At 35.9% G+C, this 288358-nt stretch overlaps 3 protein-coding genes, 1 long non-coding RNA gene and 1 other non-coding gene across 14 annotated transcripts in view; all 5 read right to left on the reverse strand.

Annotated features, from left to right (window-relative positions):
- The window catches only part of matr3l1.2 (matrin 3-like 1.2), a 20207-nt gene extending 9904 nt beyond the window's left edge, over positions 1-10303 (reverse strand). For 3 of the 7 annotated variants that reach the window (XR_012389517.1, XM_073921445.1, XM_073921444.1), the window contains exons 1-11: positions 10182-10268; positions 4870-4931; positions 4177-4215; positions 3986-4086; positions 3436-3494; positions 3157-3273; positions 2339-2464; positions 2093-2254; positions 1880-2004; positions 1223-1802; positions 336-456 (exon numbers count right to left, since the gene is read on the reverse strand). Coding sequence is in view for 6 of the 7 variants with exons in the window: in XM_073921445.1 (XP_073777546.1) it covers positions 336-456; positions 1223-1802; positions 1880-2004; positions 2093-2254; positions 2339-2464; positions 3157-3273; positions 3436-3494; positions 3986-4086; positions 4177-4215; positions 4870-4871 (1432 nt within the window). In the remaining variant the exon portion in view is untranslated. Of the gene's footprint in view, positions 1-335; positions 457-1222; positions 1803-1879; positions 2005-2092; positions 2255-2338; positions 2465-3156; positions 3274-3435; positions 3495-3985; positions 4087-4176; positions 4216-4869; positions 4932-5353; positions 6252-6494; positions 6540-10181 lie in introns of all 7 variants that reach the window. The other 4 variants (XM_073921443.1, XM_073921442.1, NM_001122784.2 and 1 more) reach the window with 3 other exon arrangements.
- A 278-nt stretch (positions 10304-10581) lies between these two features.
- si:rp71-1d10.8 lies at positions 10582-21741 on the reverse strand. Of its 2 annotated transcripts, none has more exons than XM_005173159.4 (5): positions 21704-21741; positions 19994-20279; positions 17435-18793; positions 14997-16370; positions 10582-12676 (listed from the first exon to the last, which is right to left on the reverse strand). In XM_005173159.4, the coding sequence occupies exons 2-5, from the start codon at positions 20272-20274 to the stop codon at positions 11053-11055; spliced, it is 4638 nt and encodes a 1545-aa protein (XP_005173216.1). In that variant the 5' UTR covers positions 20275-20279; positions 21704-21741; the 3' UTR covers positions 10582-11052. The 2 variants fall into 2 exon arrangements, with proteins under 2 accessions (XP_005173216.1, XP_073777936.1); XM_073921835.1 differs by having other exon boundaries at positions 21396-21741.
- An 18773-nt stretch (positions 21742-40514) lies between these two features.
- Positions 40515-220064, reverse strand: htr4 (5-hydroxytryptamine receptor 4). 3 transcript variants are annotated; one of them, XM_021481160.3, is made up of 8 exons: positions 219764-220064; positions 182991-183072; positions 152201-152314; positions 141702-141902; positions 117177-117330; positions 110058-110614; positions 79779-79856; positions 42386-44971 (listed from the first exon to the last, which is right to left on the reverse strand). In XM_021481160.3, the coding sequence occupies exons 1-7, from the start codon at positions 219837-219839 to the stop codon at positions 79793-79795; spliced, it is 1248 nt and encodes a 415-aa protein (XP_021336835.1). In that variant the 5' UTR covers positions 219840-220064; the 3' UTR covers positions 42386-44971; positions 79779-79792. The 3 variants fall into 3 exon arrangements, 2 of the variants coding, with proteins under 2 accessions (XP_009289337.1, XP_021336835.1); XM_009291062.5 differs by lacking the exon at positions 79779-79856 and having other exon boundaries at positions 40515-44971; XR_012389762.1 differs by lacking the exons at positions 42386-44971; positions 79779-79856 and adding an exon at positions 104583-104718 and having other exon boundaries at positions 108114-110614.
- mir458 (microRNA 458) lies at positions 69449-69526 on the reverse strand. The gene has a single exon (NR_030143.1). It is a non-coding gene; the product is annotated as a microRNA 458 (primary transcript).
- A 46585-nt stretch (positions 220065-266649) lies between the features above and the next one.
- On the reverse strand, positions 266650-282743 carry LOC141377521 (uncharacterized). The gene is made up of 5 exons (XR_012389763.1): positions 282638-282743; positions 281083-281186; positions 270821-270953; positions 269722-269781; positions 266650-269562 (listed from the first exon to the last, which is right to left on the reverse strand). It is a non-coding gene; the product is annotated as an uncharacterized lncRNA (long non-coding RNA).
- Positions 282744-288358: the final 5615 nt, after the last annotated feature.

Consider the following 288358-nt stretch of genomic DNA (forward strand, 5'->3'; position numbering starts at 1 on the left):
CAGTTTTGCTGCTTCAGCATAATTCAAACATTTGGACAGATATTAGATAAAAGGAGCAAAGCCACACCACACGCAACTTGTTCTTCCATTGTTAAATGAATTTGATAACAATTGTTAAACATTTTTACACTAGAAAGCACGAATTTATGCGGGAATGTAAGTGATTTGCTGACAATGCTGCAATGGCTCCTTCAAATACGAAATCAAATGTAACGAACTTTAATGCTTTCGACAGCGTTGTTGCCAGAGTAAACTTTGACGTTCTTACTGCCTTCGGTGTGAACGCTCAGTTATGGATAATTGTTAAAGCCACTGATATTCCTCAAGTGCAGTACCTGTAGTGCTTGTTTCTTTGGCATTGGATTCTTGTCTCTCAGACTCCTCATCCTCTGCAAGCTCATCAAGAGTAACAAACTCATCCAAGTTCTCTGGAAAGTCAATTTCAATTTGACCTTCCTAGAAGAAAACAAAGACACCATTCATTAAAAAGCAGATTGTGATAGTTAAAAAAAATTGGTGCATAAACATTAAAACACTAATGTTAACATACATTTATAAGATAGGACTTGCATGTATGCATGTATTTTCACTTTTTACAAGGATGAACTATTTAAGAGAGAAATATAGTTTTTAGAAATATGTCTTTAAGGTCCAGTTTTCACCTAGCGATAAATGTGAATATTTCATCGACTTAAACAAGCATTAACCCAAAATGAGTTTTTGTTCAGAACAAAACATGCAGATTTAAATAAAAACCTTTCCCTTTTATTTCATTTCAAAACTATATTTAGCCTCATCCACTTGTGTTCAGACTGAAAAAACATGGTGTAATCCTAGGTGTAAAAGGGGGCTAAGATGGCATTTCAAATTAATCTCCCACCTAGAGATGGGCCGATAAACGATATTATAGCGAATCGAGATAAAATTTATGTCAATAACAATAAGCTCTGGAATATTTTACTCTATATTGATCTAAGAGCCAATCACACAGCAGAAATGTGCTGTGAGATGCACTCAATTTTCATCCACCGACAGTTAAACAGCTGAATATGTTATGCCATTTAATGGACCCTCTAATTTTTTTGGCTTCAGTTATTGTTGGGATGCTCTTTTAAATCTAGAAGCATTAACAACTTATATCGAAATCTATATTGTTATCGTTCAATATGGAAAATAAGTATCAAGATTGTATTAGTGCCATATTGACCAGCCCTTCTCCCACCTGATCTGCACAGTCCTCCTCTTCAGCACCTTCATCTTCAGGTTGCTCCTCATTCTGTTCCTCAGGGTCTTTAGAAAGCTGTTCTGCGTTCTCCTCCTGATTGGTCTCAGATGCTGCTGACTCCTCCAGCTTACTCTGTGTGTCTTTTTCATTACCATCATCATCATCATCTTCTTCTTGTTGTTGTTTCTCTCTGGTCTCTTCATCATAAGAGGCATCTGTGGTTTGCTGCGCTTCAGGGTCCTCCTCTTCCTCCACATTGGCATCATCAGTATCTGGTACTTGTTCACCGGTTTGTTCAGTTTCAAAGGAATCGATATCTTCTATAGTGACGTCTTCATCAAAACCCTCTTCATCTCCATCACGTGCTTCCATGACATCAGCTTCTTCATCTCCGTTGCCCTTGGCTTCTGCTTCCTCAGGCTTTGGTTCCTCTTCCTTCTCATCAGAGCTCTCTTTGGCTTTGGAGCTTGAGACCTTCCGGCCCTTCAATGAGGATTTGTCTGCAGGTTTGTCAGCAGTTCTGCTGGTGCTCTTACGGTTCAATTCTTCTCCATCATCTTCATGGCCTGGTGGGATCCTAAAGCACACGTGGCATCATGAGATTTATGTTCTCTCTAAAGGTATTAGTGGTTTTGTAGTTAAAGTAACACTTACGTTAGAGTCTTATACTTTGTGCAGAGGTTCATTCGGATTAATCTTTTACTGATAGTCAAAGGATTAACAGTGTAGTATTTCACCAACATTTCTGCATCATCAGGATTGGCCATTTGAATAAATGCCTGAACAAACAAAAAATCTAAAGATTAGAAAATTAAAGAATAAATAAAAATATTTCATGTTCCACAAAACACAAAATATGTACCTTACCTTATCATTTAGAAAGAGCTGTTTCTCAACAGTACCAAATCGACGAGCTATTGTCAGGAGCTCCGGTTTCTTTTCATTGCCTCGTGGTAAATTGGAGAAAAACACAACCTGGCTGACAATTCTCTTTGTGGGTCTGGTGTCTGTGGCTGGCCGTCCACTTTTCTGTATTGACAATGCAAACAAGCTTAATTGTGCTGATTGGTTGATTTTTTTCATGAGAAAAAAAAATAAGTTAATATAACATACCCTAATTGCCATCAGCTCCTTTGACAAATAAATTTTTATTTCTTTCCCATGCAAAATGGCTGGTTTACGCTGATAATAATTAGCCATGGCCAAAGCCTCCTCGTGAGTCGTGAGCTCCAAGAAAGCCTTTCAAGATGAAAACAAACAACAGATTTTATGGTAAAATTTAGGGCTGCACGATATTAGAAAAATCTAGCGTTGCAAATTTTTTCTATATTTTGCGATGTATATACTGCAATATGAATGCAATTTTAACAATGACTTTATATCTCTATTTGGAAAGAATGAATAATGTTAGATCAATTGGGATGATTCTGCAATGGGAGAGCACCTCCATAAAATCTAATAAGCAATCTATAAATTACCCAGACACATTTTCGTTGTGGTCTGTTGTATTGAGTATTTGCATGCATAATCTATAAATACTATCAAGAACAAGATACAACAAAAATAAAGTGCTTAATCATTTACCGAGGGTAACAGAATTCAAGTACAGTAACTGAATGATAAAATAGAAATAATTCAACAAAATGAATAGTTGTTTAAGTCACAAATGGTACAATCTCATGTCTGAATGCTTTTAAAATCTTTATACAAATCCAGGCATCAAAAATAAATCCAACAAACTCAACTATGACATATATCCTGCGCTGTGTCTATTGCGAATTATCACATTGTGACCAATGCTGAAACGATATATTGTCCAGCACTATTAAAATATTTTCAATATAAACTAGAAATGGTCATTATATTTCAGATTGAGGATAATGACATAGACTCTGGTCTTGAATGATGCCTAAAACATATACAGCCATTACCTTGTTATTCAGGATGAGATGCTCACAGATGGTGCCAAATGGTTTTGCCAAGGCAAGCAGGCTGTTTGTTGACAACGGTTTCCTTTCATATTTTGCAACAACCACCCTACTTCTTATCTAAAATAAAAATATGCATGAGTATACCAGCACCAATCTACTCAAAAGCCCACATAATGAAAATAAAGTCCATGTTTTACATTAAAAAAGTATACCAGAATTGGACTTTCAGTATAATTTCATTTGAACCCTTGGACCAATTTAACATCAAAACATTATTACCTTGGGTGCTGAAGAATATGAAGTTTGTTTTCTTGTCATTCCCATACTGGCATCAGGCCCTAAATAGAGCAATTTAAAAATTGTCATTTAATTTTAGCTGTAAAACATAGAAATAAATTAATAAAATGAGATGATCCCGTTTACACAACATTAAAAAAAGCAATGTTATTGGCTGTTATCCTCTGCTTTTTTTATGTTATGTTAAAGCATGTGTATAAATTTCCGCTCTAGCAATATCACTAGCAACTGACACCTTTAATAACATAATTCAACTGAAAAAATGAGTTCAGCCTCTAATAAATAAAAAAATATATAGATTTAAAAGGTTTAGTTATAATTGTGATTAATGTTACTTGTGCACATTTAACCAAAGTTTTAGCTCACTAAGTAACTAATGAAAACCACAGAAAATAAATTGCTGAATACTCTGAAAGAGTTTAGGAGTATTAAGAAAGTGAACTGTTGATTAAAATATAGACAAATCTGTAGTAAAATACCAAAAGGATTTCCAGTAAAACACCAACTACATTCTTTAAGAATTTTTTTTTACCCCAGCTGGAGCTCATCCCTGTTCTCTGTAGACTACCGATAGGAGCAGCGCCCAGCAATCCATCTGAACGACTCTTTGTGTCCAAGGAAAGTGATGATGACCTAAGAAGAAATCATTTTTAAAACTCTTTTCTAATCATATATGCACCTTGTGGGTTCATACAGTATTTACAAAAACAACTGATAACATACATGCGGCTAGAAGGCATTTGAGGATCCCAGTCGGGGTACCTAAAAATAACAGAAAACATGACATTCAGTTTCAAGGACTGCAAAAGCAAAACATGTAATTGTGTGAAGATTCTACATGGCAACTTTTTTAAAACCCTAAGATTTCAGGTTCTCATCCATGAAGTTACATCAAATTATATTATTCAAATTCATGTTTGCTTGTCAGGTGCACCTTTAAAAGACAAAAATAAAGGCCTTTTAAAAAGCTAAACGTTGTAAGCATTTACAGAAGAAATTTTATAAAGTTCCCCTTTCAAGCAAGACTAACAGTTTTTCAAGCAAGATTAATAGTTTGTTCAATGTGAACATATTTGTTAAAGTGAACATGGCTACTGCTGCCACTAATCAAAAAAGACTAAATAATCAAAAGAAACTCTTTTTAAAACAAACATGCAGCAAAACTTTACTTGTGCTTTATATTTTTTACCTGCTTGCTTTATCTTGTTTAAAAAAATGTTGCTAGCCATGCTGTTTCATTTTAAGATTACATTTGCATGCATTTTTGAAAATTCTTCAAAGGCAAATTCTAAACTCCTTCCTTAACGTTCTGACCACTGAATATTCTCTCTACTTCCCAGAGTGCTTCTCACACTGGCCCTGGGAAGTTCTTATTGTCGAGCAGTTTTCACAATTTTCCAAAAACATTCCACTTACATTTGCAGGAGCAGTCGCCGGTTTTCAGAGTGGCGAATCCCAGCTGTGTGCTGAGTCCATTCCTTCACACAAACAGCAAAGAATTAGAAAAAAAAAAAAAAAAAAAACTTGACATATTAAAAACAACAAAATAAGTGTGAGAACTAAAGCGATTCAAAGCCTTGACATACTGGCTCAGAAATAACTTGAGAAGCTCGTCTTTCTGCATGTGTGTGTGTGTGCAATAAATGAGCACTGAAATGGATCTGAAATGAATTCTTGATATTCACTGTCTTAACTGGAGCCAAGCATAAAGATAAATAAAAAATATATATATATACTATAGATGTCCAATGAGATGTAAGGTTATTTATCTTACACAAATTTGATGCTAAGTTAAACTTAGAGGTGAAGATTTAAATGCAACAAATGATGTTTAAAGAGGGCCTTCAACAAGCAGGATTCAAGAAGTGGAAAATGTGTGTGCAGGAGTCAAGCGACTTACCATGACAGAGTGCACATCAAAATCACAAAGGGTGCACATATGAGGAAACATGAGCGGCCTGACTCCCAAGAAATCCTGCACTTTTCCCTGAGACGGGGCGCCCATTCTTCTTTGCATGAACATATCGTCAGATGTTGATGATGAAGACATACCAAGGCTGCGGTAGGAGTCATGGGAAAGCTCAGAATATTGGCGGTCTTTTCCACTACCGCTGCCGTAATCTAATATGTCGTATCCACGACTGGAAGTGTCTTGCATGGAAGAATAACTGAAGTTGCCTTGGGAACGACTTTGTGACTGGCCACTGGAACGGTCCAATCGTCCACCCTGCCCTTCACCCCAGGTATCTCGGCCACCTCTGTATGAAGTCTCGGAAGAATGGGTAGAGATATCACCAGACATTCGGCGGCCAGCTTCCATCTTGCGATTTTTAAGTTGCATAATAAGATGGGGCAAAGTCTCCACACTGATGTTCTCCTCTGGAACCTGTGCCAGTGCATCCAGATCACTTGGTGACAGACCTAGGCTGGCAAACAGTTTCATAGTATTGCTAATGTGGCTGCCTGCTCGGCGGGAAAGCTGAGATTCATGGTCTTTGCCATCCACTCCACCCAAGCCAGACATGCCACCACGTGACTGTGAAGACGAGCCAAAGTGGTCAGAGTGCGTCTCACCCATGCTAAAGTTCAAAGTCTCAGCAGCAGCCAAAAGCCCGCGGCCAACAGCAAAGCCTTTTTGAAGATCATCGCTGGTCAATTTCTGAGACATGGCCTTGAAATGACGGTGCTCCAGATGAGTGGAAAAAGAGAGGAATAAAGCGAATCAAAAAGTCCCCAAAAGGACAATCCGTGGATTTAAGCCTGGATCGAGAAAAGAGCTCCTCCAGAATGAAACACGTCTGCAGAAACACAATGGAGCAATGATTTCTAGCATGCTCACGAAATGATTAGCAGTGGCATAGGAAAGCAAGACAATGAGCTCCACAAATCCATACAATGTACATAACAAAGGTAAAAGAAAAAAAAAGCCTTACTTACAATGACAAAGGTACAAATGGACAGCTTGGAACACTGGCCATATAGAGCAAAACGTGATTTACAAGTACCACAAGGAGCATATTTAATATTTAACTGGAACTTACAACAGGGCTTTGAAGGAAGAAAATATTGGAGTCATAATTTAGGTCCTTAAATGTGGATGGGAAAGAAAGGGAAAGTTGATCAGAAGAGAAAAAGGAGAGATTGTGTTCATGCCTCTGAGTTGACCTAAAACTACAAATCAGAAATCCATGAACTAATTTTGGAGAAACAAGGCCAATCAATTTAGTACTTAACCACAAACAGAATTTGATATCAAAGGGTCTTGACAATATACAAGCCATCAATCTTTTGGCTCAAGTAAAATAAAGAGTGCAAAGAGAGCACAAAGTTATCAGAACAAGTTTTGTCTCTTCATCCAAAGAAAAGTGTATTCTTACCACTTGAAATTGAAGGTCATAGAAAAGTAAATCGATACAATTGAAAATAAGAAAAAAAAAACAGGGACATCATGGGTTCAAATCTGAAAAGCTCATTATCTTTAAAGTTTTATTGAACATAAAACAAATGACACAAAGGTGGGTCAGCTCTGTTTCTCAATGGTGTTGTTTTCAGAAAGTTGAATTGACATGGTGAAAGTGTCCACGTTTTAAGACACTTTTCAGAAAGAAACCAGAGAAAAATCAGCTGATTATCAAACTTACCATGCAGGGAAGAGGTTTTTTTGTAAATGAACGAAAGAATAAGCTTCACTTTGACAGGACCAGCTAAATGAACTAGGTGCAGGCCTATGTGACTGAAGAAAGTTCCAGTCATGCATCACTGGTAGAAGCCATCGAAGACTGACAAACTTTTATGAATTTCTTAAAGTATTTTTATATGATTTTTGTTCTTCTTCTTGTTGGAGCAAATAGATAACTGGAGTAATATTAGCCTTGATCTATAGTAGTCAACGTTTGAAGTGGATCAAAAATATTTTTCAAAATTGTTCAAAGACAAGAATGCGTGTTGCTCAATGGCTGTGAGAACAATTTTGATTAACGATTTGAATCAACTTCAGATGTTGACTACTGTATAGGTTGTTTTCACATGGGGTCATTGATGACAAGTGAAATTCAGATGGAGGACAGGATGTGATTCTTGTTCATAGGAATCACTATCAGAACATCAAAATGTTTCTGTTTTATTTTGTTTATAGTTGTTTAAATCAAAATAAGAAATGAATGAAATCAACAGCTTTTAAAAACTCCCAAATGTTTTTGCTAATAAAGGAGGGAAACTTCAAGAATTTGGCTGAAAAAAGGTAGAAAAGACGAAAAGTAACGAACATTCATAATTCATAAACATTCAAATACATCAGTGTATAAATCTTTTCGTATAACTTTTTTTATAATTCATTTCACAGCACCAATAAATATTATACAGGCCTAGCTATGTGTTTAAATATGTTAATGTTTTGATTAAAAATCAGATACAAACACCACCACACTTTTATATCCAGGAGAATATAAATAATGTACCCTGCCATGTTATCATCACTGTAATGAAATATCAGTCTTGTTTTGCAATAATGCAAGTCTTTACTGGCGTTTCGTCAGAACCTGAACATTGAGATGTGCAGCAGCAGTGAATGTTTGTTGATGTTAAGTTAATCGACCGAAAAAAGAAAAAAATGCAACCTTTGCGAGTTGCGACAAAACTACATGGTTATTATTGTGGAGCACTTTCCCCCCCTAAAAAAATTATTAAATAATTATGTAGACTATGCATCCACGATTTGGTATGCTTTCATCTGTTATTTTGTGATGTCTGGAAGATGCCTGCAAATATAGACAAAAAACTATAGTAATTTATAATAAACCTGTTTTTGAACCATATAGTAAAGTGTATAATGTTTACAACTCTTTGTTAATGAGTGCTACAGAATACTGCATAACTAAACTGATTAACTGTAATTTTGTAACAGTGTAAACTGTGCTGTATTGTGATGGTGCATAATTATAGAAACTAAAGCCTATTGAATAATTTGTTTATTACTATAGTAGTGTCGTACCACAGAAACAACATAATTACTACAACAGTTTAATTCAAGTAATCATCTATAGTATATAGTAACAGTACATTACTACAGTATCCACCACCTCGATGATATTTAAGTTCAGTGGAAAACACGGCCTTCTTCATATTAGGATCATGCCCAACATGCGTGGTCTCTTTATACATCCTTTAAAATCTGGTATAAATAAATCGCAAAAATGCAGACTTTCCTCTATGTCTCCCATTCAGTTTTTTTTTTTTTTTTACTTCCTGCCCTCTTTCTGAATTTTGTGATCCTGATTGAAAACAACCTACACCTTACCTCTATAGAGGGCAACTTTTAGGCTCAGTAAACAAAAAGCCGATATGTTCTCACCAAAAATTGACGGTTGAATTGTTTGATAATGCATAAAGCAATAAAGACACACTGTGACCTACTGCCTGAATTAGGGGTTTTTAAACGTCACCCACAATTCTTCAAAACAAATGACCTCTTTTAATATTAAATGAGTAAGAAGCAAAATGTGTAATAAATTTAATGAGAAAATTGTCATCTTTATATTTCATTGAGAAATTTCTGCTGCAGTTAGGTCTTTAGTGAACCACTGTAAATCATTGAATTGTGCTGTGTAAAGGTAGTGTTGAACAGCTTTGTTTTGTTTATGTGTAGTCAAAATGTGGCAAAGTTCTCCCAAAATATAAAAACGAAAAATGAAATGTTTATTTACAAGCAACATAATAGCAATACTAAAAACATTTAATCTATTATTTTAAATTGCCTCCTCGTTGCAATGCTCAATGGGATCGTAGTTTAATTCTCTAAAGAATTTTGGGCATTTTTACTGGTTTTCAAACACTTTTGCTTCGAATGAAGTGTGCAACGTTGTCATTCTCCTCATAGCTGGTTGGTTTGGAAGGTTGGTTAAACTTCCTGAATAAAGGCCACTTAAAAAAGTGGAAAGCATTAGCGTTCTTGCATTAGAAACAGGAATAAGTGGAAGTCCATTGTACAAGTGGGTCTGCTTACATGCATCCTTATTTGAACTGCAATGAAATGCAAACCATTAGCAAGAGCAAAAAGGATGGTGGAGAGGTATAAAGAACACCATGATGCAAAGAATTTAAGCAGCTTCAGATGATTACGATTTGAAGATTTTTTTAGCATAATTTGCAGAATTCCATGATGATGTATGAAGATTGATTTAGTTGGAAATTTTGCATTAGTAAAGCGAAAATTTCGTTACAGGGCAAGTAAGAGCTGCCAAATTAAATGGGGTATTAAACCTTGTGGACAAATATGAATTTGAGGCACCATAAAAAGAGAAGATATGAAACTGGCACTATCGGTTTCAGTGCAGACGAAGAAAAGAGAATAAACAGAAACCCACTGAGTAACGTTACTGAAGTTAATGGCTCACAGCAAATCAGCACAACGCTTTCAATATTGAAAGAAAATGTCCGCTGCGCGTGAACGCGAGTCAAAGCAATCAACGCTAACTGCATAATGTAGTAACATTTGATGTGGACAAATATTTACCAAAAATAAACTAAAATCGATTAAAACATCTATGGACGAAACGTGAGGATGAATTGAAAGCACGAGAGTAATCGTGCACGATGAGGCCTAAATTACGCCGCAACCTTGGAACCGTTGTTAACGTGATTTCTGTAGCTCAGGTTTAAATAGACCTTCATTAAAACATAAACGACTTAATATTGTATCTGTTATTCGAACGCAATGTGTTGTTACTTACATTTTTTTCTTACTTCCAACCCTCGAGTTAAAAATCCTTTACGTCTCACGAAGCGAAACACGATCAAACAGTGGGGCAAATGCGCACAGCGTGAAAGCGGAAACAACCGCGAACGTGAAACATATCCACTTCCGATGTAAGTCAAAATAAAAGTCCCACTACTAACCATGAGAACAACGACAAACGCAACTTCACTATAAAGTCCTCATTATTTACAAATCGACTGAAGATCGAGAAAGAATGATTGATGTGTAATGACATGGTGTAACTTTTTTTTACTTGCTACACGTTCATTAGCTAAAATCAAAACCTAATTTTAACCATGTTGTTAAAAAAGTCCAACTCTGATATGTGATGTCATTGTGAATTTTGTGTGAAGAAAAAATAGTCTGAGTCAAAAGGGCTTTCAGTCTTCATGTGAGAATAATAGTTGAGAACAAGGATCATTGCTTGTGAAAGATCTGCACCATTAGGTGACCATAAAGAGGTGCATGCAATATTGCACCAATTTATTCTGCATGTACATGCAGAAAAACAGACCAGCATTGAACATTCATTTACCATTTTCAATGAACAGTTTTTAAATAAGTACACAAAACAGTATCTCAGTCCATGGATTAATAAAACTTTGAAGAGATGGCATAATTAATTTAAAACAATTAAAAACATCATAATTAATTAAAAACAAATAAAAAAGTTGCTGTGGGTGACACTCCATTCACTGAACTGTGTATACTATATAAAAAGCTTAAATCAAATTTTTTTCAGATTTTCCAAAAGCCTGCTTTGACCAAATATATGATCAAAAATCAATTTTTGTCAGTGAATATACATTTAAACACTTGTTTTCTATTATTTTTTCGTCTTTGCTTTAGTGATCAACAACAGAAACCCATTCATATATTCCATCCTCTTCTGCACAAGACTCGTGATAGCAGGCCTTACAGTTGGTGCATCTGATCCACGCTTCAGAAGCTTTCGGATCATTATCTGTGCCATGTTTTATTAGACAGCCACCGCAATTGTAGGAGGTGGTCTTTCGTATTTGTTTTAAATGCTCATTGTAAAAAAGGTCCTGTAAGTTTTCTTGCAAATATGGCACAGTGTTGCCTTTGGGTGTCTTTACCCACCTACTATTTTGTACAACAACAAAGTCTTTGAATGAAGCCACTTCAGCAGCTGCAGGTTGATTCAAGCCAGTGCTGCAATGTGCTTCATCTTCAGCAGGTGCTGTAAAACCTTGCAGGCTGGAGAGAGAAAGTTCATACTCAATGGAGGCAAACTCATTTATTGGGAACATCCCCATTGTCCTGAACCCACTCTGAGCTCTTTCCACAGTGGCAGTTTTCTTCCATGTTTCCATAAAAACAGAACAATAATGACCTTTGGGCAACTTCATGTCTTCATGTTGAGGATGCCACTGATTGGTGATCGCTTCACACCAGTTGTGTTTAAGACTTTGAAACAGAGCTTGGCTTGATTGTTGCAATGCAGGATAGCATATGACTTCCACATTGTTCTGGTTCATGAGACTGAGGAAGCTGAGATTAAAGACATGGCGGCTCTGGTCATCGAGAAGCAGAAGGTGGGGTCTGGTGTCGTCTTTCGGGAGCTGTGCCACAAACATTTCACCCCACTCATTAAACATGTCTGCAGTTATCCAGCCGCTTTCTGATGCTCTCATGCACATGTTTTCAAGAGACGCGCTCAACCACTCATTTCTCACCATGCTTCCTTTAAAAATGATAAGTGGAGCAAATGTTCCACAGGCATTGAATGCTGCTAATAAAGCAGAAATCTCTTCAGTTTCCCCTTCAGTGTTGATCTGAAAGCAAGGGTCTTCTCCTTCATTGACATATTGCTCAGACAAAAAAATGTCTTGTAGTTCTGATAAATCACACTTCCAAATATGTGAAGGTATGTCCTTAATTCCCAATGCATCAAGAGTGACTTTGTACATTCTGAACCAGCTACTCAGTTCCTTTTCATTCATTGTTGTAGCTGGTGATATGGCTTCTGGTTTCTTTATTTGCAGCCCAGGGTTTCGCTTCATAAAGCCCTCAAACCAGTAATAGCCAGCCTTTTGTTTGTCTTCTGAAAATCCTTGTATGCCATTTATTTTGGCAAACTCAAAAGCAAGAGACTGAACATCAGTCTTCCTCAACAGGAAGCCTCTCTCTACAAGCGAGGTGAGAAGGTTTGCTAACTCGCGTTCAGATTCAACAGGAATGAATGGTTTTCTTCCAGGTGCATGTTCAGATCCCTCAACTAGTCCTTTCAAACGTCTTTGAAGAGTTGTTTTCGGCAAGTTCCACTTCCTTGCAAGCAAACGTACCACAGGTTTCTTGCCTGATTCAACCTGCAGTTTATACTCCTCTAGCGCACCTTTCATTTGGTCTTCTTTCCACAGATTCATCCTCAGTCCTTTTCTTCCTTTGAGCTGTATTTCATCTTGTTGTATTTCTGACATTTCGGTTAGGTTAGGTGTCATGTGTCTATAAAAAAAAGATAAAACAATGCAATTAAATTATTTCTACCCTTTCTTCCACTAATAAAACTGAAATAAATGTAAATTAAATCTAACAATGCATAAAAAACTAAATTCACTTGATTAAATTGGAAACCAAAAATATTTAATTTTATTCATGAATACATAAAATAATACTAAAAGAGCACTGCTGTGGGTAAAACAGCTTTAGGGTAAGCAGCCCACACTGTTAGGATCCCTAATTAGCATTCAGTGATTATACATATGCTCCAGGGCGCTGTATATTTAAATGAGGACCTTTTTCATTCATCATTTAAAGAGTTTCATATACTGGCAAACACTCTTTCTACAAGAAGCACTACTACATCTTTGTTTTCCATTTGCCACGGACAAACACCAAATGGTACCACTGGTGTGTGTACTTTCATAGAATTTATGTGGCATAACAATTATGGACTTCTCATTCAGTATGTGACCCCCTATAAGTATTTAAAATCTCTCCGTGAGCGATCATACATGTGCGGATATATCTGCACCAGCTCTGCTACTCGACTCTCTAAGAGGGTTTAAGTCATAATTAACTGACAGGTACCAGTTTGTAAATATAAATGGACAGCTTTTACAAGTGAGGCCAGAAAAGAATTGGGTGCCTAAAGAATCAGTTTAAGGCCCTTTAATATTTACATTATCCATGCTGTGCCTGGGAGACTTCATTAGAAGGCACTGGATTAGCTTTAAGTGCTTTGCAGATGATAATCAATAATATATTTTAACAAAACCTGATGAGACATCTGAACTGTCTAAGCTGAATGCATGCATTAAAGATGTAAAAGACTGGATGACCAACAATTTCCTTCCATTAAATTCAGACAAAACAGATGTATTACTTATAAGCCGAAATCCTGTATACAACAGATCTCTCAACATGACCTGTAATTAGAGGTTTATATAGTATTTTAGCAGCAACTTAACTTTTAAAAACCATCTCTCCCATGTCACAAAAATAGCCTTCTTTCATCTGACAAATGTTGCTACGCTGAGAAGCAAGCTATCTATCTCAGATGCAGGAAAGCTAGTTCATGCTTTTATGGCCACTTGATTTTAACTGCTGTAATGCTCTGTTTGCTGGTTGACTGGCATCCTCTATAATAAACTTCTGTTAGTGCAAAAATGCAACAGCTAGAGTTCTTACCAAGTCAAGTAAATATGATCATGTCACCCCAATTTCATCTTCCTTACACTGGCTGCATGTTAAGTGCTGTAATGTTTATAAATGTTTGCTTCTTACCTATAAAGCTTAAAATAGTCTAGCTCCTGTTTATCTAACCAACCTTCTGTCTAGCTACAATCCAACCAACTTTTTAAGATCTCAAACCTCAGGGCTTCTGGTAGTACCCAGAATAGCAAAGTCCTTTAAAGGAGGGAGAACGTTTTCATATATGGCTCCTAAGCTCTGGAATAGCCTTCCTGATATTGTCCGAGGCTTAGACACACTCTCAGTTTAAACCTAGATTGAAGCCCTATATTTTTGGTAAAGCAAACACACAATGCATCACATGACGGTTGAATACGTGAGTTTGCTCCATGCAGGTGAGTGGGCTTGACAATCCACCAGAAGGACACACTCTTCCTGTCTTTATACACCAGGATATGTTTTTAGAAATAATTCAATGTTTTATAAGTTTGTTTCTATGATTGTTAAGATAGCACCTATTTTCATTTATAGCACTTCATTTCAAACTGACAAATACATCTCTTGTTTTTAAGTATATTATGAACAGCAGCTACGCTAATTATTTTTTTTGCTCTCTATTTCCACCTGGGGGTGTCCAAGGCCTCTAGAGATTGCGCAGCGCCACTTGATGAGATTCAAGGCCTGTGAAGAGATGATGCCAACCATCCAAGGATTTCGAAGACGACACATACACTTAATACTCTTCATTGAACATGTACACAGACATCACGTATATCCTATATAACTGCAGGTTAACTATGTTGATCTGTAATAACTTTAACTGTTAAAAGTTATTAGTAATTAGTCACTATTAATTAAAGGTATTAGTAACTAATAAAGGTACAGTAACTAATAACCTTAATTTATCAGATTTTGATTGTAATGTAATAATGTTCATCTTCTGTAAAGTTGCTTTGAAATAATTATTATTGTAAAAAGTGCTATACAAAAAAACTGGAATCGAATGTTCTTTTAGACAGCCACTTCAAATGTAGAAGGTGGGGTGTCTTTTTTGTTTTAAATGTTCATTATAAATTAGGTGCTCTGAAATTACTATTTTTTTGCAAACATGGCATAGGGTGTCTTTACTCACTTGCTGGTTGTTTGAACATTGACAGAGTCTTTGAATGAAGCCATTTCAGCAGCTGGAGTTTCATCCAAACCACTTTCAGTGCTGCAATGTGCTTCATCTTTAACAGGCGCTGTGAAACTCTCCAGGGTGGAAGAGGGAAGTTCATGCTCAATGGAGGCAAACTCATTTATTGGGAACATCCCCATTGTCCTGAACCCATCCTGAGCTGTCTCCAAAGTGGCAGTTTTCTTCCATGTTTCCATAAAAACAGAACAATAATGGCCTTTGGGCAACTTCATGTCTACACATTGATTACTCCACCAATCGGTGATCGCTTCACACCAGTTGTGTTTAAGACTTTGAAACAGAGCTTGGCTTGATTGTTGCAATGCAGGATAGCATATGACTTCCACATTGTTCTGGTTCATGATACTGAGAAAGCTGAGATTAAAGACATGGCGGCTCTGGTCATCGAGAAGCAGAAGGTGGGGTCTGGTGTCGTCTTTCGGGAGCTGTGCCACAAACGTTTCACCCCAGTCATTAAACATGTCTGCAGTTATCCAGCCGCTTTCTGATGCTCTCATGCACATGTTTTCAAGAGACGCGCTCAACCACTCATTTCTCACCATGCTTCCCTTAAAAATGATAAGTGGAGCAAATGTTCCACAGGCATTGAATGCTGCTAATACAGCAGAAACCTCTTCAGTTTCCCCTTCAGTGTTAATCTGAAAGCAAGGATCTTCTCCTTCATTGACATATTGCTCAGACAAAAAAATGTCTTGTAGTTCTGATAAATCACACTTCCAAATATGTGAAGGTATGTCCTTGATTCCCAATGCATCAAGAGTGGCTTTGTACATTCTAAACCAGCTACTCAGTTCCTTTTCATTCATTGTTGTAGCTGGTGATATGGCTTCTGGTTTCTTTATTTGCAGCCCAGGGTTTCGCTTCATAAAGCCCTCAAACCAGTAATAGCCAGCCTTTTGCTTGTCTTCTGAAAATCCTTGTATGCCATTTATTTTAGCAAACTCAAAAGCAAGAGACTGAACATCAGTCTTCGTCAACAGGAAGCCTCTCTCTACAAGCGAGGTGAGAAGGTTTGATAACTCCCGTTCAGATTCAACAGGAATGAATGGTTTTCTTCCAGATGCATGTTCAGATCCCTTAATAAGTCCTTTCACACGTCTTTGGAGGGTTGTTTTCGGTAGTTTCCACTTCCTTGCAAGCAATCGTACCACAGGTTTCTTCCCTGATTCAACCTGCAGTTTATACTCCTCTAGCGCACCTTTCATTTGGTCTTCTTTCCACAGATTCATCTTCAATCCTTTTCTTCCTTTGAGCTGTATTTCATCTTGTTGTATTTCTGACATTTCGGTTAGGTTCGGTGTCATGTGTCTATTCAAAAAGATAAAACAATTCAGTTAAATTAGGTTTACCCTTTTCTCTGCTAATAAAAACAATAACATCACTCGCTCATGCAATTTCCTTCAGTTTAGTCCCTGATTTATCTGGGGTCACACCACAGCAGAATGAATCCCCAATTACTCTGTCATAAGTTTATTTTTTTATGCGGTGTATGCGCTCTGAACATTACCATGATGCAGGTCATGCCTTAGAGACTCTGAAAGTTTAATATTAATTCATTTTTTTAAACATTTTTTGGCACACCAATGCATATTAAGTAAGTGCAGCAGTCCAGACACATTGAAATATTTGCAATATATTATGCCCTACTGAACACTGGGGTCACGCATAAGAAAAGTCCAAACAGAGCAGCTCTGATTCACTATAAGGCATTAATTAAAAAATAATCTGAACACTGATGTGACAGAATGAGAGTTAAATGAAATGTTCCTCCCATTCATCTGTGTCTATACTGTGTAAGTGTGCGGAAATAGAGGATATAACAAGTCTTTTAGGTATGATCTCGTAGCTCTTTGAATTCAGAAAGTGCCCTGGATGTTCTGGACATTATAAGCAAAACCAACATGTTGTCATGCTACGTGACTATAAAGGCCCTAGAAAGACACAACAATATGTTTGCCAAATTCGATATGATGCTGCAAAATACTTTATACATGCTAATAAACAGCCAATATCTCAATAATAGGCAGGTAATAAGTCACTAGTTAATACTGAAAACTGTGCGTTTTTTTTTTAAGAATTTGGAATCCTTCAAAAAAGTTTTTAGTATTTTTCAGTGAATAATTTTAGAATCATTGAAACATTTTGAAACTGAATGGTTGAAATATGTCTAAGGATTAATTCAACTTAGAAATGATGGCATATTTATATTAAAACAAGCTTCTGGATCATAATCTGTGCCATGTTCTATCAGACAGCCACTTTAACTGTATAAGGTGGGGTGTATTTTTGTTTTAAATGACCATTATAAAGAAGGTGCTCTGAGTTTTTTTATTTATTTTTTTACAAACATGGCATAGGGTGTCTTTACTCACCTGCTGCTTATTTGAACTCTGACAAACTCTTTGAATGAAGCTACTTCAGCAGCTGGAGGTTCATCCAGGCCACTTTCAATGCTGCAATTTGCTTCATCTTCAACAGACGCTGTGAAACCCTCCAGGGTGGAAGGAGAAATTTCAAGCTCAATGGAGGCAAACTCATTAATTGGGAACATCCCCATTGTCCTGAACCCATCTCGAGCTCTTTCCACAGTGGCAGTTCTACTCCATGTTTCCATAAAAACAGAACAATAATGACCTTTGGGCAACTTCATGTCTTCATGTTGAGGATGCCACTGATCGGTGATCGCTTCACACCAGTTGTGTTTAAGACTTTGAAACAGAGCTTGGCTTGATTGTTGCAATGCAGGATAGCATATGACTTCCACATTGTTCTGGTTCATGATACTGAGAAAGCTGAGATTAAAGACATGGCGGCTCTGGTCATCGAGAAGCAGAAGGTGGGGTCTGGTGTCGTCTTTCGGGAGCTGTGCCACAAACGTTTCACCCCAGTCATTAAACATGTCTGCAGTTATCCAGCCGCTTTCTGATGCTCTCATGCACATGTTTTCAAGAGACGCGCTCAACCACTCATTTCTCACCATGCTTCCTTTAAAAATGATAAGTGGAGCAAATGTTCCACAGGCATTGAATGCTGCTAATACAGCAGAAACCTCTTCAGTTTCCCCTTCAGTGTTGATCTGAAAGCAAGGGTCTTCTCCTTCATTGACATATTGCTCAGACAAAAAAATGTCTTGTAGTTCTGATAAATCACACTTCCAAATATGTGAAGGTATGTCCTTAATTCCCAATGCATCAAGGATATCTTTGTACATTCTGAACCAGCTACTCAGTTCCTTTTCATTCATTGTTGTAGCTGGTGATATGGCTTCTGGTTTCTTTATTTGCAGCCCAGGGTTTCGCTTCATAAAGCCCTCAAACCAGCAACAGCCAGCCTTTTGCTTGTTTTCTGAAAATCCTTGTATGCCATTTATTTTGGCAAACTCAAAAGCAAGAGACTGAACATCAGTCTTCCTCAACAGGAAGCCTCTCTCTACAAGCGAGGTGAGAAGGTTTGCTAACTCCCGTTCAGATTCAACAGGAATGAATGGTTTTCTTCCAGATGCATGTTCAGATCCCTCAACTAGTCCTTTCAAACGTCTTTGAAGAGTTGTTTTCGGCAAGTCCCACTTCCTTGCAAGCAAACGTACCACAGGTTTCTCCCCTGATTCAACCTGCAGTTTATACTCCTCTAGCGCACCTTTCATTTGGTCTTCTTTCCACAGATTCATCTTCAGTCCTTTTCTTCCTTCGAGATGGCTTTCATCTCGCTGTTCTCGGTCAGGTGCCAGTTCTCTATAAAAAGACAAAACAATGTTGAATTGGGTCTACTCCACTAATAAAATTACGTTTCGCACATATGTCATCCTCGGCTACAGTTAATCTATCACTTCTGTACAAAACTTTAAATATATACAGCAACACACGAGAAAGATCCAAGATTTACGCTGCTGGCACCATTGAAAACGTTTGGCATTGGAAGAAGTGACCAAAAGTTTGGCAATTGCAGCCTGGTCATGTACACTGACCCAGGGGTTTTTAGTGAAAAGACTAGGGTTAAGGAACATGTTTAATTCTGCATTGAGTTGGGCAGCTGTGGTTTTATGTTTTTTGAAAACAATCGGGGTTAGCACCCAGGCATATCTTTCAGAAAACTTCCTCTTGTGCCGACGGTGGATGTGGTTCATCCTTTTGGTGTTATGCTGACATTACTCTGGATACCGTGGCTCTTAAAACATCACAAGAACTTGCTATCTTGGTCACAGATAGGCAAGCAAGATACACACCAACAATTAGTTTTCTTCTGAACTATGATATGTCACCCATAATGTTGTGTGCATTACAATATTTTAAGCAAAATTGTGACATTACTTTGCTAACGGAACCTTCATACTCTGCACATACTGGTGGAAAGTGCAATCAATGAAGAACAAATGTACTCATGAAACCTCCAACACTAAATTGACCACTGTTTCAGTTTCATTGTCCAACCCCTGTTTGTTTGATATGTAATGCTCGACAAAATAAAGAACTCATTACTTGGACACTGTTTGTGCATCTCTCTCTCTCTCTCTCTCTCTCTCTCTAAGCAGTGATTTCATTTGTATTTGTTCCAATGAATTTATTCCCATTATTGGTTCTAATTTGCCTATTTTTATTACTGACTGTTCACTCAAATTCAAAAATGTTTTATCTTTATTAAGTAAGGCTAGCAGTTTCTTCTTTTATATTGAAATGAAATTAAGATTTGTGAAATTTACTAGATTGCTAAATGGCATTATTTATTAGAATCATACATGATTCAAAACAATGAATAAGCTAGAATATCTAAGATGATCTTTTTTAAACCAGTAATAAACTGGGATGAAGTGAAAATCTAAACAACCGGCCTGACTTCACAAGTGGTAAAAATCCTTAACATTGAGCCATGCTAATATTTTAGGTAGCCACTGTAGATATAAGTATGTATATAGCAAAATAAGAAGGTTCACTCACCCTAATTCAGATTTAACAGGAATGAATGTTGTTCTTCCAGATTCACACCCAGATCTCGCAAGAAGTCCTTTCAAACGTCTTTGAAATGTTGTTTTCGGCAAGTTCCACTTCCTTGCAAGCAATCTTACCACAGGTTTCTTCCCTGATTCAACCTGCACTTTATACTCCTCTATCGCAGCTTTCATTTGGTTCTCCTTCCACTGATTCATCTTCAGCCCTTTTCTTCCTTTGAGCTGTCTTTCATCTTGCAGTTTTTCTGACTGCTTCCGAATAGGTGCCATTTTTTCTATAAAAAATAATGTTTTTGAATTAGGTCTACACTCCACTAAATATATTGTTTTACAAGTATACTTTGCACTCATCTACAATTAAATAACCAAATCTATGCAACTTTTATTATATACTGACCATGTGTGTACGCACACACATTTTAGTGTTGTCAAACATATTGATATAAATACCTCCCTTATAAAAATCATAATTTAAATAATTGATGTGAACAATTTAAAGATAATAAATTAGACAGTTAAACAGCAATTCAGGCCAATGCAATAACATCAATCCAGTTCATATCAGCACTTTACAGGGTTTCTGCAGGTTTCATCAAGTCAAATTTCAGACTTTTTAAGACCCCCTTAAGACCACCAAGAATAAAGTTTTCAACTTATACAAGGTTAAACACTAAGGATTTTTTTTTTCTTATGACCCAATAAGATGAATCATATAATTGTTTTTATTTTTTATTTATTTATTTTTTGCCCGCTTAGGGAATTTAATGGGGAATTTGCTGTAAAAATGTCTATAGGGTGTAGTGAATTGAATCTTAAATATAAAGAATAAGATTTTATTGAGATGTATTGTTGGTTATTGGACAGATCTCAGCCCGATGAAGTAGCTTTATTTGGACATTGCAAAATTAAGAACTGGTTAAAACGATTTAAGACCTACAACACAATATTTCAGCTAATTTAAGACTTTTTAAGGCGTAAAATGTAGTTTTTGAAATTGAAGACACTTTAAGACTTTTTAAGACTCAGTGGACACCCTGACTTTAGTTCTTTCAGCCACAATAAAGACCCTCAGGTGTAAAATCATGGTTAACAACACTCTTAAAACGTTAATATTTTCTCACAATGAATTTAAATATCTGTAAACATGGCACCTTTGCTATTTTTAAATTCAAAATGCTCTAAATTTTACTTTTTTATTTTCTATTAGGAATAAATGTATTTATCAGCATGATGTCATAAAAATGTTATCATATAATAGCCTCGTATAAAAGCTAGGTAGCTAGTGCTATTTTTTGTCATTTTGTTATCTTTTACCCATCCTACAGATAAAACTGATCTGATTCAAACTACTCAAACCTTTAAACAACAGAAGAAGAAACATTGGACATTACATTAGTATCCAGTTTCCTGTAGAATATTAGAAAGCAGCGAGCTTTTGATTAGATCCGTGTATGACGGCGAATGTTCATTTTTAATCAGAAGAGCTTTGAATCGTCCCACAATAACGGGCAGCAGCTGTCCCACTTTACCTTAACATGCTAACGTGCTAAGCTAAGCTAAGTGGGTCACAATAATAAACCTTCTTTCAAATAATCGAATGTGTCTTTCAGAAAATGCCAATTAATATATTTAAAATAAAAGTACACCGAAAAATACATTAATAAAAGCTTCTATGCAGAGTATTTATCAATGAACTTACCATGTGGTTGTTGTGTAGAAGCAAACCAATGATGTCACGTCAAATCGGCCACATTGTGTTAATTATTCATGAGTGCTACAATATGATTGGCTCCTGATACTTTAAGAATAATCAAGAAATATATGTAGTTGACCCACTTTACCTTATGTCCCACTTTTCCGGACGTCTCTCTTAACGCCCTTAATCTTGAAATGCTATCTCTGGGTTTCTGCAGTTGCTGTAAAACAGGCTAAAGGCGGGTTATAAAATAAAATGTTATTTACATTTAGAGGGTGGAAAGGCCATGCAGAATCAATTGGCCTTGACATTTTATAGTGAAACTCAACGGGATTAACTGCACCATTTGAACAATCTGGGCTATGTATATGAAACGTACAAAGATGCACTTACGGGAACAGTGATGTTAATACAATTTCACTGCACTTAATTTAGAACGTTTTTAAAAAAGAAAATCTAAAAGCTAAGCAGATTGCATTAATAGCCCATATGGTTCTCTTTTATTGATCATATAACCAACTTCATATGCACTTCAAACATTTACTAACTTTAAACATCATAAATTGTATTAAAGGCATAGACAGCACAGCATTAATCGGAGCCTTTCTTTTTGTAATGTTCCTTGAACTTTTTCCTGCATGTAATTTATTGGATTAACCTTTTTATTTAAACACTGACATTTTACTTTTCGTTGAGCTTTGTGCTCTGTTGACCTTTTTTCAATATTGACCTAACAGTGAGGACAAGTAAGTTGTCACAATACTAGACAGTACGAAGTACAAGCTGATGTGAAATAAACGTCATGGTTTAAGTGATGCAGGTGTGAGACATGGCAACCAGCAGAAATAAAACAAAATTAATTTTGGCTAGAATAAAAGCAGTTTTTATTTTTTTTAAACATCATTTTTAAAATTTTGTGTCTTTCAACAAAATTATTCAACAAAAATATTAGCCCCTTTAAGCAAAATTTTTTTCGATAGTCTACTGAACAAACCATCATTATACATTTACTTGCCTAATTACCCTAACCTGCCTGGTTAACCTAGTTAAGCTAGTTAAGCCTTTGAATGTCACTTTAAGCTGTAAAGAAGTGTCTTGAACAATATCTAGTAAAATATTATTTACTGTCATCATGGCAAAGATAAAATAAACAAGTTTTTAGTTATTAATGAGTTATTAAAACTATTAATAAATAAACAGGGGGCCTAATAAATCAGAGGGCTAATAATTCTGACTTCAACTGTATGTATGTATATATATATATATATATATATATATATATATATATATATATATATATATATATATATATATATATATATATATATATATATATATATATACATAGTATAAGAGTTCACCGCATTTTGAAAATTAATTTCTCAGTGAATATAGGTATGCAAATAATATGCAAATGTATAAAATATAAGACATATTTAATAGTATATTTTAGTCATTAAATATACAGTATAATATATATATATATATAATATTTCAGTTCTTGCAAAATATTGCAAAAAATAAATTAATGAATAAATAACTTTATAAACTGCAAAATGTCCACAATTTCAGCTACGATTTTGAAATCCAAACAAGGACAGACTTAAGGATTTGGAGTCCCTAAGCAGTTCCAGGCATGGAGTCCTTAGGGATCCTCATTTCAGTTAATTTTCCTAATTGACGCTGGCTAACCGAATATTAACCATTAACCGGTCAGATTAATATTGACTTATTATACAATTTAAAAATAAAAATAAAAATGAATTGACATCTATTTTATATCTGACACATTAAATACTGCATTACTGCAAACAACAGCATACAGAACATTAACATCAGAACATCTTCACACACCTCTGTTTCCTAAAGCATAAAAATGAATAAAATAAATAAAAAGAATAAAATAAAGTGACCTGCCCTTTATTTTTTCATTTATTCATTTTTTTTTCGCTTTGTTCATTTATTAATCTGGGGTTGCCACAGCGATATGAAACGCCAACTAATCCAGCATATATTTTAAGCAGCGGATGCCCTTCCACCTGCAACCCATCACTGGGAAACCCCCATACACAGTCATTCACACACATACCCTATGGTCAATTTAGCTTACCCAATTCACATGTAGGCCTACCACATGTCTTTGGACTTGTAGGGGGGAACCGGAGCACACGGGGGAAACCCAAAGCAGGGAGAACATGCAAACTCCACACAGAAATGCCAACGGAGGCTCGAACCAGCGACCTTCTTGCTGCAATCAGTTAGTATTCTCATTATTATTATTATTTCCTAATGGCATTATAATATTACCGGTATTTAAAGAATGTTGCAAAGAAATAGGATATAAGCCCTCTTTTACAGAACTGTCACCGTGTTAAACCAGCAGATGGCAGCAAAAGAACACTTTATATTATGACTGTCGGACGAAAACACGTTAAACTCACTTTATTTAGTTCAGTTAGTTATTTAAAATAATTTTACAAAGCACTGCTTGTTTTGATGTTACAGATCTGCAAATTTACTCAATTACCGTCAAGAGGTGAATATGGCATGTGTTTAAACCTTATTGAAGGATCTTGTATGTCTGTTGGACACTGATCGACTTCACAATGCAGGCTGGTCTGTCCGTTGATTTTTCTTCATTTTTGCTTCCTTCGCTAATGACATAGAGAGTTGAAATATCAACTTTGTAAAGATAAAGATATGTTGGCACAAGCTGTCAAAAAGCAATACATAAGGAAAATATGTGCCGTTTTTATTCAGGTGTGTCCAGACAGGTCGTCAGGCTGAACTTACCATTGGGCCTGAGTGGCTTCAACCCATGGGCCTTCACCTATTTACATTTGTTTTACTTGTTCAGAAATATGCCAGACACGTTGCCACTGCTGGCCCAGAGTGAGTGGTGAGGACTATATAAACAGGCCAGCTGGGGCTAATAGCCTCCAACTGTGTCCCAAACAATGCTTGATTCTTATTGGCTGATGGAAATTCTAAGGTATACAATTATTTTAAAATAAACACACAGCTAAAGTACTTCCAGGCAGGTCTTGACCCCATTACAGTATCATATCACTACTCTGAATAATTTCAGTTGATTCAAATTATGTACACACCTTATGTACTCACCATATATTGAAATGCAACACTTGAACCTCTTTAAGTATTTGATAGTATATTAAATGGAATAAATGACTCCAGGATGTTGAATTATTAAAAAGCAATGCACATCTGAGGTGTTGATGCGGCCATGAAGCAGTCAGTCATTCCTTACATAATACAATGGATCAGAGTCAATTACTCCTTAAAGAATCAGCACATTTGAAACCCATTTATGAATATAGTCATTTGCTTAGTTAAACAAATTAACATGTTATCAAATTGGTTGAAGTAGGGATTGAACTCCAAGGAAAAATTTAGTTTTCACTATTTACTCACCCACAAATGAAAAAAATAAAATAAAAAAACATTGTGAATCTCATTCTTTAATATTGTTATTTTAGGTGTAACATTCACAGAACGCATGCTGAAACTTATTGATGATTATTATGACTTTAAAGTTAAACTCTTAATATATTTGAAGCATAGTAGGGGCCAAAATATAATCTCAAGCCCAGACCCTTAAATCTCTCTCTGTTAGCAGTGTACAATGAGCTCATCTGGTTTAAGAATGTATTGTAATGTAAGCTGCACCAAACATAAACATTCATTTGACATAGTGCTTCTTATCAGCGCTGGTGCAGTTGAATTACAGGTGAAGACGGCTGAAAGAGCCAATCCTTTATCCCGCCATATCTGCAAATCTGGGACACATTACATGCATTATCTCTAACCTTTTTATACATTCATTTTGTGCATATTTCTCTGATTGCCTGTTTATATGCATATTCCCATAGATTATCTCTATTCATTATGCATCATGACTGATGAGAGATGTCTTTCAGGAGTTCAGCTCATGTTTCCATATCAACACTGTCCAACTACAAGTTTATGTGATGGTGAGATGCACTCAAAAAGAGAGTAAAAAGAAACAATATACCATACAAGGCGGATGGGATGAGACTAAAACAAAAAATGAAATACCTTTTTGCATATTTGTGGCCTCAAAAGGTTTTTACGATTTTCTCAACATAAAAAAAAAAAACATTAGTCACTGTGTGGCTTGGAGGGTAGCACTGTCATCTCACACAAAGTAGGTCCCTGTTTCAAGTCCCAGCTGGACCATGATGTCTTTTATATGGAGTCTGACTTTCTCCTAGTGTCCCGTGGGTTTCCTCTGGGTGCTCTGGTTTCCTCCTACATGTGGTGTTGGATATAGGTGTGTGTGTGTGTGTGTGTGTGTGTGTGTGTGTGTGTGTGTGTGTGTGTGTGTGTGTGTGTGTGTGTGTGTGTGTGTGAGTGTGTGTGTGTGTGTGTGTGTGAGAATAGGAGAGTGTGTGGGTGTTTCCAAATTCCCAGCACTGGGGCTTGCATGAGTAAGTGCACTCTCACAGCTGGACTGCAAGAAGGGCATCTGCCAGTAGAATATGGCCAGAGTAATTGACTGTTCATTACACTAAGCTGAAGAAAAGTAAGGGTGTGAGTGAGTGAGTGAATGTATGAGTGATTTGATTTGAATGATTTATTTCAAAGAGAATATCATACACTTAAAACAAAATATCAAACAAAATACATTTTTTCATGATCAATAAAAGTATTTACTTATCTGTAAACATTTAAAATAACAAATGAATTTAGCCGATTCGAACTGGAGAGGGGTGAAGGTTCAAGCTTATTATTTTCCCCACCCCATTTCACATCTTTCCACATCACTTTTTTGTGTTCCATATTTCTTCTTTTACTTATTTTTTTTTCTTTTTACATGAAACTTATTAAATTATTTTTTAATCTTTTAAATATTATATATTCAGATCAGTCCAAAGACATGTGGTACAGGTGAATTGGGTAGGCTAAATTGTCTGTAGTGTATGTGTGTGTGTGTGTGTGTGTGTGTGTGTGTGTGTGTGTGTGTGTGTGTGTGTGTGTGTGTGAATATTTCTCAGAGATGGGTTGTGGCTGGAAGGGCATCCGCTGTGTAAAAATGTGCTGGATAAGTTGGCGGTTCATTCTGCTGTGGCGACCCCTGATTAATAAAGGGACTAAGCCGACAAGAAAATGAATGAATATTCACATAACCATTTGTACATTTCCATCACCCTGTGTTCACCGAAGTACTGAAAATGCCAGTGCTCTTTTATAAATGATCAGCTGCTAGTGCTACTCTAATCAATTGTTTTCACATGATGTCATTGATGATGAGTGAAATTCAGATGAGCAGGAAGTGATTCTTCTACATAGAAATCGCTATCAGAACATCAAAATGTTTCTGTTTTAAGTTGTTTTTAATTGTTTAAATCGGCCCAAATAAGAAAAGCCTTCATATGCTATTTTATGATGTCTGGAAGATACATGGAAAAAACTCTAGTAATTTATAAAAAAAACATGTTTTTGAACCACATAGTAAAGTGTATAATGTGTACAACTCTTTGTTAATGAGTGCTACAGAAAACTGTAGCATAGTAAACTGTAAATACGGTAACGTTAGTGTAAACTGCGGTGTATTGTGATGGTGTATAATTATAGCATAGAAAACTGAAGCCCATCTGAATAATTTGTTTATTACTACAGTTGTCATACCACAGTAACAATGTAATTATTAAGACAGATTCATTCAAGTAATTATCTATAGTATGCTTCCAAACACTATAGTATTTACTATAGTATTTTTCCTGTAATGTAATAGCCTACAGTATCTACCGCCTCGATGATAGGCACAAATATTTTAGTTCAGTGGAAAACTCTGCCTTCTTTGATGATATAAGGATCAAGGCCAATATATGCAATTTTTAAAAATATTCATACCTCCTTTGAAATATGGTATAAATCGCAAAAATACAAACTTTCCCCTATGTGTCCCATTCAGTCTTTTACTTCCTGCCCTCCATCTGAATTTCACGCATCACCAGAACCATGTGATTGAAAACAAGCTGCATGTCGAAGCAAAGCACCTTATTATGTTGCTGGTTTCTTCTTAACATGTTTAACTCTGGTGACAACAACAGAAAAAAACAACAACATTTGCTTTGGGAAAAGACACTTTGCCCTTGATGCAAGTATTTTTTTTGTGATAGGAGTGATGGAAAACCAAATGTTTAATAGAAAATCCCTTAATTCACAAAACAAAAAAATGAGCAAAAAGGGGTTAATGAGAATAATGGGAAATGAAAACCTTAGAATTATAAGGTTCTATCTGAAATTTTTGTCAAAACTAAGTTATTGACATATTCTTATTAAATGCCAACTTATTCACATTATGAGATGTTTTTTACAAGTTGTTTACATTTCAAGACTTTTTATTCAAAAAACAAATGTTACCCACATACTGTTTACTATATGGAATGCAAAAACTTTAAAGCTCATTATCTTAAAATCATTCAGAACGCAGATGAAACCTTATAATTCCAAGGGGGACGATGTTTGACTAATCTGTCTACATCATGCCTTGTTTGATGCTGGTTACTTAGTTACCAATATACAGTCAGCTGCTCTAACAACTTGATGGGAATGCACCTAATTCACAATTCTTTTTCTTTGTTTTTATTGCAACAGTATTTTCTTCATGTCAGAACAGAAGCCCAGTTATTGTGTAATGTTGCTGTATAGGTCGGAGATATTCTATTTAACAGAGACATGGATTCTCCTACCACTGCTATGCTGATGACACCCAGCTATACCTCTCTTTTCATCCTGATGATCCCTCGGTTCCAGCTCGTATCTCAGCCTGCCTGTTGGATATTTCACACTGGATGAAAGATCATCATCTTCAGCTGAACCTCGCAAAAACGGAAATGCTTGTAGTTTCTGCCAACCCGACTCTACACCATAACTTTTCAATCCAGATGGATGGGGCAACCATTACTACATCCAAAATGGTGAAAAGCCTTGGAGTAACGATTGATGACCAACTAAACTTCTCTGACCACATTTCTAGAACTGCTCGATCGTGCAGATTTGCACTCTATAACATCAGAAAGATCCGACCCTTCTTATCTGAACATGCAGCTCAACTCCTTGTTCAAGCTCTTGTTCTCTCCAAACTGGATTACTGCAACTCTCTACTAGCTGGGCTTCCAGCTAACTCTATCAAGCCTCTTCAACTGCTCCAGAATGCAGCAGCACGAGTTGTCTTCAATGAACCTAAACGAGCACATGTCACTCCGCTGCTAGTCCGTTTGCACTGGCTGCCAGTTGCTGCTCGCATCAAATTCAAAACTCTGATGTTTGCCTACAAAGTGACTTCTGGCCTAGCACCTTCTTATCTGCACTCACTTCTGCAGATCTATGTGCCCTCCAGAAACTTGCGTTCTGTGAATGAACGTCGCCTCGTGGTTCCATCCCAAAGAGGGAAAAAATCACTTTCGCGAACGCTCACGCTCAATCTGCCCAGTTGGTGGAATGAACTCCCTAACTGCATCAGAACAGCAGAGTCACTCGCTATTTTCAAGAAACGACTAAAAACTCAACTATTTAGTCTCCACTTCACTTCCTAAGCTGCAATTGCCTCTTTGAATATCACACTAATTGTACAAAAAAAAAAAAAAAAAAAAAAAAAAAAAAAAAAAAAAAAAAAAACTACTAACACTTCCCTTCTTAGACTTTACAGACCTGAAACTTGCCTTTAGTACTTATTCATTGTTGCTCTTAGTTGTGTAAATTGCTTCCTTGTCCTCATTTGTAAGTCGCTTTGGATAAAAGCGTCTGCTAAATGACTAAATGTAAATGTAAATGTAAATAATTTTCTAGAATATTGTCCCATTTAGACCATAATGCTCTTTTGACATAATTTCTGGCTTCTTTGATGCCTCCTTTACATAATTATTCACTTTTTTGGTGCTTTCATCTCAATTTGTCTGTCACATGCTTTAAATCCTCAGCTGTGATGCAACAAGGTTCACCTTTCCTTTTATATGAACATAAAAAGCTGTTTATCTGTCCTATAACCACTCCAGGTGACTTTCCATCATATGTTTTGTACGCCCATTGCCTAAACTCAGGGGGTAGAGAGCTCCATTGGTGCCCATCTGAATACAACAATCCCAATCCCTCTATTGCTTTGTTATCAGTGATGAGGGCATACCAGGACACCAGATATATAGTGCAGGTGGGGATGCAATGTCAGGTGCAGATAGCAGGACGTTTTTAGTTGTGTACCCAGTAGTGCTGTCCCCACCTGCCCTCATAGTCTGGTGCCCCGGGATGCCCCAATCACTAAGAGCAAACCAACAGACTGAAATGTACCATGCCGGCTCACAGAAGGTATCATTTATGCAACAATATCAGTCTTAAAGCTAAAATATTTGTTTGTAATATATATGTTTTGTGGATTTATTTTTATTTATATATTTTAGTTAGCATTAAATGTCAAATCTTTAAACTGAATGGCATAATTTAAATGTATTCTAGTCTAAAGACACATCTCTTTGCACTAGCACACTTGCAAAATCGAAATGCATAGCTTTGAAATCCAAATCATTTCAAGGGATGGTCCACTACAATATCATATTTTAAACTTTAGTTGTGTGAACATAAACAACAATAATATGCCTAAAGTTCAATGCAAAGGGAGGCATTGGCCTTTAGAGAGTTAGCTTATCAAAGCCTACAGCAAACAAAGTTTGGACACTACAAAAAATACATCCAGACCAGTAAGATCATAAACTTTTAAATTTTTTTAAAACTCATTAAATTTTAGCCTCGATTTTAACTTGCCGACAGATTTTGAAAAAATCCCCAACAAATGCCTGAAATCACAGGCAAATCGGTGCTCATTTACGTGAGTAACAATCACACAACTATCAAGGATACGATATGAGAGAGTCATCGATGCCTGTGAGATATTTGGCATGCTAAATATCTCGAGCTGTTGGCGATTCAAATCATGCTGTGTGAAATGAGTTTTGACTGAAAATAACATTGGCGATCACCTACAGCCAATGAGGGAGCGGCATTCACTAGCATGGGTACCTGCAGGCCAGTGGGAGGTTGGGGGAGAAGTTAAAAGCGCTCATTTTCGGTTTATTTGGACCAAAGAAATGGAGGAAAAACTAATGTAAATTTGGCTGGAGCACCCATATCTGACGTGTCATCTGAGCAGTATCACAACCGGGTCGAAAAAGAAAAAACTTAAGGGAGAAATTGCTAATTCCCTTCAAACCCAGGTGAGCAAATATGTACATTTTTACCCCAGACTTCTTTCTGATTATGTAGTTAATAACAAAAGATATACGATGTGTTTTTGGTTGTGAGACGTAGTTTGGACAAAGTTGTCAGCGATTCTCCTTTGTAAAGTCATGCAGTGTGAAACTCCCTGTCGCCGATCCATCTTGCTGTGTAAACGATAAAGCAGTGACAAAACGCCAGCCCAGATACTCATGCAGTGTGAAAACATTTGTGACATGATTATTTTTACATTTACATTTAATCATTTAGCAGACGCTTTTATCCAAAGCGATTTTTAAAATCATGCAGTCTGAACTCGGCAATATGCGCATTCACCACGTGCATACACCCCACACAGCAAGGGGGCGTGGCCAGAGGTGCTTTAATGTTATAGAAGAGAAAGCTAAAATGCCGTCCAAACGCTGCTACAGTATTTCCACAGAGCTTGTTCTGTTTCTGTATTTGGGCTTCCAAAAGGCACGACACAAAAAGAGAAGTGCTTACAATTTAATTTAAACATGTTCCAGAAAATTATAAAAGAAATACATAGCATTTGACAAAGGACAGCTTCCAGAATCTCTCTCAGTTCAGTGGTGGATTTGGCTGAAAACTTCTCAAAGAAGGAGCAGCTCCAGCCATAACAGATGAAGCTGTGGATTGTGAGCCACAACCTGTAAGTAATTGTATTTATAAAAATGTATCTATTACATGCATAGTTTCTAGCATTAATGGTATGTTGTAGCAAGGACGCAAACAAGGATGGAAAAAAATGGGAAATGCTGTTAAGTTCATATTTATCCATCAAACTGCTGTAAACACCCACAATCTTTGTCTGTCTGTCTGTTTCTCCTGATCCTGAGCTTCACATAACTGTTGATCCAGCCTGTATGAGGAGCGAATGGTTGTCCTGGTCATAGTTAAGGCAAGATGTTTTGCCAAAGGAGAACTGCAGAGTATAAATGTTAGTAGTATTTAAGTAATTGTGACATAATTCATCCAACACTTTGTCATTATCTCATTACTTACCTGCGTCAGTTGCTTCACTTCCATGAATAACAGTGCTTCACTGGATTGGATGCACACTTCAGAATCTCACCAGAATTAGTAAGGCACCTAGATACGTTTCGCTAACAGTTTTTTGAATGCTTTAAACTTATATAGTCATTTGCTCATGTACTGTTTTTCACATATTCTTCAGTGTATTGAAGTGTATGTGATGTTAGAAGTACTGCATGACTTCATAAAAATAGTATATGACTTTATTTAATGGTTATAGTATATAGGACCCCTTCTCTCAAGGCTCTTTTTCCTTTACTTTCGTCAATTGGTGAAGTTTGTTTCTCGCCACTGTCGCCACTGTCTTGCTTGGTTTGGGACTAATGCATCGATGGATTTTCTCTTCAGTGTTTGGACTTCCAGCAGTGAAGTTTAAACCACACTGAACTAAACTAAACTGAACTTCAACTCTGAAACTGGTCTGACAGTTTCAATTTACTAGAACTTCTGTGTTAAGCTGCTTTGACACAATCTACATTGTAAAAGCGCTATAGAAATAAAGACGAATTGAGTTGAGTTGTCTTGTTTCATGTACATATTGCTGACACTAAATGGTCAAAGCTCCATTGTGTTTATTAATTACAAGCAACCTTCTCTTAACCTTAACCCTTACTAATAAAATGTTAAATACATATACTGAATGTCATTTTACCTTGTTCTTCCTTGGAAGTGACAAATCCAGACTAGTGTTTAGAGTTCAGAATTTCAAATCCATCATCACAGAAGAGCTTGTTGCCCCGTCCTAGCATATTTATAATAACATTGGTCCATCAAAATGGCCTTTCCGTGACTGATTCTTAAATTCGTTCCCTGCAGACATGAAAATTTGGTAACATCCCGGCTTTGATCTGTATTACACAGCAGCCTGCAAGCTTCTTCTCATGTAAAATCAATTAAATAAATAAATACTGTTAGAAATCAGCGTGAGAAAAGCTTCAAAAGCCACTTCCCAAGAGAAGGCAACTCCATTTACAGAACTGATGGATTACATTCCATCTTCAGACATATTTTGGGATAAATGTGATTACATTCAGAAGCTTTTTGCCTTTTTTCCTCCCGTTTTCATTCTACAGTTGCTTACGCAAGCATTTGAGATGTTCACTTATCTGTGAACGGTTTTCCTCGCATCGAAAGTCTGCTGTTTAAACTGATGTCGTTTCATTGACTGATGTGGCCAGGGCTGAGAGAAAAGAAAAGCACCATTTGATTTATCAAACAGCCGTCTCATAAAAAGACAAAAGCGAGATATGAAGAAAAACTGCTGCTTGTCGTAGACTCTGAAAGCATTTCAAGCTCAGGTCAAAGTTATAAACCTTTGAGAGGATAACAAACGCCTTTTCAGTTTCCATTGCCGTGTGCCACGCTGCGAAGCCTTCTGAGTTACTCTTCCCGGAAAAATAGCCCATTTATCCAGAGAGAACTGAAGAGAGGACAACATCCCCAACAGTACTCGCACTAAAAGTCCAACCAACTCATTACAAGTCCAGAACAAAGGGCAAACAGCATACGCTTTGTCTAAAACACGGCTAATAGCCTGACATTCGCTTGTAAATCATCTCATTAGAGGGTTTCACCACACACCTCAATCTACCTCCAGTGACTTTTTCAGCTCAGTCAGCGCAAGACGTCAGAGTTAAGGCTCAGGCTTAAGGCCTAAATTTCCCCTCACATTTTAAAGGTTAGATTCATTATTAGCATCCCACGAGGGACATGAAATCTTCAAATATGCAAAAAGGCCAACACGAATTAGCGGAGGTCCCACAAGCACATTAAGCGCGGTGAAAATAAGCAAAATAACCTCATAGCTTGGTTGCATTAAAAATTGAAGAGCTGAAAAGCAAACAGAGAGCTTCACACGGAATTGCTAGCCCGTGTGTGCGAGTGCTAATTGCTATGTTCGATTTCCCACTGGCCGGCCGGCACTCCTCTTAGACTTTGATTAAGCGAGAGCTCACCAAGCACAAAGGCCATTATCACACTTGACATTTGAGTTGTGTAAATGAAGCATTTTGAGAATTTTCACCTAAAAAACGCCAAAGTCTGTTCTCCAGGGCTGATGAGGGAGCACTTAACTCAGCAAGTCACTCCAAAATGCAATCAGGGGAAAAGACGATCCTCAGCCCTTCAGATAACTCCCTCGGTACGGCTCCTGTGATCAACCGCAAAGCTGAAATGGGGTCTAGGGTCATGCGAATTCAGTGATAATGGCCAAGCTGGTGTTTTTAAGAGTTAGCAACTCAACTGCGTCATCATTTCTGTCAAGGTCTGAGAAAAATGGTCCATTATACCAGTCAGATAGCTTCTCTACATCCAATTCAATGGGATCCTTTTATGTCCTTTATCTTCTGCTCCCCCCAGAATAAGTTGTGAAGTTTCCGTTTAAAATACCTCATGTATCATTTATCTTTCATGTTGTAAATGTAAATGCCAAAGTCACTAAACAACCTAATTGTGTTTATAGCTTGTATCCTAAAATGTTTGCCTCTACCATCTCTTTCTATATAAACAACTGTTCTGGCATGGTCAGTTTGCTTGGTTGCTCGCCTTGTATGCTATTGTACTCATTGAACAGAATGTTCTGGTTTGAATCTGGTAAAACATTCATTCATTCATTTTCCTTCGGCTTAGTCTCTTTATTCTTCAGAAGTCACCGCAGTGGAATGAATCGCCAATATATGTTTTACACAGCGAATGCCCTTCCAGCTGCAATCCAGTACTGGGAAACATCTATACACACTTATTCACACCCATATGGCCAATTTAGTTTATTTAGTTCACCTATACTGCATGTCTACAATTCAGCAGTTTCTGAAATACTCAGACCAACTCGTCTGGCATCAACAACCATGCTACGTTCAAAGTCACCCAAATCACCTTTCTTCCCCATTCTTATGCTTGGTTTGAACTGCAGTAGACCACGTCTACATGCCTAAATGCATTGAGTTGCTGTCATGTAAGTGGCTGATTAGGAATTTGCCTTAAAGAGCAGTTAGACTGGTGTACCTATTAAAGTGGCCGGTGAGTGTACGTTGCACAAAATTTAGGCTGAAGCACATATTTCCAATAAGCTTGTGTTAAAGCAAGTGGAACTAAGTCAAAAGCATTATAGGAATCCTATAAATCTGACAGCACACTGACTTGGAAACATCAGGGCACATTTTCAAAATATGAGACGGCACAACAACAACAACAACAACAACAACAACAAGGCAAAAGTTCCAGGAATGTGACTCAGGAAGGTAAGAGAAAAGCTTTTAAAGCAGTTTATGGAAAATCAGATTGGGAAAGGGAAATGACCTCTGGCTTGGGTAAAGGTGGATGTGGAGAGAGTAAATCTGAACAGTCTGAACCTCATTACCGCACAGCTCACTGCCAGCCTGTTGTTTTCTCGCATGATCAATTATTAAATGCTCAGATTTCTTCACCCAACAAGAAAGGTGCATCGAGGAGAATCCTATACAGAACATTCAATAATGGACATTACATCATAGATAATGGACATGAAATAGAGAGACGTCTAAAATAAAATGAGAGAATATGAGATTGAGTTCAAATGTTTGTAATATCATACCAATAGGTGTTGTTCTTACTGTTTCTTCGGAACATAGTCTGTACTCTAAGTGGCACCAGCCTTGCCTTGCCTTGCCTTGTTAAATGTTACATGTAACAACAATACATTTAAATGTAGAATATTTCATGCAATTAATCATTGTACAGTACATAACAATATAGCAAAATACACGTCAGTAAATCATTTATATTTTCAGTATTTCAACATATAGAAGCATTTTAAGAATGACACCATATTTGGATACTAAGAAACTTAAAAAGTTTAATAGTTATTACAGTTTAAATATCAGTGCAAATGACCTTTTCTTATCGGCCTTTAACATGCCTTGATGTTTGAATTTGCATCATTTGCTGTAATTTGACCATATTTTGTTTATGCTTCTTCTTAACTTTCTAATATATTTTTATTGTTCTTCTGTCTTGTTTTATTAGTTTTATTGTTCTTTTTTAGTTTTTGTAAAGCAATAAATGTTTTAAAGGAACATCTTTGGTCAACACCGTTTGTTTTTTAAATGTGTTATATAAATAAACATGTATTTTATTGCACAGCTATTAAAAAACAAACAAGTACACTAAAAACAAAAGCAAAATATAAAATGTTGATTTTGACAACAATAATGGTGTTTAATTATTTTTGAGTAAACAAAACTTTGATTATAATTTGTTTATAACAATATGAAAGCTTTAAATTTAGACTTTTTTCTTTATTGCTGAATAATATAATTTGATCTATTATTTAGCTTATTTTATTTATTTTACACTAGTTCAACTTTTGAAATTATTAATGTTTTAAAGTTTTGAAACAAAATCTCGTAAGTTGACCAAGTCTGTAATTATTTAATAAAAAATACAATAGAAACAGTATAATGTAGGGAAATATTATATAATTATTTCTATTTAAGTGAAGTTTATTCATAAACTAATTTCGAGAGGATCACGTGCTTATGATTGACACGTCTGGCCCCAAGTCAAGCTAACGTATGAACCACCAATCAGACTATTCCAAACCCAGTATAAATAACCAAACATCTTACCTTTAGTCATCTTCGTCTTGAAGAATCCCCCCTTCCACCACTTCTCCTCCTCTTTTCTACAGGGCAGCACGGCGGCCCAGTGGCTAGCACTGCGGCCTCACAGCAAAAAATCTCAAGATCTAACCGAGTCAAACTCCCCTCTCGCCCTGCAACAGGAGGGAGCTCAGGGCTTGAGGATCTTTTGAGCTTGGGGCTCTCTCCCGGGACAGCATGCCAAACTAGCTTTTTACCAATCATCAGCTAAGTGTGAACTCTTGAAATATATTTTAAATTGTAATTATTCCTGTGATCAAAGTAGAAGATTTAAAATGGCGGCATTTTAAAATAAATACCACTGATTAAATGAATGTGTCTTTGATAATAGGGGGAAATGCACCCTGTAAAAAAGCCCGCTATTTTATTTATTTATTTTTTTCTTTTTTTTTAGAACAAAAAAACATAAAATAATGGCCATTAAATTAGAGAAATTTACTGTAAAATAACAAATGTTAAATTAAAGAAATTTCCTTAAATTCTGGTAAGTTTCTGTCATTTATCATAAGTTTATTAAGTAATTTAACAGCCATTATTTTAAATTTTTTCCAACAACCCAACTGCTGGAAAAAGCAGTAAAATAACAGATTTTTTTACAATGTACATTTTTTAATGGGTTCTATACCACAGTTGCCACAAAAATATGAAGCACACAGAAGAACACAGAAGAAATAAACTTGCAGCACAGAAAAGAGTTCTTTCAAAACCTACCACATAAAACCACTATAGTTTTATTCAGCAAGGGTCATATAATAAAAACTTGGCTAAATTCAGCATAATACATTTCGAAACTCATCATTTATTAAAGATTAAATATTAAAAAGTTTACATTTACAGCAGAGTCAGCAAATTAGCGTTTTAAACATGGATTATGTATTTGAGACCAATTGTTTTCCTTTAACAGCTGTTTCTGGTCAACTTGAAATGAATAACTCCAGTTCACAAGTTTTTGTTTAGTCTACTGTGCAACAAAACAAGACATTTCCCTCACTGTAGAGAAAAGTCAAAGGGCCATGTGGAAAAAAATACATTCTCATCTCATAATCACTTATAATACTAATAAGAATTAAATAATTAATTTTTACTGAAAAAATAAAATTAGAAATAAAAATAAAGTAAAATGAGCTGAAAAAACACAATTCTTGCTTTTTAGGACAACTTAATAGTTGTATGTTCAATCCACTTAAATTTGTAAAACAAACTAATAAGTTAACTTCATTCCTTCATGCTGTCCCAACACAAATGGATTGTGAGAAACCCAGCATTTTTTTGCAGTTTATCTTTTATAATAAAACATAGTTAACTTAATTGTTTTTTTTTGTTTACAAATTTTGTTGTCCTGAAAAAAAAACAAAAACTCAAGAATTGTGATATTTCAGCTCATTTTAAATAAGCAGTTTGAACAAGCATCATTTTTTGAGAGTATCAGGATGTTATTTTGATGTCAGCGTGCAAACTTTGTGATTTTATTTATTAAAACACCAAACACAAAAGGATTAATAACATCTCATAGTCTTTAATTATCATTTTTAGAGCTGTCACATAGCAACAGAAAAAGTAATACACATAGCTCCCTGAAAGAGAAGCCTTACATGAAAATATCAATCTTAAATCCACAAAAATAAATACTGAGTTTACAAAAGTTCTACAACTTGTTGGGAGATTTACATCACATTCATGCTCAGAACTTCTGCCTGGAGGGTTCTGCGGTGTTCTATTTAGCTTCGTATGTGAGATTTGCGGAGCGGTGGGTCATTTCATATAAAATCCACACAGTAATGACTTACCCTGAAGGGAACGTTTAGGGCAAAGGTCCTAATGTTGTTTCTGTCATATCTGACACGAATCTGTGAAGCAATGACGCACAGCGCATATATGAATGTTCTTGGTTCTGTCATGGCTATGGAGTGTCGTAATATCCCCATTTCCCTCCATGTATGCATCGGTGCTGCATCTCCCGTTTCTACTCCCAATCGCAGTTCCTAAGCTTCAACTGTTACCAAATCTTCATCATGAAACAACATGATGACATCCAGAGAACACAGATAGGAAATTGTGCAAGCTGTTTGTCACCGTCACCAACAAAACTGCTTACTGTTAGGGCATTTTCACACCTGCTCATTTGGAGTGTTTGTTTTGATGCATTTTCTACCTTAGCTCAGTTATTTCTGGCATAAATTTGTGTTTAGTTTAAGCAAACTCAGAAACTTTAGTTTTCAGCTTGAGGAAGTTTTTCTTGGTTTTCTTTGGGTTTTGTCACCATAGTAACTTATGCCACAGTGACATATACACTCCCGGCCACATTATTAGGTACACCTTACTAGTACCAGGACCATTTTTGCCTTCAGAACTGCCTTAATCATTCATGGCATAGATTCAACAAGTAATGGAAATATTCCTCAGAGATTTTGGTCCATATTGACATGAGAGCATCACACAGTTGCAGCAGATTTGTCATTCGTGTGTGTGATGCACCAAAATGACCCCTAGTCCTCTTCATTTATTTAAAAGTCTATTTAAGTATTAGTTATAAATGGATTATTTTGTTATTAGTTATAAATATTATTAGTTAAAATAATATTTGTTTTTATTAGTTATAAATTATTAGTTTTGTTATTTTGTTATTTGTTGTTATTAGTTATTAGTTATAAATATGAACTCATTATTTTTATTGTTATTAGTTATAAATATGAACTCATTATTTTTATATTATTTTATTGTATGTGATATATGTGATCATTGGAAATAGGACAATGTTTGTTACTATAATTACATTTTTGTATTAGATGCAACAGAAAATCTGGAATTTGAGTCTTCAAAAAATGTAAATATTGGAGAAATTTTCTTTAAAGTTGACCAAATTAAATTCTCTCTAATTCAATTGATCCTTTTGCCTAAATGTATAGAAAATCATTATATTTCTGATAATAACATCTGAATCTTTAACAGAGAAGTGAAGTGTGTACTAGCTCTCTGACTGAATGCATTATGTCTCACAGTAAGGGGCACTATTTTAGTAAACGCTCCTATGAGCCGTATTTCAAAAAAATAATTTCACGAAATGTACAGTCATAAAAGTTGGAGGACAGGGTGGACTCAACAGAGCAATAAACCAAGTGGTACTTTAAATCATAATAGGAATAAAAATGATGTCTTTATAAAACCTTAATATCTGCTCTGTCGGTCCATTAGGGTTGTCAAAAGTATCGAATTCGATACTAATCGAAGGGAAGTTTTACAAAATAATTTTACAAAATAATTTCAAAACATTCCTGTGTTTAATCTGTTATTTTTTTACAAGTTATTTTTGACATGCTGTTTTACTAATTTATGGCAGAAAAGTTCTCACTTGGCCATCTTCTTTTAATCTAGGTCTTTTTAAACCAGTAGGCATCTAGGCGCTCTCTCTTTAATTAACATGCTTAAATACTTGTGCTACATGACAATATAAAAACTTTTTTAATCCTCGTGTATGAGATTTAAGGTTTGCAACTCTGCTGAAGTTTGTTCCGAATTAAAAGCGTCTGACTTAACGTCATTCGCTATAGTTTATAATGATTTGCGACTCGCATTGAAAGGTGAAAATATGATCCCATGCAGACCCAAGGGCACAGATCCGATTCATATAAGATAGATTTCCACATATGAACAAGACCTGAATCTGATTTGAGTAAATCGGAATCCATGTGATTTTTTTCCTGCTTACGCGTACATGGGTCATATCCGATCTGTGCCACATGGGAGAAAAAAATCGCAATTGAGTCACTTGAGTCACCATGCAGTGGAAAAGTAGCCTAAGTGTGAACTCTTGAAATTAAAATGAAAAAAATCCCCACTAACATTTGCTCAATAGCTTTTTTTTTGTTTTTAAAATGTCAGTATTGATTGGTACTTGACTGCCCCTACAGTCCTTAATATCAGATAAGCCAATGAGAGAATAGATGTACTCACACGCAACTTGCACAAACACATTGTGTTGTGCTTTAAAATGCTACTCTCTAATAGAAACGGAACCAAGCAGAAAATGCAATACTGTATGAAGTCTGTTTCAGAACAAAGCAAAAGGTGTGAAAATGCCCCCTGTAATTACCTCAAAGTACCTTCAAATCAAAAAAACATGTGCTACATAACTGAAAGTGTAGAGATGAAAGCAGAGGATCTCAATTTTGGACATTATTACTCAGAGTTTGCCTTTGATTGTATATTTGAACTCTTAAAAAGCAATATTTTCAACCACTACCAGCATTTATTGGTGTTAACTTGCACAGTTTCACTGCGAATCACAATGCTCTGTACATTTGTAAGGTGAAGGCACGACCATTTATACATGTTTGATTGTAAAAAAAACAAAAACTAAACAAAACAAAATACAAGTAGCCCAGCGTACAGTTTATCTGGACATTGCTTCGAATGACACGGTATTTCATGGTCATACACCAGACTGGAAGAAGAAACGCATTCGACTAAAGCATTTCAAGGAACACACTGACCACTATCAAATCTTTTGCATAAAAATATATTCCTATGTACAAGAAAATCAAACTAAACTCTACCTTTAGAAATTAAATATCGCTTGATAAAAAAACGAGAAGATAAGGAAAAGAAAGCTAAAGTGGGAATTTCCTTGAACTAGATAATGTAGCTAGCTCTGTTAGCATTCCAACAAATAAAGCCATAATAGATTCTTCCATTGGTTGATCAAATCTTAGTGTGTCCTATTTGTTCCTTCATCACATCACCTCGTCCGCCACTACCCATCAGTGATTACCTTTATAAAAAACTGATCACGAAAGTCAAATTCCTTTCATATTTCTCAAATATTTGTATGGCCTCTTCGTGACCAGAATACTGAAAGACTTGTGGATGCAATAATCTTCATATTATAAAAGTGCTACAAGTGCTTTATTTGCAGGAGAGGTTGTTGTTTTAAAATAATCAGAAAACTGACGCATGAAGAAAGTGCTGAGCTGTACATGTCCATTTTTTTTCTGTGTATGTGTGTGTGTGTTATGCTGACATTACTGTGGTCAGTACATCCCTGCAAACATAACAAACCTGTTTTCTGAAGAAACTGGCTGACACATGAAATGTAATTATTTCAAAATATTTACATCTCTTAGATCAATTCAAACAATTGGAGTTCCCAAAGGTAATTAATCTGAGGCGGAGGCACAGTTCAGCAGCCTGACTGAGGGGCTGAGATAAGGAATGGAGATTGTTCTGGGTCACTTCTGCTATATTGAGGCTCTCTAGGGAGCATGTTTATTGGGGTCCTCAACTCTGGAAGTGAGCTTTATTATGGCACATCACTGCTTTGAGAGCTTTTAGTTATAAATATCAAGGAATAAAAATTAATCTACTGATATATTTAATTCACAGAATTTAAATCATTTATTTTAAATTATTTATGACTTTTAATTGAATTACGCAAAAGCAATATTTGATGTCTGGGAAGCTTTCACACATTTTTTTAAAGGGATAGTTCACCCAAAAATGACTCATCCTCATGCCCTTTCAAATCTGTATAGAGCTTTTTTAGTGAAAAGTGAAAGAATATTTCCTCCATTGATCCAACAAAATGTATCCAATAGTTCTAAAGAACATTTGGCAAAATTTAGCAAAATAGCAACCTGGTTAAAAAAAAAAAAAAAAAAAGAGATTAATGAGAGTGGCTAATTATAAATTGCTACATATCCTTCATACAAAAATATAAGATTATATTTATTTATTTTATTTATTTATATTAATTAGCCAATAATGTATCATGACTTATCATGAATGGTTATGCGATTGGCTTGAAATGAAGCACAGTACAGAAGTCATTTTAAAAACAAAGAGGATTTTTGTTAGCTAATAAATCAAATTTGCTTGACCAACTTCAGCTTATTGTGAAAAATGTTTGGGATTTTTTTTCACTGGATTTTTCACAAATATTCTCTGGAGGTGGCTGAAAATCGACTGAGCAGCAATAGATGGAGCCCACTTGAAATGTTTTGTATTAACATTTATGAATACTTCACTAACTGGCTACATACATGCACATTTACACTGTGTTTTATTTAAATGTATACCTTCATGTAATTACTTTTGAAATAAATGTCTGTAGGTACATCTATGATTACACTGTTGTCTTTTATGCTCTCGGCACTGCATTATTTTTAAAGCAGATTCAAAACAAGTGTGCTTACAACAGAGAGCTGAAATTACAATGCTCATGAGTTGGGATGAGCTTTTTCCAGGTTTCTTTTCTCTTCTGGCTGCTGTTATCAGTCTAACACGTTTTTTTCCCATTTCTGAAAGTCATGATAACACAATCTTGTAGTTGTTCTTTTGTTGTTTAAGCAAGCTGAAATGCGAAATTTTGAGTTTATTCAATTATTACAACTTCTGCAACTGAGAAACCATAAAATGTGAAATGATTCAATTATTTTTCCGATGTCGTTCCAAACCCTTGAGAAACTTGTTCATCTTAGGAGCACAAATACAAATAATGTGAAAGAAACCAAAGACCTCTTTCACCCTCAGACAGAAAAAGTTGCAAAAATGATCGAAGGTCTCATGGGATTGAAAATTCATGCACTGTAAAACCCAAACAGTTAAGGTAACTCAAACCATTTGAGAAAACCGAGTGCAACAAACCATTTAAGTTCAAAAACTAATCTTAATGAATACTGTGAACCTCATCTATTTGAGTAAACAAAGCAATTTGTTCACAGTAAAATCCAATAAATAAAGAACCAACTGAGTACTGTAAAACCTAATAAGTTAAGGCAACTCAAACTGTTTGAGGAAACCGATTGCTACAAACCATTTGAGTTAAAAAACTAATCTATACTGTGTATTGTGAACCTAGTCCATTTAAGATGAAGCAATGAAGTATTTAATAAACTCATTACCTTAAACATTGAGCTCAAAACTCTTTTCAAATGAGTAGAATTAACTTTCAGTCAATTTTGAGTTAACTACACTCATTTATTTGATAAAGTTGACTGTTGGGTTTTACAGTGTGGGAGTAAATAATGACAAAATGTCACTTTAGGGTGAACTAACTCTTATATATTCTGAATTAATGCCACTTTGCATCATTTATGCTTTACAGAGGAAACTGCTACAATTTGAAATCACATGAGGATGAATAAATAAATAATTTTTTTCAAACTATACCTTTAAGAACCTTTGCAAGAACCATTGAAACTGTTTAAAACTGGTGGCCCTGGTTGTTGTCACCAAAGGTTTTGTTTGGAGTGGCCTGACACTTTCTCAGTAACAGGCAGAGTCAGCAGGCATCATGTAGTGTTAACGCTCTCAGAAAAGCACTGCTCTTTGTATGGCGGTGAATTGCATCAGAAGAGATTGTATGGACATCATTTAGAAATGGATGCATTTAGCAATGCATAAAGCTGACCTGACTGAATATATATAATACAGAAAGAAATCTGTGTATTCAGAAGGTTTTATAAGAAGCCAAAATACACAAACAAAGTCTGGTTAAATCTCATTTCCATAAGAGTTTTAGACATCTTACAATGCCAATTGTTCACAAAAGAACAATGTAAAAATGGAGATATTATGTTTTTTAATTTGCTTGAAAAAAAGTCATGTTTTTATAAAATTATTTAGGTAATTTTGTGTTTTATAGCTCTGAAATATGCCATATTTATTGAAAGACTGATTTTATGTAATGGTATTCAGAATATTCTTAAGGATGCCTGGATCCTGTTAGAAAACATATCCATATATTGAGTACATATGGAAATGTATATGGAGAAATGGAGGAGTTGGTCAGCTCTGCGCTCAGCTCTTAATACTGTGGTATGAATGTTTGTTTGTGGAATTCATTTTAATTTCTAGAACAAAAATAAATCTTTATTTTTGTTTAATAAAGTGACAGCTTTTCAGCATTTGTGCAGTACCTTTCAGGAATTGTTATCCTGACCTCATAGAACTCTAAAACCTCTCTGTATAAAGCTTGTAAGATGCATTTTTGGCATTACCAAAAGAAATTACCAAATTTGGGGGGGACATTCCTTTCCCATAGAAATTTATATCCTAAAATCTAGACCAGATACCTTTGGCAACATTACTCTTTCCTTCATTGTTCAGCAGCTCTTTGAGCAGACGGTTCAGTCCATCTCCCAGTATGTGAGTCCTTAAATGCTCAGGTTGGGCTTGAGCTGCAGGCAGGCCCGTAAGAAATGGGACCTTCCAGAGCTGGTCCTCATTAGAGGGTGGCCTGTGTCAGAAACATGACTCCTGGGACTCTGTGTCATTCTGTATTGACAGTTTCTCCTGTTCGTTGTGGTTTCCATTGTGAAGAACTGCATACCTGAAAGTACAAAAAAACAAACCAAGATTCTTTAATTACATTTCTGGATAGAAAAAGTGCCTAATATTCAGCTCCCGACAAGCTTTTAGAAATATGCTCAAGCTATATCGAAGTACCATTTTACATACAGTGCAGAAACATTAAGAATATTAAAACAGACTGTGGTATGGACACTTGATTGGAGGTATTTCTAAGAAATACGAATAATGACTCTTTACCAAGGCACCTGTACTTTATGTGGGTCAAAGTAACATTTATAGGTCAAAGAAAATCTCATTTTGGTGTCTTTAAAGTCTTTAAAGCCAGGTTCGATTGTGCCCCCTTGCCACCTTCTCGGCTAGTTTGTGTTCACACCGTCTTTTTTCCTGCTGAACCCTGATAAGCTTGCATCATTGATCAGCTGTTGTGTGTAAAGCTGTTGCTAGGTGATGGCCACGGAAGCCGAAATGGAAAAATGTATGCATATTACGGTTGTTCTGCTTTTACGGAATCTTTTGGTTTTGATAATCTTACGTAACACAGAGCCACTTCCATCCATCTGCCACAAAAAAATATAAAAAATGTTCAAAAGTCAGCGTCTATAGCCTAGCAGTTAGCGCGTCGACACAAAGCACCCTTGTGTTCACGGTGACTCGAGTTAGATTCCTAGCTTGAGGTCCTTTGCAAATCCTTTCTCTATCTTTGCTCCCCACACTTTCCTGTCTGTAAAATCTCCACTGTCCTGTCCCAATAAAGGTGAAAACCCTTAAAAAATAATAAAAAATGTTCCGAACATAACGCCATGTCTGCAATTGTTGTTTTTGGAGGAGACAAGCAGACGTTATCACTGTGTTTGCTCCACTTATCACCGCAGGTAACGTTAGGTGATACGTAATACACACACACACACACACGGATGTCCGTTATGAAAGATAAAGTAATAACTACCGTTATTTGGTACAACTGCATTCACATCAGAAGTGAACCACAGTTTGTGCAAATCATACCACAGACCACCTCTTTCAGGCAGAGTACAGTTCACGGGTGAGTTCAGAAGACATCGTTCACACTAGCTAAATGTACTGAAATCTGACATTAAACGAACCAGGATGCAAATCCAAAAGTGCTAGTGTGAAAGCACCTTAATGTGAAAATTCATCTATTCAAGTTAATACAGTAATTTTTTTGTTTGTTTTGGTAATTTTTCATCAAAATCCAACCATTTTCTTCTGTACCGGAATGTTGGTCCTTCTCTGGCTTGGGTGAAATATGCTTAGTCCTACTCCTCCAATGGTTAGTCTGCTGCGAGTGAAAGATGAGAGGAGGAGCACAAAAATAAACCCCATCTCCTCAATATTCCATTTCAGTTGGAAATACATCATGATACTGATATTAAAGACTGCAGCAGCAACTTATGGATCACATAGACTATAAATGCAGATTTTTTTTGTACCAATCATTATTACATATTTGGGTCTTTACTGGCCCAGACAAAATAAGTTTATCATGGACTATAAACTTCTTACTGACAAATGGGTAAAATGTAATGTTTTGAAGGACAATGGCAAAATATGAAGATTTTAAATGACAATTACTTTGCATTTTGGGCCTGTACACTAATCCTACAGTAATTCTTAAAGTATAATTCTTGCTAAAATTATTATTGTTTAAAATATGCCTTACAAGTTTTATTTTTAGTACATAAGCATTAGTTAGTGTGTTCTGTAAATCATGTTATGTGTTAAAGTCCATATTTTCTGCTAAGAAAATAAAACAAGTCATAATGTAAGAAAGGAATTAAATCTGTAACTTTAATTTGAATGTTTTGATGTTTAAAGACCTTCTTTGGGCTCTATTTTGACGGTTCAATCACAAAGTCCAAAGCACAGGGCGCAAACGCATTAAGGGTGTGTCAGAATCTACTTTTGCTAATTTAAGGACGGAAAAATCCACTTTGCGCCGTGGCGCATGAACTAATAGGGTTGAGCTTATTCTCCTAATAAGTTATAGGTGTGTTTTGAGGATAAACCAATCAGACTCTCATCTCCCAATTCCCTTTTAGAGCCAGTTGCGCCGCACCACAGCTCATTTGCTATTTACATGACGACTTTGTAAGTGGAAAAGCTAAATCGTTCACAAGAGAGAAAACAGTTAAAAAGAGCATCTACAGCGCGAGAACGAGAGCATCCTCATTGTTTACTTTCGCTTTCACTCTCATGGATAGGCAAACATGTTGTGCGCACAGACATCCATTAGCCTTTAAATAATTAATTTTGTTTGTTAAGCGCAAAGATTTGTTTTAAAACTATTTCTAAATGCAGTTCTAATTTCCAGCAAACGAATAAATGAACAATAATAATGAAGTGTGGTCAAAAAACTGAGTTATATCTAAATACACATGCTGTGCCCCATATGGTCTAAAACCTAAGCTTGTTTTTAATAAAAATTAAAATAAACATACATATAATAAATAATACTGTTAGTAATAATAACATTATACAAAAGCAAATTGTTATGAATAACCCCTGATCTATTTGAACCTTCTATTTAAGTTCCTCAAAATAGCAATGCGCCAGCAATGCACCTCAACATGCCTCCTTTTTTAGGCCAGAATGCCTATGGGCGCGCATACGAGCGCAAATGCATTTGCTATTTAAACAGCGTGGCGCACAACGTCAAAACGACTCTTGCGCAGAGCTGAAACAAGCAAACAACAATTACGTCGCGCCGGGTGTATGATAGGACCCTACATCTTTGACCTGTATATAATGTCATTTTAACTTATAGTTAATTAAGTTACTTGAAGTTTAGTTACTTGAAGAAATTTTCCAATATCGTCAACTAGACATGGGACGATAACCGTTTCCAAGTTATACCATAGTTTGGAAAAGTCAAGGTTTGCCAAAATTTTCTGTTATACCGTTCCTATGGTATACAAGGTTTATTTTGTTTTGTTTATTTATTATTTTTATTATTATTATTTATTTATTATTATTTAGGACAACAGTATCTCATGCAGAAAAGATGCAAAAATGCCATTTTAAATTGTAAAGAAATCTGTGTTTTTACTCAGACATTTTAAGAGATATATATTTTAGAGCAGTAATCACAATACGGTCAAACCGTATTGTATTTTTTATCCGAGGTAATCATACCGTTAAACTCTTATACTGGCCCATGCTTGTCGTCAACAACATTGTAACCCTTTAAAAGGACTTCAAGCAGGCCACAAAAAACTAAATTTGTGCATCTAGACATATCTACGCCTGGTTTTGGTAAATCAGTGAAGCAGAACACATTGTCCTGCAATTGCTTCTTTTCCTTTGTCTGTAGCTGCACAGGGAACGAATCACCGTTTCCTTCCAGGCCAAAAAAAAAAGAAAAAGAAAAATCATTACAATCTCTATTCATAAACAAGCAAACTAAAGGCAATTCCTGCGGAGCAATTGGCCATGAAATTTACCTGAAAAAAAAGGAAAACACACAAAAGAAAGCCGTGATTTCGAAAGGAAACATGGACCAGCTTTTCAATGGAGCAGAACCCAAAATTGCTGCCACATTGTTGTTTTCTAGACGACCTGAAACATCTGTTGAATTAACATGATCTTGTGCAGACCTACAATACTGCCCCAATACACTTCAGTAATAATGTCTTCATCATGCTGGTACATCCAGTGTCGACATTAGCTGGCCGGATTAGCAGCAGAGCTCATTAATTTACATGAACATGAGCTTTGGGTGACACACACACACAGAAGCAAAGATCTACATCAGTCTTTCTGACAACTTCATCCTTAATTATGTGAGTGTGGACATCAGGGAACTGCAGCGCTAGAAACTTCACACCGAGTTGAAGACTGATGGCAGAGGAGGTTAGGTTTATCTCTACTTTTTGTCTACTGGAAAGTATTCCAGGAAGATACTGCATGGTTACAGAAGTCATCAGGATCTTTTTAATTTGCCTCATAGAAAGATTATACAGAAAATTCATATTCAAACTGAGGCTAAATTATTAAAATTTCAGTATGATATTTAAAAAATATGCTTCTGACATAATCCAAAATTAAATGAGTTTAGTTCCAAAATGAAACTGGAATATTTAATTATGTAAGTATGTTCAGTTAATACATTTCAGGTACGTATTTATACGCCCATATGAACTTCTTAAGTAAACTGTCTGCCTCATTCACAACACATGCATAGACACACAAGTTTGCTCTTAAACTTGATCTTCTGTTAGTCAATTTTGCACAATATCAGTGATTTGCATAATACAGGCCCACACTAGCTCCATATAAAGGCTTCATAAAGTGGAACTTATCCAGAGAAAATTACAGAATAAGAAAACAAATTATGAATATGAATTATAAAGAGATATGATTAGTTAATGAGACCCATTGCTTTTATGATCAATTTTGAAATCTGTACTGCTGCTTTCTATTTCCTGCTTTATTATTTTCTTTAAACATTTCACATATTTTTCTTTGTTAAATAGAAAATATTATGTAAAAAATATTTAATAATTAATTTGAAATCAAAATGTTGTGTAATTTTTGCAATTTAAAGGGCACCCTTATTTACCTCTTTTTCAAGATTTAACTTTTTTTTTTTTGTATCTTCAAAATGTGTCTGTAAAGTTCAGCTTGAAACACCCATCAGATTATTTTTGTTGCCTGTGCCTTTAATTCTAGTTCTTCCCACCCACCGTTCCCACTTGCCTCAATCATCTCCTCTGCTGCATCAGATAAACCAAGACAGACATGAAGGAAGCAGATCTCACATAACGTTTGAGAGAAATACTACATTAAGAACTTTCCCAATGATTATCTGATGTATTTGTTGTGGAGTTCATGAGTCAATGAGCATGATGAATACTGCAATGTCAATACAAACCCACACACAGACACAGTGGAGACACAGCATATGTGTTTAACTTTGAGCTGTTTTTGCATGCAAATGTGACAGGATACATGTTAATATCCACTGCTGTATGTATATCCGTTATGTTCATGTACAAAATAAACCTGATTTAATATCCACAAACCGGGATTTAAGCATCTTCTTTTATAATTGTACTGACATGCGGCTGTGGTGATAAAGTAGACAGCAAAAACGATAAAATGGCTGTAATTCATTACAAACATGCACTGTTTTAAAAACATTTTTAAACTTCATTCTTCATCACATTTGATGATGATTGATGATCACAGCGAGCTCAACAGATCTTTTAATCTTAGTTGCTTTGCACAAGTCCTGTTTTGTTGATACGATTGTATGACATTGGACACACTATACCCACACTCTGTCCAAACAGCTTACAAAAGATGATTTTCATCATAGGTGCCCTTTAAAGCCTCCTTGCAACAAAAAAAATCTACTTCTTCAAAGAAATTTCTCACTGTTCTTTCAAATAACATTGCATATGAATATACAGTACATACAATATATTATTTTATTCAGATATGAATACCAATACCTCAATAAAATAATGGTACTATTTCTATGTTATTTTTAATCTCATAAATATTTTTAATCATTTTTTTTAATTATCATTTATATAATTATCATTTAATTATTATCATTTCATAACTGTTAAAAATGGCTAAAACATTACACCATGCCAATTGCAGTCTTTATAAAGCAATAAATGGCCTAAAAATTGTATGAATGTTTTTTGTAGTATTCATAAGACTCTTTTAGTTCTCAGTTGCTAAAGGGTTTGCACCTAAAGACTCCATCTTGAGTTGGAGTTTTAATAAATTGTGAAAACACTCACTAAATGTAACAGACAACCTAGCAGGTCCACTCAGTCTTCCCATACTGATGACTTTCTCAGCATCAGCACTTCTCCACACTCACTGACGTATGAAATTGGCAGAAGCTTTCTTAAAATACACAGTCAGATGTGAGCTGTGCCATTAGCTCAGCAGAGAAGTGCCCAACCAAGAGTGACAAAATATGTTCAAGTTCATCACAAATGCAGGGTTTTCCGACACTGAGATGGTAGAAAATGGTAGATTCAGTAGAGTTTGGGAAAAAGCCATTAATTTCCTGAACAAATGGATGCCATTTCAAATGGGTTCCATCTCCATATGCATTGATTTTATGTAAAGTCTGTCAGAAGTATAGTCCATGGAAATAAACTGCACTGATTCATTTATGTAGAGAGAGTTGCATCCCAGAAAAGTTCAAAGAGACAATAAACATAATAACTGTCTGATGATAAATAGCCTATTAAAGAAAGGAACTGCTCTTCTGATGACTTCCACAGCATTTTTTTTTACACATATTTGGACTGGAAAGATCAATCCTGAAATATAAATATATTTCTAGTCCCTATATTTCTAGCTTAGTCCCTTTATTATTTTGGGGCCGCCACAGCAGAATGAACCGCCAACTTATCCAGCATACGTTTTACGCAGCGAATGCCCTTCCAGCTGTAACCCATCACTTGGAATCACCCATACGCTCCAATCCACACACATACCTGTACACTACGGACAATTTAGTTTACCCAGTTCACCTATACCACATGTCTTTGGACTGTGGAGTCCAACCAGTGATGATTAAAACTATTAATCTTTCTGGGCAAAAAATAAATGTTTGGGTTTTTGTTCCCCAGAAAGATTAATAGTTTTTATCAGCCAAGATGGATTAGATGGATTAAAAGTGAAAGTGAAGTCTGTAATATTGTAAAAAATGTTTTTAAAAAAAGTGGTTCTTTTGAGAATTAATTGGGGTAAAAATGTTGGAATTAGGGCGCAGTAGGTAGTGTTGTCGCCTCACAGCAAGAAGGTCACTGGGTCGCTGGTTCGAACCTCGGCTCAGTTGGCGTTTCTGTGTGGAGTTTGACTGTTCTCCCTGCCTTCGCGTGGATTTCCTCCAGGTGCTCCGATTTCCCCCACTGTCCAAAGACATGCGATACAGGTGAATTGGGTAGGCTAAATTGTCCGTAATGTATGAGTGTGTGAGTGAATGTGTGTGTGGATGTTTCCCAGAGATGGGTTGCGGCTGGAAGGGCATCCGCTGCGTAAAAACTTGCTGAATAAGTTGGCGGTTCATTCCGCTGTGGCGACCCCGCATTAATAAAAAGGGACTAAGCCGACAAGAAAATTAATGAATGAATGTTAGAATTAGGGTAAAAATGTTCACCCAATAGCTGTTTTTAACAGTGATAATAACTGTGTCTTGATCAGCAACCAAGCATATTAGAATGAACTTCTGAAGGATCATGAGACCCTGATAATGTGAATAATGACAAGATTAAAGTTGAATAATCAATTTTAACCAGGCATACAGTGGTTCAAGGAGTTACTTGTTTCATTTTTTGCTGTGATAGTCTTTGGTGACCAGTCAAATAGAAAAAAAAACAGGGTTTTCCCCATCTTCACCAAAAACAAATGTATTTTGCATAGTAAGATCAAAACTAGAGGGAATATTGATCTCTACTGCCCACTCCAAATCTACACTTGAGAAAGCAGAATGAAGGCCAGAGAGATTTGTTAGATCTTACTACTTTTCCACTGTTTCCTGACATCATTGATGCCACAACACACTTGTTTGGCTGTTCAAGTCAGTCACACCAATCCACGGCCATCTGGAGCGCAGAAAATCAAAAGTGCAAAGTGTGAAATACTGCAGTAGCAAAGAACTGATGATCAGATCTGTTCTCTGATAATAAATAAATGCTAAATAATATCATAATTATAATATAATAAAGAAAAACATTATTTGATTTTAGACAATTTACACTCAAAGTTACAAGATTTCACAAATAATTAAAGCAACACACTGACCTAAACATGACAATTTGAAGAAATAAGAGAAATTAAATAGTGACTGAAAAAAGTATTTTCTTGTAAAAATTATGTTTTTACATGTTTTTTCATCTTTTTACAGGTTTACATGATCAGTTTTTTTTTGCTTAATGTCAAATCTTTTCTCCATTAAGTGCTAATGTTAAAAGAGTCTTACATAAACTGTAAACAAGCAAACAGTATAGAAGGCCATCATGGACAAAGGTTTTTAAATGAAACTCTATTGTGTTAAAATGCACAGTTTTATTTTAAGCAGTTTTTTTTGTTACCACCTGATACCTGCATTCACACATCGGAGTGTATAATTATGGTATATCTGTCATGAATAATCATGATGTCTGATGTTTATCCCACATATGCAAACATAGTCTTAAATACCATACACTCTAAAAAACTCTATACACAAATCCAATGGGCTACATGCACAGCTAGTGTTTTTCAGCCAATGATGAACTTCCGGTGAAAGCTTTATGTAACCATTTTCAGTTTCAGAAGGTTCCTTTCACAGCATCAATGTTGTAATTTAAATACAATGTAATTCGTTAAGTAGACTTCCATTATGTTGTTAAATCGTAAAAAGAGATAAAAGACCTTTTAAATGCCGGCGCCGTCATTAGCAGCAGGCCAGCGCAGAAATTCCATTGAAAATACTGCAGGGGTCAAATTTATTTTCATATTTTAAAGACATGGCATAGAAAAATATACTTTAATGGAGAGCTTTTTGTTTGGTCTTATATACACTTTATATATATATAAATATCGATATTTTTTAAAGAAATCAGATCTTAAGCGGTGCGATTTTGTATGGGATGACAATTAACCCAAAGCCCTGGGGCTGTGTGCATACCCTGTTTAAAATGTGTAATTTAAATCTAATTAAAATAATTATCCCAAAATTGAGTTTGTCCATATTTAACCCAATACTAGATTAAATCAACACAGCATTTTTTAGGGTTTACATTTCTTTAATCATTTATTTAACTTTTTTTTTTGTTGTTGTTCATATTGTGGGTTCAACTTAAGGTTTATATAGATTGAAAAGTGTCAAAAACTTGCTGTTGTTCACATACTGTAACATGTCCTTGTTTTTCTTCTTTTGAGACGGGATCTGAATATTCATGGCTTGATAGAAATGAAAACCTGACAGGTTTGTACAGCCATTCAATAAATGTTCTGTCCTCCAGGTCTCTGGGCTAAAACTATGAATAATCCCTTCTACATTATTGAAAAATCCGTTCTCTTCTTCTTTTTTTTTTTTTACTTAATTGCTCAAAGAGCTACCGGGGTTAATCAGGAAAGACTATAATCAATGCTAATTGTGAAGTTGCTCAAAAATGCTTTAGTTAATATTTATTTTGCTTACAGTTTTATTGTTCCATTTAAGATTTTTATCAATCCTCATGCTGGATGTATCAGACTCACTTATCATAAGCAAAATAATGCACTTTTCCACCCTTTCATGTTAATGAGGTTTAATCACAGATTGGCAGTATGAGGACTGACACATCCTTTACCCAATTATTTTGTTCTGAGGGATAATTCAATGTTTATGCCTCTGTTTTTCTCCTACTTTAGACTGTCTGGCACCATACTGAAAGAAGGGGGTTGTGTCTTTGATCATATCGTTTCTATTACTACTGTGAATTGTTTAATAATATGATTTGCGAATAGAAAAATACATTCGGTATCATCATAAATCACATTTTCAAACGCACATGAGATAAACAGGCCATTTTTCAAAACTGATATCTGAGTTCACGTGGAGTTGGTACAAAAGGCCGATGTTAGCTGAAAAACCCAAAGGCCCGAGACTTTAATTTGATCTGCGATACAGTAAGTTCGCTCAAAAGAAAAAGAAAAACCCCTGAAATTGTCTGAAACTGAGAGCACTGACTAAAATAATGCCTTTGATAAATAACAGGCTTGTATCTTCACAAAATATCATTATTAGAAGAGTGGAAAGACAAACTATTGTTCGGGTTTAAAATACATACGTCTCAAGCAGGTACTGATAACAGAAGACTTGTTTAATTGGAGCCCTACAGCGTGTTTATCAAGCTCTCTTATCTGATAAAATGAGCCCTTTGTGATTTAGTTTGTGACACACACACACACACTATGGTTTCAGTTTGAGAGAAGAGGCAATCCAGGAAAATCTCCCCTCGCCGAACTCTTTAGGATTAACCAGTAAAGGCAGGGCAAGATAACTTTCTTTGGTGTCTGATACCATCTGCAATTCCGGGCCACTTCACAGGAAAAGCGGCTGGGCAATCTATTACGAACTTATCTATTCAGACATATTCCAGTTCACATCAGGTCAGACAGGGCACTTCAGAATGAGTCCAATCTCAGCAGCGCCTGACGTATCGCAGCTCTCATTCGGTGCCAGACTAACAGGCCTTCACTCTGACGCTTCTCGGAAACACCACTCATCGCTACTTTTATAACTTCTTGAAGTGAATTGAACAGTATTGGACACATTTTACCTTGCCTTCATCATTCATTTTCTTTCACACTTTCATTCAGCAAGGATGCATTAAATATATCAAATGCAATAGTAAATCTATTTATAATGGTACAAACTCATTGATAACACTTTATTTTATGGTACACATTTTCCTGTAGTCCTTTAGCAAATACAGCCAATTATGCATAATTACACTTACTGTAACTGATCCCAAACATAACACATATTAAATATTATATAATTAAATACATGTATTTAATAATTATTACTCAGTAGTTAAAATGATAACATTGTAACTACAAAACCATAAAATAAAGTGTAACCAAATACTTTTGTTAAAATAAATGTCTATTCAACATAAAATCCAGGCTACAACTAGTTTCCATAAAAAAGACAACTCTGTTTCTCCCTAAATCGTAAATAAGTAGTTAATTTCACTAATCAGGAATGTGATGGACCTACACCTGCATATACCTAAAGTATAATAAGCATATGGCACTATATGTTAGTATAATTTAACTAGAATTAAAATATCCATAGTATAAAAATAGTTGTTCCGCACTATAAGTTAACTAATTAGTACTGCACTGTTTTGGTTTGTGTTTTTTGTATGTTTAGTTTGTTTTTAGTTTGGGGTGCCTTCAGTGCACCTAATGGTCGCCAGCACCCTTATTTAAATACAGTGAGAGAGTTTGTCGTGTTTATTCACTGTTTGGGAAAGTGGCCAGAGCTGCGCCCCAATTTGGGCTTTATGTTTTGTTTTGCATACTTACACTAGCTCTGACAACACTTACCGCGTCCATTCACTTGCTTTTCACACTGATTGAACATACGGATACTGATAAAAACACTGATAACTATACTGATAAAGATACTAGTGTTATCAGTGTTAAAATGAATATTATTTTTTTTAACTTTATTTCATTGTGTCGTCTCCCTTAATGTTACATCTTTGAGCCAGGTGTAACACTAATCATTATCACATTATACTGGCATAGTCTGGCTGCAGGTATATCATTTATTGATTTATATTTCCAATAGGGTAGACCTAAAGTAGGGTATTTAAGCAGCTTTTATAAAAATGTGTGAAAAAATGACTGGTGTGCAAAAAAACAAGGCCATTGAGGTTGTTTTAGTTAAGACAGATTAAACATGCAGTTTATTCTTAAGCCTTTTCTCTAAAACGGGGGAAGTATTTAATATTATCTGTAAAAAATATAGGCCACTCAATCAAAATAATAAATTCAAACAAATACATGCTTATAATTCTGTCAATGAACAAGTATTGTTCAGGCCAACTATACAAAGACTTTCCTGTCAGTACAAATGAAGTGTACTAAAGTGCAATTTTAAGTATTGAGTAAACACAATTCAACATTTGAGGTGGTTTAAAACCTTTCACCAAAGTCCAAAAACTATTAAACAGCTCCCATTCTTATACATTAGAAGAGTCTAAAGTACTTTATTCAGTCTAAGTAAAAAGGTCACCATGAAATGGATGTTAAAATTGTTATTTTTTCCCATATCTCAATGTACATCCAGTTCAAATGGTTTTAAAATTAGAATGAAATTTAGGGCGGTGCACGATTTCATTCATTGGGATCTGATTAAATTGTTGTAAGATAAGTTTCACAAACTAATTTCTAGAGGTGCACGTGGTAAGACTGGTCCCTATCGCCAATCTGCTTATTCCAAATTTAACATACATATCCAGCTTAACTGAATTCCCTATCTTCATTTTTTGGAAGACCCCACCTCATCCATCCCTTCTGCTTCCTCCTTAATTCTAGGATTGGGCGACATGGCGGCTCAAAGCAAGAAGGTCGCTGATTCAAGTAAGAGATGAGTCGACATTTTCTGTGCGGAGTTTACGCTCTCCCCGTGTTCACGTGGGTTTTCTCTAGGTACTTCGGTTTCCTTCCACAGTCTAAAGACATGTGACACACGTAAATTAAATAATAGTAACAGTCACAAGCACTTAATGCGATTGCACTGGCATGGTTGGTGGTCTATTCATACAGAGCCTTCTTATTATCAAGGTATAGGCCAAACGAATCAGGGGGAGAACTACCTAATCTCATATCCCTCTTAATGCTCATTGACCAGGCGGGAGCCATGCGCTCATCTATCTCCAAGGGTTCTCTCTGGGTACATGCTAAACCTGCTAACATCGTCAGGCATTATTTAAGTGTGAACGTTTGAAGTGCTGCTAACAAAATGAAGAAAGATTGATGAATGGATGGGCAGAAAGAAGACACACCCTGATAGCCCCTCCCAAAAGGCATTACATGTGACCAGAAGTGAAGAAAAGACATTTTGAGGGGGCAGTGATGGTTATGGTATTTGATAGAAGGGCAAATTAATTTTTTACAAAGTAAAGAAGTGCACACGTTATAAATGGCATCATTTATAGCAAGCACGACCAATAAAATATAAATTTAAAAATAAGAAGAGCAATTTTAATTTCAAGACAACTTCAAAATAACTATACTAATAGCACACTGAATAAACTTTTTTTAAAAAGGGATTTGTCTAAAAGGTATTGATGCTTTCGAAGAAAAATAAGGGTTGTCATCCAGACCACTTTCAGTTTAAATGGGCATCTCTGCAAAAAATATGCTGCGATGTGAATGCAGAATTTTGCCTAAAGTCAAAAGTCTGGCTGTGTGTTCTCTAGACCTTCACTGCCAGCCAGATGGTAATGTCAATTCACAACGGATCATGCCATTTCCTCATTCGGCACGTATATGTGTGTGTGTTTGTCTTTCCAGAACTGTCTGAGGCCTCTCAAACACACGCGCACAGATAGAAGACCTGATTATTGTGGAGCAGAGTGGCACCAGGACAGGACCATGACCCTATTGTTTTCTGAAAGAAATAAGACACTGAAATGGTGTGGAGGAGGCTGGCGAAGATAGACAGGAAGGGAAAAAATGTTTGTGTGCGTGTATACCTTGCATTTAACCAAATGACCTAAAAGTACCAAAAGTAAAGCAATACTAGTAAATTTTGATGTTGTGGGGCCATTTTTTTTGTTCACTATGAAAACAGCTCATAAATCATACATTTTTAAAATTGTTCTACATTTCAATCATACATTTTGGAAACTGATTCAGTGTTTCCTCAAATTTTTTTTTGTCTTTTACACAAATTAACCAACTACCTATGAGCTTATTTCAATGACAAATGGAGAAAAGTCATGAGAGTAAGTCGAGAGTACAAGTCGAGATCACATTTATGTAATACGAGCATACAAAATTTATTGCATGCCCCCTAAAATATACACTGCTCAAGCGCAGATCTTCTTTTGCACTCTCAAATAAATGCTGCCGAAGTGTGATTTAGAGTGTTTATGTAATGATTATGTCTCCAACGTTTATTAGATTTGCTAGGAATATTTATGAATGTCTTCAATAGACCTACAGAGCAGCATTAATGCATCCTGAAGTCAGGGGCGCAACTGCACATTTACTGATGGGTATGCGGCTTCAACTTTTGCGCGCCCCCCTTCAATCCAACTATATTTTATAACAGGCAAGTGATAAAATGTGGAAAATATTTCCATCAATAAATTAAAGATATTTTTTCATAAAGATATCAATATGCTTAAAAAAACAGTTTCGCAGTTCTGAACACAACTGAAATAGTATGAAGTATAGTAAAAGGTATAATTACATTAAGCATGTTAAGTCACAAAGAAATGCATCTCATACCACCCCAAATTTCTTCTCAATTTAATTTTCACTTACTAAATGATTATAGCACCTTGACTAGCCTTGCTTTTGGACTTTTTGTAGTACATTTGTCAAAACAAAATGATAGACATGGGAGTCCTAAAGGGCAAAAGAACATTGCAATTACTTCTCACATTCAGACTGAGGCAGAAGGTCTGTCTTTGCAAGAACAATTGACTGAAATTGCTAAAAGTGAAATAAAAAAGACTGTCAAATGTTTAGTGTAGAAAACAGAAACAAACAGTGTGAAATGTTCTATTTAATTGAAATGTTATAACTTTGTTTGTAGCTAAAATTAAAATAGTTTTGAGCTAAGAAGTTACCAAAAGGCCTGATGAATCAATATGATACATAATAAATTCATAATAACATGTGGTATAAAAATGGGGGGAGGGGTGAAATTATTTTTTAATTTAATAAAATACAATATTATACGCGTATAAAATGCTAAATACATTTTTTTAACAAAAAATATATATACATTATTTGAAACTTTTAATATGGATAATTTCAAAAATAGTTTTGGCACAATGGCGCCCCCCCCCCATGTGTGGCGCCCCTATGCACTGCATATACTGCATACCCCCTTTTTGCGCCACTGCCTGAAGTAAAAGGAAACGGCTATAAACGCCAGCAAGATAAAGTGAGTGACTAATTTAGCTTACCCAAGTCATCTATTGTGCATGTCTTTGGACTTGTGGAGGAAACCGGAGCACCCGGAAGAAACCCACGCGAACACGGGGAGAACATGCAAACTCCACACAGAAATGCCAACTGACCCAATCAAGGTTTGAACCAGCGACCTTCTTGCTGTGAGGCGATCGTGCTACTCACTGCACCACCATGATGCCCATAATGAGAACCAAAAAATATTTTTTGTCTTAAGAGTGTTAGAGTCACAGGCACTCAAAGCTCCACCTTCTTATGAAAAGGGGGCAGGGACAGCAACTCATTTGCATTTAAAGAGACCAATACAAAAAGCACTGCTATTTCATTAAAAAGTGGTCCTTAATATAATAAAAATGGCCTCTGGTGTTTTTGAGCTTCACAGATATATTCTGAGACCAACATTACTTAAGATTACATCATTGCATATCTCATTTTCTGGAAAAAAAGGTTTCAGAATGTTCAAACTTAAAATAAAAATAATGGAGAGCAAGATTATTTTGGGACCCCACAGTGTCTTCACAGTGACTTCAATTGACATATTTTTATACTTAATATGTATATTAAGTTATATTTTAACACTTAATATCCCAAGTAAATTTTCTCTCAAGTAAATACAGTTGAAGTCAGAATTATTAGCCCCCCTGAATTATTATCCAATTATATACAATTTCTGTTTAACGGAGAGAGTTTTTTTTATTATGTTTCTAAACATAATAGTTTTAATAACTCTAATAACTGATTTATTTTATCTTTACTATGATGACAGTGAATAATATTTGACTAGATATTTTTCAAGACACTTCTATACAGCTTAAAGTAACATTTAAATGTTTAATTGGGTTAACTAGGCAGTTTAGGGTAATTAGGTAAGCCATTGTATAACGATGGTTTGTTCTGTAGACTATTGAAAAAAAAATAGCTTAAAGGGGCTAATATATTTGACCTTAAAATATTTTTTTATTCTAACCGAAATGAAACAATTAAGACTTTCTCCAGAAGAAAAAATATTATCAGACATACTGTAAAAATTTTCTTGCTCTGGTAAACACCATTTGGAAAATATAAAAAAAAAATAAAAAAATCAAATAGGGGCTTATAATTCTGATTTCAACCGTATATCTTTATTTAAAGTTACTTACCTAATAATGTTAATTATATTTTTGTGTTATATAAAGCATGATAAAATACTAAACAAAAAACTAATTTTGGAGTGTAAACTTTATAGGAAACAGTTAATAAATGTGATTTACATAAAATTAGTTAGCCATTCTAAATAATTTAGTTACCTCATTGTATTAGGATAGATGCATATGGAATATCCTCACTGAATCAATTAAAATTTCGAAACAAAGTTATGTTTAAGGGGACGGAAAATATTAGCCTAGCATCAAGACAACAGAAATAATGACTGAGATACAAATGTGTGTGCAGGTCTGTGTATATTTCACAGCCAGTCTGCCAGAACTCATTGAACAAAATCCAAGATCAGGATGGTGTGCAGATCCACCTATGCGAATGTCTGATTTATTTTTCTGTGATATAAACCAGAGCATAATCTCCTAATAACATTTCTCAAGTCTTGCCTCTGGCCAAATTTAACAGAAGAACAGCATCAATACAGAACTCATAATACCAGAGGTGGGATTGATCTCCATTTCCAGTCCCAGCAGGCCTTTCTTTACGTACGCAGGATTATCCAGCAAGCCAAAAAAGGAAACCGCACCAGGTAAGAAGCGATATGAATAATGGAAATGACTAGACTAGTCTGTTATCAGTGAGGAAAACCCTGTAAGCTGGAGAGGATGAGATATAGCAGCTGCTGTTTACCTGTCTAGACCGTCTCAGGTGGCAGCTTACAGCATTCACAATTCTAAATAATCAACATAAATGTTTGCCTTTTATGCAAAGTAAGAAAATTGATCAGTTATTGTTCTTTATTTAAATCTTCTGTCAAGTATTACGTTCATTTTTGGGTGAGACAGATTCCATTATTTTAATAGTCAGTCTTAGAGATTATTCATTCAAATATTCACCATCTCAATTGTTTCTGCTATGGATTATAGAGTGAAAATTGAAGTTTCAGGTATCCTGCTTTGCATTTTTTTCCGACTCCAGACAAAAAACAAAAACAGTAATGACGATTCTTATCTAAAGTTTCATAAGTTACAAAAATGTGATCAAATCACATTAAAATCTTAACATGGATTTAGATATCAATGTTTATTTATGCTCCATTAATATTTACATCCATCATAAAACACTTGTACTCCTAAAGAAACTCTATTATGCATTATTAAAAGTTATATTTTGGTTTTGGGGGTCTCCAACAACAGGCTGATATGCATGCAAGGTCAAAAACACTTTCATTGTCTTATAATATGCATTTTTTTTTTTTTTTTTTACATAATTATCCATACGACTTGCATATAATTTGTTTAGCAATTAATTTGTTCCCAAACCCCTCCTTTGCGGGAGGCTAATCTGTGCTGATTGGTCCAATGACCCAGTCTGTTGTGATGGTCGACTGCGTTCAGCGCGAGATGGAAAGAAACGCCTGACACGGTTATGAAGTAGACAGAGCACAGAGTATGTGTAAGCCTAATGCAAGAATGCATTGAAGCAATGCAGTTATAGTAATAACAACAACAACATTCATTAATCCACACAGTGGCAAAAGTTAAACTATTTTGAGAATTGACCGTGTGTAGGTACAGCTGATGGTGGCCATAACAACAAACAGCAGGAGATCCCTAGCACAAAATGCATTTAAATTGGTAAAGGAAAAAGCATGTGTTGTGTTTTCAACACGGTTTTGGACATGATATATGAATAGCCCATGTCAATTTAAGCAGAGATATACATCACAAGCACTGATCGATAAGTTATGAGTGTTTACAAGCCGCTTGGAGCGATTATAAGTTACAACACACAATTAAATGCATATTTTGCAAACTACATAAATGAGGCGACCATTTTAATCACACTTCATGTTGTGTAGGAAGGAGTGTCAGAATCTACTTTTGCAAATTTAAGGATGGAAAAATCCACTTTGAGCCGTGGAGCATGGACTAAAAGGGTTGAGCTTATTTTCCTAATGAGTTATAAGTGTGTTTTGAGAATAAATCGATCAGAGTCTCATCCCCCATTCCCTTTAAGAGTCAGTTGCGTCGCGCCATAGCGCATTTGCTATTAACATGACAGACTTTGTTAGTGGAAAAACTGAGCGTTTCACTAGCAAGAAAACAGTTAAACAGAGCATCTGCAGCGCGAGAATGAGATAAGCCTCCTCATCTACTTTCACTTTCGCTCTAGTGGATAGGAAAACCTTGTACGCACAGACATCAATTAACCTATATATAATTAATTTTGTTTGTTAAGCGCAAAGATTTGTTTCAAAACTATTTCTAAATTCAGTTCTAATTTCCAGCAAATGAACAATAATAGTGCAGTGTGGTCAAAAAAACGGAGTCATATCCTAATGCACATGCTATGCCCCATATGGTCTGAAACAGGTGGGCAAATCTAAGCTTGTTTTTAATAAAACAATTAAAAATAATTATAAATTATAATAAAAATTATATTAAAAATAATATAAGTATGCATATAATAAATAATACTGCTAATAATGATAACATTATACAAAAACAAATTGTTATGTACAAACAGAAAAAGCCCCCCGAGATGAAGAAGGCATGAAAACATAGTTTTTATATTTATGTAGGTTAAAAAATATGTTTTGTTATATTTTAATCCTTTATATTTATTTCCTATATATCCTTATTATATCTCATACATATCCTTACTATTTTAATTCTTTTTCATACGTAAAAATATTTGCTGTACATCCTGATTGTTTTAACAACTAACACGCTCTGCGCTGGACAATAAACCGGCTTTGTTCTGTTCTATAGATCTGTCTATTGAAGTTTCTCAAAATAGCAACGCGCCAGCAATGCGCCTCAACACGGCTTCTTTTTTAGACTAGAACACCTATAGGCGCACGTATGAGCGCAAATGCAATTGCTATTTAAACAGCGTGGCGCAAAACGTCAAAACGACTCTTGCGCCGAGCTGAAACTAGCAAACAACAATTTTGTGCCGCATTGCTCCAGGTGTATGATAGGGCCCTAACAGTCCTTGCTGATTCTTCCTTTAATAACAAATAGCCAGCAAATCCCACACTGCAGTGTAGGTTATTGTATCAATCATCAGATGAAAAAATGATAGGAACAAACATAGCACACAAACACAGTTGTCTATACTGTGATGTTGTTGTAAGAATTAACCTTAACCCTTTAAACCCCACAGCCACATGTCTGGCCATCTCTCAGTGATAGTAATCTTTGCGTCATGATCAATCCTTTGATCCTTTGCACTCTGATAGTGCCTGAAGGGGAAAGGCACGTTCACGTTTTACCAGGACTTCATATTTGGGGATGTCCCAAATTGAAGTCGACGCGTGCAGGCAAAAGATCCGAATGAAGGACAAATCATTCATTTTACTCTGAGGTGACTTAATAGAATCAAAAGTTTTAAACAAGGTGCATTTTCAGATTTAAACCTCAGCTGGATGTTTCCATTCACTTAGAGCCGTGTTACACACTGCGTGGATAAAAAAAAAAAAAAAAAAGACATAATAGGGGCTCTTTAAAGGTAATGCATTTATGTTTGTTAGTAATTAAATACATTGTACATTGATTAAGATAACAGTTTGCATTGTTTTAACTAGACATCATCTAACTGATTCTTACTGTTATTTCTTATTAATAATGACACAGATCATCCTCCTTAACAACTGTAACACTGGGACAAGAAAGCATGAGATTATTATTTACAGATTTAAATTATTGCACAGTGAACATAATTCTTAGAAATTTCAAGGGAAGCATTAAACAAAGTGACAGGGTCTTCATTTATAGAAAATGACTAAATAAGTAAAATATCACTCCTCAGATGCAATCTAGCAAAAACGTCTGCAATACTACAAAATGTATGACTTCAGTCTTTCTATTTCTGTCCAGTTCAGTCTTTCAAATGTTATAAGAAGAAAAAACATGAGTGGCTTCTTTAAAAAAGCCTTCGCATGACCTGCTCCATTCCTAGGAAGTGTTCCTGTTTTAACCATCAGTCAAGGATCATTTAGATTCTCTGCTGTATATGGTTCATTCATCTGACGTGAATGCCAGTCTTCCTTGCATAAAAAAGCCAGTGAAAGCCTTTCTGCACTGATTTTACACTTATTTAATGTGATATAACATAAAAGCGGAAGAGTAATCTCTGTACACTATATGCATCGCTTGCTATAATGAGAATCAAAAAGCCTTTGAGTTCTATGACCGAATCAATTAATAAATTCTCTCTTTATTTCCCCAAATGGCTTAGGAATTTGTGAGATATTCAGTAATGGCATGTCAGTTAATATATTTTAAATTATATTTTTCTTAGCTGTGAGAAATGCAGGGCTTTTATTTCCCTTAAGTGAAATGAAGCATATTGTTTGCAGTTTTTAAACTGAATAATATTAATTTTACGTCAACATTTAATTGGTGTTTACAAGGGTAACATACATAGCAAAAACAGGACAGAATTAGTAAATACAACAAAAATCTTTCAAATGAGAAATTAAATTAATTTAATTTTAGAAATTTATAGACATATGCAAAGAGCAACCACTTTATTTCTACATTATTTATCTGCAAATCAGCTTTTAATTCTTGCATTTAAAAAACATATTTTGTACTATCTAGTTTTAATCTCAGGACTGCATTGCTAAATAAAAATAATAAAAAACTGGCTGCATTTACCTTATATTAACAAATCTACTTATCAAAAAGAAAACAAAATATACTGTATATGTGAGCTTAGGTATTAATCCAGTGAGATTTATTTCTTCAAGACCTACCTGTCTATAATCAAGCAGAAAAATTAATACACTTACATTAGAGTGACAGAAACACAACAAGTCTCCTGACGTTAGAATAGGATCCAACTCCCTCATATTTTGAGGACCTCTGCAACGTGATGTAGGAGTACAGTTTCCCCGACCACAGAATTGATTGAAAGCCACATATAAACATGACTCCATAGTAACGTGTAGAATCATATCCACAAGACAAGACTTTGCCAAACAACTGGGATTAAAATATCTGTTCAGCTCGCTGTGTTTTAAACAATTTTAAATCCTTGCATATTTGTAATAAAGAAAAGACGTCAAAATAACAACAAATATCCATTCAGCAGTGTATATTAACATGTATCCTGTTACATTTTCATCCAAAAAGTGCAAAGCTAAACGTATGTGTTTGCATGTGTGTGCACGCGCACACGTGCAAACTTTATAACATCATAACTGATGATTCATCATGGCAGAAAGGCTTGATTAACTCCTTTAAATTAAATAACCATTCTTTATGTAGTAAAGAAGGTCTGCTTCATTCTTTTCTATCACTGTGCTGTTTAACTATGTAAGACCTAGCAGGTGACGCTACACCATTCAGAGCAATAGTGGGAATGTTGGGCGGGGAGAACCAGCTTATTTACATTAAAGGCACAGGCAACAAGAACATCTACAATGACTTAACAGCTCAAATTTGCCAGATTAAGAAAGGTGTAATTAAATATCTGATGGGATTTTTGAGCATAAATTTTACAGACATATTCTGGAAAAACAAAAGACTTATATAAAATCTTGAAAAAGTGTTAAAATAAGTGCCCTTTAAATCTTCATTTTTTATACAAAATCAAGAAATGATTTGAATAAAATTGAGGTGAGATTCACACTGCTAATACACTGTATGCCATCAGGCTACACACACTGTACCAATGACAAAACCAATATCACAAAAACTGTTTAAATACCCTTGCATGTATTTGTACAGCTGAAGTGTACTTATTTATCTAGTAATTTTTGTAATTAAAAATGGCTGGCAAAAATTGCAACAAGCTGGTTAATGCATGGAATTCAAAACCTCAACTATCTTAACAAGACCTCATGCTCATATAACTGAAGGCACTTGCAATTACGCTGCTGTTTATTCCCTGTAACTTATTGGCTCTGAACTGGATGTGTCATCAAACACAGATCATCTTAAGATCACTTGTTTATTCAGGGCCACAGAGCTGGTTGTGGCTTGATGGCACAGCGGGCAGAGCGAAGTGTGCAAAACACAAACACTCTATTGAGCGACCACACCGCAACATTATTACAACACACAGAGATGGCGAGCCAGCCAGACTATAAACACATCAGCGCTCAATACTTTATATGCTACAGCTGTGCGCTTAGGGGGAAATAAAGTCAGAGGGTATATAAATGTGCAGTGTGCGCAAAATGTGGATTTTAAAGTTAAATGGCAAGTGATTACGAGAAATGCAATTAAATGCAAAAGGGCAGTTTATGAGCTCAGAAGAGCAAAGAGCAGGGAGGATAATGCAGCCTTTAAAAAACAAACAATCAACAATCTTAAAAGTTTGGCTCAAAGTTTGGCTCAAAGCACTGCTGGATGAAAGCAAGGAATGCTGGGCACGGCTGGACTTCTCTAAGTGCCCCATTATTCTCATGCAATGATTGCTGTTACGTAACTTATAGGAGCTAATAATAGAGCTGCCTCTTTGTTTTTTCTTTATGACCTGATATAGAAACAGCACTTAACCACAAAAACCCCTCTCGATTTATCAGGGTTCACCCCTTTCTGCTTAAATTAATGCACTCGGTGGGGGAAGCACAGCACGCAACATTTTCCAGCAGTTTACTTTTTCTTTAAAAAACCCTCTGAGCTGTTTACTGCGAGCAATCCTGTGGTCGAAAGCATCAAACCATTCTCTGTATTCTTATTTGTTTACATTAGTCCACAAAAAGACAACTTTTCAGAAAGAGCTTGGTAAGGACTAGAACCAGTGACGTTCTTGCTGTAAGGGAACAGTGCTAATCACTGGGCCACCTTGCCACCCATCTAGGAAAGGAGGAGAAGTAGGGGTGGAAGGGGGGAATCGTCTGATTGGTAAATCACAAACTGAATAATGCAGGGCTTGCAGCAAGTAATCATAAGCACTTGATCCTTTCGAAATTAGTTTACAAATAAACTTCACAAAGACAAGAGAAACACTCAAAAATACAACAAAATCTTGCTGTTTTAGAACAAAGAAAACTTTCGCACAGTATTCTATCATCTCAGTCTGAGTGCTCTTTATAAAAAATGTGTCACCAAAATGATGTAAGAATCTCAGAACAAATACTACATACGTCCTACTGATTTGCTATGTTTTGCTGGTAAATCATGTAGAATATTGACGTGTCGCTTTTGTAAAATGTTAAAGACATTCACAGATGAGTAAAGTTCTGGGCTGTTATTCTGAAGATTTTGATGTTATTTCCACACCTAAAATATGATTTGTTGGTTAACTTGTCAGTCCAATAACCTAATAGGTGGTCCTTGACCATTTAAAGTTTCAAAGCTTCCAGAACTTTAGCCATCAGTATTGTAACGCCGGGGGTGACACACACAACTGATGGTAAGATCCAATATGCAGATTTTATTCAACGTCAACCAAGCAATGGTCAAATCAGGTACAAACAGGTATGTGTAGGCAAATCCAGAGTCGTAATCAAAGTACAGTCAATAGGTCGTAAGGCTGGCAGCTAAACAAGATAACTAGGATAAGCAATGCTAGGATCGAGACACGAAGAAACGCGTTGTAATGTCACTGTGAGCGAACAAGACTCGGCAAACTGGTGAATAAGTGAATAAGTGGCTTATGAAGGGTGTCTAATCAGTCTCTGAAAGTCCTCAGGTGATGCGAGTGTAATCAGTCTAGATGAGTGAGCAGGCGTGAGTGTCTGGGAGAAGTGCATGTATGCATGTGTAGTCCAGAAGAAGGCGGAAGTGTAGTCCATGGTATAGTGGAAACCAGCGATCTCCGGAGAGCGATCGCTGGTTCTCGTAACAAGTATGAGGTCTATGTAAGATTACTTCGAAGCCAATACATAGACTATAGTGAATATTCCCTTATTTCACACTCTATATTCATTAATATACCATGTTAACTAATTGACTTTTATTTTAAAGTGTTACCAAAAAAAAAAGAAAAACAGGCTTGGTGTGCCTAAGATACTCTGAAAAATCAATCTCACACTTTTAAACAATAGTGGCAAGTGAAAAAAAAACTTAAGTGGTGCGACACAGTTTACCGCCACATTTTACCCCACTGTGCCCGACATTTAATTGTGTGCTCATTAGGAGGAAAACAAGAGCTTGTCTGATGGAAACAAAACAAACTAGATAAACACTAACACCTATTTTAAAGGTCAGATTGAAGGCATCATTTTCTGCCATAAAGTTACTGACAAGCAACACTAGACATCCTGTAATTGTGCCTCTGCATGCTGAATATTCAGCCTTTATTAAAACCCAGGGAAGTATATTTAATTAGAGAGTAGCAACTCCAGCCAAACAGACACTTTAACTCAACTTAAAAAAGCTAAATAGTTCATTAAACCAAACTTTTGCATTGTCTGTTGAAAATGAGTGTGCGCACAAAACTCATGGTGTTGCTAATTTATTTGAGTGGTTGTAAATGTTGTTAACCGTGCAGTTGCTAGGGTGTTCTGAGTGGTTGCTAGGGTGTTAGGTTGGTTTAGATTTGCTGAGAAGTTACACAGTGCAAATGAACAAAAAACCAAGAAGAGCACAAATAAATTAAGAAAATAATACAAACAGCTTAAATAGTTAAATGCATTAAATGACTTGCATAACCTTTGGAAAGACACAAAAAGCTGGAGAAGCTCCTGGAGGAGCGAGATGCCGATAGTTCAGTGCATATGGCAGTACCATTCAAAGAGCTATGACAACTATGATGCTTATAGCTCTGTAAATGGCGCTGCTATCTGCACCACACAAGTTCTTCCCGACCCTCTTCCTTTGGATCTTTGCTGTGTCTTGGACACACAATAAATGCACTAACAAACAGTCATGAAATTAAAAAAACACAAATCATATATGGTACACCAAGAATACATTTGGCTTTTTATAACAATGGCGTAACAATCAGCTCTTGAACGCTGGAATGTTCCCAGCTAAGAGGGAGGAAAAGGAAATTTGTAATACCAGACAGAGTTATGAGTATCCATGTACACCCACTCGCAAAATCTACACTTTAATCCAGCTGTTTACAGACGCAAATGCACCGAGCGGAATGACATTTTTTTTTTTCAAGTGGAATAATCTTCTTGCCAGAAGCTACTTTTACTGAGCTTGTATTAAAATAAATGAAACATTAAATGATCAAATAATTTGAGCTCTCTTTCCACTGTACATATATACGTGGTTTATCAGGCAAATCCAATTATTTTAACAGAAACCACCAAATACCACCCACTGCTGAATGTCATTGCGGAGAGACGGTGAAAGCATTTTCCATGTTAAACAAGGGTGGCAAGATTCGTTTAACCAGGCTTAAATGCATAAAAGAATTTAAAATAACATGTCAACAAAAAAAATTATCAAAAAAAGAACCTGTCAATAATCCTGATTTAAATTGAGTTTATAATACATTTCAAGAGTTGACAATAGCTATTACTTGATATACTTTGCAGATTTGGCATGCTGTCTTGGGAGAGAACCCTGAGCTTGGGGTTCGAGATCAGGTACGTCTCAAAAGCTCCCCCTGGTAAAGGAGAAACAAAGGGGGAGATGTGGAGGTTCTTTAAAAATGAAGATAAGGAAGGTTGGATGAATTGGCTTATTTACTGGATGCTAGAATTCATCTGATGGGTCTACAATGATATCTGATTGGAGTAGCAATAATTACAGATGCAAATCCAGCCGCAATCAAGCAGATCATGTGCTTCTCTCGAAATTAATTTATAAAACTTCATTTCAGAGTCAGACTTTAATAGAATAGAATCAGTTAAAGTCTGTATTTTTTAATTAAATTGTATTATTGTACATTTATACAAAATGCAATTTCTTATTTTTCAATGTTTTTTATCAAGTATTTGCGTTTTATCTGTGTATAATAACATTAACTTACTGCACTATATAAAACGTAAGATTTTACAGTAAATCAGTTCACAAATTACCCTGAATTAATCAATTTATCAATTAAACGTATCTTATTGCATTTGTTCTTGAGTCAACAACTCACTGATTGAGATGATATATTGAGAGTGAGTCTCAGTTAATTTGTCACTGATTCAATAGACTTGGACAGGGTGAGTCTCCAGCGTACAATTCATTTATTTTAATATTCCGGTGAAATCTAGTCTTCAGTTAGCGATTCACTGATTTAAATAATCAGTCAAAGTGAATCTACAGTTAACGGCTCACTGAACCTGAAGATCTAGGGCCTCAGGTGTCAACGTGTTTTTTTTTTTTTTTTTGTGAGGTTTCATGCTCACATATGGATTCACTAATGATGAAATGTACATGGGAATGTGCGTTGGTCCACGCCAACTTCATGCCTGGCGTACGTGCATTTCTTGTGTGTGTCTGTTTTATTTCCATTGGCGACTTCTAGAGGCAGTTGTGTTAAATTGCACACTACAACGTGTCTTTGAGCCGTGCAATGGCAGTATGAGAAGGGTTCATCCGCATGTCTAGCAGGTATATAAGGTTTCTATACCATGCAGCTGACCAGCCAAACATTAAAGCGCAATTTGCAGCGGTCGCCGGTTTGCCCAACTCAATCGGAGCGATCTACTGCACACACATTGCTATAAAGGCACCATCTGAAGATGAATTTGCATACGTAAATCAGAAACATTTCCATTCAATAAATGTGCAAATAAAATAAGATGCACAGACTTATTAATGATTCCTACTTGTCTTCCTCGTGATGAAGAGTAGGCAAAATTTGATATGTATTGGGGGAAAAAAGAAGAATGAGTTCATCAGATAGCCTCACAGCAAGAAGGTTGCTGGATCGAGCCTCGGCTGGGTCAGTTGGCGTTTCTGTTTGGAGTTTGCATTTTCTCCCTTCATTTGCGTGGGCACATATGGTGAAAAATCTACTTTTCAAGCTGTTTGGACAGAAATATGTGTATGTATAGTGTATAGGCGGTCATATTGTCCTTTTTTTGATTTAACAACATAAAAACGGTGGACCAGTTGGAGCGGTTTTCAGATCGACCGCAACTTGATGTAGGAGTGCGGTCCCCCCACCCATCAAATTAATTGACAGCTGGGTAACATGTCCCGGTAGTCATGTGTAAAATCATATCAACAAGAGAAGACGAGCGCAAAGCAACCGGGAATAAAAGGTCTGTTTAGTTTGCTAGGATCATCAATCGTCATCAAATGTGATCAAAAAGAGTAAGTTTTACAAGTTTAAAATGTTTTAAAACAGTGCATGTGTGTAATGAATTACAGCGATTTACCTCAGCTTTACTTCATCAGCACAGCCGCGTGTCAGAACAATTATGAAAGAAGACGCTTCAATCCTGGTTTGTGGACATTACATCAGGTTTATTTTGTACACTAACATAACAGATATCCATACAGCAATGGAGATCAACCTGTATCCTGTCACATTTGCATGCAAAATAGTAAAAAGCTAAACGCGCGCTGTCTGTATGTATGTGTGTATCGTGTACGTGCCGGGTATGTGTGTGTGTGTGTCTGTGTGTGTGCACGTGAACTTTGTAACGACATTGTGTGTGACTCATCGTTGTTACTCAACAGCAAATGCATCAAATGCTCATTCTTACAAGTTCTTACAGTAGTATTTCTCACAAACACTACGTGAGATCTGCTTCCTTTATGTCTGTTTGTTGTCTGACGCAGCCGAGGGAGGAGATTAAGGCACACAGAACGGCACGTAGAAACGGTGGGTTGGGCAGACTAGCCTTAAAGGCACAGTACAGCAAAACCACCACCCAGTGCAAAAATGTATTAAACAGAAACTTATAAAAGGTATAATAAAAAATCTGATGGGCTTTTTAAGCTGAAACTTTACAGACACATTCTGGAGACACAAAAGATTCATAATAAATATGAAAAAAGGGTTAGGTGCCCTTTAACATGCCTGTACAATAAGTAAACATTCCTCAATTAGTAATTTTATTATTTTAATGCATAAAAGTCAAGTAACTTTGCAAAGGGATTGTTAAACACTTACACCATTTTACTATCAATTATTATGGCATCTGTGTGTTTACTCAAGTACTTAATTTGAGTACATTGTCCAACACTGAAAAGTGGGCTCAAAAATGTCAAAGAGCAAAGAAGTTGCAAAAGTGTTGAAACTGCAGTAATTAGACTGTTTTAATCAATGGGTAAGATCCATGAGCTATCAGTTATTTCATGACCCTAGGAAACATTAACCGCAGAGCTTTTGCTGCCTACACTTAATTACTAGAGCGCTTGATATAAGCCACAGTTCTCTAACAGAGATAAAACACAATCTCATGGTCAAAGCTAAGCACTGCATTTATTTCAAACAGAAAAACTTTGAATCATTTGAAACTTTTTGAATATATTGACTCCTTTTATTGCAAAAAAGACATATTATAGTTTGTTGCAAAATAATCAACACTGAAACCCTGCTGCACCCCCAAACCATGACACTTCCTCCTACACTTTTTCCTGACAATTTTTACACACTTTGAAATCAGTTTTTTCCCCAGTTTGATAAAGAACACAACGCTTCTTATCAAACCCAAGAAAATGAAACTTTCTTTCATTACTGAAGTTAACTTTGGTAGGAAGGTGGGAGGTTGTATGCATGTGTGTGAATTCGAGATTTCTGAATGTGCCTTGCACAAATGAGAGGGCTTGACAAACCACCAGTAGAAACACACTCTCTCATATACTTTAACCGTCACTTGTACCAGTTTTGAACATTTAAAGCAGACAATTTCTTACAATCAATTCATATCTGCAAACATTGTTTATTTATGAATTAAGTTTCACACAAGTAAGTGGGCTTGACAAAGCACCAGTAGAAGCACTATTCTCTCTTTACATGTAAAAAAAAAAAAATCCACCTCCTTACTCTACACTAAAAAAAACAATGCACCATGTGATTTCCGTAATGTCAGCACTCGTCAGAGGTCTGAGCAAACGAATATGCCAATCCTCCGATAGTTTGGCATGTTAATAGCTTTTTGTGTATAAACGTCTGTGGCAGTAGTATTTCCCTGTGCTGAATGTTTAAGTGCATCCTATTTGTTTTTCAATTAGTGTAAGTCAGGGGTGTCCAAACTCTGTCCAGGAGGACAGGGGTCCTGCTTAATTTAGCTCCAACTTGCTTCAACACACCTGCCAGGAAGTCTGTTGGTTCAGGTGTGTTTGATTAGGGTTGACGCTAATCTCTCTAAAAATGTCTTTTTGCAGTATTTGCACACAGTTTGTGTTTGTCTGGCACACTTCACAATTGTCATTTTGGTCTAGCACCCCACCTCTTGCTCACCAATGATGTGCAGATAAAGCTAGTTTGCACCTGTAAACAGTGCGCCCTCTTCTGTTCAATACATGTATCGTAATTCTTTTAACATTTCTACAGATTTGAATCATATCATATCATATTTGAACCGATTATTAATAGCTCACGGTGAATCGTTACATTCCTACTAATAAGTACTTCTTGTGTGTATTGCCTCTTCTTGCCGAATCGCTAAATGCCTCCTTAAACATAAGCCACTTTGGACAAAACTTTTATTGAATGACTAAAAGTAAAGAAGTGTTTGAAAAATTGAGCATGTATTATAGACCAATTACCCTGTTTGTAAACATTCAGGATGCGTGCACAGGGAGGTGGCAGGAAAAAAAACCTGAGCGCTTGCATTTACAGCAAGGGATGACATCCGATGCGGTACAGAGTTTGTTGTTGTCTTAGAAATAAGACATATTGATTACATATTATTAACAATGCTTTCAACGTATTATAACAGCTCGTCACCCAGTGATAAGTAGAGTGATTCTGCCTGGGTAATCATCAACAAGCTAAACCACTGCATTTTGAAGGTGAACAGCATCTGTACAACAGGGTATGTGAACTTACACATGTAGGTAAAGTTGGTTTTATATTTGCACATTTGCACTTTCTCCTTAATAATATAATTTCATAAAAGTATTTTTTGCAAACTCTAAATTGCGAAATCATATTAGCAGTCAATGACTACCAAAGTACAACATTGTTCACAGTCAAATAAACAGTGTTAATGTTGTTTTCAAGTCACTTGCAGGTTATTTCAGACTGAATATTCAAAGTGCCGTGGGAAACAATATAGGGAATGTCACAAGTTGTCACTAAATGAATGTGTGAATATAAATTCAAGTTTACCTTAATAACTTACATTATTGTTTCATTCTTAACATTCAGTGTCCGCAGTTTAATTAACCACGTTTAACTGTTTTTGCTGAAATCATTTCTGCAATCAAAAACGAATAATGTGTATGATACAGCATAGCGTGAACCTACCTGATATGACATGAGAACTGCAGGTTCCAGCATTTCTAATTAGGTTGTCACTTCATCCAGTTCCCTTTTAGCCAAAGACGTCTGGAGTTGGCATTAAAGCAGTGTGGTGTATGGTACAAGTTAAGTTTTCTTTTTTTGGACTTTTAGAATTTAGCATCCTACCGCACATCACAACAAATTTACTATTTGAGCCTGTCTTTTTTTTGCAACCAGGGACTCGTGTGACGTCATGTGTGATGTAGGTTGGTAATTGGTCAATAGACTCAGACCATTAGGTATATGTTTTATTTGCATTATGTTGGGGTTTTTAAAATGTGTATTAGAAAAATAAAAATGCATTTTAGTGTGCTTATGCATATATTTTATATGTATACAAAATTGCTCCTAATATTACAAATCCCTCGTTTAAATAAATTGTTCTATAAAAAGCTTTACAAAAGCATATTTGTGCATATACATTAGTATATGCACAAATAACGAAGTCAAACGAAGTAACAAAGTAACGAAGTCAAATCTGGAGCTTATCTAACAAAATTGTTTACAATAACAGTCCAAAAATTAGTAGCTCAAATTTATTTGTTGGGGAAAAATATATACATGTTTAAAACAGAGCAAAGTTTAAGAGAAACAAACAAACAAAAAAAATTGTTGAAATATTTTAGTTTGTAATTTTTTTTTAATATTTTGCTGAGCACTATATATATGGAACCACAATCAAAATGCAGGATCAGGGCCAAATGCAGATCTTCATAACATGAGATCCAAAGTGAGAGTGAGAGAAATCTCACTAAATATTGCATTGTATCAGCCCGGCTGCCTCGCATCCCCTGACACATCTGTCCTCAAATGTGTCAGCAGACGGCACCATGTGTCCACATCCCCCTTAATAAGACATCTGCCCTGTCAAGCGTCTTATTATAAGCAATGGTCTCTCAGGTCTGGTTTAGATCCTTTGTCGTCAGTAACCTGGGCTGCTTGCCCATTGATTTGCTATAATAACAGTCAAATTACCAGAAGCTCAAGGCTCCGAACGTTTCATAGCTCTGGATACATCAGCCCAGACAATTAGAAGAATATTGATGTCTATTGTGGGTTCACCCGCGGCCCTGCACAACGCTCCTCTGAGGTATGTTTGTTCATGTCACATTGAACAAAGTCAGTTCCACTGGCACGGCGAGAAAATCATTCACTCTCAATGCTGAATAATAATGTTCTCTTATGCTAACACACAACCAGCTGCCCCTGACTTCCTGTTTAAAAGCTGTCTCCTCAATTTATTGCACCTATTGATCTTTAGAAACTTGTGAACCTAGAAGAAAGCCGCAGAACTTTCAGAGGTGATGAGGTATTAATGCTGCGTGTAAACATGAGCAAAACCGTAATTATTGGCAAAGGATAATTTAGCAGAACCTGTGTGAGAGAATTGCGTCTTCACATGGTGCAGCAGCGAGAGTGTTGCTCATTAGGAGGAAAGCGGGAGTCTGTCTCATGGAAACAAGCGATGAGCATACGGCACCTCAATCATAGCACTCAGATCTGGTTTTATTGCTGTGATCAAGAGCTGGGTGATGTATGTATGAACAATTTCTTTCATCATCATGTATGAGAAATTGTAAATCCCTACAGACTATACATTTTTTTGATGTTAGCTTGTTTTAACAACTGAGAAATTATGAGGAAAAACCTTATTCTAACAGCATTTATTAATTTAGGTTACACATAATGAATTTAAATACATAAAAACAAATAAAATTGTATTAAACTTAAAAATAACTTTTAAAGGGATTTTAACATATTTGAAAAAAGGCTAAAATACAAACAACAAAACTATAACGCTACAAAATAAAATTATTATTAGGGGGCTTTCACACCTAGACATTTATGTCAGAACCTGCCCAGTTATTGTAGTTCGGCATATGGGAATCTATCAATCGCAATCAGATCCACGCCGAAACAATCGGTCCGAGACCGCCTGAATGAGGTGGTCTCAGCTCGATTGAAACAAACTCTGATGCAGATCCATTGTATAGTGAGAAAGCAAAACAATCCAACGAACCAAACTATATCACAGTGTATTGCGTATATGTAATAGCCATCTGACAAGCATGTGAAAGCATGCTGGAATATTACCGAGTCCTGTTTATCTGTGAGGAAAATTGACAGAATTTACCATCTGATAACTTTTTGGATAATTTTTTCATCTTATAAAATTTTATATTAGGCCTGTTGCTTTGTTCATTTGTGCACTGACACTTTGAAAGAAAGATCAACATTGATCTGCTTCATGATCTGACTGCAGTCTCGCTTCATCTGTTATTTCTCTATAATTTAATGCATATAATATAATAATGGATAATTCTAGCCAACAGTTTTTTAATAGATTGATTGACTCAATAGATAGATTTTTTAAAAACTTGACCAGCGACAAGATGATCCCAAGGTGTCCATATCCTGGACCAGGCCGTATCCTGAGCAGCTGCTGGGGTGGTCATGGACGAGTGGAAAGCATGAGACTGATTCCTGTAACGCTCCAGGGACAGACGAGTCGCTAAGGCCCAGCTTCTGGCCTCCGTCACTGAGACTACAGCCCTGCACAAGACGTTTGGCCAGTGAAGAAATTAAAATGCTCGTGCCCAACTGAGTCTGATTTCTCTCTCTTTTGTTTTTTTTCTTCACTCTTGCCAATTAGTAGTTTTTTTCCCCTCTCCGCTGTCGCCACTAGCTTGCATGGTTTGGGATCGGTAGAGGTACGCATCGATGGATTTGCTGCTCAGTGTTTAGGCCCTCAATAGTGACTGTAAACCACACTGAACTGAGCTGAACTGAACTTAACCACTAAATACTGACCTAAACTGTTTCAATTTACACTATGATCTTTTTTGTGAAGCTGCTTTGACACACTCTACATTGTAAAAGTGCTATACAAATAAAAGTCAATTGAATTTAATCGAAAATTGAATTGAAAATAAACCCTGAAACCAATGTTAGGAGAGTTTACTCGCACGTAACTCCTTTTAACTATTTTGGTCTGTTCAGAAACTTTGCCATGTGAAAGCGGACTGCACCAGGAACAAAAAACAATTCATCAATTTTAATTGTTTTGGAACAAAACAATCGATCTACAGGTGTGAAAGCACCATTAAAGTGCTCCTGACAGAGATTACCTAAATGGAAAAATTATAAAACTGTTTAAGTCTAGGTGATTTGTAAAATGAGTTTATTCCTAAAAAAAGAAGTGTTAATTTAAGTTTATTTTGATCTTTCACTCATATTGTTTTTACTAGCAGAATCTGACAACATTAGTGAGTCAAATTCATTAACAAAAATATACAGTGAAAATTTGAATCCCTGTTTTGGAACAAAACAGTCGATCTACAGGTGTGAAAACACCCTTACAATATATGTTTACAAAAAAAATAAATACCATTTAAACAGTCATTATGCTTAGAAAAGGAATTAACCATATTGTAACATACTGTAAAATTGTTGAACCTTCATAATAAAAATATATTCATATATGTTTAAAGGAATGGTAATTAATCTAATTATTTATAATAATTGCTTAATCTCAAATATTTACTTTATTTTTTATATATATATATGCATTTTGACCAGATGACTTGAATAGTTTGAAAATGTTTGATTGCTAAAGGTGAGCATATCTGCATAAAATATAGGCTAATGACAAGCAAAGTTCAATACAAGATGCAAATTAACAACGATTTATGATTTTTCTGGGGAGTCAAACAGTATGCACTGAATAATAAAAATATTAACAACACTGCATCGTTTTATTGAGTAAATAATTATGTAATGTACACTTAATGTTTAAGCTACAAATATTGTTCCTAAATGGCTTAAATTTGTTTGAAATGCTTTGTTTGTTTGAAATGCAGTCTAAGGTTAAAATTTGAAAGTCTCCACTATGTTGTTTAATGTCTGATCAACTATATCATAGTTTAATTGATGCTAAAATAATATATTGTGCAGCCATATTGGGTGTTGATGGAAAAACCCACTTAAATTTACAAAACACTAATATTAAATTATTCTGATGTACATCTTCCAGAATATACCAACACATTTTATTGTGCTGTTGATTTTTTTTAATCATTTTTACATCACAGTGTACATAAAATATGCTTGGAAATATGCCGCTGTCCTCAAAAAGCAGCCCACGTCAAGGTATCATTAAAGATTTCACATGATTTGAGGTGTTATTTTTTCAAATCCCTAACCCACAGAGCGAATAATATCAGAAGTGTTGTTTACCTTCAGTAATTAACAGAGACTTTTTAAATAAACATATTATTATTTCAACCTTTTGAATGTTCCATAAAGAACACAGTAATTGGGATGCATGATTAGAGAGCATGAATCACATGTGTAACAATACTGACTGAATAAGCACCATTCACAGCAGTGGCGGTAAACAAAAAAAGCAGAATAATGAAAGCTTCGTTCTTTTCCAGGCCCACTAAACCATGAAGAAGTACCTTATGCAGAATAAACCTGCATTTACAAATGCATGGTTAAAGGACACACATGAATACAGACTCACACACTATAAACCATTAAGGCTTTTAAATGGAGATACCACATGTCATGGTGAAAGAATACAAGGCGAAGTCAGAAGTCGGAAAAAACAAAAAAAAAAACAAAAAAAAAACAACTTGAAGTGATGGGAAAGGAAAAGAGTGTGTATGAGTATGAAAAGGACTCACTTGAGAACTCAGCACTAGACAGGAACAGGCCTAGTGTTGCAGAACCAGAGGAGCAGTTTGGAGGCAGAGGAGCAGCCGCTGGAGCAGAGGAGGACAAGGGGCAGCACACATGAAGGACAGAGAGGAAGAGCAGGAGGAAGAGGAGGAGAGAACAGGAAAAGCTGGTTATTTCAGGCCTGACTGATTCATTGCATTCTTTTAAAACACATTAAATACTATAGGAGAGAGCATGTTAATATTAAGGGTAAGTATAATTTTGGCAGTTTGATTACAATTAAAATACACATTTTTTTTTTTTTTACCATAGATGCTTTCCATCATTTTAGGTTGTTATTGTCATACTGATGTAGCTTAAATACTTATTAATATGTAATAAGTTGGTATTAACATGGGTTGTGGTGTTGTGATTAGCTACATTTTTTACTGTCGGCTCTAAAGTTAGTGTTAGCATCCTGGCAGGTTGTGTTTCTACTGACAACTCCAGGGCTTGATAGAGATTGAAGATTTCTATGGTGTGAAATGGCCCTTAAATTGTGATAATATGTGGGTCTGATCACTGTATGAGGCAGAAACATAATAGGGCTATATTTGAAAATATGTGATATGCAATATTATTATTGCAAAAAGTATTTCAAAAACATTTTTTTCTAGCTATAACATTTTCCTATAGAAAATACTATTTTTACTACACTGTAATAATATTTGACTTAAAATTTTAAGCTGAGTCAAATTAAACTTGAGTTCATTGAACGTATATTATGTAAAACTGACTTAAAACAGCTTGCATAACTTATAAAATTAAGCTAGAACATGATTAACCTAGTTTAATAAGTTGTAATGAACGAAAAACATATGCTGTCATGCCTAATTGATAACATCATTTTTTACAGTGTAGTATTTTTTCAAAATAATTTATAAAATGATCATGTTAAAACAAACATCTAATACATACTGTATATACTAAATTACACTAATTAAATCTACTTCAGGCAAAAAAGTCAAACATTTAGACTTAAAACACTACGAATAAGTAAAGATCTGTCCAGATATTCTGACTTTCAATTGCCATTTTCTTTTTTTTTTCCCCAGACTCCCACTATTAGTATTTATTTTTAGCTCTAGGTTTACCTTATAGGCCATTTTATCTAATAGCGGATCAGCACCTACTGGGGAGGCAGTGATAAAGATAGCAAGGCCCCACCTAATGTATTTATATTCAGTATATGATTATAAGTATATTTCCCAGTGTTGGGTTGCGGCTGAAAGGGAATCCCCTGTGTAAAACATATGCTGGATAAGTTGACAAAGCCGAAAAGAAATTGAATGAATCATAAGTATATACGTACGCTAACAAAGCAATAATAAAACAACTTGATTGAAATTAATTCTGACTGATCAGTGTTATGTTCACCTCCACAGACTGGAATGCAGATTACATGTGGACTACATTTGCACATTTTTTAAATCTGCAGATTTTAAGTTTAACAAACACAGCGATATTTGTTGGTAATATCTATTTTTAAAGTAGACTAGTCATGTTCACATAAATAGTTTTTTTTCTTAATTGCTAAACTTCATCAACATTAAGAAAAGTAATAAATGTTTCCTGAGTATCAAATTAGCAAATTAGAACAATTTCTAAAGTTTTATGTGACAATGACGACTGGAGTAATGGACACTGAAACTAATTTATTTTCTTGTTATTTAAACTGCCACAATATGTCACTACTTCTATTTCTATATTTAATCCTGATCAAACAAACACAGCCTTGGTGAGCATAAGAGACTTTCTGACTCCAAACTTTTGAACAGCACTGTACTTGAATACATAATGATAAATTGCAATGTAAATATTAGTATTGGGTAGGGATTCTAGAATTCTTACCCCAAGTGCATACAATAATTGTACTAGCCAACAAGTAATGAAAGAAAACGCAGAAGAGAAAGAGAGGGAAATATGTTATAATTAGGGAAATCTGTTCCACTGTAAGAAAAGAAAGTGCTATTCTTTGGGGTGTTGTAAATGATGCAGTTTTGTAGGTTTATTAGCTGAGAAATAGTAAGGTTATTGCAATAAATTTTTTGAAGAACCTGGCAAAAAACAATTCAAAGATAAGCAAGGCAAATTAAGTTGAGGATAACAGTGAAAAGGAAAGCCATTACGGTATTTTTCTTTTTTTTGTGCACTCAAAAAACTGACTACTGCTGCTTGTTTAAACTACCTGTTTAAAATGAGCTGAAACAACACCATTCATGTCATTTTTTTGGCCAATTTATTTCTTTTATGTTCAATTGTAAACTATTAACTTAAGCGTTTTGTGTTAGGACAACATTAGGGGTTGCGTTGGTCCAACTATCTGGTTAGGGGATTTCTATAGCTCCCAGCATGCTTTTCGTGGGATTGAAGTAAAAAAAGGTAAATGATCACAATAAAAGTAATCTTAGGTGTTTAAAGTTAAAAAGACTTGTTTCAGTTTATTATTCACCTTAGTTTGAAGATCTACATGTAATGCTTTGAGTTTTAAGATGCAGAATTGCCTATGCTTTGGGTGTTGGCAGCTTAATTAGTAAAATGCAGTTTGCTGCTTTGATCAGTCAGGCAATAATTGTCCTAAAATGAGTTCTGAGATAAACGGCATATGTAACTTATGAAATATGCATAAACATGGCTCTTTTAGTTCATTTAGGATAACTTTTAACAAAACTAATAGATTTCGAAATGTAAGACACTTTTCCTTACCTTATCATGTTGGACCAACTCAACTGCACTTAATTGTTCAAATAGTTTTTTTAGTTGGTGCCAAACAAATTTATTTCCTCAAAATTTAGTTCATACAATTTTTACAAAATATATTTTATATTTCATTTCAAATAAACCAATTTTCTAAATCTATATTAGGCTGAAGAAAATACATTTGCAAGCTTACAGTAAATATGTATGTAGATCCAAATATACATTATTTATTCATATAGATTACATACATTTATATATATTACTTAAAATGTATTTATATAATATATAATAATAATAATAATAATAGTAAAATATATGCATCTTATATATACAATAATAAAAGTTTTTGGTTGGTTGATGTGAAAATACAAATTTTATTATGTTACATGGGAATGTATTTCCCCAAATGAATGTACTGTATATATTGTATCTTCACACACACACACACACATATATATATATATATATATATATATATATATATATATATATATATATATATATATATATATATATATATATATATATATATATRTGTGTGTGTGTGTGTRTATATATATATATATATATATATATATATATATATATATATATATATATATATTAGGGATGTAACGGTATCAGAATTTCATGGTACGGTAATACCTCGGTATGAATGTCACGGTACGGTATTTATTGAATCATTTACAGGAAAAAACAAAACTTATGAAAATACTCCAAAAAAGTGCCAAAAGTGTCAATGACATACAAATTAGCCATCTATCTGTAAGCTTTGAAACAGGAACTTCAATTTTAATAACAAAAAATTATTAAACCATGTAAAAAAAAATAAAGTTTCAATTTAGTATTGTTGAAAACTCATCACATTCAGCATTTAATCACACTCAGCCCATCTACCCAGATGAGAGCTCTGCTAGTCGGACTTCTCATCAAGCATCTCCCGCTGGATCTAATCTCACTATATTTATTAAACGGGATATTTCATTTATCTTGTTGTCTTTATCTAACGACATATTCCCTGACTTTGGGCATTGGAATCTATTACTTGTTCTCAGGTAACGTGTTTTGGCTGAGCGCAAAGATAAGTTAATAGCCCCTTTCACACAGTGATACCGGTAAATATCTGGAAAATTTCCGGAACGACTTTACCGGTATATTCAAAAAAGCGCTGTTCACACAGGCGAGGACGTTACGGAAATTTTCCGGAAAAGAGCATTCACACATCCATTCCAAAATACCGGTAAATTCTGACATCATTCACCACAAATGAGCTTTAAACGGCTGCGCTTGTGTTTGTAAACATTTGACTAAATTACAAACTCTGTGGATGATCAATATTGTAAACAACTTTCGCAGGATCACTTTCGCATGTCGAAATGTTCATAATATGTGCGTGTTCAGGCGCTCACAGGCTGTTCATGGGCACACGCAAAGCTTGAAGGTAAACAAACAACGGCTTATCATAAGCATCTCATCGATGATTATTTACACAGTTGGCATTAAGAAGAACATATAAACGTGATCTGACTAACTTCTACCAGCTAAATGTGTCTGTAAAAATATTCAAAGGCTTTTATTCTCACAAACCGCGCGGACGTGAATGCGTCTGACTGTTGTGATTGGCTAAAGCGGACGTTTCACGTCAGCACGTTCTAGACGTGCACGCGCTTATTACGGGAATCTTCTTTCTGCATTCACACAGCGCAGCATTCCGGCAAATTGCCGGTAATCTTACAACTTCTCTTTCCGGAAAATAGCCAGAACGAATTTACCGGTATTTTCAAAAAGGACCTGTTCACACATACAACCTTTCCGGAAAATTGCCGGCAATTTTCCGGAAAGGTCCGTATGTGTGAAAGGGGCTAATGATTAATGTAACCACGTACATTCTGTATATTGACTGATCGCCTTTATTTCCTATAATGTATAAACTTATTGTATGTTATACTTTTAAAATGGCCATTATCGATTCTTAAAACTGATACTCAGCAAAAGAGAGGCTGTGTTTCGTATTTTCACTGAAATTGAAAGGAGGCAGTTGTTATCGGCTCCGTTTTGTTATAAATGTCCACACAGTGAAGATGACGCTCATCTTTTGCAGCACGGCGCCTCAACATTTCTGCTGTCTAAGTTGCTAATATTAAAATGAAAATAGGCAGTTCCTTAAATCATGTTTACATTTTATTGTTGAGAAAGTGAAACAACGAAGCCAGGGTGATGTGAATGAAGTTATAAAGTACACTGTTCCCTTTGAAGATTTACCCGTGTCCTCGGTATAGTCTGCTTTTCCATATCAAACTGAGAAGAAGAGACTGCAGCCTTGATCAAACTTGCGAAGTCTGAACTTACACGGAGAAGATGCAGGACTGAACTGTGCGTGTAAAGCAGGTCGCACACCAGAAGCGACGCTCGGCGGCGCGCCGCGCAGCGCCACGCAGCGCCATGTATTTTAGAATTCTAATCATAGGTTTCTATCAGGATACACACACCGGCGCCGCAAGTCGGCGGCGCCCGGCGACGGCTCAGGACGCAGTTCATTTTTCAGCCGCGCCACAGAGCGCCATCTGATTAGTTTCATGTTAAATATCATTCGAATGTGCGCGTCTGGTGTGCGATACTTTAATCTGTCATGTACGCGCCGTGTCGCGGCGCCGAGCGGCGCTTCTGGTGTGCGACCTGCTTTAGAGTTTTCCAGCTCTTTTCATCCCCGCTTCTAGCAGCACACTCCATTTCCGCATTACTGGATCTGTAGCAACAACAGACCGCAAGGGATGATGGTCAAGCATGGGCTGATGGCAATTGTAGTTTTCGTTACCTCCCGTTCGCTTCATTCACCTGAGCAAATTTTCTCAGAAGACCTATAGTTTTACCGAGTCATGCGACTTCGGTAATATCGAAAAAAATTAATATTGCGGTATGACGGTATTTACAATACCGTAACATCCCTAATATATATATATATATATATATATATATATATATATATATATATATATATATGTGTGTGTATATATATATATATATATATATATATATATATATATATATATATATATATATATATATATATATATTTATATTTATATATATATAATTTATATATAATGTCACAGTACGTATATAAATATGTATATTCACAGCATAATATTTTTCATTCTAGAAAAAGTCTGTCTCATTTAGTTTATTTTGGCTAGAATAAAAGCAGTTTTTAATATTTTTAAAAAAACATTTTAGGGTCAAAATTATTAAGCCATTTAAGCTACATATTTTTTCGATAGTCAACACAACAAACCATCATTATACAATTAAATTTTTTAAATTGCTCTTTAAGTTGAATACTAGTGTCTTGAAAAATATCTAGTAAAATATTGGTTCCTGTCATCATGGCAAAGATAAAATAAATCAGCTATAATAATTAGTTATTAAAACTAATATATTTAGAAATGTGTTAAAAATATATATTCTCTTCATTAAACAGAAACATTGGAAAAATTAAAAGCGGGGACAATAATTTAAGGGAGCTAACAATTCTGCACTCAACTGGGGCAACTCTAAAAAAACACTTTCATGAAAACAAGTATATGAGGTCAAGGTTGGATCTTATTTCTATATACACATAGAATTTGGTGCTTCCAACATGAGAAGAACTTCACCCTAAAGTTGATCCCTTTTTAAGCAAAGTAAACACCTTTCAATGAATAAGAACTCCAAAACACATGAGCTGCCAGCTAGACAGATTGCCACAGCTCTTACGTGCCATGTAAACATAGCTCTTTTCCTGGTTTTGAGTAGGTGACACTTAAAATACACAGTATATGCTTCCTTGTTTGTTGGCTTCATAATAGGCTCATAACATAAATTACTCAAACACAGATGCTCGCAGTGGACCCAGGAATGATTGCATGAGTCACTGAGCTGCCTCTCATAAAGGTTACGGATCAACATTCGCTCTCCAAGCTAGTGATAAGGATGACATTTCTATGTGTGTGTGTGGTAAAGCAAACAGTGTTGACATGGAGACATATAATGAAATTCTAAGTCCTGTCTTTCAAAAAGTCTGCTATCAATATACACAAGTGCAAATCAACTGTGCAGAAAACTTTAAGAACACATAATAAAAAGTGGGCACGCTAAGTTAGGTTATCATATTTGCCACTGTAATGGAGGCTATGGCGTATGATTAAAAAGATACAAGATAAATGTTGTATAAATACACTCATTTAGCTGCTCATTAAATCCTGTAACAATATTAAGTTAATTAAGCAGTGTAAAAAACTTCACTTAGTTCTTTATTTTTTTGTCATATATTATGTTATTTCTCTGTTATTTCATTGTTATTTTTTTGATAGTAAAAAACTGCATAACAAAATAACGTGCAAAAGAAGTACTAAAAGATCTGTAGTCCTCCTCAGTTTTGGGGAAAGTTACTTTTGAAAGTAGTGCATTACAATATTGAGTAACTGACCCAAAAAAGTAACTAATTGCATTACTTAGTTACCTTTTATGGAAAGTAATGCATTAAATTGAGTTACCTTTGCATTACATTTTCTTACCAGGCTAAGGTTTGATCTCTTTCAGAACTTGCAGGTGTGTGTTTTCCTCTGAATATTGCAACTATCTATATGACCTTGTAAGAAATGAGTCTGCCTCAACCCAACTTCCACTCTAGATGGTAAATTGATGCTCATTTCCCAAAAGGGCTGACTTATGAGGGAAAAGAGAAGTCAACAGTTTGTTGTCCCTGCATTGTTTGAGGTGACTACATCTCGACCAAATGGCAACAACTGATCCTTCGCCAAGCCACACCCCAAAACAGTCACCCACCAATCGGGGTTTAGCAACTGTAGCTACGCACATGGGCTCTGTCAAGCTTAGGGAAACAGGCAAAATCGTTGTGCATGTGGATTGTGCAAATTTGACACCCGGTATCCTAAATGTTTGGACCCCGTGGTGGAATTTGTTTTCAAAACTAACAACCCAAGAAGAGAAATGCCAGTTTGGATCAAGCTCTCTGAGAGGCGCTAAAGGAGCAGAGTTAAGTTGGTTTTGTTTAGATATTCTTGACACATTTAGTGATAGACTGACAGCAATAACTCAGACACCTCTTACCCTAAAAAGATCTAAACTGTAGCTGCGTCCAAAATCGCATACATATGCACTATTCCACGGCATTTTGAAGTATAAATAAATAAAATCGTAAAATAAATAAATCACGTAGCGGAAGGGACAGAGCTATCGGGCGCACATGTTGGATAACTTTATTTATTTTGGATGGTAAAAGCAAAATTCTCCAACAAGAGTGATTATAGCGCCTCCCGATGGGGAATGCGGTTATACTCACGGCAGGTATTATTTGATAGTTTGGTTATTTATTTTACTGATTTGGCAACCGTCAAACGTCATCAGGGAAACGGTTTAAATTTCTGCTTAGTAAAAAAAAAACATTAGTGTTCCATTTGGGATGACACTGCATACATATACCATGATGTTGAGTGTGTAAGTGCATAAGTACATAGTGCATGAGTGCATACTGTATAGTGTGCCATTTGAGACGCAGCTTGTGTTTCCTACAAAAACACAAAGCAGGTTATGTTTCAAAGCTGTCTTTTTCTCTTTTTTCCGCTCGATATTATGAGCACTGCTCCATTTAAGCCTTCGCCATAGTAACATTAGTCATACTAATAGCGAACAGGTCATGAGTTATTGATCCGGAAAATACGAATCTGCGAATCTGTTGCTAACTTTACTGAACTTCATATTTCCAGCTGTTTCAAGCTACGAATATTTGAAATTACAAATCAACAGAACAAAACAGAGATGTGATCACAAATTGAGCACTTGCAATCAATCTACTTTACCAGCAGCTGTTTTTCAGTAATTTATAAAGAGCGCACAAACATACTGACAGTTATAGGCAACTTACTGTACATTGTTATGAGTCAATGATGCTAATAATCAGCACAAATCCATCAGTTTCCCCTTTGTGGCTGCTCATTCTATGAATGAATTATGTAAAAGCTCTGTCCATGCGTGTTTTCTCGTCGGTTAGTAACGCTATTTTTTATTGCACAACAATTAATCTATCAGGCTTTTTGGCTAAAAATCGAGAAATCACGGTTTAATTAGTTACCTCTCCTGCTGTGCACGAATTGAGCTGTTGAATGGTTAGCGTATGAGGCGGCTAGGCTAAGCTAGCTTCAATTTTGATTGAATTATTCTCTAATCAGTTGCCTATTATGTCGTGAATATACTCCTGTAATATATACTGCAGTCCTTTTTTGTCTGGGTTTATCGGATACCTCACCTGTTCACCAAAAATGATTAATTATATCCCTGGCAATGTCTGACACCGGCACATACACAATGAAAAAGACGTGCCAGGCACAAAAGCTTGACAGGTGTAGCAACAGTAACTAAGGAGGGCGGGGCTTAGCGAAGGGTCAATTGTAGAATGGGGATAGGTGTGGTTTACAGAGAATCGCATCAATGGTGTTGAAACTGCATTAACATAGAGAGCTGGGTCAACAGCCAAAGTGCAACTTCATTAACATCCAAAGGCAAGTCTAAAGGCAACATCTAAAACCAATAAAGCCTAAGAATACTTGAACATGAAATAATTTATATTAAGGCAAAAACAGATTTTAAACCTTTAAAATGTTTAATAACAAAACCAACAGTCGATAAAAAAACACCCCAAATCGAAATAAATCTTTAAGCTTTATACATTGAATCAATTTCTTCATGTGGCCTTAACAAATCTGTAAACCATTTCCAAAAGAAAAAAAAATACTATATTACAAAACATAGTAACATCTACAGGAAAAAACAGTAACTATATATTTTTAGTTTAGTCTAATTATTTTTTCTATCTGAGACAAGAACATGAACTGATGTTATCTATAGCTGAATGTGGGATGCGGGAGTAGTGCTTTGCATCCAGTTTTATTTTTGATGTTATGTTTCATGCAGTTGTCAGGAATTTTACTTACGTCTGATACATTTAATTAATACTATGCTAAATTTAATAACAATCCACTTCATTTCTTCGACAAGTTCAAAAAAACAAGAACCTATAGCAAAAATATAAGTCTCCGGCCTGCCATTGCTTCTGTTTCTAACTGTCTGTAGTGATGACGGGTGATTCGCGAATGTATTGTTTTAACCGGATCTTTTAAGAAAACCAGTCGAAACAGTTCCTTAAATTGAAGTGAGTTGTCATGAAATGGTTTGCATTTACAGTAAGTACTAGTATACCGCATACCCACTTTGACTCAAAATAAACCAAAATCCTGAGTTATTCAATTACTAGAACAGTACACTCACTTATCTGCTGTGAAAAAATAGAGACCTGATGATGATGAGTGCAAGCCGACTGTCTGTTCACTCGCAGAACGCTCTCCCATTGAGTGTGTGATTTAACTTAAGGTAATTTTTAATCCGCAATATATTTTGTAAAAGCCAATTAAGAAAGGTAAAAAGTAACTTTTTTAAAAAAGTAACTCGAGTAATAATAATTATTCTTAAAAGTAATGCGTTATACTCGTTACTTTGGAAAAGTAATATTATTACATAATGTGCATTACTTATAACACGCAACCCCCAACATGGGTCCTCCTTACTATAGACATGCATTACCTTATTATTTTGTATATTATTTTTTAAATACAATGGTTAAACAGTTGAATGAATACCGAAAAAGCATCATGATTGTGGTTAGCACTGTCACCTCACAGCAAAAACGTCACTGGTTCAAGTCCTGGCTGCACCAGTTAGCATTTCTGTGTGGAGTTTGCATGTTTTCCCCGTTTTCACGTGGGTTTGCTCCACAGTCCAAAGACATGCGCTATAAGTGAATTAAATACCCTAAACTGGCAGTAGTGTATGACTGTGAATGAGTGTGCATGGATATTTCCCAGTACTGAAAGGGTACTGAGAGACATCAGCAGTACCTACTGCACCACTACGTCACCCATGTGAACAAAATATTTTCCAACATCATCATTAATTAATATTAATTTAAAGAAAGCACCAACCTAATTGCTTTAATAATTCAATAGAAAATCCATAGAACTACCTAGCGAGAAGATACTATGTCTCGTAGTTATTCAAAATTTTTTGCTAGCACAAGTGTTCTGACAGCACCAATCAGAGTAAAACTGACTAAAATGACAGATACAGTTTCCTTCCGACTGGGCTTTTTGTTTGATTTGTCTGTCAGTCCTCGTTTGATTTTGAGGAAGTTTATTTTCAAAGAGAAAAGCACTTGAGGCGTGCAGCTTGCCTGTGTTCGAACACTGGTAAGAGCTGACATATGTGTAATGTTGTTTCAATCTGAATTTTGTTGAAGAAAACATCCTGTCCCCGCAGTGCGACGGTGTTGAACGATCACTCAAGCAAAATAACATATGCTTATCATCAGAATCCAGAGCCAAGGGCGGGAAAACACTTCATCGAATGCAAAACGCATACTGTACGATGGCTTGAAGATAAGCCCATCTGCGCCGACTCTCTGTGATTTGTACATGTAGATTTTAGATCTCTACTCATAATCAGCTTACTCCAAGAACATTAACTATAACAGTAATTATAAGGTTGGAAATTGTTGTCTAATTTTATAAGAATAGCGAAGCTTATGACACAACCAAATGAAAATAAAACTAAAAACAGTATTGTTGATTTTGTTGAACAATTTCCCTTCATAAAGTCCATGTGTCAAACCTCAATATTAATGCTAAAAATTTACAAGTAAAACAGGCAGTTTTATAAGGGTTGGTTACTAGAATCCTAAATTTAAATTATGAGGCATGAGTTTGAGCTGGCATCATCGTCATGGCCATAAAATGCGTGTCCATCATTGCAGACAGGATTCACCTGCACAGGCATGCATGTAATCTGTCTCTCACTGAAACTCATTAATCATTGCAGCTTAAGCGCAGCTAACTCATAAACCTGCTGTTGGTTTTACAAGAGCTACCCTGGTGTTGTAGCCACTATGTGTGATCAAGTTTACACAGGGCAAAGCTTCTTAAAACTAAAGCACATGAGAAATTCAACACACATAGCAATGTGGCATTAGCAGAATGCTAAGCTAACAACATAATTACAGTGGCATTTTGGAGCAGCTGTCGTCTGTATTTGATGCTGTCTAGGTAGGACGAGCACTAAGTTGTACTGTAATCTACAAGGATACAAGCTTGTTTAGTGAACAGCTTTGTTGTTTTTAAAGCACATATGTCTTGATTTGTCATCTAAATAGGGTGTCAGGGTGAAGATTCTTTCAGGAACAAAATGGGTTTTAAACAGAATGTCAATGAAATGCACTGACTGTTTCATGGAGATGTGCCCTAAGAGACAACCGAAAGATGGAAATCTCCAGCCAGCAGACTGCGATGAGGCTTGTGTGTAATATGTAGGTTTCGCGCCTCCCCAGACCTCATTTCAGATACAGCTCGATGCCCTCATCTCTCACAAACCACTAATGTGCTGAGTGCATAATGTGTTTATGGGTCAATGACAAATAAGGGTGTCCGGGACATTTAGAAGGTGAAATTTAGAGATCTGTGTAAAATGTGTGTATTAAGATAGGAGGAATAACATTTTCATTTTGTGCTAGATGTATTCATAAAACGTTTTTTTTTTTATTTTTATAATCATTTTGAAATATTACTTCAACTGCTTCTGCTGATAATATATACAGTACTTATATAAAACATTCATTCATATATTCATGGCTTAGTCTCTTTATTCAACCTATCCAGCATATGTTTTACACAGCGGATGCCCTCCCAGCTGCAACCCAGTACTGGGTAATATCCAAACACACTCATTCACACACATACACTATGGTCAATTTAGTTTTTTTAATTCACCTATAGTGCATGTCTTTGGACTTCTTGGTAAAACCGGAGCATCCTGAGGAAAACCAACAGCAACACAGGGAGAACATGCAAAATCCCCACAGAAATGTCAACTTGAACAGCTGGAACTGAAACCAGCGATCTTCTTTCTGTGTGACGACAGTGCTAACCATTGAGCCACCATGTTGCCATTATATAAAACAGTAAAACAATAAGAAGAGTAAAAACTATTAAGTATTATTTACATGATTTAATGTGAATTGATTTTAATATTGATTATTTATAAATATAATAATAATCATGTTTAATATTTAATTATTGAAAATAATATAAATTACTCTTGTAATTCAAGCTGAACATATATTTTTATAAATTTAAATGGCAGCATATTTTAAACTGGCTGTTATCTGACAGCTTGGTAGACTCGTGGTTCCAAAGTATCTAATCATTTCATTTAATATCCATTAAGTGATAATAATTGTGGAAGAAAAACTAATTTTTACCAAACTTGGATGCTTATAAAATAGTGTTTATATCTAAAAAATTGTTTTTTGGGGGCCTTAGCATGAGATATATGATGTGTTTTTGTCAATTTCCTTGTCTTGTGTGGAAAAGTACAGCAGGTTCGTAATGTAACCTTGAATAACTGGAATAATTGGGAAAATGCTCTTCCTAGTCACACTCTACAGCGACATGTGCTTCTGTATGACTGTCTGACAATCTTGCAAGAGAATAAAATCATCTTTTAATATTATTGGACATGTTTGTCTCTTATTCAGTGATGCAATTTTAAAATTGCCATAACAATAACAGTGACAGACAAGACTCTGCATTGATTCCGTGGGCCAGCCTGTACACCCACCAGTGACCTAATCACATCTGCAGGTTCTCCACAATGGATGTCCAGCGTTCTCCAGCGCCTAGACTGCAGTTTGGCCAGAGGAGAAATGGTCATGCCCAACTGATCCTGGTTTCTCTCTAGGTTTTTTCCCTTCACTTTCATCAATTGGTGAAGTTTGTTCCTCGCCAGTGTTGCCCCTGGCTTGCTTGGTTTGGCACTTGTGGAGCTGTGCATCGATGGATTTGCTCTTCAGTGTTTGGACTTTCAGCAGTGAAATTTAAACCACACTGAACTGAACTAAACTGAACTCTGAAAACTGGACTGACACAGTTTAAATTTACAAGAACTTCTATGTAAAGCCGCTTTGACACAATTTACGTTGTAAAAGTGCTATAGAAATAAACATGAATTGAATTGAATAATAATTAAAAAAAATAGTCATACCAAACTAAATATGCCAAGGAATTTTAAACTCTTAAAATTATTCATGTAACTTTAATAAGAAAGAATAAAATACAGTTCTTAAAATCAATCTAATTTTTAAATACATTTCTGAATAATCCAGACAAAAACAAAATGAGCGTCACATTACTGACTCATTTATAATAGCACTCCGAGTTTTTTGAGAGCTGATTTTTATGCAGTCTTTCAGACATGATTGGGCTTCCTCATTAAGCCAACAATAACCTTCACATATAAATCTTAATAGGGGTGATTTATAGCCCGCTGTAGGAGCCAGAGAGTTCAGCCCAACACAAACAGTCCCTTTCAGAGCAGCAGACATTACATTTACCTCACAAAATCCATGCATCGTGAGCCTTCAGGTGTGTGTGTGTTTGTGTGTGTGTGTGCTGTCGCCCTGAGAGAGTCATATTTAAAGAACAATTAAGAATCCACTAGATCAAATATAGTGCTGATGTTAGATCAGGACCCAGGAGCGTTTCCAAGCATTCATGACTCTGCATGTTTTTGAAATCAATTGCTAGGTCAGTGAATATTTCTGCTTTGAATGTGCTTCATCAGGTATACAGCGGCGGTAAATAACACAGCAGGGGGAAAAGTTTTTTTGAAAAGTTCACAACACAGTGTGTGTGAAGTGAGCTGCACTGGGTGAGAAATGAACATTGTCAGTACTTCGTTTCTGACAATGATGAATTTGAATTCACAAAGTAAACTGCAGATATTATTCCAGAGAGCTCGCAGGAAAGGCATTAACCCGATAAGGAGCAGTGAACTGTGGCATCATGTGATCATTAATGTCATTAATCATGACTGACCTACATTAATACTGATTATAAAAGTAATACAGCTGATGCCCATTATTAAAGGCAAATTAACCAACGCACATGCAGGCATACACACACACATAGACATACACTCATATTCAAAAGGGAATTGACATGAAATGTATCGGATGTTTTAGAATTTTTATAATTCATTTATTCATTTTCTTTTTGCCATAGTCCCTTTGAACCGCCAACTTATCTAGCAAATGTTTTACACAGCGGATGCCCTTCCAGCTGCAACCCATCTCTGGGAAACACTGTCAGTGTTTTCAAACTATTATTTTTGACTTACCAAAGTCACATCTGTCACATTCATAACAAAGAGATGTCACATCCTAACAAAATTTTTTTCCTCATAAATGTAAAAATATAAAATAAATTAAATCAATCATTTTTGTTCTATAAAGAGCAACTCTTATCCTGTTGATTATTATTATTTTTTACAGTAGGTTGTGCAGTTTAATTCACAGAATTTCTACAAAGTATGATGTATACTGCAAACTCGCATGCTTTCTTGGTCACATCCAAAACGCATGTTTATTTTCTTTATTTCAGAGTCAGCTGTCTTATCTCGGAGTGCTGTCACGGTACTTTGTTGCCACATTTGAAAGTCACGTGGCATCGGCACAGCCTCAATCTGGACAATTTTTTTTACAGGCATGCACCATTTTAAGATTTCGATCTGTCTGCGCATCGCTGCATGAAGTCGAGCTCACCTGTTGACTGGTCCAGTAAGAACTTTTAACCCGTAATAAGTTGTGAGGCAACAATGTTGATCAACTGGGCCCCCGTGCCGACTAATTTATAAATAGATGAGGGGCAGGAGGAGTAGGGGTGGGGGGATTCTTCAAGTTGAAGATACTGAGGTAAGAAACTTATTTATAATGAGTTAGGAATCATCTGATTGGGGAATTGTGTTAGCTAATGCTAATAAATAAGGTCAAGAATCTTGGTGTTACTCTGAAGTATAAAATAAAATAAGAAATATCTATAATCGGCTTTCAGTAACTATGCTGAAACGTATTATCAGCTTCCAGAAATGATCAGATGTGCTCCAACATTAGTCACATTCAAATCAAGACAGAAAACAAATCTGTTTAGCTGTAGCCTTTACTGAATGAGCACCATGCTACGCCCGACAGATCGCATCTTTTATAACCTGTTTTTAACACATTTTAATTAGTTTTTATCTGTTTTTATTCATTTTTATTATTTTCTTATACTTGCCTCTTTTATTCCCGTTTATGTAAAGCACTTTGAATTGCCACTGTGTAGGAAATGTGCTGTATAAATAAACTTGCCTTGCCTTGCCTAATGTGGGACCAGCTGTGGACAATCATAAGCACGTGATTCTCTCGAAATTCATTTATTAATTTTCTTTTCAGCTTAGTCTCTTTATTAATCTGGGGTCGCCACAGCGGAATGAACTTTCAACTTATCCAGCAAGCGATTTACGCAGTGGATGCCCTTCCAGCTGCAACCCATCCATGGGAAATATCCAAATGCACTCATTCACACTCATACACTACGGACAATTTAGCCAACCCAATTCACCTGTACCGCATGTTTTTGGACTGTGGGGGAAACCGGAGCACCCGAAGGAAACCCACGCGAACGCAGGAAGAACATGCAAAATCCACACAGAAACGTCAACTGACCCAGCCGAGGATCGAACCAGCGACCTTCTTGCTGTGAGGCTACAGCATTACCTACTGCACTACTGTGTCACCCCTTCTCTCGAAATTAGTTCATAAATAAACTTCACTTAGAACTGCATTCAGTAATATTATTTTGTCTCTTAAGAGGAGATTTCCTTTCGGTATTACTTGTTTAAATGCAATTTTGAATAAATAAATTAATCAAGGCAACTCAAAAACAGCATTACACAACTATCCCTGGCAGAGCTGATCTTTATTAGCAATCATTTCTTGGCAAGACCTGAATCCAGGCACGACACTGCTAAATCAGCCAATCATTTAGACAGAACCCAGAGGAGTCTTCAAAACCCAGATGAGTTTAACATCTCCATGTTGAACTGCGAGTAAATGACTAAATAATTAAGACGGAAGACAGCAGGCCTGTGTTTAGATCCGTGTCTTCTGTGTTAATCTGCCTGGACCCCCCAGCTCATTTGCCTGTCCCCCGAGCTCCAGCCTCCAGCGTCTCCGGCAGAGACGCGGCGGTCCAAAGCAGCTGCCCCCTGAAATCCCAGCATACTTCACTCCAATGTTTATCAGCCAGATTAACATGTTGACAGCCCCACCATTTGGAAACAGTTCCACAATTTATGTCCTGGGCAGGTTTCCAAAGGGCTGTGAAAAACAAAGAGCGACAGGACGCACTGAAGGGGTTTTACGGTCATTTGCACAGCCCGTTTTCAGTGGGACATGTTTAGACAACAACTTCTGTGGCGGAGAGGCCTTTGAAGATTTTCAAACATCTGCGGGTGAACAGCCCGCATCTCTGATCCTGTGTGTTTGTACACTGTGGCGGTTTCGAGGGCTGTATTAACATCTCTATATTTTAATGCTGACTGTGAGCAGATTGTGCTTAATTCTATTTTGAAGCCTTTATTGGTTAAGTTTGTAAATATATCACAGCATCTATCACATGGCATCTTTTAATTGTTAATTGTTAAGATGACTTTATGATTTTTCTGCTCAATTTCAATAGACTGAGAGTAAGAATAAAAGCTGTTACGTTGACATTTTGAAGTAGACGAGAAATCACTAACATCCTGTTTGCATTGTTTAGAGCTGATGAAGCAACTGAAACAGCTGCTTTTTTTGTGATGAATTTAATGAAATAGTAAGCCCTGTTAAAGCCCTCTTACACCGACTACGTTTGCATGGATATCAGTATTCAAATTGTTTACGTTAATCTAAAAAAGGCAAAGATATGATCAATCAGTTTATATGAATTGCTTTCAGAATCTTCCTTACATGTTAAAGTACAAAGATCGATTAACATCATTGCAACACCATGCTATTCAATGTGTCCTCCGGAGTTTCAAGTAATTTCGGGTGTTTCATTTTTAATTTGTCAACTTCAACTGCAGTTTGGCAGTTTGGCTTTCATTCAGCACCATTTCATTCATGCCCCCATGACAAACTCTGAGGTATTGGATGCAAGTAGGAAGTAAGGACTGGAGGGAGAGTATAATTTTATTGGAATTTGATAATGCATGCCGAATTGAAAGAAAACTTCAGCATTTCCTGGACAGCATAAAAGTGTATTGAGTGATGATGATGTGATTTGCAACAAGTCTCCAGGAGTTCACTGTGTGTGTGTGCATTTGAAGATCAGTTAATATGTCTGTAGTGCACTTCAATGATGTAACTAAAGTAGGAATACTCCACATGTCTTAATTAGAATTTTGTTTAATCAGATTAAGACTTTACTCAAATAAATATCATCAAAACCTCTGTTTACATGGTCAACTCTTAATCAGAGTATTGTCTTAATCGTAATAAAATTGAAATAGTCCATGTAAACGTACTAACTGAGTGTGATTATATTCATGTGATGATGCTGCTGAATTAAGTATACATCCGTACTGTAGATATACAAAAATTTTTTTAATGAAAGACAAAAATAGCCTAAATATGAGCTCAATATTCTACAATGTGGATATTTTGTTTACCTGAATACTTATCTATGCCTGAACCTCATATGCTGACCCAAAAAGTATGCAATAAGTAAATCAGTGGCTATATTTTAAGTTATTAGGCTAAATTTAAAAAGGCTACAAAATTACTTTTTATTATTTAATACAAAAAATAAATAGTTTTTGCAAAGCATTTTTGGTATTGGAATTTCTGAATTTTCAGTTTCAGCCCAGAATTTTTATTTTGGTGCATCCATAACAATAAGAGATTCCTTTAGGGTTCATTCACACTATCATGATATGGATTGTGTGAATTAGGATAATAATTAGGAAATTTAGGATACAAAATTAGGATAATAATTATAAACTATAATTATAAACCAAAAGAATCACAGTAACAATAATAATAATGTAAATATTAACAATAATGTAATTATATTCTCTGTAACTCTGCAATGAAATGTAATTGTTACACGCACTGCTACTGTAGCTCAAAAGGGTAAAACTGGTGGCGTTATTGCACAGAAAGCTGTTTTGAAAACTATTGTTTAAATAAACAATGTCACAAATCTGAGACAACAGTGTTTGTTATCTTTGGTGTCTGAAAAATGAAGAGACACATAGGTAAGAAAAATAAGAAGATCAAGATGAATGCTGTAGCAGGGAGGCAGCTAAAAAATGCATTGCTGTGGTCACCGCAACCTCAGGTGCAGGCATGAATTTGCCTGAGGTGATCAATCATTTTGTGTCACTTCATTGTGTCATGTTCAGTTTGAAAGGGCCTTAATTCATACTCAAAATTCTGCTTTACATTGATATTGAGGATACATTTACACAAAAACATACTTAAAAATACTACAATGTTTGTACATACTACAAACATACTACAAATGTTAACGTTACTGCACACTGATGAGATAATCTATTCATACAGATCTGTGAAAACGGTTACAATTTTGTATTATGCATGCTGGGTCAGCAGGTGGTGGTGACCCGGTCCCAGAAAGAAACACTTCAGATTTGCACATATACTGTAAAGATCTGTAACTGTGTCAACTAAATGTGCAATACTATACAAACTGTCACACAGTTATTGTACACCTTAACCTTACAATTCTGTTTAACAGTAAAAAAGAAACATTAAAAATGCTGGTCAAATACATAACTTGTTTAACTGTATGTTTCTTTAATATATACAATGATTAAGCGTAGGCGAAGCAGTGGCGCAGTAGGTAGCGTGTTCGCGTGGGTTTCCTCCGCGTGATCCAGTTTCCCCCACAGTCTAAAGACATGCAGTGCAGGTGAATTGGGTAGGCTAAATTGTCTGTAGTGTATGAGTGTGTGTGTGAATGTGAGTGGATGTTTCCCAGAGATGGGTTGTGGCTGGAAGAGCATCCGCTGCGTAAAAACTTGCTGGATAAGTTGGCGGTTCATTCCGCTGTGGTGACCCTGGATTAATAAAGGGACTAAACCGACAAGAAAATGAATGAATGAATGAATCATTAAGCGTAGATTGATTTTCCAAAATTCCCTGCATGACTTTTGATGTTTTCTTTGCTAATATTACTGTTTTGTAGTCCCCTCAACCCACATCAGTTATGTACATTAGAGTTTTATGTTACATCTAATGTTAATAAATTATATTTGCTAGTGCATTACTTTAATTTTTGCCTGTTGCCATGAAAGTGTTTATTTGTTGTGTGAATGACACTGCGAATCTTCTATATATTGATATTTTATTTTGCTTGTGGGAAAAGTAGTTTGATATGAGCACTGGTTCATTATATGACTCTTATCACCACCTGCTTATGCTTGGGTTTTTGTCTGTTTAACAAAGGATGCTATGTGTAAATGTCAGTACTTCAAACCATTGCTGTATTAACATTATACATTAATGAAATACAGTCGTTTACCATTAAAATCTAAAACTTCTTTTACAGTTTGTGCTATATTTTATCTGCCATCTTTACCGTACAATTAACTGGATGGTTAAGCATTCACTATGTAGTTTCTATAATATTGCAAACTTCCCATGTTGACTATTGTTGTCCTTCCAGTATGAGTTAAAGCGATAGTTCACCCACAAATCCTAAACTTGCTTAACCTTAGGTGGTTCCAGAAAAAAATACTTAGGTTAACATTCTTCAGTATAGTCTTTTGTGCTCATCAGAAAAAAAGATACTCAAACAGGTTTGAAGCAAGTGAAGGATAAGTGATTGATGACAGAAATTTCAGCTTTGGATGAACTACAACTTTAATTTAACATCTTATTTTGGGGCCATTTTGCCTGTAATAAAAGCAGATTATTAATAATTCTGAATATAAGGAATTATTTACTTCAAGCCCTCTTTAAAAATTAGACAGCACTAATAGGAGTTATTAACATTGACTTTTTATTAATATTGACTTGCATAATAATCATGCACACACTGTAATGACTGCTGGCTGACATAGTGAAAAGAATTTCTAAAAGTGACAAAACAAAGTGTTCATTGTATCAATCATAGCTCATTGTGCATTACTGAAACTGTTTTTCTCAATAGTGCTGTTATTGTTTAGGTGTGAAATGTTTAGGAGAGAAAATACTTCTAGATGCTGAGAATGCAGAAAACGGCAAGTAGAAAAAAAATGGCAGTCAAATGTGGCATGAGGGCTGTGACATGTAAAAGACAGTGACATGCCAGTCTGTAATTGCTGTCCCAATAAGACCCAGACTGTTGACAGCCCAGTGCGTCTCATTCCCATGAATCATTTGGTCTGTGTGGTCAGGGAGAGACCTAAAGCAAAATGGACGTTGGACACTGTCAAAGCAAATTATTCTGACCATGTGGCAGATAAGAGAAACATCAAATGACTTTTCTGGACATACGTATTGTGTGGGTGAATGCCACAAATGTTCAGAACACATTCCACCTCAAAATCTAAAGCATCTTTTTTGATAATTTTTTTTTTTTACTGCCACATCTATATCAAAAGTCTTTATGTTATATTTGCTTTTATTTTCTATTGCATCACCTCTATTTCACAATAGTTTGGATTCTATTATTATTATTATTATTATTATTATTATTATTATTATTATTTTGTTACTGCAGTTACTTTTTCAAGTTCATGAGTGCCTGTGTAAAGCATATGCATATCATCCTGTATATGACTCTGTATGCAAAAAATTACATTTGAATTAGAAAGTTTAAATTTCACTACATTTTTTAATGTATCTTTTTTTTTTAAGTAATTCAATTCTCACTGAATCACGGCATTATTTACATTATTATTATCATTATCAAATCATTTTAATCCAACAAAAACAAAAGTCCAAATTTAAGTTCAGGGCAATAAATAATCTAATAATTTAAAGGAAAATTGAATAAACTTAATTGGCCACAGAATATAAGTGTGTGTGAGAGAATTAGAGTATATGGGTGTTTTCCAGTGCTGGGTTGCAGCTGGAAGGGTATCCGCTACGTAAAACATATGTCAGATAAGTTTGCGGTTCATTCCACTGTTGACTACTGATGAATAAAGGGACTAAGCCAAGGGAAAATGAATGGATTAAAGTCATTGTCAAAAAATGGTCAAAATGTTATGATGCATTTATAATGTCACAGAATATTTCTGTCTCTTTTTTTTACTCTCTGCACCTTAAAGTATGCTGAAACAAAATCTTAACTCTTTTCCTTATTATTTCAAAATAATTATAAAAATTTAAGAATAATAACAATTCAAAATGTCCATTCAGATTTTAGATTGATTTCTTTGAAAAAGTTTCATGAAGTTGTAAAGTTTTGCCACTACAGGTAATAAAATAAAGGACTTAATTTCTAAATCTTTTATAAATATCATGCATTCAACCCATACATTATAATCATATTTAAAAAACCTAAACATACTAACAATTGGCACATTACGTAGAATAAGCTTATGCTTATGCAACAAAAATTATCTAGCAAATCACCTTAATTTACATCAAAACTATGCTAAAGAAAGTCTTGAAAGACCTTTTTTTGTGACGATGAAACAATTTCCTTGACACTTTTCAGTTTCGAGTAGACTTACATCTGCTGACCAAATTCCATTTAGACTTGGAATCAATTTTCATTACGTCCGGGAATAACTTTTCCATTTCACTCGTCCTTTTTAAGATGCAAAAGCTAAATGATAGATTAACAAATGCATTATGGCTTGCTCACCACGCCAAAGTGTACTGTGAGGTAGTGGTCAAACACAAAGACACTGTCTGAATAGAGGCAATCCATTGGTGTCCCCATGGAAACAAAAACCACACATCTCTTTGGAGAAAGTGATTTTAAAGACCTGAAACATATGATTAGAAACAGTAGAAACAGCTCCACGGTATTCACAGTGTGCTCATTATTACCAGCGCTGCAAGAAACTGACAGAACTGTAATGAAGAGGCAAAACCGAATTGGCTTAAAATGAAACCTTGGACCAGCAGATCTTGATTTTTTTTTTTCTTTAAAATAAAAACCCTGACAAAACTCATAGAAGGTCTGAAAAATGACCTCTCAGTTTCATTATTTACAAGACTGACATTGTTTTATAGAAATATAAACCCTCAGCAGTGTGCAACATATTAATGCAGACCAGAGCAGCCCCGTGAGTTGCTGACATCAGAATATTTTTATTTGGCCTCTATGAAAGTTTTCCTTCTTTTCCCAGCAGGCCGACCAGTAAATGTCAACCAACAAACCATGCATAAAAGCACTCTTATTTAAAAACAAAATGCCAGGCTTGATGTATAAATTATTGAAAAAATAAATCATTCATTTATTATTGATAGCAGCTTTGCTTTTGCTTTCTTTTCACTGCCAAACACTGACTTAGTAAGTGCCGCATTATAAAAATCCATAATAGCTGATCACTGTGAGTGTCTAAAAACACTTGAATGACTGTGGGCATCACATTTTATCCAGAATTTTTCTGGTAGATTGAAATTCTTGTGACAAAAAAAAAAAACAAAAAATTGCAACTCCACAGCAGGATTAATGTAGTTAATTAAAGTTGAGCTTGTTTTGTATGTTTACAATAATATGTGCTTTTGACAGGCAACACGGTGGTGCAGTGGGTAGAACAATCACCTCACAGCAAGAAAGTTGCTGGTACCAGCCCTTACTGGGTCAGTTGGCGTTTCTGTGTGGAGTTTGCATGTTCTCCCTGTGTTTGCGTGGGTTTCCTCCAGGTGCTCCGGTTTCCCCCACAAGTATAAAGACGCTATATATAATGTGCTATAGGTAAATTGGGTGAGCTAAATTGTCCATAGTGTATGTGTGTGAATGAGTGTGTTTGGGCTTTGGCGCGTTTTGCGCTCACACTACAAACGTACCGTGCCAAAGCCCAAGTGAACCGCGCTCAGGCCCACCTCCTTCAACCGGGCCAGGGCCGGCCAAGTGAACAGCGCACTCACACTTCTCAAACGATCCGGGAAACGGGCCTGGGCACGGTACGGATGGCATAGTGTGAGTAGGCCCTAAGAGTTAGAAATGCAGTTCTTAAAAGCACATTACTGGCTTTAGAAACACTATGGCACTTTTATTTATTTATTTATTTATTTTTGTATACATGCCTGCCGGGTATTTGAAGTTGAGGAGCTATTTGTTTTTATATTCTATTTGTTTTAGATTTATTGTTGCACTAAAGTCCAAAAGTGACAAATTTATGTTATTTATTATTTGATTGTTCAAGCTTGCTCACAGAAGTGCTCTGTTTGTTAATAGAGTTGTTAAATGTTAAAATAAGTTTCCTAAATTTCTTTAGGTATTCTAGAAGTATTGCATTGGGTTTTGGTATCAGTAGATACGCAAAATCAAATGATTCGGACCCGAGGGCAAAAAACCTGATTAAGACATTCCTAAAAAAATGTCCTGATGTAAAAAAAAAAATAGAAAACTAACAATAACTTTACTGTTACCCTGATGAAGGCAAGTGTTTGCCGAAATGCGTAGGCACAGTTTAAAGGAATAGCCATGTCAATAAAGGCTTTTTAATATTTTTCCCACATTTTTCAAATGCCTTGGACAGATTTTTGCTGTTTATTCTGATAAATCCCTTCCCTAAAGAGGACTGACACGTTATTTAAGCTACCTCTGAGCACTTGTTGTTCGATTTTGGATTTCTAACAATAACTTAATTCAATACATTTGTCAAAAGTAAGTACAATGATGATTTCTTACAACAGAAAAATCCTACATTTTGGCACACTAAATAGAGTTAGATTTTTTCACGAACTGCTTAAAATGTTTCCCTTTAATGTGTAAATGCCCCTAAATAATAAAACAAAACTAAACTAGCTACATTTTTTGGTTTATTTTTTATGAGAAAAAAAGTAGTACAAGGGTTTTCATGACATGGGTCGGTATAAGATTCTGATGGTATGATAACCTATAAAAATATCACGCTTTCATGGTTTTACAGTATTGTAATTATTGCTTTAAAATGTTTTCTTTTTTTTTTTTTTTTTTAGAGAAACATTTTTAGAGAAAAGTATTTCGGAGCAGGTAACATGTCAAGCTAAATAATTCAAGTGAATCACTGAATGAATCATTCTGCCTTATTTAGTTTCAAAAACAAAGATTTCTTTACAATTTAAAGTGGCATCTTTGGATATCTTTTCTGCTAGAGATACTGTTGTCCAAAAAAACTTAAAACAAAAAGTAAAAAAAAAAAAAAAAAAACGTATATTTACCGTAGGAATGTTATAGCAGAACAATTTGGCGGTTTTAAATCTTGACTTTTACAAACCGCGGTATACCTTGAAAACAGTTATCATCCCATGCCTAAACACAGATGCTCATTAAATCCAATATTTTGATACAACTAACATTCCCACTTTTTACTAAAGACATAAAATATTTTTTTGTTGACATATTAATGGAGCCAAGAATTGTAATTAACCTAAAACTTGACCTTAAAAACAACAACTAAAAAAAAAAAATATTGAAATTTAAATGAAATCAAACAAACAATAATAAATATCTAATTATAAATGAAAACAGCTGTAACGCAGTGATGCTAATAACTTCTGTGGAGCGCCGCAAGCAATATACTGTAGCCTTATGTAAGGCTTTACATATTACTTGGGGTGAAAAATGCATGTGATCATGCACAGTCTGCCATAAAAAAGATCTTTATCTTTGAGAAATATATTTGAAATGAAAAATGCCCAGTTACTTCCCTCCTGAACAACACATCATATTAATGTCTTTTACGGCATATACGCCCTTCACTCAGCATACAGTACATCTTTCTTCCACGTCGGTATGCATTAATAACAACAGCCACATCCTTGCATTCTAGATTTCCCTTGAGGGCTTTGACCAGCTGGCTTAAATCTTTAATCTTTGCTGTATCAAAAATAACATGCAAAGTTGTGGTTACGGCCTGAGGGACTTTGCCTCTATAGACGATAACAGCAGAGAGCATCTTGTCCTCTGATCTGCACATCTCCTTCATCAGTGATGCCAAAAAGCACCACTATGTAACTAACATTGTAACCACACCACATGTAACTTACACTGTAACCTACAGGAGAGTCTACACTCTCAGAAATAAAGGTACGCAAGCTGTCACTGCGGTGGTACCTTTTCAAAAGGACTAACATTGTCTCTGTGAAAAACTGAAAATGTCAAAGAAAGTGATTTAGAAGAACGCAGTCCATGGAAACTACGATGTTCATTTGTGCATCTTAAAACGGCACATTTATAATTGACATCTATGGCAAGTACAGCATCAAATGTTCAATGGCGGATGGCTGCTACTCACTCAGAGCTGTCTGTACTAAGTACGGCTGCACAATATTGAAAAAACTGACATTGCAATCATTTTTTTTTGTGATAGATATTGCAATATGGGGGTGGCATGGTGGTGGAGTCGGTAGTGCTCTCACCTCACATAAAGACAGTCGCTGGTTCGAGCCTCAGCTGGGTTGGTTGTGATTTCGGTTTGGTGTTTGCATGTTCTCCCCGTGTTCGCGTGGGTTTCCTCCGGGTGCTCCGGTTTCCACCTCGGTCCAAAGACATGCGCTATAGGTAAATTGGGTAAGCTAAATTGTCCATAGTGTATGGGTGTGAATGAGAGTGTATGGGTGTTTCCCAGTGATAAGTTGTAACTGGAAGGGCATCCACTGCATAAAAAACATATGCTGGAAAAGCTGGTATTTGAGTCCGCTGTGGCAACCCCTGATGAATAAAGGGACTTAGCCGAAAAGAAAATGAATGAATTGCAATGTGTATTGAATATTGTGTATTGTGTATTGAATATGTGTATTGAATATTGAATATTGAATATTGCAATGCGAATAGAATTTTACAATATGGCTAATATCTCTACTTGGAAAGAATTCATAGTTTTATATTGATTGTGATGCATTCGCAGGCCTGTGAATCTGTGTAAAATATCATTCATTCATTCATTCATTTTCTTTTTGGCTTAGTGCTTTTATTAATCCACAGCCACAGCGGAATGAACCGCCAACTTATCCAGCACATTTTTACGCAGCGGATGCCCTTCCAGCCACAACCCATCCCTGGGAAACATCCACACACACACACACTCATACACTAAGGACAAATTAGCCCACCGCATGTCTTTGGACTGTGCGGGAAACCAGAGCACCCGGAGGAAACCCATGCGATTGCAGGGAGAACATGCAAACTCCACACAGAAACGCCAACTGAACCGAGGATCAAACCAGCGACCCAGCGACCTTCTTGCTGTGAGGCGACAGCACTACCTACTGCGCCACTGCTTCGCCTGTGTAAAATATAATAGACATATTACAAGAATAAAGATACAAAACAAAATAGATACAAATTAAATAAACAGTGCTTTACGGTTTTCTGGAGAGTCTAACACGTATTGAGGCACAGAAATTAACAGATCAAATATAAAATAACACTAAAACCTTTTATCAAAGTTGTCGTAAAACTCTTTAACAACATCCATTCTTGTCCCAGGACAATTTTAAAAAAAACTTTTGTTATTCACTTCAAATGTTGACTACTATGGTCTTCTTTATGGAAATAATTAAATGTAATTATTCTTTGTTAAAGCTACACATTCCAGAATCTCAAAATTGCAGATTCTGAATGCTGAAACAATACATTGTGCAGCCCTACTAATAAGGGAGAAATCATCACAAATGGGTTGGACTTTGCCCCACTGATGAAATGTACAAAGGGGTGTTGCTAGAAGGGATACAGCTGTGGCCAGAGGAAATAAGAATTATTTACATTATTTATTATATGATCTATTAATTATATTTTATTAGCATCTACCCCTAGTTAGCATCTACCCCTAGCATCTAGTTTGGGATCAAAATCTTGCAGTACACACAAAAAAGCAAAAGCAAAAGAGTTTTAGTGAACCAATAACCTTCTCCAAGACTGTTCTGAGAATAATTTAAAAGCAACACAGATGGGAGCAAAAGCATTAAAGCAGACGTGCAGACTAACTGAGATGACCAAAACACCGTTTTTATGTTCCCATGTGACACATAACTGTAGAAACTCCAATATACAGAGGCCCATGTGCTCTTTTCTGAGTAAATGCTGTTAGGTCAAGGAGTTGAGCAATCTAGAAAGGTCAGATGAAGTAGTACAAAGAAAGAAAATTACACCTGACAGTCAAAGTAAAAGGTGTGCACAGGAAGACATGGACTCATTCTGTGCTGCCTGGTTCTCCGAATGACCACCAGACGTCAAACACAAGTCAATACACCAAGCAAACAATGAAAAGCAGTAGTATATGAAAATAAATCAATCAGGAGGTCTTCTACATTACTGAAAGCGAATACCTTTAATGGTGTTTTTACCCTTCGATTGCTTCTTCCAAACCCAAGTTCGATCACTTCCCCTATGCCCTTGGATTCTACGTTTTGGATCTGAACTACAGTATATCAGCATCATTAATGTGACAACCGATTACACTTGTCACTATGTTAAGACTACACAAAGATCTTTGATTTTGTTTTTAAACTGTCAACAGAATGACACTGGCGTCTGTTTGTGAATGTACTTTTTTTGTAAATTTTAAGCAAGTAGAAATTCCCCATGCGTTATTTTGTTCAACTGTGTTCATATCAGCAGCAAACCATACCAGGGATCAAATGAACCACGCCACACACCGGCTTTCTACTTGGAAAACTTTGTTCACGTCATCCAAACAAACCTGGGTACATGAGCAAAATAATAATGTGAAAGCATTTTAAATCAAAGATGGATAATGAAGCAGGCAATTTTTGTCTTTTGATAAAAATATATATATTTAAAGCTGGATTTCTTGGACCACTGAACTCTGAGACATAAATGTGAGCTTGCCAGCTGATTGAAGATTTAAGTGACTGAAAAGATTGGAGTCCTGGTAAATTAGTTTGTCATTTTTATGAGAAGGCCACATTATGACATTTTAGGTTTTTAGGGACCATCAAAATAAAGTGTTACTGTACATTATAACTCTGTCTTACAAACCCTGTTTTTGTCTTACCCTAAACCAATATAATGATTAAGACTATAATTAATTGTATAAAATTGCAATCTGTAAGGTAGGATTTCATAGGAAACTGCAAGTGCCATTACATTGTATATCTGTAAAACTTTACAACGCTGTAACATTGTTTTTTTCTAGAATCGATAAACTCAGATATTTGAAAATATTTAAAGCTGCTAAAAAGATTTTTCAAACAGATTAAACAAAGTATAAAGCAAAAGAGTCACTGACATAGACAATTAAATTAGGCCCAATCCCAGTTTTATTTGTGTTGGCCCTTGAAACAGAGTGGGTCACCACAATCTCTTGCTTAATAAGAGATCAATGATGGCGACTGCTGTAGTTATTCCAGTTGCATTATTTGAGTATTTATCTTCCGGAAATCACTGAAGGCAACAATATCATGTTATCAAAATAATATAATATGGCAATAAGTGTACTGTGTAACTGTAACTGTAACTGTACTGTGCATTTACACCATGGTCATATTCATATACTGTATGTGAACTAACGAAAACAACATTAACATTAACTAGGCACTGTAAAGAGGTAAATCCCAGCCACTAGCCATTCATGTGTCATTGAGTGTCAGGTGTGAAAGTATGTTGTGGGACTGCTACATAGTTATTGTTATGAATTATGGATAGTACAATGTAGCGTTTTTTTTTTTTAAAGCATGATGGTAAAACACGATCGCCATTATAAATGCATTAAAACATATTCTTGTTTGTTGTAAAATATTTCATTAATGACAAAAAATACTAATTTGTGCATCTTCTGACCTCCATGTGTGGCCATGGTGCCATTGTAGATGGTGTATTGATGTAAACCCTCGGCTTCGAGTGTGATCCTAAAAAAATCTCAGTTTTAAGAGCTATTTAGCGCTTCCCGTTAGCCCTACGCCATCAAGCGAAAGAGAATTAGGACACCCCTACCCCTTCACATGAATGCACAAAACAAGGGGTAGGGGTAAGAGGAAGGGCGAAGAGAGAGAACTGGGATTGGGCCATATAGTATTCCCCTTAAAAAACAAACAAAAAACATCAACAACAACAAAATAATAATCAGCCATCCAAATTGTCAACCATTTCCATTTAAATCTCCCGAGCCTCTGTTTTGGCTACATTTCATCAGAGCTGGCAAACTGTAAGCATTTGTAACATCAAAAATCCCAAACCAACAATGTTTCCAATAACTTATAACAACATCAAAATACTATTTCTCTCAGATGACTTTTTTAGATTTCATTGTGTACATCTGTGCCACAAACTCCATTCAAAATATTCCACAACAAGCTTACAGTTTAAATAACCACTAGAAGTTACAAAGTATACCTTAAGAAAAGTTTGAATCAGTATTCCTTATACTGACCCAAATCCATCTTGATTTCAAATGTAAGCACATCAGCAGAGAGGAAAAGGTAGCAAGAAAGAAAACACTGGTCTACTTACTTCAGTACATGTGTAGATCCATTAATCTGTGTGGCCGTGCAGGTCGTTCCAGGGCCAAGGATGGAGGGTCGGCGGTATCGCTTGTGTCCGCAGCAGAGAATGATAAGGAAGGCACGACGGAAGGACTTGTTGAGGAAGGCGTAGAGGATGGGGTTGAGCATGGAGTTGATGTAGCCCAGCCAGAGGCAGGCGGCCCACAGCTGCTCAGGAACACTGTAGTCTATGAAGGGGTCCACCACGTTTGTGATGAAGAACGGGGCCCAGCATAGGCAGAAGCAGCCCATGATGATGCACAGAGTCTTGGCTGCCTTGGTCTCGGTGCGCATCCGGTGGTTGCGCTGGTGGTCTGCGCTGTCCGCATTCCCCGCTCCTCCAGCGCGCTGCAGCATGCTGATCTGGCGAGCGTGTTCCCGTGCAGTGACGTAGATGCGTTGGTACGCCAGGACCATCAGGACCAGCGGTAAGTAGAAGGCCACTACTGAGCACGTCAACGCGTATGGCTTGTTCACCATGAACACACATACTGTAGAGTTGCCGGAGATCTTCCGCTTGTCTATCTGTCGAGAGAAGGATAATGACACTTTCAACTTACGGAAAATACAAAAAAATGCACAAAACAATGTCTACACTGGATGTGAAACATCATAACATAGGTAGCGCAGATGCTCCTGGCGCACTTCCCTCCTGCAAATTTCAGTTTCAAGTATGCTTCAATTCACCATATATATTTTTTGCAATTTTAATCCAATTTAAGGGGCTACATGATGGCGCAGTGGGTAGCGCTGTCGCTTCACAATAAGGAGGTCACTAGTTTAAGCCCCGGCTGGGTCAGTTGGCATTTCTGTGTTCTCCCAGTGTTTGCATGGGTTTTTGCTGGGTGCTTCGGTGTCCCTCACATTCCAAAGACATGCGCTATACGTGAATTGGGTAAGTTAACTAGTTCGTAGTGTATGTGTGTATGTCCTGGTCCTCCATGTTGGGGGTTAAGCATTGGGATAATGACCCACCTTGTGAAAATTAGATGATATGAAACACCTACATGGTGCTGCTAAAAATCTACTTCAATATAAATGCCATGGAAGTAAGCAAGTAAGTAATCAAATTTTGTGTAAAATATTGACACAAATAAGTGCTGGGTTAATATTTCTCATTTATAGGGGCAAATATAACCCAACATTTGGGATTGTCCATATTAAACCCAATTTTGAGGTGAAATGACCTAGCATTTGACCAAGCATACTGCCTCCAAGTTTCATACTACCCATATTCATACTATATGGAACACACCATTGAAAATTCGCTTTTGCTACTTGTCAGAAGTAGCAAAACATCTTGTTTACAAATTACTTTTGGGAGTTTTTGTCATATTAAGTTGTACAGATTTACTCCACACATTTATTGAGCTCAGTCAATCTGTCAAGTTGAAGTGCAAGTCTGTTTAAAATCAAATATGGATGTGCAGAAAAGTGGAGATTGAATCAAGAGAATAAGACAAACATCATGAGACAAACCATCAAGACATGAAGATATGTCACAGTAAGTGGCAGATTAAGCACACAATGACGTGGTTATTAGTAATGAACGATTGCAAACGAACCAGCCATCTTCTAACTGGATCTTCTAACTGAACCTGTTGAACCAGTTCCCCAAATCGAACTGATTTGCCTGAAGCAGTTCATGTCTCCAGTAAGTGCTTATCTACAAATTACTTTTTAACATCCCTGTCACCCCCTCTGATTCGAAATAAACCAATTTCCTGAGTTATTCAGTTACTAGAACAGTACAATGAGATCAGATTTGAAAACTGGCAAACTAATATTACAGCACATGCAAGATTCAGCAAGTAGTGAACCAAACACAAACAGTACATGACAGCCTGTTGTGACTAACACAGCAGCACAGTATAGTCTATTTGGTAAAACATAAGTTTATTTTATGACAGAAAATCATAATGACATTAAAATAGTAAGTGAATCATGCTTCATTTGGATTGCAAAACCTAATCATAAGAAGCTTTTCAGATCATGTTTTAACTGACTGAAATTATGATTGCTGACTACTGTATTTTGATATGTTGAGTGCTAACATGGGAGAATTGTCATTACGTCATCTGCTTTTTTGAACTGTTTTATTGTAAAAAACTGTTCAAAACATCTGGTCTGCGGAAAAGATAAAAACTTCCCATAACTAATGGCTATAATAATACTTCATACTTTACTAACAATCAAAAGAGAGAAAAGGCAACAAAAACATCCACATAAACATAAACAACAGCAGAAAACAAATGAGAGGAACTGAAAGACTTAAATACATGTGGAGATGATGACTAAATGGGAGACAGGTGACACTGATGAGTAAAACTAATGAACTTATTATTGCAGGAAAATAAGAAAGAGAGAAACTAGGTCAAACTAAACTCAATGACATAATTTGCTGTATATAACTATGACAAGGTGAGGATTATTAATAATCTCTAAAGCATAGGTCTCAAACTCAATTCCTAGGGGGCCACAGTTCTGCAGAGTTTATCTCCAACCACCTCCAACTCACTTCTGCTTAAATTCATTCATTTTCTTTTCAGCTTAGTCCCTTAATTATTCAGAGGTCGCCACAGCAAAATGAACCTTATCCAGCATATTTTTTACGTAGCAGATGCCCTTCCGTTCTCTTGAAATCGAGAAACAGCCCTTGATTAGTTGGATCAGCTGTGTTTGATTAGGGTTGGAGCAAAACTGTGCAAAGCTGCGGCCATCCAGGAATTGAGTTTGAGACCTGTGCTCAAAAGCTCTGCTTCAGAACTGTATGTTTACTTTAAGTTATAGGTTCACACATCTATAGGTTTCATGATTGTTTCCCAAGATACCCACAATTTTCTTCTTTTAGCCTTTAATTTTAGTTTCCTCAAGCCATATGCAATATGTGTAAAACACTTTTAGATTGGCTTAAAATGTAATTTGTACAATCAATCGCTGTCACAGTTTAAAACAATTAATTGCACAATGCTGTTTGTTGACCTAAAGTTTTCCATTGACTCAACATGTTATTCCTGATTGAGCCAATGTTAATAAACAGATGCCACAATTCATAAAACTGAATTCAGATGACAGCCACCAGATCACACTACGTCACTTCTCAGACCTTCCAAGGCCAGACATGCACCAATTCAACATGTTCACTTGATGAAAACAAGTGCCGGTCAGTGTCAACAGACCATCAAAACCCAAGAAATGTGTCTGTGGCTGTTGGTTGGCATCTCTCTGTGCAGCGTGAATTGGCCTTAAATGTGTGTAACTTTCTTTAGTAGGTTTCTAGCACTCAGCAGCTTCTCCCTCTGTGACTGTCCATTAATATTCTACACCACGTGTCCTTGGCTTCAGGGAACAGTCATTTGAGGAGACCTTTTAAGAGCAGAGGTTGCTACTTACAACATCTCATCTGGTCAAACACAAGCACCTCTAGTTGTAGAAAAGAACTCAACTGGAGGTCACGAGCCAGTAAATATCTTGCTTCCAAAACACACTACCTAAAGACTCTTGCCCCTTCATATTAATAAAACATGCTTGACATTCAAACACTGTAACGTGCCATACAGTCTCAAGTATATTACGTTTCTAACTGCTAAATTAATTATACTTATCGAGGATAAAATACACCCTCTGATGCAAGAAATCCAATGCAGTCTCAAAAAATCATGGAAAGTGACTGACAGCTGTCTCTTGAAGTGGATGGGAAATGATGGGAAAGGTTGGGGCAAATGCCTTCAACAGAGATCGTCAGTTCTAATTTCACATAACCATTTGTTTGTTTATTTAATTGTTGCAACAAAAAGCAAACTGTAATGAAATGTTTCAATTAAACAAATCAGATTAAGTAAAAATGTTAAAATATAAATACTGTTACTTGACAGATAAAAGACAATGCACTGGGCTCCATTGTGGTATACATGAGATTGTTTGTTTTTACAGTAAGATGTCAAATGTGTATATATATATATATATATATATATATATATATATATATATATATATATATATATATATATATATATATATATATATTTATTTATATATATATATATATATATATATATATATATATATATATATATATATATATATATATATATATATATATATATATTATTTATGTATATATATTATTAATTATTAATATGATTACACATGATGACGCAGTGGCGCATTCAGTGCTGTCACCTCACAGCAAGAAGGTCGCTGGTTCGAGCCTTGGCTGGGTCAGTTGGCGTTTCTGTGTGGAGTTTGCATGTTCTCCCTGTGTTCACGTGGGTTTCCTCCAGGTGCTCTGGTTTCCCCCACAGTCCAAAGACATGGGTTACAGGTGAATTGGGTAGGCTAAATTGTCCGTAGTGTATGAGTGTGAATGAGTATGTATGGTTGTTTCCTAGAGATGGGTTGCGGCTGGAAGGAATCCGCTGTGTAAAAACGTGCTGGATAAGTTGGCGGTTCATTCCACTGTGGCGACCCCGGATTAATAAAAGCACTAAGCCAAAAAGAAACATCTCTTTTTTCAAAATATTAATAAATTAGGAAATTACCATGGCAACTTTAATATAATACCTTTGGCCACGTATAAAAGTATCAAACAATTCTGTTTTCAGAATTGATATAGAGGGTTTTCGATTACCCGTATGCGCATATATACATATGTATGTATATATATATATATATATATATATATATATATATATATATATATATATATATATATATATATATATATATATATGTGTGTGTGTGTGTGATACTCTATACTGAAATTAAAGCTGAATTTAAACAAACAAATAAAGTTAAAAATTACTACATTTAATTTGTTTGTTTTAATTCAGACCATATAAATTGTTTGAAACCACTTAACTTAAAAACATTTAGTAAATCCAATGAATAATTGTTTTCAGTGTATTCTGATGTGAACAACTGAATGGGTTGTATTGATATTGTACTACTGAATAGGCATGGGCTGTTATAAGTTTCTGATGGTACGATAACCTTGAATAAAAATATCAGGGTTTAACAGTTTCACAGTATTATTTACTGCTGTAAAGTATTTATTTGTAAATGTCTTTGTAACAAGTTTTCATTTAACAAAAAATATTACATTTTGGGAAACATTCATAATATTTTGGAACAGTAAACATGTCAGGCTACATAATTAAAATAAATCATTGACTTCTGCCATCTTCATTAGCTTTAAAAACAACTTTGCAAGCAGGAACGGGAACAATATTTTGATAAATTTAATTTAACATGTGCTAAAAGATGCGTATGAGCAGTATTACTTAAGATATTAGCAATTAAGTTACTTGACCTGAAATGATAAGAACAAACATGAGTGTTCCCAAGATTCTTGGCCTGGAAATTCTATTTCAGTTTAGCCAACCACAAACACCTATTGTTCCTCAGACAGCTCTCTCTTCTGCTTGACTTGATTGGATTTTTGGCAGTCTGTAGTACTCTAAATGTTTTTTGCAGGTCCAACCAATTACCACAGCCCGAAAGATGACAATGATTGGTCATTTTCAACAGCAGTGATCAGCAAAAACATGCAAGATTTGTTCTGTTTATTGGCATTATTTATGTTTTGTGCTTCCAATATGTCAACTCATGAAAACTTTCTATTAAGAATTTGTTTGCTGTATTTTATTTATTTTTTGGGGTCAGAAACAAATCACAAACTGATTTGTTTTTTTCCTCTAAAAATCAACAAACTGTTTCACATTTTATGAAACCATGCTCCAATTAGAAATGTTACTATATTTAAATGCGTTGAACTGCAATTAGTGGCATACATCAAAAACACGGCGCTTAACCCCACAATTAACATGAACAACAGCTAAGATTAAATGGCTAGACGCTGTAAGTGAAAAGAGCTTGATGACAGTAATTAGAACTGATATTTAATGTTTTTAGTTTGTATATGATATAAGGCTGTGAGAGCATTACCATAAATACATACAGATATATATTGTTTACAAACACACTAGTATTGATTCGATCTACAGTATGTGTGGAAGCATTACGATGAGAACCATTAATCATTCTTTATCTGCTCCTCACAAAACCGTGAGCTGTCCAAGCCTTAAACTCGGCAGCAAAACGATCAGTACATTTTTCTTTTATAAACTGCAAACAAATTTCAGATCAGAGTTAGACTGTTTTTTTTTCCAATTAAGCTGGACTTTGGCCTGAGCTATCATTGATATTCAATATCCAACTGCTAATTAGTTCCTTTGAGAAGTGCTTTTGGCAGAACGGGAAGCTTGACTCACTTAACATCTGTAAAAATGTGAAGTATAGGTAGCCATTAATGTAATGCTCGAGGAGCAACGCACGATACGCCACACGGCAGAATGCCAGATATGTTTCATTGTACAGAATGCTAATTCCTTCTTTTTATGTTTACCTCTTGTTGAAAATGCAGGAAGGAAGCCTAAATGAATATACACCTATTAATCAACTAACACAGACAGAGAGAAATGCTCAATTATATAGTAGAAAGATACATGTAATAACCAAAGACTGAAAACAGTCAAAACACACACACAAACAGCACATTTACAACATGAACATGAAAAAAACAAAGATGTTTTTATTACATCAACATTTGCTATCTCCAGCTTGACTTTAATTACGACGCATCAGTCTTCACCCAGGGCCATTTTTGCTTGTTTACTGGAAAGTAATGGATTAAGTTCGCTACTTGTAATGGTGGTATTTAATTTTCTCCTCAATCATCCCACCCCTCAAAGCTTGTCTTTATGAAAGCCATACGGACTGCAATTGTTTTTCAGGAAACACCGACAATGGCTTGGATTCTACACATGAATGCATAATTGCCTTTTGTAGACTCCATATAGAGAAAATAAGATGAAAGCGAAATGCCTGAAAAAACATAAATCACTTTTCATGCATCACAAGTCTCCTTCCTAATCACCTCCTGCACTTCTTAAAGAGCATTTTAATAACACACGCTTGCACTGATTGCAAGGTGAGAAAGAAACATCATTATAAGAGAATCAAAGTCAGACTGTCTTCGCAAACCTTATCAGCACAAATAGTCTACCATCTGATAGATGTGACTCACCAAGTCCTTTATTCCTATACTGTTCCAGCCTTGCATTATGGGTAGGAAGGAAATGACAGTTGGGATAATCCAGCATCCTCCAATCATTAGAGTCACCCTCAGCGGTGTCATCTTATTCCTGTAGACCAGCGGCTGGCAACAGATGGCATAGTACCTGTAAGAAAAGGCAAATATGTTGAATATTCATTTGTTATCATACACAATTGAAGAAAATGTACAGTGAGTATTACTTAGAGAACAATTTATAAATCACAGTTGTTTCAGTCATTTTTATCTCACCATTTCATTTATGTATGTTTTAAACAGTGATGTAGAATGTGTGTATCTAAATATGCCTAAAATGGCAATTTTACTCCTGTTTAAATAAGTTTAAATAGAACTAAGCAGTGACCTACAAATATCCTCATTTAAGGAAATAAAAGTTAAGGCAAGATCACACTGCACCTTTCGCCCCATAGACTTCCATTCACATGCATGCTACTGGAGCAGACCAGTAATTTCAAATCATGCGACAAGTTTTGCAGTTCGCTGTGTTGCAAAGTTCAAGCTTGGTGAACTCTGACCTGCAAAATCCCATCACATGACGGCGGGAGACCAATCAAAGATCAAAACATGACCTCTCTGTGCATTTAAAATATCGACCAATCACTTGCTTTCCTTAAAATACAGACAAATCGATTGCTTTTTGTGTTTCGTTTAATGTTTTTTAATCTTGTGATTTGATCCTGCCCTTTTTCGCAGTGTCGAACGACAGAATTTCACATGCTCAAACTCAAGTGTTTCATAACTGAAAAGCCTTTGTAGTCTGAGAATTAATAAATACCTCTAAATTAAACATTGCGAGAAAACAGAGAAACAACCAGCGAACCAAAATAGATTCCAACAAAGGGAAAGGATGCATAACCATATCACTGTAATATCAATAACTTGACCAATATGTGGTTGAATGTAACCCAAAAATATAAAGACAAAATATAAAGGTTTAAAAAAACAAATATATCCCGGACGAGCCCCCAAATTTGTTACAAGTCCCATTCTGAATTAAATACTGTCACGGAGACTGGTTGTGTGGAAATTTTTTTTTATTTTTGAACTGTTCATAAATATGTAGCTGAAATATATTAGTATGTAACATCAACTTCATTATGCATCTGAAAGACAATAACCTTGAAAAAAATCTGAGGACGATGACCTGCCTGTTCACCTGACTGACAAAATGTCAACCTATCAAGGATCTGGAAGACTCTGAAAAAAACAGATTTTGTCAGTCTTTTTGAGCTTCATAACCTTTCTGATCTTAAATTCTAATCAGCTCAAGGTTGTCTTTTTAAATGACATGGTTGCATTAACCGTTTGCATTCTGATGCGAGTTCTAGTATCACAGCAACATAAACATGCTCATGATTGTGGATTCCACATCATTTTCAGTGTTGTGTTGAGTAAAAATATGGGGAATGGATTTACAAGTGGTAAAAAAACAATAGGTCTTATTTTTTAACTTATATTATATCCATAAACATACTTATACTTGTAATGTAATGTGTGTATTTATATAGCGCCTTTTATTGTGTATGGCCATACACCCAAAGTGCTTCACAATCATGATGGGGGTTCTCTCCACCTCACCACCAATGTGCAGAAACCACATAGATGATGTGTTGGTACCCACAGGACAACGGTTCCAGTGTGCTCACCACACATTAGCTATTGGTGGAGTGGAGAGACAGTGATAGTGGATGGGAATGATTGAGAGGCCATGACGGGTAAGGGGCGATGATGGGATTTTTGCCAGGACACCGGGGTCACTCCCCTACTCTTTACGAGAAGTGCCATGGGATTTTTAATGACCACAGAGAGTCAGGACCTCGGTTTAACATCTCATCCGACAGTATAGTGTTCCCTTCACTATACTGGGGCTCACACAGATCACAGGTTGGGCGTCCCCTGCATGTCGCACTAATACCACTTCCAACTTCAACCTAGTTTTCCCATGTTGTTTCCCATAGAGCAACTGACCAGGCTTAGCCCTGCTTAGCTTCAGTGAGTAACCGGTGTAATATGAAGTATTCTAAATAAACAGCAGCATGTACATGGTTATATATTTTCATATTGTCATACTAATTTTCATTGCCATATATGGCATTTCCACATAAGATTTCCTTTACAGCCTTTCGTCACACTTATCTGCTTCTACAGACGCATTTCTCAACAGATGCATTCTCGCCAGGTCCTCAAACAATGGTAAGTACGGCATTCACAAAAGCAGTTCAAACACAATAAAAACAGACCCAGATTACTGTTGCTATTTATAGAAACATCACAGCTCAAGCTATACAGTAGAGTATAGTACAGAACAGTACACAGCTCTCTTAAGGTTTTTATGTTGTTTAACTACAGTTGAAGTCAGAATTATTAGCCCCCATTTTTTTATATTTCCCAAATGATGCTTAATAGAGCAAGGGAATTTTCACTGTATGTGTGATTTTTTTTTTCTGATAATTTATATATATATATATTTTTTCAGTAGTCTATAGAACAAACCAACCCTAACCTGCCTAACCTAATTAACCCAAGTAAGCCTTTAAATGTCACTTTAAGATGTATGGAAGTGTCTTGAAAAAACATCTAGTAAAATATCATTTACTGTCATCATGGCAAAGATAAAATAAATCAGTAATTAGAAATGAGTTATTAAAACTTTTATGTTAAGAAATATGTTGAACAAAATCTGTTTAACAGAGATTGGGGAAAAATAAACAGGGGGGCTAATAATTCTGACTTCAACTGTATGTATATATGTTATATTAACATATATTTATATATATATATATATATATATATATATATATATATATATATATATATATATATATATATAATGCATAATAATCACAGCATCTCTTAAATTTAAGTAATTTGTAACATAATACATGTCTTTACTGTCATATCTGTCACTTTAAATTGAGTTTGACACATAAATTTATAAGGTCCTTGATGAATAATAAAAAAAAAAATATTCTGTTGTTGTCCTAAACTTCTGTATGGTAGTTTAAGCTAAACAGTCTATGAGAGGGCAAATTCATTCATTCATTCATTCATTCATTCAATTAGCTAAGTCCCTGATTTATCAGGGGTCGCCATAGCGGAATAAACCATCAACCATTGAAAGCAAATTATAAACACTTACTCAAAAAGCTCTATCGGTTTTCCCTAAACAAACTTGCAGCAAAAATAAACCAATAAAAATAAAAGTCACCTTGACACTGTAGAAAACCATAAGTGGGGTTAAAGAAAAAAGAAAACTCTTTACTCCTGAATAAACCGCACTCAGTTTACAAAGGCTACTCCGAGAATAAGGATTTCAAAGGTGAAGTAATTATGGACCTGCACTAGGTAAAGCTTGTTGACTCTGAAGGGCTTCACAAAAACGTCATCACCATGCATTTCAAAAGAAGAACAGCTGCACAACAAAGAACGTTACAACAATAAATTGTTATTAACTGCAGCACAAAAGCTAAAAAGTTTCACTGTTTGTCTGATACAAACAATCCATGACTGGCTGAAGAAATGAAAACTCTCACCCCTTAAGATATTTCCCCCTTTCACAACAATTTCGCATTCTGTGCCTCACACTTTTCCATCTCCTGCACATTGTAGAAGGATGATCGTTTTGTGCCTTGTGGCTATAGAATGCATTTTTGGACATGTCCGGAAATCTCAAAGGCTGAGAAAAAAGCCACAGAAGACAGATTTTACTCACAATAGCTTCAACTAAACGGGACGGGGTCAGTCTCTTTAACCCAGATTTGTCAATGCTTCAGTCTGTGTGTGTCGGGGTTCCTGTTTACATTCAATTCCCGGCCATGGTGCCTGTTAATCCAACCATGTGTTTGCCACAGCACGTTTAGAGCTGCTCTCTAAAAGCACAATGCGTCAATGCAGCCTCTACCCCTTCAGGTCAGTGTTGCTGTTTAATGGACTTAAAAGTCATCGATGCACATTCAAATTCTCAAAGTTTCAAAGGTTGCAACACATTTTTCTTTGCACGAAACATAGCAGGTGTTCTGAGTCATCTGTTCGGTCTAATTGTCGACATATTCCACTAAAATGGCTGGGTTAGGTCCGCCAAATATCACCCTGATGCAATTTATTGACTTTTTATATAGGGGTGCTTAAATGGGCCTCACATATCATTCTTTTGTAACAAATTTGGAAAGGTTAGGCCTTAGGAGATTTGCAGCAACGAAAGGAAGTATTTGTTAGCGAATGACAGAAGCACTGACCAAGCGTTACTTGCTGTCTTAAATCATTCCCAGCTTGTGTCAGACAACTCTCTGCTGCAATCGAGCATTGGACTCTATCCGAACTGGACTTAAATATCATTTCCTATAGTGTCTGATGTGTTGTAAGTCTTGTTAATATACGTATAAAGGAATACAAAAGTTGGAGGTCAGAAATTTGTAATTACAGCTGCATTTATTTAATCATAAACACAGTAAAACAGTATAATATTAAAGCTACTTAAAATAAGTATTTTTCTACTTTTTAACCCTTCTGTTGACTTACGAGTCAAAAATTAACTGGGCAATGCGAGTCGCGCATCGTTAAAAACCATATCGTATTACGTCAACTCTGCTGCTTCATTTCAGAACAGACTTTAGCAGAGTCCCAAACCCTAAATCTCATACATGAGGACTAAAAAGCTTTTATATTGTCATGAAGCACAGCTATTTAAGCATGATAATAAACAACTTGTCAAAAAGAATTTTAAAATTCTTAATTTAAAAATTAAGTACAGGAATGGAGAAAAGATCAATAGTCTCTGGATGCAGCCTTTATGATGCAAGCTGAGATTGCATCACTCAGCGATGCAATGTCTGACACAATGCACTCAAATGGAGCGAGTGACGTCACTGTGATGGTTAGGGTTAGGGGTGGGGATAGGTGAGCCCATTAAAAAGCCTTGGATGCAGCCTAGATTGCACTGCCCCAGGTCTGCATCCAGACCCCTCTCGAAAAGATCTCTTTTTTATTATCTGTTGTTAGTCAGCGCCCGCATTTTTTCCTTATTATTGCATCTTTGCTGTGTGCAGTGTAAATGCAGATAATCCGATATGAGTCACTTTTAAAAGATGGTTTTTGCAAAAGATTTAAAACTTCCGTTTCAGTTGCGGATTGGAGAAATAACTAGATATAATAAATCACAGAAATCCATCAAACTACTTGCTCTACAAACAAGTGTATTCGTGACTATATATAAAAAGTAGGATAAGAATCAGAGTACTGAGTTTAAACATCTAAAAATCAATGGAAACGATTAAGACTGGAAGTCTCGATCCAAAAAGATTCCAACAGCTGCACCTGCTCGTATGTGTAGAATACGGTCAATAACACCATTTTTACACCAGAAAACAACTAGCCACACATTGACACTCCAAAAATATACCCTCCCTAATACACACACACACGTACACACACACACACGCACACACACAAATCAGCTACCTTACCTTTGATCAATACTGTCTTGCTAAAGTTATTACACTTCTGCAGGTAGTTTTAGCAATAGAAAATATACCCTCTACTTCAGTTAAAAGTGAGTGTTGCTTTCTGATTAAACATTGATGAAATACCCCACACTGATGAGAGATAACCAAGACATTCACAGAGTTTGTGATGAAAATGAGGTTGCTTCTTTAATGTAAAATAAATCTGAGAATTGAAAGGACATTTAGCTGCTTTATTTTTAAAGTTTAGTGAAGGCGTGCAATTTTTCACCTGAAGGACAAATGGTGTATACAGAATTGTAAAACGACAGGAGGGTTAAAATCTAATTTATTCTTGTGGTGGCAAAGCTCATTTCCACCAATCTTCAGTGTCACAGATTCTTTATTCTAATATGCTGATTTGCTGCTCAAGAAACATTCAGATGCAAAAGCCTCTAAGTACCAGCTGAAATGTTCTTCTAAAATGAGCCCTGTTCTCAGCTTCCTATGTGCTTGTGTTCAGTTCTTTCACTTTAAAGGCAATGTCAAGAACCTATTCATCACCATAAAAGTGAAATTACTAAACCTAGTCACAGGGGCCAGAGAAAAAAGGGTCAGTTTAAAAGAACTTTTCAGACAATACTTACAGTAGAAGCTTTAGCAACTCAACTCTTAAATTTCTTCTAATTAAACATGTCAAAACAGACATTTAGATAGATTATAATAGCAATTGTAATATTCAATCATTCACTCATTCATTCATTTTCTTTTTGGCTTAGTCTCTTTATTAATCTGGGGTCACCACAGTGAAACAAACCGCCAACTTATCCAGCATATTTTTTATGCAGCAGATGCCCTTCCAGCTGCAACCCAGTACTGGGAAACACCCATACACATGCAATTGTAATATTTAATGTTTTTGCTGTAATTTTTAACAATTTAATGCATTCATGTTTTTAATATCCTCTAAAAACTACTCCAAATTTAATGACCCGAAACTTTTTAACTGTAGCGTAGTTCACACTTTCTATTTGGCTGTGACTTTACCCAAGGCGTCCAACACTGAAGGTAGTACACACCAGCTTTTTTTTTTTTTTTTGGATGTTATTTAATTATATTGCTTGTTTTGAATTGAATCAATTTGGCCCACAATAAAAGTCATGCACCCTCTTAGAGTATTCCCATTTCTCTAAACAGCTGAATGGGGAGAGTACAAATAAGGTTTTGCATAAGAATAATGGGCTTAATGTTCTCTCATTGTTCTTGCCGCATTTACTCCAGCCAATGTTAATAAAAAGGAACATAATTAAAATTGGGTGACACAATTACACCGATTGCTTTAGCGCATAAAGTACAATACGTAAGACGCTTATTAAATGCATCACATGACCAAGCTATCCTCCAGGATTTGGCCCATATATTTTCATTTGCGAACCATAAACAAATTATTGCCAGCCCGTTTCTCGCACATCTAACAGCCAATCTGTTGTGAAGAAATTCTGGCTGAAAGTCTTGCAATTCATGGGCTGGTTGTCAGCAATGGTCCATTGCTATAATGCCAAACACAGCCCTGTCACTGACGGATGTCACACAGCCAGCTGTGTACGTGCTCGACCAGCGTATTGATTTTTCACCATGGCACCTGTAAGCAGAATCTAAAAGGATGAAAACAACTGCAGTGGGAAAAAAAGAGAAAATGTAGACTTGAGACAACATTACAGTTCCAATGAACGACAGCAGCCCTGACACACAACACGCCCAAGGCAAACGACAAGCTTTTATTTGTTTTTACTGATCAACTACCATGTAAAACTTAAAGGAATGCTCAATTACAATAATATGACAAAAACTATTAACATTGGAATAGCAAAATTCTAACTAGCGGTCGTTCTGACTAGGGCTGCACGATATTGATAAAATCTAACGCTGCTATATTTTGCGATAAATATCGGTATATGAATACAATTCCACCAGATTACTTAAATATCCAAATTAAGAATGAATTGATCATTTTAGATTGATTGGGATGGTTTTGTAAGTGAGCACAAGTCCATGAAATCTAATAAAGGATCTAACAATACAGTAAAGAAGCAGATACAATTAAAATTGTGATTGTGATTTTCCATTTTTCTTTTAGTCTAAAGCCGTCTTTCCACTGCACACAACATTTAGAAACGACTGTTGGCATATGCTCCCTTCTGGCAGTCGTACAGAATTTTCAGTTCTGATGTGCATTATGGGAGAGAAGCTGTGAGAGAGAAGTCATGTTGTCACTTCATGTTTACATTCAAAGCTTTTACTGAGATATTAAAATTAAGATTTAAATGTTGGTTGTCATATTTAATGAAGTTATTATCCTAAAAATACAATCTTTTTGGTGATACACCCTAAAACTGTGTTAGGCTACTAAACCGCCCATGAAGGACAGTGTCTAACTTTAATTTTCACTTTTACAAGCAGGGGAGAACATATTTGAAGTAAAGTTTTGCTTTTGCTATCAAAAAGTTATCCTTATGTTAGCAGAAAGTTGCTAGGCAACAGAGGCACACACTTTCAAAGTCACGAGAAAAACTACCAGACGTTGAAATGCATGCAGTTTGACCACTATGTTTCCCACTTTCTTTTGCAGCCTGAAGTCAAACACACAAAACACCCAATCCGCGCCACAGGATGTCTAATCCCTTCCTTGCATTGACTTCACATGTAAATCACTTGGGACTTTTTATAGATTTTGTGTCGGATTCAGCATTTGTGGTATCGTAAAAAAACTAGGGGCTCTGATTTAAAAAAAAATAACATTGTTAGACAGAAATATACCCATTTTTAGAAATAGTCAGAGTATTATGGGTTTTACTTCAATAAAGCTGTTAAATTACAACAATTAAAAATGTCAAAATGACCGCATCTGTAGGCACATACTTTATTATTCCTACTGTGGATGTGTCCTTGTTACTGATATTCTTCATAGTATCTTATTTTGTGTCTAATAGAATAATGAAACTAATAACAGTTTTAAACCTCTTGGTGATAAATAAATTCTAACTACATTTTCTTTTCATTTTTGTAGTTGTCAACTCCAGAATCCAACATTCTTCAGAATATCTTTATCTGTGTTCAACAAATGAAACAAACATTTATTTTAGTTTAAAGGTGAACTATCCTTTTACCTTACCGTGTTTTCATAGATGGCTGGCATTTATTTCTTAGTTTGGTGTGCATATTTGATCACATTTGGCCTGAAAATGGCCTGAAAAGTAACTCCAGAGTGGTTCATTGTGGTGAGAATACAATCTGACCCAGTGGACCAATAAACTAGGCTTTATCACAATGTATTTTGAGTTATTACATACACTCCATGAAAAGCAGCATTGCTTATTTTGCTAATAGCTCTCAAAATAAATCTTGGGTTACTGTGGAGAAAAAGATGAAGTGTAATTTGCTGGGTCTAATATATTTCAGTCAACTGTGCAAAAGTAGAAAAACGAGAAAAAATACTGACAAAGCCATGATTCTTTCTTTAAGCAATAATGTTATATATAATCAGTGCTAAAAAGGAACCCACAATAAGTTTTTTTTTTACAACGTTCATTCTTATAGTTGACAGAGGGTTGGATTCACGTCATGTATGAATTACCATGATTACAAGATTCTGACTAGTAAAAAGCATTCACGTCTTTGTGAAATTCATAATTACAACTCGTAAACTGGATATTTTCTGAGAACTCTGACTTGAAATGTGTGACCGCTGTGCCACTTAAGTGCTGTAGATTTATTTAGGTGCTAATGTATGTCTGTGTGCTGCAAGAGAATTCATAGTGCAAGGATGTAGAACGTCATGGGTAGTCATCATGAAATTACAGTAATTATGACACTGCATGAACTCAGCTTGTTATAAGTGGAATCTAGGAATATAATCGGGTGGACTTTGACCTGAACAGGACAGTTTACTGGCACATGACCTGTATTAACACATTTTGGTCTGTTTAGAAGAATGCAGAGTGAACAAAAGGTAATGACAATTTTGTAATATTTTAATATTTGAAAATTAAGTTTGACATAAATTAAACCAAATGTCTAACATAAATACTACAGACTTGCTTGTTACACTTGATGTGACTTCTTTATACACAAATATATCGAATAAAGCAGGTTTGGATGCATTCAAATATTACTGTATAAACAATGATGAGAGATTACCATCACAAAAATAATAGAGTAACTAAAAATTCTTTTTGGATTGAGAAAGACTTTTATTTGCAAATACAAGGTACTGCTACGGACACTCTATTAGTACCTTATTTTGCAAATTTATTTATGGTAAAATTTGAAAATGATTATATTTAAATATTTTGTAATTAAACTTTTACTAAATTGGAAAATAATTCTAAGAATCTAAATATTTGACAAAACCAATTTAAACATTTTAGAGATTATTGCGGATTTATTTTTCCATTCAGAAAGTGCTTTTTAGTAATACATTGTTGAATTAAATTTGGTATAGAAACTGTTTCCATTCGGAAATTGCTTGTGTTAATTCTGAATTTTAAAAAAAGTATCTTTTGTAAATCCTTTTAATATAAAAAAAGTAAAAAATAATTTATTTTATTTAAAACTTCTAATATATATATATATATATATATATATATATATATATATATATATATATATATATATATATATATATATATATATATATATATATATATATATACATATATATACAGGACTTTTTTAATAAAGGATTTATTTTTTCACTCAGAAAGTGTAAATAAATGTAAAGTTTTAATTTAAATTTATTTTAAGTTTTTAAATATGAATAAAAATAGTATCTTTTATAAAACATTTAAAAAAATTTCTTGTTTTATTTAAAACTACAAACATTTCTCCTTTTTTTTTTTTTACAATATAAAAGACTGATAGCTTTGTTCCTGAAAAAAAAGGCATTTTGAGAAAAGTATATTTGGAAGTTTTCTGACATAAAAAGAAAGAAAACATTAGTTTTTGTCAGTAGCGTCTTGCCTCAAGCAATGACCATAAATGATAGTGATGTCAAATGTCCCACTGGTCATTTCCCGGTCATAAATTATAGCGTTCAAAATTTGAGGTGCTTCACTATAAAAGCATGACACTATGTATGAATCATCGATCATCTTTCCACAGCAACAAGTCCCATCAGACCACTGCAGGCTTTCCTCTGAGAGCCCATGCTGAATTTCAAGAAGCAACGGTGCCCATTGGCTTTACATTTGATCGGTTATATATCAAATCTGTGATCAGAATCCAATTTGCAATCAGTCTTTGCACAACTCCTGAAGCATGTATGAACGATCAGTCATGCAAAAGTGTTTCCCTGTGGGTCGGTCCCGTAGGGGAAAAAAAGGAATCGTGAAAGTCTGCGTGAAAATCTAATTCCAAGCTTGGCTGGCATTGGACAAGCGTGTGATGTGGAGAAATTAACCTCCAGCCATATGAAAAGTAAACGTCTGGGCTGAACGAACAGACGTCCAGGTCTAATGACCATAAGCTCATGAACGAGAGTCACTTTTATCACTGTTTTTGCAAGCTCATGCCTCTGTTGACCATTTCCCTCTCTCTATGGCTCTTTCAAGTTTCAGGATTCATTCATAAATGGATTCAAACAAATGCGAGTGGATTTGTTGGAGAGAAGTGCAGCTATTTTAAGTGGGTTTTATAAGTGCTCTATCTAAAACTCTTGTATGGACTATGGACAAACTCTATGTTTATAAATATACAGCGAACTCATATTCCTCTCCCTCTAGTCTGTCAAAATACTTCTGGAGCTCAAGTAGTCGTGACATAAAGGTCCTGAAATACTAACAGCAAGGTTCTTTTTTATTTGCTTAGGAATACTGGTAAATTCTGAATAAGTCTGAAATGTTTTTTCAGTGGTATTTTTTAGGTGAGAGTGGCCATTTGTAAATTGTTCTGGCTTCTTGTGGTCAAGTTCTGTGCTGCTTGATATTGCAAAATGACATTTATTGTTAATTACTGTATTGTCTTACATACTGTATATACACACATTTCTTTATACTGCAAGTGTTCATATACCATTTACAAGGTATGATCACATACATAATCATGCCAATTTTAATATCAAACATATTTTTCTGACATTATCAGAGTGGCCTTGATGTGTCTGAGGGCAGACCTGGAGGTTTCATATTTGATGTATAAATGCATCACATTACCAGATAATCTTGGATTAGTTTCTTTCATATTGGCTAAAGTAGCACAGCTTAAGTAATCGCCACGGAGAGCTCAAAGATGTTTATAAGCTGCATTTTTGGGGGAAAGTTGCTTATTTAAAAGTTATTTTGATCTCTAAAGATTTTACATATAGGTTCAAAATAAGTATAGAGTAAATTTACACGAGTCAAATGTTTTATTGGGGTGTTAACTACTAGAATGGACATTCTGACTGTCCATATACACTCACTGTCTACTTTATTAGGTACACCTGTCCAACTGCTCATTACTGCAAAATTTCAATCAGCCAATCCCATGACAGCAACTTAATGCATTTAGGCATGTAGACATGGTCAAGGCGATCTGCTGCAGTTCAAGCCGAGCATCAGAATGGAGAAGAAAGGTAATTTATTTAACTTTGAATGTCATGGTTGTTGGTGCCAGATGGGCTGGTCTGAGTATTTCAAAAACTGCTGATCTACTGGGATTTGCACACACAACAGTCTCTAGGGTTTATAGAGAATGGTCATAAAAACAGAATAAATTCAGTGAGCTACAATTTGCACAGGCTCCCCAAAATTAGACAATAGAAGATTGGAAAAACGTTGCCTGGTCTGATGAGTCTCGATTTCTGCTGCGACATTCGGATGGTTGGGTCAGAATTGGCATTAACAACATGATACCATGGATCCATCCTGCCATCAACGGTTCAGGCTGCTGGTGGTGGTGTATTGGTGTGGGGGATATTTTCTTGGCACACTTTGGGCCCATTAGTAACAACTGAGCATTGTGTCAATGCCACAGGCTACCTAAGTATTGTTGCTGACCACGTCCATCCATCTATGACCACAGTGTACACATCTTCCGATGGCTACTTCAAGCAGGATAACGCACCATGTCATAAAGTGCAAATCATTTCAGACTGATTTCTATAACATGAAAATGAGTTCACTATATTCAAATGGCCTCTACAGTCACCAGATCTCAGTCCAATAGAACATCTTTGAGATGTGGAGGAATGGAAGATTCGCATCATGGATCTGCAGGAACTGCATGATGCTTTCATGTCAATTTGGATCAAAGTCTCTGAGGAATATTTCCAGTACCTTGTTGAATCCATGCCATGAAGGATTAAAGCAGTCCTGAAGGCAAAAGGGGGTCCAGTAACTAGTAACGTGTACCTAACAAAGAGGCCGGTGAGGGTAAGACTGTAATTCATTAAAATGGTTACATCATGTTTACATTTGAAGCTTCTATTGAGATTTTAGATTTAAGCTCTGAATGTTTGTCAAAACATATTATGATGTCATTACCCTATACTGAGATTTTAGAATTTAGCTTTTTATGTCTGTCGAAACATATTATGATGTCATTACCCTAAATATAAGATATTTTTTTAGTATAACCTATAATTGTGTACAAGTTTCTAGAGCAGCCCAGAACATGTTTTACTGTACCTCACATTGACTGACAAGCAGGAAAGCAAAACTTGTTCTAAGCTGTAAAAAATGTTGTTTTTGAAAGTTTAAAAGACATGTCTGAAATAATGTATTTTTTTGCTATTTGAAAGTTATGTTTTTGTTAGCATAGCCACACATAATCAAGGCACGTGGAAAAAGTAGAGGACGATGAAATGCATTTGATGGAATTGATATATTTTCAAGGAAGAAATACTTATAACTCTTTCATGTATTGTACTTCAAAATAAATATCAATGTTTAAATAAAATATACACATTTATGAAAAGTCAGGGTACTATAGATGTATAGTGTTTAATAAATAAAATTAATAAAATGGTCAGAATGACTGCCTCTGTAGTTCTAGTAAAACATCAACATGATTTCCATACAAATTCAAAGAACTAACACTTGTAGGAAAGGCTTTTCTGGCAGTAAACCAATGAGGTGTATAGCACATGCTTGAAGAGCACACATATACTCTTTGTTGTTGTCATATAAAACACAGGAGAGTGCAAAGGTCTTCCCATTAAAATCAGAACCTAAAAGAGAAAAGTATCACACTTTCCAATTGCTAATAAAACATTATATTTAAATGCATCGGCTTACTGAGGGGCAGCACGGTAGCCACACTGCACAACACTCTCCGACATTTCCTAACTGCCGCTGAAAGATGTCCTGACAGCTCCCCTGTTGCTCTTTTGTTCCCTGTTTGGAGGCTGATCAGGTGCAGCTCTTCACATTTCATTTCTAGAGTGCCATCTGGGTCTCTTTCTTCAGTGCTGCTGAGGTGTGCAAATAGTCGTGACAGCAAAAGCTCCTGGATCAATTTACAACTTGCAGACACTTTCTGGCGAGGTCACAAGCTTCAGTGTAGCTTGTCTGCTTATTACAGTATAGCATCAATAAATACTCATCTGATTTTGCAGCATTTTGTCTTTTTTGAAGGAAGAATATAACTAAACATTCTTAAAATATTATTAAATAAAATATTATAATTTTTTTTAATAGAAACAGCATTTACAAAAATAAAAAAATGTTGTTCCACTTATGGGATGTTTCCAAGTGGGTGTCCATGCCAACACAGAGCCAGACCTCAGTGGAAGTTTGCAATCGATTGTAGAGGGTCAGATTTCTGCCAAAAACCTTTCAGAAGGCTTTTTGACCAAGATGAGGAGATCTGAAGGTCAAGTTCAACATCAAGACAGATCCCAGTGGTAAAGGTTCATTGTCAGAACTATCAAGATAATTTATTGCTGCAACCTTTTATTACATAACATTTGGCAATGCATTTCTGGCACTGTAACTGTGAAAGAGTGTGGGTTGCAATCATAGACTCAAACAGTGCCTATACAACTATTGGCTAATGTTAATTACCGTGACAAGGTATTGGGTTTGATTAACTGGAAACTTTATCAAATGGCTATTGTTCAAATGAATTATACAATTGTCTGTCTAAATTATTGCTTCTTATAGTTGGAACTTGTGAATTTTGTCAATAAAATGTCATCACTGTTGAAAAGCTGTATTATATTTTTTAACAACGCAATGGTGAGGATGCTGCTTTTTTAATAGTAAAAATTCACAGGTTTAATATTAGCAGAGAATCTGTACACACAAACTCTCTCTCTTTTATTCCTCCAGATACAGTAATTCAAATATGTGAATACAACTTGATACAGCTTGAAAATGTAAATACTTTTTTTCCAAATATAACTAATATTTTGATATGCTGGGCAGAACGGTGGCTCAGTGTTTAACACTGTCGCCTCACAGCAAGAAGGTCACTGGATCAAGTCCCTGCTGGTTCAGTTGGCATTTCTGTGTGAAGTTTGCATGTTCTCCCCATGTTCGCGTAAGTTTCCTCTGGGTGCTCCGGTTTCCCACAGTCCAAAGACATGCACTATAAGTGAATTGGATAAACTAAATTGCTCATAGTGTATGGGTACGTGTGTATGGGAGTTTCCCAGTATTGGTTTGCAGCTGAAAGGGCATCTGCTGTGTATAGTTGGCAGTTCATTCTGCTGTGGCAACCCCTGATAAATAAGGGACTAAGCCAAAGGAAAATGAATGAATGAATGAAAATTTTACATGCTCAGTCATATTTTGCAATAGCAAGTGACTAACTTTGCATAGCCAATGCTTAAGAGCACATTTGCTTTTGATGTAAATTAAATTAAATTAAATTAAATTAAATTAAATTAAATTAAATTAAATTAAATTAAATTAAATTAAATTAAATTAAATTAAATTAAATTAAATTAATTTAAATTAAATTAAATTAAATTAAATTTTATGCACATCTACCTAAGACTTTAACATAGACAAGAGTGAAAAAGACACCGAAATGGACTAAAGAACAGCTATAAATAGATGTCAAACAAACATATTAAATTGATTTGTACCAACTATAGGTTGTTGGCTGAAAGAGATGGTGACAAATATGAAAATGGAAAAAATAACTTGTATGATAAGAAATAGATATATAATTTTTGATAGAGTTTGGGGACCTTTTACACTGTTTTTAAAAGGTGGTGGATTTGGAAATGTTTTACTAGAAGATTAGTAATAGAGGTGATGTTGTATTTTGATGTAAAATACTGAGAAGCCTTTTGTTTTGTTTTTGGTTTGTTTGTTCATTTGTTGGTTTGTTGGTTTGTGTTGGAATTGACACATGGAAATGTGTATGTACATGTTACTTAAAATATAATAAAAAGGAATTGGAAAAAAAAATTGATTTGCATATCAATACATAAAAAAATCATTCATCATCAGAGACCATCAGAGATTTCTGAATGTTTGTTCACTTGAAATGCTTTAAAAGCTGAATACACTTTCAGTCTCTAAGAATTTCTCTCTGATTTTATAAAAATATTTTCATTTGTTTTCAAACAAAATAAACAAGAGAGTTTTGGGTTTGGGAAAACACATATACAGTACAGTAGAAGCATGGGTAAATGCTTCATTCATTCGTTTTCTTTTCGGCTTAGTCCCTTTATTAATCAGGGTCAGGGGTCCCCACAGCAGAATGAACTGCCAACTTATCCAGCATATGTTTTACGCAGCGGATGCCCTTCCAGATGCAACCCATCAGTGGGAAACACCCATGTACTCTCATTCACACTCATACACTATGGACAATTTTAGCCTACCCATTTCACCTGTACTGCATGTCTTTGGACTTGTGGGGGAAACCAGAGTACCCAGAGGAAACCCATGCAAACACGGGAAGAACATGCAAACTCCACATAGAAACAACTGACCCAGACGAGGCTCGAACCAGCAACCTTCTTGCTGTAAGGTGATCGTGCTACCCACTATACTTTTAAATCTTTATTAATGATTTGCATATAAGAATGAGGATTTTGCCATTGTTGCTGGTGAACATGTATTGTGTGCACAGTGTGTGTGTGTGTATGTGTGCTATGATTAGAATGTCCAGTTATAAAAACCCATTTTTTCTCCATGACTGACTTTGATGTGTGCGCAGAACCTTTGGGACAGTTTTGTGCATGCTGGATTCTCTAAGTGCACCTATTTATATTGCCATATAAAGTATATGACCCTTCTTATCTGGACATTTCACAAGTCATGCAGAAGATGACAATGAATTTCTCACCTGCTGAGATGAACACCAATTATCAGGAGCTACAAAAGTTTCTGAAAAAGCATATTTAAGTGGCGGCTCGTGACGCACAAATAACACAGCTAACGAGCACCCACAATTAGTATTCACCCAGAATGAGTCAGATGAGTGGAGGCATAATAGAGAGCACTAAATTAAGCATGAAATCAACACTGAGAGCGCATATCGTCTGAAGAGAATCGCGCTGTATTGCAGACTCTAAACACATGCTGCTTGGTGCGTGAGGTTCGTGTGAGAAATGAGAAGAGACTGCAAGTATCCCGAAGGAAAAAGAAGAATTACACAGGAGAAAGCGGCTTTTAAGAAAAAGGCGGAGAGCATTTCACACAGTCTAAATTGAGATGACATGGCTATTATTGCTGTATGTGCTAAGTGAGTGCCTGAAGGACACCCGGCCAGCTTCATTGTCAAAACTCAGAGGGGTAAATGACTTGTGAAATAGCCAGTGTTCCTTCCTTTATTATAATAAATGCCGCATGTTGCCAGGTTGACTGGAATCTCTATATAAGATCATACTAAGGAAAAACATTACTGTTTTTCATGAAAATACCACAGCAGCATGAGAATAGATGCTAGTGGAGCAGAATGTAAGAAGCGATAAATAGTAAGATGAACAGAGATAATGATCTGATTACCATACGGCTCTCTTGCTATGATTTATTATTTTTTGAAAACATCAAAGCATTATGTAAAACATCTGTCACACTGACATTAATAATCAAGGCTGTCAACTGAGTTAAAGGTGTACCTTTATGCACTATTTTACAAATTTGCATTTAAGACCTACTTAAAGTCTGTTTGAATTCAATGTACAGTGTTTATTTTGATAGTGCACATTGTAATAACTTAGGTCAATATTTAATGTGTGCAAATTAATCCACTTAAAAAAATGTTTCCGTTATCTTAAATCAAAGTTTGACCATTTGCTTCTGCATTTGAAGTTCTGGTCCTTCTCTGTTGATGTCAGTTTGACAATTTAAGTCCAAATATTCTTAACCGCGCCCCTCTTTTCATTTAGCTTTGAGGGAATGATTTGCAAAAAGAAAGCCTCACTCTAAAGGAGCCACGGGACCCGACCAGATTTCTTGCAGCGTGGCGATTTATTTCCAAATAAAGAGCAGGAGCGGTCAGTAACTGGTGTAATTTGAACGGAAGCGGGCAGTCTAACAACATTGCTTCCGACTCCCGAGCGAGCGAGCATGCGTATTAATGTGTGTGAATGAGAGAGTGTGATGCTGTCTGAGTGTCGCTTGTTTGTTGCTGACTGTCTATGTGTGTGAATGGGAGAGAGAGAGAGCGTGATGCTGTGCATCGCTAGCTTGGTGCTGTCTATGTGTGTGTGTGTGTGTGTGTGTATATTTGTGTGAATGAGAGAGAGCGTGATGCTGTGTGTCCCTTGCTTGGTGCTGTGTGTCCATGTGTGTGTTTATACAGACAGCTTGTTATAGGCTGTCTGCACTCTATGTCATGTAGCTGGGTGGTTTTTGGTTTTGCTCCTCTGCTCGCAAACACACCACGTCCCCAAACCCCCCACCCCCCCCATCAGTATGAGCATTACCGCCGTGACTTGTACCGCCGGTGCTCTTAAGGAGTAAGAACGTGTTTTTTAGGTATGACTGCAGTTTGCAACTTTGCCGCCTGGGGCCACAAAGGGATGTTATGCGAACTGACAGAAATAGCCTCTACAGTGGCTGTAAATACTCTGCTACTTGTAAGAAAAGATAAACAATGAAACAAAGCAATATAATTCCTTCATTAATCATTGAAGTCTTGTTAACAAGCTTTATTATCACTGCAAACTTGTTAAATGCTATTAGGATTCATATTGGAAAGTAGCATTAAATAAATAAAAGACAACTAAAATGAAAGTACAAACATAAAGACAAATACTGTATGTGTTTAATTTCAACAAAGATCAAAACTTCAAAAATTGTTGCCTCAGTAGTGTTAATTAGACTATAAACTGTTGTAGTGCACTATTCTGCACATCTGGTCACTTTATGTGTTCTTAAGAAACATGTAAATGTAAGCTAAATGCTTTAATATAAATTCAAAATACATTGAACTGCAATTATCTAACTAAAATAATCTAATGATAATTAGTTGGCATGTAGATGCAATAATATATATATATATATATATATATATATATATATATATATATATATATATATATATATATATATGTATGTATGTATGTATGTATGTATGTATATATATATTTCTATATATATATATATATATGTATGTATGTATGTATGTATGTATGTATATATATATTTCTATATATATATATATATATATGTATGTATGTATGTATGTATGTATGTATGTATGTATGTATGCATGCATGCATGCATGCATGCATGCATGCATATATATAAATATATCTATATCTATATCTATATCTATATATATATATATATATATATATATATATATATATATATATATATATATATATATATATATATATATATACAGGGCTCGAAATTGCGACCATTTTGGTCGCATATGTGCCCGAAATTTCATCTATGCGACCTTAAAATATATTTGGGAGCATTTCTGCGAGTGCTTAAAACTGTTATGTGCGACCAGTTTTTACTGTAAAATGTTCACCACATGCGCAGATTCGGGAGACATTCACGCAGAATGCATCTCTGCACTTGCAACGCGAAACGCAGCGCTCGGGAATGGTTTAAAACAGTTGTCTTGTCAACTTGCTGCAGTAAACAAATCCAAATCCGTAATGTGTGCCCCGCCTTTACGCTCTTCTTATTGGCCCACTGCTCTAGCACTGAAAACGAATGATTGCTTAATATCAGCTGTCAATCACTCAGTCAGCGTTTCTGGCTTGGGATGACAGAGAGAGCTACTACCACGAAAAATTGTAAAGCACTGAAGAGGAGAATGAAGATAACACTGACAGACTTTGTTTTAGAAACCATGGCATCCAAAGTTATAAATACTGAAACATCTTAGAAGTGATCATGTGCTAAATGTTAATCCACCATCTACACTTTTCCAAGAGTAGAAGACTTCCATTGGCTTCAAGTCCGCTATAAAACATCTGTGGGATGGAGTTTTTAGGTAACTGTTTGCCACATCTAGCACGAGAGCTTCTGTTTAATCCTTCATATAATCGCCAGATGCTGTCCGCCTTGCAAGGGACAGCTATATGTCAAATTAAACACCACGTACACCATAGCGAACGGACTTGCATTGAGTAAACTAATATTGCTACTCATAAAAATAAACCAGTATTGCTATTAACATGTATGCATATAATAAGCTACAATATGTGTCAAAAGCATTAGTGCAATATCAGACAGCACTTGTGAGAACAGCAAAGTTATACCGTTAACAGATTCATTTAAGCAGTGTGTGCAGGGCCAGTGAGTGCTCCGTGTATCTTTTGCTCACTCAGTTCTGTTATAAAAATCTATTTTCTTGTGATAACGGGATTTCGTTAAGACATATTTTCGACACGTTTGCATTTATATATATATATATATTTTTGCTTGTTAGTTTGATTAGTGTTGATTTCAAATACAATAAATATGTTTGTATAAAACTTGTAGTAACGGTGCTCATAATTGGTGGGTGCGACTAAATTTTGGCTGATGCGCCTACATTTTTAAAGTTAGGAGCACCGGTGCTACCAAGCAAAAAGGTTAATTTCGAGCCCTGTATATATATATGATTAAATATTTTATTCTACAAGCGTATAATTTTTGGTCTTTTTGCAGTATTTTCTTTAACACAAATTCTCATTTTACTAAGTAATTTAACACAGATGCACAAAACATTGGAACAGAAATAAATCCAATGTTCAGACTTTTGTTTTAGAAATAAATTCTAATAAATGTATATTTAATGAAATTTTGCATCATTTGCATATTTACACAACATTTTATAAAACTTGCAAATAAATGTTTGCTAATCCTAATGTAATAAATCAACTGGGGAATAATGTTGATAGCAACTTTTTACTTGATTTTAAGCCCTGTTCACCTGCAGTGTCTTGCCTTAATTGAAATTCCAGGAATGCATCGACTTGACACATGACTGCATGGCAGCTGTAAATTGTTTTGCCACAGAGGAAGAGCACTTGAGAGTTTCGTACTGCGGACTGTGTAGTGATGTTGTTTCCATGGTGATCAATGTGTGGTCACACAAAGTGCCTTGCCAAGTGAATCGTCCACCAACACTGTGATTATGAACCTAATAAACTCTTCGAGTCAAGCAAAAGACAGACAGTTAAAAACGTGAAATGTGTAGGACTGAGAAACATTTTCTTGCTCGACAACATAAAATATGTAAATTATTATATAACAGACCATGGAAAAATATATGCACATATATAATGACCCCATGTGCAATTGTTTTCATTTAAATAATCTATCATTCATTTTCTTTTCGGCTTAGTCCCTTTATTAATCAGGAGTCGCCACTGTTGAATGAACCGCCAACTTATCCAGCATATTTTTTAAGCAGCGGATGCTCTTCCAGTCGCAATTCATATTCATTTAAATTGTAAAAATGGAAAATCTATTAAAATATGATTTTAATGTTGCGAAAATGTCCTTCTAATAATGAAATATATGTTTTAGCAATTTAGTCCCCATCATTTTTATTAGTGCTTGGCATCAAAGCATTTAAAACATCATGTATAGCAGATGCTTTTAATGCAAGGTAAACTACGGTTGACTTATTACATAAAATTCCCTTTGGAGAAGCCTGGGGTGAAGTGCCGCACTCAAGGTCACAGTGGTTTACATACGTCTGTGATTTATGATCCACAAATTCTGAAGGCTTCATGAAAGATTGTTGCCTTTTGCCAAACGTTCAGGTTGTTTGTTAAAGTGCCTGTAATTTAGTTCTACAGTACTCCCATCCGCTTGACTAGTGCTTGGTGCTTTTAAAGAATTACTCTAATAACCGCAAGAACTAACAACAAAAGAAAAAATACAGGAGGTCCAAGAGGAACATTTTTATCAAACCTGCCAGTACACCGTCATTTTTGCCTCAGCGTTTCTTTTATTTTCTCAGAATAACTTCAACTGACAGTTTGTCTAAACTCTAAATGGGCATTCGGCTATAATCGGTGTCATGCTCTGACATTGTATTTAGTTACTGACCTCATTGCTGTCAGAAGCAAACACTTTATGGCGAATAATAAAAAGTGAAATTAAAAGCTATGCTTCAACACGGTTTAGCGTCTTGTGTGACAGTAGCACATTGTAAAGGCTACTCCACTTAGCAGTTCAATAAAGCGCTAAGCCTTTGTCGAATTTCCCTCTGGCTTGTAACACCCTTTCAGCTCCGCTTCGTTCCTCCAGAGTGATGTATTAGACCTCAGCCCTGATATTCAGGATGAGGTTTGAGTGCTCTGCTGCTGTCCCCGGTTTACGTCATCCGGCCCCTGCAGTCATACGGGCCACCTTCCAATGCCTCGCTTGTTAAAGAGGGCATGAGGGCACTGAGAGGAGGGGGACTGATAATATTTGGTTTGTAACAAAATGTACCTCTTTCTATCCTTTTCTTTATTTTGGCCCAAGTTTCCTCTGACTGAGAGTCAAATAATGATGTAACTGCATTGCTACATAGCCTGCCTATAAACAGACATAGCAACAGCAGTCTTACTTGTAGTTTTGGGAACATATGAAGTAGTTAATTAGCTTGTTGGGCCCATTTTTACAGCTGGTATATATATATATATATATATATATATATATATATATATATATTATTTATAATATTTGGTTTATTGCATCTACATGCCAACTAATTATCATTAGATTATTTTAGTTAGATAATTGCAGTTCAATGTATTTTGAATTTATATGAAAGCATTTAGCTTACATTTACATGTTTCCTAAGAACACATAAAGTGAAAAAAAGTCAAATTACTTAGTAAAATGAAAATTTGTGTTAAAGAAAATACTGCAAAAAGACCAAAAAACGCTTGTAGAATAAAATATTTAATCATATATATATATATATATATATATATATATATATATATATATATATATATATATATATATATATATATATATATATAGATAGATAGATATATATACACACATACATACATATATATATAAAATATATATATATATATATATATATATATATATATATATATATATATATATATATATATATATATATATATATATATATATATATATATATATAATCTGATTGGCTGATAGCCGTGTGATATCAGAATTTATACAGCCTCCTCACCCTCCTCACCCTTCTGTATTACTCTGCCAGATCAAAACATTAAAAAGTTGGTGAGTGACATTCGATCTCACTGTATTTTTCATGTTGCAGTGCTGTATTTATATCATAGTAATTGTATTGTATTGAGTGTGAGATGGGACTCACATGGAATGTGTGTATTTTGTATGTTCTTTGTTTAGGCTTGTGTTATTTTTTAGTTGGCCCTCTGTTTGTTTCTAATGAGTCTCCTGTTTTTATTACTGCAAACTAGTTCAGTAAAAAGAAAGAAAATTTCCCCATGTGTTTAGCGTTTTTTCTTATCACAAACACAACAGTAGTCTGGTATGATTGCGTTGCTTTGGCTTTTTCAGGGATAAATATTGTGTAATCCTGTTTGAAATAGTGAAATGCTGGGAAATGACTGATGGCTTTTCATGCCGTTTAGCCTTATTATCCTAAAATGTCAGCAAAATCATCCGTTTTGTCGTCACAAAAGATAGATAGATAGATAGACAGACAGACAGACAGACAGATAGACAGATCAATCGATCGATAGATAGATAGATAGATAGATAGATAGATAGATAGATAGATAGATAGATAGATAGATAGATAGATAGATAGATAGATAGATAGATAGATACTACCCTAGAGAATCATTCAAATAGCTCTAAAATTACATTAGTGAATTAGTAATGGCTTCTGATGTCAGCAACAGATGTGGAATAGCGGAAGAAAGTAGTTCCTGATACAAAAAGATTTTTAGAGTCTTTGTGTTTGACTTTCTTTTTTATATACATGATTATGCTGTCAAACTGTTGTATAAACGCAATATGACGTGAGTAGCAGTGCGATATGGCTATATATCGTCAATACGCACTTCTACGCAAGTGATATAGCTCTTATGTATAATAGGTCATACTATCTATCAACACATTGCTCTGTAAATATCTTTGGAATATACACCATATTGCCAAAAGTCATGCTCTCAATTTTTTTTGGGAACAGTTTGGGTATTCTTATCCAGTATTAGTGCCTGATCTAACAAATGTGCTTCAAGACGTTTGTTAAAATCCTATAAATACTAAACCTTGTGGAAAGTCTCCTTAGAAGAGTTGACATTGTTATAGCTGCCAACTCTCGATGTAATTAAAGTTCTTATGCATGTAAAGGCAGGTGTTCCAAAATGACATGTATAAAACTGAACTTTGTTGTATGTAAGAGCTGCTCAAGTGGAGAATTATGACTCAGTGCAGGAAAAAAAAATTCATTTTGAGAAAACAGCCTTTAAAAATATGTGCTGTAATGGCAACACATAGAAACGGATTGATAGTGAAGTGTTACAAATCAAGTACTTAAAAAGTGTCTAATTTTTTTACTATTAGTCTAAAAAACACACATTGAAAAGCAAAAAAATGCAGGTGCATCGCAAACAGTTTCCCACCTTAATAACACTTTTATACTTAATACACTTTGTGCATCGTCTTTAGTTTACCTGTCAAGGGAGATGCAACACAGGTGTAAGATGGAGGCTGTGGTCAGCAGCACATCCAGAGAGGTGCGGACCAGGCAAAAAGTCTCTCCGTAGATCCAGTTCTGATGGATCAGTTCTATTGCACCAAACGGCATCACCAGCACTGACACCAGCAGGTCAGCAAACGCCAGCGAGACGATGAAGTAGTTGGTTTTGATTTTCCTGTGGGAGAAAATAAGATATTTCATTCTTTATCTTTTTAAAATTGAAATTGAATTCTAAAATGAAAATGAATAGGTCCGTTCCTAGATTTCAAAGGGTTTGGTTGTCATTTGCTTATCTTTGTGTTGTTCCAAAAGCCTTTGATTCATCTTAGGAATACAGATGAAGATATTTTAATCAATTTTAAAAGATTTCTGTTTCTCCACATGAAGTCTGTCAACCCAAAACTCTGGGCTGGTTTCCATTAATAACATGCATTTTCAGTGATCTGATCATAGGTCTTCTGCTAGGATGTATTACTGTTTCTACCTGGTATTAACATACAGATGTGTCTTATATCTACATTAGCATTATGAAAATAAGTGAATTTTTATTCGGGTTGAAACAATATGAATATATTTTAAATCATGGCAAAATTTTTATTTTGGGGGATAAATTACATCAAGTCAGTCAACTCAAATTTATTTACAAAATGTAGTACATTTTGCCAGCTGATTCACAGTAATAAACTGAATAATTGCTGAATTAATGATGCAAACATCATAAAATAGAGCAATTATGAGAGAATAGTTTCATCTCAATAACATATGTATATTTACAATTTAAATACAATACAATACAATACAATACAATACAATACTATATATATATATATATATATATATATATATATATATATATATATATATATATATATATATATATATATATATATATATATATATATATATATAAACAGACAGCAGCACAGACCATTATTAGCTAATACAACAGACATTGCTCTTCATTGCTATGCAGTTCATTAATTTTCCATATGGGGGTTGCAGCAAACAAACCAGCTCATTTTTATTTGTTAAAGTAAGACTCATGAGCTGAGCATGTGCACTTTATCTGCACAGATTACATGAACTTCACCAGCAGATTGACATAATATAATTTTCGAAACATAACTAGCCAAAGTGACAAGTGATTTGACTTTGTGACCAGCCGCAGCTGTTTTCACCTGCAGTCGGTGGGTGTTAATTTCAAAGTCTGTCAATATAACATTGCATAGAACATCTTGTGTGTGTAAAAGCAAGTTTAATTATGCTGTGGTTATGACAGCGTGGTGTAATAGAGCTTAACTAAAGCTGCATTTATTGTCACAATGATTAATGGCATTATACAAGTTGTATGTTCAATGAAAAACAGCTAACAATGTTAGATCAAAACAAGTCAGCAATGTCAGGCTATTTTATAGTGCCAAGACTGTTACTTTTGCGAATTTGAACTTATGTAACAGGTATACCTATGTGAAATAACGTTATGCAAAAATGCAACATGGGCAAACATTAATCACTTCAATCAATCAATTATTTAATTAATTATTGATTATTGGGTAAATAATCAGTTTAATAATTATCTATAAAATGACTTAAATTCAGCAATAAGCAACACTTCACTGTAAAAAACAGTGATTAAAACAGTTACTTAACAGAAATTGTTGATAGTACATGATTCTTTTTTTATTTGTGCTTTTGAATTGACATATACTAACTTTACATTTTAAAACGTTTACAGCTTAACAAAATTCTATTTATTGGCATTTGTAGCAGGGTGAAAACATATATTGTATAGGAAATATAGAAATATAGAAAAAAATTCAAAAATAACTTGACATTATTCACTCATTCATTCATTCATTCATTCATTTACTTTTCGGCTTACTCCCTATATTAATCAGATATTCTTTTAAAATACAAAAAATCAATAAATACATGCAATTCAAAACTGTATGCAAAAAACGTTCAAGAAGCTGTTAATAAACTGCTACACAGCAATGTACATAAGATAACAGTGCCATTTTATAAAGTTCCTGTAATGGACACAATTGTATCATCACCATGCAGCATAAATAATTTCAAGTTATCATCCAATAGTGTCAATAAAACAATAATATTTCTGAATATGAAGTAAAGTATCTTTTAAAGATCAACTAAAGCCCAGGCCAGATCACATTTATTGACTTATATTGTTGGTTACGAAAGTCACTATGTCAGATTATTCAATTTTGTCTAGATAAAATCTTGAATTGTCATGGGTAACAGATGTGTTTATTGTTTTAATTTTTATCTGTCCAGGGATTGCAGGTGGAAAATAGCCATCTTGCTACAACCTGGCACAATGCATCTTTCCACTTTGAGGTTAATGTAATTTTTGTGCATTGTACCTGTTAAATAAAACAAATTTATTCATTTAAGCTACATGTGCCTTCACGATCAGTCATTCCGTGATGTCTACTACAAGCGTTATTTCCCAAAGCAATCACAAGTGTTGCTATAACAATATTTCTTATCTCAACTTCATTAATCATTTTTTAAAATCCTCTTTCAATCTCACTAAACACTGATGCTTGCTACAACTAATAGGTACATATTTTAAGGGTATTTATTATGACATGGATAAGATCAAACTTATGACTCCTTTTTAATATTATGATATTTTCATTGAAATCTAAATGTATATTTTCCAGCCATGGGTTGCTTATTAAACACTCCCTTGCCTGAACTTGCCGCGAGTGAGACAAAAAAAATAATAATAAAAGCACATCAGCAGCAAGGAAAAATCAGATGCAATCAGAAATACTCTTTAAAATAATAACATATTAAAAAAAAATCAAAGGTTTGTGGTACAACAACTACAGTAAAGCATTAATTAAATCCTCATTTTCCACAGAGAAAAATAAATCATCCACCCGTATAGTTGAGTAGTGAATGGGCACAAACAAAAATATAATTTGTATCTTTTTCTTAGAAAAAAATATCTTTTTGAAACAAATTTTGTTTGATATTTTTTCTTAATTGGAATGTATGGTTTGTTGGTCAGTTATCTACTACTCCGGGGGGGCCAACCCTGTTACTGGAGAGCCACCTTCCTGCAGATTTCAGTTGCAACCCATATCAAACACACCTGCCTGTAATTATCACGTGGTGTTCAGGTCATTATTAGTTGGTTCAGGTGTGTTTAATATGGGTAGCAACTGAAATCTGCAGGAAGGTGGCTCTCCAGGAAAAGGGGTTGGCCACCCCTGTACTAGATAAACAAGAATAACTTGAGGTGAAATGCTTCAAAACAACTCTGCTATGCTTCAGCGCCAAACCAAGAATTGCTGTTTAACACATTGTGTTTATTGTGCTTGTTAAATAAAAATAATAATCTAGCCTAAATAAAATTAAAGTGAAATATTCACAGTTTCAGAGAAGCCTATATTAAACTGTTTCATTATTAATGACAAATGTGAAAAAGCAGGAAATGCTTTTACAATGTATTCGCAGCACTAATCATGTTTCCAGAACACCTCGGAAGTACAAACTCTGTTGGAAAGATGAGAGAACTCAGAAACTCGTTGTGAGGATGAAGATGTCTGTGCCAGTCTGTTAGATAAATTTACTTAAAACAACTTAAAATTTTAGAAAAGGTAGTTAAAGTTTGCATTATCAATGATTGCTCTTATCCACCCATAAGTAAATATATATGCAGCCTATATTTTGATTACCTAATTACCACTGATTTAATGAAAAAATTATGTACCTATTACACAGTGCCACCCATGTGATGGAACTCGTGAAGAACGAGAACAAAATTAAACATGCTAGACTTTCTGTGATGATGTCATGAAGCGTCGCAGACATGGTGTCAGTTGTCATCAACTATGCCACATTACACAAGAAGAAACAATAGACTCTTGTGTTGAATCGTGCCGAAATTGTGACTAATTCATGTGATCTGACTGAGGTCATAGTTAAGAGATAGTGGCAAGCAACTGAACTCCATTGAGTGATGAAAAAAAAGAAAATTAAAAAATTAATCAGGCTAAATGAGAAGAAAAACAATAATAATTCAATAATAATATGAACACTGCAGCTGGACCATAAGTGTTTCCTCGTGAGCAGAAATTAATAGACACTATTAAATCAATGACTTGTACAAAGCAGTAACACAACATCTAGTGCCTGCTCTATGTGTGTGGTACGTTGCTGATAAGTTGTCATAATGTACGTTCCCCTTGAGAATGTCCAGAGCTCTGGGCAACCTATTAATGAGTAATAAAACTCTTTCTTGAGCTTCTGAACACATGGATCTATATATAGCTCACGGAGAAGCACTAATAGGCTCAAATCATTCTGTCACGTAACCATAACATGGCATAAAATCCGCATACCAGCTGCCTGCGTACGCTATACATCTCTGAAAGAATGCAGAGAGGGGCAATGATTGGCTTTCATGCACGTTTGACGCCAATTCTGAAGAATGAAAAGCAACAGGCATCCGATAATTATGCCATCAGATAGCGTGTCAGTATTTACAAATCACTTTCGAACGCATCATTAAAGCAGAATGGCACCAGATGTTCCATTTGACCCAGCGGAGGGCAGCCTGTTTTAAAGACATTTGTCATTACAGGCATGACATAACATTTGGCACACAACTCGCTCTTTTGCAGACTTCTTAGTAGCACTGGGGAAATGTAGATTATTTTTTCTCATGACTTCTATTATCAGATAAGCATTTCACAGGTGGTGGTATGGAAACACGACCCTTGAGCGAAAGAATCTGGATGGTGTGAGGAAGGGTATAAGCAATTTATAAATCAGAAGGAAAACTTTGTGTGAAAAAAAAGAAGGAATGTATGACGTGTGGCAGGACGTTTTAGTAGATAAGAAACTTAGTGCTGCCTCCAGGCTTGACAGACAATATTACAGCATTTTTAAAGCTCCTTAAACTGTTTATCTCACTATTTATAAGGCATAAAACATGAACAGTCTGTAATATTTATTGATTTTAATTCTTTTTTTACATTATTTAAATGAATAATTATATACAAATAACTTAAGCTAAAAATGAGCCATCATGTAATCTTAAGCGCAGCTTATACTGTATGTTTTGTAATAATCCTGTATGACTGTGGCTTGTCAGACATCATTTACTTGTTCCCGAGATCTCAGTTTTTTTATGCCAGACTAAACTATAATCAAAATATGGACACATAAAAAACTCATCCGAGTTTAACGTCATCTATCAGTGACACATTTAGTAACTCACCTTCTGAAATGATACATCACAGCAAACATAAACAATCTGTAGTGTTTATTTTGCTCACAGCATGCTTTAACAATAAAACTAGAAAAAAATCTGTGCTCCTATTGGTCCGTTTTTATTGATGCTCATTGTTGCTGAAGTCATACAGCAGGAAAGTGTCTGAACTCCTCTGAAACTGCCAGAACGTCATTACAGGGAAAATTTCATTTTCAGATTTTAGTCTCGGATTACAGGAATCTTTTAGGATTTCCCAAAACTGTCTCAGACTACAACACTGTGGCTGAAATAGGACAATGTGACACAACACAACAATTTAACGTTGATTTGTTGCTGTCATTGTTGAAAATTAAATGGCTATCAACATTGAGCTCAGGTGTATACTGTTTACATTGATCGACCATAAGATATTTCTACAACAAAACCACGTGTGTCAAATTCAGTTGATTGCACATAATCTGGAAAGGCAGCATTTTTCTGTAGAGAAAGCTGAACCTTTGAGAAGAGTTTAATCTCCGGTTAATCAACAGAGTTGGCAACGGGACAATGTGAGTGATTGGCTGCGAGTGGCCCAGCCAGACCCCTGACTTACAGAAGGCCCTGTTTACACTACTACGTTTTAGTTTTAAAATGCAAAATTTTTGCTACGGTTACACCATCCGTTTACACAACCCCTGAGTTTTTGAGCCCTGAAAACAGAGCGTTATGGAAATGCTGGAGAGGCCGCTTTGGTTTTAAAATGCTGCTGCTCCGTGTCAGTGTGGATAGGGGAAAAGGGAGACATCTGAAGGCGTGGCTGCAGACATTCTGATTAAGGCTTTTCCTCAATATTAAGTACACAAAGTTCAGTCTTGAATCCTTTTCTTCTAAGTTCAGACTTCACAAGTTTGATATGAAAAACAAACTCCCGAGGACACGTTAGGTAAATCTTCAAAGGCAACAGTGTACATTAAACCCAGTGTTAATAATTTATGCCAGAACACGCCGGCACCTGATTTTATAGATCCCCCTCTTCAACCGCCCTCCTATAACATAACTGCCTCCTTTCATTTTCATTAAAAAATATGAAACATACCCTGTCTCTTTTGCTGAATATCAGTTTTAATAATCAAAAATGGAAATCAATACTACAATACGTTTATACAATAGGAAATACTTTAAAGGCAAACAATCGCTCATTATGCAAAATCAGTGTACATAAATTATTATATTAACTTATATTTGGCTCAGACAAAACACGTTACCTGAGAACAACTAATAGATTCAAAATACAGAAGAGTCATTAAAGGCAAGATGAATTAAATATCATGTATAACAACTATAGTGAGATGAGGGTCCAACGGTAGATGCTTGATGAACTGTCTGACGTGCGCTGCTCTCACCTGAGGAGGTAGAGCACCCGCTGATTGCCTGGAGCTCAGACCATACCTGTCAACCCTCCCATTTTTCCCAGGATTCCGCTATCATCCCGTAAAGGTATTTTCCTGTATTTCTCCCGTATTTTCAGTCTTTCTCTAAACAGCCGAGCCTCCCTATACGCAACCCATACCGCCGAACAAACCAAGGGTCGCCACATGCTCTAAAACGTGAGTCTTCTGTGCTTTCGCTTTGTTTAGGAATGAAAACACTTATAAATAAATACTAAAAACGGCGCGATTCCATTTCCTTTTGATTACAGGTGCCGTTGCCCATCCTAAACAATCCTCAAAACAGTCATATAATGTTGCATCCCTTTTTATGGTGGGCATATCCCTTATTTTCACATCCCAATGTTGACAGGTATGGGTATAGGGTGAATGGAAAACTTTTCAGAAACGCTAGGTAAAACACCAGTGTGGATGTGGTTCGTTTTCGTTCTAAAATGCTGTTTTAGAACTAAAACGCCTTAGTGCAAAAACGGGGCCTTAAACTCAAGTAAACATCTCTGGAGAGATCTTAAAACTGTCAGTGCACCAATGATACCCCATCCAACCGGATGGAACTTAAGAGGTACAGCAAAGAAGAACTAGAGAACCTGCATTAAAACAGTTGTGACAGGATTGCAGTGTCATACTCAAAATGACTGTAAGCTGTAAATGGTGCAAAGGCAGAGATTTGGAGAGATTGGCAGACAAAGTTTTCATTGGGGAGTATTGTTTGTAGAATTTTAAGGAAAATAATGAATTTAATACATTTTGGAATAAAGCTGCAGCATATTAAATTGTGGAAAATTAAAGCTGTATAATCACTTTCAGGATACACTGTAAATGCACTATAAATGCATAGTGTTTTTCGACTTAATTTTTTCTAAAGTATTCAAATTTAAATTTAAATGATTTAACTATTATCTCAATTTTATACAATAATAATAATAATGATAAAGTAATTATTTCATGAGACAAAAAACAAAAAACAAAACAAAAAAAACACTAAGAGTTTGTTAACAAGTATGCAGTATTAAGCCAGAAAACAAAGAACAGCAATGTAACAGTTAACAGTCAATGGTCAAACAATTTAACCATGTTACTTATTCATGCCTCAGTGCATTTTGGGAATCCCAGCACTCTGGGGAAATCCGTATCTCTTCAGTTCATAAATTCTTTTAGAAGTTATAATAGAAAGCAGCTTCTATATATACATAGCTTATATATATACACACACATGTTATAGGATAATATATAGTTTTATTTACAATGGAAGTAATCTTTTGGATTCCACATATTGAATAAATCATACTGTAAAAGTTTAAAATATTAAATTAAAAGATTTTAATTTATAGGAATCACTTTATAATGTCAATAGAATAAGCTACCTTTAAAAAGTTCTTTCTTTTACAATATCAGTGGCTTCCTCAGAATGGTATGCAGGGTTAGCGCTTTCCAGATTGAGATGATGCGAGTGATAAAGTGTGGGTGGAGATATGGAACTTGAGCAAAACAACCACTGCTCCTTCCGTCAGACATGCACTATTTCTGTAAATAAAGCACTCTGAGCTTCATTCAACCAGTAGCATTCATTGATGCATAAAACAATTGCTGTATAGTTTTCTAAGAACCCAGCAGGACTCCAAAGGAGTAATTAACAAGCTGCTAATTAGCCACTGAAATGAAACCCATAGAGGCTATGTATAACTGTTTATGAGCTGGTGAACTGCTAGACTAATGAAAAAAGTCCACTGTTGCCAGTTGCCAGTTAAACAATGATGAGCTTGTACACTCATTTATTATAATTAACCATTAACCTGCGCATTATGTGTGAAAGACAAGAGTACATGCTGGAGGAGTGTTCGGATGGCCTATTTTAAGGACATTTATCTCAACATCATGACATAACATTCAGTATCCGTTTGACACTGTGTGTAACCTTGATGAATATAGATACATTTTCTTCATGGCATGCTGCTTAATGGAGGCTTGAGACACAACGGAGCCATACAATATTTATAGAGCTCAAAGTAAAGCCTCTTGGAGTGAAACATTTCATTTTTGCTTGCTTCTAATAAATATTCTTGCTAATAATTAATATTAAGTCTTTTAATAGAAAAAAATGTATTTTAATTAAATTGATGCTTAAACATTATCATCAAACTCAAAATCAAAATGTGACAAAGATATTTTTAATTTCTTTCTAAATACTGTAGATCAAGTAAAGTCTGTTCTTTTCAACCTTCTGTTTATATAACATTTTAAAATTTAATGAAAGTTTCTACAAAAGTATTAATGTAATATTATTATCATTATTATTATTATTAAATGAAAAGTAAATGTTTCTTGAGCAACAAATCAGCATATTAAGGTCCATTTGGATGGGACTAGTTTTCTTCAAAGGTTAATTTAAGTTTCACAGAATAAAACATTCTTCGTCAAACTCAGAAATCCTAAACCTGATTCTAAGATCCTAATCCCATTCGTGTTTTGGGGTATACATAAAGCATCATAGCTCTGACTAGCACAAGTTTCTTTGTTTGTGCATGTAACCTTGATTACAATTAATAAAGGTAACCACAAAGTAATCATAGTTTTGTTATACTACCCCTATCTTAATCATAGTATTTGGGTTAAAATTGTGACTAACGGTTATAAAAAAGTTATACATTTTAAAACCACTTCTTAATCTTATTGGAGTCACTATAAATAGCCAGTTCTATAAAATCCTGGAAAGTTTAGGTATGCTCCTCCTTTTGAGACGAATCTGTAAGATTTAAATTAAATAAATCAATAAATTTTCCTTTTTAATTTTAACAAATTTGATTATATTTTAATTTAATCAATGAGTATGTTAGTAAACAAGCACCTCACATTAGCTATAGGGGGAGTGGAAAGACAGAGATAGAGCCAATTTGGTCAGTTACACCTCAACTATTTACGAGAAGTGCCATGGAATTTTTTAATGACCAGAAAGTCAGGACCTAGTTTAACTTCTCATTCAATAGACAGCCCTCACTGACAGTATAGTGTCCTATTCACTTTACTGGGGCATTAGGACTCACACAGACCACAGATTGAGTGCCCCCTGCTGGCCTCACTAACACCACTTCCAACAGCAACCTAGTTTTCTCATGTGGTCTCCCATCCAGGTACTGAGCAGGCTCAGCCCCGCTTAGCTGCAGTGAGTAACCGGTCGTGGGCTGATATGTCTTTGGCCAGATGAATAAAAAATCAAAAACACATTTCTTATTTATCACTTATTAGTTGCGTATTACATCATGAAAAACGAAATAAACTGAAATTTATTAACAAATAATACATTTATACATGTTTTCTTGCTCTAAAAAGGTTAAAAACAAAGACATTAAGAAAACTTGATAAAATTATGTAGTAATTAATTAGTTAAAATGAGTCTTAAAATGTTTTAAATCTCTCCTGACACATATTTTAAACTTTATTTTCCACATTTTTTTATTGTATTTTGCATTGTTAGCTGTGTATTTGTGCTGTTTTCTCGGTTGTGATCCTTGCTTGTAAAACTTACGCTTAAAGGCATTGTACAAAACAAATGATTATTTTAATAAAATTTAAATTATGTAATAGCAGTCTTTTATTTTAAAAAACTGCAGAATCAGAGGAAACTGCATAACGAGAACAGCCCCATCCCTTGTCTAGCATTTAAACTACATAACCAGAAAAAAGAATTACCTCCAACATGAGTCATGTCAGTTCACTTGAGCTGCACAAATGAAATGCTAAAAAGGGATGTTTTCTCCTGGGGTGACAGATAAGTGGTGAGTGATGGTGGTTTCTAACCTGAGCTGCCGGTCCTTACAAACGGCCACCATCACCAGCAGGTTCCCCAGGACGCTCATGAGCATAACCAGTGACAGGAAGCTGATGAGAGCAACCCTCTTCGCCAAGCCGTTGCTGTGATAACAGAGAAAAGACACAGACATATTGAAAACAGTTGATCGGATAGAAGGAAGAAAATACTGATAAGTGTCACAGTCCTAAAGAGATTTAGCGGGACTGACAATAGCACAGACGTTTCAGACAATAGTGTGGCAATGATTTCTTTTAATTATGTTTAATGTATTGAAAGTATGTTTGATTTGCTAATTATTATATGTTGACATTTAAGTCACTTCAATTCCCATGGAAACAGCAGCGTAAGAGAAGTGGACAGGAATAGAAAGTACATTGCCCACTCAGTGAGGTCGGAAAAAAAAGACAATTCCTTCTTGTGAAACAGATTTTCTTTATGTTACTGATGACGTGAATCTCACCGACATTGTTTCGAATGAATTGTGCTGTAATGAATAAAAATGATGCTTCGAACATTTCTGTTTCTGATATCAGTGTTTGTCTGCAGTTTCTTGTTTCTATGTGTTTTTTTGCACTTGTAAATAAAAACATAAAAAACTACAATAACGATGCTATAAAGTTTAATATTTGATGATAAAATGCATTGTGAGAATAGAGTACTAGTTTATATTAGCCATACAAAAATACAGTAAAATATGCTTCGTGTAAAACCTCCAAAATCTAATTTTAAATGTATTAAAATAGCAGCTATTTTAATTGGCAACAATATTTCACACTTTCGCTGTATTTTTAATCAAATAAATGGGCCTTAGCGAGTATTAAAAAACCTAATTCATTTCAATTATTAGTTTAATCAGGTTTGTTTAATCAGGGTTAATGATAAACTGTGCAAAACTGTGGCTTTTTGTAAGTGTAATTCACATCTTTGAATGGAAACATAGCTAATGTGACTCTATTCAAGCTCACAGTCAGAAGCGAGCCAAACTTCTCATTCTTGCTCTTTACCTCCATAAAATGTTTGAACATCCATTTCGTGTGAATAGTTGAATACTACACATAATACTACAGTATAGCAAATTAATAAAAAAGATATAATATATATATATATATATATATATATATATATATATATATATATATATATATATATATATATATATATATATATATTCTGTCTGGTTCTTGAATCTGATTGGCTGATAGCAGTGCAATATTCTGCTAATAACAGCACTCATACTGCCTCTTCACTCTTTACCCTGGTGTATTACTCTGCCCACATAGAGCAACAAGCAGAGGACACTCTACAGTTTGACAAATAATGCTGTTGTTGGGCAACATTATGTACTTTGGAGGCTTTTCTAGCCGAGAACAGTTGTTTAGACTGCGACTATGCAGTTTTTGTCTTTATAATTTTTAGAATTTCGGAGCATCAGATTTAGTGCATATGCCACCTTCAGTCAGACTGAGCAGACCAAAGAAAGTGATGGTTGACATTTCGTCACAAGATGATGACAAAGACTGCATAATAGGTCCTTAAGGGCAAAAACAGCATTTTTTCAGTGTAAGTTTCAAACTACAGCAGAACAAATCATTATAAATCAGGTAATTGACATTCTGAGTCAATCTTTAAGATCTGTTGTATTTTGTAGTGCTGTATTTATGCCACAGAAACTGGTAGTTTCTGCGCTGCTATGACTTTTTCTGGGTTAATTAATGTGATATCACGATTTCTACAGAGAAATACTGGGAAATCTCTGTAGACTGATGGCATTTCATGTTGTTCAGCTTTATAATCTTCAAATGTCAGCAAAATCACCTGTTTTGTCGTCACTTTAGACATTATGCTAGAGAATCATTCAAATAGCTCTAAAGTGATGTTGGTAAAGTGACATCAGCTGCAGATGTGTATGAATGGTGGAAGAAAATAGTGGTGGGAGAAATTTTTCTCTCTCTTTTACGTTTGGAGCTCTCTATGTTTGATTTTCTTTTTTATATACAGAATTATGTATGCCTTACACCAGTGCCGATAAACAGCCATATTGCACTGCTACTCATGTGGTATTGCTCATATATATATATATATATATATATATATATATATATATATATATATATATATATATATATATATATATATATATATATATATATGTATATTTATTTATTTATTTTTACTTTACTTTAAAACATTTAAAGGGATGTGTTGTGGGCCAGAAAAATGGTTTGTTGATCAATGGACAAGACCATGCCATGCATTAGTACTGTAAGTATATTTTTACCGACAGTATTTTTTATATATTATAAAAATACATATAAGTATTCATTGATGCTATAATTATTTTCATTCGATAATAAATATTACTATATACTATAGTGAACCTACTTTATATTAGATCAATAGAAAGAAAAAAAGTAGAAAAAATACCTCTCACACAACCTACATAAACAGCAAAGTAATTCTTCTCTGACATCGTGTTTTCCCTCAAGACTGACACTGACTATGTAATTGTAGGCTAAAGCCTGTTATTGTGACTGCAGGCTCTAGGAAGAGGTATAACCCCCTGCTGCACATTAGACACAAATGAACGGCAGGGAATTTGAGATAACCGATAAAGACTCGGCTCAACCGCACAACATCTGACACTTCTTTTGTTCATGAGCTATAAAGCTCTGCCTGTCTAAACACATAGTGCAAATCTCAACAGTTATGTGTTGATTTTCCTGTGATTGTCTTGTCATGTCTAAAGTCAGTTTGTGGTTTCAAGAGACAAATTAGTGCGAAGTAGACAAGACATGACAGTATCAAATGCCAATAGTGACTTTTATTAACTAATCTCTTGTGAGCTGCTATTTTCTGTGACAATATATTGTTAGTTTCCCAAGTTGCCTATTATCCTAAAATGAAATACTCTACATTAGTTTTGTGTTTATTACAGCATGGCTCAAAACCACAGGATTCAAGTGAGACATGTCAATAGACTGATAATATAATGTTACACACTTTAAAAACATCTCTTAACACTTTAAAGTTTCTGTATTTAATGATTCACAAGCATACTCTGTTTATTTATGGTTGTGAATTGCATACTGTTAACTTTTGATGCTGAAAATTCAACTCTACAGTTTAACAAAGTGACTTTTATTGACAATTTCTTAGTTTGAAATATTATAATGTATAAGGAATAATACATATAGAAAAATATGTTTGTATAATAACTGGCAGAAAATGTACTTGCAGTTAATTACAAGATTTTTGTACCGTCATTTCCAACACCAACCTAGACAATATATCACTTTACTATTAAAAGTGTCAATAAAAGTCACTTGTTTCAAATTTTTCAAAGTTAAAAACATTGTTGTTGGAAGATAGATCAAGGTCCCATAATGCAATTCAAAAGCATAAATGAAGAGGGGCAATAAAAATAAAAACACAAATTATAAAATAAATATAAAACCTGCTAATTTAACTGATATTTTTTACAGTGCGTGTGCCAAGAGTTTACGAACAAGAGTTGCAGTAAAAATAGTCTCTTGGGTGATGTAAGAAGATACTTATATGTCCTTCAAATTTGACTGGCAGGATAAAATGAGCACATTCCCCTAGAATAAAACATTTTTTCCATATCATTGAACATAAGCCTGAAGTCCATGCATTCTGCAATATTGCTGTCAATATGTGAAGCCATTAAGCTTGCACTGGATTGCGTGTTTTTTCTTGCAATTGTGAGCTTCCATCTCACAGTTCTGAGTTTTTTTACTGCTACTTTTTATATAAAAATTTCAGCTTTTTTAAATGCACTCATATCTTTCAATGCACTCATATCTTGAAATTCAAATGTTTTCTTACATGAAAGATTCTGTAAATTGACAGTAAATTTAAACTGTAAAATTCTGTGAATGAAACAATTCAGACTTGAACAAACTCGGAGTTGAAACATGTAAACAAAATAGAGAATTGGAAACTCAAAATCTAGTTTATGTTATGTTTTCTGTGCAATGTTATATTTATATAGTATATATCTTGATGCTGACATTCTGAATTGTGAGAAAGAAAATCAGAACTGTGAGATAGAAACAAATTTCCATACATCTGAATTTTATTTGGAAGCACACACCCAAAAAATCTTTTCAATGGCTCAATCTGACACCAAAGCATTTATGCACTATTAAACTGAAATGATCATGACATGTTTTGCTGCTTTAACTTATTTTGATAAGATACTTTTAATCATTTTAACTTTTGTTTTAAGTCGCTTTAAATTATGCAAGTTGAAAAGACCTTTGGAGTTAATGTGCTTCAACTTAAAAATTCAATCAATCAATCAATCAATCAATCAATCAATCAATCAATCAATCAATCAATCAATCAATCAATCAATCATAATTTAATAATACTTGCTCAGTCTGTAAGATATACAACAAATAGTATGCTAAGGTATATCACAAATAGAATATGCACAGAACCATATCTATGAATAAACATGCATCTATAAAAATTCTCATAATTATACATCTCATGTCTTCTAAACTGTTAAGTTCAGGACAGTGAGTATTTACTAAATGTTAGGATATAATGCTTTGTTTTTAAATATGTTATAATGAAGGCAAGAAATCTTACAGAAGCATTATTGCTTCCAAAAGTTGGATATGCCCTGGCTGGTTGTGTGCTTTAGAACACAGGTAATGGACATTTAATTAAATATGTGAACTGGATGGTAATGTTGACAGAAACAGGATTCATGTAAACACAACTTTCAGGATCTAAAAATCAGATGAAATGCATTCTGACTGATAAAAATGAGTGCATGCAAACATACCATATCTGTGCATGCAGGATGTCGCATGACATCCAGGCTATTCTAAAAATGCACAACATCTTTCAAGACCTACAGTATCTCTAGAGCTTTGCCTCATTCCACTACCCAGAGTCTTAAGTAAAAAAAAAAATAAATAAATATAAATCTGTCTGAATGGTCCCTAAGGCAGCATGTCCAATACAATGTCACAAAAACAACTTTTGACAAGCTACAGAGCTACACATTGGATGAAATCAGGTGTAAACATGTTCTTGGCAAGACAAAGAAAGAGAGAGATAGAGAGAGAGAGAGAGAGAGAGAGATAGATAGAGAGAGAGAGAAATGTAATACTGTCTTTTCTGCTATCACACTTTTAAATAAATAGACTAAAATTTAGAAAAACAGTTTCAAAGGCTCAACAATAGAGCAGTGACCAAAAGTGTAGTCCCGATTAAACCATCAAAATGAGAAACACAATTTATTGGAATGAGAAAAGGAAAATGCTATATGATTTAGGTATTAGCTATTTTAATTTAATAGAAATACTTCTATATTAAGCTGTTTTGACACAATCTACTGTACATTGTAATTTACTCTATATAAAAAAAAGGTGAACTGAATTAAAGGGCACAATAAGGGCCCTATCATACACCCGGCGCAATGTGGCGCAAGGCGCGGCGCAATACTTGTTTGCTAGTTTCAGCTTGGCGCAAGAGTCGTTTTGAGGCGTTGCGCTACGCTGTTTAAATAGCAAATGCATTAGCGCTCATTTGTGCATCCATAGGCGTTCTGGTCTAAAAAGGAAGGCGTTCTGACGGCTGGTGCGTTGCTATTTTGAGAAACTTAAATAGATTTTTCATTAGACTAAAACAATCCCTGTCTAAACTCAGGCGCAGAGTGCTTAATACGCACAAGAGAGCAATAGGCAAATATCTTTACATATGAAAAAATTTAAATATTAAAGATATATATAGGATACAATTAAAATAGATATAAATATTAAGGATTAAAATGTTACAAAACATTATTTTCTAGCCTACATAAATATGAAAAATAACTGCTTTTATGTCTTCTTTATCTCGGGAGGCTTTTTCAGTTCATTCATAACAATTTGCTTTTGTATAATGTTATTATTATTAGCAGTATTATTTATTATATCCATATTTATATTTGTTTTATTAAAAACAAGCTTAGATCTGCCCACCTGTCAGGTTTTAGACCATAAGGGGCACAGCATGTGTTTTAGGATATAACTTAGGTTTTTGAACACACTTCGTTATTATTGTTAATTTATTTGTTTGCTGGAAATTAGAACTGAATTTAGAAATAGTTTTGAAACGAATATTTGCGCTTAACAAACGCAATTAATTATTTATAAACTAATTGATGTCCGTGCGTAAAGGTTTCCCTATCCAAGAGCGAAAGTGAAAGTGATCCATTATCTTTAATTATCACGCAGTAGATGCTCTGTTTAACAGTTTTCTGTTAAAAAAAAAAAAAACTGTTAACTGTTAACTGTTTGCTAATGAAATGCTCAGTTTGTCCACTTACTTTAGGTCCTGTAAATAGCGAATGCGCTTATGGCACGACGCAGCTGGCTCTTAAAGGTAATGGGAGAAGTGACTCTAATTGGTTTATTCTCAAAACACACCTATAACTCATTAAGAAAATAAACTCAACCCTTTTAGACCATGCGCCATGGCGCAAAGCGGATTTTCCCATCCTTAAATTAGCAAAAATGCGTTCTGACACGCCCTGAAAGTGTTTGCGCCCTGCGTTTTGCGCTCTGTGCATGGACCATCAAAATAGAGCCCTCAGTCTCTTTTTTTTTATTTCCTGACATTAAAATAGGATCCAAATTAGGGCTTCACGATAAATCGAAAAAAGATCCTGATCTCGATTCGACCATACATACGACCTTAATTCAGCTTTCCTACGATTCCGCCAATTATATTTTCAAGGTCAGAAGAGAAGCAAGGCAGTCGCACTAGTCTTTACAGCAACATTGCCACCTTCAAATGGTGTTAAAAGTGCCACATACTGTATTTATAAGGTATAACTCAGCCAAAAATGTCATTTCTGTCTTTACTACCGAGAATGCGCTCATGTACGCATGATGCCTACTTTAGTGAGCAGAACCTGCATCAGAACCTGTTGAACAGAGCGATCGTTTGAGGGTCGTGCTGGAGGTTTGATTTGCATGAATGTGTTTTTTCTCACAGTGACAGCGGCCATATGAGCCGCACTTGGAAATGAAAGTGAAGCCGGCGTGCACTTTATTTAAATGATCATATCGCATTTTAGAGTTATGATTATGACAAGCATTTGATTAGTTTTTTTTTCTTTCATAGCCAACACATAATGTTGTGCAAAAAAATAAATGTTTTGCAGTGTCAGTATAGCTACTCTAGCTTATAATGTTGAATATAATGCAAGAAGGAATCTGATAATGACAAAATTCTAATTTTATCAGTAAAACCAATGGTCTAATAATGTTGTCAATCACAGATGACAAGCACATGTCTTAAACATAATAATTCAACTTTATAGTTATGAATAGTTATATTCTGATATCATAATTTTACTGTGAATTAACAAACAGGAAATATTGAAAGTCTGTTCAAGTCTACCAAAATTGAGCATTAAGCAACAGTAGACCTATACATAGTCATGATAATATTATAGTTGTTTCACCCTATGTTTGAGAATGAACAATAATAATAGGCTAATCATATTAACCATTATTTTACATTTACAGAATCGCAAGAAAATTATGATCTCGATTTTAGCAAAAAAAAAAAATAAATAAAAATCGTGATTCACATTTTTGCCAGAAATGTGCAGCCCTAATCTAAATCCCTCTCATTTTGAGGCCCACCGCAAAGTGTGTGCGATTTCCCCACTCACTGAACATGTATAATCATATTAACAAGACAGGATGTGTGCCAAGTAACTGGGATTAAAAGATCTGTTCAGCTCTCTGTGATCATCAATCATCATCAAATATGATCAAGAATGGTTATAACAAGTTTAAAATGTTTTTAAAACAGTGCATGCTTGTAATGAATCACAGTGATTTTACAGTCTTTATCACCACAGCCGCATGTTAGCACAGTTATAAAAGAAGATGCTTCAATCCTTGATTGTAGGTGTTAAATCAGGTTTATTTGTACATTAACATAACAGATTTCTATACAGCTGTGGATATTAATGTGTATTCTGTCACATGCGTGAACTTTGTAACTAAATTGTGCGTGACTCATCGTTCTCATGGACTCATTAACTCCACAATAAATACATCAAAGAATCATAGGGAAAGTTCTTACTGTAATATGTCTCACAAATTTTATGTGAGATCTGCTTCCTTCTGCTTCCAATCTGACGCCACCGAGGCGGAGATTGAGGCACACTCTGACAGACATGTGGGAACGGTGGGCGGGGAGAACTAGCATTAAAGGCACAGGCCACAAAAACAGCTACAAATTGGCCAGAGCTGAAAATTACAAACTTCTGAAAGCTATAATAAATAATCTGATGGGTGTTTTGAGCTGAAAATTTACAGACACACTCTGGAGATGCAGAAGATTTATATGTAATCTTGAAAAAGAGGGTAAAATAGGTGCCCTTCAAAATTAACTGATAGAATGCTTGAGTAAGGCAAAGGCGAGCTACAGCTGATAATGAAAAATTGGTTGCTTTTACAATGTAGAAAGATAAGCTTACCAAAACTATAGTATTGTATACACAATTATTTATATTTTATTATTTCTCTCAAGTATGTGATTGGCAGCCATTCTGCTTCTCAATAAGCCTGTTTCCTTGCTTATCACAAATGAAACCATTGAAATGCAGAGCACATACAGAGGTTTTACATCGCCGAGCAGAACTATGCTATAATATCCGCTTAGAAAATTGCTATCGGGATATGGGTGTGTGCAAGAATATGCTCATGTCACGATTCAGGATTAATCATGATTCAATGCAATATTATCATAATATTTTAAGGTGACACAAAAAAGAGGGTTTAAAATGATTGACTTCTAAGACAAATGATGAAATAAAATTAGATCTGGACATGAATAGACCTGAACTTGGTCCCTCGTTCCTACTGCACAGGGGAAAAGTGTGGCAGAAAAATATTCATAAACCTAAAACTAAAAATAAAGAATGATGTTGGACACATTTGCTTGCACTCTGTCACTGACTACATATAATTAAGCCCCTTTTTACAGGTAAAATCCGACATCTGGCATTATCAGGGTCCCTCTTGCATTGTTAACATAACATCCAATTTTATATACAGTAGTTTAATGCAGTATGCTGTCAGCTAAACCTTTATAACCTTTTTTTCCCCCTCAATGCAGTAAAATTGTGGTTTCAATGAATACAGACAGTAATTGGATCTCCTACAGACAAATCATCCACAAACAGACTCTCTCGTATTGGCCTTCCTCATCTGATATCAATGCCCTTATGATAAGAATAAACTAAGTACCTTGAATAACCATACAGCAAAAACAAAATCTCAGTTACAACATGTATGAGAGCTTCATATGATCCATGCAATCAATTCAAGTTCTAATTGCAAAGTGCATCAAATGACTACTCCCAAACTAAGGTTTCAAGTAAATATCATTTGAGAATTGGCATCGCAATGTGTGTGCTTTCAATAGTCATATCGCAAGATATACAACGTTGAGTTGGGATTATAGATGACCAGAAACCACAAGTCAAAAAAGGTGAGATTTGTGGAGATTATAAGCATGACAGAGTGACTATGTAGGCATTTTACTATGTAGAGCATAAAGATTCATTTTATTGAACAATTTCTATAATAGACTATATGCATTGTTAATTTACATTTAAATTATTTGATTTCTATAACTGAATACTGTTAGACTCTCTGTAAGTCACTGTTTATTTCACTTTAATATTTGCTTCATTGTGGTTATTTATGATTGTATTTTGTATGTGTATATATATATATATATATATATATACACATATATATATATATAGATTATTTTTTTAAATCTAGATTATTCCAGATAAATTTTGTAATTATTCTAGATTAATCTAGATTAAAATGGATCATTTGATTTCTGCCGAAGGCATTCAGAATATGTGTGCTACCCAAATAATAAGTCTTTAAGAACGGGTTTCTAAAGTCAGGTGGCGTATTAGCCCAGAGGCTAATCTCCTGTTTCCAAAATGCATCACAAACTGCTTGAGAAACTGTTCTACTATGATAATTGGTGATGAAAATAAATGATGTTCAATAAGATGTACTTGTGTTTACTAACTGTTTATTCAGTTTAACATGAATTTTAAACTGTAGGCCTACATAATCTGAAAACAGCGATTTTTGATTACCTTAATCTGACTAAAGTCATAACTGAACTAAACAGAAATGCAATTAAGACGTGAAGTATGCATATGTTAGGGTATTATTGAAGTAATCACTGCAATCAAACTATTACCGTCGGGAAGGACTTTTCGCCATATTTTCCGACAAGATCGACAAACATGGCTTTCAGTAAAGGACATACCGCACACACACACACACACACAAGCACACACCACGAAATGCGGAACTTTTTTTCTTTCCATTTGGCGTAAACTTCATAACACTCTGACCAGTCCTTAATCCTTATCTGCGTCTAATACCCCAGTTTGTCACGGGTGCATGAATAAAACATTCATGAGTTAAAGTGAAACTGCCAAACTGCACCCAAAATTACAGAAAACTCTTGCATGAAAGCACTGTAAGTAAACACCTTGATTATATAATTGTCTATTAAGGCAAATAACTAGATAACAGATGTCCATGTAAGCGTAGTCTGTATGTCTTGAAAGTAAGTGAAAGATCCGGAAGGGCATCCTGCTTATTTGATTCAGAAGGGATCTTTTTTTGACAGATGGCTCACCTTTTCAGGTATACATCCGCACTAAAATATCAAGGTGAAAGTCATCATAGCTTGCGTGGAATAGACCCAGCTCCCAACCCAACTTTGAGAATAGATTAACGGCAATAGTTTTTTCTATCACGCAATAAGAGCCTCGCATTAATGCAGCACGTTAACGCCGATAATGGCCCACTATATGTGTGTGTGTGTGTGTGTGTGTGCAGCCAAGCAGCCTTATTTTATATGGTTACTTAATAGGGTAATTTCACCCAAGTCTTGAAATTTTGTCTCATTTACTCACCTTATGTTATTTGAACATATGCCTTTACAGCAGTAAACCATAAATCTGTCACCATGAAATCTAAAATCATTGATAAAGTCATTGTGTCTCTTCAGAAGATTAGATTTTTGATTAGACTGTGTAAGTAATTAGTTTTACAATGCCTTTATTACCTTTTGTTAGGACTTCAGATCAACAGACAGAACTTTAGGCTTAAAAGAAAATCTTCATTTTTTGAAGGGTTCAGATGCAAAAAACAAAAAACAAAAAAAAAAACTGTGACATCTGTAATTTTTACCTAAAATTGGCATTTTTTAGCATTAGCATTCACTTTTGTGTGGGTTCAGTAAATACACTTTTATGGCAAAGGATAGCTATATTTTTGCCTTTAAAAGAAATTAACTAAACATAAACAAACTGCAGGACATTGAGAAAAATGCACATTTTAAAATAAATTTTTAGTTGGCACTTACAGGTTTTTGCCACTGTTTATTTGTGTTTGAATATAATAACCAAACTTTTGTATTGTTATTTGCAGTAAATGCTTTTTTATTCGGAATGTAATGATTTATTTTGTTAAATGCGAAAGCCTCAATTAAAGATACAGTCATCAAATGCAACTTTTAATATAAGACACAGCCAATGCCATCTGTGTTATAAATCAGCTCAAATCATTAAATGTTTTAAATGACAGGACGGAATCACAGTCTGAAAAAACAAAAAGTTCCTGCCCATCATATCTTATGCAATTTTCTGGAAAATCCATCAACTCTTCCTCTGACCTTTGTCACATAGTATCATTCAGTAGACTAATAAAGGGAATAAAACAAGTGATGTAATTTTGCTTTCAGGTTCACACGTGTCCTACAGTAGAGTTAGTGTTATCATATTAACTACAAACATGATCCATTAACTGTTTGGCACCCAAAAGCATGTATTTCGAACAACATTAATTTGATTAAATTTCTTTTAAAAATGTGCACAATTTTCCTCTGGTTAAAGGAAATTATAAATTAATAAATTAAAAAATAAATTATAAATACAAAAAATAATTTGTTATTAAAGTATGTTGTCTCAATAATGTGAAGTGTTCAATCTCCATCGATTGAGGAAATCAAATGCGCTAAAGAAAGAAAACCTTAGAGAGACCAAATCAATGCCTGCAGATGGCTGTTCACTCTGTTGTGTACACGTTATGTGTGTGTGTGTGTGTGCAATGTCTAGAGAAACCTTTGACCCAGAGTGTGTAATTGAACTGAGGGTGCAATCAGAACATAGCGGCTCAATCAAAGCACTCAGTGATATGACCCTATGGGTCATTCAGTACACGCTGACCCTTTGGTTGGCTTCAGCTGCAAAGCACCAGATTTCAAGACAACATGATGGAATGCTTTCTAATTTCTCATTTACGCTAATTAGTAGCTTTTGTGTCACAACTGCTTATTACACAAATCTGAAAAAGAGCTTTGATGTGAAAACTAAATGAAGTAGACGGTGTATTTATTTTAGTAACTTTAAAAGTTTAAGTGAAGTAGTACTAACATTTCTGAAATTATTATATTGAAAGATAACTGCAACTGTAACAGCAATGTAATGTTTGTGGACTTTTATGTGGTGTTTCCTCTGTTTTCTAAGGTAACTTATTAGTTAACCGATTATGTTCACCTGTGTCTGGTTTGGTTCTTTTTTTAGCATTCATACATACTACTCATATTGACACAATGTAGTGAATATTTTTCTAACAGTCATGAAGTAAGTTTTAACTCAAATATATGACCTATTCAAACAGTTGGTGATTTTGGAAACACCATTAGTTTGGTTCTTCAGTAATATATATACATGTGTGGACTTGATATGCTGATTCTTGCCTTCAGGATTACCTTTCTTCTTATTTTTCAAAATTAAGTGAATCTGCTGTTCATTTTCCTTTCTGCACCATGACAAATACTGGTATAATATCATTTCATTATGTTACAGCTCTTATTACATGTATATGGACTATTGGCTTTCCCAAAGCAGAAGTCAGGCTCACATCTGCAGTGAGTCAGTGAATGGACTTTGACTTGAGCAGTCCATCTGTATTATGATGTCATGTAATTGGGCCAAATGGTACTCGAGTATTTCGTGTTTCCTTTTTAGTGTGAGAGCCGTGTTTAAAAATTCCAGACTCTAGACTGAACTGAAGTGAAAACATTACCAGAGAACAATGGCAGCAAATCAAGTCCTTCTCAATGTACTTATTATATAATAAACTATTTATTATATGATTGTACAATTCATAAACACTATGATTTTAGCTATCTTTTACTTTCTCTGCTAAAAGAATACAAGTCTGTAATGTTGGGCCAGCCAAAAAGGGGGGACATCTTTTTTCCACTGCAATCTCTGTTTTATTTATTATATACAAGGACAATTGGTGGCAGAAAGTGAAGTTATACAGCCTTGGGTATTTTTCCCCTCCCAAAATAAAATAAAATAAAATAAATCATGATACACCAAAAAGGGTAAAAAAAGAGACTGCTGGTCTAAGTCTAGCAGTGCAGTGTGGCCAGTTTGAGCTTTCTTGTTGTCTAGCATGTCACGTACTCAGCCCTACCTGTTGTTATTCAATTGCCAGTGATATGAAGGTTGGATGGAAATTTGTCCTCAATTGCTGGGAAACGGTCCAAGAGTGGAACTGCTGACAATCTAAACTTGAACTAAGGCCCTTCATTTTCATTAATTTTCTGTGCAAATGAACATCAGCGTGTTCTGATTTCACAGCAACACTCGTGAAGGACAAATATGCTGATTAAAGCCACAAAGTGCGCAGTGAGAATTTACCAAGATCAATGAACAATTGACCCTCACAGAAGCAGCCATTTGCAATTCTAAATGCAAATTCTCCTAATAAACCTTAATATAGTCAGAATCTGTCAATGTATTTTTTTCATTTACAAACAAAACTTTACAATTTCTGCAAAACTCTTGTAAGTTATAGTGTAGATAACGAATAACTTTACAACATGACATCACTAAACCTGAAGTGGCACTAAAATAATAATAAAACTGCTTCATTTAAATTTATAAAGTACAACAGTTTTAACTTTTTCATCAGCTTTGGGTTTGGTGTCATCTTTTTTTTTCCATGCATATTTTCCACAGGGTTTTAAAAAAGTCTTTAGGAGTTAAAAAGTCATTAGAGTTAATTATGTTAATAAATCTATATTACAAAAAATATTCAAAACGTTTAAAAATGTTTGTATTTTTACTGTGACAATGATAATACAATTATGAGATACACCATGTCATTAGTTATTAACTGTGACTATATGAACACAAAATTTTGAAGATGAAAAAAAAAAAAAGAGTGAAATTAGGTTAAAGCTTAAAAATTACCAAAGACCCCCCTAATCGAAAGTTTCTAATAAGAAGGCACAGTGGCTCAGTGGTTAGCACTGTTGCCTGAGTCAGCAAGAAGGTTGCTGGTTTGAGTCCTGGCTGGGCCAGTTTGCATTTTCCCCTGTGCTTGTGTGGTTTTTCCTCTTTGAGTGTTTCCCAGTTCTGGGTTGGCCAGAAGGGCATCCTCTGCATAAAACATATACCGGAATAGTGAGAATTAATTAATTAATTAATTAATTAATTAATTAAAGTTTCTAATAAGCCTTGACAAACAATAAATCTTGAAGTTGCCTTAGGTTGAGACTTAAAATTCACTCAAAGGCTCCCACTTAAAAAAAATACATGTTCTGTCCAGTTATTTACATAATCCTTGCAATCTTAACCATGAACACATTCACTCTGCTACACTGTCAGTGAACCAAGATGATCCCATAGCATGAAGAACATCTGATATTTATTTTTTACAAAAAATGCTTATATGTTTAACTGACTAAAACTTGACTAATGAAAGAACAAGATTGGCTAGATATGATTTCTTTTTTAAAGTAGGACTATATAAACTTATTCTGTGTTCACATCAGACCCAGAATGCGCAATTTGTATGTAGACTTGTGAACATTTTGAGTTTACTTGCTTCTTTCACATGTCAAACTCACTTCACAAGAGATGCAGATTTGCATCCTAATAAAACATTTTATTTATTTACATTTAATCATTATTTACATTAAATTGAATTATTTACATTTATTTATGTCACGGGTAGGTCTTCTGTCTGCCTGGTGACTCTAGCTTCATTGCTAAATAGATAACCTGGATTTTATGGAGAAAAAAGCTGTGCTTTATGTGCTTTAGAAATACTGAAAAACAGCGAAGATTTGTTCGGCACCGTGTCTGAGTCCACTAGATCCAATCAGAGGTGCACCCAGCTCTGAGCTCATCAACTCCTCCAGAAACTATACCTGGATGATGGAGGACTTCAGCTGTGCTTCAGACTGAGCCAAGCCCAGTTTGGTGTTGGCAAAAGGATTTCTCCTATGGACACCAACAACAGCCACTATGTCATAATCACACCCCTAAAACAGCAAGCTCATGATTGGTTAACGTGGCGCAAATGTTCGCTGAAGTTCAGATTTTCCAACTCTCGTGATGGACGCTTCCTCAACATCTAGTGTAATCACAGCATTTGACTAAATTTAAAAAATATTCAAAAGAAAACTGACAAAATTAGTAATCAACACCATTAACCAACTAGCTATAAGGAGAATCACATATTTAAAGCACCACAGATTACATGAATGAAAAACAATGGGGAAATATAAAAGCAATAAATATACTGAATAGATATAAGAAAACAATATATATTACAATTAGCACAAATTATTAGGCCTTTGCATTGGGAGTGGGAGTCAACAGGCACAGAATCTTGTTGCAGCTCCCTGATTGGTGAAGATTTTGCGTAACTTTTTTTTCTTTTTTTTCAGAAATCCTGCTGTTAAACATTATTAATAAAAACAACTTTTAGTAACGCATGATGATGATTTCAACAAATGTAAATATCAACTATTAACAACCTCGTAGATCACATTACATCTGTTCTTAAATGATACAACTTATTAAAATCAATGCCCCAGTATAAAATGAATGTGATTTTTACTGGAACTCAACTGTTGTACTTTATCGCTGTCTTCAGTCTCCCTCAGAGAATGATGGGACATGCAGTTAGATCTCATAAGCCTGCCACCTCATAAAACACCTAAATAAACATTGTTTCTGGCTTGATGTATTCCTATTGTTTCTCTAAATTAGACCAAAGAGCTCGATTCCTTTAACACTGACAAAGTAACCTAAATTATGGCCAGTTCTACTACCAGAAGCCAAAGTTTCCTTCACCGTGCAAACCTTGGCCAGTGCAAACTTTGGAAAACATCTAGCAATTTATTCTGACACGTTGCCCCGGTAAATCATACGCAGCAAGCCGTGGCCTTTGTTTATTCTTATTTCCTATTTTACATCAGCTCCAGTGCTCTCCAAGACCAAGAAGTGAGCAGACACCCTGCAGAATCATGAGAGAAATCAGCAGTGGCCATGCTCAACAAATCATCCGTGGCCTCCGTTGCTTCAATAGTGACTGCGCATTACAAATTCTCCATAGGCCAGTGAGTTTCAGACCTCATTCAGCTATAGAAAACAGAATAACAGGAAAGGCCACACACTCGGTGTACATGACCTTCAGCACAATGAGGCAGGGAAAACGACTGTTAATATACAGTAAAAAAGCAAAGAGTATATTTACCGCGTGTTAAAACACAATAAAGCAAAGTGATTTAAAAGGTAGGAATTTGGTCCCTTCATGGCTGTTTATCATCTGATATATATCAGGCTGGTTTCACTGGAGCGCAGCTGCTATTTGCTGAATTCCTCAGGCGAAGTATTTCAGGTGAATGAGAAAATTCACTTGAGACGGAGAGCACACTTTTAGAAGTGCAAATACCAGGCTTATTTTCCATACATCCAAGGTGTGATATGATTTTCCAGTTCCATTTGCAGATGAACACTCCACATCCCTGAATGAATAAGACATCTCAAAGGGATTGAACTGCTTCGATCTCATCCAATAGACTCGCCTTGGGAAATGTGTTTCCTGGTTATAATAAATCCCGATTTATTTATTTATTTTTCCATCCTGCTCTGAGGATTGACAGTAATTAAATGGGAAATCAGTTAATAACTTGCACCTGGGATTGGGTTGGGCTATACGTGTCAATCGTGCCTTATCGAAGGGCACATGTGACTCCTCCATCTGAGAGGACAAAAGAAGCTTTCGGTATGAATGTGAACGAGTGTGGATCTCCAAAGCACGACTGGCATGGACTCAAATGCAGATCATTTAGGACTTGTAATCTTCGAATTTCAGAGTAATTTAGAGGCATTTGCAGATGTCAGGTCGTCAGCTCTGAATGTATTTAGAGGCTGTCAGAAACCTATACCCTTGATGAGGTGTTTGAAAACATGTCAAAGCTCTGATTTTCTCCCTCATTTTGACACATGTTAGACTCATTTGAGAAATAAATGGGCAAATGTTCATGACTGCATATAGATTTATGTACCGCAGTGGGCATGTAGGGCTGTTGTACCTGTCATGTAGATTAAAGATGAGTTGCATTCCCTAGTCATTTTCTGTTTTATGCATAACATACATTAGAGATCAGTTGAAGAAGAGATCCGGTCTCTATATTTACTTTCCAAGTGGAGATCCAGACCAATTTACATAAGGAAAGCATTACAACTTTGTAAAAGATTTTTAAAAACCCTAAACAGCTAAATTAACTATTACACTTTGGTGCCAAGACCCTAAAAATCAGAAAAAAAGAAAATAGTAAATAGTAAAATGCTGCTAAAATTTCCAAAATCCAATAGAAACAGTAAAAGCAGGGTCTGGAACTGGACCATGGTCAGCTATTTGAGGCAGCCTGGCTGGTGTAAATAGACAGCACAATTATTAAGGGGTCAGGCTGTGTCACTGCTCCAAAAAAGAAGCATGTCAAAGCTGTCATAAAACATAAACAACTTTTGACTAGAGTTAGATCTTAAGAAAGTGTGTGTTTGTGTGTGGTGTAGTCTATAGATTTATGTGCTGCGGTAAACATGTTGGGCCAAAAGTATGCCAACTCTGTCATAAAATATATGCAACTTGTTATTAATTTATTATTAATATCTCGGAGCATAAATCTTGTTTGTTGGACATGTTTGCCCAGTTAAAACTCACAACTGTGGCCCGTGGGAAAAAAAGGGACTAATTTTTTTAATTTATAACTGATTAAGTCTGTACAACAGATTCTAAAAAAACAAACATTGTTCATTCAGACTGTTTGACCCACATTCAAAACTGTTGTAAACATACACCTGCGTCCTCAAAACATCAGTATTACTGCACCAGTGGCTCTTTTGTGTTGGTGTGTTTCAATGTATTAAATCTTTCAGCATAAATAAGGTATTATTAATATTAATAAAATATTATATATGTCTGAAACATTTACCTTTGAATTTTAAATCTTACCAGCTCCCCTGACAAAGGCTGCATTTACACTGCGGATCTTGATGGTCAATTCCATTTTTTTTTTTTGTTGACCTGCTTACATCATCTTTTAAAAGTGACTCGCATCTGATTGTCTGTATTTACACAGCACATGGCTCAATGACCAGAAAATGAAGAGCAGGCGCTGACTGACCTATTCTTCTTGACAAGTTGCTTTACTTTATTGTATGACAGAAAAGTTCTCATTTTGCCATCATCTTTTAATCTCTAATTAACATGCTTAAATACATGTGCTACATGGCAAAATAAAAGCTTTTTTTGGTCCTAGTATATAGGATTTAAAGTTTGGGACTCTGCTGAATTCTGTTCCGAAATGAATTAGAGATCCTTCGTTACAGTTTTTAATGATGAGCGACTTACATTGACAGGTGAAAATCTAGCTGCTTACACTGTAGACACGAAGTCACAAATCCGATTCATATCCGATAAATTTGCACAGATGAACAAGAATCTGATTTGATTTGAGCGATGTTTAGATGAATGCCAATGTGCAGAGAACTATCAAAAATATTTTTATTGAAACAAGCTGTTGTCTAAGTTTACATGCAAACCAATGCATTTAAATCTGTACTGTATAAGTATTGTTCCTGTCACAGACTGTATCATGTGCAATTCACTAAATGACTTAAAGCAGGTTAACACATTTACTTGACCATGCGTCCTATTGACTCATTAAGCATAAACAGAAACAAGAACGATGCAGCCATTTACATCCACTACTGTATAAGTAATTCATTCTGGCCAGTTAATTATACCTTTAATGTCAAAGTTGACTGTAAGCTATAGATAATTTTCTAAACAGCTTGAAAGGCAGACACACTCTGTAAGTTTAAATATATATTAAATATTTTGTGAAGTGCTTTAAAATGTGGATTTTTTATTTGATGTTTGATGTAATCTCAACAAAAACCCGAAGAGAGTGTGGCTTCTACCCTTTTTATAAAGAAGCCAATAGCGTTTTTGTTTTATCACTGCTCTGCCAATGAGAGTGGTTGAGCTCAATCAAATGTGAAGTGTCTTAAGTGGGCAGGAGATGTCAGATAGAAGAGAGGATTTGACTGGACACATGATGAGAACCTGAAGTATGAAGTGAAATGAAAGAACTTTAAACCATTTAAGTGCAAGTGACAAACTACAAGCCTCACATGTTTACAGTGCATCCGGAAATTATTCATAGCGCTTCACTTTTGCCACATTTTTCATCAAAATTTTACACACAATAGCCCATAATGACAATGTGAAGAATATTTTTTGAAATTGTTGCAAACTTGTTAAAAATAAAACACCTGAAAAATTACATGTACATAAGAATTCACAGCCTTTGCCGTGAAGCTCTAAATTAAGCTCAGGTACTTTCTGTTTCCACTGATCATTCTTTAGATGTTTCAGCAGCTTAATTGGATTTCATCTGTGGTAAATTTGAAAAGGCATACATGTGTCTATATAAGGTCCCAGGGTTGAAAGTGCATGTCAAAGCCCAAATCAGCATGAAGACAAAGGTGGATTGTCTTGAGGCAAAAAGCTGGGGAAGGTTACAGAAAAATTTCTGCTGTCCTGAAAGTTCCAATGAGCACAGTGGCCTCAATCATCCATAAGTGGAAGATGTTTGGAAATACCAGGACTCTTCCTATTTAGCCATCTAAGCTGAGTGACAAGCAGAAAAACCTTTGCTGGCAGTACTTGGGTGCCCTGTGTATGTCTGAGGTAATTAGTCTGCCGTTATTACTGAAACTTGTATATTCCATAGTTAGAAGCTGATTGGTTAGTTCTACTTACATGAATCACGTTGCTCTCGGGGCATTCAGAAAAGTTCAGATGGTTTTTTTTCAACTAGGTGCATCTGGAAAATAAGCGCAGTTGACATGCGCACCAATTTCACAACATGTGTGCGTTGCTCTTATATGAAAGTTGTGCAAGTCACGCACCTCTATTGGAAATGACAAACTTACACCATAAGCTTATTGGCATTGCTTCAAAAATTAGTTTAGCAGCCACATTTTGATTACACTATAGCCTTCATAATGAAACTACATATCAAATCTTTTTATCGATATTGACAATAGAGTTTTTATCGTCCAGCCCTATGTATACTTATCCTAAAAACATTACTGATACTAATATCTAAAAAATGAAAATATTGAATTTTATGGGACCTTTAAAGACACCTCTCTTTGCGTTTACATACACATATAACACAAACACAAAACTTTAAAAAGGTTAGCCTACAATAATTAGAGCAACTGGATCTGGGAACACTTCCCAAAAAAGATACACCAGGATAAACGACAACTGTGCTCATGCTAGTCTGTCTGTCCTTATCCTAAAGTTCACATAATCTTGGATCCAGTTCATAACCCGGACAGATGGCTGTCATGCACAGGGAATGCACACCTCTACTCGGTTTACAGAAAACATTAATCAATAAAACCCACAAGACTGACTCCCTGAAAAGACCTTGGTGATGGACATGTTTGTAGATCCCTTTTGGCTAGTCTCAATGCTCAACTGAGTCTTTCTAGCCTGCAGCTCAGCTTCTTATCCGTTTGGCCAGAGTTTTGGTTCTTTGCCACTGTCGTCTTTGGCTTGATGGTTGAGGTCAGAGGAGCTGCTCTTCAGCGGATTGTCCTTCAACAGTGACATTGGTATTAAACTGAATTTATTACACCAGCGTTCTACTACTACTCTGCTACTTGCCTTATGCTGAATGTAACCCAAAAACTGAAATTCTACTATGTTTTGTTCATACATTAAAGCAGCTAAGACATAATCTACATTTTATAGATCGGTATAGAAGTATAGGTATAGAAATAAATATGATTTTACTTCACATGCTCTCACACTCAACTGATGAACATATAAATCCGGAGACACACAATTTGAAAAGCAGTTTGAGGAACACTAGAAAATGCTGGGTTGTCATGAGTGATAGGAATAATGGCGCTATAAATAACGACGTTACTAACAGCAATACTTTTTTCAGTAACAAGTAATCGATTGAGTTACTGTTTCCTTCTTTACAACGCAGTTACCATTGCTGAAAATAAAATATGCGCGTTACTATAATCGTTTTTTATGCGAGAAGCATCTCTTTTAGCCATAGGACCTCTCTTTCTCTGGTGTGTGTGTGTGTGTGTGTGTGTGTGTGTGTGTGTGTTCGGCACTGTGGCGGAACGTATAACCAACCAGCAATAATGATTGCTTTAGGTAACCGTAAATGTGGTGTACCCCAGAATGTGTTGATTGGCTTTGATAAAGTAAATTTCAATTGTCTGCCAATCAGAGCCAGAGTAGGGCAGGTGTTCACATAGGCACATGCGCAGTCAGTGGCACAAAAACTGTACACCAGGGGTCACCAATCTCAGTCCTGAAGGGCCGGTGTCCCTGCAGGGTTTCGCTCCAACTTGCCTGAACACACCTGCCTGGATATTTCAAGTATACCTAGTAAGACCTTGATTAGCTTATTTAGGTGTGTTTGATTAGGGTTGGAGCAAAAAATCTGCAGGACACTGGCCCTCCAGGAACAAGTTTGGTGACCACTGCTGTACACCAACAAATGACCAGGAGTCAGATTGGTAGCAAATCCAACATATACTAATGTAGCAATTGCAAACTGGAAATATAAGCAGTACTTTTCCTTCATGAAGGTAAAAAGCAAGAATGTTTATGTGTAGTGCAACTTATGCCCATAAAAAAAGGATCTTTCTTTAGTGACAAATAATTCTAATCTAATGAAACACCTCACGTCCTCACATGCTTCCACAAAATCAGTGGATATGCAGGTGATAACGTGAGTTCAGCTACCAAGGTAGGAGACGAAGCCACAACGTCAAGGCAAATAAAACGTACATTTTCTTCACCAAAAATACTTATTACTCTGACAGAACTAAACAAAATCATATCTAGATACAGTTAAAGTCAGAATTATTAGCCCCCCTTAGATTTTTTTTTTTCCTTTTCCCAAATATTTCCCAAATAATGTTTAACAGAGCAAGGATATTTCCACAGCATGTCTTTTAATATTTTTTCTTCTTGACAAGGCCTAATTATTATTTTGGCTAGAAAAAAAGCAGTTTTTATTCCTAGCTTCCTAGGACTTATTGCTTTATTTTGATTCAGAAGTTTCCCACCAGATATGACTCACCAAGAATAAACCGCATACTTTCACTCACTTAAGAACATTTTTAGAAAAAGCTTGTTATAAATTATTTTAAAAAAAATATATATACTGGTGAAACCAAAGCATAAGTATTTGCTCATTCATGCCGAGTTCAGACTGCATGATTTTAGCCCTGATTTTGACTCACTGATGGCAAATGCCTGAAATTTCAGGCAAATTGGTGCTCGTTCACAGTAGTAACACCCACACACTGTCAAGCTGTAACATCATTAGATGTTGATATTTGGTTGATTTTAGGTTGGACATTGACATGTCGCTGATGAATGGGTTCTGATGTCAACCCAATTTTCATTTCTAAACAAGTTGCAATGTCCCCACAAAGTTAGGGTACAACGTCAATCTGACGCCATGTTGACATCTTGTGACTGATGGTTGTTTAAGGCTACTTCGGTCAGCATACAGTAAACATCCGTCTTCTTCTCATCCATGACATTCATCTAAACAGTCTCTGGGTTAATGCGTGTAAAGATGTTGGACATCTTCTTGGACACTTTTAATGCTTCCAAACAGTTTGCTGCAATTTTGAATCACCCATCCTTGAGGTAGTGCATTATGATGTGATTTACCTTCTATGTGCCATTTTGATTTACAGGAATCACTGGACTGATGAAAAAATAAAGTAGTGACAGCAGGTTGAAGGAAAGTAGTTGAGTAAAAGTACCAAAACTGCTCTAAAAATGTACTCAAAGGAAAGTAAAAGTACACATTTTAAATCCACTTAGAAAAGTACAGTTTTTGAGAAAAAACTACTCAATTACAGTAATTTGAGTATTTGTTATTTGTTACTTTACACCACTGCCCAGGTGTGCAAAATAAGTAAATGTTCTACCCTTCACTACTCCAGATAGTCATGCAGTGTGAAAACTTCTGTGACATGACTACTTTGAAAATCATGCAGTCTGAACTTGGCATTAGCTAAGAACAATTTGGAGTAAATGGGTAGTTTTACAGTGCATTAAAAGACAAACCAAACCATATGCAGTGATCAGAACTGTGAATGTAGACAAACTGGATTCCATAGACATTTTTAAGCAAGTTTTCCTTAAAAAGTAACATTTCCATTAATCAACATGTTGCCCGAGACTATAAAGCGTTCAGACTTATCATTTGATCAACTAAAGTAAATCGTTCCTCCAGGAACAGCTTCAAAGACTCGCTGTTTGTTTCAGACTATGTTATCATTATTACAGCTGGAAATCTCTAGAGCGAGGTGGACTACATGCCCGGGTAGATTTATTGCTGCCGAGCAGATCCAGTAGATAATCCAAGAAAGCAGGGCTCCTGTTTGAGCAGTGCTGGGTTTCCCTTTCCCCTGAGGCCACACTCTGACTGCTCTGAGCCGCTGGAAAACGGCCAGCTCACACCGCGGAGCCGGCTCTCTGCTCTTTCTGTCTCGACTAGAACAGCAATGTACGTTATACACAAGAGACAGGGCACCTTTAGTTATAGAGATTATATAAAAAGCAGGGCTATTCTTGTGTAACATGAAATGAAATTGAATTGTATGGAACAAGGTTTTACGTGCTGTTTTACACAGAGGGCATAAATTGTGCATGACTTTTCTTGACTGCATCTCTTAAGAGTGAGTCAGGTTGTCTATATCAAAGACCTGTGGTTCACAGTTTGGCTCAATCGTAAAGTCCATAACAGCGGGGGGATTTTCAGATTGTGTTACGAAGATCAAAAGGTCATGACATGTCTAAAATAGCATGGCTGAATATGTTTAAGCAGAGAAAGGGAGGAAAGCACTCTTTGTTCTCATTTAATGTTCGCATTAGGACATCTTTTCAGTAAGCTTGTTATGTTATCCGTCCACTATAATAACATTCGCTTATAACAGCAGTGGATATACTTGCAGGACAGAAGATTTTAGTCATTTTTCTGATACGTTCTCCTAATATCACACTTGAGTTTGAGATGATATGATTCTGTGTTCAAAATAGTGGAGATAAAAATGACATTGTAAAGCCTTTTGGAATAAAACGACTGACTCATTTGTCTTGCTAAGGATAATTTCACTTCTAAAATTGCTATTTTTGCACATATTTTATCTGACGTTCTTCACTTCACTCTTGTTTCCTTAGTAACCAAGTATACTATCTTAGATAAAACTTTAATGAGGCCAAAACTTTTGGTCTGTTATGGATGCATCAACTGTAAGATAATTAATATGCATAGAAAAAAAAAATTCTACATAAATATTATTAAACAATCAATAATGTGGTTGTTACCTTTGTAATATTCAGGATTTTTATGAAAAGTAAAATGCATTATGTGGGCACGTTTTATTCCACCTTTCAGATGACAAATCCACTAGAGGGTGCTGTCAACAATTTTTAAAATCTGAAATACACTACTTAGGCCCAATCTCAATTGTATTTTTGTAACCCTACCATTTCCTCATGGCTCTTGTAACAGAGTGTGAAGGGGATGGGCTTTAAAATTTACCCCTGAGAAATGGGACACCACCATAACACCTGCACGGCATCATATGTCATCGTGATCTCTTACTACATATGAGATTGAGGATTGCAGCTGCTGTAGTTATTTCATGTTGCTTTATATTTTGGTATTTATCTTCAGGAAATCACTAAAGACATACAGTTGAAGTCAGAATTATTAACCCCTCTGAATTATTTTTTCAACACATTTCTAAACATAATACTTTTAATAACTTATTTCTTAATAACTGACTTATTTTATCTTTCCATGATGACTGTAAATAATATTTGAGATATTTTCCAGACAATTCTAAACAGATTAAAGTGACATTTAAAGGTTAGATTTAACTAGATTAATTAGGTTAACTAGGCAGGTTAGGGTAATTAGGCAAGTTACTGTATGACAATACTTTGTTCTGTAGACTATGGAAAAAAGATATAGCTTAAAGAGGCGAATAATTTTGACCTTAAAATGTAACTGCTTTTATTCTAGCCAAAATAAAAAAATAAGACTTTCTGCAGAAGAAAAAATATTATCAAACTGTGAAAATGTCCTTGCTCTGTTAACATATTTTAATGTTAAACATCATCTAAAATTCAAAGGGGGCTAATAATTCTGACTACAACTGTATATCATGTTATCATAACGATATAAAGTGGCAGTATGATCGTAATTCTACTGTGCATTTACACCGCGGCCACTGTAAAAAGGTCATTCCCAGCCACTAGACTTTTCTGACAGGGTATTCAAGTGTCAGATGTGAAAGTATGTTGTGGAACAGAAGTTATTATTATGGATTGTAGATATAGAAATTTAGAGGTGTTTTTTTCAATGTTTTTTTTTAAGCATGACGATAAAACATGAACGCCATTAAGAATGTGTTAAATCATATGATTGTTTGTTGTAAAACTTCGTAATAATGACAAAAATACTAATTTGTGCATCTCCTGACTTCTGTGTGCAGTTGTAGATGGTGTATTCTGGGAAATTTTCATACCCCTTGGTTTCATGTGTGGTCTTTTCCCCTTAGTCCCATGCCTTCAAGCTAAAGAGAATTGGGACACCCCTACCCCTTCACATGAACATGCAAAACAAGGGGTAGGGGTAAGGGGAAAGGCTAAGGGGTAGAATTGGAATTGGGCCTTAGATTATCCATGAGTGCGAGCTTCCATGAGTGAGAGCTTGTCATACAGATCACCTAACGAAGGGCTGACCTAAACCCTTCCCTTAAGCCAATCAATAGTATTTTCAAAAACAAATACAATATAAAAGTACACTACAACCACAAAGGTTAACCTTGATTTTACGTTGCTTTTATATATATTTATATAAAGTGTCTCAAATATTCTGAAACACATTAAATTCCTTTGAACTGAATCTCCTTGCATTCTGGGATTCACCTCTCCTGATGACACTGGCGACAGGCTCTAATGATAAAATGATGATCTTTAAATTAAATTCTGCAGCAGCACCCATCATTCTCCCTAAATTTATGTCTGCTCTGATTAAAATTAGTCGACGGTGATAGTCTCAAAACACTACATCAAAGAATTCCCCTTTTAAGCAAGCCACAGACCCGAAATAACCTCTGCAGCATAAGCCACAGTCACTTCCAACACGCTGGAGAGATTCTTCAAGAAAAGTGGCGATCCTGAGTGCCGTGTGCACAGACAGAAGGATAAGGAGCACGGCCTTCCCCAGAGAGAGTGACATTCTGCAGATAAGCAACTGAAATTGCCATGTGGTTTGTTGTGATATCAAGCACACTGTGGCATCCGCCGTGTTTGCCGGTATGAATGAAAATGTTTGGAAAGACAATGCGTGCTCCACGATGAAGTGTGACACTGCGGGTGCAGTGACGATCACACACTCAGACACTGCAGTCTTGCGTTTCCTCAATAGGGGATTTGACAGCTTTGTTAAACTCTGGATCTCTGCCGGAGCTGTCTTGGTTTACGGTGCTTTCATTTGGATGGTAAAAATGATATTCCACTTCAATTAACCTTTTTCTTTTTTTTTTACATGCAGCACTGGAATTTGTGAAAGTGACACTATATATATATATATATATATATATATATATATATATATATATATATATATATATATATATATATATATATATATATATATATATATATATATATATATATAAAGCTCTGAATAAGCAAAAACTTTTAACATTTAGTTAAATGCCAGAATGGATTTATCTTTCTTGCAAAACTGGAATATTGCATGACTGATTTGTAAATAAAGCAGTGTATGTCATCAAGAGAACACAAATAAAAGTTGCAATTGGCAAAAAAAACAAACACTTGTAGCTTTTTTACTACATTAATGACATACTAACAAACAATGTCTTGTTCTCTTAAATCCAGAGGCAAATTTCCAATGTTTGGGATCACAATCGTGCAAGACAGTTATGGGAGATAATTTAACCAAATCATTTTGATGACACACTTTGGCTCAGGCATTTCACTTCATGAAAGAACCCTTTCTATCCTGCACATTTTAATGAGATATCCTAATGGGCACTATGCATGGATGGGAACTGTTTTATGGCTAAATAAATTCTCCTATACTAATTTATTGTCAAGTATTAATGTATTGAGCCTTATGGGCACTAATAAAACGGAAAGTGGTCCATTCATATCTGAAAGTCTTTTGTTTGGTCTAAAGTTTAGGATGTGCTAGAAGTTATTTTTTTAACATAAAATATATTTAATTATTATTATTATATATTTATTTAATATATATTTAATTATATATTATTATAGTAGCACCTAACCTTCCAGCAAGTGGAATTTCATTGTAACATGAAATAGGAGTGTAATGGTTCACATATTCAGAGTGATTTGTTTTCTTTCAGTATGCATTTTTATCAAACTAATACAGCATTGCTTTAATCACTATGTGGAACTTAATTAGAAACTGCTAGTTTTAATTATCCGTATTTTACTGAGTCGATATTGATTCTTGGGTTCCAAGACCAATTTTCATTCTATGCATTTTCAGTTAATGTGTTAGTAAAATGTCATAATAGCACCCATCTTGTGCATAAATGTACATATTTATGCAAAATATTTATGTACATATTTATGTACAGCTGGTTCAGCTGGCATTTTCTTGTGTGAAGTTTGCATGTTTTCCCTGTGTTGGCATGGGTTTCCTCCGGGTGGTCCGGTTTTCCCCACAAGTCCAAAGACATTTGCTATAGGTGAATTGAGAAGGCTAAATTCTCTGTGGTGTACGTGTGTTAATGAGAGTTTCTCCTAGTGGTGGGTTACAGCTGGAAGGGCATCCGCTGTGTAAAACATATGCTGGATAAGTTGGCGGTTCATTCCGCTGTGTCGACCCCTGATTAATAAAGGGAAAATAAAATAAATGAATGAATAAATATTTACTATACTCCTACAGCTTGTCTAAGGTAGAGTAATGTGTATATTTATAATGTGCATTTATCCTGTATGGCCATACACCTAAAGCACTTCACAATCATGAGGGGGGTCTCTCCACATCACCTCCATTGTGCAGCATCCACTTGGATGATGCGACGGCAGCCATGGGATAACCGCGCCAGTTCGCTCACCACACACTAGATATTTGTGGAGTGGAGAGACAGTGAGATTACTGATATCCTAATTATATAATCTGTCATGAAAGAAGGTAATGCCACTTTACAGATGATATACAGTGTACAAAACATGGATGGCATGGTGGCTCACTGGTTAGCTAAGTGGTTAGAGTTGTTGCTTCACAGTAAGAAGGTCACTAGTTTGAGTCCTGGCTGAACAAAGTGGCATTTCTGTATAGAGTTTGCTTGTTTGTCCTCCAATAATATCTGACTGCAGACTCAGTCAGACTAATCTCAGACATGCAATCTCAGACATAACGAACTCAGTGGAGCTACTGATGTCACTGTAAGGGGTAGGGCAAGGGGCAGTGTTAGGTGTGAGCATTAAAAGCATTGCATGCAGCTCAACTTACATCTGCACCTGGTCTACAGCAAGACCCTTCTCTGTTCCCCCATGGGTTTCCTCTCTGTGCTCCGGTTTCCCCCACAGCATATAGGCGAATTGGATAAACTAAATTGTACTGTACATTGTTGATAGATAGATAGATGATAAATAGCAAATGAATTTAACAGCTTTGTCACTTTTGTTAATTTTGTTTTTGAATTTGTTATAAGACAGAACTACATTTTAATTATTTACTACATTAAAATTAAACATATTGCCATAAATAATGACATTTTTAAAAGTATTTTATCCCCTACTATATAAAAAATGTGTCAAACAAAATAAGGAAAAATATATACAGTATTAATAATGGGCGACACAGTGGCTCAGTGGTTAGCACTGTCGTCTCACTGCAAGAATAAGAAGTTCGCTGGGCTCTAGCTGATTCAGTTAGCATTTCTGTGTTGAGTTTGCTTGTTCTCCCTGTGTTTACCTGGGTTTCCTTTGGGTGTTCCAGTTTCCTCCACAGTCCAAAGACCTGCACCTAGCTAAGTACTATTAAATTGAATTAAAGTGAATTGAAGCAAAATTTGCCGTAGTGTGTGGTTTTGTAGCTGAAAGGATATCCACTGCGTGAAACATATGCTGGATAAGTTGGCAGTTCATTCAGCTGTGGCGACCCCTGACAAATAAAGGGACTAAGTCAAATCAATTGATATAATAATAATAATAATAATAATAATAATAATAATAATAATAATAATAATAATAATTTTTCACACCCTAGTATGACCCTATGCTTTATTTTTGATTTCACATTATAGGAATAGCTCACCCAAATATAGAAACTTCCTCATTGTTTATTCTCCATCACGTGGTTTTAAATCTTTATGAATTTATTGCTTCTGCTGAAAACAAAAGAAGATATTTTAAAGAATGTTAATGATGGCAGAATTTATTATTTGAACTATCTTTTCAAGTAATGAAATTTATAATTCAGCACTGACAAAAAAACATCAACAACATATATTTTTAATCTGCTGTGCAGAAATCATGAAACATTCATGAATGAATGAAAAAAAAAAACTCAGCAAAAATGTTGAAATGTAGTCAACATCAACAACAAAACATAGCTTTTCTGCTACTTGCCTAGTCAGCACATTACATGTGCAAACATAAACAACAGTGTAACATCCTACTGACAGCAGCAGACCAGACAACAACATGAATGTGGCTGGACACGGAGCGATGAGAAAACACATGGTGCTATTTATAAGTGTCATTACTGTGTTGTTTAGAAGCGTGAGACTCCAGTGATGTTACAGGATACTGATAGTTTGTAAGCAGATGCCGGAAGGCAGAAAGCTGATGCCAACACAGAAGGCCCACATTTCCTCTGTCCTGCTGAGCAAACAGACTCAACCCCTCTAGAGATCCTTATGCCCCCCTGATGCTGAAGCAGCTTCCCATGAAATCCCAGAGAGATCACATTCCTGCATTTTCTGAGGGAACCAGGGCATTTACAGCAGTGACATTTGGAAAAAGAGGTCGCAGAGGTGAACATATGCTAGTATGTCAATGTTGCGCCAAGCGAGGGAATTCATGCAAAGGCCTCAGGCGGGGTTAAAACACTTTTCATTGATTTATGCATTTACTGAGCCTATTTATAAGTCATCTTGGGCCTCAAGGTCGACCAAAACATCTCGAAGGAAAATATGGATGAAGGTGACGGTGCTCTAACCTCTCATTGGTATCTACTTCTTCCATCTCAGGCATCTGGCCGGTGGAACTCAGATTCATGTACCCGTCGATGCGGAGCGGCCCTGTCAAAAGGACAGAAACAGAGGTTACACTGATTGAATGTTCAGGACGCAGCGTTCATTTTAACTCCTAACCCTTCCATTTATTTTAAACAGGCTGTTGTGATGATTTGCTGTTGTGGTGCTGATGACAAAAATAGCAGCGCAGTGAAATTGGGTCAGCCGAAATTTAAAAAGAAGGGGAATATATCAGTGGATGAAAAGTGTTATCTATTAACCCCAGGATCAATGTGAGAGACAGGCTGTAACGTGGCAGTAAAAATTTACAACTGTTGTTGAATGTCATGTGTCACAGAGGAGGGTAAAATGACATATGAGCTCAGCAGCCTGTTTGAAAACAAGCAATGTTCTAGTTCCCAATGTCAATCCGTCTGCAGAAGCTTAAAAGAAATGAGAAGAAAAGGTCTTCAATAAGCAATTTCATGACCTTTAGACAAATTCATTATTTATCCATGACTGTCCTAGTTCTAGAACAAGGATTTAAGAGAATAATTTTAAAAATACTGAACTGAAAAAGGCAGATACTGTAGGTAAAAAGAGTCTTTATACTGTATCCAGCATAAAAAATATGCTTCTATTTGTGAAAGTCTGCTAAAAAAAACTGGTATTATGTGTGCTGCATTCACATGGGAGAACTGAGTTAGTGAGTTAAAAGTGACTTGAAGTTTATTTTAAGGTGAAATTTCATCTTACATTTACATAGTTCACTCTCCAAAAAGAAACACTAAGCGCATGTGGACTGTTCATTTGTATTTAACTGATTTGTTTTTAACTAATTTGTACTGTATATATACAGTTGAAGACAGAATTATTAGTCCCCTTTGAAGTTTTCTTTCTTTTTAAAATTTTTCTCAAACTATGTTTAACAGAGCAAGGAAATTTTCACAGTATTCATTCATTCATTTTCTTGTCGGCTTAGTCCCTTCATTAATCCTGGGTAGCCACAGCGGAATAAACCGCCAACCTATCCAGCACGTTTTTACGCAGCAGATTCCCTTCCAGCCGCAACTCATCTCTGGGAAACATCCACACACAAACACGCACACACTCATACACTACAGACAATTAAGCCTACCCAATTCACCTGTACCGCATGTCTTTGGACTGTGGGGGAAACCGGAGCACCCGGTTTCTGCCAACTGCCAGAACTGAGCCAAGGTTCGAACCAGCGACTCAGCGACCTTCTTGCTGTGAGGCGACAGCACTACATACTGCGCCACTGCATCGCCAATTTTGACAGTATTTCTGATTATATTTTTTTCTGGAAAGAGTCTTATTTGTTTTATTTCGGCTAGAATAAAAACTGTTTTTTTTTTTAAACCATTTTAAAGTCAAAACTATTAGCCCCTTTAAGCTGTTTTTTTTTTTTCAATTGTCTACAAAACATACCATTGTTATACAAAATTTGCCAAATTACACTAACCTCCCTAGTTAACCTAATTAACCTAGTTAAGCCTTTAAATATAACTTTAAGCTGTATAGAAGTGTCTTAAAATATCTTGTAAAACATTATTTACTGTCATCATGGCAAAGATAAAATAAATCAGTTATTAGAAATGAGTTATTAAAACTATTTTGTTTAGAAATGTGTAGAAAATCTCTCCAATAAACAGAAATTGGGGAGAAAATAAACAGGGGGACTCAGAATTCAGGGGAATATAATTCTGACTTCAACTGTATATATGGAAGCTTTTTCCTAACAAAATAAATTTTTCATTCAAATGCCTAAAAAGATCAAATAATAAATTGTACTTTCATAACAACTGATAAATGGAGTGATCAAATAACAAAACACATTGCATTCTCAAATGAAAAATCAAGTGTATTTGATATTTAATTTTCATGAACAACTGTAAAATCCTGTAATAATTAAATGACCAATCAAACGCTCAAACTATAAATCAAATAGACACACAGCTGGAAACTTATGATGGACTGATTACAAGGACTATAAAGACCCCTCATACACACAGACTCTGTGCTATTTCTTTTTTTTTTTTTCCTGTGAAGCATTACAAAGCATTTTTCCCTGTTTTTCCTGCCATGTTTTGATCCTTTTCTTGTTTCAAATTTTGGTGACTATTTCATGCAAGCCATTTTTTTCACCCTCATTTTTAATGCTCACAGAGTCCTACCATGCAGGCAGAAGCAAGAAAGCCAATGGGTAAAAATGAAAATTACTGCATTTATTGTTAAACTGATGTTCAATGTTTTCAATGAATTACTACAAATTTTAAATAAATAAGTAAGCCAACCATTAAAATGGGACTCCCGAGGGTCTATATTTACACTGACACAAACAGACCACAAGATTTTAAGCTATATTTAGTAAATAACCCAATAATCAAAAAAGCCTATCATAAAAATCTAAGAGAAATGAAAGCATGAGGTCTTTTTTCCAAAAGCTTCCATTCTCAATTTTCACTGTGTGGTAAACCACAGAAAAAAGCATAACACAGTTTATGTGAATATGTGTATATTTGTATAGCATTTGTATGCAATAACCTAATATGCACATACAAAATCAGGTGCATAGAAAAAGAACTACACGACAAGCCATTATTATTTTCTGTCGGACTGTTTAGGGATGTTCAGATCCAATCACATGATCGGAAATCGGGCCCGATCACCCGATTTCAGACTTGATCGGAATATATTGTACATATGGATATTCTCATTATTTTTTTTACACATCTATAGTTATGTGGTGGCACAGAGTTAGACCTCTTTCTTGACTTCACACAGAAACAGCAACACGTGCAGCATGGCATCACTTTGTTGCAGAGACGCTATTGGTTAAATGCCGACAAAGTACAGTAGAACACGGAAGCAGCTTGAATTTGTTATTTGTTACTTATTTGTTCAAGCTACCACACAGAAGTGCTGTTTGTTAACATAATTGTTGAATGTTAAAATAATGTGAATTAAATAAAAATATAAGGAACATCCTGGATCTGTTTCTTTGCTCTTCTTTATTTTATTTTTTTATGTATTATAGAAGTATCGGCTCGGGTTTTGGTATTGGTAGACACTCAAAATCAACTGACTTGGAAAAAATCTGATCGGGACATGCAAAGTATTGTTCTTAAAAGCTATATGAATTTTGTTTTGTTGTTGTTGTTGTTGTTTTTCCATGCTTTTTACCACTTTTTTATTTAGTTTTTAGGGCATTAGTATCTCCAGCAGAAAAAAAACAGAAAGAAAAGAACAATATTCAAAGATGCCTTTTCAAGTAGTAAAGAAATCAGTATGTTTGAAACTAATGAAAAAAAAAAACAGAAGTCAATGATGTATTTAAATTATTTAGCCTGAAATGTTTACTATTCCACAAAATTTAAAACGTTTCTTAAAGTAAATATGGTGATGTTCAAAGGTGAAAACTGTTTCTTACCCAGACTTAAAAAAAAAAAAAAACATTTTAGAACAGTAATCACAATTCCATGATACTGTAAAACCATGATATTTTTTATCCAAGATTATTATAATGTTATCATAAAACTAGCATATCACATTAGTGAAATTAAGTACATACTGCTAAGTTGCATTGAACCAAATTTGTGTAAATTCTGGACTAACCTATTGTTCAGTTTTTTTTTTTTTTATTAAATTAAAATGCCATTTTTTGACCCAGCTGTTGGATTTGCCATTTGATCCAGCCCTGGGTTAATACAATCCAGCATATTTCAAAGTGTTGTAAGATTATTGTTGACTCGATAAGTAAACTGGAAGAAGTTCTCACTATCATAAGAAGATTTTTGCTCCTGAATTTCACAGAAGAATGAAAAGTCTAGTATGACATGAAGATGAGAGTGGTGTACAGTAAATAATAACAGAAATACAGCTGGATAAAAAATGTCAATGCCCTACTTATTTTCCAAACTGAAATGAACATTTATGAGGTTAAGATATACCAATTGAGAGTCACAACTATAAGCTCTTCAGACTTCACTCGAGGGCACTTATGAGAGGTTTGATTCATTCTGCTGGAAAGAGAGCCATGTCAAATGAATTGTCTCCTGTTTTCTTTCACATCTGAAGCAAAGAGATTTGTAACTGCAATAAGAGCCTGGGTCCAGGCACATGCACAGACGTATAAATCCATGCTGGCAGAAATAACAGCACCTCTGCAGTTGGGAACCATGCCCACTTGAAATACACACACACAGAGAGAAGAGAGAGGATCTGGTAAAGGTTTACAGTAAACGTGGCTGAACTGGTGGGATTCTCATCAGCTCAGTGTGAGAGGAGAATTCCAGCATGAGCCCACCAACATGGATTTTAAACTTCCAGACAGGACACAGTTATCCAGTTGGTGGCCAATCTGTGTTTTCCATTCTCTCTGTGGTACAAACAATCACACAATGGACTCTACCGATGTATACACCTGCAGCGGACAGACAGAATGGCACCTATTTAAGAAAAATAATTGCATTCATTGTCTGTCAGGTCTGACTGGCTACACCAGGGGTGTCCAAACTTGGTCCTGGAGTACCGGCGTCCTGCTGAGTTTAGCTCCAACTTGCTTCAACAAACCTGAAAGGAAGTTTCTAGTATATCTAGCAAGAGCTTGATTAGCTGGTTCAGGTGTGTTTGATTAGGGTTTAAACTACACTCTCCAGGACACCTCCCCTCCTGGACTGAGTTTGGACACCCCTGGGCTACACATCCTCCATTCTAAACTAGGGGTGCAACGATAAACCCATTTTACTTTTAACCATGCTTTAATTCGCAATGGTTGTTTAATCGTAAAGGCCTCTTAACATCGTATTTCTGCACAAAACAAAACAGTAGCAACTTAACAAAGTTATGCCAACTGGGCACTAGTTTAAAGTTCCGAGCTAGTAGACGGAGGTTAATACTTAATACTATACTACAAAAATTTTTTAAACTCAATTGCGTTTAATGAACGATTTATATATATATATATATATATATATATATATATATATATATATATATATATATATATATATATATATATATATATATATATATTACTTTTCGATTAATCACCCAGCCCTAGCTAATATGCACACACACAGGACTAACTATGGCTGAGGCTATTAACTAAGGGCCATTCGCATGTCTTGTCTTTTGTGTGCGCAAGTTCTTTATTTCTTTTCTTTTGGACATATTGGAAGTAATGTGCATGCACTGTGCATGTGGCACGACGCGCTCATGCTTTCCATGCTTTTCCAACACTTAATTGAAGCAATGGCACAAGTACATTGCAGGTCGCATAACAAGAACTGATCATTCAGCTTCATATTTTGTGTGAAAAATACACATTTCTACTCTAAAAAGAGAAAAAATACAAAATGAAAAAAACCAAACAAGTTATAATATACTGTAGTTGATCAAAAGTGGCTTTCAGACAGAGGCTCAACAACCTTTGTTCTCTTTAAAAGGGAAATACTTAATTTGCTAATAACCTAATATGATGCTTAGATTTACATTACGCACATATTATTTAATTTAGTCTTATTCTTATTCTTTTTTTTTATCATTCTTATTCTTGTTTATTTATTCATTAATTGTTCTGCCATTTATTTTCAGTGTAAAATTATTACTTAAATGCATAATAATCATAATAATCGTGAAACTGTGATTATTCCTCTATAACTATGACTATAATCGTACAACCAAAATATAGAATTGTTGCATCCCTAATCTATACATAAACAGGATATGAGTTCTGACATAATCTAATAAACATAGACACCCAAAGAAATGACCTGAGCTTGCAGCACCTGAAAGAGCTTGCCAAATGCCATTAGTTTTAGCACAACATATGCCAAACATATGTCAAAATCATAAAACACAGACACAGCTTGTTGTACTGTATTTGCTTGAAAGGGACTACAAAAGCCATTTAAAAGCTGTGTGATTTAAATAAACCGGATGCTTATGAAAGCTGAAAGGAACAAAATGTATTTGGCCCACGGGGGACTTTCTAATCTAGGATGTAACAAAAAAAAAAGTTGATGAAAAAGATGAAAGACTGCACGCAAAAGAGTTCAGTTGAATTAAAATACTCTTCGTGTTAACCTTCAAACAACCACAAGACTTTCACAAAGGACATGATGATTCACCGAATGCAGAATTGTGGAGGTGTCTTTGGTGCCGTTAGGCGATACGTGACAAAGAATAATATTTCAGTTTTATGCAGTGATCAATGTCTTATCTGTCCTAATAGAGGGTCATTGTGGTGGTGAAACTTTCCTTCAGTCTGCCTTTACCTTTCTCAAGTTACACTGATGGAAGTAAAGCCTGCCCGCAATCCACAGTGCATTTTTATATCGCATGCTGGCTAAAATAGGCACTTCCAATCTAACTGAATGCCTGTAGATATTTTGAAATGCCTTGTTATTGTCTGAAAATACAGTGTTTTTTTAGCTTTATTCAGTCTGTTCCATGTCACAGCTTTGTGAGAGTAAAACACTGAAACTCAAAGCTATTACTCTCAGAAAATCTGGCTTTTTGGCATAACTTTCATTTGCGCCTGCACAAACTGAGTCAAAGCAGGTTCCATGCCAAACCTTATTAGTTCTTGAGGGTCTTGTGTATGCTAAAAATTAAAATGTTAAATTCAAGCACTAATGTTCTCTCAAAAGCTAAAAAGGAAAGCCATTACATAATAATAAGCCAAAACATAATAATAATGACAATTGGAAATAATAATAAAGTCCAAATGTTCATTTTTGGGGGAACTCTAATGTTTAAGATACCAGCGGTACCAGTTAAATAAGATATATTTAAAAAGCACCTGTATATTTAACTTTTTTTCAATTGTACATATTTAGATACATTTATATTTCATTATTTGGCAGACTTTTCTGTCCAAAGCCACTTACCATTAAGAAGACATTCAGCAATTCAAAAAGAGGAAGTACACACAGTGTCACAATCTCCAGCAATCTAGTCCATACAGATTGCTGAAGAACTACAAATCTGCCACTATATGAACTATAACTCCCATCAGGCTCCACTCACACACCTGTTCCAGTTTTTTGTTGATTATACACAGAGCTAGGAGCTGATCTATGACTGATCAAACAGACTATATAGGCTGCCCACATTGTCACTTAAGTTTTGGTTTTCACCCTGTAACATCAAAAACGGTTTTGTTGTTTTGTGTCTCCATAATTGACCCTTGCCTTTTTCTCTTGTTTACGTTGTCCACCGCCTGTATTGATTTTTTTTTCCAGTGACATGACTACACTTCTGGATTTCCTGTATGTACCCATTTGCTCCTGTGTTTGACCATTGCCTGCCTGACTACTTCTTAATAAAACTGCATGTGGATCCTCAACTCTGTTGTCCAGCACCCTTGTGTTACACACAGGACGTTCTATTTATACAAAGTTACAAATAAGATGCTAGAGTAATAGGGAGTGTTTTTTTTATTATTATTATTAATATTAGAGACGATTGAATAGTGTTTCTACAGGTGGTTTGTCAAGCCCACTCACCTGTGTTAAGCAGACTTTATAAATGCATAGTGTATTTCTTTGTAAGAACGTGTCTGGTGCAAATGTGCAAAACTGGTGCAAGTGTCGGTTAAAGTGTCAAAGAGATGAGCATGTGTTTTCTACACGTGGTTTGACGAAATCAGTTGATTAAAAAAAAACAATTCATAAATTTTCACAAAAATGTATTATATTCTTCTTCTTCTTCTTGTTATTATTATTATTATTATACCTGTAAAATCCCAATTAAAAATATATAAATATTTTAAATAGATATTAGTATATAAGATTTTGTTTTGTTACATACACTCAAAAAATTACATTTGCTTTTTGTTTAAAGTACGTTTTTAAGTGTTTTTTTTTAAGTGACTTTTATGTTTTATGTTCAATTATTCATTCATTCATATTCTTTTCAGCTTAGTCTCTTTATTAATCAGGGGATGCCACAGCGGAATAAATCCGCAACTTATCCAGCATATGTTTTATGCAGTGTATGCCCTTCCAGCTGCAACCCATCACTGGGAAACATCCATGCACTCTTATTCACACACATACAGCGCATGTCTTTGAACTTGTAGGGGAAACCGGAGCACCCAGAGGAAACCCACGCCAACAAGGGGAGAACATGTAAACTCCACTCAGAAATGCCAACTGACCAAGCCGAGGCTCAAACCAGCGACTTTCTTGCGTTGAAGTGACAGCGCTACCTATTGAGTCACCTCACCGCTATTGTTTTATGTTTAATCCATTTAAATTTTTTAATTTGTAAAAAAATAGATTAAATTAATTCCTTCATGTTGTCCCAACTCAAATCGATTGTGTGGAATACAGCATTTTTTACAGCGTGAAAAAGTCCTCAAAGCCCTTTTTCATGTTAACAATATGCAGCTTTTTACTGTTTTATTCAAATAAATCAGCTTTGGCAAAATTGAAAGGCTCAAAACCAGCATACCAGCATTCAATTAAAAATCTGCTCTCAAACAGTGTGTCACATCCAGTTCTAAACAACAGAGGTGAGAATCCAATTGCAGAGTCTTTATTAAACAAACAATGGTCAGGCAGGCAATGGTCAAACACAGGAGCAAACAGTTTCATAAAGAGTAATCCAAAGGAGTAGTCAAAAGCAGGCGGTACAAGCGGCTAACATCGAAAATCAATAAACAAGGTAAGGGTCTGGAAGCACGGCATGGTAAAGTAAACGCTTTGTAATGTGTACAGATCAACAATAAGACTCAGCACTGAAGTATGTGTCTGAGCTGAATTTAAAGTCCTTGTAATCAGTTGTGAGCAGCTTCTAGCTGTTTATGTAATCAAAAGAAAACCAGAACACGTGTGTGTGGTGCATGACAGGATTTGTTGTCCAAATGTCAACAGGATTGTAGTTCTAGTGAAAGTGAAGCTTGAAGTAACTGCAACGCAGTGAGTATGTTTACATGGACAGCAACAATCTGATTTTAATATGATATAGATAATACTCTGATTAAGAGGCTACCATGTAAACAGTGATTTTTGATTACCTTAATCCGACTAAAGTTATAATCGAAGTAAACAGAGATCGAATTAGGAGTATGCGAATTTAAGTTTCATTACAAAAGTGCAGTACAGGCATCTGAACCATTTAGTCAAACTATTGCAGTGGTGTAGGATGTTTGCTGCATTTTGTAACCGGATAGTCTATACACAAAAGGCTATTTGACACATATATGAACATATATGAATAACCATGTAAACTGAATCATTAAAAAACATTCATAAAGCAACTCATGTAAACACCTTAATGATAATATTGTCTTATTCAGATTAAGGCAAATTATTTGATGTCCATGTAAATGTAGTCACTGTAAAAAGTAAGGGAGTCCACATGCCATCTCTATTTTTTTTTTTTGATAATGTAAAGAAACTGCAACCAAAAGAAAAATAAAAAATGTTTCATTGATGTTTAAAGGTTTTCCTGGAACTATAAATTCCCAAAAAAGAGCCTTGAACCTGTTACTATGTGTGTCATCTTATTCATGGTCACCAATAGTTCAAAACAGACACCCACTTTTCCAGTACTCTAAGATTAGATCGACAAAAACATTCTTTCACGTAGATCACAGATACACAGCACCCCACCAGATAAACTCAATTTCCTAGCTCAAAATTGAAGGATCTTTTAAATCGAAGGCGCCGGCTCAGCCACCCACTGAAAGCTGAGAGGGCCTTTCAAATTTTCTTCCATCTCAATAAAGCAGACCTCGCTGAGTCAGCCCTCTCCAATGGGCAGATTGAACTCATGCTGAAGCCCGTCTCCCAGATGTGAGGAGGGTCTCCAGCACCTGAGCTTCTTCCAGTCTAGTGCTCTGTGAGTAATGGAGAGAAAAATGAGTGCCTGAGAAAGGTTCCCTCCTTCCAAATGAGCTTTGGCATTATGCTTGAGGCTGCGCAATGCTCAGAGGAATTTTCCATTCCATTTAAATGCAAATTTTGGGTTTAATGATGATCTGGGGCATCTACTCCTTTAAACCTTTGCACTTGCGGAATCTCTAGATCACATTTTCTAGGGCCATTCATTTGTCTTTGGCTTGCTTTGATTAAAGTGGGGGTGTAATATTTTCAATTTTCATCCCAACGGTTGCAACTGAGTCATATCTCCCCTTTGCTTTGTTAATGACTAATTGCTTACAATTTAATGCCATAATTTCAGTAATGAGCAACTAAATAACTGGGTGCTTTAGCCACCATTGGCAATTACAAAAAACATTTATGGATATTGCCAAGATAGGTCAGAATAAACAGCTTGTTTATTTAAATTTTCTGCAGACTGAAAAAAAGAGTGAAATGTTTTGTTAAAATGTAAGAACGAAGCTGGTCAGGAATTGCACGATATCTCATTGAAATCAGTCGATAGTGGTGAGTGTTGCGACGGGAAATGAATGATGGGAGATAAATTTCCCACAATAGCTAGCACAAGTTTAACTGCACTCAAAAAACACTCAGCATGCTGTCTCTCTTTAGAAGAGACATATTAAGGCACTCCATGCAGCAATTACTGCGCAGTGACCGCCGGTTGGTTGAATGGGACTGTAGGAAAGGAGAAAAATTTGCAATTACAACACTTTGATATCTCTATTATGTCTTCTTGACACTAGCAATATCAATTTGGGAGCAACATTGAGAGACTCTCTCATGTATAATATACTCATATGTGAGTTTCAAAAGAGATCTCAATAATGCCACAATCTGTGTGCAGATAAACACACAACAAATACAGAGATCTCAATATAAACTCAAACATTTCTCATTGGTTTCCATTATCGATCATGCTTTTCCTGCCATTGATGATATTTAGGCGCAAAGTCTAAAGCTCATGGGCAAAAGGTGCATTGAGGTCATGTCCGAAACAACTTTTGCTATTTTAAGGACGAAAAAATACAGTTTGCGCCCCAGAGTATGATCTAACAGGGTTGTGCTTATTCTCTTAATGAGTTATGGGATTGTTTTGAGCATGACGTGTATTAAACCAATCTCATCCCCCCTTTCTTTTAACAGTTGTATCACGCCAAGGGCATTAGCTATTTACATGGCAGACTTTGTAAGGGGAAAAACTAAACGCTTCACTAGCGAGAAAACAGTTAAATAGACAATCTGCAGCACGAGAATAAAGAATGACCCTCCTCTATTCGGCCTCTTTCTCTTTCTTCTCACCTTTACTCTTTACTTTACTCCTTGTGTAATGTGTAAGGAAACTAAAGACATCCATCAGCCTATATATTTAATTTTGTTTGTTATGCGCAAAGATTGGTTTCAAAACTATTTCTAAGTTATATCTAAACACAAGCCCTATGCTCCATATGGTCCAAATCTAAGCTTGTTTTTATTAAAACAAATATAAATATGCATATAATAAATAATACTACTAATATAAACATTAAACAAAAGCATAGGGAAAATAATATATTTTAATATTTTAATCCTTTAACTTGGCGACGCAGTGGCGCAGTAAGTAGTGCTGGGTTTCCTCCGGGTGCTCCGGTTTCCCCCACAGTCCAAAGACACGCAAACAGGTAAATTGGGTAGGTTAAGTTGTCCGTAGTGTATGAGTGTGAATGAATGTGTATGAATGTTTCCCAGAGATGGGTTGTGGCTGGAAGGGCATCCGCTGCGTAAAAACGTGCTGGATAAGTTGGCGGTTCATTGCGCTGTGGCGACCCCGGATTAATAAAGGGACTAAGCCGACAAGAAAATGAATGAATAAATGAATGAATCCTTAAACTTTTTAATTTGTAAAGATATTTGTGTATCGCTGTACGTCCTGTGTATTAACCAATGTGTATGCGTTTAAGTTGCATAACTAACGCACTCTGCATTGGACTTTAGACCTGCTTTCAGCTGGAATATAACACAGTTTATATTATTTCCTCAAAATAGCAACAACGCATTAACAATGTACTTTAACACACCTCCTTTTTAGAGCGGAACACCCATGAGTCCAAATAGCGGCACAAATGAATTTACCATTTAAACAAGGTGGCGCAAAACAGGAAAATTAGGGTTGCGTTGTTCTGAAAATGCCAACACATCGCCTTATTGCATTGGGTGTATGATAGTCCTCTTTATGTTTTCACATTTTTATTATAGGCGGCATGGTGGCTCAATCGTTAGCATTGTCGCCTCACAGCAAGAAGGTCACTGATTTGAGTCCCAGCTGGGCCAGTTAATATTTCTGTTTGAAGTGTGAAGTTTTTGTAGAATGTAGTCATGCACCTCATGTTCGTGTGGAAGTAAAACTGTATGGGTGCATGTGTGAATGTGAGAGTGTAAGGGTGTTTCCCAGTACTGGGTTGTGGCTGAAAGGGCATCTGCTGCATAAAAGATACGCCAGAATAGTTGGAAGTTCATTCTGCTGTGGTGACCTCTAATTAATCTTAACACAGAAGAAGTTTCAGTCCAGTTCTTCTGCGATACTACAGCATCTTAGGTTCCCAAAATGTTTATTTATTTACACATAAGTCAGCTAATGGTGATTACCAAACATTCAACAACATATAAATCAAGGCTTTCTAATATTGCCAAGAACATTTGAATATCCATGAAGAGGTACAACAAATTTGAAGAATTACATAAAAGGGCAATAAAACGGCTTTCTGGGAGAGCTTTTATGGTTGCGGTGACTCAACCTCAGAAAATGTGACTTAGATTAATCGAATACAATTACATCTAGATGATTTATAAAAGTATGTAAATATCTTGAAGTGTGCTAACTCCTCTAAATATCCCAGCCAAAGCTGTATTGAACTCAACACTATTAGTGTTGATGGGAAATAAGGATATATCTTCTGGTTTAGCAACAACTTTGACATATTAGTTTATTCAAAACTCTAAATTATGTCATCATTTACTCTCCCTCGTGTCGCTCCAAACCATTTAATCTTTGAATATTTCTTTGAATGTATTTTTAATCAAATGTGTGTCTCTACATTGAAAGTCTATTTACCCAAAAACTGTAATACTGCAAAAATGTTTATAAAGGGGTCAAAATAAATCTCTACAACCTGAGTAGTTTAATCCAGGTTTTCTGAAGGAACACGATCACTTTATATAATGAAGATTGAATTTATTTACTATAACTAAAATATTAGTCATACAGGTCAACATTTGAAGTGGGTCAAAAAATTGAATTAAAGTTATCTTAAAATAAGAATGGTTATTCTCTGATACATTTGATGAAAGGTTTTGATCCACTTCAGATTTTGACTACTATATAAACACTTATCAGCTTAAAATGTTTGCCTAATTTAAATTAGCATGTCTTTCCCAGTACTGGGTTGTGGCTAGAAGGGCATACGCTGCGTAAAGCATATGCCGGAATAGTTGGTGGTTTATTTTACTGTGGTGACCTCTGAAATAGAGACTAAGCCAAAGAAAAAGAATGAACGAGTGAAATTAGCATGTCACATGGAAGATTTGAACTCCCACAAAAATGAAGGTTTGTTCTCATGTATCAAACAGGTATGGTTGAGATCAATTTATATTCACCGATCTGTGTTTATACTGGATTAAAAGCCTAATTCACCCTTTGTGGGCAATTTGATTGACAGGGGATCCAGCCAATCATAACGTCATATTCTGTACCCCCTGTCAGTCTTCGTTAGCATGTCTATCAAGCAAACAGTACAGACTGACCAGGTGTAAAGTAACATTGACAAATAAAATGGTGAAAATGTGCTCGTATGGGGCTTGCAATGGAAAGAAAGTGAATGAATTGAATACATTTGTGTGGATGCCGACCTCACCATCAGCTGTCAATCAATGGTGCTGCGACTAGCTGAAGGGACGACTCAAAACACAAGGACTCGAGAGTAAGAAACTAATCTTTTCTATTATTTGACCAGGACAGCCTGCTACATTTTAGTTTATGGACTGTCTTTTACCTGAAGACTCTTAAGATGAGAGGTGAAATGAGCTAAGGTTAACCACATAGCCTAGAGTCCCAGATAGACTATCAATTAATGTTTACTCTCTCTTATAATTTCATAGCAGCATTATTAATTTGAGATCCCATGTGTTTGTGAATTATGTGTTAGCAAATCAATTAGTAATGTTTTAATTATATTAAAATGATCAGAACTTCCCATCACTAGACTTGAAGTTTATAGCTTGAATCTTAGCTTGAGTTACGTCAAAGACAGATTTGAATGGGAAAAACTGTAACTGTCAATATGGCAAATGAAGACCTGCCTAGTCATTGACCACTATAGACTGACGTTTCTCCGGGGGAGAAGCTTGGACCAATTTTGTAATCTGTATAAAATAAATGCAAGGCACAGTCCTTCCTGTCAAATGCACATCACATGACAGCAATTACCCAAACGCCCACAAACTTGTAAACAACGGGTCAAGTTGTGAATTACTTCAGAAGACCAGTGCGATCTGATGAAGCATTATTCAGAGGATAATAACGTGTAAAGTGGCCATGAATGAGGTTGGCAACCTGAAAAATCTGGCGATTTTATGTGATTTAAAAGTTTAGAAACAAACCTTATGAGACCATTATTGTATGTAATGTAATCGTAAGCTTGGCGAACAACTTGGCGACAGAGTGCGGGAGCATACTGCCCGAGAGGCATTTCAAAGATGGTCACAGAGTGAAATTACTTGCCTTTAGGGAACTTTGGTCACGCTCACATCCTGGATATTTCCCTCGTATGCATAATAAAGACCTTTGTGTCTGAAATTCGTAGGCTTTTTTTTCAAGAAATTATTCTCTATTTCACCGAGGAGGGCATAGAGTGATAGGGGAGCACCATCAAGGGTCAATTGAATTCTGCTCATCATGTTAAGTGATTGTGACATTTATTAAACTGCTCAATTCATATTCATTTGCTTTTGAGGTGTCAGAGTTTTGGGTGAGTAAACATTTAGTGGAAGGAAAGAAATCTCTCAAATTCGACATACAGTATCTTCATTTGTGTTCTGAAGATAAAGATTAAGTCTTTGAGGTTTGGAACAACATGAGAGTGAGCACTAGGCATGGGCTGGTATAAGTTTCTGATGTTATGATAACCTTGGATAAAAATACCACAATTTCATTACGGTATAGTATATTCCATTTTATGAAACATTTATACTATTTTGGAACAGTAAACTAAATAAAAGGCTAAATAGCTAAATCATTAACATATGTTGCCTTCATTAGTTTCAATAGCACAGATTTCTTTACAACACATAAAAAATACAGTAAAAAAACCTTACATATACATTGGGAAAGGTATAATAGAGCATTTTAGCATTATCAAAGCCTTTATTTTTCTAAACAGTGGTAAATCTTGAAACCGGTTATCATCCCATGTGAGCACATGGTAAAAAAAACATTTCGTGGTGAACTATCCCTTTAATATATGACAAATTAAACAAGTTGGTATAAACTAATAGAAAGAGACGCATAATAAATTGAATAAAAGGACAGCATGCTGTTCATAAAAAATAAATACAGTGCTACTTACCAACTATACATAATGTATAAAACTGGCCTGACATTAGGTAGCAATCAGTTTACTGCAGCACTACTGAAACTATGCACAGCCCACAAGTGGAGACTTTCAGTGAACGAGGTAATTTCTGCAGCCTGTGATTAAATACCACTTCGCCTTCGTCTCCTAGTAAAGTACTAATAGAGCACAATCTCTCCTTTTAAAGACTTTTATCAGACATGCAGCATGTAGTCCTGGTAAATTAGCCGGTAACACTCTTGTGGTTTCATAGATCCAACTGGTTCCTAGAGAGGCCCGTAAATATCCCTGCCTTGTGCCAAAATCAAGTCATTTCTCTGAGAACAAATAGTCACAGTGACTAATTCAATAGTGGATGCCATGGTTTTACAATCTTAACACCCCCTGGTATTTTACAACCAATTACCACACGTCTGGGTTCCTCTGTGTATCAGACGCTGAGAGCAGAGTCCAAGGACTCCCACATTGTGCATGCGTTTCATTTAAACAATCCAGCATCACCGACCACACAGGTTTATCAAAAACACAATCTCTGGCTGTGTTTCAATATATTACCAACATTTCCAGCATTTATGTGCATCAAAGGCATGCTGAATTTGTTTAAAGTGACAACGTTTTTGTGCAGTACTACATACTGGTTGGTACTCTTTAAATCATTCTAATGTCTAAGAATGTGATATGGTTCCGCACAACCACAGCTATCTGATTTGAGCAGCTCATGATCTATTTGTAAATGATCCAAAGTAACTCCATCTCTACAGGCCTGAGTTAATCATTTGAAAATTCATTGTTAATTAAAATGTGTTTTATTCTTACACAGAATACTGTTTTTAATGATTTTACAACATTATAGTAATATGTCTGTATTCATTTATTTAATAGCATCATAAGAAATGCAAAAAGAAACTATATTTCAGAAAAAGAATGCGATTTCAAAATATATATGAGCAATATCACACTCGTAGCAGTGCGATATGGCTGTATATCAGCACTGGTGGGAGGCGTGCGTTGGCGTCCCACCAGTGCTGATATACAGCCATATCGCACTGCTACGAGTGTGATATTACATTTATACAACAGTTCAACTGCACAATCATGTATATAAATAAGAAAATCAAACACAGAGAGTCTAAAATCCTCTTGTTATTAGGAACTACTTTCTTCTGCCATTTATTCACATCTGCAGCTGACGTCAAAACAGCAGAAGCTGTTACTAATTCACCAACTTCACTTTAGACCTTGTTTTTGAATGACTTTGTCCAAAGTGATGACAAAGCAGCTGATTTTGTTCAATTTAAGATTATAAGGCTGAACTGATATGCGAGCAAATTGGTAGAAATACAGCACTACAACATACAAAACTAAGAAATTATTTAACCTGTCAACATGTCTCTGAAAATCCGAGAGACTGAGAGGAGGGGGTGTTCGGGGGTGAATAACACTGTTGAGAACCGGGATAGGATGCAGCGGGTTTTGGGCGGCCACTTCAATCAGACTATACCAAAGAGGGGCAATATTTCCTTTAAGATTTTTTCCAGCTGTGGCTGCAGGCCTTTTTTTTTTACACAGATATTTAAACTACCAGGCTGTATTTCAATAATAAATGTCATCAGCGCATTTATGTAATAGCCTGCGAGCATGCGCTACTCAAACTCACATCTTCTTGTGTGCTCTCAAATAAACGCTGCTGAAGTGCGATTTAGTGCGTTTATGTAACAAGTATGTCTCAAACATTTATTAGATTTGCTAGGAATATTTATGAATGTCTTCAATAGACCTACAGAGCCGTATTAATGCGTCCTGAAGTAAAGTGAAACGGCTACATGTCGTTTTTGCTGGCCTCACGCATCACACACCTGTCAGCCAGCCAGTCAGAAAGTCAGCACGTAACCTTTAAAGGTCAAACAATTAACGCACAGCACTACTATGGTTACGGAAAAGTACAGGATACTCCCATGAAAAACAGAAGTGTTGGCAGGTATTGCTTACCAGTTTAATAATGATTTGATCTGCTATAGTTTGAAATAAGACTGTTATAAGCTTCTAAGCGTAAGAGCTTACTATGCAGTTCTGTCACCATCTTGTAGATAAAAAGCATCAACTGTATATAAATATATGTAGTCATATATAGGACTACATGATACTTAAATCTGTTGATACTTAAAATCAAATGACTCAGACGCGAGGGCAAAAAACCTGATCGGGGCATCCCTAAAAAAATTATTATTATCATAATTACATTATAATACAATTAAAACCATAGTAAATATTGTACAGTGCATTAGTATTTTTGTGATATTTTTAAATCATCTGTATAAATTTAGTACTTATTTATTTAGTTATGTAGTTAGTTGGTTAGTTAATTAGTAAGTCAGTCAGTCAGTGAGTCAGTCAGTTAGTTAGTTAGTTAGTTAGTTAGTTAGTTAGTTGGTTGGTTAGTTAGTTAGTAAGTTCCTTATTTAATCTGTCTGATTTTTAAAAAGAAATAACCCACAAGCATTTTCATGGCTGTTAAACTATCCCAAGTCGCCACTGGCAAGTTTGATCAAATTTTACTTTTAGCCCCCGGTGCACTCATAAACAGCATTACTGGGCATCACATCAAGGTCACTTCAGTCAATGAACAAAACTGAATCCTACCTAGACAGCATTTTGGGAGATCATTAGCAAGTTATGATGCCCAACGATGCTGTTTAGCCTGAAGCTGAACAGGCTTTGAAACACAACTATTGACTTTATATGACAGAATCCAGAGAAATGAAAAAAAAAAAAAAATCCACCAGAGACTCTAGTTGACAAATTATTCATAGCAGCGGAGAGTCGGTCTGAAAGCATGTCTTCTCAGTGGGATTAAATCAAGATGGACTGTCCTCAAAAGCCCAGTGAAAAGCATTTCTGACGCAGAAAACATTACTTTGCATTTTGCAATCACTTCATGGTACAATTGGTCAACACACGAGTTTTCTTGCTGTGACAAACTCAGTTTCTTGTGCGCAAACTCTTTTTGTTTTGATCTAAAATATTTTGATAAGCTTCCTTCCTCAGACAGACTCCCATATAAAAGCTTTAGTAATAAAATAAAATTACAAGCGCACACAAATGGGATTGTTCCAGTGCTGCAGTGACTGCCTTGGGCAAGCGGTGAAAATGAAATGCTGATTTGAAATGAGCAAGCTGATTGTCTTGCAATTTAAATTAATAAAATGGATATGATGTCCCAAGAAGGTAAAGCTTCTCCGGTGTCCTCTGGCCAGATTGTAGCCTTGCAAAATGTGAGAATGAATGAGCGTCACATTCCTCCGTGAGCCTGTGTAGACAACAAATTTCCTCTGAGAACACAGTCATATAACTATTCTGTTAAGCAACTGAGTCTGTCCACGAGGGAGCTCATCTGTTATTAGAGACTCTTATTAACTGCTAGTGTAAAACCAAGACTGAAGTAATGTAATTCATGGAATTTGATGAAATTAAATTCAGTCATCATCTGCACACCGATCTGTCAAGGGTTGCCAACTTCTTCCCACCAAATATGGGCCAGGAAGTAGAATAAGGCTTTCATGGGTAAGCTGATACATAAATGAATGCACCGAAATTGATAGTAGCCTTTTAAACATGTGCTAAAAAGTATAGGCATTTATTATTCAGGCTATAATTATAACTATTTCCCTAAACAGTAAAATATATAACAATATATAATGAAATAACAATTGAAATATACCTCAGTTTTAGTAAATATAATATATATGATGTCATCATAGAACAGTGTTATTTTTGCATATTTATACAACAGTTCTGTCGGGTTCTTGAATCTGATAATACAGCCTCTTCACTCTTGTGTATTGCTCTGCCCACATAGTGACAGCAGTTCACTAAACTGACTACAGTTGTACAAATCTTGCAGCTGTTGGACAACAAAATGAACTTTTGAGGCTTTTTTAGGCGAGAATGTCGTTGCTTAGACTGCAACTACACATTTATTTATAAGGATTGTGCCTATTTTAAATATTTATTCTGAGCTACAGTATGTTGGAATCCATCAGCCTGTCACTGAGCAGAGCAAAGATGATTGCCGTTGTCCATCCACAAGATGGCGACAGAGACCGCATAATAAGCCCTTAGAGGAGAAAAACTTCGTAATTTCTAACTACAACTAATCAAATCATTATAAAACTGGTAAGTGACATTTTAAGTCGATCTCTCTCTTGTATGTTGCAGTGCTGTTTTTATACCAAATAACTGTAGTGTATCGAGTGTGAGATGAAACTCACATATCAGGAATGTTTGTATTTTGTGTTGGCCACTCTTAGTATAACCCTGAAATACTTTTGGTTGGAAAATTGTTTGTTTCTAATCCTGTTGAGTCTCCTGTTTTCGTTACTGCAAACTAGCTCAGTAAAAAGAAAAAAAGAAGAAATGCCCGCATGTGTTTAGTGCTTTTCCTTATTGCAAACACAACAGTAATTTGATACTGTTTGCACTGCTTTTGTTTTTCCAGGGTTAATCATTGTGATCTTCTGATTGCAACAGAGAAATACTGTGAAATCTCTGTAGACTGATGGCATTTCATGCTTTTCAGCCTGCAAATATAATCAAAATCATCTGTTTTGTCATCACTTTAGACATTACGCTAGAGAATCATACAAACACTAGCTCTAAAGTGACGTTTATAAAGTTGCAACGGTTTCATAAAGCTTAGCTCCCGGGCTGAAACTGATGAGCCAATTAGGGCTATATCAGTCGGCTGTTGGAGTCAGCTCATCAGATTTGTTGCTTCAGACCCGATCTGAGACTGAAGAACCCATCTGCTGAGCTGACTTCCAACGTTGAAGAAAGCATTTCCTTTACCAGTGCGGGAGAAGACGTTTTAGCGACAGTTGAGCTGGGTTTCCCTAACCCTTGGCGTTTCACTGGTGATCTAAAAGAGCAGCTTCTACAAAGAGCAGAATTCCCTAAGAGAGCACACGGTCGTGGAGCACGTCTTTTTAAAGATGTCGTTTTGACCGTGTGTTTCTGGATACGGGCACAAGTATTGCGTCACATGCTTGGTCCAACATGTTGATGCGGTGTTCGCGGACAGTTCTTGCCCTCATTGCGATGGCTTGACTGTTGCGTAACTGAGATCGCGCTGAGCATTGAGGGGAGCTCTTTTATTATAGGGCAAGTCACCCCTGCCGCTCCCCACCAAGCGGTTAGCACACGGAAAGGCCTGAGGGTTACAGTGGGGGCTAAACTGTCGCCTTTGGGCCTACGGACCCCTCGCTCATTGTCAGTGCACTCTGTTTCTGCTTTGAGTGTAAGCTATGGTCCATCCTCCTGACTGGCCGCGCTTTCATTAGATGACACCGGGGGCATGATGTCCATCGCTGCATCGGAGGGCGGGTTGACATGCTCCGAAGAAGATCCGGACCCCCTGCCACCCTCCGGGGTTGTCAGTATGGTTACGGATCTGGATTCGGACATGTTAGCTGTGTTATCCCGGGCTGCTTCGGCCGTGGGGCTGGAGATGGCTTGTCCCCCAGAACCACAGCCGGACCGCTTAGACGGGTGCTACGAGGGGTTAATTAAAGGCGAAGCCTTCTAGACCCCCCATGCCCTTCCTCCCGGAGGTACACCAAGAGCTCACGCAGGCATGGAGGGCACCTTTTTCTGCCAGGTCCTTGTGCGCTCCTGCTCTCACCTCCCTCGATGACGGAGTGGCCAGGGGATATGAGGCGATTCCCCAGGTGAAGCCTGCTAGCCGTTCTACTTGTGGAGATTCGCCTAAACTTCCTTCCAAGACGTGCAGGTTATCTGAGTCTCTCATGGCCAGAGCCTTTAACTTCTGCGGGCCAGGCCGCCTCCGCTCTGCACGCTTTGGCCACCTATCAACAATAACAAGCCGAGAAGCTTGCCGAGATGCAGGAGGGAGGTTCTCCCCCATGCTTGCTACATGAGCTCCGCACGGCAATCGATTATGTTCTCATGACAACCAAATCGGCTGCTCGTCCCCTGGGGAAGACGATGGCCACATTAGTGGTCCAAGAACGCCACCTTTGGCTGAGCTTGGCCGATATGAGTGAGGTTGACAAAGCTCGCTTTCTTAACGCTCCCATATCCTAGGCTGGCCTGTTTAGCGACACCATTTGGGAGTTCACCCAGGAATTCTCTGCGGTGAAAAAGCAGTCCAAGACAATAGAGTGAAGTAATCTATCAGTGGGCTCGGAAACCTGCTCCTCCTGCTGCCCCTTTTGCTGCGGCAGCTCCTCGTTGAGGACGTCGAGGGCTTCAACATCTGCTCCGCTTCCGCTGCCCGCTCCACCGGCCAGGCAACACGGCCAAGCCTCCTGCAGGACTGCAACGCCATCGCCCCAGGGCACTGCTAAGTCCGGTAAATGGACTGCGAAGCGTTCTCAGGACGGGCCATTCAGGGAAAAGGAGACCTGGGGCCTCATGTACGAAGACTTGCGTGGAAATCTTACTAAAACATTGCGTACGCACAAAGCTGTAAATGTGCGTACGCAGAAAAAAAATTCAGATGTATGAAACGCTGCGTATGCCGAATCTCACGCATATTGTTTTGTACATCCGAATGAACGTGAAACTGAGCGCTACATGCACGAGCACAAAACCCCTCCCTGCCTCCTCCCCCATATGAATATGCTAAGGACTATGCTAATGGCAAAACCCAACGAAAAAGCAATGGCAAAATCAAGCAAAAAGAGAAACTTTGAACAGAATGTGAAATGGAGGTGCTGCTTTCGGAGGTGGACCGGAGAAAAGCGGTGTTATTTGCAAGTTTGTTCTCCGGAATTAACAACAAAAGAAAAAAATAGAGTGGGAGAGTTTAGCTGATGTGGTTAACACAGTTGGGTCTGAACATCGCACTGAGTGCATTAAAAAAAGAAATGATGTGGTTTATATCTGTAAAATGTTGCAGTTCTCTTAGCAGTCTCTGTGGCGCACCTCGTAAGACGCATGTGATCATGTATTGACACGTTTGAGCATAAACTCGGCTCAAATCCAGCGTTTGATGAACTCTTTCTTCTTTTTTTTCCCCGCTACATATCAGATTTTGCCCACTATTTATCACAAGAAAGACAAGTAGGAATCATCAATAAGTTTGTGCATCATATTTTATTTGCACATTTATTGAATGGAAATGTTTCTGATTCACGCATGCAAATTCATCTTCAGATAGTGCCTTTATAGCAATGTGCGAGCAGTAGATAGCTCAGATTACATTGGGAAAACAGGCGACCGCTGCAAATTGCGCTTTAATGTTTAGCTTGTCAACTCTATGGTATGGAAACCTTACATACCTACTAGATGAACCCGTCTCATACAGCTGCCATTGCAAGGCTCAGACACTTTGTAGAGAGGAATTTAATACAACTGCCTCTAGGAGTCGCCAATGGAAATAAAACAGACACGCACAAAAAATGTGCGTACGCCAGCCAGAAAGCTGCCGTGAAGCTGCGCACATTCCCACGTTCAGTTCATTGTTAGTAAATCCAAACGTGAGCGATTCTGAGCGTGAAACCTGGCGTACGCAAAGTTTTTGTGCGTACGCAGCGTTGATACATGAGGCCCCTGCTCTTTCCTTGGTGGGGGTTCGAGGATAATTACATCAGTCCACAACGACTCTAAACTCATGGCCGCCGGCCTCTGGGGCAGCAGCAACCAAATTTCCAAAAGAGCAGTTTCCTCTCTCTCCGGATGCGCAAACCTGAGCACTGCCAGTCTGGGACACTCTGCTTTCCAGCTTGTAGCGCTGGGACCCCTCATCTCAGGCCCTCAGACTGCAGCAGAACGGACTCCTTTTTCTCACTCCGGCCTTACCGCGGGATCAAAGGAGGAAGGTAAGAGAAATTCTCTTATTTTCAGCTCTTCCTCGGGACACACTGCTTCCCGGGATGAGCACTCCCATCCCGAGCTGCCCCTCCGCTGGCACATCTGCGATTGCTCCGATGTTGCCATTAGCGTGCGCTCTGCTGGCCTGGTTAGCGCCACTCAGCATGGCTCATACGAACGGTCAGATTCGGCTATGCGATTCAGTTAGCTATTCGCCCTCCCAAGTTCACGGGTGTCCTTTTCACGAGGATTATCCCCGAGAGCACCCCTGTCTTGCGAAAGGAGATTCTGTCCTCCTGGCGAAGGATGCAATTGAGCAGGTCCCTCCAGCCCTCCAGCCCTTACAGCCCGTATTTCATCATGCCCAAAAAGAGCGGGGGTTTAAGGCCAATCCTAAATCTGCGAAGACTGAACTGTCATTTACACAAAATGCCTTTCAGAATGCTCATGCAGAAACACAGGATTGATAAAGAAAAGAACAGGATTGGTTTGCAGACCTAAAGGATTCTTCCACGTCACCGCCCTTTTCTCCGGTTCGCGTTCAAAGGATGAGCGTGGCAATACAAAGTTCTCCCCTTCGGGCTACTATATACTGCCAGATTTCCAGAAATCCAAAATATACTGTTTACTTAGTTGGTATTTTTGCTGTACTGCATTTATCAACAAAACTTCCCAACAAAATTATCCCAATCAATCAAAAATGATTAATTCTTACCATACTGAGCCATTTATTTCATCTGGTAAAATTATACTCAATATCACAATATGTATTGCAGATGGGTTTAACATTGCATATTAATTTTGTTTTTTTTTTTATATCGTGCAGCCCTACTTACATATAGTGTCCCCAAACAAATGACTCACTCACACAGATCCTGCAAATTAGTATAGATCTATTTTAAGATTCAAGCAATCCTTTCTTCTTCTTGACCAATCACTGTAATTATTATGAATGTCTTTAGTAATTTTCTGTCATTCTATTTCACTAATAATGGCAACCGTGTTTCTCATCCACTGAGTACACGGCGGAGCTGACATCTCAATTTCCAGGCATTCAGAATGATCTCCTGCCAGTTTCATACATCAGTGAATGTGAAGATCCATTGACGTCACTACAGATATGACTCCAGTTATATAGCCTGTCTGGACCGAGTGACATTCAGTGCTAAATTTTAAAATCATTACCACCTAAATTAATATTATTGCTCATGTTTAGCATAGAGAACAGCTTGTGTTGTAGCGCTTCGAAGTTACATGAATATACATGCTTCAAAACAACCCACATCTACAATCTTTAACTGAGCATGACCAAAGCAGTCGCCGTTACCACAGCAATGGAAAGAGACCCTTACGAAGCAAATGATGTATCCTTCAAGTCTCATTTCTTGCTTTAAAACATAGTACTGCTGTGATTCATCTGAGAGTTTGCTTTGCTTCATAGCTTAAAACTGTTTACTAAAGAACTTGAAATAAAAAATTAAGAAAATAAACAGGAAAATACTTCTACAACAAAGGCTTCTAAAAAAGTGAGCGATTACTTTATTGTCCACTCAAATCTTCCTGCAAACCTTGATGCTTTTTGACTGAGTATTACAAGCATATTCAGAAAAGGAACTATCATTACAATATATGTAATGTGACGACTGAATGGCAGTTTTTCTTTGTTTTAATACACAGCACACAAGGCTTCCTTCGACTAAATGCATGAATGGAAAAGGAAATGAGAGTAGAGTTATCAAGCCATCAACGCAGCTTTTTTGTTCAGAAATGATCTTACTGATGTAAAGGTAATTCATTGATGTGGCTGAGAGCATGAATTCTTCATTCAATGAAGACCGTAAAACAGATCAAAGCTACAGAGCAGATGGCAATATTAATACTTTAATGCTTTATATTAAATTAAGTCTAGAAAAGTTTATACAGCTAATAAAATGGTGTTTTCTTTTCCTTTTTACCTTCTGTAGAAATATCAAAGAAAACTTTTTTTCCTATTTTAAACTGTATTTATGAAGCACAATGTGAAATGACTTAATCAAGGGCATAAACATTGCTCAGCGAACAGAGAAAAAAGAAAGCCTGTATTTATAATACATTAAGTGTATTACAATGTATGCATAATTCATTTTAAACAAGATTACAATCTGTTGTATCATCTCATGAATAATGAACAACATTAATATTACTGAACATGAGTTTATCCATAAAATATAATCAATATAATATCTTCCGATTTCCTGTGTTTAATTTCCTTCAATGGCTGTGTTACATCTTATGGCATTTAACAGTTTTATGCATTAAAAAACATTTGTGCTTATACTGTATAATAACACTTCAGGATAGTGTCAAATTCTCACTTTTAGCTAACTGCTTAATTTATTAGCTAGCATATTGGCTGCTTATTAGTAAGAGTAGTTGATGTATTAATATGAATTATTCCTGCAATATAGGAAACTATTCTTAAAGGGATAGTTAACTCATAAATGAAAAATACATGATCATACTCACCCTTAAGTGGTTTTAAACCTTTATAAGTTTCTTTTATGTGTTGAACACAAAAGAAGATATTTTAAAGAATGCTGACTGCTGGCACTCACTGTCTTCCATAGTGTAAAAATTAATAAAAGAATTTTAAAAGTTGCCGGTATTCTTCAACCTATCATATTTTGTGTTCAACGAAAGAAACTGAAATAGGTTTTGATCAAGTGAGGGATTAGTAAATGAATAATTTTTATTTTTGGGTCTAGCCCTTTTAATCTTCATTTTTTTATATAATTATTAAGCAATACTTTAGGAGTTTGAGGTAAAATCACATGTAATAGTGAAATTGTGTGTTCTGCATTTAAAAATGGTGTTTGTCTGCTTTATGTAAAGTATGGGGACGAAAGTAACATGGGACTAAAGTAACAAAGCAATTTTCTCAAAGCCTGGCAACACCTGCTTTCCAGGATATAACAGCACATTAGGCATGCAACCCTTTATGGAGCTGCCAAATATCATTTAATTACGGGACCATGTCCGGCAGATACGTCCAAATTTCAGTTTTAAAGTGCAGAAAGTAAATTATTGTAGCGGTTCATTTTTCCTTATTACAAGTTGCGTTTCTCTTTTCATGCATCACAACATTGAGCAATCTACAGGTTATTTAGTGCAATAGCACTTCCTTAAGTTTGAAATTAGCTTTTTTTGTTTAAAATTAAATCCGGTTTAAATGGCAAAAGTTCCTGTAGGAACAAAAGTAACACTGATATTTATGACCCACTGATAATAACATACCTTATTTCTCACTTCCACGTTAGAGTTTTCAGTGTTTGGATTCAGATGTTTTATAAAAATAATGCATGTTGACAATAATAATAAAAGATATTCAAAAAATTTATAAAATACTAACATATTGCATTCTTGAAATGCTTTTGAAACGTGATTGATGTGAAATTTAAAATAATAATACAGCTTAACATTTTTTTAGCAAAAATAAAGGAAAGATTTTTCTATAATAATGATAGTCTGGATTAGATTTTTTTTTAAGCAAATATTGTTGTGTTACTTTTGACCCACCCGTGTGTTACTTTCATACCTACTGACTGGGTCAAAAGTAACAATGTGCAAGTTATGTTTAAACTGAAATTATTTTGAACATTTGTTTAAAAGACCTATCAATGAATTTAGACCACACTTATGAGTTAGTAAACACAGCAAAAATATATTTCTGTCTAAAACAATCTTTTAAAAATAGGTTTGGCGATGCAGTGGCGCAGTAGGTGCTGTCACCTCATAGCAAGAAGATCGCTATTTTGAGCCTCGGCTGGGCCAGTTGGCGTTTCTGTGTGGAGCTTGCATGTTCTCCCTGCGTTCGGGTGGGTTTCCTCCGGGTGCTCCGGTTTACCCCACAGTCCAAAGACATGTGGTACAGGTGAATTGGGTAGGCTAAATTGTCCGTAGTGTATGAGTGTGAATAAGTGTGTGTGGATGTTTCCCAGAGATAGGTTGTGGCTGGAAGGGCATCTGCTGTGTAAAAACGTGCTGGATAAGTTGGCGATTCATTCCGCTGTGGCGACCCCAGATTAATAAATGGACTACACTGAAAAGAAAATGAATGAATGAATGAAAAATAAGCTTTTATTTTAATAAAAGGTCCCCACTCTCCACTAAGGAAGACATAAGATATGATAAAAATATTATACATCTATATTATGCAATTGTTTATAAGTGACTTTGCATACGCTATTATAATGCTTTAAGAATCCCTTTATTAGCAATTATACATTCTGGATGCAAAGAAAGAGCTACCAAATATTTAGCTGGGAATACTGCATATTGAGGCCTTTAAAGGATCACAATAATGGAATGTGTGAAACTGTAAAAGCTTCTTCAGAGTCGCATGAAACAAATGTATTGTTCTACACATTAAACATTTTGGAGGGATACATTCGTTAAATCAATTTGGTTTAAATGACATTGAACAAAGCAAAAAGCCTGACAAAATAAGCCAGCCCACAAAACCCATTTTGTGTCGCCCATACAAATGGATTTAATGGATAAAGCCCAAAGTGAGAGGGGGAAAAAAAGCTTGGGGGAATCCATTTTCACATGGTGAAGTGGGCTGTAGCTCTAAGTGTTTATTTTCTGGAGCCAGAAAGGATGTGATGCGAAGGACGGGGTGGCATCTCATATGGGGGTTATAAAGCTGGTGCACTTCTGCCAGGGTAAACTATGATGATTTCTCTCTTGCCTCGCTTCAGAGGTAAATACTTCACAGTTTGCTGTCTGGGATTCATGCACTCGTAGTGTAAGTGTCAGATGTGGAGCTTTTGGATTGCAGCAGACCTGGAATTCAGACGCTGTGCAAACTCGTGTGGAGAGCAGACGCGGCGAGAGGACTTGGATGGATTGCGGAGCGCTGTTTTTGTTAGAGTTAAAGCCAGTCTGAGCTAAGAGGGTTTGCAGAGGCAAAACAATGTGCAACGGGACTATAAAACAACACGCAGGGATCAGGAACGAGCAGCTGGAGGTGCCAGATTTATCAGTCAGGTGGCAAGCGGCTCCCTTACTCTTACCACAATACCCTGTAGCATAGATTTGCATATCACCATGAAATAATGACTTTTCTTGGAATCAGCTGAGATAATGTCAGCGTGTTGCTCTGCATGTATTCAAATGGCAGTGCACAATGCACAAAAAAAATGCACAGACAGGTCACCTTCAAGACAGAGTAATACCCATATATTTGATTATTTAGCACTAGATATGGAAACACAATTGGAAAACCTGATCGGAATATCAAATTCATTTTCTTTGGAGAAAGATTCGACTTTACGGAGCCCCTTGGCAGCAGTTAAACTACTCGCAATGAAAACAACAAGAGTAATTGATATAATCCAGAACAAATATTGTTCTTACTGTGTCAATAACATCCTCCAGCCCAATAGTCAGTCATCTAGCATACTTCTGTATAGCTCTGCCTCCCCACAAAGCAAATTAAAGTGAGATTTACATTTGCATTGGTTACGGCAAGACAAATTGATCTGATCTAAAGCATGTGGAACGTTTTAACATTCTTGAACACACTTATAAACAGTAGATTTCTTCAATCGAGTCCAGAGACGGCTGACGGAGATAAATCAGTGTCAGGGTCGGCCACATTTACGCAAGCCAGGAGAGCATGCGGAAGCGTAAGTGCTCCATTCCTGGGTTTGTTTTCTATCCACCAACAGGCGAGAGCTGACAGCAGCAAGCTTGTTTTTTCCAAATCTCTTAAGTAGCCTCATGTCAGTGTTGGCGCAAGAAAGAACAGCCAGTTCCTTGCTGCACCAACTGAGTGAGCCTTTAGTTAATGCACTATGTTTTTATAAACAAATACATATATATTGCAAAAATTCCTTAAGTGTTTACAAACAAACCCAAGGTACATTTCCGGAACTAACATCCACACTTCAGATCAATATCAAACACTTAATTGTCTGATTTGAAATCTTTGCTACTATTGATTTCCATTAAGCACACATTCAAAACAAACTCAAGCCTGAATCTTGGAAAATGGCCCAGATGCTACCAAATATGTCCCATCGTTTCAGCTCACAGTGAGGATGTTTGAGCGAGCGAAGCCAAAATACAAAGCATATGTCGACTTACTACACACATTTTGGCGAAGAACAAGAACAATTTGAAATTGTTAAGGTAATAGCATAATTGCGGCTATAAAACAACCCTGTATAGTATGTACTACTGCAGTGTCGATGTCTCTGAGCCACTGTAAAAATGTACTTTCTCAGAAATAACTAACCAGGGCCTTTTTAGCCCCCCTAAAAGTGCAGCGTTCCAAATAATGGTGCTTTCGTGGCTCCAGCACTGCAGGAGATGGTCTGCTGTGATCTTCTCTGATATGCACTGTAATGCTGCTGGACATCATATAAGGCTAATGAAGAGAACTGCAGGTGTTTCTGCGGGTTCATGCTTCCCTTGATTCCCACTCTAATACTCGGACTATCACTTCTCTGATATTTCACACTAGGATCCAGAGACCCTGATTTTTTTCCCTACCAAAGATGTACTGTAAATCACTCTAAACTAGAAATCTTGTTTAAGAGCATCCGAAACCTAACGCTAAGAAGATAGCTGTAGTTACTGTAGTTGCTGTTACTGTTTGTTTATAACTTTGTTTCTATATGGGTTGCGGCATTTCGGATAAGCAAAGTGTCATTTTGATGAACAATATAAACACATGCGTCCTCTCGCTTTATTGACAACAAACATAATGTCCCGAGAAGCCTGTATTACACAGTGATGTGAACGAGCATAAAACTGTTTGCTGAGGCGGTAGGTTGAAGGTGTTGTAAATGTTTCTTTTGGTGATGTTGTTGTTGCTTGCACATGCCAATATTTACACTTCATAAAGCCTCAATATATAATTGTAAGCAAAAGACATTAAATTACTTTTTTCCTGTGTTTTTTTTTTTTCTTAAAATGCAGGTAAAAATGCACTGACTGATTTCCAACTTATGGACCAAGGAGCACGGTTTTATCTAAAAAACAATAAACATGTTTAATGTTCTACTGAAGAAAAAAAATCAAATGGTCTAACGGTGAGTACTGTAAATTACCAGCAAATAATACTGTTATTGATATTTATATTAAATGAGTAAAAGTTATATATATGGAACATATTTTACACTAATAAACGTCTTTAAAAGTCTACTGCATCAAATGTTCTCTATTATTTCAAGAACAATAATTGAGCATGTGCATCGAAAAAGTCTAATAAGTTAAAAAGAAAAGAGATAATCATGTGACATTAATTGTATGTGTAAACTTTGTATACAGGAACAGTTTGGGGATATTACAGACCAAGAGTCTGCATTTTAAACATTAAAATAGCTTCACGTTGAAAAAACATTGGGAAGAATGAAGATGCCACTTGCTGTCATGTCCGCTTCAGACTTTAAAGGCAAATCCTTGGCAAAAAAAGAAAGCCAACATAAACAAATATATGATTAGAGTAAGAAAGAGATGCTGGGAGACAATATTTGAATTGAATATAACCAGGGAAAGAGATGAGTGGAAGAACAGAAGTATATGTGATGTGATCTCCTCTCTCTCTCCGAACGCGCTAAACCAAACAAAAACGGTTAACCTATCAAAATTTAACCAAATAACATAAACCTGTATTAATGCATATTTCAAGCCAGTCCTGTGTAAACTACGGCAAGGAGAGTTTATTTGTTTATATATTTATTTATATCAGGAGATAGCAGAGGGCGAGAACAGTATGAAGTATACTGTATACTAGGTGCGCTGCGCCGGCTTTTTTAAATAAACGACAATATTTAGCTGTATGTCTGCATTGTATTTATGTATTTGTTTATTTAAAGTTAATAATTAATTGTTATTGCCTGTACTGTAAGATCTATGTTTTGTACACTGTTCATACTGTATTTCTGTTTTTAAATAATAATAATAAACTTGATAGAAAGGCTTATTATTAATGTGAAATTTCTGTTACTTAATTAAAACTAAGATAAAGGAATCAGATCTTTAGTGGTTTAAAGTGATATGATGAATTGGAGTTATACCATTATTGCACACTAACTGACAAATGTCGTTCTTCTACATTTGAGAAATGAAAGCTTTAGCGACAGTTCTACCAGGAAGACTGAGATGCTGCGTCATTCATAATAATTATCTCGTCAGCTTATAACAACCAAGCAAGCCAAGTATATAAGCCCATCTAAACAATCTGTTTTGCTGTATTCAGGTGACGTTGCGGAAGTTTCCCTCCATTCTCTCCATCACCACCACGACCAGGTCAACCTCGTCTCCACTCAGGGGGTTGGCTTCGCCCTGCCTTTCTCTTTAGGCAGGATCTGCCAGCTCATCCAGAGTTCTGCACTATAGACGGGGCATACGCCAAAGAACTTCATGAAAGGACCGTAATGAATTTGCATTCATGCAAACAATTCACAATAAATGTTTAAACGTTTATCTGCCTCCTAAAGTCTTTCTGGTAGAAATAGAAATCACAACAGCGTTTGATTTTAATACTGACACAAAAAAATTTATCTCCTTAGAAGTAAAACAGCTTTTGTTATCTATATTCAAGTTAAATAATAACATCCACAGTTTCTGTGTGGAGTTTGCATGTTCTCCCCACGTTCACATGGCTTTTCTCGGGATGCTCCAGTTTCCCCCACAGTCCAAAGATATGCGGTACAAGTGAACTGGGTAGGCTAAATTGTCCGTAGTGTATGAGTATGTATGGATGTTTCTCAGAGAGGAGTTGCAGCTGAAAGGACATCTGCTGCATAAAACATGTGGTGGATAAGTTGGCAGTTGCTTCCGCTGTGGTGACCCTGTTTTATTAAGGGACTAAGCCGAAAAAAATGAATGAATGAATGTTCACAATCCAAAAAAAAAAAAAAATCATATTACTCAATAGGACTCTTTGTCTCAAGGCCTCAATAAACAATTCAATCATGAATCATAATTTTTGGTCCTATTAACTGAATGATATTAGCTGAAGCTGTGCAAAGTCCAAGACACTGTATGCCTTGCTGCGAAATTAATTATTACTTCATTAATTAATAACTTTAAAAATGTATTACAATGACTGATAAACGTATTAAATCTATATTTAATAAGCTATATTTAATACATTTATTAAAGCTGTATTTTTTTGATAGTCTACAGAACAAAAAATCGTCATACAATAACTTGCCTAATTACCCTAACCTGCCTAGTTAACCTAATAACCTAGTTAAGCTTTTAAATGTCACTTTAATCTGTATTGAAGTGTCTTGAAAAATATCGACTAATTATTTACTGTCATCATGGCAAAGATAAAATAAATCAGTTATTATAAATCAGCTATTAAAACTATTATGTTTTGAAATGTATGGGAAAAAATCGTCTCTCCATTAAACAGAAATTAGGGGGGGAAATTAACAGGGGGGGGGACTAATAATTTTGACTTCAACTGTATATGTTTACAAAATTTATTCAGATAGACAAATATCGTAATGTTACCAGCACCTTATTAAAACTTCCAAAAAGTTTTTCCTAAAACTGCAGTCATCTAAACACGGAGAAGACCCTTATCTGTGCTGTAACACGTGAATGTGGTGATTGACAGCAGTGAGATGAATCTTCAAGTTCTCTCTCTAGACCAACTAATGATCTTCCCTCTACAAGGTGTTCAAGACAGGGAACAGAATGAAATCACCCCAATCGCTTCCATGACCCAAACTCATTAATCCTTAAGATCAGTTATGCCAAAATCGAAGAATGTGTAACATGGGTCTCACTAAAAGTGGAAAACTTTGTTCAATAGATTTACACCTTTGGCCCAGAAAGTGATTAAACAAAAGAGGCAATTGATTAGGAAGCTACAGGAAAGGTAAAGGCACTGCATGTTGGCATCGGTTGGGTCTCACCTTTGTTTTAAAGCTCTACACAGGGCTCTAATGCAATGTAAAGGAGAGTGTATTGATCTTCAGGCCACAGCCTCACACTAAGCCATCCATCAAAACACATTCGTTCCACGCTTGGCACGTCAGTATTGATCGCTGCATTCACTATTGCATAAACGCAAATTGACCTAGGACCTTTCAGGATAAGTGATGAACTCTTCCCATTGCTAACGGTCCATATATTAGCACTAAGGTCTAGTCTCTGCCCTCTATCTTAAAACACATGAACCAAAAGCATCCCGTCTGAGCTTTTCTGGATGAACTGTACATTTGTGTTCATTTACCTTACAATAGAAGCTGTAACTGAACAAACGAGAGGGGCGGAGGGAAGATATATGATATTCCCATCAGGTTACAGGAAGGTAAGGTACTTATTTTGAAAGACCCTAAAAAGTTTTGCCTTCTCTGACTACAGAGAATTCTGAGCTTTGGCATAGAAACTTCAGATGAGAACTAAAGATATTTTTGGAGAGAAGTATAGTCTTTTCCCATGTGTTTTCTTGGATATTGTCTTTATCAGGGTCTTACACATTTGGATTAGGGTGATTCCCTGTGGGACATTCCAGAAATTGGAAGTCTAGTCTTCTAGAACAAGGGTTTTCAAACCTGTAATCCAGAGGGACATGAGGGAGAGCTAGGGGCTCTGTGGAATATTGGCAGAAAAAACATAAACATTTACAAATAAAGGGGCATTTATTAAATAATTTAATTGCAAAATTAAAAAAAGAAAATCTATAACCTAATATTTTTTGAAGAAAAAAAACACACATTTCACACAAAATTTACAATGTTTAAAATTAAAATACAATGTAAAAATTTGATTAAAACAAATATTAGTTATATTAAATAAATGATGCAATTAAAATTAAATGCATTAAACTATATTATGTTTATTTAAATAACCAATTGAGTCAATTAAGTAAATACAATCAAATTAATTAAACAAATAGTAATAATAATAATAATAATAATAATAATAATAATAATATAAAATTACGTCTTAACAAGAAACTATACTGAGGCTTTTTAAATGTTAAAATGTCTTGCACAAGGATGAATCCATCTGGGGGTCTGTGACATCTAAGAGATTTAGACATAAAGAATGAGAATGTCCTCCTCAAAGCTGACAAATAAAATGTCAACATAATACTCAAGCTCAAGAACCACTGAATACAGTAAACACATTTAATGTTTGACTTTTTGAAAATAACATCACTATTTTAGTCTGTTATATACTAAAATAGTCAGTTCATTATATCCTGTAGATTGACTAGCTCCCGTGAGGTAATTTACAATGTACTGTATCACTCCAATACGGCCAAGTCATAAATAACAAGCTTATTGACAATTTAAAGCGTGTTATCATCCAACATCAATGGAAAATAGGCTGTCCAACTAATATAAATCTAGATTATGTAGTCTAATAAATGTGTCTTTCTCCCACATTTCCCATATTGTCTCGCAAAATCACATCTGCTGTTCTGCAACAACAACACTCATCAGATCACCCTAATGTGCTTTGCTTTTCCTTTGCATGAAATACAACTAATAAGTAATGCCTTATTTTATGGTCTCTTTTAGACACTCTGTTGACTATACAATAAGCAACTTTGCAACTATGGCAGAAAGAAGTCATTAAAGTTTTAGTAAATACTTTAGCAAAGTGCTAACACTTTATTTTTATGGTCCACCAACAGACATTATACTGGCAATAAGTAACTTTAAAGATCCATGTCAACTTGCAGTACTTCCCTAACCTTTACATAAGAGTCTTCTAATATTAATGAGAGTAAGTTGGCATGTTACAAAGTTACTTAAAGTAATAATTTCCAAAAAAAGAAAATTTTGAGAAACCTTCAGTTGTTTGAGCGCTCTATGAATTGAGTAAACTGAACTATTTCCTTATTTGAACACTACCGTATCTTATCTGTGAATTTATGGAGGTCAAAGTCTTTAGTCTTGAGAATAGTTTGGAAAGTCATCCGTTTCTCATTAATATCGACAAATCTCTTATTTTCTTATTTAATCAGGGAATGACTGACTTTGTAAACTTGTAGTTGGAAGTATATTCTCAGATAGCAACAGCCAAAGTCTGTGTTTGTTTTATGGGGAACGGCGCTGAAACTTGCACCTGATTGTCATCTGATTGATTGGAACATCTAACTGAAATTACGCTCTTTTCAAAACTGATTCTTCTACAGGAACTAATTCTGGCATCCGAATAAAAACATGCTCTCTGACAAAAACTGTGAGCCGATTCTCATTTAAGTTGCATTCAACAGAGTACAAGTTTCTGTCTACCCACTGTACGAGGTTTACAATCATTCATATATCAAAAACACAGACAACTCCAAAGTGTTCATTACTCTCTCACTCTCTTCCCTTGCTTTCCGCGTCACTGGAGAACTTCATAATTACAAATCATGGAGAAGGATTACCGCCTGGTGATGGAGAAAGAGCGCTTTCCAAATGTGACAATCACGAAATTACCTTGCCATTAAATTTACCGAACTGTCAGCATCCAGTCAACACAGCTGATTACTTAAATGTTGATTGTAAGCTACGAAAATATACAAAAAAAAAGGCTGAACGGAAAGATGCAAATTAAAACAGATTTTTAAAAACAGATCTTTCTTTGCCAAAGCTTCAGTGGCCCTCAGATAAAAAAGTATCAACTGAATGATATTATGAGGCTCAGTTTTAAATGTCTGTTGTATCATTACAGCCTCTTAATATTTAAATATCATAATAGATCAATATTTAATGGACATTTTAATTAATTCACATTCCAAACACATGAGAGTCACATCAACTGGGTCAGTGAAGGTGTTTATTGCACCTTTGGGCAAGGTACACAGAATTCTCTCTGTCCTTAGTGACAGTTTGTTTAGATTGCATAATTCTATATCAAATATGAAGAATGTCTATGACATTTGTATTTATGAATAATAAATGATCATCAAAGACCCATGGAAGCACTAAAAGAGACTGTCATTTCTAAGCCACTTGTTGAAATAACATTTCTTGTAAAATTGAGCATTAAAAATGTCTTCCGTCTGAGCTGTGAAAGTTGTTTCTGAATAGAATATTGATGAATGAAACGCCTGGATTAAAGCATGAGGGATATACGCTTCATATCTTAAGAACTGAAACTGATAAATGTGAGAAAGTAGTCTCATTGAGCATTATGATTTATGACGCTTATTATGTGTGTCAGTATTATGCATTTCGATTCAGAAAAGACTTTAAAAGACCGTCTTAACATATGAGCACATAATTTAATATATAACTCCCATATAAGGGCACTTTTAAGCACCCTGTGATTCATAGCAGTCCAAACATTTCGGTTTATTCATCTTTAGCTGAGAAACACCGTAGACTAATGAATAGTTTTCAGCATTTCAGGGCAATTATAAAGCGCGTTAATGATGAATGAATCACTCACCATTTCTGTGAGGAGCGCGCGGGTCAAAACCATGGCACGACTTTAAATCCTCCTGTGGAAATTCACATCCTTGCATAGAAGAGAGGCGCTTGGAAAGAAACGGACAACTTCTAAGCTTTACCGGGTTTACGGAATGTCCACGTTTGGCACAGTTGTTGAAGTTTAACGTGTGACAGTTGCTGTCAGCGCAAACTATAAGCGTGCGTGAGGAGCGCGCGACCAGTTCCGTGGCTCAGCTCAACGGTCAGTCCGGCGGAACCGAGCACGAGCGCCCTTCAGTTCCCACAGTGAAACGCAAACTGAAGTCTCAAGTCCCTCCTCTTTCACACCACTTCCACCTCCAATGTGTCTATTGCCCTTTTCAAGAAATGCGTGTCCAGTGTCGTTGTCAAATGTACAACAGTGGAGTAAGTGCGCATGGTTAGGTTTCGAAACGTGCACGCGAGTCTTGACGAATAAACACTATTTTCACAGCCTCGCAAGCAAACAGAACGCATGATGCACTTTTCTTTCACAATGAATAGCATAACAATGTATGTATTAACTTATGTGTAGTTAGGCTAATTGAAATATATTATTATTAATGCTCATTTATTTAATTTTACTAATTATATGTATACATCTGTTTTTTATTTTTCCTGATTGATCGTGACTTGTGTACCATAGTAATAGTCTAAGATAAATAAAATTATAGGAAAACAACTAAATTACACTTCTGCACATTTAAAATGTAATTATAGCAAAATTAATGTAAAAAAGCGAAAGTAACATTTTTACAGAGCAAGCATTTTGATGTTGGTGTTGAGATGAGGAACATCAATAAAGGAACTGAAAAATAAAATTGTTCAGAAACTGGAACTGGAAACATCAATAACTCACACATTCATCTTTTTTATAATCCTTGTCATTGTTGCAGTTAAACGTGGATTTGCTCTCAACTCTCTTGTTTCTCCTTATCTAACCTTTTTAATCCGCATGTCTCACAACCTTTGTCAGCTTCTCTAATCTATAAATAGCTTCAGAAAATGCACACACATACATAAATCTTAAAAATCTTTGCTCACAAAGCTTAAAAGGCCAGGTCCAACAACTGTTTACTTAACCACACTGTGAAAAAAAAAAAAGTTGCAGAGAGAATTTAGCTATAAAAGCTCAGTGAATATCAAAATGAACCCTGATGGAAAGACCAGCTTATGTTTTTTTTTTTTTTTTTTTTTTGTAGGGTAACTAAATTCTTGTGTCTTTTCCAGGGTGTTTAACAAACACACATCTTTAAAAATAAGAGGTTTTTAACAGTGGTGTTCTAGAAGAACTGTTTTTGGTTCCCCATAAAAATATCTTTTAGTTAAAAGTTGTTCAAATAACAATTTATTCAAATTTTCCCCTGATCTTGACCCAACTTCACTTCGCTGTACGACCGAACCAGCCACACTGTTACATTCTTTCTGCTCTTGTTTAAAACAAGCAATGTTTTTGATTTTCTACATGCTCTTCATATTGAAAAGATTCAGTTTGCAATAAAACAAAAACTAGAACAGTTCCAGAAAGTCTGGAGCCCTTTTAAAAAAATTGTTAAGAAGACACCTATATCTTAATTGCCTTTTTCCCCTTTCTTTTCTTTTAATAATTTATTTATTTATTTAAATTCATTTATTTGTTTTTTAAAATTCTTATTTTTTTGTTACATTTGTATGTCTTTGTGCATACAGTATTTGTGGTAATTTACCTTTTATTCATATATTTATTTAGTGTATAATTATGTTTTCCTGATAATTTCTTGTTTGGAGAATTGTATCAGTGCGTTTATCTATGTATCATAATTATGTATATTTCATTGTTTGACCTAAGATGAACCTAATAAAAAAATAATAATAAAAATTTAAAACAATTTTTTAATAATTTAAAACATTTCATATTCTAAAGCATCTTTTTACACCCAAAATATTCCATTGGTGTTAAATGTTCATCATGGAGCCATCAATGGTAGTAAAAAAGATAAATAAATAAAAACTGAACCAGAAAAAAGGGAGGGAGAATTTTACAAATATAGGCACTTTCTCATAAGCAAAAACTGAAAAAATAAAAAGACCACATACAGTCTTGTCAACAAAATCATATTGAATTGGTAAAGTGTTGAAGAGAACATGGGAACTTGAGGTCTTATTATTTCCTCAAAGAGTAAAACAAATGGTTGAAAGAGACTTCATGTGCAACATTTCCTTCTATGCCCTGAGCCTCACACATCATGTCCCCTCTGTGCAAATGGTATTACTGTCCAGTCCAGTCATCAGCCAGACAGAACCTTTTTTATGTCTAGTACTCTGTCTTGCCTCATATCAATTGTAAGGCACTTACTAAATCAACAAAAAAGAGAGGCTGTTGTGCTGATGCTGAGCATTCTTTCCTTACAGTAGCATTCAGTTCACTACACATATTGACAAGCACTATGAGAAAGCCTTCACCTACTCTGTATTGTAACACATTTTCTAGCACAAACTATATAATTCTCTAGCATCCAGATCTGCTTTTTCATGTGTGGAGCCAAATGATATGCACCTCTCCATTGTTCCTGTGAATTCTCACTCCTACTCCTCCTGCAGAGTGGTACAGAAATTGAAAAAGATTCCTCTTCAAAATAGTCAGTTTTTCCCTTTATGTATAGAACTGGTACAATGCCAGTTGTGTTACTACGACTGAAATGTGCAAATGCTGGTATTTCTCTTCATTATGGAAGAAAAATAGGTCGACTGCTTCCCTCTAGGTGTGCGTAAAGGGTGAATGAACAGCCAGTACATTTAAATGTTAGTCATACATCTTTCATGATTGTGTGTGCACCTATTTCTGCTGACGTGAAGTGTATATTTAAAGTTTGCTCTTCAACCATCTTTATGCCACCAAGCAAAGTAGGCATGAAATCTAAAGCACACAATAAAAAAAACAACTAATTTTAATTATGTTAGCTTTATAAAGCAAGATGGATTTAGATTGGGTGTCAATGTTTTAAGCTTTATAACTGTTTCATTGTTCATTAGAATGTTTTGTCAGCTGAAAAAGTACTCTGAAAAGGATTTATCATTTTTCTGCGCTGCTATTTCTCTCTCTCTCTCTCTCTCTCTCTCTCTCTCTCTCTCTCTCTCTCTCTCTCTCATTCTTTCTAAGAACTATCTCTGACTCATTATCATATTTATACCTTCACATTTAATACATTTTTACATTTACATTTACAATTATTTTTATTAAAATTGTATATTCATATATTTAGTTTATATTTTAATTTCATACTTAAGATATAAGAAGGGCCAGACAGAATCTGCAGACTTTTTTTTATCTTTCAGCGCAGAATTTGGTTTAAAAAAAATTATAATAATAAATAAAAAAATCAAGTGTATGTGGAATGATTTTTGAAGTATCAAAACTAAAACTTAGTATATGAGATAAAAAAATCTTTTTAACATTAACTTTTTCTTAATGTTAACAACATGAAAACAATTAGATCCACTTAATTGGTAAACAAAGCAAGTCTGTCATATAATATATTATATCATATCTATTATAGATCATATTAGTCAGTAATATTACTGAAATTAATAAAAAAAAATGAATAAATATAAATTTACATACATGTACACAAGTAAATAAATAGACTTAACGATGAGCTAAAATCTGTGGATTTCTGTGTGTGCAGAATCCGTGCTGTGTGCGCAGAAGATATGCTTGTGCATTATTTTTTTGTTTGTTTTAAGTTTGGTTATGCCTGTATATATTTTAGTTTAAGACATTTTAGCTACTGACTTTTTAAAGTTTTTGTTTCAGACAATGTTAGATATTTCATAATACATAAATACTAAATCCAATTTTAAGCCAATCCCCAAGCTAAAAGTCTTCACTTGGCATTTAAACATTTTTGTTGTTGTGTTTAATGTTGTATGTTTAATTTGTTTAGGAAATAGTGTACTATTTTAATAGCCATTTAAGAGTTATTAGCCTTACATGCAAGTAATTATTACCTTATTGTTATTTTCAGGAGTTGTTAGCACTGTTGGCTCACAACAAGAAGGTCACTGGTTTGAGTCCCAGCTGGACCACGAGGCATGTCTGTGTGAAGTTTGCATGTTCTGGTCATGTTCTCTGCATTGTAGCTTAGGTTGCTATAAGAGCTAACGTGAGGAAACAACTGTGTTTGAGGCTCTTTGTATGTCATGTTTGTATGTATGCCAGCTATCCCTAGATATATTTACATTTCCATTCTATGGTATCTTACAGGTGTAAGTATGTAAGTTTGACACCCAGTGGTTGAACTATTACACACCTAGTTCAAAAAACGAGCACGAGCAGGTTGCCAGATTGACACTAACAAATGCTGATTTAAATCATGTTTTAAATAAAAGCAACAGCAAGTGATAGAACAACAGAAAACTGACACCTCATATACACCGCATGTGCTCTATTCAGTGTTAAATGCTAATAATGTGAGTTTGAATGACATTTTACATGACATTTATTGCCATACCCCTGAAAGCAGCAGTAGATAGTTCACCTCAGATTTTGAAAATAAAATAAACTGATTGAAATTGAATTTTAGAACTGTGACTCAGTGCAAGCCAACACATATTAGAGATTCAGCATCTACATATAAAATGGTTTAAGAGGTTCAGTATGTATTACTAGATTATAAACTTGACCATTTTGTTGGAGTGCAGTAAGTGCATTGTTCTATGCATGTGAATGGCTGTATTTAAATTTATGTAATGTTTCGATTGGTGTAAAACAGCCCAATTGCTTATCACAGCAAATCTCGTCACGTGTTGTTAGGACCCAGGGTTACAATGTAACCTGTTCACCTAATGTTTACGTTTGTAATGTTTATGTTATTTGCTACTTAATAACCACCTCATGTGGAGCCTTCTGAGGCTGTCAATGTCCACCGGAGGAAACATTTCGGTCATGGACGCATGCTTTGAGAGCCTTCCTGACTGAATGAAGTTTTCCACAAAGGCAGTCTGGGATGCTGAAATACGTCTCATTGGATAACTGGCATTGGGCAAGTTAAAGGGACCAAAACAAAGATTTTCAAAGCAGAATATCTGACTTCAGCATTGTTTTTCAGATGAACAAGAATGTTCACTTGGCATGTTTCTTAAATATCTGCAAATATATTATAGTATTTTAATGCTTTAGAAGAGTCAAAAAATTACATACAGCATCTTTAATTATTATAAAGTGGTCTCATAAGACAGTCGTATCATAAGAGAAAATTCAGGACCGTGGCCCATGTCCTTACATGAGCTTCTAGTTAACAACAACATCCTTAACAGAAAATGAATAATGACTGAGACATTACAAAGAGCTCCATCTTCAGCAGCTTCCAGACACTACTTAGCACTTGACCCATATGTTTCATTGACTGCGAGTTAAAGATGCCGATATTGATGGCAGCCTGCTCAGTCATGCCCTTCCTCACAGTGGCCAGTGTCAGAGTGCACTGGTCTGGTTCAGCACAATTTCTGTGATAGACGCAATCAGGGGCCTGTGATTTGCTTGAGATGAGAGAAGTTAGTGACTCCCCAGAGACAAAAAAATAAAAGGTCGGGGAGAGTAAGCGAGGAGATGAGGCTGAGAAACACACTCTGGCCCTTCTCTTCTTCTGTGCTATATTACCCATACCAAGCTAGGATTTCAGAAAACGGGTTTGGCAAAGCAGCAAATATGCCGGCTAAACCGAAAGGGTTTGCTGTACCCAGAGGAATTAAGTCTAATTCAGAAGTTACGCTCTTCAATATTATTGGCTTTAAGTTCTGCTCGCTTCACATATATAAGGGACAAACAAGGATAAATGTGGAGTTCTTCCGCTTGAACTTGTTTAGATGACTAAAAAATTTTCCATCTCACTGTACTTTATGAGCTCTTTGCTTACGCTGCACACCAAACACAAATTGAAGACCAAAGTAGATAATGCGTTTGTGTACTTGCCCAGACTGTTAAGTGACCCAGTGGTTCTTTCTTAATGATATTTAATGTTTTATCCAGACAAATGCATTTAGACCAGTAGATATTGGCTTTTATCTTATCTGTCAGAAATGTACTGAATGGAACATCTTACACTTTCTGGTACTTTGTGTTACAACACTAAAAAAAAAGTCAGAACATTTTGTAAACTGCAATAAAATTCTAAGAACTTGTTTTTTTCTGAGCTCAGGATTTCACAAAACAGATACCACACAATAAAACAATAAACTTTCTAATCTGAGAAGAAGATCTGCAAGAATCCTGCCTTATCACCATCGTTTCACCCCCTCCACCAGATCTCAGACCATTGACAGAATATTACACACAGCAAAAATCAGTCCAAGGCACTTGAAAAATGTGGAGAAAATATTAAAAAGACTTAATTCACATCCTTAAAAACTGCGCCTACGCTTTTCGGCAAAGAACTGCCTTCATCAGGGTTACCCTGTTATCACAGTTACCCTTGGTGAAACTTGTAGGCACAGCTTTTAAGGATGTGAATAAAAGCTTTTTAATATTTTTCCACATTTTTCAAGTGCCTTGGACTGATTTTTGCTGTTTATTCTGATGAATCCCTTACCCAAAGAGCACTGACACATTATTTAAGCTAACCCTGCACTTTTAGTTTGATTATTAAATGGCTTGTTACACAGGGTATGTTTATGTACAGTAATTTTTATGGTGAATCTAGTGAATTTACTATACTGCACATTTCCCGCCTTGTATGCTTGATATGCATTTTAAAGGAAGTTCACCCACAAATAAAAAAATGTGATCATATACTCATCTTTCACTTGATCAAACCTATTTGTGTTTCTTTCTTCTGTTGAATGCAAAAACATATTTTGATAATTGCTGGCACACATTTGCATCCATAGTATTTTTTTTTCCTACTATGGAAGTCAATGGGTTCCAGCAACCAACATTCTTCAGAATGTTTTCTTTTTTGTAGAACAGAAGAAATAAACCTATAAAGGTTTAAGACTACACAAGGGAGGTAAAAAGATGAGGTGAACTGTGCCTTCAAATGTCTCAGTGTTACTGATAAAATGATCTCAATTTCACAGTAGTCAACAGAATTCTGTTCTGTTGATCTGAGTTTTGGCTCTAAAATCTTTGCCAGATGCTATTTGTCTACTGCAGGGTACAAATGATCATTGTGTCACCTTGTGTTGCAGAGGAGCTTCTGTGAGGCTTTTTATTGTCTTGATTTTATGGTTGTGTGTACTAAATCTGATTTTTTTTTTTTTTTTTAAAGGGAGAAGTGCAAAAGTGTCTTTCTGTAGCCAGAGATTTCTGTAGCCAGAATGCTCCAGTGCAGTTAGTGATTCTCTGAGCTCTGCCTCAAAGTCATGATGCTACATCACCTTATAATGGTCAGGTATACATTATTTACTCTTAGATTAGGCTTTTAGAAACTTGTGCATTTATCATTTCTGAATTTGCTACTTATTGTTTGATTATGTATTTGGCATGATGCAGATTTACCAGACAAATAAAATGTTAAAGGAATAGTTCACACAATTAAAATTATCATTTACTCTCCCTTTACAAAGCAGTTTTTTTTTTTTTGTTCTGTTAAATGCAAAAGAACATATTTTGAAGAAAGCTGGAAATGTGTACCCATTACCTTCCATAGTATTTGGTTTCCCTATTGTGGATATTAATAATTACAGGTTATTTTAACAAATTTAAAATTTGATTTTTTTTTTATGTTTTTATTTATTTTTGAGCCATCAGATTCATGATTATCAAAGTGTAGTATCTCTGTCAAATATTGTTCTCTCATAACAAACTATCAATCAAAGATAATAAATACAAATACATGTATTTAGCTTTTAGGCAGTGTAAACATCTCAATATCAAAAAATGACACCAGTTTTGTGGTCCATGGTCACATATGGTAGTTGGCACAAAAACTAAATTCTAGATTTTTTTGTTTTGATTTGACTTTGTTTGACTTTTGGCATAAAATGATGATCCTCGATGATGATCATCCAGCTTGCTTGAAAACACAGAGATGGTGATAAGCAAACATGAAACCATTGTGTGTTTCCAATTGAGGTGGTTACAGTAGACCGTTTGAAAGTCATTTTATATGTATATTTTATAACATTTACACATTATTTTGGTCCTGTCTCAACTTCTGTTTGTCTTTGTCACTTTATAGTGTTAAAGAGAATTCCAGAATCTCTATTTTATCGCATCAACCAAAGTACCCTTTACTTTAACTTGTATTCTTATTCATTGCAGACAACACAACTAATTTATTTATTGATAATAATAATATTGTATCATTATTATGTGTTATTCGTGATTTTTTTTTTTAACACATATAAAACACATTTTCCAATTTTGGTTCTTGCAACACATAAAAAAAGCTGGAACAGTAAACCATTTACAGTACCACTTTGTAATGTTGGCATTTCTTTAAAAAAAATTTAAAATACATTTTATCAATAAAATTTTTTATTTTAAAATACATTTTATCTCAAGTAATGAGATGTTTCAGGTGTAATTTTGTCCCATTCTTCCTGCAAAGTCGTAAGGTAGTCAATAAGGGTCTTTGATGTAACATTTTGCACTTCAAAATGCGCCACACATTCTCACACACATCCCAGATGTCTCAGAGCCCAGAGAAGTTGATGGCAATTTTAGACCTGTTAACACAGGGCTTCCTTTTTGCACATTACAGTTTTCACTGGTATTTATGGATACTTGTATTGTGGATGTTTGCTACGTATTGTGATACTTGTGACAAAGGTTTGCTGAAGTAGACCTGATGTGATGATATTGCTTATAGATGAATGGCAATTCTTGATTCAGTGCCACATGAGTTATTGGAGATGACGTTTGTTCAGCTTGTACCCTTGTTTTTTATACACTGAAATTTCTTCAGATTCCTTGAATGTTTTAATTGTTTTACGCACTGTTGAAGGTGAAAAATCCAAATATTTTCTTATCTTTCTTTGAGAAAAATAGTTTTTAAACATTTCAATAAACTTTCTTATTTTGTGGCCAACTAGTGATCCTTAGCCCATTTTGCACCTAAAAGATTAAACCTCCTTCTTCGTCTTCTACGGTGGTTAACAGACTTATAAGTGCATTACTGCCTTCTAACTTTCAGATGAACCATAGAAACTACACACATTAAATTCCTAACAAACCTACCTAGGGGGTGGGGGTTTGAAAAGGGGTCTTTTCCTCACTTGTGCAATGCATTACTTGTCAAATAATGTAACAATAAAGATTTAACACTTCTGCCTGAATTTAATAGATTTTTTATTGAAAACTCCTCTCCCTTATTCCCCAACTCCTCCTTCAGAAATGACTAGACCTTTCTTGGATACTGCTTTTGTACCAAATCATAAATACAATCACCTGTTGCCATAACCTGTTTCAAATCACATCATTATTTAACAAATTTACCTGATTACTAGCCCGAAATTGTTCCTGTCCCACATTTTTGGAAGTTGTTGCAGGTCTGACTGACAGGAAAGGATGTATGTTTACAAATGAAATGAAGTGAACCAGACAAAACATGAAATATTTTGTGCTCACATTGTCTGCAATGAAATACTAGTCAAAGTAAATGTGGAAATTACTATTTTCTGGCCATTTTTTTTTTTCAGATTTGGGGTTGCACTTTAATACTGCAAGTTTACATGAGGATATGTTTACAAAACGTATTAGCAGTTTTTAAATCAGTGCAGTTTCTTTATACAGAAGTAAATGATATGCATGAGATTGAGACATGTGATTTCCCACAGTGCATCTTATAAAAGAGACATCATGAAAAATAAACCCATGGCATACTGTACACAAGCACATTCAGACATGGAAGATGAATGTTGGTTGTGTTGGGCAGCCTAGATGGCTTTGATCATCTAGTTTTTTCCCCTAAAGTTCACAGCTGTGTCTGCATCTCTGGTCTTTCAAAGTAAGCTGATCAACATCAAACAAATGGCAAAAGAAGAAGAAAAAAATCACCCTCTCTAACAAACAGCATTGGCTTCTTAGCATCCACCCACATATGGCAGTTTTGCTTTCTTTGTGTGCCCGTCTAATCCAAATTGATGTCATTGCACATGCGGTGTGTGTTTGCTACAAAGCTAGATGCCAAATAGGCCTTTTAGTAAATTGATGGGGGGGATATAAATACAGCTTTTGATGAACTAAAATTACTGTACTTGTAATTCACTCAAAATACAGAGGGGAGTCTGGAAGACCACTGTAACGAGTTATACTGTATTATTTTTTTGTTCTTTGCTGTTATCAAGTATAGTCCTGACAGGAAAGAGTAAAGGTCTAATTAAAGATTGAAATGCAAAATGATTTAGGCAAATACAGCAAGAAAGTAAAAATGGTAGAGAGCCTTTTTTTGCTATTATAACAAAGAGAACATACAGTTGAAGTCAGAGTTATTAGCCCCCCTTTGAATTTATTTATTTTTTATATTTCACAAAGGATGTTTAAAAGAGCAAGGAAATTTTCACAGTATGTTTGATAATATTTTTTCTTCTAGAGAAAGTCTCATTTGTTTTATTTTGACAAGAATAAAAGCAGTTTTTAATAAAAAAAAAAAAACATTTCAATGATAAAGTTATTAGTTAACCTAATTAACCTAGTTAAGCCTTTAAATGTCACTTTAAGCTGTATAGAACTGTCTTGAAAAATATCTAGTGAAATATTATTTACTGTCATCATGGCAAAGATAAAATAATCAGTTATTAGAAATTAGTTAATAAAACTTTTATGGTTAAAAATTTTAAGGAAAAAATCGTCTCTCCGTTAGACAGAAATTGTGGAAAAAAATAAGCAGGGGGGTTAATAATTCAGGGAGGCTAATAATTTTGACTTTAACTGTATGATTAGACGTGTAATGTGGGAAATGAAGTTGTATCCTGGCATTTGTAATCCCTTCATAATTGTGTATCTAAATTGTTTATCAAACGCTTCATACAACCTGCCAGAATAATCAATCATTTATGTCACAATATTCAAACATTACTTTATCCAAAATGTCAAACAGTTTTCCATGTTAAACACATTTTAAAGTGTCTTAGGGTTTCCAATAACTTACAAAGAATGGGTAAAAAATTGACAAAATATGGTAAACAATTTGCCTCCAAAGCGTTTTTATGTAAAATGTAAAAGTTGTGTTGCATTAAAAAGAATGATTCTTTATTTCTCTAACTACAAAGGTGGTCATTTTGACAGTTTTTACATTTTTACTTATACTTTTTGATATTATGATTAATTTATTCTAACATTGTTGTTTTATCAAAATGACAAAACGCAGAAGAGTTCTTAGTATAAATGTATAAATATTGACTGAGTATAAATAAGTATAAATTTCATATTATTTCAGCACAGTCAACTTTTTTCATACATTTATAATAAAGGTCTTTAATGTGTATTAAAATGCATATTATTAATTTTATAAGCTATAATTCCCTACAGTTTTTTTGTATGTTTTTGTATTATATTTTTATGTCTAGAAAAAGTAACTGTATACTGATTTATTTAAAACCTGAAGCTGTAATAGCTACAATGTAGCCATTTTGTTGTCATTGAACAAATACATTTTCACATTAATTCATTCATTCATTCATTTTCCTTCAGTTTAGTCCCTTATTTATCAGAGATCACCACAGCAGAATGAACTGCAAACCATGCCATTATATGTTTTACACAGTGGATGCCCTTTCAGCTGCAACCCAGTACTGGGAAACACCCATACACACACTTTTTCAAACATACACTCTTATACTATAGCCAGTTTTGTTTACCCAATTTATAGCACATGTCTTTGGGCTGTGGGAAAAAACGGAGCCCCCGGAAGAAACCCATGTGAACACAGCGAGAACATGCAAACTCCACACAGAAATGCCAACTGACCCAGCCAGGACTTAAACCAATGACCTTCTTGCTGTGAGTGATAACCACTGAGACACCATTCCGCCATTTACACATTCATTAGATTTTTAATTGTCCTGATTTTTATCTTTATCCTAACAGATCTATGGATTTTGATTCCAGTGGATGCAGCTTAGTGTTTTGGGTTAGTGTTTGGGCTAACACTAACCCTAACCAATTTCTAAAAAATCATAATAAATTGTATCAACAGACCTTTAATGATTTTTTTTTAACCTTAACAGCAGCTTCAAATGTAAATCACATGCATTTTAAATGTCCACAAGCAGAAGGTGTACTACTCTATAAGGACTACAATTGTCAAAATACTTTCCTACTGTACTAAATGGAGAGGTTTGCCTTACAGTGTCAAAAGTGAGTCTATTAAGGGGTATTCTGTGCATAAAATGTCCATCCTGCAAACATCATTTATGTTGGCAAACAAAGTTTTCCTTGATACAGGAAAGAAAGTGACAAGCTAATCAAGCATGGCAGGGAGCATCACAACAGTCAGATCAAATGCTAATTATTTTTTAACATCTGCTTCCTCTGTCATTTACTCAGGGATGTGATAATGATAATGACACAGACTAATGCTAAAACCTTGCAATAACAATTTTACATTCTACTTTTTAACAAACCATTTTTAACAAACTATCCTGTACCTGTACCCTGTACTTGTAGTCACACTAAATTTGATTACATTTGAAATTCTTTTCACTTCTTTACAAAGAAGTAAGGAGTGATGATGAACTGATTTAACATAGACTTTTAATAGACAGTGATCATTAAACAAAATTGTAATTTTGAGGAGAATTGAATAAAAAGTATCCCAAGAATCTGAGAAACAAGCAAGATATTACATTACACTCCGTGAAAACTTGTTCATCAAGAAAGTGTCAATCAATCATTTGCATACATTTTAATTTCCTTTTAACTTCCTCTTGATGCCACATATGTCATCTTAAAAATCTGTTAATGGATAATATGCCACAATCATTCAGCCCAATTGACAAAAATACCAACACAGTTAATATGAGAGGTGAGTGACATATTGGATTACTCATTCTCTGCAGCTACAAAGTATGTATGCTGTGCAGGCTGACAAATAAAAACTGTCACAATCTCTCTGAAGTCTGAGTCAACCATTTCAAGGTTCTCTTATAACACACAATGTTTCTTTTTATACACATCCACAATGTTACCCGCACTTACTGCACGCAGGTCAATGTATTCAGTGCAAAATTGAACAATACCAGAACAAATGTGCAAGCAGTCACGTCCACTTAGCGCACTATCTTCTGGAACACAACGTGCAAACTTTATGCTTGTAGAAAAGCAGTTGCTTAGACGCAAGTCATTCCATTGGCATATTCGGTTGATGGGCAACCATGAAGATAATTAACTCAATGATCTAACTGTGCAAGAATGACTAGGATCTGTAAAAATACCTTTGCTTTATGGGGGCTGTTAGCTGCACACTGAGCTTGCAGAATTGTTCACAAAATTATATTCACCCCATGAGCATATTCAAAGACAAGCAAATATACTTTCTTATTTTTTTTTCTGTATTGCTGCTTCATACTGTACTGTAGATGTTTTTTAAAAATCAGATTTTACCTTGGACATGGTAAATGACAAATCTGCAATATTAGAAAAAAGAACACGTTCAAGTGTATTTAGATTACCACCATAAAATGGTAAAAGCTTAAAACTATTAACATAACACAGACTAAAAAGGAAAACAGTCAATTTATGTCCTAATATTAATATTGTCTTTTTTAATGTACGCAGTTTAAATATTTCTACAGTCTTAGTTACTAATACAGTGACAGAGCTATACAAAAAAATGTTGGTAAAAATAAGTCTAAAATGTTTTAATGCAACTGTAAACTGATAAGACAAAAACAAAACCCATTATAGAATATTAGATTATACAGATATTTAATAGTAGTTATTTCTCTTATGTATGTATTTTTTTTTATTTATATTGCTATCATATAATGACCATAACAAGTACAGAATTATGCAAAAATTACATAAAGACCCTACAATTTTTAGTATATTTATTTATTTTGTATTATCTGTTAAGACAAAATAACAATTCAATTCACCTTTATTTCTATAGCGCTTTTACAATGCGGATTGTGTCAAAGCAAATTAAAATAGAAGCTCTATTAAATTGAAATTGTGCCAGTCCAGTTCTAAGAGTTTAAGTTCAGTTTAGTTCGGTTCAGTGTGGTTTTTCACTGCTGGAAGTCCAAACACCGAAGATCAAATCCATTGATGCACAGCTCCACAAGTCTCAAACCAAGCAAGCCAGTGGCGACAGTGGCGAGGAACAAAACTTCAACAATTAACAAATGTGAAAGAAAAAATAATTGAGAGAAACCAAACTCAAACTTCTTGTGCAGAGCTCCAGTCTAGGTGCTGGAGGCTGGAGAACGCTGGACATCTATTGTGGAGAAGCCGCAGGTGTGAGTAGGTCATCGATGGGTGTTCAGGCTGGCCAATGGGATCAATGCGGAGACTCATCTGCCTGGTCCAGGATTATGGATACCTCTAGAAGTCCTCTATGGTTGCCATCATCTATTCACTGGTCACAATCTCTAGAGGCCATAGGATGAGTGTCCCTAGGTTGAAATATGGAACAAAGTAAATAATTAGCATAGCTGTTCAAGGTGTATTTAAACAAGAGATATTAAATATCAAGACGAAATGAAGTGCTAAAAATTAATATAGCAAAAAAAAAAAACGTGAGAAGCACATGATTATTTCTAAGAAAATGTCTGGAGCATTAAGACAGGAGGAGTGTGTCCTACAGGTGGTTTGTCAAGCCCAATCACCTGCATGGAGCACACAGTGTAAAATGTTCATCGTCTATAATGTTAATATACTATCATATTTTAATCTGACAATTTCATCCCAATAATTTGGCAATATCATATTACTAGCATGTTCCCATTACTTTTATAAGTGCACCGAAACACATGAATAATGATGCATAATGAAAATTTCTTTTACAGTTATGATCGCTTCACAGAACTTGTTTATACAGAATCCATCTGGCGGCTTTTACCGCACTGTTAAAAATGCTGGGTTCTGCACATGTTGTACCAACACAAATAGACTAAGACAACTTAATTGTTTTTACAAATTTAGTTGGATTGAATATACGTTGTCCCCCCAAAAAATACCCCAAGAAGTGTGTTGATTCAGCTCTTATATATATATATATATATATATATAATTTGACAAAGCAGCAAAAATATTTTTTGAGGGCAATGACAGATGAATATGAGCAAAAAAATATAAGACAAATGGTCACTTTTATACACAAGCCACTATTTACACTGAAAAAAAGATGTCCGCAAAATTGTTGCAAACAATTTATGTGTTGAATTTAAACAAACAAATTAAATTTACAGTAGTAATGTTCAACTTAATTTGTTTATTTAAATTCAGCCCAAATAAATAGTTTTCAACCCCTAAACAAAAAAAAAAAGGAAGAAATCCAAGGAATCATCTTTGAATATTTTTTTCAGTGTATGTCATCATCCCCATTAAGCATGATTATATAATTGAATTTTTATAGTATATGAATCCATCTGTTGTCCAAGATCCTCCATTAAGGAATCGCTGTCATAATGAAAACACCCCATAAAAAAACCCAACTCATTTTATGTTGACTGAATAATTCAACGTGTGTGTGTGTGTTTTATAAACTATGGGCCACACACTTTTCTTTGAGAGCAAACCTCTCATCATCCTTTGTGAGATGAGTCAGGGTTATGGGTCATGCAGACGCTCATAGAGATTGCTGATTCTAAATTGGTTTTTCACTTCACAAAAAATAAAAAAATAAACAGATTACATTGCAGAAGGGGTAAGGGATATCAAAATAGAACCTTGACAGGGAATACTGTTAGAAATGCTGAACGAATATTTATCAATGAAATTATCCGTCAGACAATGTGTTTTGTTCGGTTGAATTAATTGGGTGTCATTTATCAAGCCCGGACAAACAGCTGTGCTGATATAACAGCTACATAGTTTGCCAAAAGACATTTAAAGAGATGTGAAAAATTCATATGCGAGAGCTGCGTTCACACAACAAAAGGCTGGATTTAGTCCACAGAGAGTCTGTGAAACTTGATAAGAGTCATACACTGATAAGAGCTTGTAACTTATGTGAACACATACTGTAATCTGGGATGACTGAACACTAAAGCCTAAATTACGTTTCTTTTTGGCATGTTTGCCGTTTCTGTTCAGAATTTTTGAGCAATAAAAACAACTCATAATCATACTAATTCTTTCACAGGTGTGTTTGTCGACATGTATTTTATTTTGCCATCAGTGTACCTTTAATATGTGTAACCTTCAGTGTACCTACTGTATAATATGCATGTGTACGTTTAAGCGTTAAAAATGGAAGGTTTACAGAAACAAGAGCGTAACAATCACCATTTATTTTACAGACCACAAATGTTACATTTAACCTGTAACTATGTAAACGCTAAACCATGTGCTAACAACACAGAACAGAACTATAAATATTTTTACAGTAATGATAAAGAAAATGTTGTTTGCTCATTGTAATACAAAGTGTTATCATTTATTTATTATTATTATTCTATCTGCTGAGTTGTTTTACCCCAATGCTGGGTTAAAGATGGCCAAAAATTATTGAAAAAAAATTATATTTAAATGTAATTTTTTAATAATTAAACCAAAATTGGGTTTGTCTGTAATTGACAAAACATTGGATTCAATTTCAAAATGCACGGCCTTTGAAAGTACTATATGTGTTCAAATCAAGTGCACTACATGCTCAATGTATTCACCCTTGTCTAGTGTCTGTGAAAGAGAAAATTACTTTGTGCTTGTTTAAACGTTTAATTGTGGATATATCATTACACATGAAATCACGTAAATCCAAACATCTGTCGATTTTGCTGTGTTCATTAGTTTGTTGATTTTCTAGCTATGCTTCTTTTGTAAAAGACTGCCCAAGTTATTCTGAGTTTGAGTTCACAGGCCATACTCATGCTGTCCTATCATAAATAAATGGACCAATTTACTGTACACCTTACGGACAATAGAGCAAAAATGCATGAGTGACCTATTTTAAAAATTGGGCTGTACTGATGGTAAAATTTGTTTCCCATGTACTGCATGAATAGCTCAGTACATTAATTTATTTATTCATTTTCTTTTCGGCTCAGTCCCTTTATTAATCTGGGGTTGCCACAGCGGAATGAATCGCCAACTTATCCAGCATATGTTTTACGCAGCGGATGCTCTTCCAGCCGCAAACCATCACTGGGAAACATCCACACTCTTTCACATACATACACTATGGACAATTTAGCCTATCCAATTTACCTGTACCGCATGTCTTTGGACTTGTGGGGGAAACTGGAGCACCTGGAGGAAACCCATGCAAACACATGGAGAACATGCATACCTCAGTGCATGCCTATTAAAATATAGTGTTATTTGGCTTACAGTAATCAGTTTAACACAGCATCACATTCAGAACCACCATACATGACAGAGTTCATATTGATTAAATAGCTTAGGCTTGTAGCATGTGAATGAATATATTTCCATAAGCAGTGCAAAGCTGTTTGAATTAAGGTAAAAGCATGACAATAAGAACATACATTTACATTTATTTACACTTTTGAAAGGCATACTTGATTTCTGAACTGACAGATTTAAAAATTTAACAAAGTGGCTTTCATTAACAATTTTAGTATTTTGATAAAAATAAAAATAATTAAAGTCACTTTGTTAAACTACAGAGTATAATTTTTTAACAATAGCTATCGAAGCAGAGAGAACAGCAGTTTTGGTTGTCAGACTTTTACATGGACGATAGTGTTTTTGCCCATTATGGCATGTTTCACTATGTGTATTTTCTAAGGACAATAAAAATACTTGAAAGTATTACTGTTCAGAAAAAAAAAAAACATTTTCAAATATCCTCCGGGTGCTCTGGTTTTCTCCACAAGCAGTACAGGTAAAATTGCCTGTAGTGTATGTCTGTGAATGGGTGTGTATGGGTTTTTCCCAGTGATGGGTTGCTGCTGGAAGGGCATCCACTGCATAAAAAATATGCTGGATAAATTGTCGATTCATTAAACGGTGGCGGCCCCTCATTAATAAAGGGACTAAGCCGAAAAGAAAATGAATGAATGAATAATAATTTCTATTTGCAACATACAAACAACTAAATAAACAAAATTTTTTGAAACGGCTTAATTTGAAACCGAAACATAATAACGAATGGCTAAGGAAACTATGAATTCTGTGGTTCATATAATCCTCCAGGTAATAAAAAAAACATTTGCTAAAGCCATTGTTTCGAATATTTCAAAAGCCTTTCCCTCAGTAAAAATATCAACTAATGTTTATCTAAATTTTGTTTTGTTGTTTTCATCTCTAGAGAGTTGACTTCCACTAAATCAACTGAAATGAAACAGGCAATTCAGGTGATTGAAATTCTTCATTTCAAGAGTCCTTTAAAAATCGTTACTGGGAAGAAATCTCCTGCAATATCATAAACTTTATACGCAGCTAACAAAACCATTTAACTCCTCATATCACACATGGCAACTTTTAAATGTCTGCTGTTAATGGAGAAACAGATGGTGTGGTTACAGCATCTAACAGTGAGCAGTACAGCTGACCAGACAGACCACTATCCCTTGAGCTTTGTGACAAATTAACGTTTGCATAGTTTGTTTAAACAACCTCTTACGTTTAAAAACACACATTTGTCATGTAAGAGATGCTAGCTGAGATAGACTAGCCTGTTACACTCGCACTGTCTACTGGCACCAGTTCAGGTCATGCAGTGTTTGCGTCCTTATTATACATCTTTGTCAAATTCATTAAACCAAATGAGTCGCCGGGCTCTTCAATAACAATGACTGATCAAACACATGCGGGTTTGGCGGGTTTTCAAACAAATTTGCATATGCATCAAATGAAAGAAAGCGAAATGTGTGCAATTTAAATGATCTTCCCTTTTATTGGTTTTATATGAAGCTAAAGAACACCTGCTCCAGATCCAGCTAAAACAACATCAAGACTCTTTACAGGTGAAGCCCTTTGACGCTCGCTGGAGAAAGGCCGAATTATCACCTGAACTCCAAGCCCTCATTTTCTCATTTCGTGGAAAAATTAACGTTTAATGCTAGATTACGCACACAAGGCTTTCACGACTCTTGAAATTGAGCAAACATTGGGAAGACTGAAAGTGGCTAAACACACTGGCAGACATGTTATCTCAGTGAACCTGCAGCCGCTACTGACTCCAGTTACTCATTTGTATTCTGTGCAAAAGTTTCCCTGGAACCAAACCCTCAGGTGACTTGGGTCAGAGTGGAAAAACCTGAGATGAAGAGTCTCTGGTCAACCTTCACACACCACTTGTTAACATACGACTCTGTCATAGAAATATATTCTTTAGGGGACAGTTTACTTTCTTAATTTTTTAGCTGAAACAGTGTTGATTCATGTAATTACAAGCATTGCCTAAAGCATATAGGCAATATTTTGTTTGTATCATATTGTATTGTACAAAATACATGCTTTTAAAAGTAACTTGGAATTTTTTTTTTTACATTTAAATTTAATTTAGAGCTGCACAATGGCGCAGTGGGTAGCACGTTTGCCTCACAACAAGAAGGACGCTGGTTTGAACCATGGCTGGGTCAGTTGGTGTTTCTGTGTGGAGTTTGCATGTTCTACCTGTGTTTGTGTGGGTTTCCTCGGTGTGCTCCGGGTTCTCCCACAGTTCAAAGACATGCAGTAAAGGTGAATCAGGTAGGCTTAATATTGTATTGATATTGTAGACCGATTTGTCTGTTGTGTGTGTGAATGAGTGTATTTAAATGTTTCCCAGTGATGGGCTGGAGCTGGAAGGGCATCCGCCAGGGGCCATACCCAGCTAGCAAAATTTATGTGGCTCAAATCTGGCCCACACCAGACATATACATCCGGCCCACATGGAATGATGGCACTTGGGCATTCCTTTCCTGTTTGCCAGATCTGGGCCACAATTGAGCCAAAGCAATATCACATATAGGCCAGAATAAAACCAAAGTAACCTGAACTGACCCTATTCTGTGCCACAGTTTGCTTTTCTTCTGGCCCAGATCCGGCCCATGTCAGACACGTACATCTGGACCACATACTGAATGGAATGATGGCTCTAGGGCGGTCCACTCCTGTTTGTCAGATCTGGGCCACAAATAAGCCAACGCAATACCACATATTAGCCAGAATTCAACCAAATGAATCAGAACTGACCCTATTCTGGGCCACAGTTTGCTTTTATTCTGGCCCAGATCTGGCTTACTATTTCTAATACTGGATTAAACATTGGTAAACATCAGTGAATTATTTTATTTTATCACAGGTTGTGCCTTACTTCATTTTGTTTGCTGTAATGTACAAACTTTTCAAGCAAAGTTCCTAAAAGTTACAGCAGCCCAAAAGAAAATTTTAATTAAGAGGTTTAGGGCTATGAGCCAAACTAAAGCAAACACTTTTCTCCATGATGGTGACTTTAGTCTATGTGGTCCACATATGTTTTAAGATAACTGGGCCACATTTGCTTTATCTCCTCTGGGCCGTTAGCAGTAGTTATCAGCAGATAGATTTTGGCCAGTAGGGGCCTTCTGTGCCTACTAGTATACTACTGTACTACTAGTACTATAAGTTGAAAAAATCTGCCCAAGGTGAAGAAGGTAGTGGTTTTTATGTTTATGTAGAAAATAATATTTTTGTTAATTTTAATCCTTCATTTTATTTGTAAAGATATTTGCGTATTGCTGCAAACTCTGTGGGTATTAAGCAATGTGTGCGCGTTTACGGCACACAGCTAACAAGCTCTGAGATGGACTTTAGACCAGCTTTTAGATGATCAATTGTGCTGTCTATTTTAGTTCCTCAAAATACCAACAATCCACCTAAGCACACCTCCTTTCTAGACTCGAACACCCATGAGTTCACATAGTGGATTTGCTATTTAAACAACATGGCGCAAAATGTGAAATGTAAAAATTGCGCAATACACATCTTGCCTTGTTGTGATAGGGCCCCCATGTTTGTTTGGGTTTTCTCAGGGTGTTCTGGTTCCCCCCACAGTCCAAAGACATGCGCTATATGTGAACTCAATAAATCAAATTGGCCATAGTGTATTTGTATGAATGAGTGTGTGTAAATGTTTCCCAGTTGGTGGTTCAATCATACAGTATGTTGGCGGTTCAATCAACTATGGCAACCTTTGATAAAGAAAGGGGCTAAGTCGAAGGAATGTGTAAATATTACTTCCCTTTTGCATATTATTTTTTATTTAATTATTTTATATCTGTTTTTTCATTAGAAAAATATGGTATAGCGAATACAAAATTATTAGCCCTCTTGTAAAATTAATTAAAAAAAAAAAAATTTATAGTTGATGAATGTCTTTTGGCATCTTAATATAGTATTCTGGACTAAGTATTTTTTCTTATATTCTGGCTGAAATTAAAAAAAAATGTTAATAAAATAAACAGCTATGGTCAATACTATTTGCCTTCTTAATACTTTTTTCCCCAATTAGCTACAAAACAAACAAACCAATGATTTATGACTTGCCTAAATAACTTAAATTCACTAGTAAATTTAATTAAGCTATTTAAATTGCACATTAAGCTAAATACTAGTATCCTAAAAAAATTGTTTTAAAAAGATTTATTAAAAAATATTACAACCAGCATATTTTAAAATGTGTAGAAAAAAAGTTTTCTTCATTAAACTTTACTTGGGGTTTAAAATGATCCAATATGAATTAATTGATCTTGAACAGTTTGTGCATACAGTATACTGTACTCTATAACTTATAATAACTGTATGAGTATATATAAAGGTAAAATAAATACAAATCACTCTTATAAACCTTACTGCTTGTCTCCTTTTTGAGCATCATCTATCCATCTTTTTTAATAGCTGTGTAGGAGTCCTCAGCTCTCCTTTGTGTTAAAGGTTAGACCTCAAAGGTATAGAGTCACTGAAGGGGCTCAGATATACAGAAGATATTAAATATTACAAAACAGTTTGAAAAACAGTGGGTAGTTTAACTACTGCAAAAAAGGACTTGAAAATGAACATTTTTGAACAGACAGTTTTTATTAAATCTGTTAATGCTCCTTTGGGCTGGATTTTAGTTGTTGTTGTTGCTGTCGGAGTAGGACAATCACCAGTTTACGTTAATTGCCAATTCGACTTTCAATTACTCTTTAACTGAAAAAAGTAGGACGATCACCTCACGGCAAAAGGGTTGCTGGTTCGAGCCCCAGCTGGGTCAATTAGCTTTCTGTGTGGAGTTTGCATGTTCTACCCCATGTTCGCATTGGCTTCCTCCAGATGCTCTGATTTCCCACACAGTCCAAAGACATGCAGTACAGTTGAACAGAATTAGCTAAATTGGCTGTACTGTATGTTTGTGAATGCAGAAGTTTGTAGGTGTTTTCTGGAAGGGCATCTGCTGCGTTAAACATATGCTAGATAAGTTGAGTGGTGTGTGAAAACAAGATTGTGGCTGGCAGGGCATCCACTGCGTTAAAAATATGCTAGAATAGTTAGTGGTTGGTTCCACTGTGGCAACTCCAGATAAATAAGAGACTAAGCCTTAGGAAAATTAACGAATGAATGAATTTTATAAGTGCCATAAAAATGTAAGCAGTTTGATAATATAGAATACTTTTTAATTGTAACTGCAACTTGATTACCCCCCTGCATGTAACTGTAATGATATACATCTTATTTCTAACATGTATTTCATTACTCCCCAATTCTGATCCTCAAGAGACAAAGTTATTAAATGTATATAGTTCACCCATAAATAATAATTTTGTCATTATTTATTCTTTATTCCCTTAGTCAAAACCTTTTTCCCTACTAAGTCAATAAATATCAGCAACCAGCATTTTACAAAATATCTTATTTTATGTTAAAAAAGAAAGAAAGAAAGAAAGAAAGAAAGAAAGAAAAAAAAAGAAAGAAAGAAAGAAAGAAAGAAAGAAAGAAAGAAAGAAAGAAAGAAAGAAAGAAAAAAATGTAAAACCACATGAGGAAGTGTGAAAGATTGGGTCATTTTTAATTTCTGGTGGCTTTTTTAATCTTAAATTAAAAAGTGTTGCCTGATTACATGCATTATGTTAATCACCAAGAACAAGAAGTGTGCATTTTCCCCAAATCATTAATATCTAAGGATCATGAGGAAATAGAAGGAATTAATTAGGCTTTAATTTTTCTTACCCCACTGGCTTGATATAATCTCTGAAAGCAAGTATTATCTTATGCAATTTTACTTTTCATGAAAAAAGCTTCTTGTTTGGAATGTTTACATGTTTTCACTGGACAAAAGTTTATTTATGCAGGGCGATTACACAATACAAAATGATCCATTGTGCTAATGCTGAGAACAGAACATTAAAACTAATAAGCCTCTAAAGTTTTGTGTGTGTGTCATGACATCTCAGAGGTTGTTAGCGCTGTTGCCACCACTTGGCAGTTGGAAGTAGATCTTGTCTGTCTTTGAGTAAACAGTCTGACAAGACTAATCAGGCTGTGTGGCTTCAAACTGCAGGGGGATGGAGAGGCCAGTCCAAACACTAGCCTGCCTGCATGTCAACCATCTATAACTATGTGCCAGGTCTAAGAAGATTATAGCATGCAATGGCCGGATTGTTAGTATTGACCAAGCGGAGGCAGAAGGAAATGAACACTGTTCAATAATTGATCGCTGCCAATGTACTAAACCACGGTCTGAAAAATGCAATATGGTCCACAGGCACCAGATTAGAAGAGTGAGGAGAGATGTGTCAGTGGGCAAGATACATTGTCCCCTTAATCCATCAAACTGCTTAATATTTGCCATGTGACCATAAATTAAAACTCATATCGACCTGCTTGTGATGAATAGACACGCATGGGGGAAAAGTGATAAGCCATTTTTATGCAGAAAACTGTTGTTGAATGACAGTTCATTTTCTGTATGTGGTAGGTGGACTAATTTGTAATAAATATATCACTTGGCAATTTTATGCATTTAAAATAAAAACCCAATTTATTCCTGCGATCAATGGCAAAGTTGATTATCAATTGTCGGAGTCTTGTGATCCTTCTGAAATAGTTCTAACTCCTCCAGAAATCATTCTGATAGGACATGTTTGTTGATGTATCGAATCATGCTGCTTTGGTAAATGCATCTTTATAATCAATAAAAATTAGGGATGCATCAATATTGATTTTGGTGTCTGTATCAGGCCTGATACTGCTCCTGTGTAATCTTGTACTCATTGAAATGCTCTTATATCAAAAATTGATACACAGCCTGAGAAACAGGGAGATATAAGAGACAAGTGTGTGATTATTTGGCTGCTGCTGTGCAACAGCTCAAATATGCACTGTGAACGTGTTTAAAATGAAAGATCAAATATAAAAGAGCAATATAATGAACAACTTGCACAATATACTGTATTAATAATAAGCAAGGACACCCAGAGCTCTTTTTCCTCTATAATAAATGAGCTGCACCTCATGCCTGACGTTTGGGAACACAATCATGTGAACAAGTTCCAGAAATATATAAAACCATTTTGATTATGGACTTTGCTCAGGTGTCAGCAGAATTATTAAAACAACATTTGAGATGGTGTGCAATGAGAATGTGGGAGAAAGATGGAATGTTTTTCCACTATATTTTATGATTGTTCTTGTATAAAATGCATTTGAAGTTCACACATAATTTCTAATGTGCATTTTTAGAATTTAAAACACTAAAAGAGCTTTGAAAAAATAGCTTTTGATGCTTGCTTACAAAACAGCCTTGGGATACATGCCCTCCTATTTTCACTTGGTCTTATACCCACATAGCAAAATGTCTCTGGCCCAGTTCTGGCCCACAAAGTATTCTTTTGCTTGGCCCACATGTTGCAGTAAATTATGGTACATCACTGGACCAAGCCTTGCTGCCAGACAAGGGCAAAGCATGAACTATATGTGGGCCAAGTCTCAGCCAAGTTAACAAACCATAACTGGACCTGAACTGGGCTAGATATGTTGGGGCATCACGACTGCAAAGAAACTGATAAACCCATGAAGCATTGCGATTCAGGTGCACCATGGATGTGATTTTTCTTGAAATGACATGATCGGTAGGATTTTTTTTCCTTAAAAATAATTAAAATGTATGTTAAATGTGGGTTAAGATAGGCCAAACATCTGTGGCCCACATATATGTTTTTAACATCTGGTTCAAAGATTACATTTATCATCTAGTCGAAGTCTTGGGTGCCACCTTAAAGAGCGTGCCACCTCTGCCAAACCCTGGCCAGGTTTGGCCCACAGAGCCGGATGAACATCTGCTGTTCCAGCTTTATGCCAAATTTGTGCCAGAATGTTTTGCTACCTGAATACCCATCCAGTAAATGAGTGCAACACTGAATAGCATCAGGCACAAACATCTCTTTCTAGAATCTTCTCATTCGCTGTTTCTGGCTGGTGAAATTATTCACCCAAATTCATCTGAAATGCCAGACTAATCTCACGAAAAAATTGAACTATTTCACGCTTGTCAGTTTAGTAGGTAATTCGTACAAATTTATACACAACCAGTTATAGGAATATGTATGATTTTAAAAAGGAGGTATGGCATCCAACCCCACCCCTAAACCCAACCATCATTGGGGGAAAGCAAATTAAATGAAATTGTATGTAAAGTTATGAATACTTATGAATGAATTATTAATGTTTGCATAGGATCCTCTATTACCAAACTTCAGCTAGTACAAAAAGCAGCTGCCAGAGTTCTTACCAGGTCTAGAAAATATGATCAAATCACCCCAATTTTATCCTCCTTACAATGGCTGCCTGTTAAGTTTCACATAGATTTTTAAATATTACTTCTTACCTATAAAGCTTTAAATAATCTAGCTCCTGTTTATCTAACCAACCTTCTGTCTCGCTACAGTCCAGTCTTCAAGATCTCAAAACTCAGGGCTTCTGGTAGTACCTAGATTTGCAAAGTCAAGTAAAGGATGTTTAGCCTTCTCATTTATGGCTCCTAGACTCTGGAATAGCCTTCCTGATAATGTCCGAGGCTCAGACACACTCTTGCAGCTCAAAACTAGATTAAAAAAATCTTTTTAGCAAAGCATACACTCAATGCATCACATAAAGGTATGATGCATGGATGTGCTCCACACAGGTTTTTGCATCTCGTTTATATACCCTATAAACAGCAGCTATGCTGATTATTCTCTTTAATCTCTATTTTCACCTGGGGATACTCATCCCGAGACCCCCAGAGTGCAGTGCCTTAGCAGCTGCTGTGGTGGTCATAGAGAAGTAGAGAGCCTGAGACTCCTGTAAAACTCCAGGGACCTGAGTCTTCACTGTTTTTCTGCATTCTCCAGCCTCTAGCACCTAGACTGCAGCTCTCCACAAAATTTTTGCCATATGAGAAGTCATCATGCCCAACTAAGCCTTGTTTTTTCAGAGTGTTTTTTCCCCTTCACTTTTGCACGTTGATAAAGTTTTTTTCCTTGCCACTGTTGCCACTGGCTTGCATAGTTCGGGACTTGTAGAGCTGTGCATCGATGGATTACCCTACATACCCTGTGAGTAATTACCTACATTAGAAAAGCACTATACAAATAAAAATGAATTGAATTGAATATTTTTGAGTCAACTGAACATTCATCTCCTCCACTACATCTAATACTACATTTAAAAAAAAAAAAGTAAATTAAATTTTGAAAAGTGCACTGATTCCCTAACCCTTCCCTTTCTAGCTTGTATCTTTTTCTTAAGCTTTTACTGTAGTAAAATGTATATTTACTTTGCATATTTGGCAGACACTTTTATCCAAAGCAACTTACAAATGACAACAATAGAATTAACAAAAGATTAACAACTTAGTACCTGACACAAGTCTTGTTGCTTGTGAACAGATTGACTTAAAGTGCCGCTGAAATATATTTTTAGTTAAGTTTTTTTTTTCTTTTACAAGAAATGTCTCATATTAATCCTAACAGCTTTAGTAATAATGTTTCAGTGCAAAACAAAACTGTCAAAAAGTATTTTATTATTTACAGCTCGGTAAAGCTCTTTGAGTAGATTTTTGCAAAGACAAGTGTTGTTGCCTTGTCATATGAGCTTCACCTGTGACTAATAATGGATGACTTACGTCTCAAGTGTGTATAAAAAGAATCCCAGTACATTAGACCTTCACATCAACTGCAACTAGACCTTGGCAAACATGTCTAAGATTCACCCTGAGACTGAAGTGTTGATTATCAAGAGGCTAAAGACCAACTGCACTTCTGTTGTGGCAGGCACCAGCTCCTCATCGTCAAGTACAGAATATCGTCAAGTGTTAAAAGAATGGACACTGGAAAAGTGGCAAAAGGCGAATTTTTCAGATAAATCATCTGTGTAATTACACTACAGGAGCTTCAAATATAGCAGACCTACTGGAGCCTACATGGATCCAAGATTCACCCAGAAAACAGTGAAGTTATACAGTAGGTGGCAAACAAATCATGGTCTGGGGTTACATCCAGTATAGGGATGTTCAAGAGGTCTGCAGGGTGGAGGGCAACATCAATAGTTTTCAATACCAAGAAATCGTAGCTACCTCTTATATTCTCAACCCTAAAAGAGGCCAAATTCTGCAGCAGGATGTTTCTCCATCGCATAATTCCATCTCCACACCAAATTTCTCAAGACAAAGATCAAGATGTTCCAGGTTTGGCCAGCCCAGTTATAACCAGATATAGAGTTATGATAGAGGAAGCATGGAAGACAAAACCAAAGAATAATGTTGACCTCTGGGAGGCATGCAAGACTGCTTTCTTTGCCATTCCTGATGACTTCATCAATAAATTGTATGAATCCTTGCCAAACTGCATGGATGGAGTTTTTCAAGCTCATGGAAGTCATACAAGATATTAAATTTGGATCTCACAGCATCCTTACTTAATTTGCTGACATATTTTTGTATTTGCAGTAAATTTGATCAATTTCTGTATAGGCGACAACACTTTTGTCTGGCCAAAATATAACCTTTCTGTCTTGATTAAGTGATTTTTTTTTCATTGAAACTAATTTATTTCAGTGCCTTAAACATCATTTAGGATGGTTTTAGCTTTTCATATGAAATATTTCTAACACCAACTAATTAAATAAAGGTCAAGTTATTAGCAAAGGTTTCTACAAATCGACGAGACTTTTGTCAGGGACTGTATACTTTATAACAGTGGTGCTCAACCCTGTTCCTGGAGATCGACCTTTCTGCAAAGTTCAGCTCCAACCCTGATCAAACACACCTGAACCAATTAATTAGGACCTGAACAGCACTTGATAATTACAGGCAAGTGTGTTTGATATGGGTTGCAACTGAAATCTGCAGGAAGGTCGATCTCCAGGAACAGGGTTGGTCATCCTTGACTTACAGTATAAACACAATGAAAATTCACAGTTACTCTCTTACAGTACAGAGTGTATGGCTAAGACAATAATGCTGTAAGTGTGTAGAGTAGTGTGGGAAAGTATTAAAGTTAGACAATAAGATTATAATCTTAAACAAAATGGAAATTAAAAAAAGTTTGGTAGGGTATATAAAGAAAAAAATCCTTGAAAGTGATTGTCTGTACCATTTTGGATAGCACCTTATTGCTTTGTTCACTAGTAATCAGTTATTATCCATTAATTACAGCACATTGTGTGAGTAGTTACCTCTTGATGATGAATTGCTTGTGTTGCCCATTTGTAAGTCACTGTGGATAAAAGCATCTGCTAAATGAATAAATGTAAATGCAAACTAAAGAGCAAGTTCAAGACCAGTGTCTGTACTGCCCTGCTATTCATACGAGACATCCTGTTCACCCACACGTACACTTAATGCGATCCATAATGTGGGGAACAGCCACCACTTAACTCTGATCAGGAATGTAAATGCACAATCGTAATGGACAAAGCAAACCTTCCATCGGCGTAAAATGTACAAAGGTGCCTTTGACTCCTTGTTGAGTACTTGTGTCTCTCCTTGAAGCATCCAGTCTGAAACCCATCTCGAGGGGATAGGGAGGTGAAAATATTTTGACCCGCAGACGCGATCGTTTTCAAAAGAATTGCAGGAAATGATTCCAGGAGCTTGACGTGGGCCAGAAGTTTTCAGAGAATCTCAATGTAACATGTGATTAAACAGTCTATTGCTGACAACTAGTAACATGATTACAGCGCAGATTATTCCTGCAGACAAAGACTCAATAGTGTGTGTGGGTAGGTTGCGATGTAGGTGGATCGAGCGAAATGAAATGCCACCACCTGTAGATATCGTTCAGCCGTGGTTTCTAAAGTGGAGGAGAGTTACGTTATGAAACCTGGTATAATCATGAACTCTGCAGGGAGCGAAAAGACTCATTTTTTCACACATCTCTCACACACTGATCTCGCAGCAAATCTTCAGTGTATCTTGTTCTAGTCACCAAATTGTTTTTTGTTCTCCCTTTAGTACTTTGTCACCACTTTAGTGATTCAATAACGTTGTCTCATTGCCTTTTAACACAATGCGCATGATTCCATTACCTGCAAAGCATTGTTTAACCATGCAGTCTATCTGATATCAATATGATGTGGCTCTCTTGCGAACGCGATGGAGAAGGAAAACAACCTTGCTGCGAGGCACTCAGCGGCATGCAATTATGTGTGTGCGCTGCCTGTTTTATGAGCAGGGGGTAAAACTACAAGCATTTGAACAAGGGTCATGTCTTTACAAAAGCTACACGCGCCTGCTGCTGCTGGCCTGAGAATAAAAAAAAGGAGTGTTTCTAATGTATCCCAAGCCCTTGAGACATAGCTATTCATAGTCCATTCAGCCAAATGTCACTGATTCAGGGTTACGTACAGGCCAGACAACTACTAATGTCTCATTCCTTTGGGTTAGTCAAAATGAAAAGAGCAAAGTGGAAACTGTGTTGATGAGAAACTTGCTGTTTACTGGGCTTCAAGATTGCCTGAGTTACCTGCCTGAATCCTGCATCTCCGAGGGCAGATTCTTGAAGCTAAGAATACGAGTCAGCTACTATTTTGAGCCAGTCTTAGTAATACACATAATGCATTTACATGAGCTTTTAGGACAGAGAGTTTGGTTAATTTGAAAGAGGTTTTCTAATAACAGACCAAAAGGGTGGTCTGGGGTTCAGTGTACTGGCTGTTTGAAAAATCTAGCTCCAATATCAGATATCCGATGTAAGGGTAAGGGAAGGAGCATTAATATTCATAATGGAAGGTGAAACAGCAAGCAATTTTGTTAATGATGAGCTTTAGTTGAAGCAACTAGTCATGTAAATAATTAAAATAATAATAATAATAATAATAATAATATAATAATAATAATAATAATAATAATAACTCACATTTATATAGCACTTTTCTGGACACTCAAAGCGCTCTTCACATTGGGGGTAATCTCCTCATCCACCACCAGTGTGCAGCATCCACCTGGATGACGCGACGGCAGCCATATTGCACCAGGACACACACAAGCTGATTGATGGAGAGGAGACAGAATGATGAAGCCAATTATGATATTGGGATGGTTAGGAGGCCATGATGGAAAGAAGCCAGTGGGCAAATTTGGCCATGATGCTGGGTTTAAACCCCTACTCTTTTTCGAAGGAAATTCTCACCCGAAAGACGGTGCTCACTTAGCAGTATTGAGTCCCTATCAATATACTGGGGAATTGGGACCCACATAGACCGTAGGTTGAGCACGCCATGCTGGTTTCACTAACACCACTTTCGGCAGCAGCCTAGCTTTCCCATGTAGTGTTCAAAAAGGGTGGCTGGGTGTAGCCATGTTTAGCTTCAGTGGGCGACCATGTGTGAGTTGCAGAGAGTTAGCTGCTGGCTGTGTTACCCGACAGGTTTTTTTTTTTTTTTTGTTTAAAAGATGTCTAATAGATATCCAAACATTACAACATTTGTCATAAAAGACAGAATGCACTCTAATAATGCTGGATTAGTATTACTTTTAATCCATTTAAAAATAAATAACACTTTTTAACCCAATTATTGTGGGTTGTTCGTATTTGACCAAATAATGAATTACAACAGCACAGAATTTTTACACATGCATCATGTGCAGTCATTAATTCATGTCAGTTTAACTGACTATATTTTTGGATTATTGTTAGACGTCTATTATATTTTCACTGAAAAAAACTAAACCAAATTTAGTCTTGCTTTCGCCAAGATGCTAATGTTTGGATGTATTTTAAACACAAAAAAAGCTTGCTAAGTAGTTTCTACGCTCTAAAGAATGCTCAACATTGGCTCATTCTGAAAGCGTACCCCTATATAGAGTACATTTATGGAGATTGCAAATTATGTAGCCAGAGCTACGTATGGTTGCATATCATTTTTAAAACGCTATGTGCCTGTATAATGCCGTTCCTTTTCTCGCTTACCAGCTGACTGCTTACCTATGTATGGACGGCTTTTCCGCTGTTACCAGTTTGTCCGTTAGCTCGACATGTACGCCGGCAGACTTAAGACGCAGAGTGGAGTTGACCATAACAACAGAGTTCAAGTCTGGTGAAGAATGGTTTCCAGAAAGCGTGTAAGACAAAAACAAAATTAACAAATAAACAGGGTGAGTAAAATCTGAAAACGTGGTAAAAATCATGGAGCTTTTCTTTTTCTGGATTGCTTTTTAAAATACTGGTTGGGTTTATTGAAGGGGTTAGGTGGGTCAATCAGTGTTTTTTAAAATGCTATTGGTTGGTTTTAGGATAGGGGAAGGGTGGGAGTGTCTGTCGGTTGGTCAGTCAGTCAACAGCGGCCTCTGCCGGATTTGGGAAATCAAAAACTGCAAAAAACGTAGCTCCTGGGAAATAGTTTGCTCTCTCCAGAAATTTAGGGGTACGTAATTAGAATGAGCCTGGATTTAAAATGCTTGGTTGTGTAGTTAATTTGTGGGTCAAATATAGACAAATAGAATGTTGGATTATTTTTTTAGTCAAATTGTTTGAGTTTTTTTTTTTTTTTTTTATAACTCAATTGTTGGACTTGTCCTAGCATGAGATAAACACAAACCCACCATCCCATATTTCAAGTTTTGAACTTTTTGGTATCCATCCATCCAATAATTTTCTTTTGGCTTGGTCCTTTTATTAATAATAAAAGTGCTGGGCTGAGTTAATCCAGTTTTGTGTAAAATATAGACAAATTATTATTTTTTAATAACTTAACAATTTGGTTTGTCCATAATTGACCCAGCATCAGATAAGCACAAACCCACTATCCCGTATTCTGAACTATTTGGCACCCCTCAACCCCCACTACTCCATGTCAAAACAATATAGTAAAAAAGTAGTAAACAATACTCACACTCAACACCATATACAATCACCATAAGAAATGAATTAGAAAAGCAAAGAAAATAATAAAGTACATCAATCACAAAGCAGAAAAAAATGCATAGACAGAGTGATGTGGCTGTAACACAGCATATTTTTGCACTTCAGCTTAACCAGGAAAAATGCATAAAAAGGTGTTTGCTTATCAGATGCATTTAATTAAAATATAAATTACTGTTGTGAGAAATGTATTTTAATGAAGTACAAAACTGCATACAAAACTGACATGCAATCATGTGAACAAGAGTTCTTTCTTTCTTTCTTTTAATAAACCTCCAAAATCAGAAGATATATTAGGCTGCTGTCACTTTAAGATGGATGTACAGATACAATTTATTGATTCATTTTTCCCCAGCTGTTTATGTTCACTTGAGACATAATCGATTGTGTCTGTGAATATTTGCCAAGACAGGCTTTTTAGCATAATTTTGTGTGCATTTGACATTTAAAATACAGTAAAACCAGCAGCAATCAATCCTCAGCTCCCACTTGTACTCCCACTGAAGCTAAGCAGAGTATGTGATGGTATGGGAGATTGAGAACACTTGTTTACTGCAGGAAGATGTGCTATTGAAGCCATGGCTGCTCATCTTGTGGTCTTTGTGGCTCCTATACTGATCCAGTAATAGGAACACTGCATGCTTTCACTGTCCTTCGGTTGAGTTGTTTAAACTGACTTGTGATAATAATAAAAAAAAATTCTAAGATGTCCTTCTAAAAGAGTAGTGGTGTGACCCTGTTATCCTCGCCAAATTTTCCCACAAATCTCTGTCTATTATGGCTTTCCATCCCTATATCCCCTAACTGGTTTTATCAACCTGTGTCCTTCCAGTAAAAGCACATTGTAAACGTAATAATTTATTGATATTGTCAATATTTTATTAGTATTCTAATTGATTCCTCACTGATTCTTTATTCTTCCAGTCTGCCAGTAGTAAAGAAGCTAAAAGGAAGCTCAATCAAGCACAACTTTTATTGCAGGCAAAGCGGACAAGCATAACATGTCTAAAATGCACAATTGTTGAACACAGATAGCGTAACGTGGCATAGGAGTGCATTTTCTCTGCCCACCAACTTGATTGGCAGCAGTGTATTACAGTTTTTCTCCATTGGTTTGGATCATTTCTTGAAACAGAAATTACATTCTTAAAATTCTAAGATTATTTAGCAAAACAGTGTTACAGTTTAGCACAACACTATAGCTCACTTGCAAAAGCTCATACCTTTCCCAAAACTCATGTATCAAAACGGAATTTCTTTCTCATTTAAACAGTCAGTACCCCCAAAATGCTTCAACCCTTTAGCATTGTGTAAACACTGCAAGTCGAAATGTTTAGATGTGTTTGTCTTTAGGGCAAAGAACCCCTAATATATCCCTCATCTCCACCATACAGTCTTAGCCCAGTCTTTCATTGACAACGGTTACTATACTGTTTTTGTCTATGTCACGGTTGTGGATCTATCTGCTCTTCTATGATGTGTCTGCGTGGTGCGATTGTTTATTTGTGTTTGCGGTGTGTGTTTGCGTTTGTCTCTGTGTTTGTGTGAGTCGCGTGGCTGTCGGTGTTGTTGTTGTTTTCATGTCATCAGCTGGGCGGTCACATGATCATGGTCATCGGTCGCCTAGCACCGCTCAGCTGATTATTGCGCTCCAGGTGTAGCGCATTTACTGTGGCTATAAATGTTCAGCGTTCCTGTCTCACCTTGTCAGTTCGTTGTCCTCACTTGTCTCTGTGTCTTTGTCAGGCTCTCCCCATTGAGTTCGCTGGTTAGTGTGCTGGTTGAAGTTTCTCCTCCGATGAACTTTTGATTCGCTCTGTTGACGGAGATTGGAGTTCTCCCCGATGAACTTTTGATACGCTCTGTTGACGGAGATTGAGGTTCTTCCTGATGAACTTTTGATTCACTCTGTTGACTGTGATTATTGCACAGTGACCTTCGACTTCCAGCCACCCAGTCTCTCTGTGTTATTTTTGTGTATTAATAAACTGTCACTTGCACTTGGGTTCCTTCGTCATCATTGAGGTGTGACAGAACGAACTGACCAGTATGGACCCAGCAAGTACATCGGAAGTTCAGGAGATCCTGTCTCGCAGCATCGCTCGCCTAGACCATCAAGACCAACAGATGAAGGTAACCAGTCAGGCCATTCAAGCGCTTGTTAACCAGGTCTCCGAACTCACCACTCAAGTCCAGTGTCTCAGCACGGGTCTCGCTGCCGGATCCGCTCTGCCACCTCCTCCTGTTGATCCACCAGCCAGCCCAGCTGTTATCGAAACCCGCTCCACCGAACCACGACTACCTCCGCCGAAGAGTTACGCGGGCGAACCCCATTTATGTCGAGCCTTCCTGGCAAAATGTTCGCTATACATCGCTCTCCAGCCCTCGTCTTTTCCCAGCGAGCAGAGCAAAGTAGCCTTTTTGATCAATCTGCTAACAGGTAAGGCGGCAATATGGGGAACTACGGTTTGGGAGAACAAGAATCCCTGTTGTAACACCTTCAAAGCCTTTTCGGAAGAACTTAAAGTGGTGTTTGATCAAGCGGCTTCGGGCAGAGAGGCGTCCAGAAAGCTGGCAGAGCTCCGTCAGGGAGATCAGAGCGTTGTGGACTATTCAATTGAGTTTCGTACGCTGGCAGCGGAGTGTGGCTGGAACAGCGAGGCGCAGTGGGACATGTTTTTTCATGGATTAGCGGAGCACATCAAGGACGAGATCTACGCGCTGGAGTTGCCGAAAACACTCGAAGGTCTCATTAATCTGGCTGTTAGAGTGGACAATCGTCTCCAACGCAGAAATTTCCACAAGGAGCCCCGTCTTCAGCGCCTGGCTTCGTAGACCTGTTTTCAAGAGGCAACACCCCCTGAATCGGAGCCCGAACCCATGCAGATGGGAAGGTTTCGTCTTTCTGCTGAAGAGAGACATCGTCGCCGTTCTGGGGGTTTGTGTATGTACTGTGGAGTTGGGGGTCATTTTGTGGCTTTTTGTCCGGCCAAAAATGATAAGCCATCTATGGGTAAGAGTTTATTGGTGGGTGAAATTATGCCTAAAAAGAACTCTGCTAATATGACTTCCTTACCTATAAAACTGTGTTTTAACTCCATTTCTCGCACATGCCACGCCCTCATCGACTCCGGAGCCGAGGGGAATTTTATTGATTCTAAATTAGCGAACAGTCTAAAGATCCCTGTTTCTCCTCTTTCCTCTTCTATAGCAGTGCACGCTCTTAGTGGATTGTCTCTTCCGACCATCACACACATTACTGCTCCCATAAGACTCATTACTTCTGGAAATCACACAGAACTCATTACATTTTTTCTCACTGACACCATTGATACTTCTGTTATTTTGGGACATCCGTGTTTAGTCTTACATAAACCTCACATTAATTGGGGTCATAATGCAGTTTTTTCCTGGAGTGAGAGCTGTCATGAATCTTGTTTATTGTCTGCCTGTCCTAATGTTCCTTGTTCTGTGTTTCAGGAGGAGCAGGTGGATCTGTCAAACGTGCCCCGTGAGTACCACGACCTGAAGAGAGTGTTCAGTAAGTCTCGGGCTGCTTCTCTACCTCCTCACCGTCCCTATGACTGTGCTATAGACTTATTGCCAGGTACGTCTCCGCCTAAGGGCAAGTTATATTCGCTGTCTGTTCCAGAGAGGGAGGCTATGGAGAAATATATTTCTGATTCTCTAGCAGCCAAGATCATCCGCCCGTCTTCTTCACCGGCGGGGGCGGGATTTTTTTTTGTGAAAAGAAGGATGGTTCTCTTCGTCCGTGCATTGACTATCGAGGGCTGAACAGCATCACGGTTAAGAATACGTATCCTATGCCGTTGATGTCTTCAGCCTTCGAGCGCCTGCAGGGGGCGAACTTTTTCACAAAATTAGATCTCCGCAATGCTTATCATTTGGTTCGCATAAGACCTGGGGATGAGTGGAAGACCGCGCTTAACACCCCTAGAGGGCATTTTGAGTACTGCGTTCTGCCCTTCGGCCTTTCTAACGCTTCGGCGGTTTCCCAGGCACTCGTCAATGATGTGTTGAGAGATATGATAGATCAGTTTATCTATGTCTACCTGGATGACATTCTGATTTTTTCTCACTCTCTCCAGGAACACGTTCAGCACGTCAGGCGAGTGTTGCAGAGGCTGTTAGAGAATGGGCTTTATGTCAAGGCGGAGAAATGCGTTTTTGATGCACAGTCGGTTCAGTTTTTGGGGCATATCGTGTCGGTCGAGGGGATGCGCATGGATCCAGAGAAGATTCAGGCTGTGGTAAATTGGCCAACCCCAGATTCCCGTAAGGCCCTGCAGAGGTTCCTGGGCTTTGCCAATTTTTACCGCCGTTTTATTCGCAATTTCAGCCAGCTCGCCGCACCTCTGACTAATTTGACCTCCTCCAAAACACCGTTCAGGTGGTCTAACACAGTCGAGGCTGCATTTTCCAAACTGAAGGGTTGCTTCGTTTCAGCCCCGATTCTCATAGCCCCTGATCCTTCTCAGCAGTTTGTGGTGGAGGTCCATGCGTCCGAGGTCGGAGCCATCCTGTCCCAGCGCTCTGCCTTGGACGGCAAGATTCATCCCTGCGCGTATTTCTCACATCGTTTATCTGCTGCAGAAAGAAATTACGACATTGGTAATCGAGAGTTGCTGGCCGTCAAGCTTGCGTTGGAGGAGTGGCGACATTGGTTAGAAGGTTCTGGGGTGCCTTTTATCGTTTGGACCGATCATAAGAATCTTGAGTACATCAAATCTGCCAAGAGACTAAACTCTAGGCAGGCTCGGTGGGCATTATTTTTCGGACGATTTAATTTTTCAATCTCGTACAGACCTGGTTCTAAGAACATCAAACCTGATGTGTTATCTCGTCTTTTTGATCGCTCGGATCGTACGTCATCTCCAGATCCGGTGCTTCCGCAAAGGGTTTTTGTGGTGATTATTTCTTGGGAGATCGAGTCGCGGGTTCGCACAGCCCTGGATGGGGTAACGCCCCCGATCGGATGCCCGCCGAGTCGATTATTTGTGCCAGAGGATCTTCGGTCCGACGTTATCCGGTGGGGTCATTCCTCCAAAGTAGACTGTCATCCGGGGGTGAGTCGCACAATATTTGTTATTAAACAAAGATTCTGGTGGCCAGTAATGGCTCGTGATGTGCGCGATTTTGTTTTGGCTTGCTCTGTCTGTGCCGCTTCTAAGTCTTCCAATCGCCCACCTGCTGGACTCCTTCAACCGCTGTCAGTGCCTTCGAGACCCTGGTCACACATCTCGCTAGATTTTGTTACGGGTCTTCCATCTTCTAACGGCAACACGGTGGTTTTAACCGTGGTGGACAGGTTCTCGAAGGCTGCTCATTTTGTCCCTCTGCCCAAATTACCTTCAGCCAGAGAGACAGCGGTTGCTGTCATTGATCACGTCTTTCGCATTCATGGCCTCCCGACAGACGTGGTTTCTGACAGGGGGCCTCAGTTTGTCTCTAAATTTTGGAGAGAATTCTGTCGTTTATTGGGGGCTACTGTTAGTCTTTCTTCTAGTTTTCATCCCCAGAGTAACGGTCAGACCGAGAGAGCCAATCAGGATCTTGAGCGCACATTGCGATGTTTGGTTTCGCAGAATCCATCCTCTTGGAGTCAGCAACTTTCGTGGGTGGAGTACGCACATAATTCGTTACCAGTGTCGGTTACGAGCCTCTCTCCGTTTCAGTGTAGTCTAGGTTACCAGCCACCAGTTTTTCCCAGTCTGGAATCCGAAGTCGCGGTCCCCTCCGTTCACGCCTTTGTCCAGAGGTGCCGCCGCACCTGGAACAGGGCCAGACAGACCCTCCTCCAGGTGGGGGAGCGCACTAAGGCTAAAGCCGATCGCCACCGGTCTAAGCCTCCCGTTTATGTTGTCGGTCAAAAAGTGTGGCTTTCATCTAAAAACATTCCTCTCTGCACCGTTTGTAATAAGTTAGCTCCTAAATTTATTGGCCCTTTTACTGTCACTAAAATCATTAATCCTGTGGCAGTCCGCCTCAAATTACCTCCAGCGTACAGGAGAATTCATCCCGTGTTTCATGTATCTAAAGTAAAGCCCGTTTTTCATACGGCAATTAATCCGCATGCACCAGTCCCCCCCCCCCGCCGCACCTCGTAGATGGGGAGACTGCTTATTCGGTTAAGCGCATTCTGGACTCTAGACGGAGGGGACGAGGATTTCAGTACTTGGTGGATTGGGAAGGTTACGGTCCTGAGGAGAGAAGTTGGGTTCAGGCTGGGGACATACTGGATTACTCTCTTATCGATGATTACAATCGCCAGGTAGGCTCGTCTGGGGACGCCAGGAGGCGTCCCTAGGGGAGAGGGTAATGTCACGGTTGTGGATCTATCTGCTCTTCTATGATGTGTCTGCATGGTGCGATTGTTTATTTGTGTTTGCGGTGTGTGTTTGCGTTTGTCTCTGTGTTTGTGTGAGTCGCGTTGCTGTCGGTGTTGTTGTTGTTTTCATGTCATCAGCTGGGCGGTCACATGATCATGGTCATCGGTTGCCTAGCACCGCTCAGCTGATTATTGCGCTCCAGGTGTACCGCATTTACTGTGGCTATAAATGTTCAGCGTTCCTGTCTCACCTTGTCAGTTCGTTGTCCTCACTTGTCTCTGTGTCTTTGTCAGGCTCTCCCCGTTGAGTTCGCTGGTTAGTGTGCTGGTTGAAGTTTCTACTCCGATGAACTTTTGATTCGCTCTGTTGACGGAGATTGGAGTTCTCCCCAATGAACTTTTGATACACTCTGTTGACGGAGATTGAGGTTCTTCCTGATGAACTTTTGATTAACTCTGTTGACTGTGATTATTGCTACTAATGACCTTCGACTTCCAGCCACCCAGTCTCTCTGTGTTATTTTTGTGTATTAATAAACTGTCACTTGCACTTGGGTTCCTTCGTCATCATTGAGGTGTGACAGTCTAGCTAACAGAATACAATTGTGTATAAAACTGAAAAAAAAAAGAAATAGGATCTGAGGGTAAGAGTAGCCTCCAAGGTTTGACGTAACACATTGCACTCATACTGCCAGGGATATGGTAAATCCTTTTTTATTGTAATGATCAACCACACACAAAGTTTTTTCCATATATCAGAATAAAAAAAGAATAAATATAGCTATAATAAATTGTAATCAAATGTTCCAAGGATTCACCTACTGTATGGTATTCATGGTATTATGGTTTTTACTAATTTTGACCATTGAACAGACTATTGTGCATATGATGACATAATCAATGAAATGCGCTGACACATTTTGGAGAGAACAACCGTTGGACTGAGAATTACCGATCAGTTTAGATCAACAAGATCTATTCACTTGGAAATTGTGCTAAAAGTAGGCTATCTGTACTTAATCATTTGCAAAGATGTACTTAAACTTAGACATTTGCAATTTGATTACAGTTTTTCTAGTTTGCTTTGACCTGGTTAAAGAAACTAGGTTCCTCTTCATTTTCGTTATCACTATCCCATCAGAGCAGAGGACAGGTCTTGCAAATGTGTAAACTCTTTCTCATTGGGTTGACACATTTTCCCCATCATTTTTCAAAACAGTTAACACAGATGTCATTCAAGCAGTCCAAACTCCATTGTTTTAGTTATGGTAACCAAACAGAAACCATCTTTTCCTAACTATTAAAAACTACCAACATCAGTATGAAATCACTGAAGCACCGGTTTGACACTCCTTCACACAAATCTTCAATTAGCCATCATTCTGCAAACCTTATAAAAATGATGGAAGGTCTGTGTTGTTCTGTGCCAGCATTGATGGAGGAGATCAATATGTCCTATACTCCCAATAGATTTGACTGTATATTAGTTTACATGTGCTTTCTCTAATATATACAGTATTTTAATACTTTTGTCTGTTTTTTTATATACAGTATTTCAGTTTTCAGCCGCAGTTTAAAAAATGTCATGAATTCAATATATATTTAATCAAAGCATATCTTATTCTTGATCCAATTCTTTGCTAAAAGGCGAATTTGACAGCCTAAATAGAAAGACAACAAATGCCATTGGCTATAAGCTACAATGGCAAGCAATGGTGGTGCACTGAGTTCTGTAATTTGTATTTTGTTGTCCATTGTGTAATGATTAATTGAAAGAGTTCATATACTTGTTTGCAAGTTGTGTTGTTTGAAGGTAAAACTAGCTTTTGTTTCATATTTTAAATGTTTTGACACGATATGTGCCTTTTGCAAGCAAAATGTGTCATTTTGACCATGAGTGCCGCTGTTTAGGCCTATGTGTTAACTGTTTTGAAAATGTGGAGTTTCAGTTGACAACTGCATCAAAGCAATCGAGAAAAACTGTAAATGAATGAGAAAATCAATTCCGGTGTGAACAATTACCAAGTGGTTTGAAGGTTTGTTCATGTTGTTTTGAGATTGTAATTTCTGTTTCAAGAAATGAGCCAAACCAATGGAGAAAAACTGTAACATGTCTCCATAGTAAAGCATATAATTATATCAACAAGACAGGATGTTCAGCTCTGTTTAGTTCTCTGTGACCAACAATCATTATTGAATGTGATCAAGAATGAGTATAACAAGTTTAAAACGTTCTTAAATTAGTGCATGTTTGTAATGAATTACAGCAATTTTACTGTCTTTATCACCACAGCTGCGTGTCAGTTCAATTATAAAAAGAATAAGATTCAATCCAGGTTTTTGGACGTTAAATCAGGTTTATTTTGTAGATTAACGGATATCCATGCAGCAGTAGATAATAATATGTATTCTGTCACATTTGCTATGCAAATCAGTGTAAAGTTAAATGTCCGACGTGTGTGTGGTTCTGTGTGTGTGGGTGCGTGAACGACATTGTGTGTGACTCATCGTTGCAGAAAGGCTTGAATAAACCACACAACAATTACATCAAATACTTATTGGTAAAGTTCTTACTGTAGGATTTCTCAAGTTAAATAAGATCTGCTTCCTCATGTCTGTCACTGTGCTGTCTATTTGATGCACTCAGCTGGAGATCGAGGCACTCTCTGACAGGCACGTGAGAATGGTGGGCGGGGAGAACTAGCTCATTAGCATTAAAGGGACAGGCAACAAAAACAGTTAGATTGTGTTCAGAGCAGAAAATTCCAATATTCTGAAAGCTATAATAAATAATCTGATGAGTGTTTTGACCTGAAACTTTAAAGAAACAATCTGGAGACACAAAAGACTTATGTTAAATCATGAACAATGGGTAAAATTGGTGCTCTTTTTAATTAATTAAAACTATTAACTATACACTTTTAAGTATGACTTTATTTGGATATTTCAGCCTGACATACTCTATCCAGCTTTTTAAAATAACATATTGGTATATTTATATAAAAAAATGTTACCCAATTTATTAAATTAGTAATTTAAGCATTTTATTATGTATTAGAATTTTGATCATTGTTAGCAAGTGAAATCAAATTAAAAAGCAGAGGAATTGTTTGACCTTAATTAACTCTCGTTTCTAACCATTGTGAATTTGTTTATTAGTACCACTCTCTGCTGTTTTACATATTTTTCATATCCAGCTTGTAATGACTGGGGGGATTCAGACTTACAATTACTTGTTATATTTAACAAATAATTCAAAATTACTCTCACCAATTCAGCAAACTAATAGCCAAGCTGGGGGGAACACAACAAACAAGCATCCTGACATTTACGACCCAAAAGGAATGTGTTCATTCCCTTTCGACTGACAAATGTTCTCGCTCCTATATACACTAGCACACCGATCATGTGTTCTCTCTTTATGTGTATTTTACACATATTTACTTGTTTGCAACAGGTCTGCTGCTTGTGTTTTGATCTTATATGTAGTAAAATATTAGAATTAATGTTTTTACACTATTAAAATTAAAGGTTTCACTCAAAAATATGACATTTGCTGTTTGTTCAAACTAATTTAACATGAGTTGTAAAACACAATTCGTAAGTTTTTTGCAACAACTTAATTGTTTTATGTTTTATCCACTTGTAAATTTATCAATTTATCCATTTGTAAAAAAAAAAAATAAAATAAAAAAAATAAAGTAATTGTGGAACCAAGCATTTTTTTACAGTGCTAATATCTATGGGTCAAGATGCTAATTTGAACAACTGAATGATCATTTACATCAGGGGTGTCTAAACTCAGTCCTAGAGGGCCAGGTCATGGTGTCCCGCTGAGTTTAGCTCTAACTTGCTTCAACAGAGCTTGATTAGCTGGTTTAGGTGTGTTTGATTAGAATTGGAGCTAAACTGTCCAGGGGTCCGTTCTTCGTACCTCGCTTAAATGATCTAAGATGATTTGGCAGATCCTGGATCTTTTAATCTTGATAACTGATCTCTCGCTAATTTGGTTCTCCAAACAAGTTCGCGAATCAGATTAGAATATCTGGATGAACTGATCTGAGATCGCTGCGTGTGTTGTGAAGGACAGATCTATCGATCCTCGAAATCATGATCAGCAATGCAACGATTGGCTGACGGCACAGCAGCGTAATGACATCATCTAATTAATATTCAATTATCCATGTGAGCAAAATTACATCAAATTAGCAGTAAACAGCTTGTTAAATATGACACCCAAGAACTTCACATTTGTTGTGAGCTGCAGGCTTTACACTTTCATTTGTCAAGACAAGAGTATTCATCATGTATTTCAATGCAAATCAATGTATTTAGTTCTTCATTTAGAAAAGATTTTCTTTATTATAGTAACCGTTTTTTAATCGGTGTAAAGAATAACTGGTTGTTTCCAAAAGCATTTTGATATTGGTAAAGGCGTCTGCAACTTTTGTGAAGCATCACTGGCATATTAACTGTCAAAACATGTTCATGACTGCATAGATGTATTATTGCTTTAAAAACAGTCACATATTCTGCATTTCTATTATACACAATTTGTACTAAAGCGATCTAAAAAGTTCATATCAATAAGTTTTCTCTTTGCACCACCAGGTGGCAGTCTTTGTATTTTCATTTCGAGGGTGCAGATTGCATACGTTTTATTAATATACATAACTTTATTTATTTTATTAATGACCATAACTTTTATATATATAGTTAAAAAATATTTACTATTTTCCCAAGTGTATATAACTTTTACTGTATGAAAATATCAGAATTCGGAACATACTTTCTGTATTATCTTTGCTTGAACTGAGCCGATCTAATCCTGTTTATATGATTTGAACCTGCTCCCGATCAGGTTTGACCTAGCAGAACTGTTGCTATGACAACAACTCTCGGATCAGCTTTGAAGAACGAAACGATCCTGGATTGTGTCAAATCGTCAATATCCAAATCCAGCTAACTGAGTAATCCACGTACGAAGAACGGACCCCAGGACACTGGCTCTCTAGGACGAAGTGTGGACAGCCCTGATTTACGTTATATGTCGATATTTGTGCAACATGAAGTAGCATTGTAACAACACTAATTGTTTCTTTATTTATATCCAATCAGAATGTATATGCAAAACACCATGCTGAAGACATAGGCTGCATCCAAAACTGCCTACTACTCGGTAGGCACTGCATTTGAATTTAAATGTACAACTTGACCATACGAAAAGTATGTTCTATGAATGTGAGCAGTATGAACGGAACATGGACGCACAAAATTTGCTATTTTGTCATGATTATGTTACCTATTCATGCCAGTTGTGTAGCTTCATCTCCATTTGTGAATTCTCTCACTTGGCACAATGGGATAGAAATGAGTGCATCAGATGCGCACTAGAATTTTGCCAGAAGTAGTAGGTCTTCCAGGTACTTCTTACATACTGTTTCTCGACCTCTATGAGTTTGGACTTACTACACTGTAAAATGCAGGGTTTCACAAAATTCATTCATGTTGTCCCAACACAAATTAGGTTAACTTAACACTTTTAAACAATTTTTTCTGGATTTAACATAAAAACATTAAGTTGTCCCAATGAAATCTCAAGAAATGTGTTGTTGCTCTATTTAAATGAGTAGTTTGAATGAGCAAAATAAATAATTTTTTTTGAGTGTACTCAGCTCGCATACTGTTTTTAGCATGCTATATAGTATGGAAGTATACGATTTTGGACGCAGCCAAAGAGTCAGAAAACTTTCCCTTTTGGAAAAGTTAACTTTCCCTTTGGCTAATTCAACTCAAAAGGGTCAACAAATTGGTAAATTCAGCTAGTCTCATCAACAAACTTAAGCAAAGATCAGCTGAAGACTTAGAAACCTGATTTGTGTGTGTTGAGCATCAGTTAAGACAATGTAAGCCCCTGTCAGCTTTAATTGTGGGGGAAACTGGACAATTTTGGGCTTTTGATGGCTAATTTCATCTGGGTTTATAATCATTATTGGAGCGGGATCAAAAAGGGTGACGTATCGCCAATCTGCCTGTCCAGTGATGACGTGTCAGATTCTCATTATTATTCAAATAGCTGATTTTTCTTATCCTTTGAGAAGACCCTACTTCTTAATTATTCATAACAGCACATGTTTCCAAAGGCAAGACAGACCTGCCAAGATATGAAACCGCAGGGTTTTTTGTATTTGCTTCCATGATCCATAGGCTTTGTTGCACATTTTTCCCCACGATGCTCTCCAGGCCAATATAACAAAGCTGTTGGTTTGCAGCAAGCATTTTTGTCGAGAGAGCTGTATGAGAATTGGAAAATGTCAGACTTTGTCTTTTACCAGTTGAGTTTGTTACCATTCAGACACATCGTCTATATCCATGCTGTTGTGTTCACCTGTTTAAAATCCTCCAGATAACTGGGAGGGCTAGTGGTTGAACTTGACAGCGCAAGAGACCTGCAGCACTGCTTTACTGTGTTTGCATTCAGACCCGGAGTCTATATAAACATGATTATTTTTATAATGATATAAAAAATTGTTGTTATGTATATACGAAATTATGAATAACATATGTAGATGGACGTTAAATTCCTCACTGTTTATTTCTTTGAATTTTAATTTTGTTAAGTATAAAATCATGGGTCTTTCCTAACGGTTTGTGTCATTTTGTGAGCCAACTGACAACAGTTGTCCGCTGCCCTTTTTCCCTGCTCTGCTGATCACGCCCACTCCTCCCTCTGCTCACAGCACTCCACACCCATCATGAAGTATTTTTGGAAAAAATTCTGAGGTAGACTTGAACTGCAGAGGGTGGGGGAGGGGAGGTCATGACCCTTTACTGAACTGCATCAGAACTCTCAGAGATGTGCAAGTAAACTTAGGCCACATTTACACAAGTGCATTTTAGTTTTAAAACAGTGTTTTAGATCAAAAACTATCTGCATCCACACTAGCGTTTCACCTAGCATTTCTGAACATATCTCTGTCCACACTAAGCCACGAAAAACGGATATCATGTGACCATTTGCGTACTCTGGGCATGCGCATTCTAGTATAAACAGAAAGCATGTGTCTCGCTCGGCATTTGGTTATTGTTAGTCAACAAACGCTGGTTGATCAAAGAACGAGATAGCAAAGAAAGCAAGAGAGGTATTTTTGCGGACAGACGACGAGGTCGAGTTGTTACTAATTGTAACAAATGAATAACTGCACAATGGCCCCTAAAACAGACAATAGTGCAAACAACGCTCCCATTTCCATGTTGTTGTTTACAGTGGAGGCTGGTCTGATGTCTTCCGGTAGCGTTAAAGCCATGTGCTATACTCATGTGATAGGGGCTTGATGAATAAGGGAAGGATACGCAATGACACAAATGCCTCAATCCGGTAGCAAATGTCTACAGCCCCGCCTCCGTTTTCAGATGTCTCAGTTTTCCCCCATCCACACTGAGACGGAGCAGCAGCATTTCAGAATGAAAACAGCCTCTTGAGCGTTTCCAAAACGCTCCATTTTCGGCACTCGAAAACTCTGGCGTAGTGTAGACGGATGGCGTAACCATAACAAAACGTATACGTTTTCGAACTAAAAGGCATTAGTGTAAACAGGGCCTTAGCTTTTTATACAGATACATTAGGTATTACCTTAATAGCTTTACAAAGGTGTGAATTATAAAGCTGATGTTTCCTTACTGCTATAAAATTCAGCCTTTTATTCTATACTCTTTACTGCCTCTTCCTATACCAACTGAATGTGTGCAAGATATGTTGTTTATTGTAATTAATAAAACCTTGCTTGATTCACACTTGTAGTTTTTCATTGTGTGCTCATAACTAGAGTACCTAATCATGTCAATTTTTACTCCATGCTAATTAACATTCCTTGAATAAATAAACACTTGACCTAGAGACGTCAAGTAAAAGTGTACAGCTAATCTAAAGATTATAATTAACTATAACTCATTATAATTGTGATCACTTATTATTATTTCACCTTGAGCTAATTTGCTACAAACTGGAAATAAAAAAACAATTTGGCATATTTATCCTGAATTAGGACTTGGTCATATTAGTGAGCACTCTCTTGTTGCAAGTGTACAATGGGTTAGTACTAAACATACTGTTGTGAAAGGAGGCCTACAGTAAGAGCAGGTAAATTGACTTTAATCATACTCTTAAAAAAACATATATAGCTATATAAAAAACACACAGCCTTGAATTAAAATCAAAGACAGGAGTGACCAAAGTTAGACATTCAAAGATGTGTCAAGGTGCCTTTGACACAGCTGAATAAGAATTGCAGATAAAGTGTTCTCAGTTCATCACACAGTCTATGTGGGAGTATCTGAGTGACTAGATAAGTCTAAATGTCAAGGGTCTCACATCAAAGCCTCCTTCCTTGTCCAATCTGACGGGCACTACTTATACTAGAATTTCATTATGGCCGATGAGGAGCGGATCTGATCATGCAGATAGTTTGGCCTGCACTCCCACAGACAAAACACAACTGCTCATTCTTTTTCCCTATGAATGACAAGACACAATACAAAGGCAATCTGTGATGCTTGCTTGTTATGAATGGGGCACTTATGAATTTACATGACATCCTGCGGTGCGACAGGGAGAAGAACATGAAACATATTGGATTGCTCACTGAACAATATGGCAGTTGCTACCAGTAGTAGGAGGGGGGTCTTAGCAAATGGGCAGCCCGCTCATGTCTCAGACCTTTAGTCAGCCAGAAATAGCATCAGTAGGAAAGGGATTGAAGGAGGCAATTAATATGCCAGGCGCTAAACAAACATGTTGCAGTGGCTTCTAAATGTTGTGTTTAATATACACATATTCCAAATAAACACTGTACCTTTGATGAACCACACAATTATCCTTTAAAGATCTTCGTCTGACAGACATTTTGGCTTTCATTTACTTCCCCAGGTCTTTATTTTATGCAGTATTTTTGTCTCGTGTAATTGTTCGTTTGGAAAAGACCACCTTTAATAGATTACTACAAATTCTTAGCACAATAAAAATAAACTTTGTAATTAGTAAGAAATAACTATGATTACTGTAGTTAAATTACTTTTCAAGTAAAGGAAGGTAATTTTATTACAGTTTCTTATAATGTATTTGCTCAAACACTGTACATAATTTAAATTAATATAAAGTATTTCTATACAATTTAATTAAGCAAAGCAGAGTATTACGTATGTTGCAGAATATATCTATTTCTGTACTCTCCTACTGTAATTCTTCTTGGCATAGATTCAACAAGGCACTGGAAATATTCCTATTTCCAGTAGGAGATTTTGGTCTATATTGACATGATAGCATTTCACAGTTGCTGCAGATTTGTCAGCTGCACATCCATGATGCGAATATCTAGATCCACTACATCCCAAAGGTACTCTATTGGAATGAGATCTGGTGATTGTAGAGGCCATTAGAGCACAGTTAACTCGTTTTCATGTTCAAGAAACCAATCTGAAATTATTCATGCTTTATGACATGGCGTGTTGTCTTGCTGGAAGTAGCCATCAGAAGATGTGTACACTGTGGTCATAAAGTGTTGGACATGGTCAGCAACAATACTTTGACAGGCAGTGGTGTTGACACGATTCTCTATTGGTATTAATGGGCCCAAAGAGTGCAAAGAAAATATCCCCCACACCATTACACCACCACCACCAGCCTCAACCATTTATACACGGCAGGATGGATCCATGCTTTCATGTTGTTGATGCCAATTTCTGACCCTACCATCCGAATGTCACAGCAGAAATCAAGACTCATCAGACCAGGCAGTCCAATCTTCCAACCTTCTATTTTCCAATTTTGGTGAGCCTGTACAAATTGTAGTCTCAGTTTCCTGTTCTTAGCTGACAGGAGTCACATCCACTGTGGTCTTTTGCTGCTGTAGCCAATCCACATGAAGGTTGGACGTCTTATGCATTCAGAGATGGTCTTTTGCATATCTTGGTTGTAACGAGTAGTTATTTGAGTTACTATTGCCTTACTATCAGCTCGAAAAATTCTGCCCATTTTTCTATGACCTCTGGAATTAACAATGCACTTGTGCCCACAGAACTGCCACTCACTGGATAATTCTCTTTTTTCGTATAAATCTCTTTAAACCCTAGAGAGGGTTGTGTGTGAAAATTGCAGTAGATCAGCATTTTCTGAAATACTCAGACCAGCCTATAGCTGGCACCAACAAACATGACACGATCAAAGTCACTTAAACCCCCTTTCTTTCACAATGCTCGCTTTAAACTGCAGCAGATTGTCTTGACCTATGTGCCTAAATGCATTGGGTTGCTGCCGTGTGATTGGCTGATTAGAAATTTGTGTTAACGAGCAGTTGGACAGGTGTATGTAATACAGTGTATATATTTTTGTTATTCAGAAATTTTTCATATCAATGGAAAGTTTTTTTTTTTCTGACAACTGCAGATGCAATAAATATTTTAAATATTTATGTTAATATATGGTACGTATAGAATGTGGTGCCTTAAATATGAATTATTTTGTATTTTGATACATATATTGTTTAAAACTGATTTTCATGTTTAAAAACAAAAAAATGCCTAAAAATAACTAAGCAAAGGGAATCAGATTTAAAAAATTAAGAGTTTACATTATATTGTCTTTGCATTGAGATTTATGTGGATTTGTAATATTTAGTAAAGTGACTAAATTACTTATTGAAAAATGAAGTTACTTTTCAGGTAAAGTAATTAGATAATTTAACTGGCAGCTAGCTCTCTGCAATTCTCACATTGTCACCCACTGAAGCTAAACAGGGCTGTGCCTGGTCAGTACCTGGAAGGTAGACCACATGGGAAAGCTAGGTTGCTGCTGGAAGTGGTGTTAGTGGGGCATTCAACCTGTGGTTTGTGTGGGTCCTAACACCCCAGTATAATGAAGGGGACTCTGTGAGCATCATCTTTCGAATATTTCGGTTAAACCGTGGTCTTGAGTCTTTGGGGTCCTTTGAAATTTGCCCACTGGCCTCTGTCAATCATAGCCTTCTAATCATCCCATATCATAACTGTAACACACAACATAACACACTGGTGGTTGATGAGGAGATTCCTCCCAATGTGCAGAGCGCTTTGAGTTTCTAGAAAAGCACTTTATAAATGTAAGGAATAATATTATTAAATGCATGATACAATTAGTAATTAATTACTTTTTTGAAGTAACTCACCCAAATCTGGTAACAAATAGGCTCTCATGTGCCAGTCATGGACTATCAGGTGGATTTAAACTGGAAGAGAAAGAATGACGTGGATGCTAAATTTGAACTGGCTGCATTTTGGATGTTAGGGGATGGTTCACCACATTAATCATTTTCTCTGCACAGACTCCTGCACCTCTTTGTCAACAGCAAAGCAAAGGCAATTAAGGAGGGCGATTTAATTATTTGCTGAGATAACCGACGAAAGAGCTGCCAGAAACCTGCTCCAAAAAGCATCCTATGTTTTATGTAAACTAAAACTTTCACAGGTGCTAAAATTATGTGTTTGGATGTGATAATATGTTTATAGGCCATCTAATGTTGTTCCTCTTTTCAGTCCTGTTTGCAGACATTAAATTGTCACTGTGTTTTATGGGTTGGGTCGTAGACAGCACATAATGGGTGTTATGTGTATTGATTAAAAAAAAAAAAAAAACTATATATATATATATATATATATATATATATATATATATATATATATATATATATATATATATATATATATATATATATACATACCCCTTCCACCCCTAGGATAAAAGCAGTTTTAATTTTTTTTTAAAACATTTTAGGGACAATATTATTAGCCCCTTTAAGCTATATTTTTTAAGATTGTCTACAGAACAAACTATCGTTATACAATAACTTTCCTATTTACCTAACCTGCCTAGTTAACCTAGTTAACCTAGTTAAGCCTTTAAATGTCACTTAAAGCTGTATAGAAGTGTATTGAAAAATATCTAGTAAAAAATATTTACTGTCATCATGGCAAAGATAAAAAAAATCAGTTATTAGAGATGAGTTATTAAAACTATTATGTGATTAATTGAAGAAATCTTCTCTCCGTTAAACAAATTGGGGGAAAAAATAAACAGGGAAGCTAATAATTCTGACTTCAACTGTAAATAATCAAATGCAACAAAGGCTCATTCTGAAAATGTAGCTTATACATTTCTGGAGGTCACAAATTATGTAGCCAGAAATACGTATGGCTGACTTTCATTAAAAGGAACGCTACAGGGTGGTATGACACTGTTCCTTTTCACGCTAGCAGCTAACCGCTTACCTCCGTATAGACAGCTTTTTCACTGTTACTAATTTGTCCAGGGGTTGGCAGTGTACATCATCAGACTTGAGATACAGAGAGGAGTTGACTGCTACGACAGGGTTTGAGTCTGACGAAGAAAGGTTACAGAAAGCTGGTAGGAGAAAAACAAAAGCCAAAAAATAAATAAATAAATAAAATAAAACAAACAAGTAAACAACAGAGTGAGAATGTGGTCAAATCTGATAACGTGGTAGAAGTTAGACTTTTCTTTTTCTGGGCTGCTTTTCAAAAGTTGGATTTAGAAAAGTGGGTGGATTTGTGGATTTGTGGATTTACGAGAGAAGAGCAGACACAATTAGTATTTGTGAGAGAAATTTGAGATCTGAAAATTTGTAAACAGCAACCTCTGGTGGGTTCGCAAAAACAAAAATTGCAACAACAACAAAAAAAAAGTACTTCCTTGGAGGTATTTGGCACTCTCCAGAAATGTATATAGGGCTACGTTTTCAGAATGAAATGCATTGTACAATGTACAAAATAGACTTGAGTAAACACACAAGGTGGAATTGGGTTTATTTTATTTTTTCATCAAAATGTGTACTCATTTTCACTCAAATGTACTCATACCATCCTCCTGTATATTCATTGTTTTATTTTTCATTCATTCATTTTCTTTTTGGCTTAGTCCCTTTATTAATCCAGGGTCGTCACAGCGGAATGAACCACCACCTTATCCAGCACGTTTTTACGCAGTGGATGCCCTTTCAGCCGCAACCCATCTCTGGGAAACATCCACACACACTCATTCACACACACACTCATACACTACGGTCAATTTAGTCTACCCAATTCACATGTACCGCATGTCTTTGGACTGTGGGGGAAACCGGAGCACCTGGAGGAAACCCACGCGAACGCAGGGAGAACATGCAAACTCACACAGAAACGCCAAATGACCCAGCAGAGGCTCGAACCAGCAACCCAGAGACTTTCTTGCTGCGCCACTGCTTCACTGTTTTATTTATTTTTTATTCATTTTTAATTTATTTTCAAAATCTATTTTAATCTGGATTTATTTATCAATCAATTAATCACTCAAAAAGAAAGCTTGATTAATTGCCTTCAAGAACTGTAACAATTTAATAGATGTTTAAAAAAGCAAGTAAAAAAAAAAAAACACACATTTTAGGGACCCTAAAAAATCATTTAGAATTATTTTTTATCAATTCATCAGATGTGTTTTATGTTTGTTTTTATTATCAGTGTTATTAGTATTTTTTCCATTGATGGGTTGCAGCTGGAAGGGCATCCATTGTGTGAAAACATATGCTGGATAAATTGGTTGTTCATTCCACTGTGGCGACCCCAGATTAATAAAGGGACTAAGCAGAAAAGAAAATGAATGAATGAATGAATGAATGCATGGATGAATAAGTCTTTTTTATTATTGAGAATCAGATCCCTTGCACATTCTGCAGTGCAGTAGCAGTATATTTCAGCCAGAATGTTATTATATTAAACCAAACTTTTTTTTTTTTTTTTAGAGTTTGTTGTGAACATGCTGGAGTTATTGTGCTTAGATAATATGATGATGATTGTAAAATACTTGTGGATTGACACCCACATCAGCTCTGGGGATGAAATTTGATGGAGATTATGGAAAATTATCCAGATTCCATAGCATATACTGTATATGATGTAACAGCTAATTCCAACATTATGATTGTGAATCTATCTGTTTTCTGCATATCTGAAATAATAGGACTCTAGGTAGAGCCATTATCAGGTTGGATATCACTACTGCTCTCCAGTAACTGCAAATGAACCTCACCTTCAATTTAATGTGAGCTGTTTGTCTCTGTAGAGGAATACTGAGCAAATCTCTTTCCAGGGGATCTACTTTCTGTCACAGATCAAGCATGAACTGTTCTTTTCAGGTCCTGCCACATGCTCTCTATAGGATTCAACTCAGAACTTTGCCTGTTTCAGATGTTTCACTCATCGTACTGCTCCCCAGTTACACAAGCTTCAGCTCACACACTGATGGTCAGATGGTCTCATTAATAACTGTCTGGTGTAGCAGAATTCTTTTCTCTTGGTCTCCAGTGCAAAAAAAATAAAAAAATAAATTTAAAAAAAATGTACAAAAAGAACACAAAGGAACAAAAACTTGAAATCACATAGCGGAGTAGTGTGTTCGCTGTACACCAGAAGACTCGCCTTCTCCAGAAAGTTCAGGTTTGACTCATGTGTCCATCATCGAATATTCTTAAAAATTCTTGGGGATCATCCAGGTGCTTTTGAGCAAGCATGAGTTGAGCTTTGATGTTCCTCTTAGTGGGCAATGCTCTTTACTGTGCTGCTCTTTCTTGATTTTTATTTCTATTTTTATTTTTTTTCTGAGTGAGTCATGAAAGCTGCCTTTGGCTGATTCAAGAAATGCCTGCAGTTCTTTGAAAGTTTTCTTAGATATTTTGAAACTTTTTAAATCAGGTGTCGCTGTTCCCTTTTAGACATTTTTGGCAGATCAGCCACAAATATTCACCACTATTTTTTAGCATAAAAAGAATGATTCCAAAAAAAAGTTAATAAATAAAAATAAACAAACATAACTGCCTTGTTCTCTTTCTGGATGGACACAAACTTATACTTTAATCCAACTCCAACACACACTGTAAACGTTTTATATTGAAAATAACATTTTAACAAGTTAAATCTCAATAATTGTGTTGCTTTATTTTAGTTATTTTTTATTTTAGTTCTATGTAAAACCTGTCAATCAGAGTAGCTGTTAGCCATATCAGTTTGAGCCTGAATCAGACAAAAAAAAATGAAGGGAACACAGTTGAGACTTTTACATAAATTCAGAATAAGCATGTTTAAGCAATATAAAACATTCACATATAATTTGTGAGTTAGTTATTTGAGATGTACAATGCAGGGAAAAGGGGCCACATAGAGAGAGAGAGACACAGCTGCGCTGGTGAAGATTGTGGGTATTTACAGTGGTTTGATGGATAAATGTGACTTTGTAGCTAGATTGTTAAAGGTGCCAAACAGCATTTCCTGTTGTTTACATCCTAGTTTACATCCTTGCTACAACATATAGTTAACACTAGAAACTATGCATGTGATAGATCAATTGTAACAAATAAAAATCCTTACAGGTTGTGGCTCACAATCCACAGCTTTGTCTATTATGGCTGGAGCTGCTCCTTCTTTGAGGAGTTTTTAGCTGAATCCAACGCTGAACTGAGAGCGATTCTGGAAGCTATCCTTTGTCAAATGCTAGCTATATATACAATTCTCTAAAACAAATTTAAAATTAAACTGTAAGCACTTAACTGCTTTGGAAGCCCAAATACAAAAAAAAAAAAAAAAGCTCTGTGTAAATAGTAACATTTGGACAGATTTTTAGCTTTCTCTGCTATAATGTTACAGCACCTGTGGTTACACCCCTTTACTGCACAGGATGTATATGCATAGGGAATGCATGTAACCTGAAGCGATTGTGATCTCTTTAACCCGGATGTATTTTTTGTAGTCCCCAAACTTTGTTCGCTGTAGGCTTTGCTAAGCTAACTCTGTAAAAGCCAATGTCTCCCCAATCAACAGCCAATGATGTTGTTTATGTTCACAGCTACATTGCACATCAACTAAAGTTTAAAACATGATATCGTAGTGGACCACCCAATAAAATAAGTAGTTTGAACAAGCAGAAAAAAATATTGGTTAACACTGTTTCCTCATAGCAAAAGGCATATTTCTCTGTGGAGTTTGCATGTTCTCCCCATGTTCGCGCGGGTTTCCTCCGGGTGCTACTGTTTCCCCCACAGTCCAAAGATTTATTAATAAATCTAAATCATGAGTGTATGTGAGTGTGTATGGGTGTTTCCCCTGACTGGGTTGCAGCAGGTAGGTCATCTGCTGCGTTAAACATATGCTGGAAAAGTTGACGGTTCGGTCTGTTGTGGCGACCTCTGAAATAGAGACTAAACCAAAGAAAAATGAATGAATGAATGCTTCTGATTGTAGTTTCTAGTTGAATGAGTGGTACAGAGCAGTATGATTCCTTTTCACACTAATAATATTTACAGGGACATATATCATTGAATAAAATATAATCTTCATGCAACAAATACTCAATCTATTAAATAAGGTCCTTCTTTTAGTAGGGCAACTGTGTAAGTTTTTGAATTAATAACACTCGTAACACTTTACGTTAATCAGTTAATGTTAGTTCATTTACTAATGTTAAGTGTGAATAGTCTAGAAAACCATTTATTAATCATAGTTTAACATTTACTGGTGTAACCTCACCGGTCCTACACCACCCAACCCGCTTCGAGCTAGTATCAAACCAGCAACCTTCCGCATGGGAGTCGGTTGCTCTACCAAGGAGGCTAAAGACCTTGGCCCCTAGCGTCTGTCGCTAGAGTACTTTAGAGGTCAGAGGAGTGAAGTTTACCTGCACAGCTCTTACTAACTGGCCTCCATTACACTCACCCCCCTATAAACCTCACTCCCAACTGAGTCACAGCACCAATCCAACCCCACCGGTCCTATGCCACACTGTTAGATCTTACCGGGTTGTTTTTACAGTAGAATACTAGCAACACTGTTGCCAGCCACTCACTGTAAAAGTTCGGTTACAGTAAGTAACTGGCAACAGTGATGATGTGCACATATACCTTACTGAGATGATGGAATTTAATTTTGGCTTAGTTGCTAGAAAGATACATACAACTGTTAGCATCTGTACATTATGGCAGTATGCAATATCCAATAAATGCATATACTTAAACAAAAGTAATGTAAGAAGTTATATGAGGAGAGGCTAACTAGCTAACAATGTAGCTTTCAAGTACACAGTTCAAGATATATTTATTTAATACTTATTTTAGAAACCCTCAAAAACATTTGAACACATTTTACTTACTCATTGTAGATTCTTATTTAAAGCCTAATACATTTCAGACTCTACATCTGAATTGATGGACAGAGAATAGAGCAGTAAACAAATCAAACACCTGGCTCCCTTAAAGGGCCAGCATTTTCTGAAAACTCTTTCTAACACCTTTGTGTTTAAAATAAGACAAACAGCCTGTGGGAGTGTGTGGTGATGCCTAAATCATTGTTTTTTACAGTTATTTACTGTACAATCTACGGAGTAACAGTGCAGTTATACTAATTAAACACACCTGATCAAACTAAATCTAAAGGTAGTGTGCTGAAGCAGGGCTGGAACTAAATTCTGCAGGGCTGCGGCCCTCTAGGAGTTTGACACCCCTGGTGCATAGCATATTTTCAAAGGAATTTCCTACATTTATCACAATCATGCACATATCATTGAATAAAAACAATAAAAATATAAAAACTTCATCCAAAGCAAAAAAATAAAAAAAATAAAAATAAATAAATAATCTGATCCTCATGTTGTTCCAAACCTGTAGTAATAATAATAATAATAAAACAACTAACCTGATTAATACATTTATTTAGGAAAGTCTTTATACTATACTGTTAATGCCACTTTTACCTACTTCATTTGAAGTTTTCCAGACAAATTCATTGAGTCTCTGCAAAAATGTATGTACGTGCTGTTTAAGATATTTTTTAAATAACACATTTTTACTAGTTATTTAGCAAAATACTCATATTCAGCTTAAAGTGCAATTTAAAAGCTTAACTATTGGCTAAACTAGGCAAATAAGATTTATTATCGAAAAGTAAACAAAGTTATAAAAATGATTGTGATAATTTGGTTGCTCTGTGTGAATATTTTGCCTTTAAATGCATCTCGTTGATATCTTTACCTTTTAATTAGCTCTGTGACATTGACATTGGCTGACTCCTGATACTCAATGTTAAAAACTTAAAAGGAACCAAAGAAAACACAGATATGGCTGCAGAGAAATTTAGCTTATCAATGCATTGTCTCACTTTCTCCTCAATACTGACCATACACATACCAAAACCGAACAGTATATATATATATTTATGTATATATATATATATATATATATATATATATATATATATATATATATATATATATATATATATATATATATATATATATATATATATATATATATATAGCAACATAAAGCATCAGAGTACATGGTGTAATAATGGTGGAGCAGTAATTGTCAATTTATTATTACAGTAACTATCTGTAATGGATACATAAAGTAAATTACTGTAATTTATTCTTTGCACTACAAAATTTCATACAAATCCTGCTCCTTTTACAGTAAAATACTGTTTCCTTTTATTACAGCAAAACACTGGCTATTTTACAGTTATTTACTGCATAATCTACAGTAAGGGTTAACAGTGCACCCAAGCCGCTCCGAGCTGTTGTCGAACCGGCGACAATCCTTCAGCATTTCAATGTTCACAGCACTTACTAGCTGGCCTCAGTTACACAAGTCGCGATCAAACTCCGCCGATCATTTTAAATACTAACTCCATAAATATCAAGTACTACCACCGTGAGCTCACTGTGTTACATGTAGCATCGCAGCTAACAAGTTTCAACAGTCCAGCTGTAAGTACTCTAGCTCATCTTTAGCCTGTTTTCTCTGTCCTATATAATAGTTTACAATCCCATATGAAGTATACATTTTAGTCAATCAAATGAATTACTAGATCTTTAATTTTAAATCTCTTCCAAGGTCACAGCAAAGCAGTTCACGTGTAAACAGCTCACAGTTGTACTTATTATTCAGACTCCTGCTTGCTTTTCTTGCTTTCATTTCCAGTTTGTTTGCTGATTGGCCTCTGTTTTCTCTTTCATGTGTCATAGTTTATCTACTTACTCTCGCCTAACTGCATCCTTTATATTGCATGTGTGTATTTACTAATTTACAAATGCATTATTAAAATTAAATTTTAAAGAAAAAAATTTAAAGTTGTGCTTGTTGAAATTAGCTAATGCAAAGCGAGTTACCATGAACTAACTTGATAAACATTAACTAATATAAAAAAAGATGAAAAAATACAGTAATAAATGTATTACTAATTGTTTTTTCACGTTAAAAAATACATTAACTAACATTAATTAATGGACATTATTTAAAAGTGTAGGAATACACTGTATCATGATGGGTTTCCTTACTGAAATACTTCCAGTTCAGTTTGAAATTCTCTTTGTGAACACAAAGCTCCACATGACATAACAAACAGGGGTTCAACCGTCCAATAAAAGCTGCTGATTTGCCCCGAGGGCCATTCTGTCCTGAGCTCTTTTGTATTAACTATCTCTGCATCCCTCTACAGCTTCAGTAGACCTCATTATACAGCATCATAAATGCACCATAAACCACATTTTGAAATTCACTGAATGGCTGACATCCCCACTTGACCCAGTTAGTATGTGTGTGTGGCTGTTTCTTTCTTTTTTTTTTTTTTTTAATTGTGTAAGTGCATTGTAGCATGGTTTTGTATGTGAGTGTCAGCATAATTAATCAAAGTGCTGTCTAATTCATAATGTAGATGATTTGCATTAACTCACTAAGTTCATAAACGTAAGGTCAACAAAGAGCCTGTGGACTGCAATAACCATTAGATTAAGATGAACCGAGGAACTTACAGCTGAAACTGGATATTAAATTAGAAATGTAAAAGTTTTAAATGTTGTTGTGTGACTTTAGTTTAGTTCAGTGTTTTAGTTATTTTATACATTAAGTTAAATGCAATAAAATAAGAGTGAACTAAAACATGTGTACAGATTTTATTGGTATGTATTTGTATTTATAGATGTGTGTGTACTGGTGTCCTGACATTTTATCCATCAGATTATGCTACTAACACTGTATTTGAATGGTTCTGAGGTTGGGGTTGGGGATTAGGTAGGTTAAGGTAATATTACAGCTTCATATCACACTACTCCACATTCAAATTTACACATAGTTTACAGGGACATGGTGTTGTATAATGAAACGAGTATAACTTGCTGTTCATTAAGGTGGTTCACAGAGACACACATCATGTCCCTGTAATTCAAAAAGCTTAAAATCATATTTAATGACGTCTTTTTAATATAAAATTTTGCCACAGATTTTCTTTTTTACTGTAGAAAATACATTACGCTTATTGAGTGTCTCCGTAAACCATGTATACCGTGCATCTTTGTGTGTATGTTTCAGTTTTGTGTTCATTTTATTTCAGTAATAGTTAAAATCTTCTTACACCTTACCCCAGTAGGTGCAGTAGGTGATCAGCCACAATGCTAGCCTGTTAGCATAAACCTCTGAAATATACCATCCCTCCCATGCCGTCCAAAACCACGCCTCCTGAAAACACGAGCGTGCGTGCTCCTTAAAGATGACAGCACCCTTTCTCATGTGTTGAGCTAAAGCTTGGTCGGTGGCATGCAGGAATTACACTCATTATTACACTCATTTCTAAGCCATACTTACATGCTATTTCTGACCGAACATTCAGAGTAGCATTTAACAATATAGGAAGCGTGTCATAGGTTGTCATTGTTCAGAAATGGCCCAATGTGAATATAAAACCATCATCAGCTCAGTAAAGCAGGCTAGGCGGAATAGCACTATTAACTGATGTTTTGTTGTTAAACTAAATAAAATCTACATTATTGATGCTGTAAAAGTGCCTTGAAAATATTAATGTCAGTCTTTAACCAGGAGATGTCAGTGGCTGAACAACACTTCAGTGCATATAACCCATTCATGACAAACTGATCTACATCAGCACTGCGTGACAAAAATAGTTTTAAAACACAACATTTCCTGTCTAAGAGAAATACTTCAGTCATGGTGTCGTCCATCCTCCAGCATGCAAAAGTAACTCCAATATTGATTCAGGATTTAAAAAAAGTTTCGATTCAGCGTGTTTTTACCTCCCTCTCTCTCTCTTGTGAGTGCGCAGCACGTGTATGCACAAACAGCAGAGCTGCATACAAACAGGTGCGCAGTAGCTCAAATCTGCATTAGCTGACTGACAATTTGGCCTACTTATCAGAATAATAGGAGAGGTTGGCCCGACACTATTTTAATTGGATGAACATTTTTTAGTCTTATGCCTTACCCAGAATATAAAAATATGTACAAATACATTTAGATCATTTACTTTAATCAGTTATATTGGAATGTAAAGAGACTTTTAACCAGCACAACAGAAAAATGTTTCTGAAGACAATCACCTACTGCAGCTTCAAGGCATCTCATTTCACTCGGCGGCCATCTTTGAAACTTCTCTCAGGTAGGATGCTGTTTGAGTGTTTCAAATTCTCCAAAATTGCTTGCCAAGCTTTCAATTGAATTTCATATTAGAAATCACTAATAATATTAAACAATAGCTGTCTCTTTAGTTTCATTTCTAAACGTCCAAATCACACAAAATCTGCATAAAGTCACGTCTGCTCTGAGCCCCTCCCCTGGAGTATTGTTGTCTATAGCGATTGATGATTGACTCCTGTACTAGAAAGCGGGCTTTATTCGCCACATAGTGATCGATGATTGGCTCCTGTACTTGTAGGCGGGGCTTTATTCACCATATTGACTGTTACACTTTTCCCTATTCAAAAGATACAAGTGACATTGTCTTGTATTCTTTTCGTTTATAACTTTATGTGTCAGGTCTGGCATTACAAGACAGTCTGTTGTCTTTTTTATAATATTCTTCAGTATCTTCTTACACTATCAAATTATAATATAAAAATATCTAAATAAAAAGTGTCATTTTCTAAATAGATGATAAAGTTATACACTGTGGAATCAACTGATGTCAAAAACAGAACTGGCAAACACCCAGAGAACTTGACTAAAAGTGAAAAAGCGATCAAAAGTAGTAGAAAATGTTTTTACATGGATTTTGTGTTATTTTGCAATGTGTTATTTGCATAAATATAACTAAGCTACAGCCACAGCAAAAAATCCTTCACACTTTTAAAAAAGAAGGTTACTTTATTTTAAAAATAATAATTAAATAAATAATTTACTGTATATGAAGAACGGCAATTACGTACAAGAAGGTACGTTTTTTTGCAGTTTTTGTTTTTGCAAATCCACCAGAGGCCTCTGAGTACACTTTTTTAAATCTCAAATGACCCACCTTCCTCCTTTCCTAAACCCAACCAATAGTGTTTTCAAAAGCACCAATTGATCAGTGCCCACCAACTACCCAAAACCCAACTGACAGTTTTAAAAAGCATTCTAGAAAAAAGAAAAGCCCTTGCGTGATTTTTACCACATTTTGAAATTTTACCACATTCTCACTCTGTTTTTTGGCTTTTGTTTTTGTCTTACCTGCTTTCTGGAACCATTCTTCACTGGACTAGAATCCAGTTGTCGTGGTCAACTTCTCACTGCGTCTCAAGTCTGTCCACGTACATGGCGAGCTCCTAAACAAACTAGTAACAGCGGAAAAGCCATTCATACATTATAAAGGTCAGCGGTCAGCTGGTAAGCATTAAAAGGTTTATCATAGGTTTATCAAACCATTTATCATACCACCCTGTACCGTTCGTTTTAAAGACGAAATGCAGCCATATGTACTTCTGGCTACATAACTCGCGATCAGTGGCGCAAAAAGGGGGTATGCAGTATATGCGGCGCATAGGGGCGCCACACATGGCGGGCGCCATTGTGCCAAAACTATTTTTGAAATAATCCTTATTAGGAGTTTCAAATAATATATATATATATATATATATATATATATATATATATATATATGTATGTATGTATGTATGTATGTATGTATGTATATATATATATATATATATATATATATATATATATATATATATATATATATATATATATGTATATATATATATATATGTATGTATACACATATATATATATATATATATATATATATATATATATATATATATATATATATATATATATATATACATACATACATACATACATACATACATATATATATATATATTTGTTAAAAATGTTTATTTAGCATTTTATATGCATATATTATTGTATTTTATTAAATTAAAAAATAATTTAACCCCCACCCCCCACCCCCATTTTTCATACCATATACATGTTTTTATGAATTTATTATGTATCATATTGATTCGTCAGGCCTTTTGGTAACTTCTTAGCTCAAAACTATTTTAATTTTAGCTACAAACAAAGTTATAACATTTCAATTAAATAGAACATTTGTTTGTTTCTGTTTTTTTTTCCCCCTAAACATTTGACAGTCTTTTTTATTTAACTTTTAGCAGTTTCAGTCAATTGTTCTTGCAAAGACAGACCTTACACTTCTCACAGGATGCATGTGAGAAGTAATTGCAATGTTCTTTTGCCCTTTAGGACTCCCATGTCTATCATTTTGTTTCGACAAATGTAGTACAAAAAGTCCAAAAGCAAGGCTAGTCAAGGTGATATAATCATTTAGTGAGGGAAAATTAAATTGAGAAGAAATTTGGGGTGGTATGAGATGCATTTCTTTGCGACTTAACATGCTTAATGTAATTATACCTTTTACTACTTCATACTATTTCAGTTGTGTTCAGAACTGCGAAACTGTATTTTTTGAAGCATATTGATATCTTTATGAAAAAATATCTTTAATTTATTGATGGAAATATTTTCCACATTTTATCACTTGCCTGTTATAAAATATAGTTGGATTGAAGGGGGGCGCGCAAAAGTTGAAGCCGCATACTCATCAGTAAATGTGCAGTTGCGCCCCTGGTTGTGTACAACATTATGACGGAGCGGCAGGCTAACGTAATACCCATGCTTTTCGTTTTATGTCAGGAATTACGGAGACTTGCATTTGGCTAAACTTAAAAACGATTGAATACATACAGAATTCAATACTCACCATAACTTTGATGAAGGAAAATCGCCTGAATATGATGTTTCGGAGGAGCTCTGCGATTGCTGCGCTGGAATTTAAACCTGATCCAACAAACGACTCTCACGCGCATGCGTACACGCGCTTTTGCTGCAAGGTTTGTTCGCCAAACACAAACACAATTTTCACTGCTCTTTGATAAATTGCCAAAGCACAGTTTTATGTTTGATGAATGAATATTTTTTATTTTTACTTCAGACCAACAGCTAAAATTAATAATGTGGATTTTTTTTGTTTTGTTTGGGGCTTATTATTGTGAATTCATTTGTTGAGTCAATATTTAATTGTCAGTGTCCACAATAATTGTATTTACAGTGTAATTTTGTTTTATAGAATTTAATAATGAAACAATTAATGCAAAAATATGATCAGATAAAAAACGTATTTGAAATTTGGTTAAATAAAGTTTGATTGCAACAAAATTTGATACAAATTGATTATGAAAATAAAATAAATAAATAAATAAATAAAAGACAAAATTGTATGTATGTTTTCGTTTTTATTATTGTTTTGGGATCTAGGCCTGGTTATGATTAAAAATGATAATAATAATTATCAGGAAATCTGCTTACCCCAACTGATTTTAATCAAAGTTAACTGAAAGTGTTAATGTTTCTGTATAACACATTTCGTTTAGTTCACACTATATTTACTTATTTATCATGTAAAAATGACACAATGTGTAATAGAGAAGCAATAGAGAAGAACTCCTCTACTGCTCTGATTGACTTTCTGCTGATCAAGTGTTGTTTACATTTAAATGACTCCAATATTCTGTCACCACGGCAACCTGAGTTTACACTGAAATCAACACATCTCTCTGAATCTGATCACTTGAGCTCTTTCAACTCTTCACTTTGACAAGTTTCATCAGATTGTCTGATTTGGAAAGTTGACATTCATGGAGCAGCGGCGCCTCAGACGAATCAGGAGTCTTCCAGCACACCTGAAGGACTTCCTGCTGGAGGGTGTCCCGTCTGTTCAGGATCCTGCAGCTGTGATCAGGTTGGATCATACTTACAGCTGTATCTCTTCCCCAGGTCTGGAGGAACATCACCTGAAGAACGCAGCTGTCCTTCCCCAAATCCGTCCAGCATCCTCAGTGCCTTCAGTGGATGTGGGACAGCAGGAGGAGCCACTCTCTATCCATGGCTACAGCGTTCAGGCCTACCAGGACATCTACCGCTCTGTGGTCGAGCCCATGATCAAGAGTCGTCCCTACAGCCTTCAGCTGGGCCTGGAGATCAAGCAGCGGCTGTGGGAGGCACTCAGGTGTCCTGTGATGGAGGAGACGGTTCAGGCTGATGGACGAATCCTCATTACAGAACGCAGATGTGGATCCAGACCAAACAGCATGGCTCCTCGAGTCCATGTGGACATCAGTGGAGAGCCACTGCCTGAGAAGCCCAGCAGAAAGAGGGCCAGACGCTGAGTCTTCACAGTGTCCCAAACCACACTGCAGGCCTGCGTATGTATATAGTGTACATAGTTGTAGAGCAAGTTCACAGTAAGTTTCCTTTTGCATGTTTTGTTTCATCAACTGGTTGGTTGTTGGTGTTGGTGTTGTTGACTTGAAGTTCTTGGTTTGCTCGGTGGTCTTCAGGATGTTTCAGGTGGTTTTCTGCACGGTTGTCGAGGTTTTCTGAGCGGTTGTTCTCGTGTTGCTGGTCGGTCGCTGGACTCTTCTGAGAGTTTCGATGCGTTTAGTGGTTTGCGGTGACAGTTAGGTTAGGTTAGGTTAGGTTAGGGTCCCTCACGTGGTTTGCAGCTTGACGTGCTGTGAGGGCTTGTGTGCATCAGTGATGCTGAGAGCTTCGCCACTGGTACTTCACAGATACCGGCAGGGTCACCCATAGTGGACTGGTCTCAGCAGAGATGCCCGACTAAGACAAACCAGCTGATTCTGGACAGCAGATTTACATCAGAATCACTTGAAGATGTGGAAGTCGCAGGATTCGTGGAAGCAACCATTCTAAATAAATGAATCAATTAATAAATTAGTTATTTAATACAAATAAAAGAGGCTGCAATTCTTTGCTTTTCCTCTATTATGTTGATTTTTTATCAAGTTATAATTAATAAATAAAAGTAACAATTCTGGAATTATTATTACCCTTTTAACCTGATTTTCAAAACAATTCACCACTAATTGCACTATTAAAACTATAATAAAACTACAATAAAATAAGCCATAATAATAATAATACTAATAAAAAACATACAATAAATAAAACAAATGTTTAAATAATTTATTCAATTTTTTGATAGAATAATATTTTCAATTATGTTATAAATATAAATTCAAATTTTTTATACGCTGTAAAAAATGAATCAATATAATATTTATTTAAATAAATTTAAATATAATTTACTCCCCAAACTACATTTTCTAGTGACTGGTCACATCTAAATTCAATTGTGGCAACAGCCTGTCAACATTGGCTCAATGAGAAATAATGTGTTGAACCAATAAAAAAAAAAAAACCATCAAGTCTGCCAAATCATGTTATTGGCCTAATTGAATGTTTTAGATTGTGTGCAACAAGCTTTTTTGGTTTCACCTAATTTAAAAATGTATATTGGTTAATTGTATATTGGTAAACAATGCTAAAGCAACTTTACTGAATTGTTTATTCCTCGTTGTCCCAAAAGAAAATGAATAATAGAATAAACAAAATCATAATACACTAAACACTGCCACATTTATTTATTTATTTTTATTAAAGAGACGCTATTGTAAAAGTACTTTAGAATAACAAATACATTACACATTTCAACAAAGTATACCCTATAAATTCTAGCATTTTATTTCTCCTAATATTGACCTCATTCTTTAAGGCGGAAGTTTTTCCGATTTGTTTTAGAACATTTGATTCAGTGCCCTATGGGAGAAATGACTAGGAATATTAAACAGCGGAAAACAGACAAACTACTTGCTCTACAAACTAGTGTGTTTATGACTCTACAGACAAAGCAGAATAATATATTAAGAAAATATCAGATTGCAACATCAAGCATCAAAACAAACAGTTTTTAACGTCTAAAAATCAAAGGAAGTGAATGAGAGCGGAAATCTCCAGCCAAAAAGATTCAAATGGCTGCGCCATATATATATATATATATATATATATATATATATAGAGAGAGAGAGAGAGAGAGAGAGAGAGGCACAACACATATATATATTTGTTAAAAATGTTCATTTAGCATTTTATACGCGTATATTGTATTTTATTAAATTAAAAAATCATTCCACCCCCCCACCCCCATTTTTCATACCATATACATGTTTTTATGAATTTATTATGTATCATATTGATTCGTCAGGCCTTTTGGTAACTTCTTAGCTCAAAACTATTTTAATTTTAGCTACAAACAAAGTTATAACATTTAAATTAAATAGAACATTTGTTTGTTTCTGGGGTTTTTTTTTACACTAAACATTTGACAGTCTTTTTTATTTAACTTTTAGCAGTTTCAGTCAATTGTTCTTGCAAAGACAGGCCTTACACTTCTCACAGGGTGCAAGTGAGAAGTAATTGCAATGTTCTTTTGCCCTTTAGGACTCCCATGTCTATCATTTTGTTTTGACAAATGTAGTACAAAAAGTCCAAAAGCAAGGCTAGTCAAGGTGATATAATCATTTAGTGAGGGAAAATTAAATTGAGAAGAAATTTGGGGTGGTATGAGATGCATTTCTTTGCGACTTAACATGCTTAATGTAATTATACCTTTTACTACTTCATACTATTTCAGTTGTGTTCAGAACTGCAAAACTGTATTTTTTGAAGCATATTGATATCTTTATTAAAAAATATCTTTAATTTATTGATGGAAATATTTTCCACATTTTATCACTTGCCTGTTATAAAATATAGTTGGATTGAAGGTGGGCGCGCAAAAGTTGAAGCCGCATACTCATCAGTAAATGTGCAGTTGCGCCCCTGCTCGCGATCTCCAGAAATGTGTATAGGGGTTAGTTTTTAGAATGAACCTTGCCTTAAACAGCTGAGTCCGCCATATTGGAGGCACAGACTGTAAACAATACTGTAGCTCTGAACCAAATAAAAGTCACATATTTTGCTGATTGTGGTTGCTGAAAATCATTTATTGTCAGGTTTTGAGCTGTACTAAAAAAACATTTAGAATATATTACAGACTGACAAAAGTTATAAGAAATTAGGCAGAGAAAAGAAACTGAGGAACAAATCATGTTTGGACACTAAACCAGGATTTCCATGATTTATGTTTATTCTTATTTTTAGTCAAGTAAGTAAAATATCAGGCAATTATTTTAATTTATACTGCTCATACATTTATTTACCACCTGTTAAACTGAGATCGCCAAGATATTGCACTTTACTGCTTACCAAGTCATTCTTGATTTGATTTAACTTCCACCTATTTTTCCAGAGGTTTAGACAGCAGAAATAAGCAGAACAAGATATTCAGTAGTACATTAACCAGTCAATCCATGATTATTCATCTGATTATCACCAATCTAACTGTCATCGGTATGGTAACTGACCAAATCGTGACGCACAGTAAGTGCTATTTGTAATAATTTTCTTTACTAGCTTTGAGTTTATGCTTTAGGCTTTTTGCCCATCCCAAACTCCTACCCTGTGGTTAAAAGTCTAATTGACGGTCCATTTCATATGCAGGAGTTAATGGCTCAGATCTGCTGTAATCAGGAAGCAAACAAACCAATGCATATCGTAATGATCTTCCAGTAAGGCCAGGCCTACTATACACAACCTCTCTTTAAGAGTCCTGCTATTTATTTGTCGCAAACCATGCTATTTGTATGTACATCTAGTTGAACCTTGAATCACACAGAGGCCATTCACATTACACCTGTGACTGGAGAAACGACTGTGTTTTTCCTCTTTTATTTCAGACCAGTGGCATATGTCAGTGGAGATAAGAGAGGTTGAGTCCAGATCTAAGAGATCGCCATCAGAATGGAGGGTCTCTGTTCAGATGAAAAGGATTGTCGGCAGACCTCACACAGGAATATGATTACCTTGGTGGGGAAACGATAGCTGGCAATCCTTAGAGAAGAGTGACAAAGGGAATGACGTAAGTCAGAATTATCAGCCCTTCTGGATTATTAGCCCTGCTGTATATATTTTTCCTCAAATTTCTGTTTTAGCAACTTACATTTCTAAACATAATAGTTTTAATATCTCATTTCTAATAACTGATATATTTTTCTTTGCCATCATGACAGTACGTAATAGTTTATTAGGTATGTTTTAAGATACTAGTATTCAGATTTAAAGTGCAGTTTAAAGGCGTAACTAGTGTAGGTTAATAATGCAAGTCAGGGTAATTAGGCAAGTCATTGTATAGCAGTGGTTTGTGACAATCGAAAAAAAAAAATATTGACCCTAAAATGGTTTAAAAAATGAAATTCAAATTTTATTCTTGCCAAAATAAAACAAAAAAGAGTTATTGCAGAAAAAAAATTATATAAAATACTGTGAACAATTCCTTGCTCTGTTAAATAGTATTTGTGAAAAAAAAACAAAAAAAAAAAAAACAGGAAGACTAATCGTTTTGACTTTAAATGTATGTAATCTAATTATTTACCTTAATCTAAAGAAGACAATTCTACCATTAGGGAGTTGCTTTTGGAATATGCTTTATATTTTCTTAAACTTAAACTTTCTTTTATATTTTCTT

The sequence above is a fragment of the Danio rerio genome, chromosome 14 (genome assembly GCF_049306965.1).
Source record: "Danio rerio strain Tuebingen ecotype United States chromosome 14, GRCz12tu, whole genome shotgun sequence".
Lineage (NCBI taxonomy): Eukaryota > Metazoa > Chordata > Actinopteri > Cypriniformes > Danionidae > Danio > Danio rerio.

Coding starts and splice junctions, on each gene's coding strand:
- si:rp71-1d10.8 (XM_005173159.4), bottom strand. CDS start 20,274: ATGGCACCTATTCGGAAGCAGTCAGAAAAACTGCAAGATGAAAGACAG. Junction 16,371..17,434: donor AGAGTTCAAATAAGCAGCAG/GTGAGTAAAGAC, acceptor CTTTTTGAATAG/ACACATGACACCGAACCTAA. Junction 12,677..14,996: donor AATGTTCAAACAACCAGCAA/GTGAGTAAAGAC, acceptor TTTTTTTTATAG/ACACATGACACCTAACCTAA.
- htr4 (XM_009291062.5), bottom strand. CDS start 219,839: ATGCAAGGATGTGAATTTCCACAGGAGGATTTAAAGTCGTGCCATGGT. Junction 183,073..219,763: donor GCGCGCTCCTCACAGAAATG/GTGAGTGATTCA, acceptor TCCTTTTGACAG/GGCCGCTCCGCATCGACGGG. Junction 44,972..110,057: donor GGATCTACACATGTACTGAA/GTAAGTAGACCA, acceptor TTGTACTTTCAG/GTATGCAGTTCTTCACAATG.